Source organism: Sciurus carolinensis, unplaced genomic scaffold (assembly GCF_902686445.1).
Source record: "Sciurus carolinensis unplaced genomic scaffold, mSciCar1.2, whole genome shotgun sequence".
In the NCBI taxonomy this organism is placed as follows: domain Eukaryota; kingdom Metazoa; phylum Chordata; class Mammalia; order Rodentia; family Sciuridae; genus Sciurus; species Sciurus carolinensis.
In genome coordinates this window covers 95,637-383,994 of record NW_025920214.1, presented here as the reverse complement: position 1 = coordinate 383,994, position 288,358 = coordinate 95,637, and the positions used below count along the sequence as shown (strand labels likewise).

General features: G+C 35.8%; 1 protein-coding gene and 1 pseudogene across 4 annotated transcripts; one reads left to right on the top strand and one right to left on the bottom strand.

The window, feature by feature from the left end:
• Window positions 1-27,310: 27,310 nt before the first annotated feature.
• On the bottom strand, window positions 27,311-27,720 carry LOC124975127 (39S ribosomal protein L42, mitochondrial-like; annotated as a pseudogene).
• A 49,063-nt stretch (window positions 27,721-76,783) lies between these two features.
• Window positions 76,784-272,809, top strand: Faah2 (fatty acid amide hydrolase 2). 4 transcript variants are annotated; one of them, XM_047538009.1, is made up of 11 exons: window positions 76,784-77,069; window positions 91,456-91,538; window positions 101,177-101,313; window positions 105,089-105,298; window positions 109,991-110,110; window positions 125,102-125,237; window positions 127,147-127,264; window positions 165,346-165,465; window positions 173,751-173,862; window positions 192,378-192,572; window positions 272,377-272,809. In XM_047538009.1, the coding sequence occupies exons 1-11, from the start codon at window positions 76,878-76,880 to the stop codon at window positions 272,550-272,552; spliced, it is 1,599 nt and encodes a 532-aa protein (XP_047393965.1). In that variant the 5' UTR covers window positions 76,784-76,877; the 3' UTR covers window positions 272,553-272,809. The 4 variants fall into 4 exon arrangements, with proteins under 4 accessions (XP_047393965.1, XP_047393968.1, XP_047393966.1 ...); XM_047538012.1 differs by lacking the exon at window positions 105,089-105,298; XM_047538010.1 differs by lacking the exon at window positions 165,346-165,465.
• The last annotated feature ends 15,549 nt before the right edge of the window (window positions 272,810-288,358 follow it).

Here is a 288,358-nt window from a genome sequence, read left to right as displayed (position 1 = left end):
AAAGTTAACATGCCTCTATCACCACTGGATAGGTCCTCCAAACACAAACTAAATAAAGAAGCTACAGAAGTAAAAAATACAATTGATAATTTAGACTTAACAGACAAATATAGACTATTTCATCCAACAATGACTGAATACACTTTCTTCTCAGTATCACACAGATCCTTCTCTAATATACACCATGTTATGTAAACTATCACATATGTTGGAATATAATTATAATATTACCTTAATATATTTTTAGCATCTGCAGGGTTCCTTTGAGAGCTCCCTTTCAATTGATATTAATTTTTGTGTTCTTATTTTCTTCTTGACCAGTCATTTAATTTAAAACAAAATAGCTGTAGAATTTCTTCTCTATTTCATATATTTCTCCTCCTACTCTTATTTTTTCTTTCTTTACATAATTGAAAAGAATTTGCTATTCTAGTTTCTTTCTGATACAAGTAATTTAAGTTAAAAATGTTCATCTGAGTACTGATTCATCCCAGAGATTCTGATATTTTAAGCTTTTATTATCACTTAGTTCAAAGTACTTTTATTTATTTTTCTTGTACTTTCTTCATTGATGTCTGAGAGATTTATAAGTGTGCCATTTAATTTTGAAATAGTGGATATGTGGGGGTGGGGTTCTATATATCTTAAGGTGATTGAATTCTATTGTAATACATCATGGAGGAAAAACATTCTGCATGATTTCAAATTTTAAAAAAGTAATGGAAATGCTTTGTACATTGTGTTGGTTAAATACATGTCAAAACTGATCAAACTGCATACTTCAAATATTGCATTTTATTCTACTTCAATTTTACCTCAACAAAGCTATGAAAAAAAGAAATGTTCAATAGTGAAAATGAAATGATCCCTATTTGGTGATGATATGACTCAAAGCACTACATCAGTTGACTTTTATACCTGATAAATTCAGCAAAGCAGCAGGATTCAAATTCAACATACAAAAATCAATATCTCTTCTACAACGATAAGTCCACTGAGATTTGAAAAATTCAGGAAATAATTCCATTATCAATCAAGTAAATGCAAATCAAAGCCACAGTAAGATTTTATCTCACTCTGTAACAGCAATCATCAAGAATACAAGTAATAATAAATGCTTGCAATTACGTAGAGGAAAAAGAATATTATACATGGTAAGTAAAACTGAAATTAGTACAACTACTATGGAAATCAGTATGGAGCATCTTTAAAACATTAGGAAAGGAATTACCACTTTTCTCAGCCATTTCACTCCTTGGTATGTATCTAAAAGAATTAAAGACAACAGGTCTCAACAATGCATGCATACCCATGTTTTTAGCAGCACAATTCATAACATTCAAATTATGGAACCAGCATAGGTGTTCATCCACAGATGAATGCATAAATAAAATACGATATGTATACACAATGGAGTTTTAGCCAGCAATAAGGAAGAATGTTATTTTTCATTTACAGGTATATGAACGGAACTTGAGAAGACTATTTTAATAAGTGAAATAAGACAGTGTCAGAAAGAAAAGTCATCAGTTTTCTGTAATATGTGAAAAGTAATGAGAAAAAAAAGGAAAACGGTTTTCCATGAAAATAGAAGTGACATTGGCAGAAGAGGGGATGTGGTTCAGGAGAAAACTGTAACGAAGAAAACCAAGCATTTGGGCAATGGAATGAACAAATTATGCTATGTGTATGTAAAACTACATCACAATGAATCACTATTTTTATACATAGAGTTCACCAATAAAAATTTTTTAAAAACAAATATATTACCTCAAAAAGTAGAAAAAAGTGAAATTATCCCTATTTGCTCATGACATGTCTCAAAGCACTACATCAGTTAACTTTTAGATCTGATAAACTCAGCAAAGCAGCATGATTCAAATACTACATACAAAAATCAGTATCTCTTTTACACACAATGAGCCAACTGAGATTTTTAAAAACTGAGAAAATTATTCCATTAAAAGTATCCTTCCCACACCAAAGTTGGACACTGGCATTGAGCCTGCACCCCCAAAACTGAGTACAAAGGCCAGTAGCTGAGCCTGCCCACGTGTCCCCCTACTATCGAGGGACACTGTCTCTGCCTCAGTGATGACTCAGCACACCCTCACTGGGGCTCCCCAGCTTATTTGGAGGCTGGCGGAGGCATTTTGAATTATTCCTGAGGGCATGGCCATCATCACTGGAAGGGCAGCTCCCTTCCTGAGACACCTACAGGAGACTGGAGGCCCTTTGACAGGTACCTCTATTTACTCACTTATATCCTACACCCTTCCGCACCCTCTTGTTCACAACTAGAAACAATGTAAATGTTAAATGACCTGATCATGTTTATTTTAATAATATTAAAGACTTTATAGGAGCTATGTGCTTCAGAGCTATATTTTCTCTGAAATGGGTGCTACTGGTATTGATATCTCCTTCAAAGGAGAGGTAGTAGAAAACTGCAGGGACATAATAAACCTGCAGTGGGGGGGAATGTAAGTATCTCTGATCTTCATGGATAGAGGGGAATATATAGGAATGATATGAAAAAGCAAGGGAAGAAAGTATCTCTAACAAACCAAAATGCTATTGTGATAGAATCCAATCACAGCATGGCAGTAGAAATGACAGAAAAAGAGTTTAGAATCTGCATACCTAAAATGATCCATGAAGCAAAGGACAAGATAAGAGGGCAAATGCTGGCAATGCATGACCATTCCAGTAAACAGTTAAAAGACCAAATGCAGGAAGCAAAAGAACACTTCAATAAAGAGATAGAGATTCTGTTAAAAAAAAAAAAAGAGAAATATTTTAAATAAAAGAAACAATAAACCAAATTTAAAAAATTGATAGAAAGCATCACCAACAGAAGAGACCACATGGAAGACAGAATCTCAGAAAATGAAGACAAAATATTTAATCCTGAAAATAAAGTTGAACAAACTGAGATGATAAGAAGTCATGAATGCACGTCCAAGAATTATGGGATATCATGAAAAGACCAAATTTAAGAATTAGTGGGATTGAGGAAGGCACAGAGATACAAACCAAAGGCATGAACAATCTGTTTAATGAAATAGTATCAGAAAATTTCCCAAACCTGAAAATCAAATGGAAAATCAAATACAAGAGGCTTACACAACACCAGGTGCACAAAATCACAGCACATCCACACCATGACACATTACAATGAAAATACCTCACATACAAAATAAAGATAGGATTTTAAAGTCTGCAAGAGAAAAGCATCAGATTACATATAAGGGGAAACCAATATGGATATCAGCAAGAAGGGCCTGGAACAATATATTCAAGCTCTGAAAATTTTAATTCAAATTTCAATTTCAAGCTCTGAAAGAGCACAGATGACAACCAAGAATCCTATATACAGACAAAGTAATCTTCAGATTGACAATGAAATAAAATCTTTCCACAATAAACAAACGTTTATAGAATTTAAAAATAGAAAGCCTGCCCTGCAGAACATTCTCAGCAAAATATTTTGTGAGAACAAGTGAAAAGCAACAATACAAGTCAGCAAAGGGAGGAACTACCCTAAAGGAAAAGCCAATCAAAGGACAAGTATAAAACCAAAAATAAGCCAAAATGACCAGGAATACAAACCATATCTCAATAATAACCCTGAATGTCAATGGCCTAAACTCAATAATCAAAAGACATAGATTGGCAGATTGGATTAAAAAGAAAGATCCAACAATATGCTGCCTTCAAGAGACTCATCTCATAGAAAAAGACATCCACAGACTAAAGGGGAAAGGATAGGGAAAAACATACCATGCACATGGACCCAGTAAAAAAGCAGGGATCTTCGTCCTCATATCAGATAAAGTGAACTTCAAACCTAAGTTAGTCAGAAGGGATAAAGAAGGACATTTCATATTGCTTAAGAGAAGCCTAAAACAGCAAGATATAACAATTTTAAATATTTATGCCTCAAACAATGGAGCACCTATGTATATCAAACAAACCCTTCTCAATTTTAAGAATCAAATAGACCAAAACCCATTAATAGTGGGGGACTTTAACACACAGCTCTCACCATTGGATAGATCCTCCAAACAAAAACTGAACAAAGAAACTGTAGAACTAAATAATACAATCAATGATACAGACTTAATGGAGATTTATAGAGTATTTAATCCATCATCGAGTGAATATACTTTTTTCTCAGCAGATCATGGATTCTTCTCCAAAACAGACCATATGTTATGCCACAAAGAAGCCATTTGTAAATACAAAAAAAAATAGAGATACTACCCTGCATCCTATCAGATCATAATGGAATGCAATTAGAAATGAATGATAAAATAATGAACAAAAACTACTCATAAATCTGGAAACTAAATAATATGATATTGAATGATGCGATGATAACAGAAGACATCAGGGAAGAAATAAGAAAATTCTTAGAGATAAATGGGAGCAATGACACAACATATCAAAATCTCTGGGACACTCTGAAAGCAGCAATAAGAGGAAAGTTCATTGCATTGAGCTCATACATTAAAAAAATAAAAAGTGAACAACTAAATGACCTAACATTACATCTCAAAGCCCTAGAAAAAGAACAGATCAACACCAAAAATAGTAGCAGACAGGAAATAATTAAAATCAGAGCTGAAATCAATGAAATTGAAACAAGAGAAACAATTCAAAAAACTGACAAAACAAAAAGATGGTTCTTTGAAGAAGTAAGCAAAATTGATAAACCCCTAGCCACACTAACAAAGAGAAGGAGAGAGAAAACTCAAATTACTAGAATTTGTGATGAAAGAGGAAAGATCACAACAGACACCATTGAAATACATAACATAATTAGAAGCTACTTTGAAAATCTATACTCCAACGAAATAGAAAATATCAAAGACATTGAAAAATGTTTAGAGACATATGACCCTCCCAAACTGGATCAGGAAGATGTGCACAATCTAAACAGATCAATTTCAAGCACCAAAATAGAAGAAGCTGTCAAAAAGCCTACCAACCAAGAAAAGCTCAGGACCAGATGGATTTTCGGCCAAATTCTACAAGACCCCAAAGTATTCGAGGAAATAGAAAAGGAGGGAACCCTTACAAATTCATTCTATGAGGCTAGTATCACTCTGATACCAAAACCAGACAAAGACACATCAAGGAAAGAAAACTTTAGACCAATATCCCTGATGAACACAGATGCAAAAATCCTTAACAAAACACTGGCAAATTGCACAAAAATATATTAAAAAGATAGTGCACAACAATCAAGTGGGGTTTATCCCAGGAATGCAAGGTTGGTTCAACATCCAGAAATCAATGGATGTAATTCATCACATCAATAGGCTTAAAGTTAAGAATCACATGATTATTTCAATAGATGCTGAGAAACTGTTTGATAGAATACAGCACGCCTTCATGCTTAAAACACTAGAAAAAAATAGGAATAGGAGGAACATACCTCAACATTGTAAAGGCTATCTATGCTAAGCCCACAGTCAACATCATTCTTAATGGAGAAAAACTGAAAGCATTCCCTCTAAAATCTGGAACAAGTCAGGGATACCCTCTTTCTCCACTTCTATTCAACATCATACTTGAGACACTTGCCAGAGCAATTAGACAGAACAAAGAAAATTAAAGGGATACAAATAGGAAAAGAAGAACTAAAACTGTCACTCTTTGCTGAGGACATGTTCCTATATTTATAAAATCCAAAAAACCCCACTAGAAAACTTCTAGAACTAATAAATGCATTCAGCAAAGCAGCAGGACATAAAATCAATATGCATAAATCTAATGCATTTCTATTCATAAGTGATGAATCCTCTGAAAGAGAAATTGGGAAAACCACTCCATTCACAGTAGCCTCAAAAAAAAAATACTTGGGAATTAATCTAACAAAAGAGGTGAAAGACCTCCACAATGAAAACTACAGGACATTAAAGAAAGAAATTGAAGAAAACCTTTGAAGATGGAATTATCTCCCATGTTCTTGGATAGGCAGAATTAACATTGTCAAAATGGCCATTCCACCACAGGTGCTATACAGATTCAATGCAATTCCAATTAAAATCCCAATGACATTCCTCATAGAAATAGAGAAAGCAATCATGAACTTCATCTGGAAGAACAAGAGACCTCAAATAGCCAAAACAATCCTGAGTAGAAAAAGTGAAACAGGAGGTATCACAATGCCAGTCATTAAACTATACTTACAGAGCAATAGTAACAAAAACAGCATGGTATTGGCACCAAAATAGACAGGCAGACCAATGGTACAGAATAGAAGACACAGAGGAAAAAAACACATAAATACAGTCACCTCACACTAAACAAAGGAACCAAAAACATACAATGGAGAAAAGATAGCCTGTTCAACAAATTCAATGAATGGTGCTGGCAAAACTGGAAATCCATTTGCAGTAAAATGAAATTAAACCTCTATCTCTCACCCTGCACACATCTCAACTGACATGGATCAAGGACATAGGAATGAGACCAGAGACCCTGCACCTAATAGAAGACAAAGTAGGCCCGAATCTTCATCATGTTGGCTTAGGATCAGACTTCCTCAACAAGACTCCCAAAGCACAAGAAATCAAAGCAAGAATCAATAAATGGAATGGACTCAGACTAAAAAGCTTTTCTCAGCAAAGGATACAATCAAGAATGTGAAGAGAGAGCCTACAGAGTGGGAGAAAATCTTTTCCACATCTTATCTCCAAAATTTATAAAGAACTTACAAATCTTTACACCAAAAACACAAAGAACGCAATCAATAAATGGGTCAAGGAACTGGACAGACACTTTACAGAAGAAGACACACAGGCAATTAATAAATATATGAAAAGTATTCAAAATCTCTAGTAGTTAGAGAAATTCATATTAAGACAACTCTAAGATTTCATCTTACTCCAATTAGAATGGCTATTTTCAAGAACACAAACAATAATAGATGTTGGCGTGGATGTGAGGAATTAGGCACACTTTTACATTGCTGGCAGAGTTGCAAATTGGTCCAACCACTCTGGAAAGCAGTATGGAGAATCCTCAGAAAACTTGGAATGGACCTACCTTTTGATCCCGTTATTCCACTCCTTGGTTTATACCCAAAAGACTTAAAATCAGCAAACTACAGTAACACAGCCACATCACTGTTTATAGCAGCTCAGTTCACAATAGCTAGATTGTGGAACCAACCTAGATGCCCTTCAACAGATGAGTGCATGAAGAATCTGTGGTATATATAAATGATTGAATATTATTCAGTCATAAAGAAGAATCATATTATGGCATTTGCAAATAAATGGATGGAATTGGAGAATATCATGCTAAGTACAATAAGCCAAGCCCAAAAGCCAAGGACCAAATGTTTTCCCTGATAAGTGGAGAATGGTAAGTAGTGGGGGTGGGGAGGGAGGGACAGAAGAAAGGGGGGACTTTAGATTAGTAGAAGGAAATGAGAGGGAGAGGGATATAAAAAGTGGTGGAATGAGACAGACATTATTACCCTATGTACATGTATGATTACACAAATAGTATGAATCTACATTGTGTACAACCATAGAAACAAAATGATGTACCCCTCTGTGTACAATGAATCAATATGCAGTGTGTAAAAAATTAAAAGCTAAATAAAAAATTAATTAAAAAAAACAAGTGTTCATATGTAAGATTTGTAGGAGGGACAACACCATTGATCCCGCTAGGTATTATTCTAAGGTTTTCAAATAAATTAAAATTGTTCTTCTACTGTTAAATAAATTTCAACATATTTGTGACAGGAGCAAGCATCTTCATTTTGATATATTAAACTTCAATTTCAAAGCTGAAAAAAAAGGATATTAAAAAGAAAATTATATATTTACAAGATAGAATTATGGGACATTCATGAGGCAATTACTATTTCAAAGGGAAAAAATAGTAACATCAAAAGTAGGGATTAATTTAATGTAAGAGAGAAACCCCAAATGACAAACATTAATTTTGAAGCTACTCATCCAGCATTTGGAGCACAATAGAGTGGGAGGTATATTGCCAAGTTTTGAGAATCCCTATCTCTATGTTGTTGCTTATTACAGTTCACATGATCACTCTCTCAGGTTGGTTCTGCACATTGCCTATATCTTACCTTAGCAGACAGTCCACATTTTTGGGCCATTTACTTTCCTCTGATCTCCACTGAAGCTTCAGTTTCACTTTGAAAGCTCATTCATTGTGCTGTTGGAGCTTTTAAATTTTCTTACTCTGAAACACACAGCCTGATTTCTCAGAAATTGCTTTTGAAAACTCAATGGAAATCACTCATGACCCATAACTCTTGAATTCCACATGCCTGCAAAAAACAGTATCACATGGATGGTGCCAAGATATGCTGTTAATGTGAGCAGAACCTAGGTCTGTTTGAACCATGGCTGGAGCAGCTTATGACTTCCTCATTGGATGGACACCAAGAAATTAATCCTGAAGAAGTGATTCGTTAAATGATCCTGGGTGGGTAGAGTGCCCTGTGGCTCTTTTCTGAAACAATTTCTCCCTGTTAAGTCTTTGAAACAAATTTTAATTTCTTCATCCTTGAACCTGTGATAGCAGTGACCTTGCTGATTTCTGAAATGCCCTCTAGGCATTTTTCCTACTAAACCAGGGTGAAGCATTCAATTTTGTTTTATGGGAACTAGATATTGCACCATCTTTGGTTGTAACAGTTTTGCAAAAACATCAAAAATTTCCAATTTTTCCACTCCACTCTTCTTTATTCCTGTCTTTTGAAAAAGTTTTTATTAACACATATTAATAGGGCATATTAACAGGATTCATTGTGATATTTTCATATATGTATAGAGTGCATTGATCATATCTAGGCTCCATTCTTCCTTTCTTGCCCTTAACTCCCCACAAGTAACCTTCCTAATCCCTAGTACTCACCATTCTACTTTCATTTTTTTTTTTTACTTTCCACAAATGAGAGAAAAAAAACATGGTACTTTGTCTTAGTGTGTCTGGCTCATTTGATTTAACATGATATCTTCCAGTTCAATCTATGTGGCTGAAAATGATATCATTTCATTTTTCTTTATGTTGGAATAATACTCCTTTGTGTATATATACCATATTATCTTTATCCATTTATCTGCTGACAGGCATATAGGCTGATTTTATATACAGTTATTTTGAATAGTGTCACAATAAATATGGGTGTGCAAGAATCTCCTTTGTATACTGATTTAATTTCCTTTGGATATGTACACCCAGAAGTAGGAAAACTGGATCACATGGTAGTTCTATTTTTTTTTTTTTTTTGAGGACTTCCCACCAACAGTGTTTAACAGTTACTTTTTCTGGACATCATTTCCAGCAGCATGTGTTATTCTTTGTTTTCTCTCCTCTCTTTCTTTTTTTCCCTAATAGTCATTACAAATGTGGTGAGAAGGTATTTCAAGGTAGTTTTGATTATCAAGCTGATATTGCACACTTTTTACAAAAATTTGTTGGCCATTTGTCATTTGTATTTCCTCTTTTGAGAAGTAATTATTCAGATGCTTTCCCAGTTTTAAATTGGGTTGATTACCTATTTTTAATTGTTAAGGCTTTTGGTTTGTTAAATATATTCTGGATATTAACCCTTTTCAAATATTTTCTCCATTTCTCTAGTTGACCTTTTCACTGTGTTGATTATTGCTATTGTTGTGCAAAAGCTGTTTAGTTTGAGTTTATTCTATTTGCAAATTTTTGTTTTTGTTTCCTGTGCTTTTTGGTTCCTATCCAGCAAAAAATTAATGCTTATACCAGTGTATTGAAGTGTTGGCCTTTGGTACTTCTCCTATAGTTTCAAGTGTGAGATCTTTCATTAATATCTTTGACACATTTTCTGTTGGTTTTCATAGGGTAGAGAGAGGGGTTAAGTTTCTGCATATGATATCCAGTTTTTCCAGCACATTCTGAAGGGAGTATCCTTTCTCCAATATACTTTGTGATTTTTTGTTGGTAATTACATGGATGAGATGTATGGGTTTATTTCTTAGGTCTCTATCCTCTTGCATTTGTCTATATATCTGCATTTATTCTAATGCATACTGCTTTAGCTACTATGACTTCATGGAGTGACTTGAAATGAGGTATTGTGATGCCTCCATCTGTATTCTTTTTCTTACATTTTCTTTGGTTATTCAGGGTTTTTGCACTTCCATTTGAATTTTTGAATTTTGTTCCTACTTTTGTGAAGAATGTCATTGGTATTTTGATGGATATTTTATTGAATCTTTGTGTCGATTTGGGTAGTATGGTCATTTTAATATTCCTTCCAGTGAATGAATATGGGAGTTTATTCTCTTTTATTTGTTCTTTTTAAGTATACATGACAGCAAAGCATATTTTGACATATTTATACAAACAGGGAACACATCTTATTTTTATTAGGATTCCAGTCTTGTGATCATACATGATGTGGAGATTCACTGTGGTGTATTCATATATGTACATAGAAAAGTCTTGTCAGATTCATTCCACTGTCTTTCCTATTCCTTATCCCTCCTCCCTTCCTTTCATTCATCTTTGTATTATGTATTGAACTTCTATTCTTCCCTTCTCCCTCTTTGTTGTGTGTTAGTGTCCACATATCAGGGAGAACATTCGAAGTTTGGCTTATTTAGCTTAGCATAATAGTCTCTAGATCCATCCATTTACTGGAAAAATTCATAAGGTCATTCTTCCTTATGGTTGAGTAATATTCCATTGTGTATATATATACCACATTTTCTTCATCCATTCATTTGTCGATGGGCACTTAGTTTGGCTCCATAGCTTAGTTATTGTGAATTGAGCTGCTATAAACATTGATGTGGCTGTGTCACTGTAGTATGCTGATTTTAAGTACTCTAGGTCTATACCGAGGAGTGGGATAACTGGGTCAAATGGTTGTTCAATTCCAAGTTTTCTGAGGAATCTCCATACTGTTTTCCATAGTGGTTGCAACAACTTGCAGTCTCAGTGGTGTATGAGTGCTCCTTTTCCCTCACATCCCCACCAAGAGCTATTGTTGCTAGTATTCTTGATAATTTCCATTCTGACTGGAGTGAGATGAAATCTTAGTTTTGATTTGCATTTCTCTAGTTGTTAGAGGTGTTGAACATTTTTTCATATATTTGTTGACTGATTGTATATCTTCTTCTGTGAAGTGTCTGTTCAGTTCCTTAGCCCATTTATTTATTTATTTATTTATTTTGGAATTAAGTTTTTTGAGTTCTTTATATGTTCTGGAGATTAGTGCTCTATCTGTTGTGCATGTGGTAAAGATTTTCTCCCACTCTGTAGGTTCTTTCTTCACATTGTTGATAGTTTCCTTTGCTGAGAAGAATATTTTTAGTTTGATACAATCCCATGAAAACTTATTCTTTAAAAAATAAATAAAATATATAAACACTTAGCTACTCTAATGAAAAGAAGGAGAAAGAGAAAACAAATTATTAAAATTCATGATGAAAAAGAAAGTATCATGATGGACACTATTGAAATACAGAAGATAATCAGAAACTATTTTCAAAATTTATACTTCAAAATCTCAAGAACACTGACAAATTTCTAGAGTCTTATGATCTACCCATACTGAATCAGGAGGACATACACGATTTAAACAGATCAATTTCAAGCAATGAAATTGAAGATGTCATCAAAAGCCTACCAACAAAGAAAAGCCCAGGACCAGAAAGATTCTCAGACAAGTTCTACAAGACCTTCAAAGAAGAATTAATAACAACACTCCTTAAATTGTTACATGAAGCAGAAAAGGAAGGAACCCATCCAAACTCATTATATGAGGCAAGTATCACAATGATACAAAAACCAGATAAAGACACATCAAGGAAAGAAGATTCAGATCAATATCCCTGATGAACATAGATGCAAAAATTCTTAACAACTCTGGAAAATCACATACAAAACAGATTTAAAAAGATAGTCTACCATGATTAAGTAGGGTTCATCCCAGGGATACAAGGTTGTTTCAACATACAGAAATTAATAAATGTAATTCATCACAATAGACTTAAATATAAGAATCACATGATCATCTCAATAGATACAGAAAAAGCATTTGACAAAATACAGCATGACTTCATGTTCAGAACACTAGAAATATTAGGGATATTAGGAACATACCTCAACATTGCAAAAGCTATCTATGCTAAGCCAACATCATTTTAAATGGAGAAAAATTGAAAGCATTCCCTCTAAATACTGGAAAAAAGACAGGGATGCCCTCTTTTTCCACTTTTTTTCAACATCATACTTGAAAGTCTAGCCAGAACAATTAGACTGAAGAAAGAAATTAAAGGGATATGAAGAGGAAAAAAATAACTCAAGCTATCAATATTTACTGATGACATGATTTAAAGGACCCAAAAAATTCCACCAGAAAGCTTATAGAACTAATAAATGAATTCATCGAAGTATCTGGATATAAAATCATACCCATAAATCACATGCATTTCTATATATCAGTGATGAATCACCTGAAAGAGAAATTTGGAAAATACCCCATTCACAACAGCCTCAAAAAAATACTTGGGAATTGATCTAACAGAAGAGGTGAAAGACCTCTACAATTAAAACTACAGAAGACTAAAGAAAGGAATTGATAAAGACCTTAGAAGATGGAAAGATCTCCCATGTTATTGGATAGGTAGAATTAATATTGTCAAGATGACCATACTACCAAAAGTGTTATACAGATTTAATGCAATTCCAATTAAAATTCCAATGACATTCCTCATAGAAATAGAAAAAGCAATCATGAAATTTATTTGGAAAAATAAAAGACCCAGAATAGCCAAAGCAATACTTAGCAAGAAGAGTGAAGCAGAAAACATTACATTACCAGATATTAAACTATAGTAACAAAAATGGCATACTAATGGCACCAAAATAGACATGTAGACCAATGGTACAGAATAGAAGACACAGAGACAAACCCACATAAATAAAGTGATCTCACACTAGACAAAGGTACCCAAAACTTATAATGGAGAAAAGATACTTTCTTCAACAAGTGATGCTAGGAAAACTGGAAATCTATATGCAGCAAAATGAAATTAAACTCCTATCTCTCACCCTGCACATAACTCAACCCTAAGTGAATCAAGGATCTAGGAATTAGAACAGAGACCCTGCACCTAATAGAAGAAAAAGTAGGCCCAAATCTTAATTGTGTTGGCTTAGGAACTGATTCCTTAAGAAGACTCCTAAAGTGCAAGAAATAAAATCAAGTATCAATGTATGTGATTTTCCAGAGTTGTTAAGAATTTTTGCATCTATATTCATCAAGGATATTGATCTGAATCTTCTTTCCTTGATGTGTCTTTGTCTGGTTTTGGTATCATTGTGATACTTGCCTCATATAATGAGTTTGGATGGGTTCCTTCTTTTTCTGTTTCATGTAACAATTTAAGGAGTGTTGTTATTAATTCTTCTTTGAAGGTCTTGTAGAACTTGTCTGAGAATCTTTCTGGTCCTGGGCTTTTCTTTGTTGGTAGGCTTTTGATGACATCTTCAATTTCATTGCTTGAAATTGATCTGTTTAAATTGTGTATGTCCTCCTGATTCAGTATGGGTAGATCATAAGACTCTAGAAATTTGTCAGTGTTCTTGAGATTTTGAAGTATAAATTTTGAAAATAGTTTCTGATTATCTTCTGTATTTCAATAGTGTCCATCATGATACTTTCTTTTTCATCATGAATTTTAATAATTTGTTTTCTCTTTCTCCTTTTCATTAGGGTAGCTAAGTGTTTATATATTTTATTTATTTTTTAAAGAATAAGTTTTCATTTTGTCATTTTTAAAAATTGTCTAATTTGTTTCAATTTCATTGATTTCTTCCCTGATTTTAATTATTTCCTGTATTTGACCAGTTTTCTGTTGATTTGTTCTTCTTTTTCTTTTAGATGTAATATTGAGTCATTTATCTGTTGACTTTTTATTCTTTTTATGAATGAGCTCAATGCAATGAGCTTTCCTTTTAGCATTGCCTTCCTAGGGTCCCAGGGATTTTGATATGTTTTATCAGTGTTCTCATTTACTTCTGACTTTTTTTTTAATCTCCTTCCTGATGTCTCCTTCTATCCATTTTTCATTCAATAGCATATTCTTTAGGCTCCATGTGTTAGAGTACTTTCTATTTTTTATTTTATTACTGATTTCTAATTTCATTCCATTATGATCTGATAGAATGCAGGATACTATATCTATTTTTTTGAATTTGCTAAGAGTTGCTTTGTGGCATAATGGTCTATTGTAGAGAAGGATTTATAGGTTGCTGAGAAAAAAAGAGTATTTGCTAGATGATAGATGAAATATTATGTATATGTCTTAATTCTAAATTATTGTTTGTGTTATTTAGTTTTATAGTTTGTTAATTTTTTGTTTGGAAGATCTATCCTGTAGTGAGAGAGGTTGTTAAAGTCACCCAGTACTATTGTGTTGTGTTCTATTTGATTCTTGAAATTGAGAAGTATATGTTTGATGTATATAGATGCACCATTGTCTGGCACATAAATATTTACAATTTTTATGTCTTCTTGATGTATGATTCCCTTAAGCAGTATTGAATGTCTTTCTTTATCCCTTCTTAACAACTTTAGTTTGAGGTCCACTTTATCTGATATGGGGGAGGATGCCACTGCTTATTTATGCAGTCCATGTGAGTCATATAGTTTTCCCATTCTTTCATCTTCAGTCTGTGCATGTTTTTTCCTATGAGATGAGTCTCTTGAAGGCAGCATAATGTTGGGTCTATTTTTTTATCCAATGTGCAAGTCTATGTCTTTTGATTAATGAGTTTAGGCCATTAACATTCAGGGTTATTATTAAAATATGGTTTGTATTCCCAGTTATTTTGGTTTATTTTTGCTTTTTAACTTGATTTGTTTTCTCTTTTGATTGTCATTTCCTTTAGTGTAGTTCCTCCCTTTGCTGACTTTCATTGTTGTTTTTCATTTCCTCATTGAATATTTTTCTGAGAATATTCTATAGTGCAGGCTTTCTAGTTACAAATTCTTTTAACTTTTGTTTATCATGAAAGGTGTTTATGTTGTCATCAAATCTGAAGCTTAATTTTGCTTGATATAAGATTCTTGGTTGGCATCCATTTTCTTTCAGAGCTTGGTACATATTGTTCCAGGACCTCCTAGTTTTGAGGGTCTGGGTTGAGAAATAAGCTAAGACCTGAATTGTTTTTCGCCTATAATTAATCTGAAACTTTTCTCTTGAGGTCTTTAAAATTCTATTCTTATACTATATGCTAAGCATTTTCATTATTATGTGTCTTGGTGTAAGTCTGTTGTAATTTTGTACACTTTGTTTCCTGTAAGCCTCTTGTATTTGATTTTCCAATTCATTCTTCAAGTTTGGGAAATTTTCTGATATTATTTCACTGAAAAGATTATGCATTCCTTTGGTTTGTATCTCTGTGCCTTCTTCTAGCCCAATGACAAATTTCATCTTTTCATGTTACCCCGCAATTCTTGGAAGTTCTGTTCATGGTTGTTTACCATCTTCACATAGTCAACTTTATTTTCAAGATTATATATTTTGCCTTCATTGTTTAAGGTTCTGTCTTTCAAGTGATCTGGTCTGTTGGTGATGCTTTCTATTGAATTTTTAATTTGGTTTATTGTTTCCTTTATTTCAAGCATTTCTGTTTGTTTTTTATTTCAGAATCTCTCTTTCTCAAAATAATCTTTTGCTACCTGGTTTGCTCTCTTATCTCTTTATTGAAGTGATCTTTTGGTGTCTGCATTTGCTCTCTTGTATCATTCTTTACTTTGCAGATCATTTTAACTATGGACATTCTGAACTCCTTCTCTGAAATATCTTCTACTGTGCTTTTGATGAATGCTATTATTATAGTATTTGATTTGTTTGGGACACTTTCTTATCTTGTTTTTTCATGTTGTTCTTGTGTCTTCCCCTCTAGCAGTGCAGATCCAAGGTATTAGAGTTTTTACCCTATAAACTTATAGTGTCCCTGCAGGTTTCCAACACCTCACCTTTAAGGGGAAGATCAATATTAACAGCACCCAATGCAAAAACTATGCAGCCTTAAATCAAATAGTCCCTATTTAGATTATTAAAGTTTTGTCAAAATAAATAGAAATCATGTGCCAATTATCATGTACAATATACAATATAAACAGGTTTGAAAAAGGGTCTTACAGTTTCTAATGGTGGACAAAGAGAATGGTGGAGTGTAGCATGTCACATTTATAAGGTAGGAGTTGAGAATCTAGCAGTATTAAATCATAGGAGTAAAGGAGGAATCAAAAGAAGTTTGCTGCTAGCAAGAGGAAAGAGATAAAGAGGGGCTGGGACTGGGGCTCAGTGGTAGAGCACTTGCCTTGCATGTGTGGGGCACTGGGTTTGATTCTTAGCACCACATTAAAAAATTTTTTTTTTTAAAGAAAAGAGAGAAAGAGACTCTGAGGAAACAAATAAGTGAGGGGAAGTATATAGAGTAAAAAAAAAGAAAAAGAAAAAATGTAAAAATAAAAGAATATACAACAATGTGTACTACACTATTTGGACACCTCAGTCCTCAGTAGCCTGATGCATGAAAAGTAGTCAGTTTCAAAAATGTTGAGGGTATGAGAGCAAGAAAAGAAAGAAGAAAATAATCTCAAAGGAAAATTGAACAATAGTTTCTGTTGGAGTTCAATAAATCTCTGCTTCCCTTCTCATGTAATAGGTGGAGTTGTCTGCAATTTGCTTGTATTTCCACCCTCAGGATGATGTAGGATATTAGGGCAGGAAGGTTAGTCATGGAGGTGGAACTCCTGGAGGTGATTTATAGCGATTTCTGGTCCCCGTTGGAAGACTGCACCCTGGGAATCCCCTTTCGTGTCCACTCATGTGATATAGGAGCCTGGTCTTAGTCCCTTAAAATGCCTGTCAACCCCATAATTTCTGTTCTCTAATTTAATCTCTAAACTGTATCTCTCCTGCCCCTGCCCTTTTGACCTCCCTATTAGGAACCTCTCTCTCTGGAGGCCCTAAGGGCTGAGCTCTGGGACTTGTGACACTGTCATGGAGAGTTGTTCTGTATCAGGCTATGGGCCACCCACATAGCTGCAAGTGCTCGACTGGGTTGGTGATTAACAGTTGGTTGGGAATCTGGGGATTAGGGAGCCAGAGGGTCCTGTTGATTGCCAAACTGGTGGGATCAGGTGATGGGTGGATACCAGATTGGGGAGGGAGTCAGGAACAGGTCCCAGCAAGTATTTCCCAAGTTGACTCTAGGAACCTGGTGGATGCCAGGCTGGTTGACTGGGAGAGCCAGGATCAAGATGCCCTCACACCGTCTTCCAACCTACCAACCACGTGCAAGACTTTCTCTTACTTCTGCAGCAAAATGGTGGCTATTAGTACAACTAGCAGTGTGACCTCAGGTGTAACCAAGCCTGCAGAGACCTTGGTGATGGTCTTCTAGGCCCGGTTGTTGTCCCTAGATGGAAGTGGCCATGTCCCAAGTTATCAGTTGCAGTGATAAACCTGTATGTACTTTGATGTTGTACTTTTAGGCCCTAATTGGTGTTCCAAGAGGGAAGCTGCCCCAACTAAAGATGGTGATGGTGACAGGAAAGGTAACCCAGGATGGCAGCAGAAATGTCCCAAGTTAGATGTGACCACTTTCAGAGATGAGGCAGTGACGGCTGACTGTACAGTGGTGTTGGGTGGCATGGTTGGAGATGCAGCACTGTGGCAGGTGGTGCTGTGGTGGGCAGTTGCCTCCAGGTCCTGTCTGGTGTCCTGAGGTGGAGGCTACCACATCAAGCACGCTATGGCAGTGGTTGCTGTGTGTGGCAAATTGAAAGCAATGCATGATAGTGGCCTGATTTCTTTCTTTTTGTTTTTTTGCTAAGTTTTTTGTGTTCTTTGTATATCCTGGAAATTAACACTGTGTTTGAGGTTCAGGGGGCAAACATTTCTCCCATTTTGTAGGCTCTCTTTATGCTTGTTTCCTTTGCTGTGAAGAAGCTTTTTAGTTTCATGCCATCCTAATTTTTATGTTATTTCTGTTTTATGGGACCAAGTGATATATATTTTTTTTCATTTGATAGAGTTAGATTTGTTTGGCAAGTCTTTGCAATCAAAATTCCATTTTCAAAATCTACATCAATTTTACTTACACAGATTTGAGACTATAATTTTAAAGATCTAAAACATGTGACCTCTACTCATTTAGAAATTTTATTTATAGTTATCCCCTGTTGGGGGCTATGCCACACAGACTATGCCAAGATGGCGCCTGGCAGCCAGCCAGAAGTTGTTTTGATCACATCAGCGGTGAGGAAGTTGGTTAACATAAACACATCCAGGTGTTTTATCATTGGCCATATTCAATTAAGTCCATGCACACAATGCATGCACATGTGTTCCCGAGTGCTCCTGCTCGTGCCTGCTCGTTTTGACCTTTACCGTGATTGGACAGTTAGCTCCTTGCCTGATCTTCGCTTAACTACCATTGGCCCTACCCTTCGCCTCCTGGAGGGAATATAAGCCAGCTCTCCTCGAGTGCTGGTATTCCCGGGTTCCTGAATCACCAATAAACCGTTTCGAATTCAAGAGTCTCGCTACTCCTTTGTCTCCCACTCCAAATTGACTCCACTGGATGGCGTCAAATGGTGGCCCATATGGGGAACTCTGCATTCGTCTCCCCTCCCAAGAACCCAAACGATAAGTAGCGAGGTAAGCTGCAGTCCCTGTCTCCAAGGCAGTTAGGTGCTCAGGATAGTTGACCAGGTAGTGAAGTGCAAAAATGCGTGTGTTTTGTGTTGCTTGTGTGTTTGTCAAATTCAAGAGTCTTGCTACCCGTTTGTCTACCCAAATGGTAAGTAGCAAGGTAAGCTGTAGCCCCTGTCTCTAAGGCAGTTAGGTGCTCAGGTAAGCTGTAGCCCCTGTCTCTAAGTGAGTTAGGTGCTCAGGATAGCTGGCCAGGTAGTGAAAGACAAAAATAAATGGGATAGTGAATGAGCTCTGGAGTGCATGTATTTTGTGTTGTTTGTGTGTTTGTACTACTGTTAGTGTGGTCTTTGTTCATCCTGTATCAAACTTATTTAGTAGTTAAAGATGGGTTTGGAAGTATCATGAGGTCAGTCTAAAAGGATAATACAAAAAGGAGGCAAAAAATATATTACAAGAAGGAGAAGAAGTGCTAGAAGAGATTGAGGAGGAGGTTAGCTGGAGTAGCCAAGAACAGGAAGGAGGTTCTGAGGAGGAAGGAGATACTGGGGAGGAACTAGAAAATAAGTGAGTCAACATTGAAAAGTTGCTAGAGGGCAAGAAAGACCATGAGATAATTACCCCCTCAGCTCCCCCTTATGATGAAAGGTGGGAAGACCCAACATTTTGTAAGCACTCTTGTCGGCCATGTTGTAGATGTTGTAGTGGAGTCCCAAGTGATAAACAGACCAGGGATCGCTGGGACCCTGTGGAAGGTCCATTAAGACTGTCGTGCCCAGTCTTGGCAGACAGTCAGGGGCAGCAATTTCATCAGGCCCTAGAATTTAAAACAGTAAAAAATCTTAAAGAGGCAGTCGCTACTTATAGGCCCCAAGCTCCATTTACCATGAGTATGGTGGAATCCATCGCAACACTTAATCTGACTCCTAGTGATTGGGCAAGTATGTGTCGAGCAGTTTTGCATGGTGGACAATATCTAATGTGGAAAGTAACCAATCAAGAGCTCTGTGCAGAGACAGCTCATAGAAACGCAGCCACAGGTTTCCATCAATGAAGCCTAGATATGTTGCTGGGACAAGGACTATACGCTGAACAGCAGCAACAGATTGCATATTTTCCAGCGGTCTGTCTTCGGATGGCTGCCACTGCTTTTGGAGCTTGGAAAGCATTTCAGGGTCGTGGGGACTTGCAAGGGCAATTATCCAAAGTTGTGCAGGGCTCAAATGAACCATATGCAGAGTTTGTAGACCGTCTGTTGCGAGCAGCAGGCAGAGTGTTTGGGGATTCAGAACAAGCAATGCCTTTAATAAAACAGTTAGCATATGAACAAGTTAATAAATGGTGCAGAGAAGCAATTAGGCCATGGAAAAATAAGGATCTCAATACCTATTTAAAAATATGCAGAGATACTAATGAGTCAGCTATACAGGGTCAAGTACTAGCAGCTGCTGTCACCCAAGGAGTAGCTCAAGCTATGGGGGCCAAACCCAAAAGCTGTTTTTCATGTGGACAGCCAGGAAATGGAAGCAGCTGTCACAGCCCTTATAGAGTTTAAGGAGTAACAGATTTTTTTCTGATAGTGATTGCATCACTCAGGTGATTCCCAAATTAGAATTGGCTCGACCCATAGCCCTTTTTACCTTAAATTTTTAAAATTTAGATAAATCAGGAAAATCAGCAGCGGATCGACATGCTGCAGTTGACACTGACATAAAGCCACAAGCTTTATGGAAAGATGTTGTAACAGGAGAGTGGAAAGGACCTTCCCCGGTCTTGATTTGGGGAAGAGGGCATGTGTGTGTATTTCCACAGGAAGAAAAAACACCAATTTGGATTCCAGAAAGGCTAGTCTGAGCAGTTAAGATGGTTCATCAAGATGCAGCTGAGCCTTCTGGGTATCCTGCTGCTACTGATGATGGTGGTGAGTTTCGTCCAGGGTGAACAGTTTTGGACAATAGTCAGGTATTGCCTTGACTGGTTCCAGTCTCTCAAGGTGGTGCAGTCTTTCCTCAGTTCTTTTCCACTAATGAATCTACTGGGCAAGTTACCCTTAGGTACACACCACCATTGGACTCCAAGTTTACCCTGAATTTATCACTAGAGAATGCATTATGCCTCGCCTTTGTCAGTGGCACACCTTGTGTGCAGTTGATTAATCGTACTTTGGCAACTATTACCTTAGATGGGGAAAACAACTCCAATACAAATGTCACCGGTTATCTGCCCAAAGTTATTAGTAATAAGACTGATTTTTATATCCATTCATATGGCCATTGCCAGTCCTTCAAAAAGCCTATTACTTGGCCTCCTTTATGGGAAGCTTGTCAGCACCTAGGACCTGATAAAAGGTCTCCAGTAATCTGACTTTTGGACCTTGGTATTTACCTAATCAGATATATATCACATCTCAAAGCACAGAAGATTTTATAGAAAATTTGGAATATAAAGGTAATTTCAACCCCTTATCCATTTGGTCCTTATGCGGGCCTAAGGCATGTACGGATATAAGCCCCCTGGCTTTTGTAAAAGGAGGGTCTATAAGTAAAGGAAAGTGCACTGATCAAAAGGTTAATGGAGTTAATACTGAAATATGTAGAGAGAGTGAAACAATTGTTTTTTCATGTACTCCTGTATGTCTAGCTCTCCCTTTCCTTTTTGTGACTTCTAATAAGAACTTTTCTAGACAGTTATTTTCACAGATCACACAACAATGGACAGATAGATTCGACAAGCTGGTAACAAGGCTTCGACAGCAAATCCTCACCATAAACACCACTAAGGTGGAAGTCAAACCAGGAGAACTTATCAAGGAGCATTAGATAAACTAACACAATTTGGCACCAAATTTGGGGGACTCTTAAGTCTCAAACTAATAAGTTTGAGTGTGCTTGTTTTAATTCTATTCTACATTTAAAAATGCCTCAAAGCCAGTCAACAGACTCATAATGTGATCATAAAATAGGCCATGGCCGCCCTTGAAGTGGGACAATCTCCCAGTGTATGGCTTAGTGTGCTGGATCAGTAGTCAAAGACGGGTAACCACAGGAAAACACTGTACCAACCTAAGACAGAAGGGCCAATCCCGCTTTGGTATCCTTTGATGATGGGTAAGGACAGAATGTTGATTCCCGGGACCTAAGACAGACACCATCCCTGCCAGCTTCATTTTCATTTCATATAAGGAAGGGGGAGATGTTGGGGGCTATGCCATACGGACTACGCCAAGATGGCGCCTGACAGCCAGCCAGGAGTTGTTTTGATCACATTGGCGGTGAGGAAGTCGGTTAACATAAACACACCCAGGTGTTTTATCATTGGCTGTATTCAATTAAGTCCACGCACACAATGCATGCACATGTGTTCCTGAGTGCTCCTGCTCAAGCCTGCTTGTTTTGACCTTTACCGTGCTTGGACAGCTAGCTCCTCGCCTGGTCTTCACTTAACTAGTGTTGGCCCTACCCTTCGCCTCCTGGAGGGGATATAAGCCAGCTCTCCTCGAGTGCTGGTGTTCCCGGGTTCCTGAATCACCAATAAACCCTTTCAAATTCAAGAGACTCGCTACTCGTTTGTCTCCCGTGCCAAATTGACTCCACTGGACGGTGTCAATCACCAAATGGCAGCTTTAAGAATTAGAATATCTAGTAGTTATATAATGAATTCCATGTATTTGTAAACCAATGTCTTCATTTTCTTTGGAAAGTAAATAATATTTTTTAATTCCCATTATTACATTTGTTTTTCCCAGAGATGGAAGCCTTAATCTGACTGGGTGAATTATGTATTCCAAAAGAGTGAAAAAGGTAATTTATTAATAGCTCATTAACATTAGCAGAGATCAGTGCCTTCATAGCTAAGCCCTAGTGAGTCAGTGAGTATATTGTTATATTGTTAGGACATATTTAGTAGCTCCTGCCACTTCAAAGAAAGACCAAATGAAGTAGACTAGATTTTACATTCTTATGTGGGCCCCTTCTGTAAATATATCTACCTAGCCAGTAGTTCAAGTCTCCATCCAACTGGCACACAGCACAGTCACTAATGGCTTTGTGTAAATTCTTCTCTGTTGGGTTGATTACTCATTAACAGTTGATTTCCAAAACTTCAGGAAACCCGCCTTTTGTGAGCTCAACAAAAGGGTAGGCTCTTCTCAAAGTTCTAGAAACTTCCATCTTTCAAGAGACTTAAAACTATTTTGATAGTTGGGATGGTTCATCAACCTCCATGTTCCATCATCACACCTCCTCCAATTCCTGTTTGCTATGAGCTAGGTTATGGTGTAGAGAGAGATAATCAGCACAGATGATACTATGTAGATTTTTTTTCTCCCACATCTTCTTATTCAAAATGTCTTGGTCTTCTGCTTTCCAATCTTAATTTTACCTGCTTTTGATGAAGTTCTCAGCCCATTAGTCACTGACCAGGAGTTGATGAAAAATAAGAAACTTAAAGGAAAAAACTCAAAGGTGTTCTCTATTTTGCATGCAGCCTGGCCTATTGAGAACTTTGATCTAACTTGTACATACAAATTGTAGTATTTTAATAAAGGAGTCTGTGGTTGTTCATTGTTTGCCTTGCTTATCCCTTGTTCTCAGTCCACTGATAAAGAAAACATTGGTTCTCTTGTTTTGAGAGAATGGCTCATCCTCCATCCAGTCCCTTTTGAGCAAGAGCCAACTGCAATTCTGGGAGGGAAAGTGTTTGACAAGTTGACTTCACTGACAGGTTATGTGACTCTTTCCTCATACAGTTATGTTATTCTAGTAGGACCAAGCTTTTCTGAGCCCTTAAGATGTCATTTTTTAATAAACAGGTCTCTGTTGCCAAACTGGTTTTTTGAGCATCTTTCTCAACTACCCAGGGCATAGTAGGAAACCTGGTCCATGGGGTCATTTGTTCTACCTCAATAAGGATTTACATTTCAATGAATGCTCTGTTTGCTACCAGGATGTGACTATCTAATGGTGAGTACTTTGGGTTGTGTCTGGGAATTACTTACAACAAAAGCCCATGGATAGGGATTTAACTGTTTGATAAAGAGCCTCCAGTAAGTTCCATCCTGGGGCCACTAGTGAAAGAGCTGAAATAATGACATCTTTTGCTTATCTTGTATCTATTGTTTCTCAGATCTCCAGTGAAAAACAGAGTGTACAGGTGACTCAAAAGATGCCTTGAAAGGGGCCAGCAAATATGGGAAGTGAGGGATGTATTGCACTAGAGTTCAATCATTACTATCAAATGTTGTGGTTTCTTTATCAGTGTGAATGGTGTACCATTGTCTCTTATCAGATTGGGAAAAGTTCACCCTTCTGAATTCCAAATGTAGACACCAAAGTTAACAGAAGTATACTTTACTATTAGTGAATTTGTTTATTCCACTTCCAAATGACCTATGACACAGAGATTTGATCCTGTGTGGTGAGGAGGATGTCACTGATATAAGGACAAATCTTTGTTATTGGTGAAATTTTGCAGGTGGTGTGGATGTCCTGTAGAAAAATACTGCCTGACTGAAGGGCTATTTCAGTACTGTTACGGTTTTGATATGAGATGTCCCCCAAAAGCTCATGTGTGAGACAATTCAACAATGTTTAGAGGTGAACTCATTGGGTTATAATAGCCTTAAATTAATCAGTGGATAAATCCACTTGGATGGATGAACTGGATAGTAACTGTAGGCACATAGGGTGTGGCTGGGTAGATGGTTCATTGGGGGCATATTTTGGGGGCCTACATTTTGTCCGTGGTGAGGGGAGATCTCTCTGTTGCCTGATCTTCAATTCCTGAGCTGCTTTCCTCCAATACACTCTTCTACCATGTTGTTTTGCCTCATCTCAAGTCAAGAGCAACTGATCCAACAGTCTATAGAATGAGATCTCTGAAACCATGAGTCCCAAATAAGCTTTCCCTCCCATAAAATTGTTCTTTTCAGGTCTTTTCAGGCATTTTGAACATGGTGGCTAAAACGAGCACCCAATGAGCAATTGAGTAAAGGTATAGTATTGACTCTTAAAGGTGAAGGCAAAGTGTTGACTCACCTGTGAAACTTTTACTGACTAGAACATGTTATTCAAGTCCATAACTCTAAATAACAATAGAAGACAATAATACCTGTACCAGATTTAATAGAAAATTTTTGTTGTAGTTGTCTTGTTGAATGACATCTATTAAGGCAACAATATCTGTTTCACTTGCTCTAATAAAGAAAACAGACTTATGTCACTCTCTATAGTCTATATTTAGCCTCCTATCATTAGCAGTGTCTTTTAATAGAACCATACCCACTAACTGAAAGGTGAGATGGTAGGGATAAGCACTCCTTCTTTTATATAAGACTCCTGAGACAGGCCATAATCTTTAAGTGCTTTCTTGTGCTGCTATTGTGGTGTATATCCCACCCAAACCTGTACAAGAAGGTTACCTGGTTTGTACCATAGAAAAAGTACATAAAAACCCTCAGTTAGGTTATACACAAGCTAAAGAGATCTGTTTCATATTCAGTAAAAAGTGAATTATATTGTGTAAGAGTGGAGCAACCAGAACAGGAGCATTTTCTTTGCAAAACTAGCCCATAAATTGATCTGTACTTGTTCCAGACAGGTATTATCTTCTTGTTTTGTCCATTAAATGCATGAGTGCTATCTGGGATTAGGGAAATTTCGGTACCCTGTGTGACAGAGCCAGTTGTTATTTACTTTTGGGTTAAAACCAGAAGTAATATGGTAAAAAGGGAGTGTTTCTGCTAGAAGGGGCCATTCATGACAGCAGAATCTCTAAGTGGGACAGAATTCCCCGTCATGGGCAGTGATCAGAGATAGATAATACTATCTCTAATTGGAAAGCCCAAAAAGGAGAATAATCTGATTCTTTTATTTGTTGTTATTGGTCCAATGAATCACCAAAGATCAACCAATTTAGAACCATCTTTTATCTTAGGGTCTGAAAAACTCCTCTTGTTCATATCAAAGTTTTTGCTTATGAAGAGTTCTGTCTATGTCTTATAATAAGCCCACTTCTATATTTCAAAGTGGTGGAGAAAATCTATGGGCTTAGCTAACATTTTCCAATGACTATTCCTATGCCATTATGAGACCTAATGTAACTTAAGTGACCTTGTAAGTCATAAAAATGCAAATCAAGAAAATGCATATATATGAACAGATGTCCAGAGCATTCCCAATTTTTTCTCTAATTATACAGGATACTGTGGTAAGGACACCACTTACAATGATGTACTATGGCATCCAAATATTTAATTTCATCCCCTATTAGTTGAAACTTGCTCCCTGCCAAACACATTCTATACAGACAGGCAGTCCTTTTTGGTTCCATGTCTGGGTAATTAAGGATGGGTATTCTCCTTGCCAGGACTGACCCTCCTTCTAAACTCTCCCTTTCTGCCTTATCTGTCTTTATTACGTTCTGCATTATTATTGACAAAGCAAGGGGTAAAATATCTCAGTCCCTATAAAGCTGTTACCATGTTGTAATTTCCTCTAGAGAGCACCAATCCTCTCCAGAGTGCTCCCCTCCATGGAATGTTTCATTCTGGAGTGTGGTCTCCAGTCTCCTCTCTGTGTCCTCCTGATGATAAGTTTCTTCCATTAAGGCTAGTACATCTCATGATTTGAAGCACCTGTAAAGACAGCAGTCACCTTCAGAGTCCTGTATTGGGCGGAGCTTTAGGCTTCTTTGCATGTGTTCACTTGAAGTAACACTAGCTAGTTCAGGTCAAGGGATTGGAACATAACTCTGGAGATGGGAATAGAATGATGACACCTGCAACATCATAAATGTCACAACAGCAAAGGCTTTTTGCAGAGAGGCATCAAGCAGATCGTGCTTGCAAAGGCTTCTCCTCCATCTTCCAGGCTTGTCTCTGCCTCATCTACTTGCTTACAGGTCTCCACAGATGAGGATATCCTCACATATCCGAGTATCTCAAACCCTCAACCTAGCTACAGGGAGCTCTGCCCACTATAACATATTATAGATTTAGTGGTAGTCCATCCTCATTTCAGAGACACACCCCCTCTTTTCTATTCAGATGTACTGATCTTACAAATTCCAGTGTCTACCTGTTGTGTGAACCACAATTTTGGCTGTCCTCCTTCATCAGGCAGCTTGGTGCCTTTGTCTCCAAAGGTCAGCTGTAATGGTGTGAATTCACTCAAATACTGCTGCTATTGCTCAGTCAGGTCAGTGAGGCACAGGGGAAGAGTGCAAAAAGTGTATTGTGCAGCACAGCAATGAACAATGGCATGCCAGACTGACACAGAGGTGTCCTTTTTTTTCTCAGAAGAAGCATGCATATTTTGTTATATAATAATAATGTTTGCCTGATGATGTAAAAATACTCATACTAGATAAATAAAAATAAGTGGTAGCCTTTAACTTCTCAAAAGAAAAATAAGATGAACTAGTTTCTCTAAATAAAAATGTACAGTCCAGAATTAATAAATACATATCTAACATGAAAATACATTTTATTATTTTACCACATAACATATTAGTGAATATATCAGATTACATTTTCTCAAATGACAAATGAGGCAGACACTGGATTACATTTTTCTTTGATTTTCCCAAGAATCTCAATATCATCTGTCTTTTGGAGGATTTGGATTCTTACAACTTCTGTGACACTGTCCATGATGATATCAATGATGCTTAGTACTAAAGAACCTTTTGCTAAGTTTTTCTATCATTGGTCTTTGCTCAAGGCATTCACATTTTTCTTCTAATCTGGATTTTAGCACCAGATCACGTGTTTCTTCAATATTGTGCACAGGATCTGACTGAGGGATAGATTGTTTTTGTTCATATGGGATATCCACAGATAGGTGGTAGCATACTATTGTCCTGCCATTAAATGTCAAAGCAAGCTCTACTTTTACTTCTCTTCATCTGAAAGAGAAGAAACACCAGATAAAGCTTTGTTTTGCACTGGAAGTAAATGCTTCAGGAAAGTTCTTTTTGATATGACCCTTATTAATGCTGTTGCTGCCATGATGATATGATGAAAGATGTTCTGAAGAGCGACCACCTTTAAGTCTACTTCTAGGTACACCACTATTTATTCAAGGAAATCTCCATGATGCCTGATACACAGAGGCATTCTAACAATCAAGTTCCAATGCTATAGCTGCATAGGATTTTTTTTTTTTTTTACCAGTTGACTGTTTTACTGACTGGATAGACTCAGCACTAATTTCTTGTTCTCCAACAAAATCCCATCCTCCTCATGTGTTGTAGTGAGTTCTGATTTGGGGACTGAGCACATACAAAATCATGACCACAAGATGGCGGTAGAACACAACAAACTTCATTTGGGAGGTACTTTGACAAGTTGCTAGGTAGAAGTTTCTGGGATCAGGTAATCCTCCACCAAGGACAGCAGGGGGACACCACTCAGAAGGGAAAGAAGGCAACACCTAGGGAAGAAGGGAATGGGAGAGGGCCTCTGTTCACTCCATCTGAGAACAAAACCATTATTTTGTTCTCAAAGTGCTAACCATCCTTCATTCAGCCCCCATTGAGTATGAGCCAGGGGCATTTTGGAGGGTGGGGGAATTGACTCTCTAGTAGGGTCAGGTTTAGCTCAAACCTGTAGACATCATTTTTTAAATTTCTCTTTTGATTTTTTACAGACTGCATTTTGATTCATTGTACACAAATGGGGTAAATCATTTTGTTTCTATGGTTGTACACGATGTAGATTCATACCATTCATGTAATCGTACATTTACATAGGGTAATGAGGTCTGTCTCATTCCACCATTGTTCATATCTCTCTCCCTATCATTTCCTTCTACATATTCTAAAGTTCCCCCATTATTCTCTCATTCCCCACCCCCACACTCCATTATGTATCATTCTCCACTTATCAGGGAACACATTCAGCATTTGGTTTTTTGGGCTTGGCTTATTTCACTTAGCATGATATTCTCCAATTACATTCATTTATTTGCAAACACCATAATATTATTATTCTTTATGGCTGAATAGTATTCCATTGTTTATATATACCAGACTTTCTTTATCCATTCATTTATTGAAGGGCATCTAGGTTGGTTCCACAATCTAGCTATTGTGAACTGAGCTGCTATAAACAGTGATGTGGCTGTGTTACTGTAGTTTGCTGATTTTAAGTCTTTTGGGTATAAACCAAGGAGTGGAATAACGGGATCAAAAGGTGGGTCCATTCCAAGTTTTCTGAGGATTCTCCATACTGCTTTCCAGAGTGGTTGGACCAATTTGCAACTCTGCCAGCAATGTAAAAGTGTGCCTAATTCCTCACATCCACGCCAACATCTATTATTGTTTGTGTTCTTGAAAATAGCCATTCTAATTGGAGTAAGATGAAATCTTAGAGTTGTCTTAATATGAATTTCTCTAACTACTAGAGATTTTGAATACTTTTTCATATATTTATTAATTGCCTGTGTGTCTTCTTCTGTAAAGTGTCTGTCCAGTTCCTTGACCCATTTATTGATTGCGTTCTTTGTGTTTTTGGTGTAAAGATTTGTAAGTTCTTTATAAATTTTGGAGATAAGATGTGGAAAAGATTTTCTCCCACTCTGTAGGCTCTCTCTTCACATTCTTGATTGTATCCTTTGCTGAGAAAAGCTTTTTAGTCTGAGTCCATTCCATTTATTGATTCTTGCTTTGATTTCTTGTGCTTTGGGAGTCTTGTTGAGGAAGTCTGATCCTAAGCCAACATGATGAAGATTCGGGCCTACTTTGTCTTCTATTAGGTGCAGGGTCTCTGGTCTCATTCCTATGTCCTTGATCCATGTCAGTTGAGATGTGTGCAGGGTGAGAGATAGAGGTTTAATTTCATTTTACTGCAAATGGATTTCCAGTTTTGCCAGCACCATTCATTGAATTTGTTGAACAGGCTATCTTTTCTCCATTGTATGTTTTTGGTTCCTTTGTTTAGTGTGAGGTGACTGTATTTATGTGTTTTTTTCCTCTGTGTCTTCTATTCTGTACCATTGGTCTGCCTGTCTATTTTGGTGCCAATACCATGCTGTTTTTGTTACTATTGCTCTGTAAGTATAGTTTAATGACTGGCATTGTGATACCTCCTGTTTCACTTTTTCTACTCAGGATTGTTTTGGCTATTTGAGGTCTCTTGTTCTTCCAGATGAAGTTCATGATTGCTTTCTCTATTTCTATGAGGAATGTCATTGGGATTTTAATTGGAATTGCATTGAATCTGTATAGCACCTTTGGTGGAATGGCCATTTTGACAATGTTAATTCTGCCTATCCAAGAACATGGGAGATAATTCCATCTTCAAAGGTTTTCTTCAATTTCTTTCTTTAATGTCCTGTAGTTTTCATTGTGGAGGTCTTTCACCTCTTTTGTTAGATTAATTCCCAAGTATTTTTTTTTTTGAGGCTACTGTGAATGGAGTGGTTTTCCCAATTTCTCTTTCAGAGGATTCATCACTTATGAATAGAAATGCATTAGATTTATGCATATTGATTTTATGTCCTGCTGCTTTGCTGAATGCATTTATTAGTTCTAGAAGTTTTCTAGTGGGGTTTTTTGGATTTTATAAATATAGGAACATGTCCTCAGCAAAGAGTGACAGTTTTAGTTCTTCTTTTCCTATTTGTATCCCTTTAATTTTCTTTGTTCTGTCTAATTGCTCTGGCAAGTGTCTCAAGTATGATGTTGAATAGAAGTGGAGAAAGAGGGTATCCCTGACTTGTTCCAGATTTTAGAGGGAATGCTTTCAGTTTTTCTCCATTAAGAATGATGTTGACTGTGGGCTTAGCATAGATAGCCTTTACAATGTTGAGGTATGTTCCTCCTATTCCTATTTTTTTCTAGTGTTTTAAGCATGAAGGCGTGCTGTATTCTATCAAACAGTTTCTCAGCATCTATTGAAATAATCATGTGATTCTTAACTTTAAGCCTATTGATGTGATGAATTACATCCATTGATTTCTGGATGTTGAACCAACCTTGCATTCCTGGGATAAACCCCACTTGATTGTTGTGCACTATCTTTTTAATATATTTTTGTGCAATTTGCCAGTGTTTTGTTAAGGATTTTTGCATCTGTGTTCATCAGGGATATTGGTCTAAAGTTTTCTTTCCTTGATGTGTCTTTGTCTGGTTTTGGTATCAGAGTGATACTAGCCTCATAGAATGAATTTGTAAGGGTTCCCTCCTTTTCTATTTCCTCGAATACTTTGGGGTCTTGTAGAATTTGGCCGAAAATCCATCTGGTCCTGAGCTTTTCTTGGTTGGTAGGCTTTTTGACAGCTTCTTCTATTTTGGTGCTTGAAATTGATCTGTTTAGATTGTGCACATCTTCCTGATCCAGTTTGGGAGGGTCATATGTCTCTAAACATTTTTCAATGTCTTTGATATTTTCTATTTCGTTGGAGTATAGATTTTCAAAGTAGCTTCTAATTATGTTATGTATTTCAATGGTGTCTGTTGTGATCTTTCCTCTTTCATCACAAATTCTAGTAATTTGAGTTTTCTCTCTCCTTCTCTTTGTTAGTGTGGCTAGGGGTTTATCAATTTTGCTTACTTCTTCAAAGAACCATCTTTTTGTTTTGTCAGTTTTTTGAATTGTTTCTCTTGTTTCAATTTCATTGATTTCAGCTCTGATTTTAATTATTTCCTGTCTGCTACTATTTTTGGTGTTGATCTGTTCTTTTTCTAGGGCTTTGAGATGTAATGTTAGGTCATTTAGTTGTTCACTTTTTATTTTTTTAATGTATGAGCTCAATGCAATGAACTTTCCTCTTATTGCTGCTTTCAGAGTGTCCCAGAGATTTTGATATGTTGTGTCATTGCTCCCATTTATCTCTAAGAATTTTCTTATTTCTTCCCTGATGTCTTCTGTTATCATCGCATCATTCAATATCATATTATTTAGTTTCCAGATTTATGAGTAGTTTTTGTTCATTATTTTATCATTCATTTCTAATTGCATTCCATTATGATCTGATAGGATGCAGGGTAGTATCTCTATTTTTTTTTTGTATTTACAAATGGCTTCTTTGTGGCATAACATATGGTCTGTTTTGGAGAAGAATCCATGATCTGCTGAGAAAAAAGTATATTCACTCGATGATGGATTAAATACTCTATAAATCTCCATTAAGTCTGTATCATTGATTGTATTATTTAGTTCTACAGTTTCTTTGTTCAGTTTTTGTTTGGAGGATCTATCCAATGGTGAGAGCTGTGTGTTAAAGTCCCCCACTATTAATGGGTTTTTGTCTATTTGATTCTTAAAATTGAGAAGGGTTTGTTTGATATACATAGGTGCTCCATTGTTTGAGGCATAAATATTTAAAATTGTTATATCTTGCTGTTTTAGGCTTCTCTTAAGCAATATGAAATGTCCTTCTTTATCCCTTCTGACTAACTTAGGTTTGAAGTTCACTTTATCTGATATGAGGACGAAGATCCCTGCTTTTTTACTGGGTCCATGTGCATGGTATGTTTTTCCCTATCCTTTCCCCTTTAGTCTGTGGATGTCTTTTTCTATGAGATGAGTCTCTTGAAGGCAGCATATTGTTGGATCTTTCTTTTTAATCCAATCTGCCAATCTATGTCTTTTGATTATTGAGTTTAGGCCATTGACATTCAGGGTTATTATTGAGATATGGTTTGTATTCCTGGTCATTTTGGCTTATTTTTGGTTTTATACTTGTCCTTTGATTGGCTTTTCCTTTAGGGTAGTTCCTCCCTTTGCTGACTTGTATTGTTGCTTTTCACTTGTTCTCACAAAATATTTTGCTGAGAATGTTCTGCAGGGCAGGCTTTCTATTTTTAAATTCTATAAACGTTTGTTTATTGTGGAAAGATTTTATTTCATTGTCAATCTGAAGATTACTTTGTCTGTATATAGGATTCTTGGTTGTCATCTGTGCTCTTTCAGAGCTTGAAATTGAAATTTGAATTAAAATTTTCAGAGCTTGAATATATTGTTCCAGGCCCTTCTTGCTGATATCCATATTGGTTTCCCCTTATATGTAATCTGATGCTTTTCTCTTGCAGACTTTAAAATCCTATCTTTATTTTGTATGTGAGGTATTTTCATTGTAATGTGTCATGGTGTGGATGTGCTGTGATTTTGTGCACCTGGTGTTGTGTAAGCCTCTTGTATTTGATTTTCCATTTGATTTTTCAGGTTTGGGAAATTTTCTGATACTATTTCATTAAACAGATTGTTCATGCCTTTGGTTTGTATCTCTGTGCCTTCCTCAATCCCACTAATTCTTAAATTTGGTCTTTTCATGATATCCCATAATTCTTGGACGTGCATTCATGACTTCTTATCATCTCAGTTTGTTCAACTTTATTTTCAGGATTAAATATTTTGTCTTCATTTTCTGAGATTCTGTCTTCCATGTGGTCTCTTCTGTTGGTGATGCTTTCTATCAATTTTTTAAATTTGGTTTATTGTTTCTTTTATTTAAAATATTTCTCTTTTTTTTTTTAACAGAATCTCTATCTCTTTATTGAAGTGTTCTTTTGCTTCCTGCATTTGGTCTTTTAACTGTTTACTGGAATGGTCATGCATTGCCAGCATTTGCCCTCTTATCTTGTCCTTTGCTTCATGGATCATTTTAGGTATGCAGATTCTAAACTCTTTTTCTGTCATTTCTACTGCCATGCTGTGATTGGATTCTATCACAATAGCATTTTGGTTTGTTAGAGATACTTTCTTCCCTTGCTTTTTCATATCATTCCTATATATTCCCCTCTATCCATGAAGATCAGAGATACTTACATTCCCCCCCACTGCAGGTTTATTATGTCCCTGCAGTTTTCTACTACCTCTCCTTTGAAGGAGATATCAATACCAGTAGCACCCATTTCAGAGAAAATATAGCTCTGAAGCACATAGCTCCTATAAAGTCTTTAATATTATTAAAATAAACATGATCAGGTCATTTAACATTTACATTGTTTCTAGTTGTGAACAAGAGGGTGCGGAAGGGTGTAGGATATAAGTGAGTAAATAGAGGTACCTGTCAAAGGGCCTCCAGTGTCCTGTATGTGTCTCAGAAAGGGAGCCTCCCTTCCAATGATGATGGCCATCCATGCTCTCAGGAATAATTCAAAATGCCTGCACTTGCCTCCAACAAAGCTGGGGAGCCCCAGTGAGGGTGTGCTTAGTCAGTACGGAGGCAGGTGCATTGTCCCTCAGCAGTAGGGGGGCAAGTGGGGAGGTTCAGCTATTGGCCTCTGTCCTCAGTGTGGCGGAAAGCTGGGGGTCTCAGTGCTGGTCTTTCTAAGGTGGGGGGAAGACTTGGCACTGGCCTCTGACCTCAGTGTAGACATCATTTTAATTTTAGTAAACAGATTTCTTTTGCCAATTGTATCATGGTCCATTGGGTAATTGACCATGTAGTCTGGGTGATGTGGCTCAACAGCAAGAGGGCAAGTCTACGATGTTGGTGTGTTCTTATGGCAAACATTGGTACGTTTGTCTTTATTTTTTAATCACCCTTTGGTGTGCCTTAACTATTTTTGCGTGCAATTTTTTGGAGTATGCAAAGTGGGTAAACTCTAAATGTCTATGGGTAAACTCTAAATGTCTATAAATATACTTTTTGGTCTATACTTAAAGTCATTTCATGTATACGTGTTTGAATTTGGTGCTGGCAAATCTTAAGATAAATGTCCTCACCTGTTGTGAATCAGTAAACAATGAAGGGGCAAATATACAGAGACCATCTTTTTTACTGATACAATATGTCACTTGGTCAGCCACTCTGATTAACCTGACTAACAGGGTCAGAGAGCAAATCTGTTAAATTTGAACTATTAACAGATATTTAAGCAACAAGGTCAGATCAATTTGCAGTGTTAAACTGAACTTAACATGTTAAACATTCTATGTAACTATACTACTGCTCTTGAGTTTTTATGAGAAAGAAATGGAGTCTGCACAAAGTTGTTTATAAGGATATTCATAACACCTTTATATGTAATTATCTAAACCTGGAATCCATCCAAATAACCCTACTGATAAATAACAACACAACAGCAAAAGTAATAGACTATTGATAGTAATAAGAGCATGAATGAATATCAATATAGATATGTTGATTTAAAAAAAAACAAAAAATTATATCATGTATGATGTCATTTGTGTAAAATTGTAGGAAGCACGTACTAGTCTATAGTGAAAAAGTTGATCAGGAGTTGCCTAGAGAATGGGTGAGGATATATTTTCAATCTTCCATATGTGGGTATCTGATTTTCCCTTCACCATTTGTGTATGTGTGCTGTCTTTGTCCCAGATTGGATGACTGTAGATGTGTGGGTTTATTTCTGGGTCCTGTATTCTACTCCTTTCATCTATGTGTCTGATTTTGTGCCAATACTGTGCTGATTTTGTAACTCTGGCTCTGTAGTATTCTTTGAATAAGATATTGCAATACCTTCTGTCTTTGTCTCTCTGCTCTGGTTTATTTTGTTTATTGTGGGTCTTTTGAAGTTCCATCTAATTATTAGGATTATTTTTTCTATTTTTGTGAAGAATGACACTGGAATTTTGATGATATTGCATGGAATCTATAGATTACTTTTGATAATATGCTCATTTAAACAATATTAATATTTCCATTGCATTTTCTTGTGTATTCTTTGATTTCTTCTGCAGTGTAATTTTCATTATAGAGGTCTTTCACCTGCTTGGTTAGGTTTATTCCTAGGCATATATTTTGAGGTTATTTTTACTGGGATTTTACTCCTGATTTCTTTCTCTAAGTGTTCATTATTGGCTTATAGAAAATCTACTGAGTTTTATAGGTCTATTTTGTACCCTCCTTCTTTGCTAAATTTAGCAGCTCCAGGAATTTATTAGTGGAGTCCTCAGGGTTTTCTAAGAATCATATCATCCTCAAACTGGAATAATTTGACTTTCTCCTTTTGTTTACATATTTTGTTTATTTATTTCTCTTCCATAGTTGTTTTAGATAAAATTCTGATACTTAATTTAATAACAGCATGAATATATATACCCTTTTGTTTTTCTGATCTTACAGGAAAGCTGTCTATTTTATCTACTTAGTATGATGTTTACTATGTGTTAGTCATATATAACCTTTTTGATAATGAAGTATGATTATTCTATACCTGCTTTCTTCAATAATTTTATCATGAAAGTATGTTGAATTTTATCAAAGTTTATTTTTGTACCTCTCATGAGGATCATGTGATTTTGTTACTGATTCTATTTATTTGCTTTATTACCTCTATTGATTTGCATTTATTGATCCATCTTTGCATCCATGGAATAAAAGCAACTTGATCACAGTGTATGATCTGTTTAATGTGTTACTGAATTTGATTTGAAAATATTTTATTTCAAGTTTTTGCATCTATGTTCATAAGGGATATTGATTTATAATTTTATTTTTTATGCCAGGTTTGGATAGCAGGAAAATACTGGCATTATGGAATGAGTTTGAAAGGGTTCATTGAATTATTAAAAATTTTTATTGGTACATTATAATTGTACATGAGTGGGATACCTCATTACATATTTGTACATTTCACCCCTTCTTTTTCCTTTTTTCTCCTAGCTTCCACTTATGAGAGAAAACATATGACCTCTGACTTTCAGAGTTTAGTTTTCTTTTATGTCATGAAATTATGAGCCACAACTAGAACAGAAGGAGACTAAGTGCATGCCCACTGTTGTCACTCTTTGATAGAACAGGTTTTAGGGATTACAATGTGGACATATTTGGGGGCCATTTTTTCTTCTTCTTTTTGTATTTTATTGGTGCATTATAATTACATGCAATGGTGAGATTTGTTATTACATAGTTATACATGCATGCAACATAACAATATACTCTGACCAATATCATTCCCCGTTATTTCCCTTTTCCCTCCAATACTTTACCCCACCCAGTTCCTTTCCTCTACTCAATCTTCTGTTGTTTTTCATGAGATAAACCCAAATTTTATTTTCCTTTTTAGTCTCCAGCTTCCATATATGAGAGAAAACATTTGACTCTTGACTTTCTGAGTTTGGCTAACATAATGTTCTCAAGTTCCATCCATTTTCTGGCACATGACATAATTTCATTCTTTATGGCTGAATAAAACTCCATAGTGTACATGCATATGATGTTGTATTATCCACCAACCTGTTGATATACACCTAGATTTGTTTCATAATTTTAAAATTATGAATTGTGCAGCTATAAACATGGGTATAGATATATCACTGCAAGAAGTTGATGTTAATTTTTCTTGATAAATAGCAAAGAATGGGATTGGTAGATCATATTGTGTTTCCATTCCTATTCTTTTGAGCAACCTCCATTCTGATTTCTGTAGTGGTTGACTAATTTACAATCGAACAGTATACAAGTTTTTCTATTTCCACACATCCAAACCAGCATTTATTATTATTTGTATTCTTTTAAAAATATATTTAATGTATTCTGATTTTTTCTAATTGATCCACTATAGTATTAAAATGGAATTCATTGTGTTGTGTTCATGTATTCACATGACATAGCTTGTTTAATTTCATTCTTGTGTTCCTCCCTTTTCCCAAAGCTCTTTCCTCCCCATTGTTTCCCTTCCTCTACTCCATTGTTCTCCCTTCTATTTGCATGAAAACTTCCCCACTTAAGTCCTTATTTCTATCTTTCACATATGAGAAAATACATTTGACACTTGTCTTTCTGGATCTGGCTTATTGCACTTAGCATTATGTTCTGTCTATTAACCAGCAAATGTCATTATTTCATTATTTTATGGCTGAGAAAAACTCCATTTTGTGTATATACCAGGGTGCACATAGACAGGTTTTATAACTGGGTTATAGTGGATTGTGCTGCTGTAAACATTGGTAAACATGTCTCACTATAGTGTGCTGATTTTAGTTATTTTGGGTAAATACCAAGGAATGTGATAGCTGTATCATGTGGTTTCTTGTTCCATTTATAATCTTTTTCTTTGTACCAATAAAGGATTGAAACCAGGGGTACTTAACCACTGAGTCACACCCCCACATCCCCAGCCCTTTTTACCTTTTTATTTTTTTTAATTTTGAGATAGGGTCTTGCTAAGTTGTCCAGGGTCTTGCTGAGTCTGGCTTTGAACCTGTTATCCTTCTTCTTCAGCTTTAAAAGCTGCTGGGATTACAGGCTTGTGCTGCCATGTTTATCCCATTCCTAGTCTTTTGAGGAATCTTTGAACTGCTTTACAAAATGGTTGTACTAATTTGTAGTCCCATCAATGATGTCTAAGTGCACATTTCCCCCACATCCTCACTAGAATTTATTATTATTCGAAATTTTTATCATCGTCATTCCAATTGGAGTGAAATTAAATCTCAACGAAGTTCTAATTTGCATTTCTCTGATTGCAAAGATGTTGAAGATTTTTTTCATAAATTGGTTGGCCACTTGTATTTCTTTTGAGAAATAATCAGTTTCGTTCGCATGCCCATTTATTTATTTATTTATTTATTTATTTTTGGTACTGAGAATTGAACCCAGGACGCCTTTTTGTAGTTTATTTAGAGACAGGGTCTCACTGAGTTGCTAAGTGTCTGGCTAAGTTGCTGAGACTGACTTTGAACTGGCAATACTCCTGTCTCAACCTCCCAAACGTGGTTCAGGCATGTACCACCGTGTCTGTCATTTGTTTTGTTTTGTTTGTTTTGATGTTAAGTTTTAAAAAATTCTCAATATATTCTGGTTATAAATTTCCTGTTGAAAGAGTAACTGGCAAAAAATTTCTCCCATTCTGTAAGCTGTATCTTCATGTCCCTAATTATTTCCTTTGTTGTGCAGAAGCTTTTTAATTTGTTGCCATACTGCTTATTGATTTTTGATTATATTTCTTGAGCTTTAGGGGTCTTATTAAGGAAGTCAGTGCCAGCTACAATATGCTGGAATGTTTATCTTGTGTTTTTTTCTAGTAGTTGCAAAGATTCTGGTCTAAATCTTAGGTCTTTATTCATTTTGAGTTTATTTTTGTGCAAGGTGAGCTAGGGACCTAGTTTCATTTCCTTTTTTAATAATTTTATTTGTTCTTTTCAGATATACTTGACAGTAGAGTTATTTTGACATATTTATACAAACATGAAGTATATCTTATTCTAATTTTTTTACATCTGATTTCCCAGTTTTTCCAGCATTATTTGTCTAAAATGCTATCTTTTCTTCAGCATATGTTTTTGCTCCTTTGTCAAGTATCAGGTGACTGAATAAATGTAAATTTGTCTCTCTTTTTTTTCTATTTTAATTCATTGGTCTACATCTCTGTTTTGATACAGAGACCAATATATGATTGTGTCCTAATTCTTAATCCATTCTGCCAGTCTGTCTTTTATTGAAGAGTTGACACCATTTACATTCATTGTTATTACAGAGAGATGTTTATAATTTCTTGTTATTTTGATTTATTTATAATGTTTTATTCTAACTTGGCTCTCCTTTACTAAGCTACTCTTCTAGTGATGTTTATTCTTTTGTCCTCTTGAAAGTTTGTTTTGCATTTCCTCTGAATGAAATAGTCCTTTAATTATTTGCTGTAGTGCCAACTTAGTAGTCCTGAATTCCTTAAGCTTCTGTTTACAATGGAAGGTTCTTCTTTTGCCTTCAACTCTGAAGGATAGTTTACTGGATAAATCTATCTTGGTTGGCAATTGTTTTCATTCATAACATGATATATATTATTTCAAACCCTCCTGGATTTTAAAGATCAGTGGTGATTCATGTTGATTTACCTCTAAATGTGACCTGCCATTTTTCTCTTGCAAATTTAAAAATTCTATCCTTGTGTATATTAGACATTTAAATTTTAATGTGTCTTACAGAGGATGTCTTTTTAATTTTTTTTTTAACTTGGGGCTCTGAATGTATATCGATCTCATTCCCAGGGTTTGGAAAATTTTCTGATGTTATTTCACTGAAAAGGTTATGCATGCCCTTAGTTTGTATCTCACTTCCCCCCTTAATGACAATTATCCTTAGATTTGGTCTTTTCATGTTGTCCCTTATTTACTGTATATTCTGGTATGGTCTCTTGTCATCTTTATTTTTTAGTTTTCAAGATTATATGCTTTGTTTTAAAAGTCTGAAAATGAGTCTGATAAATGGTCTAATCCACCAGTGATGCTTTCAATTTAATTTCTAATTTGGTTTATTGGTTCTTTTATTTCCAGACTATCTCTTTGCTTATTTTTAAGAATATATCTCTTTATTTACATTATATTTCATTTCCTCTATTTTCTCTCTTAATCCATTTCTTATATCTTCTTTTAGTTCTTATATCTTCTTTTAGTTCCTTGATCATTTTAACAATCAACCGTTTGAATTATTTGACATTTCATCCACTTCAGTATCTCAGGATTCAGTTTTTTGGGGGTCATAGACATTTGGAGACATTCTATTTCCATGCTTTTGAATGTTTCCTTTATTTCTGTGGTGAGATTTTCTAGTCTCTTGGAAGTAGATCTTTCTCCCACTGTCAACTGGGAAACTCTTTAGTAGATCAATTTAAGTTTACCATATTCTTCTATTTTTGTTGTTTCCTGTCATTTTGGTTTGTGTTTGCTACATTTAATTTGATCTTTTCATTCAGTGAGTTTGATCTATTTGTTAACTTTGGGGTTCATTTTTGAGGTTTTCTGTGTTCAATATATGCAACTCAAGTGTGGATTTCTCTACTACTTTGCTTTCACTGGAGAGTTTCTTAATGCCTTTAGCCTTTAACATGATGTCTTTTATCCCAGTGACTTTCAAATTTGGTCTCTTTTATCCCAGTGACTTTCAAATTTGATCTCTTGATATTCTCCAAGAGTTCTTGTATGGTCTAAACATGGTCTTTTAATTTGTTTTCCTTTATTACATAGTGAATATTCAAGTTCATATACCCAGTTTTCAAGGCCTGAAGTTCTGTCTTCAAGTCCTGAAGTTCTATTTTTTCTATGCAATCTCATCTTTTGGTGATACTTTAAAGTGAATTTTTAATTTGATTCATTGCGTCTTACATTTTTAGGGGTTATGATCGTTTTCTTCAATGAAGTGATCCCTCACCTCCTGTATTTGCTCTCTTAATTCATTCCCGAGATCTCCTTTTAGTTCATTGAACATTTTAATAATCAATTTTATAGTCTTTCTCTGGAACTTTATTCCACATCTGTGAGTTCCTTTGTTTGAGGATTGTGTATTTAGGGGGAAAGTTTGTCTTTTTCATCATGTTTTCAGAGGTCTAGGACTCGCATATCACTTTTGATTAATTCCTCTTCCTTTTTATCCATGTGTCATTTTTTGTGTAGTTATCTTTTTTATTCTAGGGACTTATCTCTGTTTTTGATGCATGAATAAATGTCCAGGAGTGGAAACTGAGGTCCCCTCTAATTATTCCTACTTAGGGACTGGTCATTGGAGTTTTCTCTTTCCTATTCTATGTGTTGAAGTATTGTTGAGGCTTTAGTGGGGCTAGTTAATGTGTGGAGTGAGGTTTGCTTTCACCCAGCTGAGTTGTGTTACTCATTAATAGGATATCTATTCTGTGAACTTTAAGTGCCCCAATCACTTCCCAGTGTCTTTGAAACTCTGTCAGTCTGTATTTTGAGGTTAGATTGACACCCTGTATTACAGGTGAGAAGCCAATGTCTGCTGGATATCTGGGTCTCAGGAATTTGCCCAAAATGCAATCTCCACATATCTCACAGTTGCCACCATAGATGTGAATTACCCAAGGTAAGACTTGGAGTGTAGATGCACCTTTCTACTCATTGTTTGGCAACTTCTTTAATAGCTCATATGGGATGACATCAAAAAACAAAGTTCTCTCTCTTTAGTATTCCAAACCTGCATCATCCTAGGCATAAATCTCTCTATCATGCTGATCCATGTATACTCTAGACCCTGCAATAGGCAACTGCTGGATCAGGATGGCAACTTTCTTTATGACTTCCCAATCTCTTTCCTCTGCTCACTACCATGTGGTCACTTAAAGTAGTTTCCACCAGTGTGGCAAATCTGGTTCCTGTTATACTATCTGCCCATGGGATTTTGGTTACTTTCCACTCAACAATTTCCCACAGACTCTAAGTCAGTTAAATCACAAAACCTGCTCTAATTCAGTCCCACCGCCAACCCACTCCCATCTCTTCATTCCACTGGTCCTTCAATCCATTTATAGTTTACATTTTTTAAATTATTTTTTGTATTTGCCAGAGTTAGAGACCCACCATTCTATATCAGTGCATGCATGTGTGAAAATTCAGTCAGATTCATTTCACTGTTCTTCCCTTTTCCCATTCTGTCTTCCTCCTTTGCAATCCCCTTCGCTCTACTGATCCTCAATTTTGACGGAATTCCCTCTCTTGTTTTCCTTTCTCTCTCCTTTTCTTTCTGTTTTATTCCCCCACCCTTATTTTGGATTAGTTCTGCATATGAGGGAAAACATTTGACCTCTGACTTTTTTGGTCTGCCTTATTTCACTTAGCATGAGAGTTTCCAGTTCCATCCATTTACCAGCAAATGCCATAATTTAATTCTTCTTTATGGCTGAATAAATACTCCATTGCATATATATGCCACATTTTCTTTATCCATTCATCTGTCGAAGGGCTCCTAGGTTGGTTCCATAGCTTGGCTATTGTGAATTGAGCTGCTATAAATATTGATGTGAATGCATCACTGTCGTATGTTGATTTTAGCTCTTCTGGATACACAGGGAGGAGTGGGAAAACTACATTGAGATTTCATCTCACTCCAGTCAGAATGGGAACTATCAAGAATACAAATAATAATAAATTTTAGCCAGGATGTGTAGAAAAAGGTATACTCATACATTGTTGGTTGGATTGCAAATTAGTACAAAACTTCTTGAAAGTATTACGGAGATTCCTCAAAAAACTTGGAATGGAAGCACCATATGACTTAGCTATCCCAAACCTTAGTATATAATCCATAATATCTAAAATTAGCATGTTATGTTGATATAGCTGGGTTTTTATTTTTGTTTTTTGTTTTTTTGGTACCAGGGATTGAACCCAGTGTCAATCAACACCTGAGCCACCTCCTCAGTCCTATTTATTTTTTGAGACAAGGTCTTGCTAAATTCCTTAGGGCTTCATTAAGTTGCTGAGTCTGGCTTTGAACTTGCAATTCTCCTGCCTCAGCCTCCGTAGCCACTTGTAGTATACAGGCATGTACCACCATGCCCAGCCTTGATATAGGCTATTAAAAGTGAGTTTGTAAGTGCTCTCTCCCTTTCAGTTTTATTAGATAATTTGAGGATTATGGGTTTTAGTTTTTCTTTCAAGAGTTAGTAATGTTTGTCTCATAATCTGTCTAGTCCTGGATTTAAATTACTTTGAAAACTTTTATTACTGCTTTAATTTCATTGCTTTTTATTGGTCTGTTTACCGTATCATCTTGTTTCAGTTTTGTTAGATCTTATGTGCATAGAATTTTATCCATTTCTTCTAAGTGTTCTATTTTATTGTAATAAAAATTTAAATAACAATTCCTGATAATCATCTGTTTTTCAGTTATGACTCTTATATACACATTTTTACCTCTAATTTTACTAATTTGGGTCTTCCCTCTCATTTGTTAATTCAAGTAAGGTTTTTATATCTACTTTATTATTTTTAAAGAACCAGCTCTTTGTTACATTGATTCATTGTATCAGTTTTTTAGTTTCTAACTTTCAAATTTCAACTCTTTATTTTTGCCTTATTCTCCTTTTAGAGTTATTTCATTAGCTTTTGAACAAAATACCCAACAAGAACACCTTTGAATAGAAATGCTTATTTTGGCTCATGTTTTCAGAGGTTTCAGTCCAGTGACTTCACTGCTCTGGGTTTGAAGTGAGGCAGAAAATCATGAAAGAAGGGCATGGTTGAGGAATGCTTTTCAGCTCATGGGAGCAAGGAGAAAGAGAGAGATCCAAGGAACACTTCTCATGTATCTAAAATTACCACCTGGTAATTCATTCAAATTTTCAATCTATCTAATGGATTAATCCACTAATTATGTCACAGATAACATTATCTTATCATTTAACCTGTGAACATTCCTACATTGCTACATGAGCTCTTTGGGTGATATGTTATATTCAAACCATAGAGTTGTTTCATTCTTTTTATAAAATGCATCATTAGATTCCTTATATGAAATCTCTGTGTGTGTGTGTGTGTGTGTGTGTGTTAACATAGGCACTCATAATTTCTTGGAAATATTTTTATTGTATTTCACAGACTCCTGTATGTTGCATTTCCATTTTCACTTGATTCTAAGAATTTTTAAATTGCCTCCATAATTTTTTCAATCACCCAGTCATGATTCAGAATAATTTTGTTCAGTCTACACATATGTGTATAATTTATCTGTTCTTTCATTTTTTATTTCAAATTTCATTCCATTATGTTATGAAAAGATGGAAGAGATTCTTTCAATTTTTGTGTATGCTGTGATTTCCTTCTTGGCCTAATAAATTATCAAATTTGGAGAAAGTTCCTAGAGAAGTTGAGAACAAAGTAGACTCTTTTCTTAGAAAAATATTCTGTAAATTTCTTTTTAGTCCAATTGATGTATGGTAACATTTAAATCTGATGTTTTTTGTTGATTTTTTGTCCGCTTAACCTATCTTTTAGAAAGAGCAGTGTATTGAAACTGCCCACTATTTTTGTAAAAGAGTCAACCAGTCCCTTTGCATTGAGTAGTAATTAAATTATGTAATTGGGTTCACTAACATTGGGACATAAATATTTACAATCATTATCTTGCTGGATTTTTCCTTTAGTGATATATAATGACCTTCTGTCCCATTTTTCATTTTGCCTTGAAGTCTTCTTTGAGAATGGCTGCTCCTTCTTAATTTTGGATTCCATTCACATGAAATGTCATTTGTATCATTTTCCATCCTTTCACTTTTGGTCTGTGAATATTTTTGTCTATGAGGTATGTTCTTGGAGACAACATATATTTGGGTTTTGTTTTCTATTCTAATCTCCTAGTCTATGTGCTTTTATTGGAGAATTATGACTATTTGCATTCAGTTTTATCTTAGCAAGGTATTTATTAATTTCTTGTCACTTTGCATTATTGTTATTGTTTGACTCATTCCTAGTCTGATGTGTTTATTCATTTTGCTATTCAATTTATTCCTTCCCAAGCTCTCTTGGTTATTTTTATTTCTCTCTCTCTCTCTCTCTCTCTCTCTCTCTCTCTCTCTCTTTTCAGGAAACAAGCAATAATTTTTATTTCCTCTCTGATTTCTTCTCTTATTCATTTGCCATTCAATAGCATATTATTTAGTCTCCAGGTGTTAAAGCAGCTGTTTTATAATCTATCATTGATTTCTAATTTCATTACATTATGATATGACGGAATGCAGGATAGTATTTCTATTTTTTAGTATTGTCTAATAGCTGTTGTGGTCTATTTTAGAGAAGGATCATGTGCTGCTGCAAAGAAAATATATTTGCTCATTGATGGATGAAAAACTCCATATATGTCTGTTATGTCTGTTAAGTCTATTGGTTGTATTATTTAGTTCTATAGTTTCTTTGTTTAGTTTTTATTTAGAAGATCTATCCAGTAGTGAAAGAGGTGTGTTAAAGTCACCAAGTATTATTGTGTTGTTGTCTATTTGATTCTTGAGAATGAGAAGGGTTTCCTCTATGTACTTAGATGCTCCTCTGTTTGTGGAATAAATATATATGATTGTTATTTCTTGTTAATATATGATTCCCTTAAGCAGTATGAAATGTCCTTTCATATCCCTTCTGACTAACTTTGACTTGAAGTCCACTATAGCTGATATGAGAATGGAAGCCCCTGCTTCTTTACACAGTCTATGTGAGTGATAGGATTTTTCCTCATCCTTTTGCCTTTAGTCTGTGGATGTCTTTTCCTATGAGGTGAGTCTCTTGAAGACAGCATATTTTTGGTGTTTTTTTTTTTTAATCCAATCTGCCAATCTATGTCTTTTGATTGATGAGTTTAGGCCATTAACATTCAGAGTTAATATTGAGATATGATTTGTACTCCTGGTCATTTTAGTTTATTTTTGGTTTTTAACTTGATTTAGTTTCTCCTTTGATTGATTTTTCCTTTAGTGTGATTCTACCCTTTGTTGGTTTTCATTTTTTTTTTTCATTTCCTTCTCATGGAATATTTTGCTGTGACTGATCTATAGTGCAGGCTTTCCAGTTTTGAATTCTTTTAACTTTTGTTTATTATGGAAGGTTTGTTTTTCATCTTCAAATCTGAAGTTGAGTCTTGCTGGATATAAAATTCTCAGTTGGCATCCATTTTCTTTCAGAGTTTGATATATATTATTCCAGGACCTCCTATCATTGAGGTTCTAGGTTGAGAAATTAGCTGAGATCCAAATTGTTTTACCCCTGTAAGTAATTTGATATTTTTCTCTTGCAGTTTTTAAAATTCTATCCTTATTTTGTATGTTAGTCATTCTCATTATAATGTGCCTTGGTGTGGTCTGCTGTAATTTTGTATATCTGGTGTCCTGTAAAGTCTCTTGTAGTTGATTTTCCATTTCATTCTTTAGATTTGGGAAATTTTCTGATATTATGTCATTTAAATATTGTGCATTCCTGATCCATTGTCTGCGATCTAACAGCCATCTTGGGGCTGCAGTGTGGTGGAGTGTAAGGAAATGGAAACCCAGATCTGTGAGGTACTGGAAACCTTCAGGGATATAATAAGTCTACAGAGTAGAAACTATACTACCTCAGATCCACACAGCTAGATGGAAGACACAAAAACGACATGAAAATACAAGGGAATAAAGTGCTCCAAACAAACAAGATACTTTAATTATAGAATCCATTGACAACACAGTAGAAGAAATGTCAGAGGAGTTCAGAATATACTTAGTAAAACTGCTTCATGACTTAAAGAAGGATATAAGGAGTGAAATCAGAGATATATTTCAGGAGGTGAAAGACCACTTCAATAAAGAGATAGAGATCCTGAAAATAAATCAAGAAGAAATTCTTGAAGGAATCATTAAACCTAATTAAAAATTCAGTGGAAAGTATCACCAACAGATGAGGTCACATGGAAGACAGAACCTCAGGCAATGAAGACAAAGTATATAATTTTGAAAATAAAGTTGAAGATGATAAGTTGCATGATGTTCCCTCACCCAGACACAATGCCTGAACAGAAGCTGCTGAAGCCAATGGAGTGAGTGGATCTACTGTGACTACTTCTGGACTGATATGAAGGACCCCCAAGGCAATGGCACTGTGGATGAGTTCAAACTGCTGCTCCAAAAGCAAATGAAAGGCAAACAAATGCAAAAAGAAATGTCTGAATTCATCCAAGAGAGAATAAAGATTGAAGAAGAATATGTAAAGTACTTGGCTAAACTCTCTCAGAACTCCTTGGCTACACAGGAGGAAGGCTTCCTGAGAGAAGTGTGGGCCCAGTGAAGAAGAGCCTGGCAGATGAAGCAGACGTTCATCTCAAGTTCTCCACCAAGCTTCAGATCAAGGTAAAGAAGCCCCTAATGAACTTTCATGAGAACTTCAAGAAAGACATGAAAATGTGTGACCACCATATTGCTGACCTCCACAAGCAATTCTCCAGCTGCTCTGTGTCAATAGAGAAGTCCCAGAAAGCCCTCACAGAGCAGTAGAGAGACCTGGAGATGAAGGTCCAGCAGCTAGAGATCAAGCTGTGCAATAAGATGTAGGAGGACTGACCTAATGCACTATGTGGACCTGTACAACCAGGTCCAGTTCAAGTGGTTTGAAGAGATGGTGACCACCACTTTGGAGCTGGAGCAGCTGGAAGTAGAGAGGTTGGAGATGATCTGGCAACGTCTGTGCCAATACACACACTGCGACACAAGATGAACATGCTCAACAAAAGCACAGTAGAGCCTGTGGACCAACTGCTTTGAAAAGGGAACCTGGCCAAAGACAGAGAGCTGTGGGTCAGAAAGCACAAAATGGGCAACATTTGCCCTGTGAACATGGAGATCTAGACACGCATATGCAGCCCCAAGGTGTCCTGCCCAGGAGAGGGGTTGAATGTCCCTCAGAGAGGAGGTGGTGGACCCTGCTGGGTGAAGCTGGCCTCCCATCCACTCTCCTGTCCACTAAGGAGAGAGGAGAGAGCTGGCAATTCCAGAAGGGTGATATGGATGGCCCAGCTGGGGGATCTCAAATATTCCCAGGCCAAAAAGACAAATTGTACCAGCAGTTTCTGAGGCTCCTTTTACTTCAGGATCTCCTGTCTTCTCTCTCTGAATAGTATAGGTTGTTCTACTTTAAGAAAAGGGATAACTGAATGCAGTAAATCTCAACACATTGTTTCATCTGGAAAGCTGCCCTGGTGTGCATGTCAAGAGTCTTGATTCCACACATCTAGTCCCCTTTCATGAGGCCATCTAATTCCCCTTCGTGGGAACATCTTGTTCCTCTTTGTGGGGACATCTATGACATCACAGTTAAATTGGAGTAGGGAACCTAGAGAATATTTTCTTCCTCTGTGATCTGCCCATTTTAAAGATTCCCATACATTGGTCCTGGTTTTGTGGAACCCCTTTGGTTGTATATCTCTGTGTTTTTCTTTGTGTCTCTTACTGGCCCTTTCATACATGAGAAATACTACATTGATCCTACCAGCAATCTTTTGGAAAATACCTTGGCTGAAAGAGTCCCTGTAACTATAAATCTGTCTATGAAAAAGTTGATGTTTTTCTGTTAACACAATCTGTCCATTGGATGGTTTTCTGAACTTTACAATCTTTCAATTGATGTTGATCTATCAGAGATAAACTATTTGATATGTATAGGCATTTATTTAATTGCATAATAAGGAGTCCAAACAGTCAGAAACTAAGTTAATAGTGCAAAAAGGCACAAACTATAATATCTGGGAGGAACAGAAACTTAAGCCAACTTGTGTTTTGGTGGCAACCTCTGAAAAGGAATCTTCAAGGAAGCCAAAAGAAAAGGATGGAAAGGGCCTCCCTTTATTGAATATCAATATGTATACTGTATGTAGAAGTCCCAAGAAGAGCCTCTGGGTATAATTAACAATGGGGAACTCAAAGTTTATGACATTGTGATAATGATAAGAGTAGCAAGTCAGGCTCAACAATATCCTCTGCTTCAACCCCCTTTTTTAAAATTTTTTTTTTATTTTAAACAAATGGGATACATGTTGTTTCTCTGTTTGTACATGGTGTAAAGGCATACCATTTGTGCAATCATAAATTTACATAGGGTAATGTTGTTTGATTCATTCTGTTACTTTTTCCCTTACCCCAACCCCTCCCACCCCTCTTTTCCCTCTATACAGTCCTTCCTTCCTCCATTCTTGCCCCCTCCCTAACCCTAACTCTAACCCTAACACTAACCCCTCCCATCCCCCATTATGTGTCATCATCCACTAATTAGCGATATCATCCGTCCTTTGGTTTTTTGAGATTGGCTTATCTCACTTAGCATGATATTCTCCAGTTTCATCCATTTGCCTGCAAATGCCATAAATTTATCATTCTTTATGGCTGACTAATATTCCATTGTATATATACACCACATTTTCTTTATCCATTCATCAATTGAAGGACATCTAGGTTGGTTCCACAATCTGGCTATTGTGAACTGAGCAGCTATGAACATTGATGTGGCTGTATCTCTGTAATACGCTGATTTTAAGTCCTTTGGGTATAGGCCAAGGAGTGGGATAGCTGGGTCAAATGGTGGTTCCATTCCAAGTTTTCTAAGGAGTCTCCACACTGCTTTCCAGAGTGGCTGCACTAGTTTGCAGCCCCACCAGCAATGTATGAGTGTACCTTTCTCCCCACATCCTCGCCAACACCTCTTGTTGCTTGTATTCTTGATAATCGCCATTCTAATTGGGGTGAGATGGAATGTTAGGGTGGTTTTGATTAGCATTTCTCTTATTACTAGAGATGTTGAACATTTTTCCATATGTTTGTTGATTGCTTATAGATCTTCTGTGAAGTGTCTATTCATTTCCTTAGCCCATTTGGCGATTGGATTATTTGCATTCTTGGTGTAGGGTTTTTTGAGTTCTTTATAGATTCTGGAGATTAGTGTTCTATCTGAAGTATGATTGGCAAAGATTTTCTCCCACTCTGTAGGCTCTTTCTTCGCATTGCTGATAGTTTCCTTTGCTGAGAGAAAGCTTTTTAGTTTGAATCTATCCCAGTTGCTGATTCTTGCTTTTATTTCTTGTGCTATGGGAGTCCTATTGAGGAAGTCTAGTCCTAAGCCGACATGTTGAAGCTCTGGACCTACTTTTTCTTCTATAAGATGCAAGGTCTCTGGTCTGATTCCGAGATCCTTAATCCATTTTGAGTTTAGTTTCGTGCATGGTGAGAGATATGGGTTTAGTTTCATTCTGTTGCATATGGATTTCCAATTCTCCCAACACCATTTGTTGAAGAGGCTATCTTTTCTCGATTGCATATTTTTGGCACCTTTGTCTAGTATGAGAAAATTGTATTTATTTGGGTTTGTGTCCGTGTCCTCTATTCTGTACCATTGATCCACCTTTCTATTTTGGTACCAATACCATGCCGTTTTTGTTACTATTGCTTTGTAGTAGAGTTGAAGATCTGGTATTGTGATACCCCCTGCTTCACTCTTTCTGCCAAGGATTGCTTTAGCTATTCTGGGTTTTTTATTCTTCCAGATGAATTTCATAATTGCTTGCTCTATTTCTGTAAGGTACATCATTGGGATTTTAATTGGAATTGCATTGAATCTGTATAGAACTTTTGGTTGTATGGCCATTTTGACAATATTAATTCTTCCTATCCAAGAACATGGGAGATCTTTGCATTTTCTAAGGTTTTCTGTAATTTCTTTCTTTAGTGTTTTGTAGTTCTCATTGTAGAGGTCTTTCACCTCTTTTGTGAGATTGATTCCCAAGTATTTTATTTTTTTCGAAGCTATTGTGAATGGGATAGTTTTTCTAATTTCTCTTTCTGAGGATTCATCGCTTATGTATAAAAATGTCTTAGATTTATGTGCATTGATCTTATATCCCGCTACTTTACTGAATTCACTAATGAGATCTAAATGTTTTCTGGTGGAATTTCCTGGTTCCTCTAAGTATACAATCATATCATCAGCAAATAGGGATAGTTTGAGTTCTTCTTTTCCTATTCGTATCCCTTTAATTTCTTTGGTCTGTCTAATTGCTCTGGCTAGAGTTTCAAGGACGATATTGAAAAGAAGTGTTGAAAGAGGGCATCCCTGCCTTGTTCCAGTTTTTAGGGGGAATGCTTTCAGTTTTTCACATTTAGAATGATATTGACCATGGGCTTAGCATAGATGGCCTTTACAATGTTAAGGAATGTTCCCCCTATCCCTATTTTTTCTAGTGTTTTGAGCATGAAGGGGTGCTGTGTTTTATCTGCTTCAACCCCTTGAATGCAACTTTTTTGTAACTGTCAGATTATCTGATCTCTTTCCTGTGATGAGATTTGTTAAGTAAATTAAATACTTAGACAACCTTTGGACTCAAAAAGTAATGACTGCATTTGCAAGTGCCACCAGAACACACCTCTGGTTCCAACTTTCACTTGCCATCTAGGAAAAGATCAAATCTGCTCTGCTGAAAGTCTACTAAAAGTGAGTAAGGCTGTTTGGGACAAAGGAACCTGAAAAGGGCAATCAGTGTTATCCCAATCAAGATTTTGTTTAATGAGGATATAACTCACTCTAGGAAGAAACAATACACCTCTTAGGAGAGATGCATTGATAGGGATACAACTTATTCTGGATAAATTTTTTAAATGTGGATTAAGTCTGCTTTGCTTCATACCCTGCAGTACACCTAATTTTTCTGTTAAGAAACTTCACACTTATATAGCAAACAAAAAGAAGGTTTTAGCAGCCTACTCATTTAGGGTCATAGCACCTGTATTGAAAGAGAAAAATACAAACCAAAACAAATAAACACTTCATAATGTTATAACTCCAGCACTGATCTGTGGAGCTACTATTTTTCAATTTCTGGCATTGGAATGTAATTGCTACAATGATCAGATAATATGAATCAAGGTTTTTAAAATTGGTTCTTTTTAGTTATACATGACATTAGAGTTCATTTTGATAAAATTATATATGTATGGAATATATTTTATTCTAATTAGTGCCCTGTCTTGTGGATATACACCATTGTGGGATTCACAGTGGTGTATTCATATATGTACATAAGAAAATTATATGAGATTTTTTCCTGTCTTTCCTATTCCTATCTCCCTTTCCTTCCCTTCATTCTCCTTTGACTAATCCTCTGAACTACTTTTCTTCCTCTTCTCTTTATTGTGGGTTAACTTCCACATATCAGATAAAACATTTGCCCTTTGTTTTTTGGTATATGACCATAACAATGGGATGGGGATTTCAGAAGTTCCTTAATTGCAGAAGGGTCCTGTAGAAGACAGTGTAACTGAGGACATTAACAAAAGTCCTATATAACCATTTTAGAACTGAATCCATCTTTCAAAGAGTCAAGGAAATTACAGCAACCAACTGTAAGAATTATCTGACAGAGAAAATTGGATTAAAGATTGAGTACTATTTTGATGACACTGATAGCTTTCAAATGTATAAAGGTTGAAGAATGAAAACTGCCCTTAACCAAAGCCTGGAGAATATTTAAAATTGTACGAATGCTACCATGGGAGAATACGATTAGAGGAAGATATGGAGGACGGAATCATGACTTGGAGTGACACTTGAAATAGACAAAAATGATCTAATAAAATTTATGAAAGACTATTAATTGCCATTTTTATAAAAAAATATTCTTTATAAATATTTAATTTTGTCAGCACTCTCAATATTCTTATTGGCTTAAAATATTTTAAATATAGTGTTTCAAACTTCATTTGAATTTATGATGTAGTTTCAAAGAAGTTAATATATCAAAACAAGACATTAAACTATGAAACAAATAAAAGAAACTTCACACTGATGAATACTGTTTGTGTAAGATTTGAGAGATATAAATAATATCGTTAAGAATATTCAACCCACAGTACTAAATCCATACACCCTACTGTCTGTGATGACAGATAACTATGACTGATTCACAGTGCTAGACTTAAAGAATGCATTCTTTTGCCTCTCTCTGGAAAGGAAGTCCAGAAAGACTTTGAGTGAAAAGACCCCGATACCATAGTAACTACCCAGTATTGCTGAATTGTCCTACCTTCAGAACTAAAAATCTCCTACTCTGTTATATGAGAGTCTAGCAAAAGACCTGAGAAATTTACAGCTGGATCAAGGAATCACTTTGCAATATGTGGAAGATTTGATTATAGCCAGCCCTGAATATGAACACTGCTTTTCAAACACTACTGCTGCACTAAATGACCTTGCCTCATGTGGATATGTGTTAACCACTAAAAAAGGATCAGTTTTGTAAGAAAGTCACCATCTGGGATTCAGGTAGCCAACAAACCAGAAGTTTGATGTCAGATAAAAAGAAGGCTATCTTGAACCTTAGAGAAGCCAGGATCCAGAGACAGTTATCAGAACTTGACTTGGACCCCAGAATGCCAAGATGCCTTTGAGAAGTTAAATCAAAACCTCATGACAGGCTCTGTCATAGGCCTGCCTGATGTGCAAAAGGAGTTCAGACTCTATGTGCATGAGAAACAAGGTACAACACATAAAAGGTCTCTTATAGACATTGGGAAACATACTGTGACCAGTAGCGTATTTGTTAAAACAGCTTGACCATATAGCAAAAAATGAATACTGGCCAACTGCTGGGATGATGGGGAGATAGAAAGCCATCCTATCAGACAATTCAAATGTCAACCATTTACTGGGGCCCTAATATCATAGCTTGAATTGGACCAATATAAATCCTTTTATACCAAGGAAGATGAAAAATGAGCCAAAGAATGGGACTTTGACTTCTGAGATAGCACTGTCCATTGGAGACAAAAGTCTCATGGACTCATCATCCTGCTTGAAAGACTGGGCTATCCCTTGGTAAAACATGAAAAGTGCTCACTGTGGAAGGAATGCCTTGGTGACGCCTTGATGAATTTCATGAAGTCCAAGAGGGACACACCTCCAACAGACTATTCAGCAAATGATTTGGAACCGTGATTTCTGTGCCCAAAACCATTTGAGGAATAAAAAGCTATCTATATAAAAGGGAAAGAATATGTAAAAATGCAGCCTTTTGATGATTAACAATTATATTTTACCCAAATGCCCTGTGCCATGGAAAACTTCAGATATTTGGGTGTACTGGTAGACACCTTCTCTGGGTAAGTCAAGATTTATGCTACCAGAACAGAAAAGGTTTTAGAAATAACTGAAGTCCTCTTGAAAGAGTTGGTTCCAAGATAGGGGCTCCCCTCCTCAATGCAGTGACAATTGACAATCTTTTATTGAAGAAGTGATCCAACAAGTGAGCAAAGTCAATGAAAGTTACATGCATCCTGGAGACTCCAGTCTACAGATAAAACAAAAGATAAACCATACCTTGGAAAAGATAGTGGCTAAATTATGCCGAGTAACCCGCCTGCAATGGAATAAGGTGTTGCCAGTTTCTCTGCTCAGTAAAGGTGTCCCCAGAAATGGGTTTAAATTGAACTCAGAAAGAAATAGTATATTACAGACCCTTTCTGGTACCTTGGGGCTCAAGGGGAAAATGTGTCTATAACAAATTTAAATCGATTAAAACAGTATGTACAACAATCAATCAAATAATATTTGCAGTACGTGACTGTGCTTCCTTCAGGTTCCCAACAAGGTTGGAATCATATCTCCATCACTACTAATAAAAGTACAAAACAGAGAAACTACAACAGGTAAAAAAATTTATTTAAAGACCCCTTCCATCACCCAGTTTCAATAGAAAGCATCTTGGAGATAGTATCACCCATTTTTCCATAGAAATGCAAGGTATAAATTGACATTGAGGAAATGTAACAGGGGTCTACTTCATGCTTTGAATATAACTCTTGCTGCCCTTCCATAGTGGCTTATTTTAAAACTGGCATTTTCTCCTTTTTATTCTACTTCTCCCTCTCCCTCATGATGGGGAAGCAAGAATAACCTTATTCTTTTTCTAGGTCAAGTTACCTGTCCTTGAGTTCATGCATCACAGGAATAAAGTAATTCAGACTTCAGGACTGGTTCCAAAAGTTCTATGAAATGGCTACATACTGAGGTTACAAGTAAATTCTCACCCCTAACAGGGCACAGCTGAATGTAGCCTTTGAATCACCTCATTAAAAGCCCTCTGTTCTCTCTGATATGTGGATACTAACCCATAATAAGAGATGTGGAGAGAGTAAGGATAAAAGTCCACTGGATTAGACAGAGGGAAACGAAGAGAAGTGAGAGGGGATGAGAATAGGAAGGACAGTAGAATGAATCAGACATAGCTTTCCTATCCTTATGTATGAAAACATGACCAGCGTAACTCCATACCATGTACAACTACAAGAATAGGCTATTAATTAGAATAAGTCATACCCCATGAATATATAATAGGTCAAAATACACTCTACTGTCATGTATATCTAAAAAGAACCAAAAAAAGTCCTCTGTTCCCCCTAATAGTTAGAATCATAGCTTTTAGAACAGAATTCCCCTGTGTTTCTCCTTTTCTAGAAAAGCAATAAAACTTCTTTTTCCTTTTTCTTAAAACCTGTCTTCTGAGATCCAAGATGGCAGAATAGAGGGTGACTGCATCTCCCATTGCTCCAGAACTCAGGATTCAAGAAGAGGAGGTATTGAGAGACTTGGACCAACATAGAGCCGCGGGGTGAGTCTCTCTCACTGGGTGAAGCTCGGCCTGGGCGGCAGACCTGGACAGTGGGCAGCTTCTTGGAGCAGGGCAGAGCAGCCAGAATCTTCCCCAAGCAGCCCTGCTCTTTCCAGTGGCAGGCGCAATCCACAGCCAGCTTCTAGGAGCAGGCCTACCCAGTGAGAGGTTTTCCACACAGAGCCAACCCCAAGCCCTGAACCCAGCGGCAGGCTTGCAGGCGGCTTCTGGGACCAAGGCAGGAGAGGGAGAGGCTTTCCCCAAGTAGCCTGGCTCCCTCAGGCAGGGGCAGGCCCTGTCTATAGCTAGATTCTAGGAGCAGGCCCACCCAGTAAGAGGATTTCCACGCAGAACCGGCCCCCAGCTCTGGACCCAATAGTGGGCTAGGGGCAGCTTTCTTCCAAAGCACTGCATTATCAAGTTCCTCGAAGACTTCAGACTACTGAAGACTGGGAGGTGATATACTGGAAATCTACAGGGACACTATAAGCCAGTAGAGGAAATCTGTAATATTTCAGAGTCCCACTGATATCTGACCAATATGAGAAAACAAGGGAAGAAAATGTCCCAAACAAACCTAGATACTATATCAATAAAACCCAGTGACAGCACAGAAGAAGAAATGTCAGAAAGGGAGTTCAGAATGTACATAATTAAAACAATCACGGTAGCAAATGAGGAGATGAAAGAGCAAATGCAGGCATTGAAGGAGGAGATGAAAGAGCAAATGCAGGCATTAAATGATAGCACCAATAAACAGTTAAAAGACCAAATACGGGAAGCAAGAGATCATTTCAATACAAAGCTAGAGATACTGAAAAAAAAAAAACAAACAGAAATCCTTGAAATGAAGGAAACAATAAACCAAGTTAAAAACTCCATAGAAAGCATAACCAATAGGATAGAACACCTGGAAGACAGAACCTCAGACACTGAAGACAAAATATTTAATCTTGAAAATAAAATTGACCAAAGAGAGAATATGGTAAGAAATCATGAACAGAATCTACAAGAATTATGGGATATAGTGAAAAGGACAAATTTAAGAATTATTGGGAGTGAGGAAGGCTTAGAGAAAGAAACCAAAGGAATGAACAATCTATTCAATAAAATAATATGAGAAAATTTCCCAAATCTGAAGAATGAAATGGAAAACCAGGTACAAGAGGCTTATAGGACTCCAAATATACAAAATTACAAAAGACCCACAACAAGTCACATTATTATGAAAATACTTAACATACAAAATAAAGACAGAATTTTAAAGGCTGTGAGAGAAAAGAATCAAATGATCATTGATTCATTCATTCAAATAATCATTACATTCAGGGGGAAACCAATAAGAATATTAGCAGATTTTTCAATCCAGACCCTAAAAGCTAGAAGGGCCTGGAACAACATTTACCAAGCCCTGAAAGAAAATGAATGCCAACCAAGAATTTTATACCCAGCAAAACTTACTTTCAGATTTGACGATGAAATAAAATCCCTCCATGATAAACAAAAGCTAAAGGAATTTACAAAAAGAAAGCCAGCATTACAGTACATTCTCAGCAAAATATTCCATGAATAAGAGATGAAAAACAATGATGCAAATCAGAAATGGGAGGACCTAGCCTAAAGGAATAGCCAAATAAAGGAGAAACCAAATCATGTCAAAAAACAAAAATGAGTCAAATGACTGGAAATACAAATACAAATCATATCACAATAATAACCCTGAATGTTAATGGCCTGAACTCATCAATCAAAAGACAGAGACTGGCAGATTGGATTAAAAAGAAAAATCCAACAATATGCTGCCTGCAGGGGACTCATCTCATAGAAAGAGATACCCACAGACTAAAGGTGAAAGGATGGGAAAAAACACACCATGCACACAGACACAGCAAAAAAGCTGGAGTATCCATCCTCATTTCAGATAATGTGGACTTCAAGCCAAAACTAGTCAGAAGGGATAAAGAAGGACATTACATACTGCTTAAGGGAAGCATAAATCAGCAAGACATAACAATCATAAATATCTATGCCCCAAACATTGGCTCATCCATGTATGTCAAACGAATCCTTCTCAATTCCACAAATCAAATAGACCATAACACAATAATACTAGGCGATTTTAGCACACCTCTCTCACCACTGGATAGATCATCCAAACAAAAATTGAATAAAGAAACCATAGATCTCAATAACACAATCAACAATTTAGACTTAATGGACATATATAGAATATACCATCCAACAAAGAATGAATACACTTTCTTCTCAGCTGCACATGGATCCTTCTCTAAAACAGATCATATTTTATGCCAGAAAGCTACTGTTAGCAGATCCAAGAAGATAGAGATCCTACCTTGTATTCTATCAGATCATACTGGATAGAAATTAGAAATAAATGACAGAATAAAAAACAGAAACTTCTCCAATACCTGGAGATTAAATAATATGCTATTATATGATGAATGGATAACAGAAGACATCAGGAGGGAAATAAAAAATTCTTAGAAGTAAACATGAACTAAGAAACATCATATCAAAATCTCTGGGACACTATGATAGCAGTACCTAGAGGAAATTTATTTCATGGAGCACATTCAACAAAAGACGAAAAAAATCAACAAATAAACGACCTAACACTACAGCTCATAGCCCTAGAAAAAGAAAAGGAGACCAAAATCAAAAGTAGTAGAAGACATGAAATAGTTAAAATCAGAGCTGAAATCAACGAAATTGAAACAAAAGAAACAGTCGAAAAAATTAACAAAATAAAGAGTTGGTTCCTTGAAAAAATAAACAAAATTGATAAACCCTTAGCCACACTAACAAAGAGAAAGAGAGAGAAAACTCAAATTACTAAAATTTGGAAAGAACAAGGAAATATCACTACAGACATGAGTGAAAAACTAAACATAATTAGAAGCTATTTTGAAAATCTATACTCCAACAAAACAAAAAACCTCGAAGACATCAACAAGTTTCTAGAGATCTATGAATTACCTAAACTGAAGGAGGAGCACATACACAACTTAAATAAATGAATTTCAAGCAATGAAATAGAAGAGGTCATCAAAAGCCTACCAACAAAGAAAAGTTCGGGACCAGATGGGTTCTCAGCCGAGTTCTACAAAACCTTTAAAGAAGAGCTTATTCCAATACTCCTCAAAGTATTCCATGAAATAGAAGAGGAGGGAACCCTCCCAAACTCATTCTATGAAACCAATATCACCCTAATACCTAAACCAGACAGAGATACATCGAGGAAAGAAAATTTCAGACCAATATCCTTAATGAACATCGACACAAAAGTTCTCAACAGAATTTTAGCAAATCGCATACAAAAATATATCAAAAATTTAGTGTACCACGATCAAGTGTGTTTTATCCCAGGGATGCAAAGTTGGTTCAGCATTTGGAAATCAATAAATGTCATTCACCATATCAACAGACTAAAAGTTAAGAATCACATGATTATTTCAATAGATGCAGAAAAAGCATTCGATAAAATACAGCATCCCTTCATGCTCAAAACACTAGAAAATATTGGGGTAGTGGGAACATTCCTTAACATTGTAAAGTCCATCTATGCTAAGCCCATGGCCAATATCATTCTAAATGGTGAAAAATTGAAAGCATTCCCCCTAAAAACTGGAACAAGGCAGGGATGCCCTCTTTCACCACTTCTATTCAACATCATCCTTGAAACTCTAGCCAGAGCAATTAGACAGACCAAAGAAATTAAAGGGATACGAATAGGAAAAGAAGAACTCAAACTATCCCTGTTCACTGATGACATGATTATATATTTAGAGGAACCCAGAAATTCCACAAGAAAACTTTTAGAACTCATAAGTGAATTCAGTAAAGTAGAAGGTTACAAGATGAATGCTCATAAATCCAAAGCATTTTTATACATAAGTGATGAATCTTCAGAAAGAGAAGTTAGGAAAACTACCCCATTCACAAAAGCCTCGAACAAATAAAATACTTGGGAATCAATCTCACAAAAGAGGTGAAAGACCTCTACAATGAGAACTACAGAACACTAAAGAAAGAAATTATAGAAAACCTTAGAACATGGAAAGATCTCCCATGTTCTTGGATAGGAAAAATTAATATTGTCAAAATGGCCATACTACCTAAAGTGCTATACAGATTCAATGCAATTCCAATTAAAATCCCAATGATGTACCTTACAGAAATAGAGCAAGCAATTATGAAATTCATCTGGAAGAATAAAAAACCCAGAATAGCTAAAGCAATCCTTAGCATGAAGAGTGAAGCAGGGGGTATCACAATACCAGACCTTCAAGTATACTACAAAGTAATAGTAACAAAAACGGCATGGTATTGGTACCAAAATAGACAGTTAGATCAATGGTACAGAATAGAGGACATGGACACAAACCCAAATAAATACAATTTTCTCATACTAGACAAAGGGGCCAAAAATATGCAATGGAGAAAAGATAGCCTCTTCAGCAAATGGTGCTGGGAAAATTGGAAATACATATGCTACAGAATGAAACTAAACCCATATCTCTCACCCTACACAAAACTCAACTCAAAATGGATCAAGGACCTTGGAATCAGACCAGAGACCCTTCTACTTATAGAAGAAATCGTAGGTCCAAATCTTCAACTTTTTGGCTTAGGATCAGACTTCCTTTACAGGACTCACATAGCACAAGAAATAAAACCAAGAATCAACAAGTGGGAAAGATTTAAACTAAAAAGTTTTCTCTCAGCAAAGAAAACTATCAGCAATGTGAAGAGAGAGCCTATAGAGTTGGAGAAAATCTTTGCCACTCATACTTCAGATAGAGCACTAATTTCCATATTATACAAAGAACTCAAAAAACTCTACACCAAGAATAGAAATAATCCAATCAACAAATGGGCTAAGGAAATGAACAGACACTTCACAGAAGATGTACAAGCAATCAACAGATATATGAAATATGTTCCACATCTCTAGTAATAAGAGAAATGCAAATCAAAACTACCGTAAGATTCCATCTCACCCCAATTAGAATGGCGATTATCAAGAATACAAGAAACAACAGGTGTTGGCAAGGATGTGGGGAAAAAGGTACGCTCATACATTTCTGGTGGGTTTGCAAATTAGTGCAGCCACTCTGGAAAGCAGTATGGAGATTCCTCAGAAAGCTTGGAATGGAACCACCATTTGACCCAGCTATCTCACTCCTTGGTCTATACCCAAAGGACTTAAAATCAGCATACTACAGAGATACAGCCACATCAATCTTCATAGCTACTCAATTCACAATAGCCAGATTGTGGAACAAACCTTGATGTCCTTCAATTGATGAATGGATAAAGAGACTGTGGTATACATATACAATGGAATATTACTCTGCCATAACAAATGATAAAATTATGACATTTGCAGGCAAATGGATGAAATTGGAGAATATCATGCTAAGTGAGATAAGCCAATCTCAAAAAACCAAAGCACAAATGATCTTGCTGATAAGTGGATGATGACACATAATGGGGGGTGGGATGTATTAGTGTTAGGATTAGGGTTAGGTTTAGGGTTAGGGTTATGGAGGGTGGCAAGAATGGAGGAAGAATGAACTGTATAGAGGGAAAAGAGGGGTGGGAAGGGTTGGGGGGAGGGAAAAAAATAACAGAATGAATCAACCAACATTACCCTATGTAAATTTATGATTACACAAATGGTATGCCTTTACTCCAGGTACAAAGAAAGAAACAACATGTATCCCATTTGTTTACAATAAAAGAAAATCCTGTCTTCATTATTGATTGGAACTGGGGAAAAGGACTTAGATTTCAGTATCACAGGGTCCTGTGCTTATCCATACAGACCTAGGCAGGCCAACTGATAGCATGAACCTAGGTGTCTCCAGTATTTCCTAGGTATTTCTGCATGCCTATGTCCTTTCAGGAGGATCTGAGGAAATGGCCCTATTTGTCTGTTGCCATGTGGTCAGATGTCTCCCTGACTTGGACAGAAGCTTTTTGTTCCTTCTGGTAAACAAAATGGGTAGGGCTTTCACTAAAGATCTCACTCTTCAGCATGCGGGATTCTCCAGCATGGCTGAGATGACTCTTCACTATAAATCTCAGAAGCTGACATAAACCTACTCAGGCAGATTAAACTGTGCCATAATGTAGCTGGTGTGTGTGTGATTGTATGTGTGTGTGTGTGTGTGTGTGTGTGTGTGTGTGCTCATTTGTTTATTGGTGCAAATTAGTTACTCCAAGTGGTAGTTGTAGTGCCCCACTCATTCTATTCTGTTGACAGCAGGCGTGGGGCTTGGCTACTGTTTATTTGGTTTTACAGGGATCCTGATACATAAATTAATATGATGGCCCAATTCCTGAATTCCTGAATTCCTAATTTCAAAGGTATACCTGGTGAAAATATTTCCTGCTATCTCTAAGTGGGTAGAAGCTATAGGATTTTCATCATTCCCAGAACTTAAAGTTTAAGCATGGTCTTTATAAAATACCAGCCTACCACACATCTTCACCAAAAATTAAGAGAAGTTAAGCACTTCTCATGTGTTAGCCCACGTCCAATATTCTGCCCCAATTTAATTCAAGCTGACTTTTTCTTCTACTGCTGTTTCTGAGACAAACTTGTCATCTTTGCCTCTTTCTTTATTTGTCACCCATTTCCCCAGACCTATGATGAAGGTGCAATTTCAGGATTGATAAATTATTTCTTATTTTCTGTTCCAGAAAACAAAATCTCTTAATCTCTTCAAGTCTCTGACAGCTCAATATTTCACCTCGGTTCAGTCCCTCTGTCACCCACCTCATTGAGTAGCTAATCTCCCATTATTTTGATTTGATATTGTAGAGAATCTAAGATCTGCAACCTGTTGCTACCCTGCCATCTTTATCACCTATGGTTTGTATCTTAAATGTCCCCTAAAAGCTCACATTTTGAAGGCTTTGTCCACAGTACAATGATGTTCAATGTTGGGCATTTGGGATATGATTATATCATGAGGGCTCTGGCCTCATGAATGAATTGATCCATTTATGAACTTATAGCAAAATGGGTTACTGGAAGGTGGTGGAAACTCAGGGAGATAGAGCCTAATTAAAGGAATTAGGTCATTTGGGGCATGCCCTAGAAGGCTATATTTTGCCATTGGTTCCTTCCTGTTTCTTTTAGCCTCCTAGACACCATGTGAGAAGCTTTGCTTCACCGCACTCTGTCATGGTGTTCTACCTCACTCACTACAGTCCTAGAAACAACAGATCCAAATGAGCATGAACTGAAATGCTTGAAACTGTGAGACAAAACAAATCATTCATCATTTAAGTTGATATTCTCAGGTATTTTTGCACAGTGATGGAAAGTTGAATAACAATTTATTCCAATAAATAATAAGAGGAAATTTCCAAAACTAGAGATGAATACAAATATCAAGGAAGAGAAAGGTCAAAGACCATCAGTTAAATCTGACTCAATCAAGTCTACTAATTATCATTTTTGTAATAAAACCCTAATATGTGAAAGATAAGGATATGATTCAAAAGATTTCAAAAGAAAAAAGGAAGAACACTTAACAGGGATCCAATTTGCCTAAAATGAACTTCTCAGCAAAAATCTTCTATGCTAGGAGAAAGTGGCAAGAAATATTCACAGTACTGAAACAAACAAACAAACAATTCTCAATTGAGAATACTTTACCCACAAATTTATCCATCAGAATAAAGGAATTATAACTTGGGAATCAATCTCACAAAAGAGGTGAAAGACCTCTAAATGAGAACTACAGAACACTAAAGAAAGAAATTAAAGAAAACCTTAGAAGATGGAAAGATCTCCCATGTTCTTGGATAGGAAAAATTAATATTGTCAAAATGGCCATACTACCTAAAGTGCTATACAGATTCAATGCAATTCCAATTAAAATCCCAATGATGTACCTTACAGAAATAGAGCAAGCAATTATGAAATTCATCTGGAAGAATAAAAAACCCAGAATAGCTAAAGGAATCCTTGACAGAAAGACTGAAGCAGGGGGTATCGCAATACCAGATCTTTAACTCTACTACAAAGAAATAGTAACAAAAACGGCATGGTATTGGTACCAAAATAGAAAGGTGGATCAAAGGTACAGAATAGAGGACATGGACACAAACCCAAATAAATACAATTTTCTCATACTAGACAAAGGGGCCAAAAATATTCAATGGAGAAAAGATAGCCTCTTCAACAAATGGTGCTGGGAGAATTGGAAATCCATATGCAACAGAATGAAACTAAACCCATATCTCTCACCATGCACGAAACTAAACTCAAAATGGATTAAGGACCTCGGAATCAGACCAGAGACCTTGCATCTTATAGAAGAAAAAGTAGGTCCAGAGCTTCAACATGTTGGCTTAGGACCAGACTTCCTCAACAGGACTCCCATAGCACAAGAAATAAAAACAAGAATCAATAACAGGGATAGATTCAAACTAAAAAGCTTTGTCTCAGCAAAGGAAACTATCAGCAATGTGAAGAAAGAGCCTACAGAGTGGGAGGCTACAGAGTGGGATCTTTGCCAATCATACTTCAGATATAGCACTAATCTCCAGAATCTATAAAGAACTCAAAAAACTCTACACCAAGAATGCAAATAATCCAATCAACAAATGGGCTAAGAAAATGAACAGACACTTCACAGAAGAAGATCTGCAAGCAATCAACAAACATATGGAAAAATGTTCAACATCTCTAGTAATAAGAGAAATGCAAATCAAAATCACCCTAAGATTCCATCTCACCCCAATTAGAATGACAATTATCAAGAATACAAGCAACAAGAGGTGTTGGCGAGGATGTGGGGAGAAAGGTACACTCATACATTGCTGGTGGGGCTGCAAAGTAGTGCAGCCACTCTGGAAAGCAGTATGGAGATTCCTTAGAAAACTTGGAATGGAACCACCATTTGACCCAGCTATCCCACTCCTTGGCCTATACCCAAAGGTCTTAAAATCAGCATATTACAGAGATACAGCCACATCAATGTTCATAGCTGCTCAGTTCACAATAGCCAGATTGTGGAACCAACCTAGATGTCCTTCAATTGATGAATGGATAAAGAAACTGTGGTATATATATACAATGGTATATTACTCAGCCATAAAGAATGATAAATTTATGGCATTTGCAGGCAAATGGATGAAACTAGAGAATATCATGCTAAGTGAGATAAGCCAATCTCAAAAAACCAAAGGACGGATGATATCGCTAATAAGTGGATGATGACACATAATGGGGGGTGGGAGGGGTTAGTGTTAGAGTTAGAGTTAGGGTTAGGGAGGGGGGCAAGAATGGAGGAAAGAAGGACTGTATAGAGGGAAAAGAGGGGTGGGAGGGGTGGGCGGGAAGGGGAAAAATAACAGAATGAATCAAACAACATTACCGTATGTAAATTTATGATTACACAAATGGTATGCCTTTACACCATGTACAAACAGAGAAACAACATGTATCCCATTTGTTTACAATAGAAAAAAAAAGAGAAAAGAAAAAGAATAAAGGAATTATAAATAATTTCTCGGAGAAAAGAAACCTAACAGAATATATCTCCCCCAGACTCTTCCACAAGAAATAATAAAGGCAGTTCTTCAAATTGAAAGACACAGTAATGAACAAGAAAACATAGAAAGATATAAAACTCACTGGTAAGAGCAATTATAAAGACAAATTTATAATCTTCTAATAGTGTAAGTTTGACACATAAACCATTATGCTTTAGTGAAATAAACCCTGAAATCAAACCTACTAAAATAATAACAGCATTAGTAAGTTAAAATATAAGCAACATAGAAGTATTTAAGGTCAAATGTTTTCTCTGATGTGTGGAAGTTAATCCACAATAAGAAGGGGATGAAGAAAAAAAGAATAGAAGTTCAGTGAAGTAGACAAAGGGGAATGAAGGGAAGGGAGGGGAATGGGAGAAGGAAAGAGTGGAATGAATCTGACATAACTTCCCTATGTATATATATGAATGCACCACAGTGAATCTCACCATGGTGCACATCCACAAGAAATTAATTTAAAAATAACTATGGTAAATGGAAGAAAGATCAATAGAGGAAAGGAAACTGGGTAGGTAGAAGAGAGGGAAAGAGAGCTACTGGGGACTGAATTAGAACAAGATACATATTCCATGCTTTTATAATTATGTCAAAAAGGTTTCTACTATCATATAAAACTAAAAAGAACCAATAAATAAAAAAATAAGAAGGAATATCAAAAATTCAAAATGTTAGGAGGAATGGAGTCAAAGTTGTAGATTTTCTTTTTGCTATGTATTCAATTGTTCTTTTTCAACTATTTGTTTAGGTTTTTAATCTTTCTAATTAAGCTACAGTTTCAACATATACAACCAAGGAATAGAAATTTTGTTATATATAGAACTCTCAAAACTCAACAGTAGAAGTAAATTCCAACTGAAAAGTGCATAAAAGACATGAGGAGACTTTCACAAAAATATACACTTTGGATTTATGTCTATTAAATAATAGACATTAGAGAAAAGCATATTTAAATAAGAAATTTAAATATTACTCCTAACCTGTCATAATGGCTCATTTTTTTTCAAATTAGGAAAAATAACAAATTCTGAGCATGTGGAGAAATTGAATCATTTATACATTGCTGATGGAAATATAAAAGGGCATAATCACTCTGTAAAACCGTTTGGAAGTTTCATCAAAATGCAGATGCATTTTTAAAAATTTAGACTTGTGTTCACACAAAAACTTTACATTAATGTTTAACGTGGTTTTATTTATAATATCCAAAGACTGTATAGAACCCAAAAACCTTCAATGGAAAATGGTTAAAAAAATTCTGGCACATTTAATATCATGGAAATATTATACTCAACATTGAAAAAGAATGAACTGTTGATACCCACAACAAGCTAGATAAATATGTTAATTATAAAGAACGAAAGAAGCCAATCCCAATTGCTTGCAACATTGTATGATTTTTTTTCAGTTGGTTCTTTTTAGTTATACATAGTATTGATTCATTTTGAAATAATCATAAATGCATGAAATACAATTTGCTCTATTTCAGTCTCTGGTATTCCCCCTTTCTCCCCCTTCCTCCCTCCTCCATTCTCTTCCTACTACTCTACTGATCTTTTTGCTATTTAATTTTAGGTTTTTATTTATAGTTAGTGTCTTATGAACTTACATATGGTGAGATTCACTGTGGTGTGTTCATATATGTATATAGGAAAGTTAGGTATGATTCATTCTGTTGTTCTTCCCTTATTCTGTCCCTTCTTTATTCCCTTCAGTCTCCTTCATCTGGTCTACCAATCTTTCTTCTATTTAGATGGAATCCCCCTCTTCCTTTTCTTCTTTCTATTTCTCCGTCTTTTCTCTCCCACTCCCCTTATTTTGGACTACCTTCCTCAAAACAGAAAAAAAAATTGACCTTTAGATTTCTGAATCTGGCTTATTTCACCTAGCATGATATTCTCCAGTTCCATTAATTTACCAGAAAGTGCCACAATTTAATTCTTATTTATGGCTGAATAATAATGTATATATACCACATTTTATTTATCCATTCATTGTTGAAGGGCACCTAGGTTGATTCCATAGCTTGGCTATTGAGAATTGTGTTGCTGTAAATATTGATGTGGCTGTATCTGTATAGTATGCTGATTTTAGATCTTTTGGATATATACCATACTGTGGGACAGCTGGATAAGATGTTGATTCCATTTCTAGTTTTTTTGAGAAATCTCCATACTACTTTCCAGACAAGTTGTACAAATTTTCAGTCTTACCAACAATGTATGAATGCACACTTTTCCCACACATCCTGGTCAACACTTATTTTTATTTGTATTCTTGATAATTGCCATTTTGACTGGAGTGAGATGAAATCTCAATGTAGTTTTCTTTTTTTTTTTGCATTTCCCTGATTGCTGAGACTTTGAACATTTTTTCATACATTTGTTGGTCAATTGTATTTCTTCTTTGAGAAGTGTTGGTTTAGTGCTTTTTCCCAATTATTAATTGGGATATTTGTTTACTTGCTCTATAGTTTATTTGTTTATTTGTTGTATAGTTTTCTCTTAGAGGTCCTTGGCATCCTTCCTGAGATTTATTCCCAAGTATTTTGTTTGAGGCTATTGTGAATGGAATAGTTTTCCATTCAAAAATAGTCAAGTTTTTTGAGTTATTTACATATTCAGGTTATTAATACCCTATCTAAGAAGGAAGTAGCAATGATCTTCTCTCATTCTCTATGCTCTCTCTTCGTGCTTTTAATTGTTCCCTTTGCTCCACAGAAATTTTTAAATTTGATGACATCCCATTTATTTACTTTTTGTTTTATTTCTTGCATTTTAGGGGTCTTATTAAGGAAGTTAGTTCCTCTGGCAACACATTGGAGGGTTAGGCCTACATTTTCTTTTAGCATTTGCAGAGTTTTTGGTATAATTTCTAGGTATTTAGTCCACTTTGAGTTGATTTTTGTGCAGAGTGAGAGGTAGAGATCATATTTTATTCTTCTGCATGTGGAATTCAGTTTGCCCAGCACCATTTGTTAAAAAGGCTATCTTTTCTCAAAGGAATGTTTTTGGTACGTTTTTCTAGTATTAGAAAATTGTATTTATGTAGGTTTATCTCTGTATCTTCTCTTCTATTCCATTGGTCTTCCTGTCTGTTCTGGTACCAGTACTGTGTTTTTTTTTTTCTTTCTTTTCTTTCTTTTTTTGTTTGTTTTTTTTACTCTAGCTCTGTAATATATTTTTATGTCTGGTATTGTAATTCTCAAGCATCACTCTTTTTTTGGTCCACATCTTTTATTGGTGCATTATACTGGTATATAATGTTGGGATTTGTTCTTACATATTTGTATGTGCACAGAATATAACAATATAATTTGACCAATATAACTCCCCAGAATTTTCTCCCTTCCTCCATTCCTTCCCCCACCTCTGGTCCCTTTCCTCTTTTCTACTGAACTCCCTTTGTTGATCAGGATTGCTTTGGCTATTCTGAGTCTCTTATTTTTCCAAATGAATTTTAGAACTATTTTTTCTAGTTCTGTGCAAAATGTCCTTGTTATTTTGATGGGAATTACATTGAATCTGTATGATGCTTTTGGTAGCATGGCCATTTTAATATTAATTCTGACTATCCAGGAACATGGAAGATCTTTCCAACTTCTAAGGTCTTCTTCAATTTCTTTAGTGTTCTATAGTTTTCTCTTAGAGGTCCTTGGCATCCTTCCTGAGATTTATTCCCAAGTATTTTGTTTGAGGTTATTGTGAATGGAATAGTTTTCCTAATTTCTTCTTCAGCAAATTTGTTCTTGGGGTATAGGAAAGCAATTGATTTATGTATGTTTATATTGTATCCTGATCATTTACTAAATTTGTTTATTAGTTCTAAAGTGTTTTGGTGTGTGGAGTCTTTTGGATCTTCTAAATAGAGTATCATATCATCAGCATACAGAGTTAATTTGTGCTCTTCTTTACCTTTTCGTACTCCTTTAATTTCCTTCTCTTACCTGATTCCTCTGACTGGAGTTTCAAGGACTATATTAAATAGGAGTGGTAAGAGTAGGCATCCTTGCCTTGTTCCTGTTTTTAGAGTAAATGCCTTCAGTTTTTTTCCACTCAGTATGATGTTGGCTTAAGGTTTGTCATATATAGCTTTACAATGTTGAGGTCAGTTTCTATTTTCCCTTGTTTCTCTAGTGTCTTAAACATGAATGGGTATTGTATTTTATCAAAGGCTTTTTTCTGAACTATAGGGATAATCATATGATTCTTTCCTTTAGTCTTTTATGTGGTAAGTTATACTTATAGATTTTTATATGTTGAACTAAACTTGTATCCCTGGAATGAAACACACTTGATTGTGGTGCACTAACTTTTAAATGTGTTTTTGCATGTGGTTTGCCATTATTTAATAAAAAAAAAATGGAATCATTACTTGACGTTGGATTGGTTAAGTTTTCTGCATCCTCATGGTTCAATTTTGGTAGGTCATATGTTTCTAGGAATTTGTCAATATCTTTGACATTTTCTAGCTTATTGAAATATGAATTTTCAAAATAGTTTCTGATGGTCTTCTGTATTTCAGTGGTGTCTTGATGATATTTCCTTTTCCATCTCTGATTTTACTTATTTGAATATTTTTCTCTTTATTCTGGTTAATTTTGCTAGGGTATGATCAGTATTGTTTATCCTTTCAAAAAACCAACTATTTGTTTCATTTATCCTTTGCTGTTGTTGTTGTTGTTTAATTCTCTATTGCTTTGATTTTGGCTCCTATTTTTAATTATTTCCTTTCTTCTACTAACTTTGGTGTTGGTTTGTTCTTTTCCTAATGCCTTGAAGTGCAATGTTAGATTATTTATTTGGAATCTTTCCAAATTTTTAATGTATGAACTCAGTGCTATACATTTTCCTCTTCAAACTGCCTTCAAATTGTCCCAGAATTTGGGTATGCTGTATCACTAATATCATTTGTTTGTAAGAATTTCCTTTATTTCTCCCAATTTTCTCTGCTATCCTTTCATCATCAGAAGTGTATTATTATTAGAATGATTTCTGTTTTTTTATCTTGTAATTGATCTCTAATTTCACTCCATTATGATTCATTAGGATGCAAGAAATTTTCTCTATTTTTTTGTATTTGCCAATATTTGCTTTGTGATCTAAAATAAAAAGTGCTGGGAAAACTGAATATCCATATGTAGAATGATGAAACTTCATCTCTATGTCTCACCCTGTATAAAAGTCATCTCAATATGGATCAAAGACCTAGAAACTAGATCAGAATCTCTGTGATTACTAGAAGACTAGGTAGGTCCAACACTCCAACGTATTGCCACAGTCTCCCACTTCCTTAACTCTACTCATATAGCATAAGAAATAACACCAAGAATCAGTAAGTAGGAGAGCATCAAATTAGAAGTTTCTGCACAGCAAAGAAGACAAGAGTATGATAATCAAGAATACAGAATGGAAGTTCTTTGCTACCTGCTCCTACAATAGCTAATTAATATCAAGAATATATGAAGAACTTAAAAAACTTAACACCAAAAAGTCAACTAATGAATGGTCAAAATAATTTATCAGACGCTTTTCAGGAGAGGGTATACAATATGTATATGTATAATGTTCAACATATCTAACAATCATGTATATGAAAATAAAAACTACCTTGAGATTTCATCTCACTTCATTCAGAAAGGTGATTATCAAGAATGCAAAGAATTGTGTTGGCCAGGATATGGGAGAATATACCCTTACATTGTTGGTTGTACTGCTAATTAGTGCAACCATTCTGCAAAGCAGTATGGTGATTCCTCAGAAAACATGGAATGCAACCACCAAATAACCCAACTTTCCCACTTCTCAGTATATATCCCCATGATATAAAATCAACATACCATAGGAATGCAACCACACCACTGTTTACAGTAGTGGAGTTCACAATAGCCAAGCTATGGAACCAAACTAGGTGCTTGTTGACAGATGAACAGATAAAGAAAATGTATTAGCCTTATGGAAGAATAAGATTAGGTCATTTGCCAGTGAATGAATGGAAATGGAGACAGTCATCCTAAGTGAAATAAGTCATCAAGGAAAAACTATATTGTGCTGTGGAAACACAAGGAGGCATATCTAATCAGATTGGGAATGGTAGTGATTAGAAAAAGCTGCCTGAAATGTACAGTGTCTGGGTTGAATCTGGTTTGAATAACTGAGTATGTATCAGAAGTGCAGCAAGAAGGGAGCTCTAAGTGTATGCCAGCTATGAGATTATTATATAATATACACAGTTTAGGGTTGGGTTTTCCAAGTGCAGAGAACAAGCAAATTTATCTTAGAGAATACTAGGTGAGGATTTTACTGAAACCAAAACCTTATCTTTCCCTTATTTTTCTCTTTAAAAAATTTATATTTGCTCTTTTAAGTTAAACATGCAGCAGGGTCTATTTTGACATTTATAAAAACATGAAGTATATCTTATTTAATTAGGATTCAAGTCTTTTATGTATACAATGTTGAGATTCACTGTGGTGTATTCATATATGTATATAGGAAAGTTATGTCTAATTCATTCCACTGTCTTTTCTATTCCTATCATCCTTTTTTCCCTTTATTTGTGTTTGTTTAATTCACTGAACTTCTATTCTACCTACCCACCTTGTTGTGTGTCAGTACCCATATATCAGAAAGAGCATTTGACCTTTGTTTTTTGGGATTAGCTTATTTCACTTAGCATGAGAGTCCCTGTATCTATCCATTTACTAGCAAAAGTTGTAAAATCACCCTTCTTTATGGCTGAGTAATATTCCATTGTGATTATAAACCACAATTTCATTATCCATTCATCTGTTCACAGGCATCTACGTTGGTTCCATAGCTTAGCTATTGTGGATTCTGCTGCTATAAACATTAATGTGACTGTGTCACTGTAGTATGCTGGTTTTAACTCCTTTGGATATATGCATGAGAGTAGAATGACTGAGTCAAATGGTGGTTTCATTCCTTGTTTTTTGAGGAATATTCATATTGCTTTCCAGAGTGGTTGCACCAATTTGCAGTCTCAACAAAAACGTATGATTGTACCCTTTCCCCCACATCTTTGACAACATTTATTGTAACTTCCTTCTTGATAATTGCCATTCTGAGTGGATTGAGATGAAATCTCAGTGTAGTTTTAATTTGCATTCCTCTAATTGCTAGATATGTTGAACACTTTTTTCATTCTTTGTTGATCATGTTTCTTCTTCTCAGAAGTGTCTGTTTAGTTTATTTTTCCATTTATTTTTGGGGTTACTTTTCTTTTGTTCTGAGCTTTTTGAGTTCTTTATATATTCTGGAAATTAATGCCTTATTTAAGGTGTGGGTGGCAAAGAATTTCTCCCATTTTGTAGGCTCTCTTCATGCTCTCGATTATATCTTTTGCTGTGAAGAGGTTTTTTAGTTTGATACCATCCCAGTTGTTGATTTTTTATTTTATTTCTTATGCTTTAGAAGTCTTGTTGAGGGACTGGGGTTGTAGCTCAGTGGCACAGTGCTTGTCTAGCACATGTGAGGCACTGGGTTTGATCCTCAGCACCACATAAAATTAAATAAATAAAATAAAGGTAGTAAAAAAAAAAGTCTTGTTGAGGACAGCAATTCCTAAGTCAAAATGTTGGAGTGTTGGGTCTACATTTTCCTCTAGTAGATGAAGGGTTTCTGGTTTAATACCTACGTTTGATTCATATCTTGCATTCTATCAGAACAAAATGGAATGAAATTAGAACTCAATGATAAGATAAAAAATAGAAACTACTCTAACACCTGGAGACTAAATAATATGCTATTGATTGATGAACGGATAGCAGAAGAAATCAGGGGTGAAATAAAAAAAATACTTAGTGGTAAATGCGAATAGTGATACTACATAGCAAAATCTCTGGGACACTATGAAGACAGTTCTAAGAGAAAAATTCATAGTATTGAGTTCATTCATTAAAAGAATAGAAAGATACCAAATAAATAATCTAACATTACTTCTCAAGTTGCTAGAAAAAGAAGAAAAAACCTTGTCATTCAATTTTATTTTTGTTTTACAATTTAAATGTTAATTAGTATAGTAGCATATTATATCAGTTAGCTTTATGTAATTATAACAAAATACCTGCGGTGATGAATTATAATGACAAAAGATTTATTTAGTCACTGTTTTAGAGGTTCCTGTCCAAAATGGGAAGCTCCATTTGTTTGACCTTTGGTTTGTATGGCACATCATAGTGGGAATGCGTGTGGGAGCAAACTGGCCACATCTTGAACCAGAGGCCTTCAAGGGCATGCTCCAAATCACCTGAGGACTTTGTACAAGATCCCAAATTCTATAGGTCTACAGCATTTTCCAGTACTGCCACCCTGGAGACCAAACCTTTCCGTACAAACTTTTGCTCAAATTATGCCTAAACCATAGCACATATAATCTTAATATTGGGATTATCATAGTATAATACAGTCTATAAAGAAATTAAAATATACCAGTAAGCATGCTAATTATTTAAATAACAGTTGCATTTGGAAGACAATTGTTTTATGGAGTTGCAAGATGTTTAGTATATTTGGAGCAAAGTATGGTTATCTGAAGTGGTGTCAGGAGTTAGTTACATATAAAAAAGTCACAAATCACTATGCCTTTTCTGGCCCTGACTTTATACTGAAATTTATCTTACAGTAGAAAAAAAAAGTTCTGTAAAAAAAGAAAGAATTCATTAGAAGAGGGATAATATCAGTAAATTATTAACTGACAAACAGTTGAGAAAGGACATGAAAGATATCAGTGAATCTAATCACAAAGAAAAATTTTAATAAACTTGTTCATACATGTAAAATGTTTTTTGAAACACAACTTTTAATGATATTAAAAGGCAAACAGAGACAATATTAACCTATAAAGTATATACAGATAAGATTAATATTATTACTATAGTAATCACTTTTACAAATTAGTTCTAATAATGATAGAAACCCAGTAAATTGGGCAGTGAATATGAAAAGGCAATTCGTGATAAAAAATATACTAACCACATGACTGAGAATGAAGGAAAGCAGTAAGAAAAATGGAAGTAAGTTTATTCCAAGACTGAAGAGACCAAAAAGACAACTATGCTTAATATTATTTCTGCACAACACTTTCTAAGGATAATTTACTTCTCAGGATTTTTTAGAATCTGATTTTCATTTAAATAAATTATAAGTAAGAAAATCTCATGCACACAGAAAAGATATGTGATCCATACTCATTTAAAAATGTGTTCATTATCACTTTAAAGCAAATAAATATAAATTTAAATGATATAAAAATAATTTTTACCTATGAATTTGGTAAGGGCAATAATACTCAGTTTCATGCAGATATGAAAAAGACCAAATACATATAGTATAAATAGAAACCTAAATTACCTGAAAAAATAAATTTTAAGCATAGTGAATGGTTTTGAGACAGGACAGATTGAAAGGAATGTAAGATCAGTAAGTAAGCCAGTACATAATTCAGGTAGTAGTACTGGAAGTGGGAGTAGAAAATAGGTAGCAGATATACTAGACTTAAGGTCTGAAAATTAGGTTTAGGAAGGAATTAAGAATACCTCCCAAGTCTCATCTTTGATTGCTAAATGGATGATGAAATTACATAAATTACATAAATCCACCTTAACTTTGATGGGAAGATTTCTCTCTCTCTCTCTCTCTCTCTCTCTCTCTCTCTCTCTCTCTCTCTCTCTCACACACACACACACACACACACACACACACACACAGTAGCACATAGAATTTTTCTTTTGAGACAAAATGTAATTTCTCTCACACATTTCCCTTATGCTCAAGACTGTGCATTTCTTTGCCCACTACAAGAGAATATAAAGCATTATGTACCAGGAAGTCATCATAAGAAGCTTTACATGCATATCTCATTTAATTTTCTTAACACCATAAGTTACCTGTTATCCTCCTTTACAGATGAGGAAACACATTCAGAGATATTATGTGATTTGTACCAGGTCAAAACCATGTGTGATGAGACTAGCATTTAAATCCAAGTCTGTCTGTTCAGTAGTCAATCAGTGAACATTCTTCATACTACAGACTCATATATTGGTCATTTACAATTTAGGGAAAATAACAGGATTCAGAAAAAGGATAGACTTTCATTTTGACAAAGATTCTTTCAGGCAAAGATGGTTCACTGAGCTACAGATTTTGTTTGAAATTATAATGGAGTCTAGATTATGACAACCTACTTTAAATTCTATGCTCATTGAATCTGCCTGATGTGCTTATCTTGATGAACCTGTATTCTAACAGGTTCTTCCAATTAAGCTAGAAATGTTGTGATGACACCTTTAGTATCCACCTGACTTTTGCAGGTGAAAAGGCTACACCTTCCCAAGGCCCTAAATGTCAAGATAGAGTCAACATTCATTCTTTCATAAGCTCATACCTTTAACTTACAAAGTAGTGTTAACTGCATGCTAAGTTCTATGTTGAGTTCTGAGAGTTCTGACAATACAAAGGTTTAAAATGACCTTATTCTTCAAAGAGTTCATTTCCGGATGGCAAGTAGCTATAGAATCTTTACATTTAAAGAGAGGAATACTATGATATTGTTGATCTGTGGAGTGTAGGGTAACTAAAGAGTGACATTGAACCCAGTTGGGAGTTCCGGGAAAAGTTGAAGTATTTGTCCTCAACCAGATAGGAAGGAGAAAGAGACCTTTCAGTTCCAGTGGGCAGGAGCATAGAATAGACATGAGAGATCAAGAGTACAGAGTTTTTAAGACATCAATCATGAAACCTTTGAACGCCAAAGTAGATGTGGCTTGAACCACATTGTAGAATTATTGCAGAGTTATTGGCAAGGGAGTAACATGGTCAGATTTGTATATTAAAATATCAATAACATCAGAATGAGGCTGAGTTGGGAGGGAAGGGCATTGTCTGAATTTGGTTATTGTTAATGAGGATATGAGAAAAGGAAAAAACTGAGCTGATTCTCAGAGTTTTGCACAACTCACTGGGTAGATGAAAATGCCGTTGGTGAACTTGGAGGAACAGCAAGTTTGGGGAGAAAATGATGAGTTTTGGACATGTTTAGTTTGAAGAATTGGTGAGACATTCACATGGAGATGTCAAATAGACATTAAATTTCAAGTATCTGGAGTTTAGAAGAGTGATATTGGCTGGAGATTTGATGTTCATCAGTACTACCTGACAATGGTCTTATAAGGATTAGGTAATATGCATGTGGATAAAATGTAAGTTAGTTCTTTCTGAGCATACCATTTACATAATAATGTAAACTTCTAACACTTTTTTCACAAATACAGCTGAAATAAATCATAACTACTACTTATACCACTTGCTATGAGTTGTACTGTGTTGTGATTTATTTTCTAGTGTTTATCATAACTCTTTCATGTCAAAGTAATTATTTCCACTTTTCATATGAACAAATTGAATTTGAGATAAGTGTAAATTGGCCAAGGCAACACAGTAGCAGAACTGGAGAACTCCAAAGGCAGTGGTCTTTCCTACATCTCGCTTTCCGTGTTGGATTCATGCCAGCCCTAACCATAGGTTGCAGTCATACTGCTACTGGAAAGGGTTCATCTCCACCCCCATCTCTGGCCAGGAGCCCAGCAGGTGATGACAAACAAGCTCCTGTGGAATTGTGGGTAGATACTGAACTTGTAAACTAAAGGAATCCTTTGTTTACCTCTTTGCTTAGTCTTTTCTCCTGTTTTGCTCAGGGTGTACGAAACCCTCCAGCGCTAGGACCCAGCGGAATCCAGGCCTCTATGGCACCTCCATTGACCGCCCGCGTCCAGTTGCTGCTCCTGCGAGCTGCAGGTTTTCTCATTGGCCTAATAGGCCAAGTGGCCCGAGCCTTTGGCGGCCCCAAATTTCACTCAAGAACCACTGGGCCAGTTAGCGAACCCTTGCTTCTGCTTTCTGGGATACAGCTGGCTAAACTGATTAGACAGAGGAAGGTGAGCACACAACGCGAGCAGATTCAGAAGAGGGTGCAGGGGACATATTTTTGTCTGAAACTCCTGGAAGTTTAGTGGTGGTAGTGGTTGTGGTACATGACTGAGTTGGGGAAATCAATTTCCTTTCCACCCTCTTCTATGCGACTTGGGAGAGGCGTTCAAATGGGGATTAAAAGGAGACTTCTGGGAGTCATAGTATGCATGTTTATACATTTGCTGTGAGCACTAACTAGTTGGATTATTACTCTTTAGTCATTCTGTCCATTTTTCCTGTTTGTGAAAAATAATTGTGCAGAGGATAAATCAGGAGTGATTTTTCAAACTGATTTTCAACTATGGTGTTCCTCTCCTTCTTCCTTTCCCTCTTCCTCCCTAGATCTGCCTGTCCGAGGGAGGAATTTTTGTTTTTTGTGCAAGGGATTTTTTTTTAATTTAAAAGTACAGTAGTAGTACCTTGTCTAAAATAGTAACTACTGTGGCTACCAGTAGTAGGTAAACATATTCTGTCTCACTGATGCAGTTAAATAGGTAATATCCATGTAAATTAATTGGAGTAAAATGATTTATACAAATGCACAAAAATTTGCAGATGATTAATTTAAAATTTTAAGCAACTTAAGAAATCATTTTTCTCTACAGTTGTGCTGGCGAAACTAGTAATCTCTTTGTCATACGAATGGTAGAGATATCGGTTATTGTCTAGTATTAGTTTTCATTTCTCATTTTAACTGTTGTTTTATTTATTTCCTCTTTGCTTTATTCCCAGAATCTAGGATCCTATTGGTAAAGAGTAGGTATGTAGTAAGTATGCATGGTTTTGCTAACAGGGAGGCAGTGGGCGGTAGCTGAAAGATAGTATATTAAAATTTTGGTCTGTGTTTTCATAGCTGTGTGACCCTGGGCAAAGGTTGCCATGGCAATTGCAGTTAATACATGTCAAGCCTCTGGCACACAGTAAGTTGTGTAGCATAGAGATTACAACAATGAACTCTGGATCCAGACTGTTGGGGTTCAGAAATCCTAGTTCTCTTACTATCTAGTTGTGTGATCTTGGAAACATCCTTTAAACTTTTGTGCCTCTAAATATCCCCTGAGAAAAATGAACTAGATAATAGAATCTACTGTATGGAGTTATTGTGAAGATTAAATGAGTTCATATACATAAAGCTTTTAAAACACTTCCTAGCGTAATAGTCCTAGCTAAAATTACTATCATCAAGTTTTTGATAACTTTTATTTATATGTTCATGCTTGCCTATGATAAGAGATTATCTAGATATATTTTGTATAAAAGTGTTCTGAAGAGAAGTGAAGTGGATATAAAATCTTATTTGTATGAGTTTTCCTTCAGTCCCTCCAAGGTTGTGCCTCTACTGATGTTGATATATACACCATTAGACCTTAACTTTTGTTGTACATTTTTTAAAACTTTCTTCCTTTCTCTAGAGAAATTTTTCTGAGGGGGAGGATTTCGACCATCCTGGGACTTGTGACAATGTATGGGGACATTTTTGGTTTCACAACTGAATGAGGACCAGGGATGCTACTAAACATACTCCAGTGCACAAGACAGCCCTCTCCATAACAGAGTTATTTGGCTCTAATTTTCAGTAGTGCCAAAATTGAGAAATTCTACTTGAGTATTATTTGAGAAAGCTGGTTTATTTCCAGTATTAATTGCTAAGGCCTGAGAGAAAGAAATCATAAAATAAATAGGTGACTTGACCTATTCTTGATGTAAGACTGGGTTGATACCAGTTAAATTTTTGGTCAAATCTAGGACTCTAGGTGTAATAATGACAGCTATCATTTATAGAGTGCTTATTGCATACTAGGAACTTTGTGAATTTTATCTCCATTTTGCATATTAAATGCCAAGAAATTATTTAAGATCACGATGGAGAAGGAATTCATGATAATACCTAGAGTATTCACTCCAGCAGATTGTATATACTGACTCAGATTCTGTTACCCACATGCATTTGAATGCTATCTTTTGGTGCCTGAATACATGGATGGATGAATTCTATATACCAGATGCCAGAAAATTCTAAAATACTGCTGTATTCAGTTTGCCTTAAGATCGTTTACAGCAAAGTCAAGTATTTTCCTCTTTCCGGTGTTATCATAATGGTACCTGCATATTTGAGTCTGTATCTATTACAGGATTGACAAGGCCATTTAGTCTGTTTTCCTTATCCTTCCAAAGGTAAAAGATTTGCCTTTTATCTTTCTCTTAAATATCAGTACTTGAGTAAGTGATAATTTCCTTAAATGTAAAATGGGACAAAATAATCATACTTATTTCATAAACTTATTGGGCTACTTGAATGAGATAACAGTTCTAAAATACTTAGCTCATTCTCAATGAAAGTTAATATTATAGATTGTAATCTTATTTTTCAGGAGAAAACAGAAAATACAATCATGGATGACAGAAGAATTTATTGGGGAATTTTTGTTGAATATTTTGGTCCCTACTACTTACTCTTGGTTTACTCAAACACAGTCATGATCTACATCTACACAAATAACTACAAGTACACACACACACACACACACACACACATATATATATATACATATTCACACTTATAATGTAATTTTGATGCAGTGAACCCAATCAATTCCATAGTTTACAAGTATCACAGAAACCTCTGTAAAATGAAAAAAAAACTGATATATTTCTTATTTCTTTTTGAAATTTTATTATTTTCTTCACAAACTAGGACTATAAAATGTGTTCTTAGGAGTCATGGACAGTAAGTAAGTAGCTCTTAATTCTCCCAATGAAGAGATAAGTACGTGTACTGATGACATTATTTATTTTCTAGGATTGCTGTATGAATCAAATGAATTAAAAAATGTAAAACTTTTAAAAAAACACCTGGCATAATAGCGCTATATAAGCATTAACTATTATTTTATTATTATTATTGTTTTTATTATCAGGTGTGATATCAATATGTTCATGCTTGCTCATGAAAGAAGATTATGTGCCTATATATAATTTATCAAGATATATAAAAATGTTCTGAAGGGGAGAAATGAAGAACATACAAAGTCTTATTTGTCCTAGCTCTCCCTTAATCCCTGCCTTCCTTAATACATAGAAATGTTCTTATCAGAAAACAACTAAATTTTATTAAACAGCTATCACCTGCCACTTGATAAGGCAATGTTTAACTTAGACTTTTGTGAACCGAATCCTCATAACCACCTTTTGAGGTAGGTGTCATTATCATCATCTTATAGATGAGGAAAGAAAAGGTTTAAAACTGTCCAGTAACTTGTCTTGTGCCATAGAGTTAGGAAGTGATAGAGCCAGGTCAATCTGATTTCATTTTTTATGGCTCTTCGTGAAAGAGTAATGCTTCCTAATCACCAGCTCTCTGAACAATCAATCAGTTCCTTCTAAGTCACTATTGTCTTTATGCTTGCTTTTGGATACCTATATGAGCATTCTTTCACTACTCAGAATTCAGCCTACCACTATTTCATCTGTAGCCTCAGTTGACTTCAAAGAGTGGGCCTTACAAAAGAATATCAACTATGTTCACCACCATCCATAGCCTCACTATTGTTTCTGCTTATTTGGAAGCTTGATTTTGTTAGTGCTTTCACAGTTGACAAGGTTTTGAAGATTTTCAGATCACCGAATTTTGCTCATAAAGGCAAATCAGGATCCCAACTTAATATGGTACATTATGTCTACAACAAATAATAAATAAGATAGCCCTTTGTGTACAGGATATGGAATGAATTCATGGATGTTTTTGAATGAAAAAAATAGAGCCAAATAATTTATAATATGCTGTTATTTTATGAAAATAACTTTTTGTCTATCTCTATTTAGTATCTATTGTTCATCTATATACCTATGCCTCTGAAAAGATGCACAAAAACTGATAGCAGTGGGTGATAATGTAGAGTGTCAGGATTCAGAAGTATAAAGGAACTTTTTCATTGTATAGTTTAAAAATTTTATTTATGGGCAATGCATAACAATTGTACTCATTGATGGGACACAGTGTGAGAGCAGAGGGAAATGGGAATAATATGACCATAGGTACAAAGGTTAGGAAGAAGTATTGCTGGTGTTCAATTACATAAGGTAACTATAACTAATAACATATCCCTTGAAATTTTATTTTTAGATTTTTGGACCATGTGTGCTCATGCTACCAACTTATATTACATATAATTAGTAGCTAATGAAGAAAATTTGAAAATTATTTTTCACTTTTTATGTAATTCATAAAAATATTAGTAGTGTCTCCTTTAGTCTGACCATACAAGGGAATATGATGTACTTATTAATTAGTATGTAGTAGATCTAAAGGAGCTGATATATAAATAGTTATTGAAATATGTTAACTGGTAAAAATAAGGAATAGAACAATTAGTATAATATAATTCATTTTGTGTGAGGGAGGAGAAGAAAGCTATAGGAAGGAAGGGAGGGAGGAAGAGACAGAAGGAAAGAGGAGAGTTTTTTTTTTTACTTTTAATTTGTATTTTAGGTAATGAATTTTCTAATCATGTATGTATTCTTCATTTTTCAATGACAGCATGGTATTTTGAATCTTGAAAACATATATATCCTGGCTCACCCATGTGATCTCTGTGAAGTCACTTAACCTATTCATGTTAGAAACACTGAAGGGACTAGGAAAAGAAGGACTTACCTTAATATCATAAAGGATATGAGAAACACAAAGACAACATCATAACCAAGGGAAAAAAACATTTTCTCAAACATCAGGAATAAGACAAGGATGTCTACTCTCACCACTTCATTCAATATAGTACTTAAAGCACTTAAGCTCATTGAGCTTCAGTAGCTTTATCTATAAATGGGTATAACATTACATGTATTGAAAGGAGGATTTAATTACATTATAAATGTAAAGTTTTTGATATTTGAAATATTTATTTTTCTTTTTTCTTTATTGTAAACAAATGGGATACATGTTGTTTCTCTGTACATGGAGTAAAGGCATACCATTTGTGTAATCATAAATTTACATAGGGCAATGTTGTTTGATTCATTCTGTTATGTTTCCCTCCCCCCAACCCATCCCACCCCTCTTTTCCCTCTATACAGTCCTTCCTACCTTCATTCATGCCACCCTCCCTAACCCTAAGCCTAACCCTAACACTAACCCCTCCCACACCCCATTATGTGTCATCATCCGCTTATCAGAGAGATCATTCGACCTTAGTTTTTTTTTTTTTTTTTGCGATTGGCTTATCTCACTTAGCATGATATTCTCCATTTTCATCCATTTGCCTGCAAATGCCATAATTTTATCATTCTTTATGGCTGAGTAATATGCCATTGTATATATATACCACAGTTTCTTTATCTATTCATCAATTGAAAGGCATCTAGGTTGGTTCCACAATCTGGCTATTGTGAATTGAGCAGCTATGAACATTGATGTGGCTGTATCTCTGTAGTATGCTGATTTTAAGTCCTTTGGGTATAGGCCAAGGAGTGGGATAGCTGGGTCAAATGGTGGTTCCATTCCAAGTTTTCTAAGGAGTCTCCACACTGCTTTCCAGAGTGACTGCACTAGTTTGCAGCCCCACCAGCAATGTATGAGTGTACCTTTTTCCCCACATCCTCGCCAACACCTATTGTTGCTTGTATTCTTGATAATCACCATTCTCATTGGGGTGAGATGGAATCTTAGGGTAGTTTTGATTTGCATTTCTGTTATTACTAGAGATGTTGAACATTTTTTCATATATCTCTTGATTGCTTCTACATCTTCTTCTGTGAAGTGTCTGTTCATTTCCTTAGCCCATTTGTTGATTGGGTTATTTGTATTCTTGGTTTAGAGTTTTTTGAGTTCTTTATAGATTCTGGAGATTAGTGCTCTATCTGAAGCATGATTGGCAAAGATATTCTCCCACTCTGTAGGCTTTCTTTGCATTGCTCATAGTTTCCTTTGCTGAGAAAAAGCTTTTTAGTTTGAATCTATCCCAGTTGTTGATTCTTGCTTTTATTTCTTGTGCTATGGGAGTCCTGTTGAGGAAGTCTGGTCCTAAGTTAACACGTTGAAGATCTGGACCTACTTTTTCTTCTGTAATCTGCAGGGTCTCTGGTTTGATTCCGAGGTCCTTAATCCATTTTGAGTTGAGTTTCGTGCATGGTGAGAGATATGGGTTTAGTTTCATTCTGTTGCATGTGGATTTCCAATTTTCCAGCACCATTGGTTGAAGAGGCTATCTTTTCTCCATTGCATATTTTTGGCCACTTTGTCTAGTATGAGAAAATCGTATTTATTTGGGATTGTTTCTGTGTCCTCTATTCTGTACCATTGATCTACCTGTCTATTTGGTACCAGTAACATGCCATTTTTGTTACTATTGCTTTGTAGTAGAGTTGAAGGTCTGGTATAGCGATACCCACAGCTTCATTTTTCCTGTGAAGGATTGCTTTAGCTATTTTGGGTTTCTTATTCTTCCAGATGAATTTCAAAATTGCTTGTTCTATTTCTGTAAGGTACGTCATTGGGATTTTAATTGGAATTGCATTGAATCTGTATAGCACTTTTGGTACTATGGCCATTTTGACAATATTAATTGTGCCTATCGAAGAACATGGGAGATCTTTTCATTTTCTAAGGTTTTCATTGATTTCTTTCTTTAGTGTTCTGTAGTTCTCATTGTAGAGGTCTTTCATCTGTTTTGTGATATTGATTCTCAAGTATTTTATTTTTTTAGAAGCTATTGTGAAAGGGGTAGTTTTCCTAATTTTTCTTTCCAAAGATTCATCACTTATGTATAAAAATGCATCAGATTTATGAGCATCAATCTATATCTTGCTACTTTACTGAATTCACTTGTGAGTTCTAAAAGTTTTCTGGTGGAATTTCCTGGTTCCTCTAAGTATATAATCATATCATCAGCAAATAGGGATAGTTTGAGTTCTTCTTTTCCTAGTATTCCTTTAATTTCTTTGGTCTGTCTAATTGCTCTGGCTAGAGTTTCAAGGACAGTGTTGAATAGAAGTGGTGAAAGAGGGCATCCCTGCCTTGTTCCAGGTTTTAGGGGGAATGCTTTCAGTTTTTCACCATTTAGAATGATATTAGCCATGGGGTTATAATAGGTGGCCTTTACAATGTTAAGGAATGTTCCCACTATCCCTATTTTTTCTAGCGTTTTGAGCATGAAGGGGTACTGTGTTTTATCGAATGCTTTTTCTGCATCTATTGAAATAATCATGTGATTCTTGACTTTAAGTCTGTTGATATGGTGAATTACATTTATTGATTTCGTGATGTTGAACCAACCTTGCATCCCTGGGATGAAACCCACTTGATAATGCTGCACTATCTTTTTAATATATTTTTGTATACGATTTGCTAAAATTTGGTTGAGAATTTTTGCATCTATGATCATTAAGGATATTGGTCTGAAATTTTCTTTCCTCGATGTGTCTCTGTCTAGTGTAGGTATCAGGGTAATATTGGCTTCATAAAATGCATTTGGGAGGGTTCCCTCCTCTTCTATTTCATGGAATACTTTGAGAAATATTGGAATGAGCTCTTTTTTAAAGGTTTTGTAGAACTCGGCTGAGAACCCATCTGGTCCCGAACTTTTCTTTGTTGGTAGGCTTTTGATGACCTCTTCTATTTCATTACTGGAAATTGGTCTATTTAAATTGTGTATGTCCTCCTCGTTCAGTTTAGGCAATTCATATGTCTCTAGAAACTTGTTGATGTCTTTGAAATTTTCTGTTTTGTTGGAGTATAGATTTTCAAAATAGCTTCTAATTATGTTTTGTATTTCAGTCGTGTCTGTAGTGATATTTCCTTGTTCATTCCAAATTTTAGTAATTTGGGTGTTCTCTCTTCTTCTCTTTGTTTGTGTGGCTAAGGGTTTATCAATTTTATTTATTTTTTCAAAGAACCAACTCTTTATTTTGTTAATTTTTTCGATTGTTTCTTTTGTTTCAATTTCGTTGATTTCAGCTCTGATTTTAACTATGTCTTGTCTTTTACTGCTTTTGGTTTTGGTCTGTTCTTCTTTTTCTAGGGCTTTGAGCTGTAGTGTTAGGTCATTTATTTGCTGATTTTTTTTCTTTTATTGAATGCGCTCCATGAAATAAATTTTCCTCCCAGGTACTGCTTTCATAGTGTCCCAGAGATTTTGATATGATGTTTCTTTGTTCTTGTTTACCTCTAAGAATTTTTTAATTTCCTTCCTAATATCTTCTGTTATCCATTCATCATATAATAGCATATTGTTTAATCTCTAAGCGTTGGAGTAGTTTCTGTTTTTTACTCTTTCATTTATTTCTAATTTCAATCTATTATAATCTGATAGAATACAAGGTAGTATATCTATCTTCTTGTATTTGCTAACGTTAACTTTGTGGCTTAAAATATGGTCTATTTTAGAGAAGGATCTATATGCTGCTTAGAAGAAAGTGTATTCATTCTTTCTTGGATGGTATATTCTATAAATGTCCGCTAAATCTAAATTATTTATGTGTTATTCAGATCTATGGTTTCTTTGTTCAATTTTTGTTTGGACGATCTGTCCAGTGGTGAGAGAGGCGTGTTAAAATCACCTCGTATTATTGTGTTATGGTCTATTTGGTTTCTGAAATTGAGAAGGGTTTGTTTGACATACATGGATGAGCCACTGTTTATGGCATAGATATTTATGATTGTTATGTGTTGCTGATTTATGCTTCCCTTAAGCAGTATGAAATGTCCTTCTTTATCCCTTCTGAGTAACATTGGCTTGAAGTCCATATTATCTGAAATGAGGATGGATACTCCAGTTTTTTTGCTGAGTCCATGTGCATGGTATGTTTTTCCCCATCCTTTCACCTTTAGTCTATGTGTATCTTTTTCTATGAGATGAGTCTCTTACAGGCAACATATTGTTGGATCTTTCTTTTTAATCCAATCTGCCAATCTATGTCTTTTGATTGATGAATTGAGGCCATTAATATTCAGGGTTATTATTGTGATATGATTTGTATTCCCAGTCATTTGGCTCATTTTTTTTTTGTCACGACTTGGTTTCTCATTTATTTGGCAATTCCTTTATGATAGTTTCTCCCTTTGCTGATTTGCTGATTTTCATCTCTTCCTCATGGAATATTTGCTGAGAATGTTCTGTAATGCTGGCTTTCTTTTTGTAAATTCCTTTAGCTTTTTTTTTATCATGGAAGGATTTTTTTTATCGTCAAATCTGAAGGTAAGTTTTGCTGGGTATAAGATTCTTGGTTGGCATCCATATTCTTTCAGGGCTTGAAAAATGTTGTTCCAGGCCCTTCTAGCTCCTAGGGTCTGGATTGAAAAATCTGCTGATATCCATATTGGTTTCCCCCTGAATGTAATTTGATTCTTTTCTCTTGTGTCCTTTAAAATTCTGTCTTTATTTTGTATGTTAGGTATTTTCATAATAATGTGCCTTGGTGTGGGTCTGTTGTAATTTTGTATATTTGGAGTCCTATAAGCCTCTTGTACTTGGTTTTCCATTTCATTCTTCAGATTTGGGAAATTTTCTGATATTATTTCTTTGAATAGATTGTTCATTCCTTTGGTTTGTTTCTCTAAGCCTTCCTCAATTCCAATAATTCTTAAATTTGTCCTTTTCATGATATCCCATAATTTTTGTAGATTCTGTTCATGATTTCTTACCATCTTCTCTGTTTGGTCAACTTTGGTTTGAAGATTAAATATTTTGTCTTCAATGTCTGAGGTTCTGACTTCCAGGTGTTCTATCCTATTGGTTATGCTTTCTATGGAGTTATTAATTTGGTTTATTGTTTCCTTCATTTCAAGGATTTCTGTTTTTTTTTTTTCAGTATCTCTAACTTTGTATTGAAATGATCTTTTGCTTCCTGTAGTTGCTCTTTTAACTGTCGATTGGTGTGATCATTCAATGCCTGCATTTGCTCTTTCATCTCATCGTTTGCTTCCCTGATCATTTTAATTATGTACATTCTGAACTCCCTTTCTGTTATTTCTTCCGCCATGCTGTTATTGGATTTTATTGATGTAACATCTAGATTTGTTAGGGGCATTTTCTTCCCTTGTTTTCTCGTATTGTTCAGGTATCAGTGGACCACTAAGATATTGCAGATTTCCTCTATTGACTTTAATGTCCCTGAAGATTGCTAGTATATCCCCTCTTACCCTTCAGTAGCCTGATGTCTTGGAGGAAGTTGATAATGCAGTGCTCCACAGGGAAGCTGCCTCTCTAGGGGTGGTTGCCTTCAGGTGGCGTATATTCCCTGCTAGTGGGCAGAGGTGCCTCCACTTGTTGAGCAATGGTCATCCAATGGGGAACTAGGTTGTGGGCTGAGGTAAAGCCTGTTTGGCCCTGTGTCTCTGGTTTTACCATCCTTATGGGAAAACCTCACCCGGCAGGGAAGACTCACCCAGTGGGGAGTTCTCGCTGGTCAGTTCCCCTCCTAGAGGTTCCTCTCAATCCACAACTACCGCCTGGACTGGGCAGCCTTCCTCTTCAACCTTCCCAGGGACCCAGACCTACCTCCTGGGCCTGGGAGCCTCACCCTGCGCTGAAGAGTCTCCTTAGGCTGTCCCTCTTCAGAGAGGCTGCCCGCAGTCCTGGAACCTTCACTCCTCCCCTCAGCTTGTCTCTGTGCAGCTCTTCCACTAAGAAGACGCCTAGGTCCTGGGACCATGCTGTGCACCTAATTGCCTGGAAGTGACTCGCCACATGCCTCCTCCTCTGGGCAGCCACCCGAGCTCTAGTGTGGTCACTCCAAGTCCAAGTGACCCGCCATGCGCCTCTTCCTCCGGGCAGCGCCCGGATTTCTGGTACAGTCACTTCAAGTCCAAGCAACTTGCTGCGCACCTCCTCCTCCAGGCAGCCGCCCGGAGTTCCAGTGCGGTGGCTCTGAGTCCAAGCGACCCGCCACATGCCTGCTCCTCTGGGCAGCCTCCTGGAGCTCCAGTGGGTTTCTCTGAGTCTAAGTGTTGTGCTGAGTGGCCTCCTTTACAATGCTCCCAGTTGTTTGAGTTCACTGCTCCAGTGGGGAGAGATGTGTCTCGTTGGGCATCTCTACTTCACAATGTTCCCTGTGTTCTGGGACCACCGCCCCATCTGGGACGCCTCCCCAACAGGAGAGACTCACCCGGCAGCTTTGAGTTTGTCCCAACTCTCTCAATATCTCTTCTTCTTGAATCCTGAGTCCTGGAGCAACATGAAATGCAGCCACCCTCTAGTCCGCCATCTTGAAACCCCTGAAGTATTTAAATGACAATTATTATTGTGTTACCCCCTTTAATATATGCTTGGTTTATTTATTTTTTTCTACTTGCTACAGACCCAATTAGGGCAGTAGTTGGAACGTTTTTCCCCACATCTTCTCCAGCATTTATTATTGTTTGTATTCTTTTAAATTTTACTTGTTCTTTTTAGATATACATAACAGTAGAGTATATTTTGACTTATATATACATTCATGGAGTATATCTTATTCTAATTAGGATCCAAGTCTTGTGGTTGTACAGGAAGTGGAGATTCATTGTGGTGAATTCATATGTGTACATAGGAAAGTTGTGTCAGATTTTGAAGCTCTGTTGGATGGCATTCATTGGTGAGGTGACCAGGTTCTAGACCTCAGTGTGAAAACTCAGGCCCTTAACTCCAGAGCTGCCAGAGTAGAGGATCATTTTATGGTGAATGAAATCATCATTTATGCATGCTTTTAAACAAACATTTACTGAGAACCCAATCACATTTCTAAAGGATAGGTAGGAATTTGCCTAGAGAAAAGGTATATATAACATTTTCTTATAATTCTTTCAATCTTCCCTGTATCTATGATTATATTTTCTTTTTCATTCTCAGTATTAACCCATTATTATGCATGCACTCTCCTCATTCTCCATCATACTTGTTGTAAATTATCTGTTTTATGGGTATTTATAAGTTGACTTTACTCTTGTTTTCACCCTGGTTTTGTTACTATTGCTGTTATTTCTGTGTCTTTAAACTTTTCTTTATTCCCCTATACTTTTTCCATTTACTTTGTTTTTGCATTATTTTAAGTTGACTATTTTATATATTGTATTAATTTTATATTTTTTAAAATAAAAGCATGTTATTTGTAAATGTATGACTATATCACAATATATTCCAATTTCATATATATATTATATACAGAGATATAATATACAGAGATATAATATATATAATTATATATTATTATACAGAGATATATAATAATTATATATATATAATTATATATAATTATACAGAGATATAATATATATAATGAATCAATTAAAAATAAATAATAAATGAATAGAAGGAAGACCAATAGGATGGAGGAAGAGAATCAGGGGGAGAAAAGAGGGAGGGTGGGAAGGGGATAGGACTGGGGTTTGAAATGGTGAAAACTATGTAAAGTACATTTAAGAATATGTCAAAATGAACCACACTATTATGTATAATTTCAAAGCACTAAAAATGCATATTAGGATAACTTTAGCTATATCTCATAGATCTTGATAAGAAATGTCATTCTTTATTGTCTCTGGAAAATTTGCAATTTTAATTTTGTTTACCTCTTAGATCCATCTGTTATATAGATGAATGTTTTCAAAATAGTTAAGTTTAAAAATAATCTTTCTCTTTTGGGTTCCTAGTATTAGTGGATTATGATAATTTACCCAGTTCACCTAAACTGTTTCTGAAACCTTTGGAGATATAAAGTTTTCTTTATGAACAAGTGCATGAGCATTTCATGTTAATGATCTGGGGATACAAAGATATTCACTTTTGATGGAATAAAAATTCTTTCTCTGTATATTTTTGAGCATGTTGGCTGTACTATTAATTTCCTGTTTATATCCTTATGTATAATGACTGTCAATTTCTGAGAAAGCTGTATTATCTATTATTATTCTTATATTTCTGGCCAAGTTCTCTTTGAATTCCCTTTTGAGTTTATGCTTTATATATTTTCCAGCTTTTTTAATCCAGAAAAGAATATGAGTGTTGTAGCACCATCATGAATTTTTTGTTTCTTGTATAGATTTTGAAATTTGCTTAATATGATTTTAATGGTGCCCATCCCTGGTGTTTTTTTCTGCTTGTATTTACCTAGTATGTATTTGCATAGCTTTCTGTTGTTTTAAAACTTTCATTGTCTCTTTGCTCCAAGTAGACCTTTTATAAATAATGTATAACCTAGCTTTGGTTTTTAAACAAAATTTAATTTTTTAATGATTTTTGCCCTCTAACAGGTCAATTCATTCACACTTACTATGATGTAATGGATTTAATTCCATTTGATACTGTTTATTATACTTTCCCTTTCCTTACTTTTTCTGTCTTAAACAAATTTATTTTCATTTACTTTGAATTTGGGGTTTATACTTTTCTTTGTAATTTCCTAATACATATTGCTTCATGTATAAGAAGTATTATTAAAACCACAATTACACATTTAAGTAAATAATAATAGGATGTGTTACTTGCCTCTTCCCTACTCATGTGCCTAACTTAAAACCCTCAATGCAGTGTTGGCCAAATTTAGCAAATAAAAATACAATTTAGTCAATTAAATTTAAGATAAAGAACATGTAGATTTTAGTATAATTATTCCCATGCAATAATTAAGGTTTACTTATGCTAAACATTATTTGCTGTTCCTCTAACCTTCAAATTCAACTAAGTATTCTGTGTTTTATCTGGATACTCTACCTTAATGTGCTGTAATGTCTACTCTTAACTCCTGAACTTTGTAGAGATGTGTAATGTTAAGTTTCAGGACATTACTATAAAATAACTATTTCTTTCTTTTCTTTCTTTCCTTCCTTTTTTATTTTTTTCTTTCTTTCTACTAGGGACTAAATCCAGGGGTCCTTTACCATTGAGCTAGATCCCCAGCCCTTTTTATTTTGTTTATTTATTTTTTAATTTTGAGACAGGCTCTCATCAAGGTGTTTAGGGCTTTGCTAAGCAGCTGACACTTGCCTCGAACTTGGGATACTCCTGATTCAGCCTCCCAAGTTGCTGAGATTACTTTCACGTGCCACTGTGCCCATCTAAAGTATATAGTTACTTACTGGTTATTTACTAGAACAGAATACTTGCTAGTTGAGTATATATCCATAATATCTCTGAATTCCACCTCCTATTTACTTAGAGGGGAGATTTTACCTTTTTTTCCTATTCATTGTTTGAAACCTTAATATGCTGACATATTCCTAAATCCTTTGTTTCAAAATCAACATCTTGTACCCCCTCAGCCTCATGTATTACCTCACAGGGAATTGTATTGTAGGTGTCTTAAAAAAAAAGATTAGTTCATGTAGTGAACTTTCACTTGTTGAATGGATGAATTGTTCAATAAATAAATTATTGTATTTTTCAGGTGAAGTGTGTAGATGTTGTTCAGGCTTATATCAACAGAATTAAGGATGTGAACCCAATGATTAATGGAATCGTAAAGTACAGGTGAGCATTTTCACTCAATCAGGAGTCATCTGATGGATTTTGTTCTACTTCTGTGGCCACGCTATCTTAACATGTTTCTTGAACTCCTCTTCCTCTGTGTCTTTCCTTTGATTTCTCACTAAACCTGCTTCTGATTCAGCACTTTCAGCCCTTTATTGAGCTTTTGTTTATGTCTGCCACTCTGCCCACTTCCCTATAGCTCATAGACTATAAGATCCTTGATGGCAAGGACTACATTTCATTAGTTTTTGCATATCTAGCATCCAGAACAAGACCTGAAACTAGGTAGGCATGATTACATGCTTGTTGAATTAACATCTGGTAGTGGCTCTACTAGGAGAAATTCAACCCATCACCTCACATACACACAAACTTTTCAATGTCATTTTAATATAGTAGATAATATTTTCTGTTGTATTGTTATACCTCTTTATGTGGCACTAAAACTGACTTTCAGGGAAGTTCAGTGATTAAAATCACACATCTAAGAAATAGTAGAAGGAAATATGGACTCTGTTTCTACTAGCTTCTAGCTTTCTTTTTCTGATGGGGATTGAACCCCAAACCTCAATGCTAGGCAGGTACTCTAACACTGAGCTACACCTCTAGTCCCTCTACTTTTAGTTGACTAATGAGAAAATATTTATTACTTCCTTGCCATCTTGCTAAACCTGTTCTTCCATCCAGGCACACAAATAAGAAACCAGGGTGTAACCCTAGACTCCACCTTCTTTCTTTATCAAATTTATCTTCTAACTCTAATTACTCAAAATTTTCTGGCTCTTCTTTATTACTTCATATCATTCTAACCTTCTCTGTTCCTTCATGTCCTAATCTTCTAGCTGTACAGAACTCCTTTACTTCCCCTGACCCATTTTGCTCTCTCTCTTATCCCCATAACTTTGCATATGCAGTTCCTTCTGCTTGTAACACCCTTTTTTTCCTGATCTTAAGTTTTTAGGACTCAGCTTAAGTCTCAGATTCACTTTATTTAATAATCTCAGCTGGTGCATGATGTATACCTCTAAGTTCCCAGAACACATTGGGCTATTGTGATTCTTATATCTTTTAGAATCCAGAAATTTTACTATTTTAACAAAGAAATTAATACAAGGAATTGAAGAAATAGTTGGTTAAAGGTTTGAAAAATTAACAAATGGAACAGTGGTGTAACACAGAGACAATAACTATAGGAAACAGCTACATCCCTTGGTCTGATAGAATTGTAAGGAGATTGGGAAAAATGGAATCTAGAAGCTCAGAGGAGGTTACTTCAGAGCCGGGATATCTGTGAAGAGGGTACTGCCTGGCTGCTGCTGATATATCAGAAACTTAGAAAATAGACTTTGCCTAACTGTTTTTAATACTTTTCAGGAGCAATTGCCAGTTGCTGGTACTTCTGAGGGGGTGCATAAGACTGGTTCTAGAGTGCTTAAAGAGCTAGGAAGCTGGAATCAACTATTGTTGCCTGGAAAAAAATACAGTGTTATGAGGTACAGCAAGCAAGCTGGAAGAAGAAAATCCCTTCACCCCTTTCTTTCAGTTTCTCTGTAACACCCTGTATTTGAAGGATCTAACAGGGCACCAATATGCAAAGGAAAATTTAACTTTTAGAGTTCCATCTTATAGTAAGGTATAGAATACTTGGTTTGGGGTAGAGAGACCATTTCAATGCTGCATTGTCATTGGGTTCTTGTTTGTCTTACCACCAGACTCTGAGTTCCTCAATGATAGGGATCGTCTCTTATTCATCTTGGTATCTTCAGTATTCCATAAGAATGAATTAATGTATCTGTTCTTAGACTGTGTTTTCTTTTGAATTCAAAGTGCAACTTCCTCTTATGCTCTGCCAACCCATTGGCTTTCAAAGACTTTCTCAGTTATGACTTATAGTTAATTATTTCTCTTCCTTATCTGGAAAGTTATAGATTTGCTACCAGTTTTAGGCTTGTACCCTTTCATCTGTGCTAATGAAATGAGAAAGAGCCAATGCAAGATTTCTGTCAGTCCTGTAGTTCAGAGATGGCAAGATATAGGAATACACACTTATAGAGTACTATATATATAGGATGGAATTCTTCCTCTGTTTAGTTAGTTATCCTGTGACCTTAAGTATGTTTCTGAACCTCTCTGAATTTAAGTTTCATTCTTTCTAAATTAGAAAATTAATATGGATTCTCAGGCTTATAATTTTACAAAACAGTTTATAAAACCCTAATACTTTTATTCCTTTATTCCAAAAATATTTACTGAATATATAAATAAATATAAAATATAAGAGGCACTGTGCTAGGTGTTGGAAGATGCAAAGATGAACAAAAGATAGTCCCTGAGTTCTTTCATATCCCAGTTCAGTGGTTGAAACATAAAGCACTGTGTAATTAGGGCTATAATAGGAAAGAAGAGAGCAGTGTGGAAGCATAGAGAAGGTGTACCTATCTGGTTCTGTACAGCTATCAGGGAAGGGTTTCTGCAGGAAATAATATAAAAACAGAATCCCGAGGAGTGAACAGGAGTAACCAGAAGGCAGTACTACACAGTTGAGGGTACTATATAGCTGTCAGCAAATCCTGGGGCTAGAATCCTACTTGTATTTTTCTCCCTTACCTTCTGCTCTATTTAGTTACTAGTTGAAGGTAGGATTTAAGAATATATAGATTTTAAGACCCTCAGACATCAGTAAACTCTTATACTTGTCTCACATTTTTTAACCCTTATATCATTCTAGTGTCACAACCACTAGGCCCCATCTTCTGTATCCATAGAGGCATGGGAAAGAATTCATGATTGGGATGTATGGTAATAGCTTGTCTAAAACTATGGGTGTGTCCTTGGTATCAGGAGTTAAGAACTGCCTTTTTGGCATTGAGCCCATAAAGGTATCCAGTTCCCTTTCTGTTTAAATCAAACTTCTCTTAGCAGTCTTTGATTTTGTTGATTATATGTGGCTCAAGTTCGAGCAGTGTTAATGCAGGTACATTCAAGACCTTAGTAAAGTGCATTTAATTAAGCTATTGTGTCTTTGCCAGCCTTGGGAAGATACAGTTGGGGAGCCTGGCTGCTCTGTTCTCACTTGGTTAGGAAACTCTTGGTGGCAGAGTGTTCTAGGAACCTGTCTTTCTGTCAACAAGGAAGCTGTCAGTAAATGGTACTGATATCATCAATACTAATAGATCATGTTAAAGAAGTAGCTGCTGCAGTTCCTCTCATTGTTTTTTCTGATACAGAGGTTTATAGCCTACATCCTAAATTTTATGTTGCCAGTTCTCTGAGCTCTGTAATTCAGGTAATTTAGCTTTGGCTTAATTTTTTATAACACCAATTCTTTGATTTTCCCAACAGGGATATTTTTATTGTCAGAAGAACCTGATGATACTAGTAATGATGATGTAATAGCCACTATTTATTGAATATCTCTTATGTGTTAAATGCTATATTTTCAACTTTATTTCATTTTAATGACAGTGCATCCATGTTTTGATACAAAAATGTTATAGTTGGATAAACTGAGGTTTAGGAATTTCTCAGTTGCAAAGCCATGTAACAATCCCAGATCAGTCTTTCTCCAAATCCTGGGCTATGACCATCTGCCTATATTGTCTTTTGAATGGCTAGATTATTTGAGGGGGTAGAATATAATATTTTCATATTAATAGCTTGTCATACCTAACAGGCTATCATAGCACTCTCATTTTTCTGACATATACAAGCTGCTAAAAATTTTACTTAACACTTACTTTTTCTGAACCCTCACTTCCTTTTTATACCTACATTCACTAAATCAGCTTCCATCTCTACAACTAAATTTAAAAATGCCCTACTAACTTTAACACTTCGAATGCTTTTAATAGTAAACAGTAACAACAACAACAAAAATAACAGCTCGAAATCACTGACAACAATAAACAAAATGTATTATTCCATAAAACAGAAAATCTTTTGATAGGTTAGCTCAAGGATTGATTGATTCATCGGATGAAAAATGTCATCAATAGCCTAAGTATTTAGTCTTGTTTTGGACATCCTCATTTGTCAACCTTATTCTCAAAATAGATCATTTCATAATGTAAGATGACTGCCAGGCCTCATGTCTCAAGAACCAAAACTGTGGTCAGATGTCAATAGGTAAACAAATTTCTGGCAAGATGAATAGCATCACTGTGATTGTGTTAAATAAGAAATCATACTCTTCTTGTAAAATATTTTTAAGTTGTATATGGACACAATACCTTTATTTTATTTCATTTTATTTTATTTATTTTTATGCAGTGCTGAGAACTGAATCCAGGGCCTCACATGTGCTAGGCAAGCACTCTACCACTGTACTATCATCCCAGTTCCTGAAATCATATTCTTAAAGCTAGCAATTAGAGCATTTTCTCTAAAGCACATGGCAGTAAAAGAAAGATAAGTGCCTGAAAAAATTGAGGTTTTGTTAATACAGGATAAAAGTGGATCTTGAGGTAGGCAACCAACAATGTCTGCAATACTTGACATTATTACTTTGCTTTTCCTTTGTGTTTAGCTTTGTGTGTGTGTGCATTATAATTATCCATAAGAGTGGGACTGATGGTGATGTATTTGTAAATGTACATAACATTTGTTCAATTTCCTTCCCCAGTACCTCCCATTCCTTTACTCTAATGATCTCTTTTCTAATTTTTAAATTTGTGTATAATAGTTATATATAAAAATGGTATTCATTGTGATATATTAATATATGGACATAGCATAATTTGCCTTGCCCTGCCACAATATGTTTTTACCTTGTAGACAGCCAACTATAGACTGAATCATTTGAAACCATGGGCCAACATAAATCTTTTCTCCTAGAAGTTGTTCTTATCAGGCATTTTGGTGACCTTGATGGAGCAATGACTAACATTAGCATTTACACCTTACAGTGATAAATCCTCCATTTTAGGGAACTTGCAAGAGAACTTTTTTTTGCAAGAGAAAAGTTTTGTGTGAACTTTTTTTTTCCAAGAGAAATATTGTATTATTAAACAAAGGATGGGTATATACATCCCTTTTTACACATTCTAATCTTTGCTGCCTTATTGGGAGATGTATTCCATAAGGATTTTATTGATGGGAATTATAAATGAAGTTGGAGATCAAACACTAATACTGTATTTAAAAGGTAAGACTGAGAGATTATCATAAAAATCACCAAATTGCATGCCTAGGAGGTATCTAGTCTGCCAATTCTCCCGTTGCTTCTACCTATTCCTACCACACCCAAGTTCAAAATTGGCTTAAACTCTTTCTGTGATGGAGAACTCATTGACCATTTCACTTTGGTGGAGTTTGAGTGTAGCTACAATCTCTTTTGCTATGGCTTTAACCCATTGGATTCAGTTACCATGTGAAATAATTCTGTTCACTTTTCTGCATGACAGTCCTTTAGTTATGTGAAGATGGAAATTGTCCAAACCCACCTGGGTTTTTTAAAAATGTTTTTTATTAGTGCATTATAGTTATACATAATAGTTGAGTTCATTTTGACAAAATCATACATGCATGAAATTTGATTTACTCTATTTCAGTCCCAGTTGCCCCTCGCTTTCCCTCCCTAAATCCCTCCTTCTATTCTCCTTACTCTACTCTACTGGTCCTCCTTTTACTCATTTATTCATTTATTCTTGATTAGTGCTTTATACATATACATGAAGATGAAATTCACTGTGGTATATTTATATATAAATACACACAGTGTGATTTTGTTAAATTGATTCCACGTTTCCTCCCCTTTTCTGTCCCTCCTTCCTCCCTCTCAATTTTCTTCTACTTCACTATCTTTATGGTATTTGATATGCCCTCTTTCTCCTTAGTTTTCTATAACTTCCACATGTGAGAGAAAACATTCTACCCTTGATTTTCTGAATATGGCTTATTTCCCTTAGCACAATGTTCTCCACCAGTTCTATTAATTTACCAGCAAATGCCATAATTTCATTTATTTTTATGGCTGAGTAAAACTACAGTCACATTTTATTAATCCATTCATTTATGATGGACATCAGAACTGATTCCATAATTTGGCTATTATGAATTGTGCTGTTATAAACATTGATGTGGCCATATCAATATATATGCCAATTTTAGTGTTTTTCCATAAGTACCAAGGAGTGGGATACCTGGGTCATGTGATGGTTCTAATTCTAGTTTTTTGATGAATTTCCATATTACTTTCCTGAGTGGGGTTGTGCTAATTTGCAGTCCCAGCAACAATATTTGAGTGTACCTTTTCCCCACATTCTTGCTGGCATTTATTATTAGCAGTATTCTTGATAATGGCCATTCTGAATGGAGTGAGATGAAATGTCAGTGTAGTTTTGATTTGCATTTCCCAATTGCTAGAGATGTAGAACCTTTTTTTTATATATTTGATATATTTGTTGACCATTTGTGTTTCTTGTTTTGAGAAATGTTCATTTAGTTCTTTTGCCCATTTATTAATTGAGTTTTTTTAGTGTTAAGCTTTTTGTGTTCTTTTTATATTCCAAATATTAATCCCCTGTCAGAGGAGCAGCTGGTAAAGATTTTCTCCCATTCTATAGGCTCTCTCCCTTCATTCTCTTAATCATTTTCTTGCTATATAATCTTATGTCCCAATTATTGATTCTTGATTTTATTTTTTGAGTTTTAGGAATGTTTATAAGGAAGTCAGTGCCTTTAGCAACATGATGTTTTTTTAAAAATTTTGATTCATTGTACACACATGAGGTTTTGATTCAATATTTTCTTAGCAGTTGCAGTGTCTGGCCTAATTCCTAGGTTTTTGATCTACTTTGATTTGACTATTGTGCAGGGTGAAATATAGGGATATAGTTTAATTTGTCTTCATATGGATATCCATTTTTCTAGCACAGTTTGTTTAAAAGGCTGTCTTTTCTCCAACATGTTTTTGACACCTTTGTTTAGTATCAGATGCTTATATTTATGTGGGTTTATCTCTGTGTCTCTTACTGTACTCTGTGTCTATTTTGATATCAAATCCCATGCATTTTTGTTACTCTAGTTTTGTATTGTAATTTTAGATCAGGTATTGTGACACCTCCAGCATCACTTTTCTTGCTCAGGATTACTTTGACCATTCTGTGTCTTTTATTCTTCCAAATGAAGTTTAGGACTTTTTTCTAGTTCTAAGAAGAATTTCTTTGGTGTTTTGATGGAGACTGCATTGAATCTGTGTATTGCTTTGCATACTATGGTCATTGTTTTAGTTAGCTATTTCTCTGTTGTGATTAAAAGATCTGACCAGAACAATTTTAGGGGAGGAAAAGTTTCTTTGCAGACTCACAGTTTCAGAGGTCTCAAACCACAGACAGCAGGCTCTATTACTCAGGGCTCAAGGTGAGGTAGAACATCATGGCAGAAGAGTGTGGAAGAGGGAAGCAGCTCACATGGTGGTCAGGAAACAGAGAGAGAGAGAGAGTTTTTACTTGTCAGTTAATAATACATACCCCAAAGTCATACCCCCAATTTCCACCTCCTCCAGCCACACCCTATCACTTCAATTACCATTCAGTTAATCTCTACCAGGGGATTAATTAACTGATTGGGTTAGGACTCTTATAACCCAATCATTTCTCCTCTGAAACTTCTTGCATTGTCTCACACATGAACTTTTGGGGGACACCTCACATCCAAACCAGAACAGTCATTTTAACATTAATTCTGCCTATGCAAGAACACAGGAGCTCTTCCCATCTTCTAAGGTCTTCAGTTTCTTCCTTCAGTGTTCTGAAGTTTTAATTGTATAAATTTTTCATCTCCTTGGTTAGATTTATTACTAAGTATTTTTTGAGGGAATTGTGGGATAGTTTCCCTGATTTCTTTCTCAGCATATTCATTATTGAAGTATGGAGAAACTGTTGATTTATGTATATTGCTATTGTATCCTGCTGATTTTCTGAATTTATCAGCTCTAGAAGTCTTCTGGCGAAGTCTTCTGTGCCGGGGTCCAGCCCTAGCAGGAGTCCATGGGTTCCACACCGGTAAACAGGGCGCGGGGAGACAGCGTCGGCGATGGATGGAGAATGAAAGACACAGACTCTAGTTCTGGTGCAATCAATTCCACTTTATTCTGGAGAAGGCTAGGTTTATATACATTTTTTTTTCAGGCTATAATGGCAGTCTTGTGGTTAATATTAAAGAAGTTTCCAAAGCATAGGCAGAAAACAAACTTACAGATCATCCTTACCTAATCACAATTGTTTTAAGAATATGTAACTACGTCAATGATCTAATACAATGTTTATTTCTTTAATATCTAAACTCTATGTGACCTAAGACTATTCTTATTATTCTCGCGGTTAAAGTGATAGACAAGTAATCTCATGTGATCATTTCTATTAGGTCCCTCTGGTTAATATCTAAATTGCTGAGTTAAGGGTTACAGGAGGGCAGCGGTCCCAATGGTTATTGTGTGCCAACATATATTATAGGGGTGACATATTCTTTGTAGGAAGGAAGGAATGTTGTGGAACCTTATTCTCTTACCTCACCACCACACATAAACAAAACCATTGTTAAAATTTAACCAGCCTGTTGGAGACAAAGGCAGATCTACAACTATTTTCTCCAGAGGCTTTCAGGGACTCATTGCACGGTTGCAAAATTATTTTTAATTTTGTTAGTGGTAAAGACCCATTGTTTTTCAGATTGTAGGTAATATTTTCTGGAATTTTTGTTGTATTCCCTTCATCCCCTTAAGCAATCCGTTCAGACTGAAATGAGTAATATATTATCAGAGAAACACAGCAGAGAAAACACCATGCTTTGGAGCAAAACATCTGGCAATTCCTTTTAGGATGAGCCTTTGCAATCATCCTCCAGAGGATCTTTGTCAAGCACTGGATGGAATTCCAGATGCCCCCGCACTTCTGGCATAAGCAGACAGAGAATATTTGACTTATTTTCTTACTTGGATTCCTTAATTTCCTTTAAAGATTTTACAATCATATGACATGCTATTTAGACAATTTTGAATTCCTGTTTTGAAGAGTTATTAGTTGAAATACTGAGAAATTCCATTGTATTTGTATACTTGGGTGTTTATATTAGTACATACATTCATACATAGTGATTTATTGGATTTCCTTCTGAGTATTGCTATATATATTTTCTAGTACATATTCTAGAAAATTTGTAAAGTGCAAGGACTCATCTTTGCACCAAAGGAGTTGTTATTCACTCTTAATGTTTTAGTTTGCTTACACATATATGTACATTTTCATATGTTTGTGATTATGTTATAAATATCATACTGTGATCTCTTCATTTAAATACAGTCATGTTGCATAATAAGAATTTCCAAAGAGCAAAGAAACTTTAAAGCAACTGTACAGTTGTCTATAGTAGACATCTCATGATTTATTTGATGACAGGTTGCTTCATTTTTAATACAAATAATGATATACCAATCAGCTTTCCACAGTGATCCTTGTTAGTATGTTAGATCACTATTTTATGATGGATTCTTAAAAGGAGAATCACTGACTTAAATGTTCACTTTATAAGACATTTGGCAAGTATATTAGTTATATTCTGATCATATCTGTCCTTTTAATAAAGTTGGGTAGATGGTTACTTTATGTAGTTTATATTTATGCTGTTTAATTTCTTCCTAGGTTTGAGGAAGCCAGAAAAGAGGCTCATGCTGTTGATGAAAGGCTTGCAGAGAAACTGGAAGATGAAGCCACTCTGGAAAAGAAATGGCCCTTCCTTGGGGTTCCTTTGACAGTAAAGGAAGCTTTCCAATTACAAGGTATTATCCTGTTTATTTATTTGTTGTTTTATACTTATGAATCGTTTGTTTTCTGTTTTTTCTTTTTTTTTTTTTAATAATTTATTGATTCATTGTAAACAAATGTTGTACAACTGTTGTTTCTCTGGTTGTACATGAAGTAGAGTCGCACCATTTGTGTAATCATACATGTACGTAGGGTAATGATATTTGTCTCATTCTGTTATTTTTCCTTCCCCCATCTCTCCCACCCCTCTTTTTTACTACATGAGTTGAACTCAGAAGTGGCATACATTTTCTGAACATATAAAATGAAAAGGTCACTATCAAAGTGGAAGTCTTTTGAAATGAGAGAAAATATTCACCAAAGGTCATCCTATGTTACACCTATATGGCATATGAGACCACTGTGTTCAGAACTCATTAGGACTCACAGCAGAGTAAAGTTCCCCACTATTATTGTATTGATTAGTATTATCTCATTTTTCAAATAGATGAGTTGAGGCTCATATGAAACTTCAGATGGTTTGCCTAAAGCCATGCTCAGATTCTATACAAGCTTGTGCTCTATTTATAGTGTAACACTCATTGTGTAACTTCCTGATTAACTCAAATGCAAAGGAAAATTCCCAATATTTGGAAATTAATCAATATACTTTTTTTTAGGGATTCTTAGAGTGATTTTATTTTTAAATTTTAACTATAATACTATATTATAAAGTTTTGTATTATTTCATATATATTACAAAGGATTATTAAAATCTGGTTTTAAAGTGATCATGTATGCTCTTAAATATAAGACTAATTAATTTTAAAATTTACTTAGTGTAATATAAATATTAAAGGGAATACTATCTTTTTTAGAATTTTGATCCTATTTTTATTTATTTTTAACATAACATTTTTATTGGTTATTTTTAGTTATATGTGACAATAGAATATACTATGACATAATTATAAAAGCAGGGATTATAAATAGTTCTACTTCAGTTCCCAGTATATCCCCATCCTTCCCCTCTCACACCTTGGTCCCTTCCTTCTACTCCACTGTTCTTTTTGCTATTTACTTACAGGGTTTTTTTTTTCAAATAAATTAGTGTCTTGTGGATGTACCATCATGCTTTTAAAAAATACATGGGCCAAATAAATTATCAGGGGACCTTTGAACTAAATGAAAATAAAATAAGAATGTAACAAAACTTATTGTATGAGCTAAAAGAGTATATAGAGGTAAATTTATGGCCTTTGAGTATATTTGAGAAGAAAAAAGATTTCAAATCAATAACTTAAGTTTCCGACTTAGCAAACTATTAAATGAAAAACAAACAACCTAAAGAAAGAAGGAAGGAAATGATAAAGTTTAGAGTGTAATCAACAAGATAAAAACACTAAAAAATTGTTAAGATCAATGAACTAATATTTTGATTCTTTGGAAAGATCAACAATTCTGTCAAACTTTTACTAATGTGATAATAAAAGAGAAGAAAAAATATATTAATCAAATAGAAAGGAAACAGGTGGCATGACTATAGTTTCTAAAGCTTTAAAATAATTATAAGATAATATAATGAAAAACTTCATTCCAACAAATTAGACAATTTAAATGGAATAGATTTCCAGAAAGACACAAATAAAGAAAAAATGAGTCCAAAGCAAAGGGAAAATATGAGTAGGCTATAGCAAGTAAAGAAATCCATAGTAAATAAAAATCTCTACATAAAGAATAACCCAGGCTGTGATGACTTCACTAATGAATTCTATCAAATATTTAGTTAAGAAATAATACCAAAAACTCTTCTGTAAAACAGAACTAATAATAATAACTAATTATTTGAGGCCAGTGTCACCCTAATAGCAAACCTAAGTGAAGATATCACAATAAAAGAAATTATAGACCAATTATCCCCCTGAATATTGCTGTAAAAATTCCTCAGCAAAAAAAAGTAAAAGAAGTGAAGCTAGCACTATCTAAAAGGGATTATATATTTTGACAAGGTTGAATATATCCAATAAAATCAAGGTTTGTTAAATTATAATAGAAATGCTGAACTAATTGACAATTACAACAGGACACAAAGTACAGGCATGTTCAAATAGATTTTTTAAAATTAAAGTAAATAAATAAGTTGAAGTATATTATCCTATACCTATAATCTTTACTTCAATGACAATTGAATGGGAGTATGGTAGAAATACAGAGGTAAATGTCTATGGATCTGTAACTTAATCTTAGCTTTCTCTTTTCCTTGTTGTGTGAACTTGAACCAATTTGTTTTAAAGTTTTTGTATGTAAATAATTGCAAACATGTAACATTTTATAAGAATAGTACAAACAACTCAAATATGCCCTTTATTTATATTCACTGATTACTAATACTTTTTGCATAATTTGTTTAATTTCTCTCAATCTCCTTTTTTTCTGTCTCATTTTATTTTCCTTTCTTTTCCTCTTCCTCTCCCATCTCTCTCTTTTGCTCTCACAATCCTTCCATTCCTTCTCCTTTGCTCCCTATTTTATGAACCATTTGAGAATAGGTTGCACATATTAAGTCTCTTTACTTTTAAACATATCACTATATTTCTTAATAAAATGGGTACTCATGCGTAGTTACCATATAGTTGTCAAATTCAGGACTTTTAACAGTGAAATAATACTGTTATATACCTTCAGCCAATATTGCAAATTCACTAATTGTTGCAATAATGTCTGTCATAGTTTTCTTTTTTTTCTCTGTGATACTATCACACATTGAATCCACATGCTAGGTATCTTTAGTGTTCTTTAATTTGAAACAGTTTTTCATTTTCTTTCTGTATTTCAGGACACTTTTGATGAGTACCAGGCAGTTTTCTTATAGAATGTTCCTAGTTTCAGGTTTTCTGTTTTTCCCTATCATTAAATTTAGGTTATACTTTTTTATATAGGTGAGAGAAATCAATTATTTTTGGTCTTTGACTTACATAGTATAAACCTGTAAGCTTTATTTTTCCACATTTAAGTGGTTAGTATTTCTATATTGTTTTGTTTACGGTATGATATAGGCATATGTTTTCATATTAAAAGCTAGTGTAACCATTAATGTTATTCTTTCCTTATTGACCTCAGTGCCACTTCTATTTATTTTTATTTTATTTTATTTTATTTTACTTGATACTAGAGAGTTAACCCAGTTACTTTACTACTGAGCAAATTCTCAGCCCATTATTTTTTATTTTGAGATGGGTTCTAACTAACTTGCTTAGGGCCTTGCTAAGTTGCTGAGGCTGACCTTGAACTTGGAATCCTCCTGTCTCAGCGTCCCAGGCCAATGGGATTAAAGCCACTAACCTGACTCCACTTCTATTTTATACCAAATTTCCTATATGCCTTGGTCCTTTGTTGACATCTCTCTATGTTTTGGCAAGATCTTGATGCAATCTTTCCATTTTTCTAGACATATTCAGGAGTAATAAATGGATGTAAGAGTTTGGGTTGTTGGATGGTGAAATTTATAAAGCTTTTATTTATTAAATATTTGGATGCTTTGCATTTATTCTCTCATTTAATCATCATATAAACTGAGATTTATAAAAGTTGAGTGACTTGTCCAAAGTTTGAAAAGTTGGTTTGGTATAGAGTTCAAATTTGAACTGTTCTGACTCCAAAACCTGTGCACTTTTCAATATGTCATACCACCTTTCAGTACCAAGAAGATTATCTTGTATAACTGCCAGGTTATTTTTTTGTAGATTCTCAACAAGCAGTCACTCTTTTTATTTAATAACATTTAAACTTTCTTTTCTATGACTGTTATAGGAATGCCCAATTCTTCTGGCCTTGTGAACCGTCGTGATGCTATTTCAAAATCAGATGCCACTGTGGTAGCTTTATTGAAGGAAGCAGGTGCCATCCCCATTGGCATAACCAACTGTAGTGAATTGTGCATGTGGTATGAATCCAGTAACAAGATCTATGGCCGATCCAACAACCCATATGATTTACAGCATATTGTAGGTGGAAGTTCTGGTGAGTTAGACATATTAGTTAAGGAATCCCAGTGAGGAGTAGATATAATATTGCACAAAACTTTGAGAAAGCAATGGGCAATAATAATGGTAAAGGAAGTTGTGAAATGTGACAATGTGAGACAGATCATTGAAGAGCATTGTGACAATGATCACTCATATTCTTATTTCTTGTAAGTGTGCCCATGTGTGTATGTGTGTATTTATGTGTGATGAGAAAAAAGGAGAGAATGTGAGTTAATGAAGATGCTTTAGCTCATTATCTATTCCTTCTGGAGACAAAGGTGATAAAATAAGAATATTGAGCACTGATAACTTTGTAACAGAAACTGAATATAGCAGATGTGGTCATAGAAAACCTCTCTGAGGACTTAATATTTATGTTGAAACTCATCTGATCAGAGAAATTTGGTGACTCATTAGGAGAAGGAGCAGGTAAGCCAGGAAGCAATGTAAGTAGAGGGAACAGAAAGCACAAATGCCTTGAAGTGGTATTCTTAGTGTGTTCAGTGAACTGAAAGAAGATCACATAGAGTAGAGGCTTGGGGATCAGTATCCTCAGCTGTGAATTTACAATAATAATAAAAACTGCCTTGTAAATTTATTGTGATGACTAAAACATTAAGTGTGATTTCAGGTTTCTCTTCTGGCATATGAAGAACTTGAGAGTTACTACTTCCATCCACATAGTGAGAAAAACTGGAACAGATGGAAAATTGACAACCATTCTTAAATTGGCAAGAATATCGAAATCTTAGGGCAAAGTGCTGCCCCAAAATTGAGGAGAAAGACAAGCATATACAGATGATCAAAACTTACTAAAGCAGAAGCCTAGAAGGTGTAAAGAAAAGGATACACAGAAAAGGGAACACTAAAGCTACATTAATGGCTTGCTGAAGTTCAGTGTGAAGTTGGAGGGTTAAAATTTCCAAGTGGCTCCAATGTTTCATGTGTTTCAACTCTAGGGACTTTACCAGGTTCTTACAATGAAGATTGGAAAAAAGTTCCTTCACACTGTGGTAGGAGTAGGGGGAAGTATCTACTTTGCAATATTTCCAAAGAATATTTCTATTCTTCTAACAAGGAATGTCCTCTGAGAAACTATTTTATCAGAATCTAACTGACTATGGTTTTGCCAGAGACTAATTGACATAAATTGGGGAAAGGAGAGACTCATGTCCATTCCCTTCTATATTTCTTCTCCCATCTAAGTAGAAAAAACAAAACAAATCTGAGAAGCACATGTTGTAAGGGTCACAGGACAGTGGAAGAACCTAAATAAATAACTAAGATCTAATCACAGGACCATACAATATTTCTCCTTCCTTCCCTCAAATACCTCACTGCCATATAAAAAGGGGTCCTGTTTAGCAGAGAAATAAACTGGAATAACTGTGCATCGTAGGTATTATTTAAAAGGTTTTTATGAAACCCAAAGATAACAGGGGAGACCTAAACAAACACATCATAGATGACAATAGCTCTTTATCAGTTAATTGATACGTCTTATTGACAGAAAATTAGTAAGGACATATTTTAAAAACATCAACAACTGAACCTGATTGACATTTATAGAACACTTCATTCTAGAACTGCAGAAAACTCATTCTGAAGTACATAGGGAATAATTCATCAAGATAGGCCATGTTCTGGGCTATGAGGCATTCTTAGACAAATTTTAAAGAATGAAAATATACGTAGCCTCAAACCACAATGAAATTAAATTAGAAATCAGTTACAGGAAGATAGCTAGAAAATACTCAAAATACATGGAAATTGAATAGCATACTTTGAAATAATAAATCTATTAAAGAAGTCCCAAGAGACATTTAAAAATATTTCAAACTAAATAAGAATAAAAATGCAACTTATCAAAAATTGTGGAGGCATTTTTTTCAGCAGTATATCAGATTGGAAAGCTGTAGGGCCTTCACTCCCCTTATGAAATCATTAAAAGGAACATGTAGTGATAGCTAATTAATACAAAAGTATCCTGGAAAATAGCAAAAAATCCACAGCCACCAAGAAAACACATAATCAAGAAAAATCCACATTAAAAGTGGTAGGAAATTTCACAAAATATTTGCTTAACAGTAATCCACCCCATCTCTGATATAGTGTGATAGTCAGGAAGCAACAGCTTAATTCCCAATTCACTCCCTGGAAATAGAGGAAACAGAACAGAACTTACTTCCAGTATTTTAAGTTGCCTGGGGGCTGTGTGAAAGACTTGTTTCTGTTTTCCTTAAATTGGAGCTCATGTGGAGAATATCAGGATAGCTTGGACTTCATGTCAGTGACTGCAAAGATGGGCACTACTCTTCAGTGTTGTAGATGTACTACAGACCCACAGACACCTGGGGAAAGACTTTATGTATACAAGAATACAATTGAAGATATAAGGACCCAAGAAAAAACTGAATTGAGATAAGACTCTTTAGGATATTAAGATACTTAAAAGCACTCCTTTATATAGGGAATTGAAAAAAACCCACAAACACTGATACCTAGACAAGACATATTCTCAGAAAAGATCTTAAAGGACTTTATGTTTTCATCTTAGGCTGATTTCAAGGCTCAGAACCTGTGCTTCTAATAAATAAGGGTTTCTCTGATATAGAACCTGTTTACAAAGACTGTGAGATATTGCTCTTTTTCCAAATGTCCAGATTTCAACAGAAATCTGTTGTTACAACAAAACACAAGCATACAAAGGGAAAAGGTGGTCCATTCAAAGGAAGAATATGAAGTGATATAAACCATTTATGAACACAGGCATTGTACTTACATGATACAAAACATATGTTCCAAAAAAACAAAAGGAAGACATTAGCAAGGAACTAAAGGAAACCAGAAACAGTATGAATCAATTCAGTATATGAAGAAAAACAAGATTCTTAAAAGGAACTGGACTGAAATTCTAGAACTCAAAAATACAATAACTTAACTGAAAATTTTACAACAGGAGATTCTGTAGGTTTGATCTAAAATGTTCCCCTAAAACTCATGTTAAAGACTTGATCTGTGGCCTATGGCTCTGTTGAGAGATATTGCAACCTTTAAGAATTGGGACCTAGTTGGAGAAAGTTAGGTTATTGGGAACATGTCTTTGAAAGGGATATTGGGATTCTGGCCCTTTTCTCTATTTTTGCTTATTGGCTTCCATGAAGTGAGCAGCCTCCTGTGCCACATATTCCCACCATTATGTACTGCCTCATCTTGGGCCCCAACATAACAGAGCCACCCAACCATGAACTGAAGTCTCTGAAACTGAACCAAAACAAACTTTTCTTCCTTAAACATTTGTTATCTCAGGCATTTTGTCACAACGGAAAGTTGATTAACACAAGTTGAATAGAACAATCAAACAGGCAGAATAATATCTGTTAGCTTGAGGACAGCTCATTTGAAATTATTGAGTCTAAGAAGCAAAAAGAATGAAAAAAATTAAGCATAGACTAGGTGAATCATAGAAAACCATGAAATAGACCAATATGCGCATTAGAGGAGCCATGAATTGGAAGAGAGAGAAAAGTCCAGAAATTACTTGTACAAATAGTGGCCAAAAGTTTCCTACAATGGAGTAAAACATGGATGTGCAAATTCAAGAATCTCTATTAACTAAAAGTGGGATAAGTCCAGATAGAGCCACCCTAAGACACATAATATTGGAAAACAATGACAAAGAAAGTATCTTGAAAAGTAAATGAGAAAAGTGACTTACTTTGTTCAAGGGGCTCCTCAATAAAATTACTCTGAGATTTCTAAGCAGAAATATGGAGACAAGAAGGCAGTGTGATGATATTATAAATATGTTGAAAGGAAAAAAGAAATTGTAAACTGAGAATTCTATATCTGGGGAAATTGTCCTTCAAAACTAAGGAGAAAATTAAGACATTCACAGGCAAACAAAACCTGAGGGATATTGTTATCATTAGATGTCCTTTAAAGAAATGCTCAAAGGAGTCCTTTAATTTGAAATGAAAGGATGCTAGAGAGTTACAGCAAAGCTATATGAAAATATAAATTTTCTGGTAAATGTGAATACATGGACAAATATAAAATCTCAGTATAAATTTGGTTGGCAATGAGTTTTTTTTTTTTTTTTACTTTTTACAGACTTTAAAGGAAAATGAATAAAAATTATAAATTCATTTAGTGGATTGCACAATAAATGAAAATAATTTGCATAAAGTAATGGGAGGGAGCTGTAAATGAGTAGAGTTTTATAAACAATTGATATAAATTGGTATAAATTTAAAATAAATTCTTACGACTTTAAATGTTTATGTAGTCCTCATGAACCTACAAAGAAAATATCTGTATAATATACATAAAGGAAAATAAGGAGAAATATATCATATTACAAAATATCAACTAAACACAATGGAAGATAGTAATGGAGTAATTGAAGGACAGAAAACTATAAGACTAAAAAAGTAACAAAATGTCAAATGTTAGTATTTTCTTATGAGTATTATAAATTTAAGTGTATTACTCTCTTAAAAAATATAGATTGGCAGAATGGATTTAAGTCATGATCCAAAATATATGCTCTCTACAGGAGACACTTTTAATCTGAAGACACAGAGAGGTTAAAAATATATCCTGTGAAAATGGTAACCTAGCTAATTTCTTTAATTGAAAAGATGAATTCCATTTTCTTTTTTTTTCTTTTTTCATTTCCTTATAGGTGGAGAAGGATGCACCCTGGCAGCTGCCTGTTCAGTAATTGGTGTGGGTTCTGATATTGGTGGCAGCATTCGGATGCCTGCTTTCTTCAATGGCATTTTTGGACACAAGCCTTCCCCAGGTAATTTAATATGGTGGGAAGAGTAGTACTACTTTTATGGATCAGAGAAGAAATTAGTGGAGTTTTTGGCACTAAAATTTTATTTCTATTTTTAAATTTATTTTTATAAATATATAAATGAAGATTATATATACAAACAAAATTTATATGTTTGCAAATATATACACAGATGTATAAAATATATATACATAATTATGTATATTAGTGGGGTAGTATACTATTTCAATACATGTTCATATTGAGTAACATTTATATCTGCTTAAACATATCAGTCTCCTCAAATATTAAACCTTTCTTTGTGGAGAAAGCTTTTAAAATCCTTTCTTCTAGCTTCATGAAATATATACTACATTACCATTATCTAATTTCACCCTACTTTGTAATAGCAGAACAGAATTTCATACTCTTATCTAACTGTAAGTCAGCATTACTTAATCAATCTTTTCCCATTCCTTCATTCTTTTCCATCATTCTCTGTGTTTGGTTTATGTTAATGCTATGCTATGTTGATTACTGTGACTTTGGAGTGTATTTTGAAGTCACATAGTATAATACTTCCGGTTTTGTTCTTTTTGTTCAAGATTGCTTTGAACATAAAAATGGAATTCACTCTGATATGTTTATATTTGAGCATAACATAGTTTAGTCTCATTGTGCTGTTCTTCCCATTTCCCTTTATGTACTCCATTGCTCTTCTGTCTTCATGAGATTCCCACCTTTTTAAATTCCTTATCTCTCTAGCTTCTGCATGTAAGAGAAAACATTCGACCCTGGGTTTTTCTAAGACTGGTTTATTTCACTCAGCATGATGTTCTCCAGTTTCATCCATTCATCAGAAAATGCTGTAATGTTATTATTCATTATGGCTGAGTAAAACTTCACTGTGTATACAGTGTAGTATACACTGAGATAATCTTTATGCAGTTATATGAGATGTTTCTATAACTTGACTATTATGAATTGTTCTGGAACAAATAATGGTATGAATATATCATTATAGTATGTTGATTTTAGTTCTTTTGGATAAATACAAAGGAATGGGATAGCTGAGTCATATGGTGATTTCATTTCATATTTTGTTACCAAAATCTTGGTCCAATGCCAATCCAATAGTGAGGATATGATTTTGAGAAAAAGGTAAAAGAATTATTGCTTTGCTAGCAAAGGAGAAACAGGATACTCCTGTCCCAGAGGCTGTAATTCTTCCCATCAGGGAAAACAGGAGCTATTCAAAGGATACATTTCAGGTATGCCCTAGCAGGGGGGGTCCCATTGCACCCTGATGGTGTGTTGAAATTCACTTGTTAATTTGGGAGATAGTCACTTCCTAGTTCTTCTGGTGACATCTCCTTTCTGAGGAGAACAGATAACTCAAGGTAATCTTGTTCCCTGCCCTCAGGTTAGGGAGGGGGAGAGGAAGAAGGGGAAAAGTAAAGTATGTACCTTTTAAAATAAGCAGCTAGAAGTGAAATAAGCCAATCCCAAAGAAACAAAGACCGAATGTTTTCTCTGATAAGTGGATGCTGATACATAAAGTGGGGGGCAAGGGAAGAATGAAGGAATGTTGGATTGTGTAGAGGGAAATGGGGGAAGGGGAGGGTGCGGAGGAAGAAAAGATGGTGGAATGAGACAAACATCATTACTCTATGTACATGTATGATTACACGAATGGTGTGACTCTACATCATGTACAACCAGAGAAATTAAAAGTTGTACCACATTTGTGTACAATGAATAAAAATGCATTCTATAAAAATAAAATAAATAAGTAAATAAAATAAGCAGCAAGGGCTGTTTTTAAAAGGTAAAGTGGACCACTGTTATATTTCCCCACTGTCAGTTTCTACATTCTGTTTCTACATCTCCAAGCTGCTTCCTGCTGAGAGAGGGCAAAGTTGGAGGGAAGTGACCCAAAGTCCATGTTTTCTGCCAGGTGGGGTATGGGCAGTTAGGGGTATTCAACATCAGGACAGTTCAGAGGTCCATGGTGGCAGTTGGCAGGTGACTGGATAAGGTATACACAGGGTAAGGTTTATGCTAGAACAACAATGAAGAAGACAGCAAAACATTACTTTTCTGTGAACCATTAATACAAAAGCAATAAGTATTTCAGTCAGTCTCTGAAAGGCAGAACAAGCTTGTGTCTCTAGAGTCCTTTTTCTGTACTGCTTTCCAAAGTGGTTAGGTCAATTTACTGTTCCACCAACAATGTATACATGTGCCTTTCCCCCCACATCCTCACTAGCATTCCTTGTTACTTATATTTTTGATGATTGCCATTCTAACTAGAGTGAGATGACATCTCAGTATAGTTTTTATTTTATCTGATTACTAGGGAATAAACATTTTTCATATATAATATTTGTTGACCATTTGAATTTCTTCTTTGGGAAAATGCCTGCTTAGTTCATTTGCCTATTTATTGATCAGGTTATTTCCCTTTTTGGTGTTAGGTGTTTTTTGACTTCTATGCAAAATTTGATTATTAATCTCCTGTCAGAAGAGTAGCTAGCAAAGATTTCTCTCCTATTCTGTAGGCTCTCTCTTCAGGGTCTTATTTCCTTTGCTGGGAAGAAGCTTTTTAATTTGAAGTCATCACACTTATTGATTCTTGGTTTCTCCTGAGCTTTAGGAGTCTTTTTTTTTTATTATTGTATACAAATGGGATACATGTTGTTTCTCTATTTGTACATAGAGTCAAGGCATACCATTTGTGCAATCATACGTTTACATAGGACAATGATGTTTGATTATTTTTTTTCCTTCCCCCCCACGCCTCCCACCCCTCTTTCCCCTCTATACAGTCCTTCTTTCCTTCATTCTTACCGCTCTCCTTATTCCTAACCCTAAACCTAACCCTAAACCTAATGCTAACCCCTCCCACCCCCCATTATATGTCCTCATCCGCTTATCAGCGAGATCATTCGTCCTTTAGTTTTTGGAGATTGGCTTATCTCACTTAGCATGATATTCTCCAATTTCATCCATTTGCCTGTAAATGCCACAATTTTATCATTCTTCATTGTGGAGTAATATTCCATTGTATATATATGCCACAGTTTCTTTCTCCATTCATAAACTGAAGGGCATCTAAGTTGGTTCCACAATCTGGCTATGGTAAATTGAGCAGCAATGCACATTGATGAGGCTGTATCTCTGTAGTATGCTGATTTTAAGTCCTTTGGGTATAGGCCAAGGAGTGGGATAGCTGGGTCAAATGGTGGTTCCATTCCAAGCTTTCTGAGGAATCTCCACACTGCTTTCCAGAGTGGCTGCACTAATTTGCAACCCCACCAGCAATGTATGAGTGTTCCTTTTTCACCACATCCTCGCCAACACCTGTTGTTGCTTGTGTTCTTGATAATCGCCATTCTAATTGGGGTGAGATGAAATCTTAGGGCAGTTTTGATTTGCATTTCCCTTATTACTAGGGATGTTGAACATTTTTTCATATATCTGTTGATTGCTTGTACATCTTCTTCTGTGAAGTCTGTTCATTTCCTTAGCCCATTTGTTGATTGGATTATTTGTATTCTTCGTGTAGAGTTTTTTGAGTTCTATATAGATTCTGGAAATTAGCGCTCTATCTGAAGTATGGTTGGCAAAGATTTTCTCCCACTCTGTAGGCTCTCTCTTCACATTGCTGATAGTTTCCTTTGCTGAGAGAAAGCTTTTTAGTTTGAATCTATCCCAGTTGTTGATTCTTGCTTTTATTTCTTGTGCTATGGGAGTCCTGTTAAGGAAGTCTGATCCTAAGCCAACAGTTGAAGATTTGGACCTACTTTTTCTTCTGTAAGGTGCAGGGTCTCTGGTCTGATTCCGAGGTCCTTGATCCATTATGAGTTGAGTTTTGTGTAGGGTGAGAGATAGGGGTTTAATTTCATTCTATTGCATATGGTTTTCCAGTTTTCCCAGCACCATTTGTTGAAGAGGCTATCTTTACTCCATTGCATATTTTTGGAACCTTTGTCTAGTATGAGAAAATTGTATTTATTTGAGTTTGTGTCCATGTCCTCTATTCTGTACCATTGATCTACCTGTCTATTTTGGTACCAATACCATGCCGTTTTTGTTACTATTGCTTTGTAGTACAGTTGAAGATCTGGTATTGCAATACCCCCTGCTTTGCTCTTGCTACTGAGGATTGCTTTAGCTATTCTAGGCTTTTTATTCTTCCAGATAAATTTCATAATTGCTTGCTCTATTTCTGCAAGGTACATCATTGGGATTTTAATTGGAATTGCATTGAATCTGTATAGCACTTTAGGTAGTATGGCCATTTTGACAATATTAATTCTGCCCATCCAGGAACATGGGAGATCTTTCCATCTTCTAAGGTTTTCTTGAATTTCTTTCTTTAGTGTTCTGTAGTTCTCATCGTAGAGGTCTTTCACCTCTTATGTGAGATTGATTCTCAAGTATTTTATTTTTTTCGATGCTATTGTGAATGGGGTAGTTTTCCTAATTTCTCTTTCTGAAGATTCATCACTTATGTATAAAAATGCATTGGATTTATGAGCATTGATCTTGTAACCTGCTACTTTACTGAATTAACTTATGAGTTCTAAAAGTATTCTGGTGGAATTTCCAGGTTCCTCTAAATATATAATCATGTCATCAGTGAACAGGGATAGTTTGAGTTCTTCTTTTCCTATTCATATCCCTTTAATTTCTTTGGTTTGTCTAATTGCTCTGGCTACAGTCTCAAGGACGATGTTGAATAGAAGTGGTGAAAGAGGGCATCCCTGCCTTGTTCCAGTTTTTAGGGGGAACGCTTTCAGTTTTTCACCATTTAGAATGATATTAGCCATGGGCTTAGCATAGATGGCCTTTATAATGTTAAGGAATGTTCCCACTACCCCAATTTTTTCTAGTGTTTTGAGCATGAAGGGATGCTGTATTTTATCGAATGCTTTTTCTGCATCTATTGAAATAATCATGTGATTCTTGACTTTAAGTCTGTTGATATGGTGAATGACATTTATTGATTTCCGAATGTTGAACCAACCTTGCATCCCTGGGTAAAACCCACTTGATCGTGGTGCACTATCTTTTTAATATATATTTGTAAGCGATTTGCTAAAATTTTGTTGAGAATTTTTGCGTCGATGTTCATTAAGGATATTGGTCTCAAACTTTCTTTCCTCGATGTGTCTCTGTCTGGTTTAGGTATCAGGGTGATATTGGCTTCATAGAACGAGTTTGGGAGGGTTCCCTCCTCTTCTATTTCATGGAATAGTTTGAGGAGTATTGGAATGAGCTCTTCTTTAAAGGTTTTGTAGAACTCGGCTGAGAACCCATCTGGTCCTGGACTTTTCTTTGTTGGTAGGCTTTTGATGACCTCTTCTATTTCATTGCTTGAAATTGGTTTATTTAAGTTGTGTATGTCCTCCTCGTTCAGTTTAGGTAATTCATATGTCTCTAGAAATTTGTTGATGTCTTCGAGGTTTTTTGTTTTGTTGGACTATAGATTTTCGAAATAACTTCTAATTATGTTTTGTATTTCACTCGTGTCTGTTGTGATGTTTCCTTGTTCATTCCGAATTTTAGTAATTTGAGTTTTCTCCCTCTTTCTCTTTGTTAGTGTGGCTAAGGGTTTATCAATTTTATTTATTTTTTCAAAGAACCAACTATTTATTTTGTTAATTTTTCCAATTGTTTCTTTTGTTTCGATTTCATTGATTTCGGCTCTGATTTTAACTATTTCTGCTTCTACTACTTTTGGTATTGGTCTGCTCTTCTTTTTCTAGGGCTTTGAGCTGTAGTGTTAAGTCGTTTATTTGTTGATTTCTACTTCTTTTTTTGAATGCGCCCCATGAAATAAATTTTCCTCTAAGTACTGCTTTCATAGTGTCCCAGAGATTTTGATATGATGTGTCTTTGTTCTCCTTTGCTTCTAAGAATTTTTTTATTTTCCTCCTGATGTCTTCTGTTATCCATTCATCATATAATAGTGTATTATTTACTCTCCAGGTATTGGAGAAGTTTCTGTTTTTTATTCTGTCATTTATTTCTAATTTCAATCCATTATGATATGATAGAGTACAAGGTAGTATCTCTATCTTCTTGTATTTGCTAACAGTAGCTTTGTGGCATAAAATATGGTCTATTTTAGAGAAGGATCCATGTGCGGCTGAGAAGAAAGTGTATTCGTTCTTTGTTGGATGGTATATTCTATATATGTCCGTTAAGTCTAAATTGTTGATTGTGTTGTTGAGATCTATAGTTTCTTTATTCAATTTTTGTTTGGACGATCTATCCAGTGGTGAGAGAGGTGTGTTAAAATTGCCTAGTATTATTGTGTGTGGTCTATTTGATTTCTGGAATTGAGAAGGACTTGATTGACGTACGTGGATGAGCCAATGTTCGGGGCATAGATATTTATGATTGTTATGTCTTGCTGATTTATGCTTCCCTTAAGCAGCATGTAATATCCTTCTTTATCCCTTCTGACTAGTTTTGGCTTGAAGTCCACATTATCTGAAATGAGGATGGATACTCCAGCTTTTTTGCTGTGTCCGTGTGCATGGTATGTTTTTCCCCATCCTTTCGCCTTTAGTCTATGGGTATCTCTTTCTATGAGATGAGTCTCTTGCAGGCAGCATATTGTTGGATTTTTCTTTTTAATCCAATCTGCCAGTCTATGTCTTTTGATTGATGAGTTCAGGCCATTAACATTCAGGGTTATTATTGTGATATGATTTGTATTCCCAGTCAATTGACTCATATTTGTTTTTGATATGATTTGGTTTCTCCTTTATTTGGCTATTCCTTTAGACTACCGCCTCCTGTTGCTGATTTGCATTGTTGTTTTTCATCTCTTCCTCATGGAATATTTTGCTGAGAATGTTCTGTAATGCTGGCTTTCTTTTTGTAAATTCCTTTAGCTTTTGTTTATCATGGAAGGATCTTATTTCATCGTCAAATTTGAAGGTAAGTTTTGCCGGGTATAAGATTCTTGGTTGGCATCCGTTTTCTTTCAGGGCTTGGTATATGTTGTTCCAGGCCCTTCTAGCTTTTAGGTCTGGATTGAAAAATCTGCTGATATTCTTATTGGTTTCCCTCTGAATGTAATTTGATTCTTTTCTCTTGTGACCTTTAAAATTCTGTCTTTATGTTGTATGTTAGGTATTTTCATAATAATGTGCCTTGGTGTGGGTCTGTTGTAATTTTGTATGTTTGGAGTTCTATAAGCCTCTTGTACTTGGTTTTCCATTTCATTCTTCAGATTGGGAAATTTTCTGATATTATTTCATTGAATAGATTGTTCATTCCTTTGTTTTATTTCTCTAAGCCTTCCTCAATCCCAGTAATTCTCAAATTTGGCCTTTTCATGATATCCCATAATTCTTGTACATTCTGTTCATGATTTCTTACCATCTTTTCTGTTTGGCCAACTTTGCTTTCAAGATTAAATAATTTGTCTTCAATGTCTGAGGTTCTGTCTTCCAGGTGTTCTATCCTATTGGTTATGCTTTCTATGGAGTTTTTAACTTGGTTTATTGCTTCCTTCATTTCAAGTATTTCAGTTTGCTTTTTTTTCAGTATCTCTAACTCTTTATTGAAATGATCTCTTGCTTCCCGTATTTGGTCTTTTAACTGTTGATTGGTGCAATCATTTAATGCCTGCATTTGCTCTTTCATCTCCTCCTTCAATGCCTGCATTTGCTCTTTCATCTCCTCATTTGCTTCCCTGATCGTTTTAATTACATACATTCTGAACTCCCTTTCTGACATTTCTTCTGCTGTGCTGTCATTGGGTTTTATTGATGTAGTATCTAGGTTTGTTTGGGACATTTTCTTCCCTTGTTTTCTCATATTGTTCAGCTGTCAGTGGGACCCTGAGATATTGCAGATTCCTGCTATTGGCTTATAGTGTCCCGGTAGATTTCCAGTGTATCACCACCCAGCCTTCAGTAGCCTGAAGTCTTGGAGGAATTTGATAATGCAGTGCATCCAAAGAAAGCTGCCCCTAGCCCCCTAGTGGTTCTAGGGTTTGGAGCTGGCTCTGTGCGTAAAGGCTCTCACTGGGGGCCTGCACCATGCAGCTGGCCATGTGGAAGGAGCCCACCGCCGGAGTGTGGAAGTCTACCTGGGGAATACTCTGGCTGCCCTGCCCTGGTCTGATAAGCCACCCCTATCTGTTCCTGCCACCCGGGCCGAGCTTTACCCAGTGGGCAGACTCCCCTGTGGCTCTATTTCAGTCTGAGTCTCTCAGTGCCTCCCCTTCTTAACTCCTGGTTTCTGGAGTGACTGGGGGTGCAGTCACCCTCTAGGCTGCCATCTTGGATCACCCCGTGAAAAGAGCCTGCGGCCGGAGTGGGCAGAGCCGCCTGAAGAGGTCTCTGGCTGCCCTGCCCTGATCCCAGAGTCTGCTTGCAGATTGAAGCTCTCCGTTGGTTCGGGGACTTGTGGGCTGGTTCTATGTAGAAAGCCTCTCACTGGGCGGTCTGGTCCGAGAATCTAGCCTTGAAAGGCACCTCCCACCGCAGGGGTCCAGGCTACTTGGGGAAGTCTCTGGCTGTCCTATTCTGGTCCCTGAAGCTGCTTGCGTGCCGGAGTACACTGCGCTGCGCTGGCTCCGGGACTTGGAGCTTGTTCTGGTCAGAAAGGCTCTCACTAGGGGGCCTGCTCCGAGAACCTGGAGAAGCTGGCTGTGTGGGCGGGGCCCACCGCCGGAGTGTGCAGGGCTGCCTGTGGAAGACTCTAGCTGCCCTGCCGGCTCCGATAAGCCACCTCTATCCAGGCCTGCCGCCCGGGCCGAGCTTTACCCAGTGGGCAGACTCACCTGTGGCTCTATTTCAGTCCGAGTCTCTCAATCCCTCCCCTTCTTAACTCCTGGGTTCTGGAGCGACTGGGGTTGCAGTCACCCTCTAGGCCGCCATCTTGGATTGCCCCGTGAAATGTGTCTGTGGCCGGAGTGGGCAGAGCCGCCTCGCTTTAGGAGTCTTATTGGGAGGGAACACTCCCTGATTCATTTCATGAAGCCAGAATCACCCTGATACCAAAACCAGAAAAAGACACATCATGGAAAGAAAAGTACACACCAGTATCCCTAAAGAATATAAACATGAAAATTATTAATAAAATATTAGTAACCCACATTCAAAGAAACATTAAGAAGATTTTATACCTTGTCCATTTTTTTTTCATTATAGGAATGCAAGGTTGGTTCAACATACACAAATCAGTAAACTTGATTCATAACATAAGTAGAATCAAGGGAAAAACATGATAATCTTAATAGATAGATTAAAAAGTTTGACAAAATACATCACTCAATGATGTAAAAAACACTGGAAAAACTATTGATAGTAAACACCTCAACATCATATATGAAAAACCCAAAGCCAACATCATACTGAATAGACAAAAACTGGAAGCATTTTCTCTAAAATCAGGGAGAAAACAGGGATATCTACCCTCATCCCTACTATCGATTATAGTTCTTAAAGCAGTAGCCAGTGCAAACATGTCAGAGCAGGAAAATAAAGGGATACCAATAACAAAAGAAGAAGTCAAATTATCTATTTGCTGATGACATAATCCTGTATCTATAAAATCAAAAACAGGCAACCAGAAGACTTCTAGAGCTGGTAAATAAATTCAACAACGTAGTAGGGTACAAGATCAACATTTGCAAGTCAGTATCTTTCCTTTACTATTGCTGAGAAAGAAATCAGGAAAACTATCCCATTCACAATACCCTAAAAATATACTTGGAAATCTAACCAAGGAGGTGAAAGGTCTGTATGATGAAAAATATAGAACACTGAAGAAAGTAATTGAAGAAGACCTTAGAAGATGGAAAGATCTCCCATGTTTATGGATAGGCAGTATTACTATCAAAATGGCCACAGTACCAAAAGCATTATACAGATTCAATACAATCCCCATCAAACACAAATGACATTCTTCACATAAATAGAAAAAGAAGGTTCCAAAATTCATTTGAATAAAATAAGAGACCAGAATAGTCAAATCCTGAGCAAGAAGAGCAATGCTGGAGGTATCACAATACCAGACTTCAAATTTCACTACAGAGCTATAGTAACAAAATAGCATGTTATTGGGGTCAAAACGAACCTGAAGATCAATGGAATAGAATAGAAGGCACAGAGAAAAACCTTAATGGATGGAGTCATCTGATACTTGAAGAAGGTGCCCAAAACATACTCTGGAGAAAAGATAGCCTTTTAAACCAATGGTGCTAGGAAACCTGTAGATCCATTTGTAGAGGAAACTAAATCCCTATCTCTACCCTGCCGAAATGTCAGCTCAAAGTGGAACAAATACCTAGGAACAAATACCTAGATTAGAAACTTTGCAAATACTATAACTGAGAGTCTCAACACTTAAACATATTGTTACAGGCACCTCCTTCCTTAAAAAGATGCCTAAAACACAAGAAATATAACCAAGAATCAATAAGTGGAATGGCATCATATTAAAAATATTCTGCACATCAAAGGAAGCTAGAGTGTGAAGAGAGATCCTACGGAATGGGTGAAGATATTTGTCACCTGCCTCTCGGACAAGGAATTAATATCCAGAAGATACAAAGAACTCAAGAAACTTCACACCAAAAACAAAAACAAAAACAAAAAAAAACAAAAAAAGCTAAACAGACATGTCTCAAGAAAAGAAATAGTCAACAAATATATGTAAAAATGTTCAACACCCCTAGTAATTAAAGCAGTCTGAGACTGACTGCTGCATACTTTACATATTGCAGTGCATTAAATGTGCACCATGTTTACAAAAATTATGAAGTACCATTAAGCAAAAGTTTGCATTATTACTGTTTAAGAAGGAGAATAGAAGGCAAACTGCACAGAAAATCTATTAAACAATATAGTAGCTAGAAAGATTCCAAATCTTGGAAAAGATATATACTTGCAGGTCTGGGGAGATTTGAGGACTCCACTTGGATTTAAACAGAGAAGGTCCTCAACAAGGCATATTCTAGTTAAAGTTTCAAATGTCAATGATAAGGAGATAATTCTAAAAATGGCAATAGAACAGCATCAAGCCACAGGTAAGGGAACCACAATCAGACTAATAGCAGACTTCTTATCAGAAACCTTATAGACTAGTAAAAAATGGAATGATATAGTCAAAGCCCTAAAAGGAAAAAAAAAAGCCTGCTAAGAAAATTATACTCAGCTAAGATATCCTGGAAAAATAGAAACAAAAATAGACTTTCTAAGATAAACATAAACTGAAATAAATAATCACCATCACATATGCATTACAGAATATAGTCAAGGGACTTCTACGTCAAAAAGTGGAAGTAAGCTGAGAGTGGTGACAAACACCTATAATTCTAGCAATTGGATGGTTTTATGCAGGAGGATGGCAAATTCCAGTACAGCCTCAGCAACTCAGTGAGATCCTGTCTCAAAATAAAAAATATAAAAGGAGCAGGGAGATGAAGCTCAGTTGAGTTGATATAAACATTGATGTAGCTGCATCACTATAATATGCTGATTTTAAGTCCTTTGGGTATATACTGAGGAGTGGGATAACTGGGTCAAATGGTGGTTCCATTCCAAGCTTTCTGAGGAATCTCCATACTGCTTTCCATGGTGGTTTCACCAATTTGCAGTCCCACCAGCAGTGTATGAGTGTACATTTTCCCCTACATTTTCACCAGTATTTATTGTTGCTTGTATTCTTGATAGTTGCCATTCTGACTGAAGTGAGATGAAATCTTAGTTTTGATTTGCATTTCTCTAATTGATAGAGATGTTGAACAATTTTTCATATATTTGTTGATCAATTGTATTTCTTTTTCTATGAAATATCTATTCAGTTCCTTAGCCCATTTATTGATTGGGTTTTTTTTTTTGGTGTTTTGGGGGTTCTTTATGTATTCTGGAGATTAATGCTCTGAGGTGCATGTGTTAAAGACTATTTTTCAAATTCCAAAATAAAATATTGACAAACCACATTTATAGTACATCAAGAAAATTGTATAGCATCCTCTAGTATGTTTCATTCCAGGGATGTGAGTTAGTTTCAATGTACACAAATCAATGAATATAATTTACCATATATAGAGAATTAAGGACAACAATCACATGATCATCACAACAGAAGCAGAAAAAAGCATTTGACAAAATCTATCACAAATTCATTTTAAAAATGCTGTAGAAACTAGGGCTAGAAGAAAGTTCCCTTCATATTGTAAAGGCTAAATATGACAAAGCCATTCATACTGAATGGAGAAAAAAATTAAAACATTTCCTCTACTATCAGTAATAAGAGAAGGATGTCCACTTTCACACTCCTATTCAATATCATTCGTGCAACTCTGGCCAGAACAATCAGGTAGGAAGAGGAAATTAAATGGAAATAAATAGGAAAAGAAAAAGTCAAATAATCTCTGTTTATTTAAGTCATGAACTTATATCTAGAACACCCAATAAATTCCATCAGAAGACTCGTAGAACTCGGTAAACAAATTCAGCAAAGTAGCAGTATACAAGATCAACATACATAAATCAATTGCTTTTCTATATTCCAATAATGAGTCTTCTGAGAAAGAAATCAGGAAACTGTCCCATTCACAATAACCTCAAAAAATAAAATATTTGCAAATAAATCTAACCAAGAAGGTGAAAAGACATCTGTAATGAAATCAATAAAACACTGAAGAACTTTCTGAATTCTTTATCTGATGTTTCCCACACTTTGATTTCTTTGGGATCAGTTATTGGAGTGTTTTAAATTTTGGGGGCATCTTATTCTCTCATTTTCTTATATTACCCATATTTATATTTTTATTTTAACACATCTGCTGGGATATTATCTGTTCTACTCGTACACAATGGACTTTTTGTGAAATGCTTTCTCTTAATGTGTCATCCCATTTGGATATATAAATGTCATTTCTTCCACTCAATGTGATCATTCTGCTATGTTCAGTCTCTAACACCATTTTAAGAGGAGACAACAATCACCAGCAACTGCAACCATTTCAGAATATACCATATACTAATAAACCCCAAGAAACTTATTGAAAATGTTTTCTAGAACTTCACTAATCTAGTGGAAAATAGCAGTAATACTCTGGAATGGGCTGAGAAATTAAGTACCACAAAATGTAAAATTACTACAAAGTTACTACACAGTGTAAAATTCATGACCTTCATGGGTCATGAAAAGGAAAAATAGGAAATAAAGTGGTAAATAAAAATTGTGAGATAAAGTCAGGAGTAGATATTAGTAGACAAAAGAGGAAAGAGTATGGAGATGAGCAAGGTGAAAAACAAAAGATTAATCCTGATTAATGATTTACAATTAAAGGAAATGAGTAAAATAGGATTGAAGCATTCAATATCAGGTAATAAGAGATAACCTATAAAATCAATACAAGAGGTAATAGCTGTGAAATCAAAAACTGACATTAGAGAGTTTTATGTCTCATGAACAGTTATTTGAGATAGGGAGATTTCTTATTGTATCTTCCTGATTTGGATTTCATCAAGTTTTGTGAGGATTAGTGAATGCCATTACCTTCTTGGCTTTACCTCTAAGTCTCTCTGGGTGTGAATTTAGCAATATCTCCAGCTCTACTCTCACATAAATTTAGGAGGATTTATTTGTCCTTTGGTATTTCCTGGCATCTAGTAGCTTTCTGGAGGGACATAGGAGACAACCCCTAGTTGTCTGTGCCCTTGCAGACAGGTCTATCCCTGTTTGGGGATTCAGTCTTGTGTGGCCACTTGTAGAAATACTTCATGTACCTGGAGCAGTCAGAACAGGTAGGAACTCACTTGTGAAGATTTTGCAGTGTGCAGGGTGTTGCAGCCTATGGCAGAAATGAAATGGACCAGATGTAGTGGTACTGGGGGGCCTGAGGGAGACACAGAGTACCTGCCCATAGCTGGGGCATACATGTCATTGACAGTGTCTGAGCATTATCAGCACTGTCCCGTGTCTGTGGGGCGTGCACCTGTGGGCCACCTCTGCCTCTGTGGCTTCTGGTCTGTGGCTTCTGCCAATAGTAAATGCATGCATGACAACTAACCCATGCTTCTGTTTGCTTGACAGCAGCTGGCATCTGTGGGACACACATCTATAATCAGCCTTTGTGGGTTGCATTTCACTGCTGGAGTACGTGGTCCTCTGTAAACTGCTACAGATCTGGAAGCTTCTGCTTGCCTCCATCGTTGCATGGTGCTGCTGGGACATAGGCAGGGGTCCTCCGCTGGTTTCTACAGATCATGTGGCTTCTGCTTGCCCTCAGGGAACAGTTTTGATGTGCCTTTGTCTGTGTTAACTGGTACTGAACGAGTGTTTGTAGCATATGAACCTGCATTCCACCTCTGTGGGCAATGGTAAACTGCTAAGATACCAGAGTGCTTCAGTTGGTTGTTTGAGATTATAGTGCTATGGCAAGCCACTGGAACACTGGCTGCATCCCGGGTGCCATACTCCCTGAGAGTGACTTGCTCTCTCTTCTGTTCCACCACAGTTCCCTTGTTGGGGAATGGGTTTTTAGCAACCTCCATCCAGCAGTGATCTCTCTAGTAACCAGAATTACCAAGACCCTGCAAGTCTCTAACTGTTCAATATTGTGTCTTAGTGCATTTCACCTGTCACTCATCTCTCTGATCAGCTTCAATTCCAGATTGTGGAGGAGTTGAGATTTTTGGCCTACTTCCACTCTGCCATCTTCACTCTGAATGTTTTCTCCAAAAAGAAATGATAAAAGTTTGAGAACATGGATATGTTTAATATTATTTAAATATTAAACAATACATGCATGTCACTCCACACCAAATTGTGCCCCATAAGTATATATAATTATTTGATTTATTTATCTATCCATAATAAACAATTTATACTAACTTGAAAATATAAATGGGCTTTGAAGTTCAGCGGGAGAATGATGTTTTAGATATATTAGATATTATGGTGAAATACACCAGGCAGAGATTATTTCTTATTTATGGAATGTAACCTGAGTATTTCACATTTTAGGTGTGGTTCCCAACCAGGGTCAGTTTCCCATGCCTGGGGAAGCCCAGGAGATTTTTCAGTGCACTGGTCCAATGTGTCGCTATGCCGAAGATCTGATCCCCATGCTGAGAGTCATGGCAGGACCTGGGATTAAAAAGTATGTTCACATATTTCCTGTGTCCTGTTCTGACATTCTTTCTTCCTTTGCTTATTAGTGGCATGGAGTTACACTCCCAGTCCTCAAAAATTTTCATATTTTAAATGAGAGAGACTTTATATAAGTTGATATCATGTTTCACAAATTGGGAAGGTACTGTGTAAAATATTTTAATGAGAAAACACAAGAAAGACTTTATTCTGGGATAGAGATTGTGAATCATTTTGTTCACTTGGCAATTTGAATATAATGACTTAATTTAAATTGGTGTTTTCTGGTTCTGCCATTTGTCAACACACACATATTTTCCAGTCTCACCTGGACTGTCAATGCTGCCTAGAAATATGTTTCCCTAGACAACTCTTAATTATATTCTCTATTGCAGCGACTTAAAAGTTTGTTAATTTCCAGCAAGCATGTGATCTTCTTATCCCATTATACTCAAATAAATAACCCCACATCCTATCTCACTAAGAAAATGCCAGTGTGAAATTCGTTTCAGTTTCTTACCATCATATTTTCCTAGGTCTCCAGCCATTCATTCCTTGTTTCTTCTCTTAAAATAGTAAAAATGTCTTTCCTTTTGCTTAGCTATATAGGTACCTTCACTTAAATTCTGGATTTCATGTTTTCTTACTCTCACGTCTCTGTTCAATTACTACCTCACCCTACTATGACTTCAATCTCTGTTGCACACATACACACACACACACACACACACACACACACACGTACCATATACATATACATACATATGCATATATACATATATACACACATATATCTTCCTAATTATCATTGTACTGACCAAATGTCTCTCATCTTAAAAACAGATGACACTTTCTCAGTCTCACATACTCCTTGCTACTACCTGATGTCATATTTTGCCTTCATGGACAAACTTGATTAATTATTTATATTCATTAAATCTGAAACCTCACATTGACCACTTATTTCTCAATCCTCTACATACTGATTTCACCACTGAAATTTGTCTTCAAACCCAAAGTTTCAGATTTTTCCTTTTGGCTAAAAACAGTGTCAACTTAATGCTTACCATATGTGACCTCATAACTGTTGACAGTGTTAATTACTTTCTCCATCTTGAAATAATATGTACCCTTGGATTTTGTGATTCACACTCTTCTGATATAGATCCTATATCTATAGGATATAGATCCTATATCTATGATTTTCCCTTTCCATCTCCCTTGCTGGCTTTTCTCCTTCTGCTAATCTTATATACTCTAGGGATACCTTATTTCTCTACTCATCTTCCCAGAATGATTACATCTACACTTGTAACCTTGTAACTTCACCTATTTCCCATATATAGATGCCTCCCAAATGAGCATGTCTAGCTCACTTTTCTTACCTATTCTTCATGACTGTATTCACTAGTGTAATGGTCATCTCAGATAACTGAAACTCAATATGTCTAAAATTGGTCTCATGCTTCTAAATCTTAAGAAACTAATCTGCTACCTATATTTTACAAAATTTCAGTGATTAGATCACAATAAACCTAGTTGCTAAAGACTAATTCCCTATCTCTCTCACTCCTTACATCTAAGTAGTACCATCCTATTAAAACTACCTTCTTATTCTGTTTTACATCTTGACACTTCTTCCCATCACAATGGATACAGTTCTAGTTTAGGTACAGCTGTTTCTTAACTGGACTACTACCGCAAGCTTCTGATATGTCACTCCAACTCTAGTCTTGACCCATTCTAAACTGGAATGATATTCTTAAGTGTAAATCTGAATTCTAAAGGCATATCACTGCTTTTGTCACACAATTTTAAGAGGAAAATTTCCATTATAACTGAAGTTCAGTTGTTAGGATTAAACTAGTAAGCACATATAAATAATTTATTGACATTAGTATATTTTTAATTATCCACAGGTTAAAACTAGATGCAAAAGTACATTTACGGCACTTGAAATTTTACTGGATGGAACATGATGGAGGCTCACTTTTAATGTCCAAAGTAGAACAAGATCTCATTCTTGCTCAGAGAAAGGTAATTTTTAATACAATTAATTTAATAGAATTTATATTCAATCAAAAAGATGACATTATAACAATTGACTTAATTGTTGAACATTTGTATCAACATATAGAATTAAGGTGATCAGAATACTACTAAGTAATTTGGGGTGTGATTTTTATACTTATCTAAGATATTTGTTTTTAATATCAAAGAAAGTTATTTTTAAAGTAAAGTAAGATAAAGCAAAGAAATAAATTGTGTAGAGATAAACAATTTTAATTGCTCAGCCTATTGCTAAGTGGTTCTTCTATGTCTATGTGTACATGTAAATTTTACATGATTGAAGTAGCAATGTTTCTTTTTAATATTTTCTGATTTTAGTTTTTTAAAAAATACTTTCATAATCAGATGAAATGAAACAAATTTGTCTTTCTAAAAGCAAACCTTATTCCAAAAAAGAATAAAAAGAGGAAGAGATCTATCAAATTTTAAAAACACTAAAAAAAAACAGTAGTCTTCCCCAAGCAGCCCGGCTCCCTCCGGTGGAAGGTGCCTTTCAAGGCTAGCTTCTCGGAGCAGACTGCCCAGTGAGAGCCGTTATACACAAAGCCAGCCACAAGTCCCCATGCCAGCGGAGAGCTCTGACCTGCAGGTAGCCCCTGGTACCAGGGCAGGGCAGTCAGAGACTTCTCCAGGCGGCCCTGGCCCCTCCGGCTGCAGGCTCTATCCACGGGACGATCCAAGATGGCACACTAGAGGGTGACTGCATCTCCTGTCACTCCAGAACCCAGGATTCAAGAAGGGGAGGCATTGAGAGACTCGGACTAAAATAGAGCCATGGGGTGAGTCTCCCCCACCAGATGAAACTCGGCCTGGGCGGCAGGCCCAGATAGGGGTGGCTTATCAGAGAGCTCCGACCCGCAGTCAGCCTCTGGGACCAGGGCAGGGCAGCTAGAGTCTTCCCCAGGTAGTCCTGCTCACTCTGGTGGTGGGCTCCTCCCACACGGCCAGCTTCTTGTTGCAGGCCCCCCAGTGACAGCCTTTCCGCACAGAGCCAGCTCCAAGCCCTGGAACCACTAGCGGGCTAGGGGCAGCCTTCTTCGGAAGCACTGCATTATTAAGTTCCTCCAAGACTTCAGGCTACTGAAGGCTGGGAGATGATACACTGGAAATCTACAGGGACACTATAAGCCAATAGAGGAAATCTGCAATATCTTACAGTCCCACAGATATCTGAGCAATATGAGAAAACAAGGGAAGAAAATGTCCCAAACAAACCTAGATACTTTATCAATAAAACCCAATGACAGCACAGCAGAAGAAATGTCAGAAAGGGAGTTCAGAATGTACATAATTAAAACAATAGGGAAGCAAACGAGGAGATGAAAGAAAAAATGCAGGCATTGAAGGAGGAGATGAAAGAACAAATGCAGGCATTGAATGATCGCACCAGTCGACAGTTAAAGAGAAACTACAGGAAGCAAAAGATCATTTCAATACAAAGTTAGAGATACTGAAAAAAAAAACGCAAATCCTTCAAATGAAGGAAGCAATAAAACAAGTTAAAAACTCCATAGAAAGCATAACCAATAGGATAAAACACCTGGAAGACAGAACCTCAGACACTGAGGACAAAATATTTAATCTTGAAAACAAAGTTGACCAAACAGAGAAGATGGTAAGAAATCATGAACAGAATCTACAAGATTTATGGGATAACTTGAAAAGGCCAAATTTAAAAATTATTGGGATTGAGGAAGGCTAAGAGAAACAAACCAAAGGAATGAACAATCTATTCAATGAAATAATATCAGAAAATTTCCCAAATGTAAGAATGAAATGGGAAACAAGTACAAGAGGCTTATAGGACTCCAAATATACAAAATTACAACAGACCCACAACAAGGCACATTATTATGAAAGTACCTAACATGCAAAATAAAAACAGAACTTTAAAGGCCGTGAGAGAAAAGAATCAAATTACGTTCAGGGAGAAACCAATAAAAATATCAGCAGATTTTTCAATCCACACCCTAAAAACTAGAAATGCCTGGAACAACATTTACCAAGTCCTGAAAGAAAATGGATGCCAACCAAGAATCTTATACCCAGCACAACTTACTTTCAGATTTGATGACGAAATAAGATCATTCCATGATAAACAAAAGCTAAAGGAATTTGCAAAAAGAAAGCCAGCATTACAGAACATTCTCAGCAAAATATTCCATGAGGAAGAGATGAAAAACAACAACGCAAATCAGCAACGGGAGGACCTAGCCTAAAGGAATAGCCAAATAAAGGAAAAACCAAATCGTGTCAAAAAACAAAAATGAGTAAAAAAACTGGGAATACAAATCATATCACAATAATAACCCTGAATGTTAATGGCCTGAATTCATCAATCAAAAGACATAGACTGACAGATTGGATTAAAAAGAAAAATCCAACAGTATGCTGCCTGCAAGAGACTCATCTCATAGAAAGAGATACCCACAGACTAAAGGTGAAAGGATGGGAAAAAAAAATTACCATGCACACAGACACAGCAAAAAAGCTGGAGTATCCATCCTCATTTCAGATAATGTGGACTTCAAGCCAAAACTAGTCAGAAGGGATAAAGAAGGACATACATACTCCTTAAGGGAAGCATAAATCAGCAAGACATAACAATCATAAATATCTATGCCCCGAACATTGGCTCATCCACGTACGTCAATCAAGTCCTTCTCAATTCCAGAAATCAAATAGACCACACACAATAATACTAGGCGATTTCAACACACCTCTTTCAACACTGGATAGATCTTCCAAACAAAAATTGAATAAAGAAACCATAGATTTCAATAACACAATCAACAATTTAGACTTAATGGACATATATAGAATATACCATCCAACAAAGAACGAATACACTTTCTTCTCAGCAGCACATGGATCCTTCTCTAAAATACACCATATTTTACGCCACAAAGCTACTGTTAGCAAATACAAGATGATAGAGATACTACCTTGTACTCTATCACATCATAATGGATTGAAATTAGATATAAATGACAGAATAAAAAACAAACTTCTCCAAATCCTGAGATTAAATAATACACTATTATATGATGAATGGATAACAGAACATCAGGAACGAAATAAAAATTCTTAGAAATAAACGAGAACAAAGACACATCATATCAAAATCTATGGGACACTATGAATGCAGTACTTAGAAGAAGATTTATTTCATGGGGCACATTCAACAAAAGTAGAAATCAACAAATAAATGACTTAACACTACAACTCAAAGCCCTAGAAAAAGAAGAGCAGACCAACACCAAAAGCAGTAGAAGACAGGAAATAGTTAAAATCAGAGCCGAAATCAATGAAATAGAAACAAAGGAAACAATCGGAAAAATGAACAAAATAAATAGTTGGTTCTTTGAAAAAATAAATAAAATTGATAAACCCTTAGCCACACTAACAAAGAGAAAGAGGGAGAAAACTCAAATTACTATAATTCAGAATGAACAGGGAAATATCACAACAGACACGAGTGAAATACAAAACATAATTAGAAGCTATTTTGAAAATCTATACTCCAACAAAACAGAAAACCTTGAAGACATCAACAAGTTTCTAGAGACATATGAATTACCTAAACTGAACGAGCAGGACATACACAACTTAAATAAATCAATTTCAAGCAATGAAATAGAAGAAGTCAACAAAAGCCTACCAACAAAGAAACTTCCAGGAACAGATGGGTTCTCAGCCGAGTTCTACAAAACCTTTAAAGAAGAGCTCATTCCAATACTCCTCAAACTATTCCATGAATTAGAAGAGGAGGGAATCCTCCCAAACTCATTCTATGAAGCCAATATCACCCTGATACCTAAACCAGAGAGAGACACATCGAAGAAAGAAAATTTCAGACCAATATCCTTAATGAACATCAACGCAAAAATTCTCAACAAAATTTTAGCAAATCGCATAAAAAATATATTAAAAAGATAGTGCACCACGATCAAGTGGGTTTTATCCCAGGGATGCAAGGTTGGTTCAACATCTGGGAATCAATAAATGTCATTCACCATATCAACAGACTTAAAGTCAAGAATCACATGATTATTTCAATAGATGCAAAAAAAGCATTGGATAAAATACAGCATCCCTTCATGCTCAAAACACTAGAAAAAATTGGGATAGTGGGAATATTCCTTAACATTTAAAGGCCATCTATGCTAAGCCCATGGCCAATATCATTCTAAATGGTGAAAAATTGAATGCATTCCCCCTATAAACTGGAACAAGGCAGGGATGCCCTCTTTCACCGCTTCTATTCAACATTGTCCTTGAGATTCTAGCCAGAGCAATTAGACAGACCAAAGAAATTAAAGGGATACGAATAGGAAAAGAAGAACTCAAACTATCTCTGTTCACTGATGACATGATTATATATTTAGAGGAACCTGGAAATTCCACCAGAAAACTTTTAGAACTCATAAGTGAATTCAGTAAAGTAGCAGGTTTCAAGATCAATGCTCATAAATCCAATGCATTTTTATACATAAGCGATGAATCTTCAGAAAGAGAAATTAGGAAAACTACCCCTTTCACAATAGCATTGAACAAATAAAATACTTGGGAATCAATCTCAAAAAAGAGGTGAAAGATCTCTACAATGAGAACTACAGAACACTAAAGAAAGAAATTAAAGAAAACCTTAGAAAATGGAAAGATCTCCCATGTTCTTGGATAGGCAGAATTAATATTGTCAAAATGGCCATACTACCTAAAGTGCTATACAGATTCAATGCAATTCCAATTAAAATCCCAATGATGTACCTTCCAGAAATAGAGCAAGCAATTATGAAATTCATCTGGTAGAATAAAAAACCCAGAATAGCTAAAGTAATCCTCAGTAGCAAGAGTGAAGCAGGGGGTATCGCAATACCAGATCTTCAATTGTATTACAAAGCAATAGTAACAAAAACAGCATGGTGGGCTGGAGATGTAGCCCAGTTGGTAGAGTGCTTACCTTGCATGCACAAGGCCCTGGGTTCAATCCATAGCACCACAAAAAAAAAAAAAATACAGCATGGTATTGGTACCAAAATAGACAGGTAGAGCAATGGTACAGAATAGAGGACACAGACACCAACCCAAATAAATACAATTTTCTCATACTAGACAAAGTTTCCAAAAATATGCAGTGGAGAAAAGATAGCCTCTTCAACAAATGGTGCTGGGAAAACTGGAAAACCATATGCAACAGAATGAAATTAAACCCGTATCTCTCACCCTACACAAAACTAAACTCAAATTGGATCAAGGACCTTGGAATCAGACCAGAGACCCTGCATTTTATAGATGAAAAAGTAGGTCCAAATCTTTAACTGTTGGCTTAGGATCAGACTTCCTTAACAGGACTCCCATAGCACAAGAAATAAAAGCAAGAATCAACAACTGGGATAGATTCAAACTAAAAAGCTTTCTCTCAGCAAAGGAAACTATCAGCAATGCGAAGAAAGAGCCTACAGAGTGGGAGAAAATCTTTGCCAATCATACTTCAGATAGATCACTAATTTCTAGAATCTCTAAAGAACTCAAAAAACTCTACACTAAGAATTCAAATAATCCACTGAACAAATGGGCTAAGGAAATGAACAGACACTTCACAGAAGAAGATCTACAAGCAATCAACAGATATATGAAAAAATGTTCAACATCTCTAGCAATAAGAGAAATGCAAATCAAAACTACCCTAAGATTCCATCTCATCCCAATTAGAATGGAGATTATGAAGAACACAAGCAACAATAGGCATTGGCGAGGATGTGGGGAAAAAGATACACTCATACATTGCTGGTGGGGCTGCAAATTAGTGCAGCCACTCTGGAAAGCAGTATGGAGATTCCTCAGAAAACTTGGAATGGAACCACCATTTGACCCAGCTATCTCACTCCTTGGTCTATACCCAAAGGACTTAAAATCAGCATACTACAGAGATACAGCCACATCAATGTACATTGCTGCTAATTCACCATAGCCAGATTGTGGAACCAACCTAGATGCTCTTCAGTTGATGAATGGTTAAAGAAACTGTGGCATATATATACAATGCAATATTACTCCGCCATGAAGAATGATAAAATTGTGGCATTTGCAGGCAAATGGATGAAATTGGAGAATATCATGCTAAGTGAGATAAGCCAATCACAAAAAACTAAAGGACGAATGATTTTGCTGATAAGCAGATGAGGACATATAATGGGGGATGGGAGGGTTTAGTGTTAGGGTTAGGGTTAGGTTTAGGTTTAGGTATAAGGATGGTGTTATGAATGGAGGAAGGAAGGACTGTATAGAGGGAAAAGAGGGGTTGGAGGGGTGGGAGGGGTGGGGGAAAGGGAAAAAATAACAGAATGAATCAAACAACATTACCCAATGTAAATTTATGATTACACAAATGGTATGCCTTGACTCCATGTACAAATAGAGAAACAACATGTATCCCATTTGTTTACTATTAAAAAAAACAGTAAATGAACATGTCATCATTTTAAAATAATACACATCATTATTTCAAAAAATATAATTTTGTATTTCAATCCTGAAGAGAATTCATGCAATAATACAGTAAATGTTAGCAAAATTCGAATTGTCTACAATTAGAATACTTGGAAATAACTAGTAGAATCTGATTTTGCCAAACTTCCAAATTTGCTGAAATATGAATGAAGGCTAAATTAAGAAAATTATAAGCTTTAATACTATAAAAACGGCCTTAATACTTCCTCTTAGTTCATTTTGTGCTTCTATGAAAATACCTGAGACTGAGCAATTTATAAAGAACAGAAATTTCTCACAATTCTGGAGGTGAGGAAATCCAAGATGAAATCATAGGTGGGTTTTATGCCTACTAAGGACTCTCTGACTCTGCCCTCCAGAGGGGACAAATGCTGTACCTTTACATAATAAATAGCAGAAGAACAAGATAGCTAACTTTCCAGAGTGTCCCTTTTAATTATTTTGCCTTTTTAGTGCATTATACTTGTATGTAGTAATTGGGTTTATTTTGACAAATCATACATGCATGGAATTGAATTTCTCCATTTCAGTCATCAATGCCCCATCATTACCTCTCCCTCTCCCTCTTCCCATTCACCTTCCTCTACTATACTCATCTACCTTTTACTCATTTACTTATTTTAATTGGTGCTTTTTATAGATATACTTAAAGGTGGAATTCATTGCAGCATATTTGTACTTGCAGATAGTGCAATTTTGTCAAATTCATTCCTCATTTTTCCCCTCTCCTATCCCTCCTTCCTCCCCCTCAATCTCCAGTGTTATCTTCTCTATGCCTTTGTTATATCTGACCTCTCCTTTTCCCCCCTTACTTGCTTTGACTTTTGTATATAAGAGAAAATATTCGATCCTTGATTATCTGAATCAGATGTTCTTCAGTTCCATCCATTTACCAGAAGTTCCCATTTTAAAAGGCCCTAATCCCAGTAATTAGGGTGCAGACCTAATGGCCTAATCACCTCTTACAATACTACCTCTTAAGACTGGCACATTGCCAACACCTGAATTTTGGAAGAGATATATTCAAATCATGGCATATGTGGGTTCATTACTGTGTTGCTAGATTTGAAGACCATTTTATGAAGGGAAATATTACTTTAAATTTATAGTCGCCTATCTAACTATAATGTAATTCTAATAAAAATTGAGAGGCATTTTTGTAATATTCAATGTGTAAAAATAAATTTGAAATCTGTATAATATAAACCCAGAAATAGACATTTTTCCTGGATTAAATTTTCATGTATATTAAGATACCTTCACAAATCTGCATTAATACCATTGAAAATGAACAAATCACATAAAGTTGGCAATAATGACACAAGGTTCAGTTTGGGAGTGTAACTCAGTGGTAGAGTGCTTGTCTATTGTGAACAAGGCTTTAAGTTCAATCTCCAGCACTATAAAAAAGAAAAATATAATAATAGATAGTTAATAATCTTTACAAATTTTTTATAGTTGTCAAGGAGAGAATAGCTTTATTTTATTTATTTATTTTTTATTTTTATGTGCTAAGGATCAAACCCAATGCCTCACATGTGGTAGGCAAGCACTCTGCCACTGAGCTACAGCCCCAGTCCAATAGTTAATAATCTTGTATAAGCTATAACTCACAAGAAGAGATATAGCACCAAAGCCATAGGAAAAAGAGAAAGGCAAATTAGAGAAGACATGTGAATTAAGAAAACATGAAAGAGGTTAGACCTTAATAGCTAAAGAAGCCAGATGTAGTGGTGCGCTCCTGTAATCCCATTAGATTGGGAGGCTGAGGCAGGAGGATCACAAGTTCAAAGCCAGCCTCAACAACTTAGTGGGGTCCTAAACAACTTAGCAAAACCCTGTCTTAAAATGAAAAAAATATGAGATTGCCATTTGACTCAGTGGTTAAGTAACCCTGGCTTCAATCCCTGGGACCATTAAGAAAAAACAAAAAATGTAATTAAAGAAAAAATTTAGAAAAATTAAGATACTGTTCCTTGATTGCATAGATTATTAAGATTGGGGTAGTAGGTGAATACCAATGGCAAGGCAGATTGCCTCCAAATTTGTATACACTCTTTCAAAAAGCATGTTTTCCCAAGTGTTTTTTTTTCCACTCTTTTTTTTTTTTGCCTTGCAAGAGAACTTTATTATAAGTGACAGCAGAGTGAAAGTAAAGTGAGGCTCAAGCAAAGAGCATTCTCAATAGAGAGAGTGGGTCATATCTGAGCAGAGAATAACAAAGGAGAGAATGCTGTTTCCAAGTTTATTACTTTTTGAGTTTGTCTTGAGAACTGGGAACCACCTTTTGCACTCTTGTCCAATCAGGTGTTCAACTCCTCTTTCATATAGTAAGGGGACCAGTAGATGAGAATGATGGGAACATGAGGTTAAGAGAATAATTCCATAAAATAGGCCCACTGTATTGTCTCCTCACATGCTTTATTTGCCAAAAATCAGACCACACCTGGCTTAAGTGAACAGGATATGTCATGTTCCTCAGCAAACTGAGACAGGGGCAAATATTTGGCAGTCAGTATAGGTAATGAATGATGAGGATTGAGAGAGGATGAGAACTGTTTATCAAAGAGAGAACAGTAAATTGTTAGCCTCCATGATCCTGCTCCTGGGCACTCTGGGTTGCTAGCAATTAACCTCCATTTACCTGCCCTCAGTCACATAAAAGGGGAAGAAAGAGAAGACAATAATTATAAAGAGGGGGCTCCAGGGTCTATAAAAGAGCAAGATACACTCCCTCCCATGGACACCCAACTCTGGGGCCCATTCTCTTCGAAGAAGTCTGTCTGTCCCTTTCTTAAATAAAACTTGCTTTCTACATTTGCCTCAACCTTTCTTGGGTGTTTAATCTGCAACACAGGAGAGTGAGGACCCATTCCTGATCTCCAGTTGACTGGTATCAATGTCAGGTGGAGGAGTTTTGGACCCCAATTGGTCATTTTCAGAACTGCATGTTGGCCATCCTATTAAGGGGTCTTCATGTACAAGTCAATCCTATATTAATATAGGCATATGAATCAGTAGTCTGTCAGAAGTTACCTAAGTGTGACTGCATTACTGAAGAAATATTCCTTCCCCAAACAAATGGAGACATCTATAACCATAATTCCTAACTTCACATTGACCTCCATGGACCCTGTCAAGAACCCCATTAATCCATCTTCTTTGATATATTTCCCCAATTAGCTCATTTTGCTTTTGTTTATTTTCTACAAATTGCCACCATTTGCTTTCTCATCCATGTTGAAATTACTTTAAAGAAGAATCTAAAAGTAATTTAAAGAACACTTGTAACCTTGATATGCATTTCATCTTATTACTAGCTACTACCTAACAGTGCTATATTCTGGCAAAGAAGATATCTGTATTTAATTCATATCCAGAGACTTTGTGTGAGACTGAATTTAAAGGTGCTGAAATAATTAGTCTAAAGAAGGAAATCTGAAGGCAGTCCAACATTCAGGTGGTAGCATGGATATTGCTTCCAGATTTTTTCATTTGTTGTTTTTAGATATACATGAGAGTAGAGTGTATTTTGAAATATTATATATACATGGAAGCAATTAGTATACCATTCTTTGGTTGTACATAATGTGGAGTTACACTGGTTGTGTATTCATATATGGGCAAAGGAACTATATGTCTGATTAATTCAGACATGTCTTTGCTATTCACATCACCCTTCCCTTCCCTTCATTCCCCATTGTCTAATCCAAAGAACATTTATTCTTCCCCTGCCTACCCTCCCTTATTGTGGGTTTGTATCTACATATCAGAGATTACATTCAGCCTTTGCTTTTGGGGGACTGGCTTATTTTACTTAGCATGATATTCTCCAGTTTCTTCCATTTACCATAAACTGCCGTATTTTCATTCTTCTTTATGGCTAATATTCCACTGTGTGTGTATACCACATTTTCTTTATCCATTCAGTGGTTGAAGGACACCTAGGTTGGTGCTGTAGCTTGGCTATTGTGAATTGATCTGCTATAAACATTGATGTGGCTATATTAGTTTATGCTGATTTTAAGTCCTTTGGATATAAACAGAGGAGTGGGATAACTGGGTAAAATGATGATTCCATTCCAAGTTTTCAGTTGAATTTCCATATTGATTTCCAGAGTGGATACACTGATTTTCAGTACCACCAGCAATGTAGGAGTGTACCATTTCTCCCACATCCTCACCAACATTTATTATTCCTTGTATTCTTGATAATTGCCATTCTGACTAGAGTGAGATGAAATCTCATTTTAGTTTTAATTTGCATTTCACTAATTGCTAGAGATAGTGAACATTTTTTTCATATAGCTTTGAACCATTTGTTTATCTTCTGTGAAGGGCCTATTGAGTTCCTTTGACCATTTATTGATTGGATTATTTGGGTTTTTTTTGTGTGTGTTAAGTTTGAGTTCTTTGTATATCATGGAGACTAATGCTTTATGTGAGGTGCAGGTGGCAAAGATTTTATTCTATTCTGTAAGCTCTCCCTTCATGTTCTTAATTGCTTTCTTTGCTATGAATAAGCTTTTTAGTTTGATGCCATCCCATTAATTGATTCTTGATTTTACTTATTGCACTTTAGGAGTCTTATTAAGAAACTTGGTTCCTAAGCAAACATGATGGAGAGTTGGGCCTAGTTTTTCTTGTACTAGGCATAGGGTTTCTGGTTTAATGCCTAGTTCCTTGATCCATTTTGAATTGAGTTTCATGCAGGGTGAGAGATGGGGTTTCAACTTCATTCTACTACATGTGGATCTCCAGTTTTCCCAGCACCATTTGTTGAAGAGGCTATCTTTTCTCCATTGTATATTTATGTTACCTTTATCTAGTGTGCGATAACTCTATTTATGTGGGTTTGTCTCTGTGTCTTCTATTTTGTTCCATTGGTGTTCATTTCTGCTTTGGTGCCAATACCATGTGGCTTTTGTTACTATAGTTCTGTGGTATAGTTTAAGGTCTGGTATAGTGATGCCTCTTGCTTCACTATTCTCACAAATGTTTATTTTGGCTATTCTGGGCTTCTTTATTTTTCCAAATGAATTTCATGACTGCTTTTTATATTTCTATGAGGAACATCATTGGAATTTTATTAGAAATTGCTTTAAATGTGTATAGTGCTTTTGGTAGAATGGTCATTTTGATAATATTAATTCTGCCTATCCAAGAACATGGGAGATATTTCCATTTTTCTAAGGTCTTCTTCAATTATTTCTTCAGTGTTCTGTAGTTTTCATTGTAGAGGTCTTTCACCTCTTGTTATATTGATTCCTATGTATTTTATTTTATTTTAGGCTATTATGCATGGGATAGTTTTCCTGATTTCTCTTTCAGGTGATTCATCATTGGTGTATAGGAAGAAAACTGATTTATGGTGTTAATTTTATATCCTGCTACCTTCCTGAATTCTTTTATGACTTTTAGTAGCTTTCTGGTGGATTGTTTTGAGTCTGCTAAATATTGAATTATGTCATCAGCTAATAGGGAGAGTTTGAGCTCTTCCTTTCCTATTTGTATCCCTTTAATTTCTTTCATTTCTCTTTGCTTTCATTCTAATTGCTATGGCTAGGTTTTCAAGGTCTATGTTGAATAGGAGAGGTAAAATAGCATCTCTGTGTTTTTCCAGGTTTTAGAGGGAATGCTTTCAATTTTTCTCCATTTACAATGTTGTTGGCCTTGGGTTTAGTATATATAGCTTTTACAATGTTGAGGTATAGCTAGTTTTTCTAGTGTTTTGAGCATAAATTTATACTGAATTTTGTTAAGTGCTTTTCTGCCACTAATGAGATAATCATGTGATTCTTGTTTGTAAGTCTGTGGATGTGATGAATTATGTTTATTGATTTTCATATGTTGAACCAACATTGTATCCCTGGAATGAACTCCAACTGGTCATGGTGCACTATTTTTTAAAGTTTTTGTAAATAACATGCTAGTATTTCATTAAGAAACAACATGTATCCCATTTATATACAATAATAATAAAAAAAATAAAAGGGTTAACTTTAAAAAAAAAGAATTTTTGCATTTGTGTTCATTGGGGATATTGGTCTGAAGTTTTCTTTCCTTGATGTGTCTTTTGTCTGGTTTTGGTATCAGGGCGATACTAGCTTCATAGAATAAATTTTGAAGAGTTCCTTCCTTTACTCTTTCATGGAATAATTTAAGGAGCATTGGTATAATTTCTTCTTTCAATATCTGGTAGAACTTGGCTGAGAATCCTTCTGGTCCTGGGTTATTCTTTGTTGGTACGCTTTCAATGGTATCTTGAATTTCATTGCTTGAAATTGATCTTGTTAAATTTTTTATGTCCTGTTTCAATTTGGTTAGGTCATATGTCTCTAGACATTTGTTGGTTAACAAAGGTCTACATTTGAGTTTTTTCTTTTTCTTTGTTAGTTTGGCTAAGGGTTTATCATTTATATATTTTTTCAAAGAACCAACTTTTTGTTTTGTCAATTTTTTGAATTTTTTTTAATTCAATTTTCTGTCCTGTACTGCTTTTTATGTTGATTTCTTCTTCTTTTTCTAAGGCTTTGAGATGTAATATTAGGTTATTAATTTGGTGACTTTATATTCTTTTAAGAATGTGCTCAATACAATGAACTTTCCTTAGAACTTCCTTCATAGTGTCCCAGAAATTTTGATAAGTTGTGTTGCTGTTGTCATTTACTTCTAAGTGTTGTTATATTTTATTCCCAATTTCTTCTACTATTCATTTTTCATTCAATAGTGTATTACATCTCCAAGTGTTGAGTAGCTTCTATTTTGTATTTTGTCCTTGATTTCTAATTTCATTTCATTATAATCTGATCCAATGCAAGCTATTATCTCTATTTCTTTGTGGCCTAAGATATGGTCTAGTGTAAAGAAAGGTCCATGTACATCTGAGAAGAAAGTGTATTTAGTCATTGATGGATGAAATATTTTATATATATATATATATATATATATACACACACACACACACACACACACACACACACATATACATACACATACATATGTCTGCTAATCTAAATTATTAATTGTATTTTTAGTTCTATAGCTTCTTTGTTTCATTTTTTAGATTACCTATCCAGTGATAAGAGAGGTATGTTAAAATCACCCAGTATTATTCTATTGTGGTCTATTTGATTCTTGAAATTGTGAAGAATTTGTTTGATGTTTGCATGTATGTGCTCGACTGGGTCATAAATGTTTAAGATTGTGATGTCTTGTTGATGTATAATTACTTTAAGCACTATGAAATGACCTTCTTTGTCCTTTCAGATTAACTTTGGTTTGAAATACACTTTATCTGATATGAGGATAGAAATCCCTGCTTCTTTATGTGAATGATGTGTTTTGTCTCACCCTTTTACCTTCAGTCTGTGAATGACTTTGCTTATGAGGTGAGGCTCTAGGAGATAGCATATTGTGGGATTTTGTTTGTTTTATAATGCAATCTGCCAGTCTATGTCTTTTGATTGATGAGTTTAGGCCATTTATATTCAATATTATTATTAAGAAATGAATTTTCCCAGTAATTTTCATTTTTTTTTTGGTTTTTAATTTGAATTAGTTCCTCCTTTGATTGACTGTTATTGAGTGTAGTTACTCCCTTAGCTGGTTTACAGCTTTATTTTTCATTTCTTCTTTTTAAAATATTTTATTGTTTTATAGTATTGGCTTTCTAGTTATGGATTTGTTTAATTTTTTAGCATAGAAGGTTTTTATTTCATTATCCAATCTCAAGCTTAATTTTACTGTGTGTAGTATTCTTAGCTGAAATCCATTTTCTTTCAGAGGTTGGTGTATATTATTCCAAGCCCTCTCAGCTTCCAGCGTCTGAGTTGAGAAATCAGCTGAGACCCAGATTGGCTTTGTTCTAGATATGACCTGTCATTTTTTTCTGGCAGCCTTTAAACTTCTATCCTTATTCTGTATGTTAGGCATTTTCATAATAATGGGCTTTGGTGTGAGTGTGTGGTAATTTTGTAAATTTGGGGTTCTTTAAGTCTCCTGTATTTGGTTTTTTATTTCATTCATAAGGTTTGGAAATTTTCCAGATTTTATTTCATTGAAAAATTGTGCATTTCCTTGGCTTGTTTAACTGAGCCTTTATCTATCCTGATAAATTCTAATTTCAGTCTTTTCATTTTATTGCATACATGCAAGTTCTGTTCATGGTCTCTTAACATCTTTTCTCCATGGTCAACTTTTTTCAAGATTATATAATTTGTCTTCATTGCCTGAAACTCTGTCTTCCTAGTGGTATAGTCTACTGGTGATATTTTCTAATAAATTTTTAATTTGGTTTATTGATTCCTTCATTTGAGGATTTCCAACTGATTCTTCTTCAGGTTCTCTATTTCCTTTCAAATGATCTTTCACTTCTTGTATTTTCTCTCTGATTTCATTTCTTCATCATCTTTTACCTTGTAGATCAGTTTAACCATTAACTTTCTGAATTCCATTTCTGACATTTCCTCCACTGCAGTGTCAATGGAATCTATTGTTGTGGTATTCTGTGTTGTTTGGGATGGTTTATTCCCTTGCTTTTTCACATTGTGTTTGTGTCTACTCATCTATCTGGATGGAATTGATACTGTAGACTTTCAAACTTATGAGGTTGTAGTGTCCCTCTATGTTACTAATACCTCCGAGATTGGAGAGGGGAGCCCAATGATAGCAATAATCTATGCAAACAATATCTAGCAGTGGGGTAGGTCCTTAGTTCCTATTTAGATATCTAATGCTAATTGGTACAACATATAGAAATAGTAGGATCTGAAATTTCCACCAGTAAAAACAGTAAATAATCATGTATTATATCTGGCTTAAAGTCAAACTATTGGTATTGTCTATGTCTTCCACCATATTAATTATTGTTGTGACATTGGTACTAGGGGAAGATGTTATATGCAACAATTGGTATTAGTATTAAGAGGGTTTAAGGACAAAGTTGTGTATGAGGGAAGAAGAAGAGATAAGAGGGTAGAAAAGTTTTTGCAATTTAAAATAGTGAATAGGGCAGATGTAGTGGTAGGATATGTTAGGATATGTTGTTAATGTGAAAGGGAAAGAAAAATAGAATAATATAAAGGAGGAGAGAATCGAATTTCACTGTCAGCAATAGAAAAATGAGAGAGGGAAAAAAGGGAGATATAGTTATGGCAAAGACAATACAAAACAAAATCAAAATATGGTAATCAAAACCCCTAAACCACAATAATCACTTACCGCAATGGGGAAAATAGAAATATCTACAAATATAACAATGTGAACTTTAACCTCTATGAGGTTCAATAACAGATGTTTATCTCTTTGGATTTTATAAAAGAAACTCAATAACTGCTAACTTATGTTGCTAATGAGCTATTTGTAGGCCAGAAGCAACATAAAACTGGAGCATTTAACTTTGTTAGGGATATTTTATGATTCATATCTTTTATCATTTCTTCATTTTCAACAAGCTATATTATTTTTGACTGTTTTTTAGAAAAGGAGACCAGATCCTTGTGTGTTGTTGGATGTTTTTGTTAGTGGTACTTTATTTTAAAAGTTCTACACATTTACAAAAAATAATGAGCTGATAGTACAGAATGCAAGAGTACCCCCTCTTCCTTGTACAAATAGTCCCCTGTTATTATTATCTTGTATTATTGTGGAACATGTGTCGCAACTGGTGAATCAATATTGATACATTATTAACTGAAGTTCACAGTGCTCACTCTTTGTAATGTGCATTTCTTTAGTTTTTGACAAATGAATAATGGCATATGTCCACGATTGCAGTATCATATCAAATAGTTTCACCACTCTAATAACCTGTTCATTCATTCATACTCTCTCATTAATCCCCTCCCCCAGTAGTCACTAAGTTTTTTGCATCTCCATAATTTTGCTTTTTTCACAATATCATATGGTTGTAATATGTATAATGTAACCTTTTAGAGTGACTTCTTTCACATTTAATATTCAATTAATATCCCTATGTGTTTTTTTGTAGTTTGATAACTCATTTTCTATTGCTAAACAATATTCCATTGCAGGAATATATCCCTATTTATTTAACCATTAACCTAATAAAGGATAGCTATGTTACTAGGTTGAATTAAAGTGTTGATATAGGCAGAATTAATGTTAAAATGGCCATACTACCAAAAGCACTATACAGACTTAATGCAATTCCTATTGAAATTCTAATGATTTTTTTCATAGAAATAGAAAAAGCATTAATGATATTCATTTGAAAATTAAGAGGCCCAGAATAACCAAAGAAATCCTTTATGAGAAAAGTGAAGCAGGAGGCATCACAATACCAGACCTGGAATTAAAGTACAGAGATACAGTAATAAAACAGCATGGTATTGGCACCAAAATAGACATGAAAACCAATGGAATAGAATAGAAGACCCAGAGACGTACCCAAATAGATACAGTTATCTCATACTAGACAAAGGCACCAAAAACATATATTGGAGAGGAGATAGCCTCTCAACAAATGGTGCTGGGAGAACTGGAAATCCATACATAGTAGAATGAAATTGAACCCCTATCTCTCACCCTGCATGAAACTCAAAGTGGATCAAGGACCTAGGCATTGGACCAGAGACCCTATGTGTCTAGAGTGGAAAATGAATCATTGCTTGAACTGATACCTGGTCAGAGTTGAAACTGCTCCTGGGAATTTCTCAGTGGAATCTACCAATTGAAATCTTCCCAGTTGATGGTGACCTCTGTTAATAGGGAGAATTCTGTGCCTTCTGTGGAATTCTTTAGTTCATAACATTGCATTCAAATGCCAGCTCCCAGGAACAGAATCAGGGACAGAGGATTCTGAACATAGCAAGATAACTACAATATTTCACCAGTGCTTCTACTCCTGAGCCTCTCCACTTAACAGTAACTTTAGACAATGGGCTTCCTGAGTCCTGCAAAAAGCTTCTAACATTGCACATTGCAACAGTGGAAAAGCCGTATGAATGTTTCTAGTCCTGCAACTTTCTTGTGCACAAAGAATAATGCCTCTATATAACCTCTTGATGAGATGCTATATAAATAAACTTGCTGGAACAATTTTTTAATCACTGCTTCCTCATCAGAGTGCAGTGTTCCACCTGATCCGAGCTCTCTTCTCAATATCTGCATGTGTGTAATTTCTTCAATCCCCCATCACCCCTTGCAGGTTTCTCAGGTTCAGCCTTGCAGGTCACAGCACCTATGCCTACTAGAAGTAAAACTAAGCCCAAATCTACACCATGTCAGCTTAGGAACCAACTGCCTCAATAAGACCCTAAAGCAGAAGAAATAAAATCAAGAATCAATAAATGGGATCAAATTAAATAGCTTCTTCACAGCAAGGGAAACAATCAAGAGTTATGTAGAAAGAGCCTACAGAATGGGGGAAAATCTTTGCCACCTTCACCTCAGATAGAGCATTAATCTCCAAGGTATAAAAAGAACTGAAAAAACTTAACAAGAAAAGAACCCAATAACTCAATCAATAAATGCACAAAGGAACTGAACAGACACTTTACAGAAGAAGAAATACAAATGGCTCAAAAATATATAAAAAAAGTGAATATTTCTAGAAGTTAGGGAAATGCAAATTAAAGCTACACTGAAATTCCATCTCATTCCAGTCAGAATGGCAATTATCAAGAATACAAGTAACAAGAAATATTGGCAAGGATGTTGGGAAAAAGGTACACTCATACATTATTGGGGGGACTGAAAATTGGTGCAAGCACTCTGGAATGTAATATGGGAATTCTTCAGAAAACTTGAAATGGAACCACCATTTGACCCAGTCATATATACTACTCTGCAATATATATCCAAAGGACTTAAGGTCAACATATTAAAGTGATGCAGCCACATCAATGTTTATAGCAGCTCAGTTTACAATAGCTAAGCTATGGACCCAACTTAGACACCCTTCAGCAGATGAATGCATAAAGAAAATGCTGTTTATATGCACAACAGAATTTTACTCAGCCATAAAGAAGAATGAAATTATGGCATTTGCCAGTAAGTGGATGGAATTGGAAACTATCATGCTAAGTGAAATAAGCACACAACATAATGTGGTCAATTTCATTCCCTGTATCCCCCCTTTCTTCCCTTCTCCCTCCATCAATCCCCTAACACTACACTGCTGATTATTTACAAGGAAGGAAAGAAGGGAAAGGAAGGAAGGAAGAGAGGGAGGGATGGAGGGACTATTCTTTTAGTGAGACCTTCCTGAAAAGAAGAGTGCATGGCAATTAGCATCTGTGACATCTTCTCTGACTTGTATGGAGACTGTGAAAAGTGAGATGAAATGAAAAGAACCCCATCTAGTGGTATAAAGATGTGAGGATGGACCTATTCTGATTCTCCGCCCCCAAGAAATATAAACCACTGACCAGCCATAGGTGGAAGTTCCTCACACCAAAGTAACCTTTTAAAGAAGACAATCAATAATATCAGGAAAATAGTTCACAGTAAAAAAATTCTTCCCAAATATTTTATGAGAAAATCAGAAAAAAAAAAGATCAGGTCACATGAGGTCTGAACTTACTATGTTGCTATTCTCCTTTGATATTAATGAATTTTTTGATTGTATGAATATCTGACTTCAGACAATCATACCTTGCGAATTTGGGAGGTTCCAGCTCTTTTCATATTATAGTGTATGAGTGATGAACTGACAATTCTCTCTTGAGGAAATCTATCCCTTCTTTTTTTTATTTTATTAAAATATTTTTTACTTTTACAGACACATTTTGATTCATTATACACGAATGGGATACAACTTTTTCATTTCTATGGTTGTACACAATGTATATTCATGTCATTCTTTAATCATACATATATATAGGGTAATACTGTCTGTTTCATTCTACTGTTTTTCCATCTCCAAACCCTCCCACCCCTTTTTCCTCTACACCACCCAAAGTTCTTTCATTCTTCTCTTCCCCACAACACCCCCCATTGTTATATATTGTCATGCACTTAACAGAGAAAACATTCAGCCTTTGATTTTTTTGGGATTGGCCTATTTCACTTAGGATATTTTCAAACTTCATCCATTTACCAGGAAATTCCATAATTTTTTTATACTTTATGGCTGAGTAATATTCTATTGTGTATATATACCACAGTTTTTTTATCCATTCATCAATTGAAGGACATCTAGGTTGGTTCCACAGTCTGGCTATTGTGAATTGAGCTGCTATGAACATTGATGTGGCTGCATCACTGTAGTATGCTGATTTTAAGTCCTTTGGGTATAGGCCAAGGAGTGGGATAGCTGGGTCAAATGTTGGTTCCATTCCACGTTTTCTGAGGAATCTCCATACTGCTTTCCAGAGTGGCTGCACCAATTTGCAACTCCACCAGCAATGTATGAGTGTTCCTTTTCCCCCACATCCACGCCAACACTTATTATTGCTTGTGTTCTTGATAGTAGCCATTCTAATTGGAGTTAGATTAAATCTTAGGTGGTTTAAATTTGCATTTCTCTAATTACTAGGGATGATGAGCACTTTTTCATATATTTGTTGATCACCTGTATATTTTCTTCTGTGAAGTGTCTGTGCATTTCCTTAGCCCATTTATTCATTGGGTTCTTTGTATTTTGGGTGTAAAGTTTTTTAAGTTCTTTATAAACTTTGGAGATTAGTGCTCTTTCTGAAGTGTGTGTGGAAAAGATTTTCTCCCACTCTGTAGGCTCTCTTTTCACATTGTTGATTGTTTCCTGTGCTGAGAAAAACTTTTTAGTTTGAGTCTATCCCATTTATTGATTCTTGCTTTTATTTCTTGCACTATGGGGGTCTTGTTAAGGAAATCTGGTCCAAAACAACATGATGGAGATTCGGGCCTACTTTTTCTTCTATTTGGTGAAGGATCTCAAGTCTAATTCCTAGATCCTTGATCCATTTTGAGTTGAGTTTTGCACAGGGTGAGAGATAGGGTTTTAGTTTCATTTTACTGCATATGGATTTCCAGTTTTCCCAGCACCATTTGTTGAAGAGGCTATCTTTTCTCCATTGTAAGTTTTTGGAACCCTTGTCTAGTATGAGGTTATTGTACTTATGTGGGTATGTCTCTGTGTCTTCTATCCTGTACCATTTATCTACCTGTCTATTTTGTTGCAGTACCATTTTGTTTATGTTACTATTGTCCTATAGTAGAGTTTAAGGTCTGGTATAGTGATACCTGCTGCATCACTCTTCCTTCCCAGGATTGCTTTGGCTATTATGGGTCTTTTGTTCTTCCAGATGAATTTCATGTTTGCTTTATCTGTTTCTATGAGAAATGTCACAGGGAATTTAATTGGAATTGAATAAATCTGTATAGCACCTTTGGAAGTATGGCCATTTTGATAATATTAATTCTGCCTATCCAAGAACATGGGAGATCTTTTCATCTTCTAAGGTCTTCCTCAGTTTCTTTCTTCATTGTTTCGTAGTTTTCACTGTAGAGATCTATTTACATCTTTGGTTAGATTGATTCCCAAGTATTTCTTTTTTTTTTTTGAGGCTATTGCAAATGGATTTGTTTTCATTATTTCCCTTTCAGATGTTTCTTCGCTTATGTATAAAAATGCTTTTGATTTATGCGTCTTGATTTTGTAACCTGCTATTTTGCTGAATAAATTTATGAGGTCTAGAAGTTTTCTGGAGGAGTTTTTTGGATCATGTCCTCATGAGAAGAATCATGTCATTAGCAAATAGTGACAGCTTAAGTTCCTCTTTTCCTATTCGTATTCCTTTAATTTCTTTAGTCTGTCTAATTGCTGTGGCTAGTATTTCAAGTACAATGTTGAATAGAAGTGGAGAAAGAGGGCATCCTTGTCTTGTTCCCATTTTTAAAGTGAATGCTTTCACTTTTTCTCCATTAAGAAGGATGTGGGCTGTGGGCTTAGCATGAATAACCTTTACAATATTCAGGTATGTTCCTACTATCCCTGTTTTTTCTAGTGTTTTAAGCATGAAGGGGTGTTGTATTTTGTTGATAACTTTTTCTGCGTCAATTGAAATAACCATATGATTATCCTTAAGTCTATTGACATGATGGATTGTTTATTGATTTACAGATGTTAAACCATTCTTGCATTCCAGGGATGAACCCCAGTTGATTGTGGTGCATAATTTTCTTAATATGTTTTTGGATATGGTTTGCCAGTACTTTGTTAAGGATCTTTGCATCTATATTCAGGATAAAGGCTAAAATTTTCTTTCTTTGATGTGCCTTTGCCTGGTTTGGGTATGAGGGTGATATTAGCTTCATAGGATGAGTTTGGTAGGGTGCCCTTCTTTTCTATTGCCTGGAATACTTTGAGAAGTATTGGAATGAGTTCTTCTTTGAAGGTCTTGTAGAACTTACCAGAGAATCCATCTGGTCTTGGGCTTTTCTTGGATGGTAGGCTTTTGATGGCTTCTTCTGTTTCATTGCTTGATATTGATCTGTTTAAATTGTATATGTCCTCCTGGTTCAGTTTGGGAGGAGCATATTTCCCTAGAAATTTGTCGATGTCTTCAGTATTTTCTATTTTGTTGGAAAATAGATTTTCAAAGTAGCTTCTCATTATGTTATGTATTTCAGTGGCGTCTGTCATGATATTTCCTTTTTTATCATGAATTCTAGTAATTTGAGTTTTCGCTCTCCTTTTTTTTAGTGTGGCTAATGGTTTGTCTATTTTATTTACGTTTTCAAAGAATCAACTTTTTGTTTTGTCAATTTTTTGAATTGTTTATTTTGTTTCAGTTTCATTGATTTCAGCTCTGATTTTAATTATTTTCTGTCTTCTACTACTTTTGCTGTTATTCTGTTCCTCTTTTTCTAGGGTTTTGAGCTGTAATGTTAGGTCATTTAGTTGTTGACTTTTTATTCTTTTCCTGAATGTGCTCCATGCAATGAATTTTCCCCTTAGTACTGCTTTCATAGTGTCCCAGAGATTTTGATATGTTGTATCATCATTCTCATTTACCACTAAGAATTTTTTTATCTCCTCCCTGATGATTTCTGTTATCCATGTTTCATTCAATAACATATTGTTTAGTCTCCAGTTGTTGGAGTAATTTCTGTTTTTAATTTTGTCATTGATTTCTAATTTCATTCCATTATGATCTGATAGAAAACAAGGCAGTATCTCTACATTTTGCCTTTACTAAGGGCTGCTTTGTGGCATAACATATGGTCTATTTTTGAGAAGGTTTCCACATGCTGCTGAGAAGAAAGTGAATTGACTCATTGATGGATGGAATATTCTATATATGTCTGTTAAGTATAGGTTATTGATTATGTTATTGAGTTCTATGGTTTCTCTGTTTAGTTTTTGCTTGGAAGATCTATCCAGTGGTGACAGCGGTGTGTTAAAGTCACCCAGAATTATTGTGTTGTGGTCTATTTGATTCCTGGAATTGAGAAGGTTTTGTTTGATGTACATGGATGCACCATTGTTTGGGGCATAAATATTTACTATCATTATGTCTTCCTGATTTATGGTTCCCTTAAGCAGTATGAAATGTCCATCTTTATCCCTTCTGACTAACTTAGACTTGAAGTCCACTTTATCTGAAATAAGGATGGAAACCCCCACTTTTTTTTACTGAATTTGTGTATGTGGTAGGTTTTTTCCCATCCTTTCACCTTTAGTCTGTGGATGACTTTTTCTATGAGATGAGTCCCTTGAAGGCAGCATATTGTTGGGTCTTTCTTTTTAATCCACTCTGCCAGTCTCTGTCTTTTAAGTGATGAGTTTAGGCCATTAACCTTCAGGGTTATTATCGAGATATGATTTGTATTCCCAGTCATTTGGGCTTATTTTTGTTCTTTAACTTGGCTTGGTTTCTCCTTTTAATGGATTTTTCTTTAAGGTAGGTCCTCCCTTTGCTGACCTACATAGTTGTTTTTAATTTCCTCCTCATGGAATATTTTGTTGAGAATATTCTGTAGTGCAAGCTTTGTATTTGTAAATTCTGTTAACTTTTGTTTTTCACGGAAGGATTTTATTTCATCTTCAAATCTGAAGGTTAATTTTGCTGGATATAGGATTCTTGGTTGGCAAGCATGTTCTTTCAGAACTTGAAATATGTTGTTCCAGGCCCTTGTAGCTTTTAGTGTCTGGGCTAAAAAATCTGCTCATATACGTATTGGTTTCTCCCTATATGTAATCTGATGCTTTTCTCTTGTGGCCTTCAAAATCCTATCTTTACTTTGTATGTTAGGCACTTTGATTATGATGGGCCTTGGTGTGGATCTTTTGTGATTTTGTGTATTTGGTGTTCTGTAAGCCTCTTGTATTTGATTTTCCATTTCATTCTTCAGCTTTGGAAATTTTCTGATATTATTTCATTGAATAGGTTGTTCATTCCTTTGGTTTATCTCTGTGCCTTCCTCAATCCCCATAATTCTTAAATTTGGTCTTTTCATGATGTTCCATAGTTCTTGGAGATTCTGTTCATGATTTCTTACCATCTTCTCTGTTTGAGAAACTTTATTTTCAAGATTAAATATTTTGTCTTCATTGAGGTTCTGTCTTCCAAGTGGTATAATCTGTTAGCGATGCTTTCCATTGAGTTTTTTATTTGGTTTATTGTTTTCTTCATTTCAAGGATTTCTGGTTTTTTTTTTTTTTGAGAATCTCTATCTCTTTGTTGAAATGATCTTTTGCTTCCTGCATTTGCTCTTTCAACTACTTATTAGTATGATCATTCATTCCCTGCATTTCCTCTCTTATCTAATTCTTTGCTTCAGAAATCATCTTAATCATGTATAATCTGAAGTCCTTTTCTGACATTTCTTCTACCATACCGTCACTAGATTCTATTAATATAGAATCTAGATTTTCTTGGATCATTTTCTTCCCTTGTTTTTTCATGTTCATGTGACTTCCCCTCTAGCAGTGCAGATCTGGGGTATTGCAGTTTCCCCCCATAGGCTTATAGTGACCCTATAGATTTCCAAAACATTTTCTTTAAGGGGGAGATCAATATTAGCAGTGCCCAGTTCAGGCAGTATGCAACCCTAGACCAAATAGCCCCTATGAGGGCATTAACAATATTGTCATAATAAACAGACTCAGTTCACTTATTATCTTCAGTATAACAAATAGATTTTCAATAAGGTCTGCAGTTTCTAATGGAGGACAAAGCAGATGTGGAGGGGTGTAGGATGTAGCTGTTAATGGGATAAGAAAAGAACATATAGAAGTTCTAGATAATAGAAAGATTGAGAGTGTAACCAAAAGTAGTTGGTTGTTAGCATGCAAAAAGGGAGAAAGAGACTCTGAGGTAACAGGTAAACAAAAGGAAAAGAGAACAAGAAAAGTAAAGAAATAAAACTTAAAAGTGTTCAGTAAGGAGAAAAAAGAAAATCTACACTCTAATAGTCATATAGTATTTAAACCTCCCAGTCCTCAGTAGTCTGATGCATGAGAGGTACCTGACAATGAGCTTCAAGTCTCCAGCAGGCATCTCAGGATGGGATTTTCCCCACCTAAAGATCAGAGCTATGACTTCCAGAATTATCCAAGATGGCTGCTCTGGCTTTCAAATGTGTTGGCAAATAGGGAGCTGCAGCTCAGGGTGTGGGCATGGTCAGCTGGAGGTCCTGGCGATGGGGTGTGGTTGGTCAGGCAGGGGTCCTGGAGGTGGGGTGTGGTCAGTCTGGTTGTGGGATCCTGGAGTCTGGGTGCAATCAGTTGGTCTGGGGGTCCTAGTGATAGGGTGCAGTCAGTCTGTTGGTCCTGGTGGTGGGGAGCAGTCGATGTGAGGACCCCGGAGGCAGGGAGTGATCGTTCATGCTGAGGAATCCTAGAGACGGGGCTCAGTCAGTCCGGCCAGGGGTCCTACGGGGCCTGGTTGTTGTCTCTAAATGGCAGCAACCATGTGTAACCAAACCTGCAAGTATTGTGACAGTGAACTTCCAGGCAACAGCAGGCAGCTGGTGCTCCACTGGTGGTCTGTGGTCAGTTTGCTGACTGCTGTCAGACGATCAGGAGGTGAACCTCGGGTGGTGGATGATACATATGTGAAAGGCAGGTGATGGACAGGCAAGAGGCAGACAAATGGCAGATGATAGGCGCCTGACAGTGATCAATCTGCACTCAAAAAGGTGTCCATATGCTGGCAGACTGCAGGTGATCACAGTAGACAAATGGACTAAACAGCAGGGGATCGATAAACAGCAAAAACTGCCTCACCAAGAAACAGATATCCTCTGCTTGAAACCTGAGTAACAAAGCGACGAGGAACACAGCCTCCCTCTAGTCCACCATCTTGGATCTCCAATCAAATGTCTAAGAAATATGCTTGTGGCTCACCAATACTTGCTGTGGAAGTAATAATATGAAGTCTATGCAGGGGTCAGTGCCTCTGTGTGCTAGTGGCAGACTTCAGAAATCTTCCAGCCAGTCCCCTATGCTTCTATTAAAGTACTTTCAGGAGAAATGTCCATGAGAAAGGGAGAGGCCCTGGCTGACTGCACTAGCATGGCAGTAATGGGTGAAAGATCTATATTTTTATGAAATGCTTTTTTTTCATTTTTCTCTCCAGTTTCCACACATGAAAAAATATGATTATTGATTTTCTAAGACTGACCTATTTCACTTAACATGATGATATATTGTTCCAATCATTTTCCTGAGAATGACACAATTTCATTTTCCTTCAAGTCTGAATAAAACTCCATTGTGCATATCTATTACCTTTTGTTTATCCCATCATATGCTCATGGACATCAAGACAATATCCATAACTTGGCATTATTACCAACATGGGTATGAATGTGTCACTACAATATGCTGACTTTAAATCATTTGAAAAAAATACCAAGAAGTAGAGTAGCTGAGTCATATGGTAGTTTAATTCCTAATCTTTTGAGGAACACTAATACCTAATTTTGCAGTACTAATTTAAATTTACCCCAATAATGCAAATATGTTCCTTTTTTCCCACATCATATTTATTATTGTAAGTACTCTTTATGATTGCCATTCTAACTGGAGTGAGATGAAGTCTCAGTGTATGTTTTAAAAATTCAATGTAGTTTTGATTTGCATTTGTGTGATTGCAAAGGATGCTGAACTTTTAAAATATTTGTTCATCATTTGAATTTCTTCTATTGTATAGTATCTATTTGTCCATTCATTGATTAGTGTATTTGGTTTTGTGGTATTGTTTGTTTTCTATATATATTCTCAATACTAATCCTCTGTCAGAATTGTACTGTAGACTCTCTTCACTCTCTTCTTTCCTTTGCTGTGCAGAACCTTTTTTATTTGATGCCATGCCATTTTTTAAGTATTGGTATCATTTCCTGAGCTTTAGGAGTCCTATTAAGAAAGTCATTGCCTATACTTCTACGTTTGAGTTTCACCCCTTTGTTTTCTTGTATCAGTTGCGAAGTCTTTGATCTAATTCCTAGGTCATTGATCCTCTTTTAGTTGCGTTTTGTGTAGGATGAAAGATAGTATCTATCTTGATTCATTTACATATGGATATCCAGTTTTCCCAGCAGCAGTCTTTTTTTTTGCAAAGACTCTCTTTTCTACAGTGAATGTTTTTGACAATTTGTCAAAGAAGAGATAACTGTACGTATGTGGGTTTTCTCTGTTTTTTCAATTCCATTGCTCTGTATGAATGTTCATGATTTTGATATTCACTGGTGTATTCATATATGTACATAGGAAAGTTATGTCAGATTCATTTTACTGTCTATTTCTATACCTCCTCCCTTCTGTTTATTCCCCTTTGTCTAATCCCTCATCTTGTTGTGGGTTGTCATCCACGTATCAGAGAGAACATTTAAGAGAACATTCAACCTTTGATTTCTTGAGATTGACTTATTTCACTTAACATGATAGTCTCCAGATTCATTCATTTACTGGAAAATGCCATATAAAGTCATTTTTCTTATCATAGTTCTATAGTATAACTGGAAATCCAGTATTTTCTTTCTTCCAAAATTGCTCTTTTACTCAGGAGTTCTTTGGCTATTTGGGGTCTTTTGTTCTCAAATGTTTTTTAGAACTTTTTTTTTAGTTCTGTGAAGAATGTCATCATTGGTATTTTGATGGGGATTGGATTGAATCTCTTTATTGTTTTTGGTAATGTGGCCATTTCATTAATAGTAATTCTGCCTATCCAAGAACATTAGAAGTCTTTCCATATTCTAGTGTCTTCTATATCTTTTTGTCAGTCTTCTGTCATTTCATTGTAGAGATCTTTCTCCACTTTTGTTAAATGTATTCCAAGGGTGGTTGTTTTTTAAGGCTTTGGTAGCTGATATTGTTTTCCTGATTTTATTATCAGGATATTCATTGTCAGTGGAATATTTTCCCTGATTTCTTTTTTGGCATATTTATTATTGCTGTAAAGAAAAGTTGTTTATTTTTGTATGTTAATTTTGTATTCTATTATTTTGCTGAATTTATTAATCAGCTTCAGAAGTCTTCTGGTGGAGCTTTTGGGATTTTCTAAATATAGAATCATATCAAGTGTAAATAGTGACAATTTGAATTCTTTTTATTTTTCTTTTTATTTTATTTTCTATTTATTTCTATTTATTTTATTTCATTCTCTTGCTGTACTGCCCTCACTAAAATTTCAAATACAATATGAAATAGGAATGGTAAGAGTGACATTCTTTTTTTTTTCTCATTTAATTTTGGTGATTTATTCCTTGCATTTCAAACTTTTTCTAATGTTTCCAATTTATAAATAATAGAATAATCAAGAGATTTGTCTATACAGAGGGATTATTTAGCAACAAACTATACTTACTTTTTCAATGTAAATTTTATCTCCACTTGTGCAAAAACATCATAAATATGCCTCTCTGGTCGACATAGTGTGTGTGTGTATATATATATATATATATATATATATATATATATATGTATATATATATAAATATTACATATTATATATAAGCATTACTTAGGTTTTTCTACACATCACTGTGTTTTTTTTTTTAGAGTTCTACATTTAATTTATTTATTTATTTATTTTTGTTTTTTTTTATTGTATACAAATGGGATACATGATGTTTCTCTATTTGTACATAGTCAAGGCATACCATTTGTGTAATCATACGTTTACAAAGGGCAATGATGTTTATTTTTCCCCCCCCCACCCCTCTTTTCCCTCTATACAGTCCTTCTTTCTTTCATTCTTACCGCTCTCCTTATCCCTAACCCTAAACCTAACCCTAAACCTAATGCTAACCACTCCCACCCCCCATTATATGTCCTCATCCACTTATCAGCGAGATCATTCGTCCTTTAGTTTTTTGAGATTGGCTTATCTCACTTAGCATGATATTCTCCAATTTCATCCATTTGCCTGTAAATGCCATAATTTTATCATTCTTCATTGCGGAGTAATAGTCCATTGTATATATGTGCCACAGTTTCTTTATCCATTCATCAACTGAAGAGCATCTAGGTTGGTTCCACAATCTGGCTATGGTGAATTGAGAAGCAATGAACATTGATGTGGCTGTATCTCTGTAGTATGCTGATTTTAAGTCCTTTGGGTATAGGCCAAGGAGTGGGATAGCTGGGTCAAATGGTGGTTCCATTCCAAGCTTTCTGAGGAATCTCCACACTGCTTTCCAGAGTGGCTGCACTAATTTGCAACCCCACCAGCAATGTATGAGTGTTCCTTTTTCACCACATCCTCGCCAACACCTATTGTTGCTTGTATTCTTGATAATCGCCATTCTAATTGGGGTGAGATGAAATCTTAGGGTAGTTTTGATTTGCATTTCCCTTATTACTAGGGATGTTGAACATTTTTTCATAAAGAGTGACATTCTTGTCTTATTTCTAATTTTAGAGTAAATGCCTTGAGCTTTTCCTTTTTCTATTTAATGTTGGCTTTGAGTTTGTTATATATAGCCTTTATGAAGTTTAGTAAGTTCCTTCTATCCCAAATTTCTTCAGTGTTTTTAATATAAATGGGGTGTTAATTTTGTCAGTCTTTCGCAATCTATTGAGGTGATCATGTGATTTATGTCCCAAATTCTATTATGTGATGTATTATGTTTATTGATTCATGTATGTTGAAACAAACTTGCCTTCCTGTAATGAAATCAACTTGACTATAATGTACTATCTTCTTAAAGTGTTTTCCAATATAGATTGCTAATTTTTTTTTTTTTTTTTTTTTTGTGGTACTGGGGATCGATTTCAGGGCCTTGTGCTTGCGAGGCAAGCACTCTACCAGCTGAGATATCTCCCCAACCCCGATTGCTAATATTTTACTGAGGATTTTTATATTTGTTTTTATCAGATATATTTATTTGTAGTTTTATTTCCTTGATGTATTCTTGTCTGGTTTTGTTATCAGGGTGATACTGGCTTAATAGATTGAATTTGAGAGTTTCTTCCATTTGTATTTCAAGGAATAAGTTGAGGAACATTGGAATTAGATCCTTAAGGTATGGTAAAACTTGACTGAGAATTCATCTTTTCCTATGATTTTTCTTTGTTGGAGGGTTTTTTTCTAGTACTTTAATCTTGTTGCCTGTTATCAGTTAATTATATTTTTGGTGTTTTCTTGGTCTGATCTGTTAGGTTGTATGTATCTAGAAATGTGTGCATTTCTTCTAGATTTTGTAATGTATTAGAATATAATCTCTCATGATCCTCTGAATTTCAGAAATATCTGTGGCAATATCTTCTTTTTCATCTCAAATTTGTTGATTTAGGCACTCATTTATACAAAATTTCCTTTTAGAAAAAACTTTATAACATCCCAGATATTTTTATATTTTGTATCTCTATTCTCATTTGATTCCAGGATTTTAAAATATTCTTTCCATTTCTTCTATCACCCATTAATAGCTCAAAATTGTATTGTTAAGTTTTCATGTGTTTAGGAAATTGCTAGCATTTTTCTAGTCACTTATTTCTAATTTTATTCCATAATATTCAGAAAAGTTGCAGGATATTATATTCATTTTTGTCTTTGATAAGACTAACTTTGTGACCTGCTATACTGTCTGTTTTGGAGAAAGTTCTGTGATCACCTTAGAAGAAATTAATTCAGCTGTTGGATGAAATATAATACAGATTATATGTTTGTTCTATTTGGTTTATAACATTTTGTAAGTCTGGCAGTTCTTTACTGAATTTATATCTGGAATACCTATATTTTGATGAAAGAGGTATGTTGAAATCACCCAGCATTTTAATATTGGGATTGATCTTATTCTTTATGAATGGTGTTTGTTTCATATGTAGTTAGTGCACCAAAATTTGGGGAACAAATATTTACAACAATTGTAGATTTCTATATTATTCCCTTTACCAGTAGGAAATAACATTTTTTGTCTCTTCTTAATTTTGACTTGATATCTGATTGGTTGTATGTGACAGTCACTGCTTCCCATTACCTTTAGGTTCCATTAGCATGGAATATCATTTCCCTTTCTTTCATTTTCAGGCTGTGTTGTCTTTGCCTGTGAGATGAGTCTCCTGTATATACAATAGCTTGCTCTTGTTGTTTATTCATTTGATTTATATCTTTTAATTGTAGATGAAAACATTTATTCTGTATTCCTATCAAGAAATATTTATTATCTCTTGCCATCAGTTACTCCTAATATCTAATCAAATCCTAATTCTCATTTGCTTAACAGCTCTTTTTACTAAGATTTGTCCTTTAGCAAGCTCTGTAATTTGTATTCAACTCTTATGTGTAGTATTTCTGTACATATTTTATATAATGATGAATTCTTTAAATTTGTGTGCTTTTTTGTGAAAGATTTTATCTCTCATTTTATTCTGAGGGTTATTTTTGCTGGATATCTCAATCTTGGTTCAGTTATTTTTTTTCAGGGCTTGGAATAACTTGTTCCAAATTCTCCTGGATTTTAGATTTTTCCAAGGAGAAGTCAGTAATTTTATTTGTTTGCTTTTCAATATTACCTGATTAGTCTCTTTTGTGAATATTAAAATTCTCTTATTTTTCTGTATGTCAGGCATTTCTATTATAATGTCACGTAGTGTTTCTTATTTGATCTTATACTTTTGGGGTTTATATCCTTCCTGAAAGTGGATATACACCTCATTCCTAAGGTTTGGAATATTTTCTGCTATTATTTAACTGAAAAAATCATTAATGCCATTAGCCTGTACCTAAGTTCATTTTTAATTCCAATGATTCTTAATATTCTTTTCTTAGTATTGCCTTGGAGTTCTTATATATTCTGATCATGGTTTCTTCTTTTATTCTTTATTTCTGAATGAGTATTCATGTTTATATAACCTGTCTTCAAGGACTGAAAATATGTCTTTTCTGTGGACTAATGCTTTCAACTGAATTTCCTATTTATTTGTTGCATCTCTTCCAGAATTTCTCTCTCTTTTTATCCTTTAGAATTCCTATCTCTATTGGCATGAACTATACATCTTATATTTTCTCTTGGCTTATTCATTAGATATTTTAATTCATTAGTCATTTTAGCAATCAACTTTTTTCCTTGTTTATCTGGAATTTTATCCATATCAATATCTTTTGACTTAATTATTGGGTTATAAACTTTTTGAGCCATCTTGGCCTGTTTATATATTCTGAGGTTCTAATTTTGCACATCTCTTGAGATGGATTTTATCCTGTATTTTGTGAGTTTCCTTTATCTTTTTATGATATGTCTTGGGCTGGTGTTAACCTCAATACATCTGATCCATGCACTCACAATGTTAATTTCAACCCCCAGTATTTCTTTGAAAGAAAAAAGTAATCTCCAGAAACACTTGTAATTTAAGAATAAACCATATATTAGCATATACTATGAATGTTATTACTAATGATCTCTACAACTCTGTTAGCCAAGGATAAATGTTGATGAGAAATAATATAGAATAGATTGAAAATAGTACACATTGAATGTAGTATACTCAATTGATTTGGAATATGAACTCCAAAATAACAAAAGGAATTAAATATGAAAAGAGTGGTGTAGGGAATGGAAACAAATCTTAAAATGGGAGAGTAAAATTGATGAAGGGGGAGGAATATGAATAGAGATGGAAGGGAAGGAAAGAGGTGCCAAGAGAGAATTAAATTAATTGACAAAATATATAGAATCATGTAGAACTCTGACAAAACCCTTTGTGGAGAGATTCTATGAATCATTAATACCAAGGAATTAATATCTATCAATGTTTCAATTTTTTTTTCTGCTGAGTTTTTTTAAATAGAGGCCTTATTTTCCTTGGTTTTGAATTTACAATCTCCCAACTATGAGGGTATTTGTGCAACAGAAATGTTTTGCTCTTTTCTGTCCTTAGTTTTTGTCCAACTTTGTTACGGGAGTCTGTATGTTTAGCTCTGTTCCCTCCTTTCCTGGCCATCTCTGTTGATGGAATTTTGTTTCAGAGCACAATTCACTCTCAAAATGGCTTTGTTATTGTGCTCATGGGTGGTATTGAAAGTCTGGTAGGGCTGGCCAGCTCCTTCACCTGCTACGTGTGTAGACATATCTGGTTTTCATCACATCCCTTGCTTGAAGAGCCTCAGTTTATGTGCCAGAGATGGATAAATGATATATATCAATCTGTCCCTTATCCCCTTCTGTAATTGGGGGAAATGATGCAGGGATTCTCTGATTCCCTATGACCATGATATGTCCCAATTATCCCCCATCTTCCATTCTCCTTATTGTAGACACCAGACCTTGAATTTCAAATGGAAAACACCCTTCTCTCCTCTGCAGACCTATCAACTGCACCTGTGCATTTCTCTATAGTGTATGTTGCAGTCTCACTGCACACTCTCTTCTGCTATGGGTTTGCATTGATCCTGTGAAAAGTAGAGCCTATGTGGATATTTGGTCTCAGATATTTAAAAACAATCTTTCTAAGAATGGAATAAACAACAGAAAACAAAATTAGAGTGCAAAATGAAAAACAAAGGTAAATTTTAGGTACTCATAGTCTTATTCTGGAAGTCAGAAAAAAAGAGTCCTTTCAAGCTTTTATTGCTTCTCCATTCAAACACCTCTACTAGGGTGTTCTGGGAGTCTCTTCCACTCAAGAGTGCCTGAGCTTTCAATTGCATTAGTCCCACTTCACTCTTTCTGAACTTATTTTCTGCTTATATTATGAATATGTTGCTCAATATCTGTTTATCTTAAACTCAAAGAAAGAATGTCTTTTAGCTTGTTGGAGAGTCATTTCCCCTCCTGGACAGAGCTGCAGCATGCCCAATGCTGCTACCATCTGTTGATTTTATTAATTCTATTTCTATTCCAAAAGCCATTTTGTTTTGTCAAATAGTTGCTAGCTCACTGAATTGATTATTGACATTTTCCCACTGTCTTCCTACACTAGTTTGTCACTGGAAAACGACTGTTTTAATTAACTCTCAAGGAACTGCTACTTGTGGGTTTGTATGATCTGCCATTTTTCCTCTCCTGTTTGTAGGATTTATTTAGTATCTTCAACAATGCCAACTTAATAGTTATGAATTCTTTTAGGTTATGCTTATCTTGAAAAGTTTTTTTTTTCTTTTTCAATTATTTTTACTGTGTGTCACATGCTGGATGTGTGTCTAAATGTCAAAACTCCCACTCAACATGATAATATTGCTATGTTCAGTCTCCATCACTGTTTTAGAGGAGATAGTCCCTGAAATCATATCAGAACAGACACACATAGTAATATACCTCTTGTGATTTTGGTCTGGACTGTCCCTGCAATGATCATGTATCAAAAGTATGATCCTCAATGCAGCAAGTTTGAGCAGTGAGTCTTTTAGGCAATTATTAGGGCTCTGAACTCATTGACAGATTAATCCATAACCCATTGATAGCTGAATGTACTATTGGATGGTAACTGTAGGCAGGTGGGATTTGACTTGAGAAGAGATGCCAGTGGAGGCATGTCTTTAGGGACTATATATATTCCTTCCCTTCCTGTTCCTCTTTTTCACTTTGCTTTCTGACTGTCATATTCTTAGCAGAATTAATCAACCAGGCCATATCTCAATGATGTTTCTACCTTGATATCAGTTGACCATTGACTGAATCCTCTGAAAACATAAGCCAAAATAAATCCTCCTTTATGTTGTTCTTTCAAAGTATTTTTGTCATACTGACAAAAAGCTTACCAATACCATCTCCTTAAAAAGGTATTTAAAAGCTTCTACAAACTCCATTCTTCCAACAGTGGAAAAGGGAAGTAATACTCCAGAAATAGCTGATAAATCAGGTATTAATGAAAGTACAATTACTATTGAACTGTGTAGTACATGATAAGGAAAAATATAAAGAACAGAAATTAAAAAAGAAAAAGAAATGAGGATAGACATAGGAAAAGATAATGCCAAAAGAAAAGTATCAAAGATGAAAGAGTATAAATATGAACACAGAGAATAAACATAGAAAGAATAAATAGAATTAATGTTTTAAAACATTAAAAGAAACATGAAATTGGATTAAGGCATTCAATGTTAAATAATAGGGGGATACCTCTCAAATCAATATAGAAAATATTGCTGTGAAATCAAATCCTGACATTAGAGAGTTTTAAGTTATACGTGCTAAACTATTTGAGATGGAGATATTTTGGGGGTCCTTTTAGATTTGTATTTCATCAGCTTTTGGGAGGATTATTAAATACCCACATCTTCTATCTTTATCTCTATGTTTCTTTGATCATGGAAGTAGGAACCTCATAAGCCCACCTCTGATGCAAATATAGGAGGCTCCCTCAATTCTTTTGTTTGTACAAGTACTTCATAGCTTTGTTGGAGGGTGAGAGGAAACTATGAAAAATTGTGGCCTAGCATTCATGTCTCTCCCTCATCAAAGATGTAGATTTTATGATCCCATAGAAATGCTTTGTGTTCCTGGAGTTGTCAAAAGAGATGTGAGCTCACCTGTGTAGATTTTGGGATGCATGGGGAATGGCAGATAACATCACAGAGGTGCTGTGACCCAGTGGTAGTGGTGCTGGGTGACCTGTGGGAGGTATATGGCAGCTGTTTTCAGCTGTAACACTTGTGTTGGTGGGTCTGCAACTTGGCATGCAGTTACCAGCATCTGTAGGAGTCTACAGGCTACCTACATTATGCATATGGCAGTGCTGAACCACAGGCAGCTTCTGCTGGCTTCTGGGGTGTTTGTGTCAGTGGATCCATGTCTATGTAGACTCAGTGGTACCCAGCATCAGTGAGACACGTGTCTGTGGGATGTTCCTATGGTATGTATCATGGTGTTTGTTTGCATATGTCTTCTACTGGCTACTGGGACCCGCTTGTGGGGAGGACTCCATGGTTACTGATATACATGTTGCATGTGACATTGCAGGGACCTGGTGGCTTCTTCAGTCTTCTGTGGCTCATATACTTATGGCAGTAGCTGGGGCCCTTGCTGTCCCTCCCCAATGCCACATCCCTGAGAGTGACTTGCTCTCTCTTCCACTCCATGCCATTCCCCTTGCCCATGCAGATAGTACTCAGACAGTCCATTTCAGAGGCGTTCCCTATGATAGTATTTGTTGCTATCTGTAGGTGGAATGAAGCTATATAAATTTAATACCTTCTAGAAAAGCAGGTTCAGTTGTAGTCTCTACAAAATGGTTGCCTGCTGGGTTTTCACCAGCAACTTCAGATTAAGCTGTGCAGTTCTTGCTAAGTGCTTTGCAAGTAACTTGATCTGGCTTTCTTTTTTCCATTAGTTTTGAAGCTTATCAGCTTTATATTTCTTTTTTACTCCCTTTGCTAAACCTCCCCCAAATGTTCTCCAGTCAGTGTTTAGGTTAAATTTTTTTCTTGTTTTCTGTTCCAATAACCAGAACTTCTGAGTCCCTACAAAACTCTGACCAATATTGTGTCTCAGTGCATTCCTCTCTGATCAGCTGTTGTCTCACTGCTTAGATTCTAGATTCTGGAGGAGTCAGGATTTTTGACCAACTTTCACTCTACCATTTTGCCTTACCCCAATTAATCTAGACTCTTCTGCTCATGCAGATTTGGTAAGAATTTAATGGAATTCTCATCTGTTTCACTACTAAGAACATGATCAACTAGCCAGTGCTATATGTCCTTATGAGTCAGATTATTCTAATTTCTGCTTTGATTCTTATATTACAAGAATCATGCCCACCAAACCTTTGTCAATTAACTGCTGCCAATTGACCTCTGCCACTTGGGGGTACAGTTATCCCCATGGAATTTAGTTTTCCAAGTTTAATAGCAGCACTTCCCCTTGTAATTTCTGATTTTTCAGAGAAAAGTGATCACAGAGCATTTTGAAGATGTTTCTCACAATAACTATAGAGGAAAAGATCTAAATATTTAGGAATATTAATCAATAGCCTACATTTCCTAAGTGTTTGAATTTATTACTCTATAGTATACCAATCTAGGACTGGAAATTTTTTTTTTGACAACAGGGATTGAACTCAGGGGCAACTAAGCCACATCCCCAGTCCATTTTTGTGTTTTATTTAGAGACAGGGTCTGACTGAGTTGCTTGGGCCTGCTAAGTTTCTGAGGCTGGCTTTGAACTCACGATCCTCTTGCTTCAGCCTCTTGAGCTGCTGGGATTATAGACACTTGCACTGCACTTGGCAGACTGGAATTTTAACTTCATTTACCATAGGCTACAGTTTGGAGTATGTTTTACTCAACTCTTTAGAGCCCTTTGTAACCCCATTGCTGTAACATTAAGTCCAAAGTCTCTTTCATAGGACCATAACAGTGAATTTGACCCATTCCACCTTTATATTCCTTTTACCATTATTCTGTACATTTAATATCCATTTACATGTATATCCCTTGTATTTTTATCTTTATAAACTGAAAAATCATGAAGTTTTTTAGGAGTTTACTGTACCTAATGGGTTACAATTTGTACCTCACCATTAGGGACCTGCTAGGACTTGTATGTAGTTACAGATCTAGAAGCAATAATGTGTGATGCTGTTGGTCCTAAGGATAATCAGCAGTGTCTTTCTCCTGCTTATTCTCAGGGCTTTAGTTGTATTTGATTTCTCTACCTGCAATATTATGTCCATAGGCATCTGCAGTTCTGCAGTAACCTTGCAGATTAGTCATGATACAGCTCCCATCACTCCACTAAGCACTTTCTGACCCAATATAAAAAAACGTGCTACTATTCCTATAAGTGCTACAAGTCAGGGAAGACAATAACCAGTCCCTTGGACTGCCCCAAGACAAAGGAGAAGTTTCCAAGCAAGCTCTACTCTCTTACTTTCAAACTGAGGGAGGGTGGAATCAATAATTGAATGCCTTCCTCCCAACTGCTCTTCATGAAAGGCAGCAAGGTGGCTAGGGTGAGCAAAAATGTCATATTTCCAAGAAATTTGGTTGTGTTCTTTTATAGGTATTTTAATGGTTGCCATGGTTTCTCAACTGGTTCTAGTTATCTCAAAATGCTACTTTAGTCTACATGTTATTTTTTGATGTTTCTGCAAGGGAACAAGAACTTAAAGCTCCATAGTCTGCTATTTTACTAACATCACTATTCAATGGTTTAAGTTTCTCTCACCTTATTTGTCTATTTTTATATATTCATTTTTTAAGGTTGTAGCCCACATTGAAAGTATGCTAGGAGCCTCAGTTCAACATGTTAAACTGAAGCAAATGAAATATTCTTTTCAGTTGTGGATTACAATGATGTCAACAAAGGGACATGATGGGAAGGTATGTTCACTTCTTCCTTCTATCTTTCTATAAGTGATTATTAAGATTCTGTTGCAAGCCATATAGTACAGACATAGAGAAAATAAATGGAAAAATAAGAAAAAGTGAAATATTTAAAGAAAAGCTTTGTTCAGTGAGTGCTATACTGGTATAAAGATATATAGTTGTACAATCAGAAGGTAGGTCCACCCATATATGGAAGCCAGTTAAAGCTTCTGTTTTAACTTTACTGCATATACAGGCTAATAGAAATGTTTGTGTAGAGTATGACAGACCCAAATTCAAATCACAAGCCATTTGCTAGTTTTGGTATTTTAGGCACATTACTTACCTATTCCTCAACAGAGATATAAAATTAGGTATTGATACTTACATTACAGAATTATATGGATTAAGAATATTTCCTGTAAATTGCTTGAATGTAGCAGCCTCCCAATGAGAATAACACATGTGGCCCTTACTTGCTTAAGGAAAATAAATAATAAGTAAATTGCTTTAAAGAAATAAACATCTTTCTTCAAATAAACATCTTGGAAATGCCCTAGAAGATTATGTAAATCTATAAACAGAATGTATGCCTGAAATATAGGTTAATAATTAGAGTATTGCATCAAACTAAAGGAAAAGATTAGTAACAAAAACCCCATTCAGGGTTTACTTCCAATCTTTACATTTGGAATGACCCTTAAAAGCCTGAAAAAGGCAAAGGGAATAAAAAACTGTTCTTCTCCTAACTAGAATTATGATGCCTGACACAGAGCCAGAGGTCATAAGTAATTTATAATTTATTTCCTCAGAATGGGGATATTGTATAGTCGGCACCTGAAGCTTTTAATAAGACAAAGGGATACTGACATTTTATGAACCATAGTTTCTATTGCAATGTATCTGATTTTTAAGAACATGGTTATTGAGCTATAATTCACACAGCATGTCATTTCTCCATTTAAAACTTACAATTTCAATGTTGCTTTAGTATAGTCACAGAGTTGTGCAACAATCACAATTTTAGAATATTTTTATCACCCCCTCCCCCCAAAAAGTCCCACAGGCATTAGTAGTTGCTATCCAATCTCCCAGTCCTCTTCTAGTTCTAAGAAGCTACTAATATATTTATGTCTCCATATATTTGCTTATTTTGGATATTCCATGTAATTGGATGATTATACATTGTGTGATGTATGGTTAGTAGCTTCATTCACTTAGCATGATGTTATCACGTTTATTCATGTTGTACCATGTATAAGTACTAAATTCCTTTTCTGGTTGAATAATATTCAATTGTAATATTGATAATTTTTTTTTTTTTTTTTTTGCGGTGCTGGGGTTTAGAACCCAGGGACTTGTGCTTGCAAGGCAAGCACTCTACCAACTGAGCTATATCCCCAGTCCAATATTTTGATTTTAAATGTATCAATTGATAGGAATTTGGCTACTATAAATAATGCAGCTGTGAAAATGTCTCCATGTTTTTTTTTTGTTCATCAATTTTTCTATTGTAATTTTTATTAGTTTACTTTAGTTATACATAACATTAGGATTGACATAATTTGCCCTAATTTAATTCCCTGTACTTCCTCTTTCCCTCCTCTCTCCCCATTTATTTATTGATCTTTATCTATTGATCTTTCCTCTACTTATTTATAATAGTTTTAGTCAGTGCATTATAGATACACATAAAGGTGAAATTCACTGTGGTATATTCATATGTGTACATAGAAAAATTTGATCAAATTCATTCCAATTTTCTTCCCTTTTCCCATCCCTCCCCCTCAATCTCTTACTCTACTCCCTTAATTTTTCTTCCATGTTCAAGGAATATTTTCCCCCCTTTCTTTTTTTCTTTCTTATTTTGGTGTAGGTTCTGCCTATCAGGGAAAAAACGGCATTTAACTTTCTGGGTTTGACTTGTTTCATTTAGTATGATGATCTCTACTTCCATTCATTTAACAGCAAATGTTGTAATTTCTTTGTTCTTTATTGCTGAATAGTATTCCATTGTGCACGAATACCACATTCATGTATTTAAATGCAGCTAGTTTGGTTTCATACCTTGGATTTTGTGAATTGTGTGTGTTTCACATCACTGTAGTATACTGACTTTAGACCATTTGTATATATACTGAAAAGTGGGATAGATAAGTGATATGCTGGTTCCATTCTTGTTTTTGAGAAATTTACATACTGCTATCTAGCAGGTTGTACTCATTTGCAGTTTCAAGTATGAGTGCACTTTTTTGCCAGCATCCTTGCTGACACTTATTATTATTTGTGTTCTTGATGATTACCATTCTGCTGGAGTGAAATGAAGTCTCGGTGTTGTTTTGGTTTGCATTTCCTGGATTGCTAGAGATGTTGAAAAATGTTTTCATATATTTATTAGTCATTTGAATTTCTTATTTTGAGAAGTGACTTTTCATTTGTTTGCCCATTTATTAATGGTTTGTTTGTTTTTTAGTGTCGAGTTTTGGTGTTGAGTTCTTTATATATTATGGATATTAATGCTCTATCTTAGAAGCAGGTTGCAAAGATCTCCCATTTCATAGGCTCTTTCTTCATACTCTTAATTTTTTCCTTTGTTGTGCAGAATCTTTTTAATTTGATATCAACCCACTTATTGATTCTTGGTTTCATTTCTTGAACTTTAGGAGTATCAATAGGAAGTTAATGCCTGTGCCAATATATTTAGTATCAAGTCTACATATTCTTCTAGCAGTTAAATAAGACAAAACTGATCTAATTCCTAGATCTTTGATCCATTTGAGTTGCCTTTTGTGCAGGGTGAGAGATAGGGGTCAAGTTTCATTCTTCCATATATGAATATCCAGGTTTCCCAGCACCATTTGTTGAAAAGATGATCTTTTCTCCATTGTATGTTTTTGGCACCTTCTTCAAGTATCATCTGACTGTATTTATGTGGATTTTTCTCTGTCTCCTATTCCATTGGTCTTCATATTTGTTTGGAGGTCAATATCATTCTATTTTTGTTATTATAGCTCTGAAGTATAATCTGAGTTTATACTTGAATTGCTCTTCTTGCTCAGGATTGTTTTAACTATTCTGGGTCTCTAATTCTTCCAGATGAATCTCTGTAACATTTTAAAAAATGTTTAGTTGTAGATGAACACAATATCTTTAATTTATTTATTTATGTGGTGGCGAGGATTGAACCCAGTGCCCCATATGGCCATTGCTCTACCACTGAGCCACAACCACGGTCCCCAAATGAAATTTTTAAGTGTTTTTTCCTAACTCTGTGAAGAATATCATTGGTATTTTGTTGGTGTTTGCATTGAATCTGTATAAATCTCTTGGTACTATGGCCATCTTGACAATATTAATTCTGGGTATCTGATAACATGGGAGGTATTTTCCATCTTCTGAGGTCTTATACAATTTCCTTTTTCAGTGTTCTATAGTTGTCAGTGTAGATGCCTCTCACCTACTTAACTAGATTAATTCCCAAGTATTTATTTTAATTGAAGTTATTTTGAATGGGATAGGTTTTTAAATATGCTTTTCAGCAGATTCATTATCAGATTATAGGAAAGCGATTGATTGTGTATATTGATCTTGTGTCCTGCTACTTTACTAAATGTGCTCTAGAATTCTTCTGGTGAAGTGTCCTGTGTCACTGAATTATAAGATCATGTCATGGGCAAAGAGTTATATTTCTTCTTTTACTATTTCTATCCCTTGATTTGTATCTTCTGTTTCTTTTGGTTAGTTTGTCTAGGAGATTATTATTTTGCTTAGTCTTTCAAAGAACCAACTCTTTGTTTTATTTATCCTTTGTATTGTTTTTTTATTCTCAATTTCATTGATTTCAGCTCTGATTTTAATTATTTCCTGTCTTCTGCTGATTCTGGTGTTAGTTTATTCCTCTTTTTCTATGGCCTTAAAGTGTAAAATTATATTATTATTTTGTGATGTAGAAAGTCAGTGCTACAAACTGTCCTCTTAGAATTGCTTTCATACTGTCCCAGAGATTTCGATATGTTACATCACTATTCCCACTTGTTTCTAAGAATTTTTTCATTTCCCCCCTGATTTCTTCTGCTGTCCATTCATCATTCAATAAAGAGTATTATTTAATCAGCATATGTAATAATGGCTTCTGTTTTTATCTTTTTTGATTTTAATTTTGATTTTTAATTTCATTCTATTATGATCTGATAGGATGCACTGGATAATTTGTTTTTTTCCTAAATATGTTTTTTTCCTAAAATATGATCCATTTAGAAACTATTACATGTGCTGCTGAGAACAAGGTGAGTTCAGTCATTGATGGATAAAATATTCTGTAGATGTCTGTTAGGTCTATTTGATTAGTAATATTTTCAGTTACAAAGAATCTTTACTTAGTTTAGGTCTGGATGTCCTCTTGAGTGGTGAGAGAAGTATATTGAAATCACGGAGTATTATACTATTGTGGTCTATGTAATTCTTTATATTGAGAAGGGTTTATGTATAGGTGCACATTTTGGGGGTGCATGAATATTTACAATCATTTTTTTTCTTTTTTTTTGGATGATTCCCTTAACCTTTACGAAATAACCATCTTTGTCTCTTCTGATTAATTTTCACCCAAAGTTCACTTTATTAATATGAGAGTAGCTACCCTGCTTGCTTTCAGTGAACATTTGTATTTTGCCTTTAGTCTGTCAATGTCTTTCTGACGTGAGTCTCTTGCAAACAATCTATTTTTGGATATTGTTTTTTAATCAAATATGCCAGTCTATGTCCTTTCATTGAAGTACATAGATTTACATTTATACTCAGTGTTATCATAGAGAGATGGTTTTTATTTCCTGTGATTATGATTTATTTCTAATGGTTAATTCATAATTAATGTTCCATTAATTGAATATTCATCTAGTGCAATTTATCACGATGCTTCTTTTCATTTTAATTTTTTATTCTGCATGAAATGTTTCATTGCATATGTTTACTAGTACAGGCTTAGTTTTTATAAATCCTTTTTGTTTGTGCTTCTCATAGGTTTTTCATTCATCTTTAATTCTGAAGGACAGTTTTTCTGGATGTAGTAATCTTACTTGGCACCTGTTTTCTTTCAGTACTTGGTGTATATAAAAATATATATCTTTTTTAACGTTACTGCATTTTTATTTTATTTTTTATTAGACTTTTTTATTATTACAGACTACATTTAGATTTTTGTACACAACTGAGGTACAACTTTTAATTTCTGTGGTTGTACACAATGTAGATTCACACCATTCATGTAATCATATATATACCTACTGTAATACTGTTTCATTCTACTATCGTTCCGTTCCCTACCCCTTCTCATCGCATTTTTCCCTACACCATCCAAAGTTCCTTCATTCTTCTCTTCCCTTCTCGACAACCCCCCTTGTTATATATCTTCTTCCACTTATCAGATAAAACATTCAGATATTGGTTTTTTGGGATTGGCCTATTTCATTTAACATGATATTTTCCAACTTCATCCACTTACCAGCAAATGCCATAATTTTATTCTTCTTTATGACTCAGCAATGTTCCGTTGTGTATATATACCAGAGTTTCTTTATCCATTCGTCCATCGAAGGGTGTCTAGGTTGGTTCCACAATCCAGCTATTGTGAATTGAGCTGCTATGAACATTGATGTGGCTGCATCACAGTAAAGTATGCTGATTTTAAGTCCTTTGGGTATAAACTGAGGAGTGGGATAACTGGGTCAAATGGTGGTTCCATTCCAAGCTTTCTGAGGAATCTCCATACTGCTTTCCAGAGTGGCTGCACCAATTTGCAACTCCACCAGCAAAGTATGAGTGTGTCTTTTTCCCCACATCCATGCCAATAGTTATTATTGTTTGTGTTCTTGATAATAGCCATTCAAATTGGAGTTAGATTAAATCTTAGGGTGCTTTAAGTTTGCATTTCTCTAATCACTAGGGATGATGAGTACATTTTCAAATATTTGTTGATCACCTGTATATCTTCTTCTGTGAAATAACTGCCCAGTTCCTTAACCCATTTATTGATTGCGGTCTTTGTATTTTGGGTGTAAATGTTTTTAAGTTCTTTATAAATCTTGGAGATTAGTGCTCTGTTTGAAGTGTGTGTGGAAAAGATTTTCTTTCACTCTGAAGGCTCTCTTTTCACATTATTAGCTGGGAATATAGCTCAGTTGGTAGAATGTTTGCCTCACAAGCACAAGTCCCTGAGTTCAATCCCCAGCACCACAAAGAAAAAAAAAAGTGAAAAAAGTACTTGGTATATATTATTTTAACCCTCCTAGATTTTAGGATCTGGGTTGAGAAATCAGTTGAAATCTGAATTAATTTTTCTCTAAATGTGACTTTCTGTTTTTCTCTTGTGGCTTTTAAAATTCTAGCCTGATTCTGTATATTAGGCATTTTCATTAAAATGTGCCTTTGAGACCATATGTTTTGATCTTGCCTATTTTGAGTTCTATGTAGATCTTATATTTGGATTTACATCTCACTCCTAAAAATGTTTTTAAAAATTCTGCTATTTAATTGAAAATGTGCATTCCTTTAGTTTGTATTTCAGGGCCTTCATCTACACCAATGATTCTTAAATTTTGTCTCTTGATATTATCACAAATTTCTTGAATACTCTGTTCATGATCTCTTAGTATATTTTCTGTATTGTTAACTTTATTTTCAAGATTATATTCTTTGTCTTCAAATCCTGAAAAATCTATCTTTGAAGCAGTCTAATCTATTGGTGATGCTTTCTATTGATTTTTAAAATTTTATTATGATTTTCATTTATAGTATTTCTGGTTTGTTCTTTTTCATAATCTCTCCTTATTGTAATGATCTTTCACTTCCTGTCTTTTCTCTCTAATTTTGATCCTTACATTTTCTTCTTCTTCTTTTTTTTTTTTTAGCTCATTGAACCAGTTACCTATGAACTTTCTGAATTCTTTCTCTGACATTTCTTCTATTCTCTTGTCAGTGGAGTCATTTGTGTATGTGTTCTGATCTGTTTGGGTCACTTTGTTCCTTTGCTTTTTCATGCTACTTGTATGTCTACCTATCTGTTGGGATGGTTATTGCTTCTTTTATTCAATGGACTACTTTATGTACTTCTTTACCTTCAGGTGCCTCATGCTGGGTGAATATCTAGGTATGGGTGGTTTAAGTAAATGTGTGTCCTCTGCTATTCTCAGTATCAGCACCAATTTGTAAGAAGCCATTGACCCCTATTTACCACAAATACTTCAGAACAAAGCCACATACTATTCAGCCTTATGAAAAAATTGATGGTACTGTTTTCTACAGTTCCTATAATTCAGGTATAAACTTGAAATAACATTCTTGACAAAGAAAGCGGTGATGATGCCGTGACTGGGAGTGTTATCCTCTTTTATGCATTTCTTTCATTTAAAATCTTGAGTTTTCAAAATATTTTACATTGTGCACAAAATCAGGATTGTACTTCCTGGGATAGTCTCCTGCTCACATTTTTGTCTTAATCATAGAATTATATTCTATTTCTGAGTAATTTATATATGTATTATACATATTAATGGGGTTTAGTGTGATATCTAAATACATGCCTATAGTGTGAATTGATAAAATCCAGCTTCCTTCATTCTCCCTTCCCACAATCCATCCCAGTCTCTAATAATCACTTCTCTACATTCATTAAGTCTTTTTTAATCTACCACATGGGAGAGCAAATATGTAGTACATGTCTTCCTGTGTCTGGCTTATTTCACATAACATAAATTCCTTTAGTTCAATTTATTTTCTTGCAAATAGCAAAATTTTATTCTTCTTAAATACTGAATAATGTTGCAGTCTGTGTATGTGTGCATACATGTGTGAATACATATATATATATACATATACACTTATTGATTCATCCATTGATAGATTATTAGGTTGAGTCCATATTTAACTATTGTGAATAGTGTTACAATAAACATGGGCATATGATCCCCTTGATATGTTGTTTTTATTTACTTTGGTTATGTATCCACAAGTGGGATAGCTGGATCAATGTCATATATCTATTGTTAGTTTTTTTGACTAATGTCCATGATACTTGTATGAATTTACATTCCCACCAACAGTGTATGAGAGTTCCTTTTTCTTTCCATTATGACAAGCATTTGTTTTTGTTTTTCTTGGTTGATAATAACAACCTAACTAGGGGGAGATGATATCACATTATAATTTTGATTTTCATTTCTCTGAAGGCTAATGATATTGGCCATTTTTTCATTAATGATATTTTTACAGAAAATATTCTTGTGTTTTCTTTCTTGTCTAAATCTCAGGAACCCATGAAATTTGTGGATCTCCTTGGTGACCATGGAAAACCTATCAGTCCTCTTTGGGAATTGATCAAATGGTGCTTGGGTCTGTCAGTATACACTATTCCTTCCATTGGTATGTAAATCATCTTCTTTGATGTATTTGTTTGATATATTAAGGGGAGGGAAGACCATTCTACCAAAAATATCCTAATGAGAACCACTCCCAATGTTTGAGGAAAGATGGAACACATGAATAACTTAATCTACACCCACCATATTCTAGTCTATCACTGTGTACCAAAAAGTGTCCTGTGTACTATATGCCATTCATTTGCTGCAAATTTATTATGATGACCATTTTACTGGATTAGAAACCATAATGCAGTAAGCCTATATCACTACAACGTTAAGTAGTACTCTTCAAACACTGGTATTACAATTTCAAAATCTGGTGAGAATTTCAGTATTGTGGATTTCAATATCTAAATGTAAAATTTGAAACAATATATTTGACCCTAGAAATAATTCCACTCAATAATATTTTGATGAATCAACCTACAAAATAGTAATCACTACTCTTGTACAGTAAGTTCAGTTCAGAAACTCACAGAATTAGTATGGTTAATGTATGGTTATTGAAGAATTGATGATTGCTGTTACTCTAAAAAAAAATGCTTATTTTACTGCAGCACATTCTGTGTGCGTGAGGAAAAGGGTTCCTGACAAGGGTTCCTGTCAGAGCAATGGGATGGCTGTGTACTAATCACTAAGATATTTATTTAATAGAAAAAATGACAAGAGTCAGAATTATCTCTAGAATGGGCGTGTGATGGGTTGAGCCATTCATAAGTGTCTGGCACTAACGAAATGGAGAAGCTCATGTTTTCTTTATTTAGTGGTACAGATCAAAGGAGCTTCTTCTGTGAGAAATGGTATAGGGTAGATTTAAGCAAGCCATTTTGCTCTAGGTGGTCATTGGCACATCCACGGCCTGCAAATTATGGCAGTAAAACAAGTGCACAGAAACCATATACCCCAGGCAATCTCGAATAATTTCTCATAACTGTCAATTCCTGAGAGCCAGATTTCTGTGTCCAATAGCTCAACCAAGCCTGGTTTTATTCGTTGGCCATGGATGCTACCCTGCATCTCCTCCCTGTTTCTCTTTTTAAATGTAAATGATGGGCAGCTACTTTGAGATCCTGGATCTTGGTTCTGAGGGTACAGCAACCTATTATCATGATATAAAATAAGAATTAGTATCAAATATATCATTCCAATAATATACCATGCAGATTGTTTCAACATATTTCCAGGATTAAAGCCTTTCAATTCATGAAGTAATGATCAGCTAGAGATGCAGGGTCCATGAGATCAATTTTGCTTTTTTGAATATCCTGGATGTGATGAAGTAACTTCATAAGATCCAGGTTGTATGAAAAAATGTGACTCAGCTAAGGTCTCAAGGCAGCTCAGACCCTTAAATCCAGGGGAGCAGGTGCTCTAGGTGCCCAGTCTGAGTCACAGTCCAACAACAGCACAGAGAAAGTCACTCTGGACCTGGGAACTCACGCAAGAGATTTTATTAGGAGGACAACTAGAGCATCCACTCAGGGCTGGAATGAAGGAAAAGAAGAGAAATGGTGTGGTACTTCTCCCAGATATTGGAATCTCCCAGGCTGGCAGGAACCAATAGTGGAGAAGAATACTTGCAAGCTGACTGATGAACCAATGGCTAGCTAGGATGTTCACAGACTGACAAGCTAGGTTGTAACTTGGGAGGCGGGGAAATGACTGGGCAGGGGAGCAGCTTTATATTATATTCCCCCATTTTTGGTTTTATAAGGAAATCTCTTTTGGGTAAATGGACAAAGGTCCGACTTCAGTAATTGCTTCCTGCTGAGTGTGAACATGGAGCTGATTCAGGGGAGAGATGTCGTCATGGCAGGAAGGAGTTGGGGACCCAATGGTTCCTCTGGGGAGTGCACTTGTAGCCAGGCTCCAATTCTTTTCCTGTGAGATCCTGATATTCCTGTAATAGAAGCTGATTCTGGTTCTGGAACGGGAGAAAGGGTGGAGGGCTTGATGGCCTTCAGTCTCTGATGGAGGGGTCCCACAGGAGTGGCTGAGTATTGGTTGGAAGAAGCCTGTGGATTAGAAGCTAGAGAGGGGGTTAGTGGATTTAGAATAGAGCTTAACCCGAGAAATGTGTAGCCATCCTGGTAAATCTTGTACCTTGACAGCTGTTGGTGTGGCCAGGATCACCATATGGGGTCCCTGACATTTGGGAGACAGAGGGACGGTAGACTCTTGAGGAGGAGTGATAAGAACTTGGTGTTCTTGGTTGAGCCAGGGGGCCAGACAAAGGTTTAGGTAGGGACGAGTCGGCATAACCCCATAGAAATGCTCGAATATGGTTTAGGAGAGGAACGGATATATGAGAAGGAAGAAGGGAACGAAGAGGCATTATCCCAGGGGGAAGGATGGGACGACCATACATCAGCTCAAAAGGGGAAATATTAGCTGGTTTCTTTGGGAGTGAGTGAAGACACAGAAGAGCAAGGGGCAGAAGTTTAACCCAGTCAAGGTGAAGTTCTAAAGAGAGCTTGGTTAAGACATTTTTAAGAGTTCGGTTTGCTCTTTCTACTTTGTCTGAAGACTTTGGGTGAAAGGGAATGTGGAAATGCCCAGGGATCCCAAGAGCCTTGGTAAATTGTTGAGAAACTTGGGAAATGAATTCAGGCCCATTATCTGACTGGAAGGAAGTAGGTACTCCAAAGTGAGGAATGATTTCATGAAGGATGAAGGTAGATACGGTTATTGTCCTCTTGTTGGAGGTGGGGATGGCTTCAACCCATCCTGAGAAGGTGTCTACCATAACCAAAAGGTATTTAGACTTTCTTACTGTGGGCATGTGAGTGAAATCAAGTTGCCAGTCTACCCCTGGAATTGTGCCATGGACTTGGGGTGAGTCAGAAAAGTGGGGGGTCTGAGAGCTGTAGGATTTGTTCATAGGCAAATTTAACATGTAGAGGAGATATCCTTCAGAAATGAGATGTTAGAGGAGGAGTGTTGCAGATGAGTCTTAGTGAATTGTAAGACTGAAGAAAGGTTGGGGTGGAACAAACGCTGGAGGTAGGAAAGTATCTCCCTGTTGGGGGGTGGTGGAGGTAAGGGATCATGGAGAGCCATAATGGGTGCTGGTGTGGATGACAGGGCAGCCTTTTTAGCCTTCTCATCTGCCTTGTTATTGCCTGAAGAGATGAATGATTGGTCTGTCTGGTGGGCTCTGCAATGTATAAGGCCTATAGTTGCTGGGAGGCAAACAGCCTCAAGGAGGTTTAGGATGTAGCTAGAATTGGTAATAGAGTTCTCTTTTGTGGTAAGAAGACTCCTTTCTTTCCAAATAGCAGCATGGGCAAGGATAATGTGAAAAGCATATTTGGAGTCAGTGTAGATTGTGAGGGATTCTCCCTTTGCAAGGGTGAATGCACGGGTGAGGGCAATTAGTTCTGCCTGTTGGTTGGTGGTATTGTTAGGTAGTGGTCCTGACTCTACCACCTTTTCCAGAGAGACAATGGCATATTCAGCTCATTGGATTCCTTCATGGAGAAAAGAGTTCCCATCAGTGAACCATATGAAAGTAGGGTTGGGTAAGTCCCCTTCCTGAACATTGGAGGGGCAGGGAAGTAACTCCTCTAGGGTCTCAAGGCAGCTATGGGTTGCTGAAGCATGCATGTTGGAAGGCAGGGGTAAGAGAGGTGGCTGGATTTAAAGGAGAGCATGTCTTAAAGGAAAGGAAATGGAAGAGTCCTCAGTAAGAACAGTTTTCAAGGCTAACACCCAACAGGGTGGTAGAGTTTGCAGACCCTTATAAGTAAGAAGCTCGGACAGATGATGAGGTGAGAGCACTTCAGTGGGAGCCCCAAAGGAAAGTTTCTTTGATTCCTGTATTAAGACAAATGCTACAGCTAATAGTCTAAGATATGGTGCCCAGCCTCTTTTGGTGGGGTCTTACCTCTTTGACAGGTATGCTACTGGTCCAAAGGTGGGACCAAACATGTGTCCTAAGACCCCCAGAGCAAACCCACTTTTCTCAGAGACAAACAGGTAGAATGGTCTGGTTATGTCAGGGAGGCATGGGGCTGGGGCTTGAAGGTCTTTCCTTAGGTTCTGGAAAGGGACTTCCACCATGTTGAGGAGAGTTTCAGTGGGAGTGCCCTTTGAAGCCTCATATAAGGGAGCTGCCAGGATGGAAAAATTAGGGATCCAGGATCGTAAATATCCTGCTAACCCCCAAAAGGAAAGGATTTCTTCTTGGTGGATGGAGTGGGCATGTTCTGCAGCAATGCTTTTCTCTCTACAGTGATGGCCTTAAGTACAGGTGAGAGGCTGACTCCTAAGTAAATAACCTGAGGCTGGGAAAGTTGCACCTTTGCTGGGGAGATCCTATAACCCCTGTCAGCCAGAAAATTTAGAAGCTTAACCGTGTCTCTTTGGGAGTTCTCAAGAGAGGGACTACATAGAAGAAGATCATCAACATACTGTAAGAGAGAGGAGGAAACGAATGTGAGAGGTGTGATCATGAGATAGTGTTTGGCCAAAGAGGTGAGGGCTATCTCGGAGTCCCTGTGGGAGAACTGTCCAGGTCAGCTGAGAAGAAACTTGAATGAAAGGGTCAGTCCAGGTAAAAGCAAAGAGATCCTGTGAATCAGGGTGAAGTGGGACAGTGAAAAACGCATCCTTCAAATCTAGCACTGAAAAGTATGTGGTGGAAGAAGGGATAGAGGAAAGCAGGGTGTAAGGATTGGACACAATGGGAAAGATGGGGACCACTGCTGAGTTAATGATGCAGAGGTCTTGCACTAAATGGTAAGATCCATTAGGCTTCCTAACAGCCAGGATGGGAGTGTTATAAGGTGAGTTAGCAGGGTGCAGGAAGCCTTTCTGCCTTAAATCCTGGATGATTGGTTGAAGTCCTATAAGGCTCCTTCGGGGAAGGGGATATTTGGCCTGGGCTGGATAGGATGTTGGATCCTTCAGGTGAATGAATATAGGTGAGCATTTGGCTACAGAAGGTTTGTGGGTGTCCCAGACCTTGGGGTCAACCAGGGAGGGAGGAAGGGGATAGGAAGACTCTGTTTGAGTTGTATATTCCTGCAGAGCCATAAGGAGAGGAATAGCAGAGGAGTCTTGGCAGAGGTGCATGGTGGGTGAGAAGAAAATAGAGGCACCCAATTTGGTTAGGATGTCCCTTCCCAGAAGGGGAATGGGACATGAAGGAATTATCAAAAAGCAATGAGTAAAGCCAAATTGTCCTATATGGCAACTTATTGGAGGGGTTTGTAGGGGGTTGTATGGTTTTTCCTCTACCTTAACAATAGAGGATTTGGCAGGGAAAGTGGGTCCCAAAAACTCCCGCAGCACTGAGAAGGTGGCTCCAGTATCTATAAGGAAAGGGATCTGCCTGCCTGCCACCCTAAGGGTCACCCAGGGCTCCTGAGCGGTGATAGTCATCAGGTGTAGAAGTCCCGGGCCCCTTCAGTCATCCATTGCCAATCCCAGTAAGTCACTGGGGTGAGGGAGCAAGGGTGACCTGGCACTTCTCTGAGCACCAGGGCAATCCACTGCCCAATGTCCCAGTTGGTGGCATTTTGGACAAGGACTTGGGGGCTGCTGGGGGTTGGGGTAGGCTCATGCCTAGTGGCCCTCTTGCCCACACTTGAGGCATGGGCCTGGAGGTCTTCTGGGAGCTTGGGTGCCCCTAGCGGTGGCCAGTTGGGCAGGTCTAGTCGGCTGAAAAGCTTTGGTCAGCATTTGGTATTTAAATTTTTTTTCTTCCCTTCCGTTATAATGAATGCCACTGCTAGAACCTCTGGCTGTGGGGTAAGGGGTCCCCTATCCAACTGCCTCAATTTAGCCTTTATGTGAGGGTAACTTTGGGAAAAATAGTAAGTCATAAGCAACTGCTGTACCTCCGGAGTTTCAGGGTTCTGGTTAGTTTACTTGAGCATGGCCTCTGTTAGATGACTCAGAAATGCTGATGGGTTTTCAGTTTTGTCCTGTATTACTTCCTGAAGTTTATCATAGTTATTGGGTTTATTGGCGGCCTTTCAGAGACCGGCAAGGATGCAGGTTTGAAACTCATCCCACTGCAGACTCCCAGTCCCTGTGTTATAGTCCCACTGGGGCTCCCTATCTGGTACTGTTTCAGCCCCAATGGGGTGGTTCAGGGTCGATTGGTGAATCTCATCTGCATAATTGTGTGCCTGTTCCCAGATTCCCCTGCGCTCCACAGGTCAAGGTGTTGGACATGATCATATAAATGTCATGCCAGGAAAGGTCATAAGACTGGGTAAGGTACTGAAATTCCTTAATGAAGTTTGCAGGGTTGGAGGTGAAGGAACCTAGTTGCTTCTCTATTTGGGAACAATCCAGCAGTGAGAAAGGAACATGGACTCTGATCACTCCCTCCGCACCAGCCACCTCTTGTAAGGGGGCTAAAACATGTGCACAAGGACCGTGTGGTGGGAGGACTGGGTGGGCTGAGTGGGGAAGCGGAAGCAGAAACAGAATGAGGTAAAGGAGAGAAACGAGCAGGGGTTTCTGCAGCAGGAGACCTGTAAGGGGGTGGTTCATCAGCCAGATCAAAGTCAGAGGAAGAGGAGGGATTAAAAGGGGGAGGAGAAGCCAAGAGAAGGTGTTCAGGTTTGTGGGGAGAGCAAAGATCAAGGTTAGCACGGAAGAAAGAAAAGACTTGAAGAAAAAAAATCTCTTTCCACTTGCCAGCTCGCTCACAGAAGTTGTACAAATCCCTTAAAATACTAGGATCCAGGGTACCATTAATTGGCCATTCTGATTTATTATCTAAATGATAGTCTGGCCAGACATCATTACACAAGTAAATAAGTTTTTCTGGCTCTAAGTTAGGGATCAGGTTAAGGTGCTTGAGATTGTCTAATAAACATCCCAAGGGTGAGTCTGCCGGGATGGAGGTCCTAGATCCCATGGTGGAGACTGAGAAACACCTAAGTCAGTGTTCAAGGCATCCCAAGAACACAGGTTTGGTGACTATGAGAAGACAGCACTAGGATGTGGTTGTCACACAAGCATCAATGTGTGCTGAGCAAGAGCCGAGAGAGTTGAGGACCTGACGTCAAGATTTTCAAGATAGAACGAGCACAAAGATGAGCCTCAACCCTGAGAGAGAATCTCCACCATAAAATCAGGAATCCACATGGCAGATAAGACCGACTAAGGGGGCCAGCTGTAACTATAAAAGTCGTGGCTGGGGGTACCCCCACCCCTCAGCCGCCTCTAGGGCCCCAGACACTCAACGGTCGCTTCTCAGGTCGGCAGAGGAGTGTTTAAGTCGGCCTAGGGGAACCTACCTAAAGGAACTCACCAATCTGAAGTCTGGTGATGCATGAAGAGCTGAGCGTCCAGGCGAATGGAAGGTGAGGCCATGTCCAGGGGCACTGGGGCCTAAGAGGCAATGGAAGAGCCCATCCAAGTCATGGCACCAATGTAAGAAAAATGTGGCTCAGCTTGGGTCCCAAGTCAGCTCAGACCCTTAAATCCAGGAGAGCAGGCACTCTGGCTGCCCGGTCTGAGTCACAGTCCAACAACAGCACCCAGAAAGCCACTCTGGACATGGAAACTCATGCAAGAGATTTTATTAGGCAGACGACTAGAGCATCCACTTGGGGCTAGAAGGAAGGAAAAGAAGAGAAATGGCGTGGGAGCTTCTCCGAGATATTGGAAACTCCTGGGCTGACAGGAACCAGTAGCAGAGAAGGATACTTGCAAGCTGACTGATGAACCAATGGCTAGCTAGAATGTTCACAGACTGACAAGCAAGGTTGTAACTTGGGACAAGCGAGGCAGCATAAAGGGCAGGGGAGCAGCTTTATATTATATAGTCTGTTATTATTGCTATGTCAAATGTTCATTAGATGATTCTTAATTATCTCCCAGTCCTATTGAGAAGTATATTTGGCTGCAGTAACACAGACATGCTTACAGTCATTATGGCATTTAAGCCTTTGTTTAAATTGGAGAGCAGAAAGCTCATTACCAATATTTGTAATAGTAGCTGTTAAAGCATTTACTTTGATCTTAATCATTTAATCAATATTTAAATTCCAGGGTTCACAGCATCTTGGCAGAATGAACTATGCCCCTAGATATAGTGAATGTGGGAACAGATAGAAGCTTGAAAGAATACATTAAAATATATAGGACCCAAATTTATCATCAAATAAGAAATAACTGTTAGAATGCAAATGTGAATTATTGATCTTTCTAGTGTAACATTAGTCAGTTTGTTGGGCTCTAATTTGGTCTTCATTATGATACTGCCATTTATGGGTAATGAGTTCTGCCTCCTCAGATGTTGAAGTATAACATCAGGAAAACACACCAAGGCAAGTTTATAAAGCAGGTTTTAAATAAAGGTCGTAAAACAGACTTCTCCCAGAGGGAGAAGGGGGCCATGGCTGGTGTTCTGGAATCCCAAGAAGTGAGAGCACCATGCGTCTTTTATAGATTAGAGTATCCTTTGTTATCCTCTGTCCCCCCTTATCTCTCTCCTTCCTGCCTATGTGACTAGGATCAGGAGATGCAGGTGAGATGACAAAAAGGTGAGAAACAGATGGGAAGGGGGAAAGGGCCAAATGGCATGATTCAGGCAAGTAGGGGCCCAAGGGGCATTAATTAGCAATTCCCTGCCTGCAGTTGTTTTTGGGTGAGAGGTAGTATAGGCAGGTAACCTTGGTGTTCAAAAGGGTTTTGGAGACACTGACATTCCAATCTCCCAGGGACGGTCTCCAAATTCCCAGACTCAGATGGCCTCCATTCCTCAATTTGACCAGATTTCCTATTGTACCCTAACTGCCTGTCCTCACCTATGGCTTCAATTATATGGTTACTAGTAGTGCAAAGTAATATCCAAACAATAGGAAGTAGTCTAAATTACATGGAGTTTCAAAGTATCAGAACAATTGTATATCTAATCTTATTTTGTATTCTTAAAATAGTTTTAAATAAGTCAACTATTTGACTAGTTTTTTAGATCTTCCATTGTATTAAAAATTCAGATTAAACATGGTTTCCTGCAAGTTCTTTTCAAGAAGTAAAAGTGAAACACATTTAGTGACAGTGCTGCCACGTTAATCCTTCCTGACTTTGGACCTTCTGGAGGAAGTGATATTCTGATGTAACTGCCTTTTATCAATTTTTGAAGATCAATCCAAAACATATCCACTTTTAGAGAGTTTATGTTGCATTGGCAAGACATTTGCACATTTCATCCATTTAGGAAAAGTGCCAAATTCTATTACAGAACAATTAAGTCAGTAAAATATTGGTGGATATTCCATGGGAATGACTGGCTTGTTATATGAATGTCCCATTTTAATAGCTGTTTGAACATATAATCTTAAGTTCCAAGGGCCAGTATGATGAACTGGCGTAGGTACTCCCTATGTTGTTTTTTCTTCAAAAGTTACCTTTAAATAACCACCGTATTTATCATGGGACCAGCATATAGGTAATTTCCCACTCTAGCCAGTATAATTAAACCCAGTAGCATGAATAAATATAATATGTTTATCTGTAAAATCTCCCATCATATGAATATTATTAGTAGATACTGGGATGGATTCTTTAGACCACATCACTGAGTGTATTAATGATGGATCTGGGAAATGGACCTAATATGTTTCCCCCTGAATTCTACTTACCTGACAGCTCAATAGAGCTAGCATGACCATAAACATTCTGGTTAGAGACTTAATATCTCCTTATTGTTGAACCATCCCTTTGACTTGAAGTGTCAGGTACCTCAACAATAAGGAAATATCGTGGGTCTCTTGATGAAATTTAGGTAAGATGTTTTAATTTTGAAACTAATTCTAGTTTCTTATTTGAATATTATTTCATAAAATTCCTATATATGATTTTTGAATTAATATAAATTAAGGAACAATTTAATATTATGTATGAAACATGAGACAGACAAGTTAAGAGAGCTTTGATCCCCTCTTGGGGGAAGGTGTCAAAATATTTTTATATGTCAAATTGCTAACCTTTAAATAAGCTAGTGTCTCTTAATAGTCTTCTATAAATATAGTAATTTTACTTTTTTCAGTGTAGAGTACATAAAATTTTTATAACTTACATTTATTCTAAAATATTAAATGACATAATTAAATTTTTAATTTGTTATTATTATATAAGTTTATGAGACTATTATTATAAAAAGATTTAGATTAGAGAGCATCAGTTTACTACAATGTCCTTATAAATCTTACACTTTAAACACTTCTTTATTTGGGAAACAAAGATACAATTAACATAACAAGTTAGTAGTAATCATCATAGTTAATTAAAACATAGCCATTGATGTTTTTATATTAGCCAAATTTAGCTTTTGAAGAGAAATTTGAAATCTGAAATGTAAGGTGGTATTTTAAAATAACAGATATTGATTAACCAACGTTGTATAAATCTTAATTTCTTGAAAATTAACTTTTCTAAATAATAAATTTCAACACATAAGAAATTATTTTATTGGAATGAGAGTAGATTAATGTTTTAATTATTTCCCTTTTTAAAACCTTAGGAATTTTAGACCTTTATATCAACCAAATTACAAATATATCTAATGTTCAAATATATTTCACTTGAGTATCTGATGTTCTAATATTTAGTAGATGACATTTTAGCACCCAACAGATCTTTTAGCATTTTAACCTTGTAAATCAATAAGTATCTCCTATAATAAAGACTAAGATAATCCCAATTATTTTAAATTTAACTTACTTATTCTTAATTGTAAAAGTAAAGACATCAAAAAAAGTAAATATCAGTATTAATCATCTCTTACCTGTTGAAGAAAATTGTTAGAAGCAGATGGATATAGATTTTGAATGATGTAGGAATTAGAAATTTTATTAATTATCTGACAAGCTGGAAAAATGTGAATTAATATCTACAAAAAAGCCTTTATCTTTGTTTACCTAATTTATTAACATTTTTGGTTCTTTAGTTTTCTCTTTATTTATTTTGATTCATTGTACACAAATAGGGTACAACTGCAGTTTCTCTGGTTGTACATGGAGTCCTACAATGTGTGTAACTATACAAGTATAAAGGATAATGATGTTTGTCTCATTCTGTTATTTTTCCTTCCCTCCATGCACTACACACCCCACTTTTTCCTCTATACAATCCATCCTTCCTCCATTCTTGCCACCCTCCCAAACCCTGTTATGTATCATTCACTTATCAGAGAGATCAATCGGCCTATGGTTTTTTGGGATTGACTTACCTAATTTAGCATGATATTCTCCAAATATATTCATTTATCTGAAAAAGCCATAATTTCATTCTTCTTTATGACTGAGTAATAGTACATTGTGTATATATACCACAGTTTCTTTATCCATTCATCAGTTGAAGGACATCTACATTGGTTCCACAATCTAGCTATTGTTACTTGAGCAGCTATGAATATTGATGTGGCTGCATCACTGTAGTATGCTGATTTTAAGTCCTTTGGGTATAAGCCAAGGAGTGGGAAAGCTGGGTCAAATGGTGGTTCCATTCCAAGTTATCTAAGGAATCTCCACACTGCTTTCCACAGTCGCTGCACTAATTTGCAACCCCACCAGCAATGTACGAGTGTACCTTTCCCCACATCCTCACCAAGATTTATTATTGCTTGTGTTCTGGATAATCACCATTCTAATTGGGGTGATAAGGAATCGTAGGGTAGTTTTGATTTGCATTTCTGTTACTACTAGAGATGTTGAACATTTTTTCATATATTTGTTGATTGCTTGTAATCTTCTTCTGTGAAGTGTCTGCTCATTTCCTTAGCCCATTTATTGATTGGGTTATTTGTATTCTTGCTGTAAAGTTTTGTGAGTTCTTTATAGATTCTGGAGATTAGTGGCTATCTCTGAAGTATGTGTGGCAAAGATTTTCTCCCAATCTGTATGCACTCTCTTCACATTGTTGATAGTTTCCTTTGCTGTGAAAAAAACTTTTTAGTTTGAATCTATCCCAAATATTGATCCCTGCTTTTATTTCTTGTGCTGTGGGAGTCATGTTAGGGAAGTCTGATCCTAAGCCAACAAGTTGAAGATTTGGACCTACTTTTTCTTCTGTAAGGTGCAGGGTCTCTGGTTTGATTTTGAGATACTTGATCCATTTTGAGTTGAGTTTTGTGCAGGGTAAGAGATAGGAATTTAGTTGAATTCCTGCATATGGATTTCCAGACTGCCCAACACCATTTGTTGAAGAGGCTTTTTCTCCATTGTACGTTTTTGGCACCTTTGTCCAGTATGACAAAACTGTATACATGTGGGTTTGTCTCTGTGTCCTCTGTTCTGTACCATTCATTTACCTGTCTATGTTGGTGCCAATACCATGCCATTTTGTTCCTATTGCTCTGTAGTATAGCTGAAGTTATGGTATTGTGATACCCCCTGCTTCACTCTTTCTGCTAAGGAATGCTTTAGCTATTCTGAGTCTCTTATCCTTCCAAATGAATTTCATGATTGCTTTCTCATTTCTTCTTTTTTCAGAGATTTTCTTAAAATTTATTTTTATTGGAAACGAATGGGATACATGTTGTTTCTCTGTTTGTATATGGAGTAAAGGCATACCATTTGTGTAATCACCCCAATTAGAATGGTGATTATGAAGAATACAAGCAATAATACGTGTTGGCGAGGATGTGGGGAAAAGGTACACTCATACATTGCTGGTGGGGTTGCAAATTAGTGCAGCCACTCTGGAAAGCATTGTGGAGAATCCTCAGAATGCTTTCTCTATTTCTATGAGGTATGTCATTGGGATTTTAATTGGAATTGCATTTAATTTATATAGCGCTTTTCATAATATGGCCATTTTGACAATATTACTTCTGCCTATCCAAGAACATGGGAGAGCTTTCCATCTTCTAAGATTTTCCTTAATTTCTTTCTTTAGTGTTCTGTAGTTCTCATTGTAGAGGTCTTTCACCTCTTTTGTTAGAGTGATTCCCAAGTATTTTATTTTATTTGAGGCTAATGTGAATGGGGTAGTTTTTCTAATTTCTCTTTCAGAGGATTCATCAATTATGAATAAAAATGCATTAGATTGATGAGCATTGATTTTATATCCTGCTACTTTACTGAATTGATTTATGAGTTGTAGAAGTGTTCTGGTGGAATTAATCAGCTCTTCTAAATATAGAATCCTGTCATTGGCAAATAGGGATAGTTTGAGTTCTTCTTTCCTATTCATATCCCTTTAATTTCTTTTAATTTCTGTCTAATTGCTCTGGCTAACATTTCAAGGACAATGTTGAACAGAAGTGGTAAAAGAGGGTATCCCTGCCTTGTTCCTGTTTTTAGGGGGACTGCTTTCAGTTTTTCTCCATTTAGAAAGATGTTGGCCATGGGCTTAGCATAGATAGCCTTTACAATGTTGAGGAATGTGCCTACTATCCCTATTTTTTCTAGTCTTTTGAGCATGAAGGGGTGCTGTATTTTATCAAATGCTTTTTCTGCATCTATTGCAATAATCATGTGATTTTTAACTTTAAGTCTATTGATGTGGTGAGTTACATTTTTTGATTTCTGGATGTTGAACCAACCTTGCATCCTTGGGATGAAACCCCCTTGATCACGGTGCACTTTTTAATATGTTTTTGTATGCGATTTGCTAAACTCTGGTTAAGAATTTTTGCATGTATGTTTATTAGTGATATTGGTCTGAAATTTTCTTTTCTTGGTGTGTCTTTGTCTGGTTTTGTTATCAGGGTGATACTGGCTTCATAGAATGAGTTTGGAAGGGTCCCCACCTCTTCCATTTCATGGAATACTTTGAGGAGTATTGGAGTGAGATCTTCTTTGAAGGTCTTGTGAAATTCGGCAAAGAATACATCTGGGCCCGAACTTTAATTTGGTGGTAGGCTTTTGATGACTTTATCTATTTCATTGCGTAAAATTGATCTACTTAAATTTTGTATGTCCTCCTGATTCAGTTTGGGTGGATCATATGTCTCTAGAAACCTGTCAATGTCTTCAAGATTTTCTATTTTGTTAGAGTATAGATTTTCAAAATAGCTTCCAATTATGTTTTGTGTTTAATAATGTCTTTCATGGTATTTCCTTTTTCATCCCAAATTTCAGTAATTTGAGTTTTCTCTCTCCTTCTCTTTGTTAGTGTGGCTAAGGTTTTATCAATTTTGTTTACTTATTCAAAGAACCAGTTTTTTATTTTGTCAATTTGTTTGATTGTTTCTTTTGTTTCAATTTCATTGATTTCAGCTCTGATTTTAACTATTTCCTGTCTTCTACTACTTTTGGTGTTGATCTCTTTTTTTTCTAGGGCTTTGTGCTGTAATATTAGGTCATTTATTTGTTGACTTTTCCTGCTTTTATGGAATGTGCTCCATGCAATGAATTTTCCTCTTACTACTGCTTTCAGTGTCCCAGATATATTGATATGTTGCATCTTTGTTCTCTTTACCTCTAAGAATTTTTTTATCCATCCCCCGATGTCTTCTGTTATGCATGCATCACTCAATAGTGTATTATTTAATCTCCAGGTGTGGAGTACTTTCTTTTTTTATTTTGTCATTGATTTCTAAGTTCATTCCATTATGATCTGATAGAATACAAGGTAGTATCTCTTTGTATTTGCTAAGAGTAGCTTTGTGGCATAACAAATGGTCTATTTTAGAGAAGCATCCATGTGCTGCTGAGAAGAAAGGGTATTCACTCATTGATGGACGGTATATTCTACATATGTCTGTTAAGTCTAAATTATCAATTTTGCTATGGAGCTGTATGGGTTCTTTGTTCAATTTTTGTTTGGAAATTCTGTCCAGTGGTGAGAGAGGTTTGTTAAAGTCACCTAGTATTATTGTTTCGTGTCTATTTGGTTCCTGGAATTGAGAAGGACTTGTTTGACATACGTAGATGAGCCATTGCTTGGGGCATAAATATTTATGATTGCCACTTCTTTCTGATTTATGCTTCCCTTAAGCAGTATGAAATGTCCTTCTCTATCCCTTCTTACTAATTTTGGTTTGATATCTGCTTTTTCTGATATGAGGATGGAAATCCCTGCTCTTTTACTGAGTCCATGTGCATGGTATGGATTTTCTCATCCTTTCACCTTTAGTCTGTGGGTATCTTTTTCTATGAGATGAGTCTCTTGAAGGCAGCATATTGTTGGGTCTTTCTTTTTAATCCAATCTGCCAGTCTCTGTCTTTTGATTGATGAGTGTAGGCCATTATATTCCCGGTCATTTTGGCTTATTTTTTGCTTTTAACTTGACTTGGTTTCTCCATTAAATGACTATTCCTTTAGTCTATTAATGACTAAAGTATAGTTCCTCCCTTTGCTGACTTTCATTGTTCTTTTTTATTTCCTCTTTGTGGAATATTTTACTGAGACTATTCTCTAGTGCATGCTTTCTTTTTGCAAGTTCTTTTAGCTTTTGTTTATCACAGAAGGATTTTACTTTGTTGTCAAATCTGAAGGTATGTTTTGCTGGGTATAAGATTCTTGATTGGCATCCATTATCTTTCAGAGCTTGAAATATGTTGTTCCAGGCCCTTCTTGCTTTTAGGGTCTGGGCTGAGAAATCAGTTGATATCCATATTGGTTTTCCCCACTATATAATCCAATGCCTTTCTGTCGCAGCCTTTAAAATCTATCTTTATGTTGTATGTTGGGTATTTTCATTATAATGTGTCTTGGTGTGGATATGTTGTAATTTTCTACATCTGGTGTTCTGTAAGCCTCTTGTAGTTGATTTTCCATTTCATTCTTCAGATTTGTGAAATTTCCTGATATTATTTCATTGAATCGATTGTTCATTCCTTTCGTTTTTATCTCTGTGCCTTCCTCAATCCCAATAATTCTTAAATTTGGCCTTTTCATGATATCCCATAATTCTTGGAGGTTCCATTCATGATTTCTTACCATCTTCTCTGTTTGGTCAACTTTGATTTCAAGATTAAATATTTTGTCTTCAATGTCTGAGGTTCTGTCTTCCAGGTGATCTAGCCTATTGGTTATGCTTTCTGTTGAGTCTTTAATTTAGTTTATTGTTTCCTTCATTTCAAGGATTTCTGTTTGTTTGTTTTTCAGAATCACTGTCTCTTTATGGAAATGATCCTTTGCTTCCTGTTGATTGGTGTGATCATTCGATGCCTGCATTTGCTCTCTTATCTCATTGTTTGCTTCTCTGATCCTTTTCATTATGTACATTCTGAACTCCCTTTCTGATATTTCTTCTGCCATGCTATCATTGAATTTTATTGATGTAGTATCTAGGTTTGTTTGGGACACTTTCTTCCCTTGTTTTCTCATATTGTTCATGTATCTTTCCCTCTGGGAGTGCAAATATGAGGCATTGAAATTTCCCCCCTGTAGACTTATAGCATCCCTGTAAGTTTCCAGTACCCCACCTTGAAGTGAGAGATTAATATTAGCAGCACACCATACAAACAATATGCATACTTAACCCAAGTAGTCCCTAATAAGATATTATTCATATTGTCTTAATAAACAGAGATGATGAGTTCAATTATTATCTACAACACAACCAATATGTTTGCATTAAGGATGACAATTTGTAATGGTGATCAAAGAGCCTGGGGAGTGGTGTTGTTTGTAACATTAATTCAATAAGAATTGCGTTTATAGAAGTACTATGTTGTAGGAATAGTGAAATAATATTAAAAGTAATTACTCGTTAGCATGAGAAAAGAGTGAGGAGTCTCAAGGAAATAGGTAAGAGGAAAATAGGGAGAGGGATAAACATTTAATAAAAGAAAAAAGTAGGATTAATAGTTGTAATAGGAAGAATCATAATAATACTACTAATAAAAAATTCTACAATAAAACTACACTCTTCTGTTCAAACCTACTTGTCTTCAGTAGCCTTATGCCTATAAGGAACTTTATAATATGGTGTCCCTTGAAGGATGCTGTCCCACTATTGATGGTGGCCTCCAGGTCTGGCATAATCAATGGTATTGGGCAGAGGCAACCCCACATTTTGATAGATGGTCAGCTGCGCAGGGGTGTGGACCTTGGTGCTAGAGATTGTGGGCGCGGGTCTGGTGGCTGTGCCTGGCCTTGGCATGGGAGATGTTTTTTTAGTCCTTTATAATTTCCAGATATTTTTGTCCTGGAGGAGAAGATAGCAATGACTTCTTCTCATTAAGGATTCTCTCTCTTCTGATTCTTGTTTTCTTAGCTGTGCAGATGTTTTGTTTTGGTTTTTGTTTTTAACATGATGCCAGGCCACTTTTTGATTTTTGGTTTGATCTTTTGGATTTTAGGATTCTCCTTAAGGATGTTGGCTTCTGGGTCAACAAGTTGGAGTGCTGGGTCTACATTTTCTACTAGTATTTGCAGAGTTTCTGTTTAAATTCCTGGGTCTTTGATCCACTTGGAGTTGGCTTTTGTGCAGGATGAAAGATAGGGGTCAAGTTTCATTCTTCAGAAATTGATATGAATATCAATTTTTCCCAGTACTATTCGTTAAAAAGACTATGTTTTCTCCAAAGTGTGTTTTTGGTACCTTTGTGTAGTATCAGATAACCCTATTTATGTGTGTTTGTCTCCATTCTGTTCTATTCTCTGTTCCTCATGTCAATGAGAGTAACATTGTGTTTTAGTTATTACAGCTTTGTAGTATAATTTTGGGTATTGTGGTGCCTCCAGCATCACTCTTTTCACTCAGGATTGTTCTGCTCTTTCTGGGTCTCATATATTTCCCAATGAAATTTTGAACTGCTTTTTCTAATTTTGTGAAGAGTGTCATTGGTATTTCAATGGGGATTACATTTAATCTGTATAATGCTTTAGATTCATGGCATCTTGATAATATTAATTCTGTCTATCCAAGAACATGGGGGGATCTTTCCATCTTCTACATTATTTTTTCATCACTTTCTTCAGTGTTGTATCATTTTCATTGGAGAGAATTTTTATATTCCATTAGACTAATTCACAAGTATTTCCATTTTTTGAAATTATTGTGAATGGGATAGTTGTCCTAAGTTCTTTTTCAGAAGATTCATTATGATAGTATAGGAAAGTGATTGATTTATGTACCTTGATCTTATATCCTACCATTTGCTGAAGGTTTTTATCAGCTCTAGACAATGCATTACTCTGATATATAATTCTATCATAAAATTTTGCTAAGAGTTTTGTGAATGTCTATTTTTAATAGAGTATGAAGTTTTAAAAAATACTCTACATGCTTAAATAATGGTCTCATTAAAGAATAATACTATGTACATTCCTATGATTGAAATATAATACTGTTAAAATTAAAACATGTATATAATTGATTTTTGAAATGAAATGTATTAATTATGTAATACACTGTCAGAAAAAAGATCTAGTAATCCTATATATAGCATTACTTTAAAAGATATGAAGGAGATAACAGTAAATGGACAAAAATGCTCAAGTTTGGATTGTATGGTTATAAGGTTTTATTTTCAACACTTTATTACTTTCTTAGTGTTCTGTAATATACAGGTATTATTTGAATAAGAAAGGATAATGAACACTAGTAACTAAATTTGTTTATTTAAATAGTTATTTATTATTTTGTAGGACTGGCTTTGTTGGAGGAGAAGCTCAAATATAACAAAGAGAAATGCAAAAAGTTTAAGGCAGTTGAAGAAAGCCTGCATAAAGAACTGGTGGAGATGCTAGGTGATGATGGTGTGTTCTTATATCCCTCACATCCCACAGTGGCTCCCAAGCATCATGTTCCTCTTACAAGACCTTTCAACTTTGCTTATACAGGTACCTAACTCTGTTACTTGCATTTTGTAATCTTAAAGAAATAGAGATATTTTCAAGAAAAGCATAATTTTCTTTTGCTGGCTTTCAACATATTATGTAGTTGAAAACATATTGCAGACAAGAGTTGCTAATGTCTTACATGGAAGATGCTTTACTAATAGCTAGTCTTTTCAGAAAAAACTACAACTGGATAGTAGTATACATCTCCAACAGAACTGAAGTCAGTGGCGTGTAGTCGATTACACAGTGTGATCTCACTGAATTCAAAGGTTGCCTTAGCTGATCTGGGACATTTTTTTTTTTATTATTATTGTATACAAATGGGATACATGTTGTTTCTCTTTTTGTACATGGAGTCAAGGCATACTATTTGTGTAATCATACATTTACATAGGACAATGATGTTTGATTCATTATTTTTTCCCTTCCCCCCATCCCTCCCACCACTCTTTTCCCTCTATACAGTCCTTCTTTCCTTCATTCTTACCACACTCCTTATCCCTAACCCTAAACCTAACCCTAACCTTAATGCTAATCCCTCCAACTCCCCAATATATGTCCTCATCTGCTTATCAGCGAGATCATTTGTCCTTTAGTTTTTTGAGATTGGCTTATCTCACTTGGCATGATATTCTCCAATTTCATCCATTTGCCTGCAAATGCAAAAATTTTATCATTCTTCATTGCGGGGTAATATTCCATTGTATATATATGCCACAGTTTCTTTATCCATTCATCAACTGAAGGGCATCTAGGTTAGTTCCACAATCTGGCTATGGTGAATTGAGCAGCAATGAACATTGATGTGGCTGTATCTCTGTAGTATGCTGATTTTAAGTCTTTGGGTATAGGCCAAGGAGTGGGATAGCTGGGTCAAATGGTAGTTCCATTCCAAGTTTTCTAAGGAATCTCCATACTGCCTTCCAGAGTGATTGCACTAATTTTCAACCCCACCAGCAATGTATGAGTGTTCCTTTTTCACCACATCCTCGCCAACACCTATTGTTGCTTGTGTTCTTGATAATCACCATTCTAATTGGGGTGAGATGGAATCTTAGGGTAGTTTTGATTTGCATTTCCCTTATTACTAGGGATGTTGAACATTTTTTCATATATCTGTTGATTGCTGGTACATCTTCTTCTGTGAAGTGTCTGTTCATTTCCTTAGCCCATTTGTTGATTGGATTATTTGTATTCTTGGTGTAGAGTTTTTTGAGTTTTTTATAGATTCTGGAAATTAGTGATCTATTTGTAGTATGAGTGGAAAAGATTTTCTCCCACTCTGTAGGCTCTCTCTTCACATTGCTGATAGTTTCCTTTGCTGAGAGAAAGCTTTTTAGTTTGAATCTATCCCAATTGTTGATTCTTGCTTTTATTTCTTGTGCTATGGGAGTCCTGTTAAGGAAGTCTGATCCTAAGCCAACAAGTTGAAGATTTGGACCTACTTTTTCTTCTATAAGATGTAGGGTCTCTGGTCTGATTCCGAGGTCCTTGATCCATTTTGAGTTGACTTTTGTGCAAGGTGAGAGATAGGGGTTTAATTTCATTCTGTTGCATATGGTTTTCCAGTTTTCCCAGCACCATTTGTTGAAGAGGCTATCTTTTCTCCATTGCATATTTTTGGACACTTTGTCTAGTATGAGAAAATTGTATCCATTTGAGTTTGTGTCCATGTGGTCTATTCTGTACCATTGATCTACCTGTGTATTTTGGTACCAATACCATGCCGTTTTTGTTACTATTGCTTTGTAGTACAGTTGAAGATCTGGTATTGCAATACCCCCTGCTTCGCTCTTGCTACTGAGGATTGCTTTAGCTATTCTGGGTTTTTTATTCTTCCACATGAATTTCATAATTGCTTGCTCTATTTCTGCGAGGTACATCATTGGGATTTTAATTGGAATTGCATTGAATCTGTATAGCACTTTAGGTAGTATGGCCATTTTGACAATATTAATTCTGCCTATCCAAGAACATGGGAGATCTTTCCATCTTCTAAGGTTTTCTTTAATTTCTTTCTTTAGTGTTCTGTAGTTCTCATTGTAGAGGTCTTTCACCTCTTTTGTGAGATTGATTCCCAAGTATTTTATTTTTTTCGATGCTATTGTGAATGGGGTAGTTTTCCTAATTTCTCTTTCTGAAGATTCATCACTTATGTATAAAAATGCATTGGATTTATGAGCACTGATCTTGTAACCTGCTACTTTACTGAATTCACTTATGAGTTTTAAAAGTTTTCTGGTGGAATTTCCAGGTTCCTCTAAATACATAATCATGTCATCAGTGAACAGGGATAGTTTGAGTTCTTCTTTTCCTATTTGTATCCCTTTAATTTCTTTGGTTTGTCTAATTGCTCTGGCTAGAGTCTCAAGGACAATGTTGAGTAGAAGTGGTGAAAGAGGGTATCCCTGCCTTGTTCCAGTTTTTAGGGGGAATGCTTTCAGTTTTTCACCATTTAGAATGATATTGTCCATGGGCTTAGCGTAGATGGCCTTTATAATGTTAAGGAATGTTCACACTATCCCAATTTTTTCTAGTGTTTTGAGCATGAAGGGATGCTGTATTTTATCGAATGCTTTTTCTGCATCTATTGAAATAATCATGTGATTCTTAACTTTAAGTTTGTTGATATGGTGAATGACATTCATTGATTTCCGGATGTTGAACCAACCTTGCATCCCTGGGATACAACCCACTTGATCGTGGTGCACTATCTTTTTAATATATTCTTGTATGCGATTTGCTAAAATTTTGTTGAGAATTTTTGCGTCGATGTTCATTAAGGATATTGGTCTGAAATTTTCTTTCCTCGATGTGTCTCTGTCTGGTTTAGGTATCAGGGTGTATTGGCTTCATAAAATGAGTTTGGGAGAGTTCCCTCCTCTTCTATTTCATGGAATACTTTGAGGAGTATTGGAATGAACTCTTCTTTAAAGGTTTTGTAGAACTCGGCTGAGAACCCATCTGGTCCTGGACTCTTCTTTGTTGGTAGGCTTTTGATGACTTCTTCTATTTCATTGCTTGAAATTGGTCTATTTAAATTGTGTATGTCCTTCTCGTTCAGTTTAGGCAATTCATATGTCTCTAGAAACCTGTTGATGTATTCGAAATTTTCTATTTTGTTGGCGTATAGATTTTCACAATAGCTTCTAATTTTCTTTTGTATTTCATCGTATCTGTTGTGATATTTCCTTGTTCATTCCGAGTTTTAGTGATTTGGGTTTTCTCTCATCTTCTCTTTGTTAGTGTGGCTAACGGTTTATCAATTTTGTTTATTTTTTCGAAGAACCAACTATTTATTTTGTCAAATTTTTTATTGTTTCTTTTGTTTCAATTTTGTTGAAACAAACTTAGCTCAAACTTAAACTCAGCTCCGAGTTTAAATATTTCCTGCCTTCTACTACTTTTGGTATTGGTCTGTTCTTCTTTTTCTACGGCTTTGAGCTATACTGTTAGGTCATTTATTTGTTGAGTTTTACTTCTTTTATCAAATGTGCTCCATGAAATAAATTTTCCTCTAAGTACTGCTTTCATAGTGTCCCAGAGATTTTGATATGATGTTTCTTTGTTCTCATTTACCTCTAAGAATTTTCTAAATTCCTTCCTAATATCTTCTGTTATCCATTCGTCATATAATAGCATATTGTTTAATCTCCAGATGTTGGAGTAGTTTCTGTTTTTTTCTCTTTCATTTTTTTCTAACTTCAATCCATTATGATCTGATAGAATACAAGGTAGTGTCTCTATCTTCTTGTATTTGCTAACATTAGCTTTGTGGCATAATATATGGTCTATTTTAGAGAAGGATCCATGTGCTGCTGAGAAGAAAGTGTATTCGCTCTTGGGTGAATGGTATATTCTATAAATGTCTGTTAAGTCTAAATTATTGATTGTGTTATTGAGATCTATGGTTTCTTTGTTCAATTTTTGTTTGGAAGATCTGTCCAGTGGTGAGAGAGACGTGTTAAAATTACCTCGTATTATTGTGTTATGGTCTATTTGGTTTCTAAAATTGAGAAAGATTTGTTTGACATACATGGATGAGCCACTCTTTGGGGCATAGATGTTTATGATTGTTATATCTTGCTGATTTATGCTTCCCTTAAGCAGTATGAAATGTCCTTCTTTATCCCTTCTGACTAACTTTGACTTGAAGTTCACATTATCTGAAATGAGAATGGATACTCCAGCTGTTTTGCTGAGTCCATGTGCATGGTATGTTTTTCCCCATCCTTTCACCTTTAGTCTATGGGTATCTCTTTCTATGAGGTGAGTCTCTTGCAGGCAACATATTGTTGGATCTTTCTTTTTAATCCAATCTGTCATTCTATGTCTTTTGATTGATGAATTCAGGCCATTAACATTCAGGGTTATTATTGAGATATGATTTGTATTCCCAGTCATTTGGTTCATTTTTTAAATTTTATTTATTTATTTATTTTTTTGACACAACTTGGTTCCTCCTTTATTTGACAGTTCTTTTAGGATAATTCCTCCCTTTGCTGATTAGCTTCTTTGTTTTTTATCTCTTCCTCATGGAATATTTTGCTGAGAATGTTCTGTAATGCTGGCTTTCTTTTTGTAAATACTTTTAGCTTTTGTTTATCATGGAAGGATTTTTTTTCATCGTCAAATTTGAAGGTAAGTTTTGCTGGGTATAAGTTTCTTGGTTGGCATCCATTTTCTTTCAGAGCTTGAAAAATGTTGTTCCAGGCCCTTCTACCTTTTAGGGTCTGGATTGAAAAATCTGCTGATATCCGTATTGGTTTCTCCCTGAATGTAATTTGGTTCTTTTCTCTCACAGCCTTTATAATTCTGTCTTTATTTTGTATGTTACTTATTTTCATTATAATGTGCCTTGGTGTGGGTCTGTTGTAATTTTGTGTATTTGGAGTCCTACAAGCCTCTTGAACTTGATTTTCCATTTCATTCTTCAGATTTGGGAAATTTTCTGCTATTATTTCATTTAATAGATTGTTCATTCCTTTGGTTTGTTTCTCTTAGCCTTCCTCAATCCCAATAATTCTCAAATTTGGCCTTTTCATGATATCCCATAGTTCTTGGAGATTCTGTTCATGATTTCTTACCATCTTCTCTGTTTGTTCAACTTTTTTTTCAAGGTTAAAAATTTTGTCTTCAATATCTGAGGTTCTGTCTTCCAGATGTTCTATCCTATTGGTTATGCTTTCTATGGAGTTCTTAATTTGGTTTATTGTTTCCTTCATTTCAATGATTTTTGTTTGTTTTTTTTTCAATATCTCTAACTCTTTATTGAAATGATCTTTTGCTTCCTGTATTTGGTCTTTTAACTGTCGATTGGTGCGATCATTCAATGACTGCATTTGCTCTTTCATCTCATCATTCAATGCCTGAATTTGCTCTTTCATCTCATCGTGTGCTTCCCTGATAATTTTAATTATGTACATTCTGAACTCACTTTCTGTCATTTCTTCTGCCATGCTGTCATTGGATTTTATTGATGTAACATCTAGATTTGTTTGGGGCATTTTCTTCCCTTGTTTTCTCATATTGTTCAGGAATCAGTGGGTCATTAAGATATTGCAGATTTCCTCTATTGACTTATAATGTCCCTGTAGATTGCTAGTATATCCCCTCTTATCCTTCAGTAGCCTGAAGTCTTGGAGGAATTTGATAATGCGGTGCTCCACAAGGAAGCTGCCTCTCTAAGGCTGGTGACCCTCAGGTGGGGTATATTCCCTGCTAGTGGGCAGAGGTGCCTCCACTTGTTGACCAATGGTCATCCAACAGGGAACTAGGCTGCGGGCTGAGGCAAGGCCTGTTTGTGCCTGTGTCTCTAGTTTTACCGTCCTTGTGGGAAAACCTCACCCGGCAGGGAAGACTCACCCGGTGGGGAGGTCTCGCTGGTCAGTTCCCCTCAATCTACAACTACCGCCTGGGCTGGGCTGCCTTCCTCTGTAACGTTCCCAGGGCACCGGACCTACCTCCTGGGCCTGGGAGCCTCACCCTTCACAGAGGAGTCTCCTTAGGCTGCGTCTCCTCAGAGAATCTGCCCACAGTCCTGGAAACTTCGCTCCGCCCCTAGGCGTGTCTCTGTGCAGCTCTTCCAACAAGATGCCGCCTAGGTCCTGGGACCCTGCTCTGCACCTAATCGCCTGGCTAATCGGCCCCTCCTCTGAGCCGCCACCTGGAGCCCCGTACAATTGCTCCGAGACCCAGAGACCCACCACACACCTCTTCCTCCGTACAGCCGCCCGGTGTTCCGACGCAGTCACTAGGAGTCCAAACAACTCACTTCACATCTCCTCCTTCCACCAACCGCCCATAGCCCTAGGCAGTCACTCCGAGTCCAAGTGACCTGCCCTGTTCCTCCTCCTCCTCGGGGTAGCCCCCCGGGTGTTCAGGAGCGGTCGCTCAGAGACCAAGTGACCCACCGCGCTCCTCCTCCAGGCAGGCCACCGGTGTTCAGGAGCGGTCGCTTTGAGTCCAAACAACTCACCACTCGCCTCCTCCTCTGGCAACTGCCTGTAGCTCTGATGCAGTCACTCCTAGACCAAGCGACCCGCCACGTTCCTCCTCTTCCTCCAGGCAACCCCCCGGTGTTCAGAAGCGATTGCTCTGAGTCCAAACTGCATGTCATGCAGTTCCTCCTCAGGCAGCCGCCCGAAGCCCCAGTGGGTGCTCCGAGTCCAAGCGCTGTGCTGAGTAGCCACCTCTACAATGTTCCCAGTGGTCCATGTTTTCCGCTCCAGTGCTGGGGAGGGGAGTCTCGCCGGGCAAACTCTACTTCACAAAGTTCCCTGCGTTCCGGGGCTACCGCCCCATCCGGGATGCCTCCCCAACGGGAGAGACTCACCCCGCGGCTTTGAGTTGGTCCCAAGTCTCTCACTATCTCCTCTTTTGAATCCTGCGTCCTGGAGCAACATGAAATGCAGCCGCCCTCTAGTCCGCCCTCTTCTGTCCCCCATGTTACTTAGCCTTCACTCTTTTGTCAGATCTTTCCTTCTTTAACATGAGCACTCAATGCTGTAAATTTTCCTCTTACAACTTCCTTCATATTGTTCCAAAATTTCTAATATGTTCTACGTCTGTTATTGTTTCTAACAATTTTGTATTTCATGCTCGATTTCTTTCTTGACCCATTTCTCATTCCCAAGCATATTATTCAGTCTTCCTGTGTTAAATTTTTTTATCTTTTTCTTGCTATGGATTTCTAATTTCATTCTATTATAATTTGACCATATGCAAAGAATTACTTGGATTTTTTTTCTATTTTCTAGGACATGTTTTATGTCCTCTGTTTTGGAGAAAGTTCCATGATAAGCTGAGAAGAAAAAATAAATTCAGTTACTGATGTATGAACTATTCTATAGATATATGTTTGGTCCATTTGGTTAATAGTATATATGTTTTGGCCTCAAGTGTCTAATTTTAATGTTTTGTTAGTGCATTGTAGTTAAGCATACTATTTTCGTTCATTTTAACACAATCGTATATGCATGGAATATAATTTGATCCATTTGATTCCCCATACTTCCTCTTTTCCATCCCTCCTCCCTCTGCCTCTTTGCCATCCTCTATACTCCTGACCCTTCTTCTATTTATTTGTTTTTTTTTTTAAATTAGTACTTTAGAGACATACTTAAAAGTGAAATTCATGTTGGTATATTCATATATGTAATCATTTATATCTATATAATATATATTTGAGAGATGTGTTGAAATCATACAGTATTTTTGCATTAATGTCTATCTGAATCTTAATCATGTAAGTACACTGATATTTGAGTCAGAAATATTTATAATCATAATATATTCTTGTAGGTTAGTTCCCTTTACCATATGAAGGAACCATCTTTGTATCTTCTGATTAATTTTGGCTTGAAATCTGTTTTGTTAGGTATGGGAGGAAGCTGTTCCTACTTGGTTTTGTTCTACATTTGCATGGTATATTTTTTCATATTCTTTTACATTCAGCCTCTTGATGTCTTTGTCTCAAAGATTAATCTTTTGTAAATATTATGTAGTTGGATTTTGTTTTCTAATGAGCTCTTTGGACTGTATCTTTTAATTGGAGAGTTATGACTGTTTACTATGTTATTTTAGCGGGATGATTTTACAGTGATGAATTTTTACTATAATTTTCAATTAGTTATAATATTTAATTTATATTTCATATTAATAAGCTTCTCTTCTACTGAGATTCATCCCTTCACTACCTCATTTGGTTGCTCTTCATTGTACATGCATGAAATATTTAAGTATTTTATAGTGCTGGATTAGTAGTCATGAATGAAATGTATGTATTTCATCTTCAATTTTGAAGAATATTTTTGCTGGATAAGTCAGCAATGGTTATCTTTTAGTGCTTGGTATACACTGTCACAAGCACCCCTAGCTTTTAGAGTACACTGGGGAAATTCTCATTGGTTTACTTCTAAATGTGACCTGCCATCTTTCCTTTGGGGCTTTTAAAATTCTATCCTAGTTCTAAATATTAAATATATTAATTCTAATGTATATTCTTATATTGTAAACAAATGGGACACATTTTGATTCTCTGTACATGGAGTAAAGTCATACCATTTGTGTAATCATAAATATACACAGGGTAATGTTGTTTGATTCATTCTGCCATTTTTCCCCCTTCCCTCCTCCCTACCCACCGCTCTTGACCCTTTATACAGTCCTTTATTCCTTCATTCTTCCCCGCACCCTAACCCCAACCCCAAACCTAACCCTAACACTAAAGCTAACCCCTCCCACACCCCATTATATGTCATCATCCACTTATCAGCAAGATCATTCGTCCTTTGGTTTTTTGAGATTGGCTTATCTCACTTAGCATGATATTCTCCCATTTCATCCATTTGCCTGCAAATGCCTTAATTTTATCATTCTTTATGGCGGAATAATATTCCATTGTATATATATGCCACAATTTCTTTATCCATTCACCAACTGAAGGACATCTAGCCACAATCTGGCTATTGTGAATTGAGCACCAATGAACATTGATGTGGCTGTATCTCTGTAGTATGCTGATTTTAAGTCCTTTGGGTATAGGCCAAGGAGTGGGATAGCTGGGTCAAATGGTGGTTCCATTCCAAGCATTCTGAAGAATCTCCATACTGCTTTCCAGAGTGGCTGCACTAATTTGTAACTCCACCAGCAATGTATGAGTGTACCTTTTCCCCCACATCCTCGACAGTGCCTATTGTTGCTTGTGTTCTTGATAATCGCCATTCTAATTGGGGTGAGATGAAACCTTAGGGTAGTTTTGATTTGCATTTTTCTTATTATTAGAGATGTTGAACATTTTTTCATATATCTGTTGATTGCTTGTATACCTTCTATGAAGTGTCTGTTCATTTACTTAGCCCATTTGTAGATTGGATTATTTGTATTCTTGGTGTAGAGTTTTTTGAGTTCTTTATAGATTCTCGAAATTAGTGCTCTATTTATAGTATGAGTGGAAAAGATTTTCTCCCACTCTGTGGGCTCTTTCTTCACATTACTTATAGTTTCCTTTGCTGAGAGAAAGTTTTTTAGTTTGAATCTATCCCAGTTGCTGATTCTTGCTTTTATTTCTTGTGCTATGGGAGTCCTGTTAAGGAAGTCTGATCCTAAGCCAACATGTTGAAGATTTGGACCTACTTTTTCTTCTATAAGATGCAGTGCCTCTGGTCTGACTCCGAGGTCCTTGATCCATTTCGAGTTGAGTTTTCTGCAGGGTGAGAGATAGGGATTTAATTTCATTCTGTCGCATATGGTTTTCCAGTTTTCCCAACACCATTTGTTGAAAAGGCTATCTTTTCTCCATTGCATATTTTTGGCCCCTTTGTCTGATATTAGAAAATTGTATTTATTTGGGTTTATGTCCATGTCTTCTATTCTGTACCACTGATTCAATTTATCTATTCACTGATCTATTTTAGTAACAATACCATGCCATTTTTGTTACTACTGCTTTGTAGTAGAGTTGAAGATCTGGTATTGCAATACCCCCTGCTTCACTCTTTCTGTCAAGGATTGCTTTAGCTATTTTGGGTTTTTTATTCTTCCACATGAATTTCATAATTGCTTGCTCTATTTCTGTAAGGTACATCATCGGGATTTTAATTGGAATTGCATTGAATCTGTATAGCACTTTTGGTAGTATGGCCATTTTGACAATATTAATTCTGCCTATCAAAGAACATGGGAGATCTTTCCATCTTCTAAGGTTTTCTTTAATTTCTTTCTTTACTGTTCTGTAATTCTCATGTAGAGGTCTTTCACCTCTTTTGTGAGATTGATCCCCAAGTATTTTATTTTTTTCATTCCACTGTGAATAGGATAGTTTTCCTATTTTCTCTTTCTGAAGATTCATCACTTATGTATAAAAATGCATTCGATTTATGAGCATTTATCTTGTAACCTGCTACTTTACTGAATTCACTTATGAGTTCCAAAAGCTTCCTGGTGGAATTTCCAGGTTCCTCTAAATATATAATCATGTCATCAGCGAACAGGGATAGTTTGAGTTCTTCTTTTCCTATTTGTATCCCTTTAATTTCTTTGGGTGTCTAATTGCTCTGACTAGAGTTTCAAGGACGATTTAGAATAGAAGTGGTGAAAGAGGGCACCCCTGCCTTGTTCCAGTTTTTAGGGTTAATGCTTTCAGTTTTCACCTTTTAGAATGATATTGGCCAGGGGCTTAGTGTAGATTGCCTTTACAATGTTAAGTAATGTTCCCGCTATCCCTATATTTTCTAGTATTCTGAGCATGAAGGGATGCCATATTTTATCAAATACTTTTTCTGCATCTATCGAAATAATCATGTGATTCTTAACTTTAAGTCTGTTGATATGGTGAATGATATTTATTGATTCCCAGATGTTGAACCAACCTTGCATCCCTGGGATAAAACCCACTTGATCGTGGTGCACTATCTTTTTAATATATTTTTGTATGCAATATGCTAAAATTTGGTTGAGAATTTTTGCGTCGATGTTCATTAAGGATATTGGTCTGAAATTTTCTTTCCTCGATGTGTCTCTGTCTGTTTTAGGTATTAGGGTGATATTGGCTTCATAGAATGAGTTTGGGAGGGTTCTCTCCTCTTCTATTTCATGGAATACTTTGAGGAGTATTGGAATGAGCTCTTCTTTAAAGGTTTTGTGGAACTTGGCTGAGAACCTGTCTGGTCCTGGCTTCTAATAACCTCTTCTATTTCATTGCTTGAAATTGATTTATTTAAGTTGTGTATGTCCTCCCCGTTCAGTTTAGGTAATTCATATGTCTCTAGAAACCTGTTGATGTCTTCGAGGTTTTCTGTTTTGTTGGAATATAGATTTTCAAAATAGCTTCTAATTATGTATTGCATTTCACTCGTGTCTGTCTGTTGTGATATTTCCTTGTTCATTCCGAATTTTAGTAATTTGAGTTTTCTCCCTCTTTCTCTTTGTTAGTGTGGCTAAGGGTTTATCAATTTTATTTATTTTTTCAAAGAACCAACTATTTATTTTGTTTATTTTCCGATTGTTTCTTTTGTTTCAATTTCATTGATTTCGGCTCTGATTTTAACTATTTCCTGTCTTCTACTACTTTTGGTGTTGGTCTGCTGTTCTTTTTCTAGGGCTTTGAGCTGTAGTGTTAAGTCGTTTATTTGTTGATTTCTACTTCTTTTGTTGAATGCTCCACATGAAATAAATCTTCCTCTAAGTAGTGCTTTCATAGTGTCCCAGAGATTTTGATATGATGTGTCTTTGTTCTCGTTTACTTCTAAGAATTTTTTTTATTTCCCTCCTGATATCTTCTGTTATCCATTCATCATATAATAGCATATTATTTTATCTCCAGGTATTGGAGAAGTTTCTGTTTTTTATTCTGTCATTTATTTCTAATTTCAATCCATTATGATCTGATAGAATACAAGGTAGTATCTCTATCTTCTTGTATTTTCTAACATTAGCTTTGTGGCATAATATATGGTCTATTTTAGAGAAGGATCCATATGCTGCTGAGAAGAAAGTGTACTCGTTCTTTGTTGGATGGTATACTCTATATATGTCTGTTAAGTCCAAATTGTTGATTGTATTATTGAGGTCTATGGTTTGTTTCTTCAATTTTTGTTTGGATGATCTATCCAGTGGTGAGAGAGGTGTGTTAAAATTGCCTAGTATTACTGTGTTGTGGTCTATTTGATTTCTGGAATTGAGAAGGATTTCTTTGATGTACGTGGATGAGCCAATGTTTGGGGCATAGATATTTATGATTGTTTTGTCTTGCTGATTTATGCTTCCCTTAAGCAGTATGTAATGTCCTTCTTTATGCATTCTGACTAGTTTTGGCTTGAAGTTCACATTATCTGAAATGAGGATGGATACTCCAGCTTTTTTGCTGTGTCCGTGTGCATGGTATGTTTTTTCCCATCCTTTCACCTTTAGTCTATGCGTATCTCTTTCTATGAGATGAGTCTCTTGCAGGCAGCATATTGTTGGATTTTTCTTTTTAATCCAATCTGCCAGCCTGTGTCTTTTGAATGATGTGTTCAGGCCATTAACATTCAGGGTTATTATTGTGATATGATTTGTATTCCCAGTCATTTGACTCATTTTTGTTTTTTGACATGATTTGGTTTCTTCTTTATTTGGCTATTCCTTTATGCTAGTTCCTCCCGTTGCTGATTTGCATCATTTTTTTTTCATCTCTTCTTCATGGAATATTCTGCTGAGAATGTTCTGTAATGCTGGCTTTCTTTTTGTAAATTCCTTTAGCTTTTGCTTATCATGGAAGGATTTTATTTCGTCGTCAAATCTGAAAAGAAGTTTGCTGGGTCGAAGATTCTTGGTTGGCATCTGTTTTCTTTCAGGGCTTGGTAAATGTTGTTCCAGGCCCTTCTAGCTTTTAGGGTCTAGATTAAAAATCTGCTGATATTCTTATTGGTTTCCCCCTGAATGGAATTTGATTCTTTTGTCTCGCGGACTTTAAATTTCTGTCTATATTTTGTATATTAGGTATATTCATAATAATATGCCTTGGTGTGGGTCTGTTTTAATTTTGTATATTTGGAGTCCTATAAGCCTCTTGTACCTGGTTTTCCATTTCATTCTTCAGATTTGGGAAATTTTCTGATATTATTTCATTGAATAGATTTTTCATTCCTTTGGTTCGTTTCTCTAAGTCTTCCTTAATCCCAAAAATTCTTAAATTTGGCCTTTTCATGATATCCCTTAATTCTTGTAGATTGTGTTCATGATTTCTTACCATCTTCTCTGTTTGGTCAACTTTGTTTTGAAGATTAAATATTTTTTCCTCAATGTCTGAGGTTCTGTCTTCCAGGTGTTCTATCCTATTGATTATACTTTCTATGGAGTTTTTAACTTGGTTTATTGGTTCCTTCATTTCAAGGATTTCTGTTTGTTTTTTTTTTTCAATATCTCTAACTCTTTATTGAAATGATCTCTTGCTTTCCGTATTTGCTTTTTAACTGTTGATTGGTGTGATCATTTAATGCCTGCATCTGCTCTTTCATCTCCTCCTTCAATGCCTGCATTTGCTCTTTCATCTCCTCATTTGCTTCCATGATTGTTTTAATTATGTACATTCTGAACTCCCTTTCTGACATTTCTTCTGCTGTGCTGTCATTGGGTTTTATTGATAAAGTATCTAGGTTTGTTTGGGACATTTTCTTCCCTTGTTTTCTCATATTGGTCAGATGTCAGTGGGACTCTGAGATATTGCAGATTTCCTCTTTGACTTATAGTTTCCCTGTAGATTTCCAGTATATCACCTTTCAGCCTTCAGTAGACTAATGTCTTGGAGGAACTTGATAATGCAGTGCTTCCGAAGAAAGCTGTCCCTAGCCTGCTACTGGTTCCAGGGCTGGGCACTGGCTCTGTGTGGAAAGGTTCTCACTGTGTGGCCTGCTCCAAGAAGCTGGCTGTGTAAGGAGCCTGCTCCTCGATGGAGCAGGGCTGCTTGGGAAGTCTCTGGCTGCCCTTCCCTGGTCCCAGAAGCCATTTGTGTGCCGTGCCCTCTGCTGGGTCCGGGGCTTGGAAGTGGCTGTCTGTGGAAAGGCTCTCACTGGGCGGCCTGCTCCGCAAAGCTGACTGTGGAAGGAGCCTGCCGCCAGAGGGAGCAGGGCAGCTTGGGGAAGACTCTAGCTGCCCTGCCCTGCTCCAAGAAGCCCCCCCTGTCTGGGCCTGCCACCCGGGCCGAGCTTCACCCAGTGGGAGAGACTCACCCTGTGGCTCTATGTTAGTCCAAGTCTGTCATTGCCTCCCCTTCTTGTATCCTGGGTTCTGGAGTGACCGGAGATGCAGTCACCCTCTAGTCTGCCATCTTGGATCTCTCCTGTAATGTAATTTGAAGTGGATCTTTTTTGATCTTGTCTGTTTGGTTTCTCAATGCATCCTATATTTGTATTTCTATCTTATGCCCAAGGAATATGTTTTTTCTTTTTTGATGATCTACATTTTTGTTAAAGTAGTTTTTTAAATGCTAAAATATATTGGTGTTTGGGATTGAACCCAGGGCCCGTGGGCATGTTAAGCACATGATATACCACTAAGCTACATCCCCAAACTCTCTTAAACATTTCATTTTTTAAACAATATTTTAAATTTTTATTTGTTGTTTTTAGGTCTATATGACAGTAGAATATATTTTGACATATTGTATATACATGGAGTATCACTTTTTCAAATTAGGATCCCATTCTTGTGGTTGTACATGATATGTAGTTTCACTAGTTGTATATTCATATATGAACATAGGAAAATTACGTCCAATTCATTCTACTGTCCTTCCTGTTCCCATTCCTCCTCCCTTCCCTTTATTTCCCTCATGTAATCCAAAGAACTGCTCTTCTTCCCTCCCTCCTGCTTATTCTGTGTTACCATACACACATCAGAAAGAACATTCAGCATTTGTGTTTTGAGGATTGGTTTATTTCACTTAGTATGATAGTCACCAGTTCCACCCATTTACTGGCAAATGTCATAATTTCATTCTCCTTTATGTCAGAGTAATGTTCCATTGTGTATATCTACCACATTTTCTCTGCCATTCATCTGTTGAAGGGTACCATGTTTGATTCCATAGATTCACTGTTGTGAATTGAGCTGCCACATCACTGTAATATGCTGATTTTTTAAAACTATTTAGGGCATATACTGAGGAGTGGGATAACAGGGTCAAATAGTGGTTCCATTCCAAGATTTCTGAGGAAACTTCTTACTGTTTCCAGCATCATTGCAACAACTTGCAGTCCCACCAGTGATATATGAGTGAACATTTTTCCCCATATACTTGCTAACATTTAGTGTTCCTTGCATTCTTGAGAATTACCATTGTAACTGGAGTAAAATGGAATCTCTGTGAAGTTTGAATTTGCATTTCTCTAATTTCTAGAGATGTTGGACAGCATTTCAATATATTTGTTGACCATTCATATTTCTTCTGTGAAGTGCTTATTCAGTTCCTTTGCTCATTTATTGATTGGGTTATTTGCTTTTTGGTGTTAAGTATTTTGAGTTCTTTGTATATCCTAGAGATTAATACTGTATCTGAGGTGCAGGTGGCAAAGATTTTCTCCCATTCTGTAGCCTCTCTCTTCACATTCTTGATTGTTTCCTTTGCAGTGAAGAAGTTTTCTAGTTTGATTCTGTCTCATTTATTGATTCTTAATTTTACTTCGTGTGCTTTAGGTATCTTGTTAAGGAAGTTGGTTCCTAAGACAACATGATATACATTTGGGCCTACTTTTTCTTATTAGATGCAGGGTCTGTGTTCTAATGCCTAGGTCCTTAATCCATCTTGAGTTGAATTTGCTGCAGAGTTAGAGATAGGAATTTAATTTCATTTTGCTACATATGGATTTCCAGTTTTCCCAGCATCATGTGTTGAAGAGGCTATCTCTTCTCCAGTGTATGTTTCTGGCACCTTCATGAGATAACTGTATGTATGTGGGTTTGTCTCTGTGTCTTTGATTCTGTACCATTGGTCTATGTGTCTGTTTTGGTGCCAATACCATGCCATTTTTGTTATATATCTCTGTAATAAATTTAAAGTCTGGTATTGTGATGCCTCTGGCTTCACTTTTTCTACTAAGGTTTGCTTTAGCTATTCTGGGTCTCTTTTTTTTCAAATGTATTTCATGAAAGCTTTTTCTATTTTCATGAAAAATGTCACTGGACTTTTAATAGGAATACCATTAAGTTACTGTAGCACTTCTGGTAGTATGAGCATTTTAACAATAATACAGATGAATGGATAAAGAAACTGTGGTATATATACACAATGGAATATTATTAACCATAAAGAAGAACAATATTATGGCATTTGCCAATAAATGGATGGAGTTGGAGAATATCATGCTAAGTGAAATAAGCCAATCCCCCAAAACCAAAGACCAAATGTTTTCTTTGATAAGTGGATGATGAAATAAAATGGGGGTGGGAGGATGGAGGGTGAGAAAAGAATGGAGGAACTTTATGTAGAAGGAAATGAGTGGGGGGAGGGGGTGGGGATATGAAAACGGTAGAATGAGATACACATCATTACCCTATGTACATGTATGATTACACGAATGGTATGAATCTACATCATGCACAACCATAGAAATGAAAAGATGTGCCCCATTTTTGTATAATGAATCAAAATGCAGTCTGTAAAAATAAAAAAAAAATAAACAATAATAATTCTTCCTATCTGAGAACATGGGAGATTTTTATATCATCTAAGATTTTCTTCAATTTCTTTTGTATTTTGTAGTTTTCATTGTAGGGGTCTTTCACCTCTTTTGTTAGATTGATTCCCAAATATTTTTGAGGCTATTATGAATGGTGTAGTTTTCTTAATTTCACTTTCAGTTGATTCATCACTGATATATGGGAACACAATTGACTTATGGGTGTTAATTTTATATCCTGCTATTTTGCTGAATTAATTTAGGAGTTCTAAAAGTTTCCTGGTGGGGATTTTTTTGGGGGGGTTCTTCTAAGTATACAATCATGTCATTGGCAAATAGGAATAGTTTGAGTTCCTTTTTTCCTATTTTTATCCCCTTGATTTCTTTCTGCTAATATCTCTGGCTAGATTTTCAAGGATGATGTTGAATAGAAGTATTGAAAGATGGTATCTTTATGTTGATCTAGGTTTAGAGGGGATACACTCAATTTTTCTCCATTTAGAATTATGTTGGCCTTGATTTTGTCATATATAGCTTTTACAATGTGGAGGTATGTTCCTACTGTCCCCAGTTTTTCTAGTATTTAGAACATGAAGGGGTGCTTTATTTTCTCAAAACCTTTTTCTGCATGTATTGAGATAATCATGTGATTCTTATCTTTAAGTCTATTGATGTGATGAATTATGTTTGTTGATTTCTATATGTTGAATGAACCTTGCATCACTGGGATGATCCCCACTTCATTGTGGTGCACTGTTTTTTAATATGCTTTTGTATGCAGTTTGCCAGAATTTCTAAAAGAAGTTTTCATCTATTGGATATTGGATTTAGGATATTTTCATCTATTGGATATTTCATCTAGGGATATTGGTCTGAAATTTTTTTTTCCTTGATGTATCTTTGTTTGGTTTTGATAACAGGGTGATGCTAGCTTCATATAATGAGTTTGGAAGAGTTCTCTCCTCCTCTATTTCATGGAATAATTTGAGAATGATTGGTTTTAATTCTGTGAATCTGGTAGGACATGGCTGAGAATCCATCTAGTCCTGGGCTTTTCTTAGTTATTAGAATTTTGATGGCGTGTTCAATTTCATTGCTTGAAATCAGTCTGTTTAAATTGTCCATGTCCTCTTGATTCAGTTTGTATAGGTCATATGTATTTTGAACTTTGTGTCTTCAACATTTTCTATTTTATGTGAGTATAAATTTTTAAAATAGTTTTTGAGTCTCATCTATATCTCAGTAGTGTCTGTTGTGTGAACTTTCTCTTTCTCTTCATCAGTGTGGCTGTTTATCAATTTGGTTTATTTTCACAAAGAATCAACTCTGTTTTCTTGATTTTTTTGAATTGTTTATTTTGTTTCAGTTTCATTCATATCAGCTCTGATTTTAATTGTTTCCTTTCTTCTAATGCTTTTGGTGTTGACTTGTTCTTCTTTTACTAGTGCTTTTTTGAAATGTAACATTAGGTTGTTTTGTTTTTGTTGTTGTTGTTGTTATTATTATTATTGTTTGGTGTTGGGGATTGAACTCAGGGGCACTCAGCCACTGAGCCACATCACCAGCTCTATTTTGTATTTTTTTTAGGGACAGGATCTCACTGAGTTGTTTAGTGCCTCACTTTTCCTGAGGGTGGCTTTGAACTCAAGATCCTTCTGCCTTAGCCTCCCAAGCTTCTGGGATTATAGGAATGTGCCACTATGCCCAGCAATGTTAGGTTTTTTATTTGGTGATTTTCTCTTTTAATTAATGAGCTCAATGAAATGAACTTCCCTCTTTGAACTGCATTCATGGGGTCACAGAGATTTTGATGTTTTGTTGATATTCTCACTTACCTCTAAGTTTTTCTATTTCATCCCTGATTTATTCTGCTAACTTTTGGTCATTAAATAGCATGTTTTTTAGTCTCTAGGTGTTATAGTATCTTATGTTTTGTTTTTTTGTTGTTGTTGTTGTTGATTTCCAATTTCATTCCATTATGATCTGAGAGAACACAAGATATTATCTCTATTTTTGTGTGTGTGTTTGCTATGAGTTGCTTTGTGGTCTAAGATATGGTCTATTTTAGAGAAAGATTCATGTACTGCTGAGAGGAAAGCATATTCAATAATTTTGATGGATTATGTACTGTATATATGTCTGTTAAGTCTAAAATATTGATTGTATTATTTAGTTCTATACTTTTTTTTTGAGGATCTATGAAGTAGTGAAAGAGGTGTGGTAAAGAGGTGTGGTCTCTCTGGTTCTTGAAATTGAGAAGGTTTTGTTTGATGCATGTAGATATTCCATTGTTTGGGGCACAAATATTTATGATTGTTATGTCTTATAATTCCTTTTAGCAGTATGAAATGTCCTTCTTTGTCCCCTTTGATTATCTTTGGCTTGAAGTTCACTTTATCTGATATGAGGATGGAAACACCTGTTTCTTTACAAGATCCATGCAAGTGATATGTTTTTCCCATTCTTTTACCTTCAGTCTGTGGATGTCTTTGCCAATAAGGTGAGTCTCTTGGAGACAGCACATTGTTTTTTAATCCAATCTGCCAGTCTATGTCTTTTGATTGGTGGTTTAGGCCTTTTATGTTCAAGGTTATTATTGAGGTATGATTTTTATTCCCAGTCATTTTGGTTTATTTCTAGTTTTTAATTTGAATTAGTTTCTCTTTGATTGACTCTTTAGTTTAGTTTTCCCCTTTGCTGGTTTTCACTCTTATTTTTCATTTCTTCTTCCTGAAATATTTTGCTGAGAATGTTCTCTAGTGCAGGCTTTCTAGTTGTGAATTATTTTAACTTTGTTTATCATGGAATGTTTATATTTCATCATAAGATCTGAAGCTTAATTTTGCTGGGTATACAATTTTTTTTTTTGGTATCCATTTTCTTTCAGAATTTGGTATATATTATTCCAAGACCTCCTAGTGTTGAGGGTCTGGACTGAGAAATAAGCTGAGATCTGGATTGATTTCCCTCTCTACATAATCTGATGTTTTTCTCTGCCAGACTTTAAAATTCTATTTTTATTGTTTGTGTTAGGCATTTTTATTATAATGTGCTTTGGTGTGGGTGTGTTGTAATTTTGCGTATTTGGGATTCATTAAGCCTCCTATATTTGATTTTCCAATTCATTCTTTAAGTTTGGAAAATTTTCTGATATTATTTCATTGAAAAGATGTGCATTCCTTTTGTTTGTATTTCTGCACCTTCATCTATGCTGATATATCTTAAATTTAGTCTTTTCATGTTATCCCATAATTCTTGGAAGTTCTGTTCATGGTCTCTTAACATCTTTCCTCCATGGTCATCTTTATTTTCAAGATCATATATTGTGTTTTCATTGCCTGAAACTCTGTCTTTCAAGTGTTCTAGTCTGTTGGTGACACTTTCCATTGAATTTTTAATTTGCTTTATTGACTCCTTCATTTTGAGGTATTCTGCTTGATTTCTTTTTAGAATCTCTATCTCTTTATTGAAGTGATCTTTCACCTCCTGAGTATTTTCTCTCTGATTTCACTCCTTACATTGTCCTTTATCTCACAGATCAGTTTAAGTATGAACATTCTAAACTCCTTCTCTGATATTTTTTCCACTGTGGTGTCAATGGATTCTGTTATTGAAAAATATTGTATTTTGGGGAGAAATTTTGTGCTTTGTTTTCTCCTGTTTGTGTGTTTACCCATCTAGCAGTATGGATCCGAGGCAGTACAGTTTCTACTCCGTGGATGTACAGTGACCCTGAAGGTTTCCAGTACCTCACTGTTAAGGGTGAGTCAAATAATAACAGCAAGCAATGCAAACATATGCAGCATTAAACCAAATAGCTCCTAAGGTATCTATAGTTTTGTTGCAATAAACAGAAATAATATATTCAATTATTTCCTATAATATGAACAGTAAGTTTGCAAAAGGATTTTGAATTTCAAATGGTCAAGAAGGATAGAACAGAAGTGATGTGGGATGTAATTATTATGAGGGAGGAGAAGAGATAGAAGTAAAAAATTATAGGAAGATTGAAAGAGGGAACAACAAAGGTCAGCTGTTATCCAAAGAAGAAAAAGATATTTAAACAGATAATTGAGAGAAAGAATATATATAAATAAAAGTTTAAAAAACAAAAATAGAAGTAAAAATAAAGAAATATAAAACAAAACTGAAATATACTAATCAGACATCCTAGTCCTCAGTGAAAAAATAACTGGTTTCCAAAATGGTAGAAAAGTGAGAGAGAAAAAAATCTTGGTAAAAAGTTAAAGATTTGTCTCCACTAGAGATCAAACAATTTTCATCTTCTCTTCTCCATAGTGTTTGGTCTAGAGTGTGATGCTTGCTCCACCCCCAGGGTGGGGTTGTTAGGCTGAGGGTTAATCCTGGAGGTGCAACTCCTAGAGGCAGAATTTAGGATTAGGTATGCTCCACACTCTTTGCTGAATACCAGTTGGTTCATAGATTTTAAATTAGTGCACCTCCAGGGCCCAACTATTGCCGGTCCATGTTGGAAGACTTCATCCCAGGTATCTCCTCTCTAAACTCAGTATCTCCTGCCCCTGCCCTTTCAAATGCCCAGTCAGGCACTTCTCTTCCACCTAGCCTTGCAAGAAACAGGATTGGAGTGGGAGGGAGAAGCTGAGTGGGTTTCCACAACCAGTATTCCCCTGTGAAAACCTCTCTCCATGCTTGATTATCTCCTATTCTCTCAGGCACACTCTCTTGTCATGCAGTGTGAGTTTGTCAGGCCAGTTTTAGGGCTAGACTCATTTCTCTCAGAAATCAGTTCCCTTGGCTGCTGGCCCCCATACCACAGCTGCGAAATGATTCCTTCCTCTGTCCTCTGCACACCACCTGGAGAGATGCAATTTATTTTCCTTACAAGGATATTGTGCAGCACACCTTACAGTTTAGTCAGGCAGTGTCTTTGATCTCTAGACTCTTCATACCCAGACACCCATCAGTCCTCCCAAATATGTGGGTTAGTTTAATTCTCTTATCACTTTATTGCATTTGTGGAGGGACCATTCTGGCTTGTACCTCCAGCCACTGCTGCAGCTGTGGAGCTGGGAATTTCTTCCTTATTTTATTATATTCAATTTCCTGAGTCCCCAATCTGATTTGAGTGTCCAATATTAAATTCCAGAAAAGTCATCCCTAATTTTTGTTTATTCACCCACCTTGCTGAGAAGCTGTGTGTCTGCTTTTTCTTAGTTTCATGCCACAGAACAGTCAGGGAAGCAAGCTTTCTATTCCACCATCTTCAGGATCTCCAACAAAAGCATTCCTTATCAAGAAAAGAGGAGACATCACAATATCAGACCATAAAGTATACTATAGAGGTATAGTAACAAAAATGGCATGCTATTGGCACAAAACAGCCATGAAGACCAGTGGAACAGAAGACATACCCACATAAATTCAGTTATCTCATATTAGACAAAACACTGTAAACACATATTAGAGAAAAGATAGCCTCTTTAACAAATGGTGCTGGGAAAACTGTAAATTCATATGTAGTAGAGTGAAATCGAACCCCTATCTCTCACCCTGCACAAAACTCAACTCAAAGTAGATCAAGGACCTAGGCATTAGACTACAGACACTGTACCTACTAGAATAAAATGTAGGCCCAACTCTCCATCATGTTGACTTACAAACTGACTTCCTCAACAAGAGTCCTAAAGTATAAGATGCTAAATCAGGAATCAATAAGTGGGATGGTATCAAACTAAAAAGCTTCTTCAAAGCAAAGTAAACAATCAAGAACGTGAAGAGAGAGCCTACAAAATGGGAAAAAATCTTTGCCACCTGCAACTCTGAGCATTTTTCTCCTGGATATACAAGAACTCAAAAAAATTAACACCATAAAAATTCTTCTGTTTTGTTTTTAGTACTGGGAATTGAACCAGAGGCACTCAAGCACTGAGCCACACCACCAGCTCTATTTTGTAGAGAGTCTCACTGAGTTTCTTATCACCTCATTTTGGCTGAGACTGGCTTTGAACTCGAGATCCTCCTGCCTCAGCATTCTGAGCCACTGGAATTACAGGCATGTGCCACTGCGCCCAGCTTATAATTTTTTTATTGGTGCATTAGAGTCATACATAACTTTAGGTTCATTTTGGCACAATCATATATGCATGGAATATAATTTGCTCCATTTCAGTCCCCAATACTTCCTCTTTCCCTCCTCTACTTCCTCTACTGTTCCTCTACTTGTACTCTACTGGTCTTCCTTCTACTTATTTATTATTTTTCACTTGATGCTTTATAGATATACATAAAAGTTGAGATCACTGTGGTGTAATCATGTATGAACATAGCATAAAAATATCAATTTCATTCCACAGTTCCCCCCTTTTCCCTTCAATCCCCTTCCTGTATGCTACTCATCTTCTTTATATTTTTGTGGGTTCCACCCTACTTTTCTCCCTTAAGTTCTTCTTGTTTCCACATATGAGAGAAAACATTTGACACTTAACTTACTGTGACTTGCTTATTTCACTTAAAATGATGTTTTCAGTTTCATCCATTTACCATTGAAACCCATAATTTCATATTTCTTTATGACTGAGTAAAACTTCATTGTGAATATATACCTCATTTTCTTTATCTGTTCGTCTTTCGACAGGAACCTGGCCTGGTTCCATAACTTGGCTATTGTGAATTCTGCTACTATAAATATTGATGTGGCAGTATCACTATAACATGCTGATTTTCATTCTTTTCCTTAAATATCAAGGAATGACTAGTGGGTCATGCTGTGGTTCCATTCACAGTCATTTGATAAATCCCTTACTGCTTTCCAAAGCAGATGTACTAACTTGTAGTTCTACCAAAAATGCATGAATGTGTGTTTTCCCCAACATCCTTGTCAGCACTTATCTCTACTCATGATGATTGCTGTTCTATCTGGAATGAGATGGAATCTCAATGTAGTTTTGATTTTTATTTTCCTGACTGCTAAGGACATTAAACTTTTTTATGTATTCGTTGGTAGCTTCTGTTTCTTTAGTTCTTGAGGTCTTGTTAAGGAAGTCAATGCCTATGCCAATATGTTGGAGTGTAGAGCCTGTTTTCTTCAAGAAATTGTAAATTCTGTGATCTCATTTCTAGGTCTTTTTTCTACTTTCATTGACTTTTGTGCAAGGTGAAAAGGACCTAGTTTCATTCTTCTACATATGTATATCCACTTTTCCCAGTGCCAAGACTGTCTTGTCTCCAACGTATTTATAACACCTTTTCTGAGTATCAAATCACTAAATATGTGGGGTTGTCTCTGTGTCTTTTATTCCATTGTCTTCATATCTATTTTGTTCCCATATCATGCTGTTTTGTTATTATAGCTTTGTAGTATAATTTGAGGCCTGGTATTGTGAAACCTCAAGCATTGCTCTTACTGTTCAGAATTGCTTTGACTATTCTGGGTCTTTTATTCTTCTAAATGAATTTTAGAACTCTTTTTGTCTAGTTCTGTGAAGAACATTACTGGTATTTTGATAGAGAGTGCATTGAATATATATAAAGCTTTCGGTAATATGATCATTTTGACAATATTCATTGAGCCTCTCTAAAATCATAGGAAGCCCTTCCATCTTTGAAAGTCTTCTTTTGTTATTTCTTCTTTGTTGTGTTAGTTATTTTTAGTTATAGATAACAATGAGATTCCTTTTGACATAATTAAAAAAGCATGGAATATAATTTGTTCTAATTCAGTCCGCAGTACTTCCCCTTTCCCTTCCCTCTTCCCTTCCCTTTACTCTTCTTATCTTTCTACTATTTACTTATATACTTTTAAAAATTAGTGTCTTGTGGATGAACGTGATGGCGAGATTCACTGTGGTATATGCATATATGTACATAGGAAAGTTAGGTCAGATTCATTCCACTGTCTTTCCCTTTTCCACCCCTTCCCTTCCCTTCATTCTGCTTTGTCTCTGTTCCATTGATCTTTTTTATATTCTTTTCTTATCCACTACCTCCTTCTTTTGGATTAGTTTCCACATATCAGAGGAACCTTTTGACCTTTGACTTTTGGGGACCGACTTATTTCACTTAAAATGATAGTCTCCTTACATTTATTTCTTTGGTGTTCTGTAGTTTTTTTTGTTTTTGTTTTTGTTTTTTTTTTGTAGACGTCTTTCAACTCCTTGGTTGACCAATGTGCAATTTTTTTTTTTTTTGCAGTGCTGGGGATCAAACCCAGGGACTTGTGCTTGCAATGCAAGCACTCTACCGACTGAGCTATCTCCCCAGCCCTGCAAGTATTTTTTGAAGTTACTGTGAATGAGATAGTTTTCCTGATATCTTTCTCAGCAGAATCATTATTGCAGAATAGGAAATATTTTGTTTAATTGATATTGATCTTTTACCCTACTACATTTTTTAAATTTGTGAACTTTGGAAGCCTTATGGCACAGTTTTTTGATTTTCTAGATATAGTGTCATGTTACCAACAAACAGATACTTTGACTTCTTTTTTTATTTGTATCTGTTTAAATTTCTTCTCTTGATTGATTATGGGGCCAGAGTTTGAAGAACTATACTTAATAGGAGTGGCGAGAGTGGATGTCCTTGTCTTGTTTCTGATTTAGGACAAATGCTTTCAGGTTTTTTTTTTTTTATCTTTAGTAGGCTGTGGGCTTTGAGTTTGTCCTATATTGTCTTTATAATATGAGGTAAGTTCTTTCTATCCCAAGTTTCTCCAGGATTTTTAATATGAATGGGCATGAGTATTGTCAAAGGCTTTTTCTACATCTGTTGAGATGATCATATAATTACTGTCCATAATTCCATTTATATACTAAATTAAATTTTTTGATTTGCATATTTGGAAACAACCTTGAACCCAAGGATAAAACCCGCTTGATTATTTTGTCAACTCTCCCTTTCTTTAATTGATGCATTATAGCTGCATATAATACTAGAATTCATTTTGGCATGATTGCATATGCCTGGAATATAATGTGCTCCAATTCAGGCCCCAGTACATCCCCATTTCCCTCTCCTCTTCCATCCCCCTATTCTCCTTTCTCTGCTGCAGAGATATATCTATATATATACATAGTATATATACATACATATATACATAATTTCACTATTCCTCTTTTCCCACCCATCCCCTCCCATCCCTTCAATGCCCTTCCTCTCATATATTGATACCCCTTCAATATTCATGGGATTCCCTCTCTTTTTTACATATTTTGGTCTAGCTTCCCCATATGAGAGAAAACATTGACCCTTGACCTCTGAGGTTTATTTCATTTAGCATGATGGTTTCCAGTTTCATTCATTCACCACCAAATGCATAATTTCTTTCTTCCTTATGGCTAAGTAAAACTCTTCTGTGTGTACACCAAATTTTCTTTGTACTTTTATCTGTTGACAGGCACCTGGGCTGGTTCCTTAATTTGACTATTTTTACTTGTGCTGCTATAAACATCATTGTGGACATATCATAATTTTATGCTGATTTTACCTCTGTTGGAAAAATTCTAAGCAGTAGAAGAGCTGAGTCATGGTGATTCCATTCCTGGCTTTTTGAGGACTTTTCATACTGCATTCCAGAGTGGTTATACTAATTTGCTGTCCCATCAGCATTGTATGAGTATACCTTATCCCCCACACCCTCATGAGCATTTGTTACTTGTATTCTTGGTAATTGTCCTTCTGACTAGATTGATGTGAAATCTCAATGTAGTTTGGATTTGCAATTCTGATTGCTATGATGTTAAACATTTTTTCATATATTCATTGGTCATTCATATTCCTTCTTTTGATACATGTGTGCTTAGTTCTATTTTCCATTTATTAATTGAATGATTTGTGGGGATTTTTGGTGTTACTTTGTGTATTCTTTACATATTATGGGTATTAATCCTCTGTCTGAGGAGCACATGGCAAATCTCCTAGTCTGTAGACTCTTTCTTCTTTCTTTGTTTCCTTTACTGGGCAGAAATTTTGAATTTGATGCCATCCTACTCATTGATCCTTGTTTTTATTTTTTGTGCTTCAGGAAGCCAGTGTCTGCGCTAATATGTTGGAGTGTTGAGCCTATGTTTTCTTCCAGGAGTTACAAAGGTTCTGTTTTAATTCTGAGGTCTTTGTCTACCTTATGTTAACTTTTGTGCAGAGTGAATGGTAGAGATCTAGTTTCATTATTCTATATATGGATACTCAGTTTTTCCAGGATAACTTTTTTAAAATGATCTCTTTTATGAAATGTAATTATACATTTACAAAGAAGATGAAAGACATCTGCAATGAAAATTATAGAACCAAATAGGAAAAAATTGAAGAAAACCTTAAAAGATAGAAAGCCTTTCCATGTTCTTTGATAGTCAGGACTTATATTTTCAAAATACACATGCTACCAAAAGCATTATATAAATTCAATGCAATCTCCATCAAGATACCAATGACATTCTTCACAGAACTGGAAAAACAGTCCTAAAATCCATTTGGAAAAATAAGAGACCCAGAATAGCCTAAGCAATTCTGAGCAAGGAAAGCAAAGCTAGAAGCATCACTAAACCAGATCTCAAATTGTAGTACAGAGTTGTAGTAACAAAAACAGAATGGTACTGGCACCACAACAGGCATGAAAATCAATGGAATAGAAGACAGAGAGACAAATCCACATACTGAGTCATCTGATACTCAACAAAGGTACTCAAAATATATAAGTACAATTTCTTGATGAGTTTTAAATACAGTTTTTTAATATTATAAGGATTATTACACATTTCTTCATTAGGCATTATTTGTCTGTAGTTTTCTTCCATCATGGGTCTTCATCTGGTTTCAGTATCAGGGTTGTACTGACTCCATAGGAAAAAAATGGGATTGTTCTCTCCATTTCTATGTAGTGGAATAATTTGAGGAAGACCAGCATTAGTTCTTCAAAGGTCTTGCAGATCTCAGCTGAAAAGGCATCTCATCCTCTTCTTTTTCAGAAGGTTTTCAATTTCTGCTTCAATCTTATTGCTTCATATTTTATCTACTTACATTTTCTCTATCCTTTTGATTCAGTGTGTATAGGTCACATGTCTAGAAATTCATCAATTCCTTCTAGATTTTCCAGTTTATTGGAATGTAAAATCCCAAAATATTTTCTAATGATCCTCTGGTTTTCAGTTTTATCTGTATAACTATCTCCTTTCTCATCCCTAATTTTGCTAATTTGGGTTTCCTTTTTTCCTTTGGGTTAGTTTGGCTAAAGGTTTAACAATCTCATTTACCTTTACAAAGAACCAACCTTTGTTTCATGAATCCTTTTTTTATTCTCAACTTTATTACCTTCAGCTTTTATCTTAATTATTTCCTGTCTTCTACTGCTTTTAAAATTAATTCTTTATTTTCTAGGGCTATGCATTGAAAACTAGATCATTTATTTGGTCTCTCTCTCTCTCTCTCTCTCTCTCTCTCTCTCTCTCGCTCGCTCTCTCTCGCTCTCTCTCGCTCTCTCTCTTTTGATATAGGCACTAAATGCTCTAATCTTTCCTTTTATACACTCCCAGAGATTTTGATAGGTTTTATTTGTGTCCTTGTTTGTATGACTTTTTTATTTCTTCTCTCATTTCTCCTATGATTTATTCTTCATTAAGAGAATGTTGTTGAATCTTTATGTTTTTATGTGGTTTCTGTAATTTTCTTACTGTTCATTTCTAACTGGTGCATTTTTGAAAATACTCCATGAGTTTCTGAGAATAAATTAAATTCAGCTGTATTGGAGTATAATATTCTATATATGTTTATTATGTTCATCTGATTTGTAGAATTGTTTATGTGAGAAATATAATGATTACTGATTTTATGTATTGATGAACTGTCTATTGGTGAAAAGGGGTGTGCTTAACTCATGAAGTATTATTGTATTGGGGTCTACCTGGGATTTAATGTCAAGAAGTATTTGTTTTATGTAATTAGTTGTACCAATATTTGAGGCTTAAGTACTATTGTTATATCTTCTTGTTGGATTGTTCCCTTTACCAATGTGTGCTGACCTTTTCTTTCTTTTCTAATTAATTTTTGCTTGAAATATGCTTTGACAGATATGAGAATAGCTACTTTTAGTTTTCTGACTCTATTTGCATGGGATATCATTTCCCTCTTTTACTTTCAGCCTGTAGATGTCTGTGACTCTCAGATTATCCCTTGCATACAAAATAATGGTGGATTATTTTTATCATTTTTGCCAATTTACATCTTTTAAATGGGGATACGAGACCATTTATATTCATTGTTGTTATGGATATATGATTGTTATTCCCTGCCATTTTGATTTCTTTGATATATTTTATTCAGTCTTAATTTTCATTTAGTTACTTGCTCTTCTAGAGAATTTCATCCATATGGGAGCTTTGGGATTTGTTTTTGAGGTCTTCTGTATTGTATATCTTTATTTTTTGTAGGACTGGATTAGTGGTCATGATTTTTTAGTTTATATTTATCATGGAGAGTTTTTATATATCCTGCCATTGTGAAGAGAGCTTTTCTGGACATAAAAATCTTGGCTCTGCATTTTTTCCTTTCACACATTGAAATATCTGATTCCAAGCACTTTTTGATTTTAGGATCAGAGTTGATAAGTCAGAAGTGAATCTTATTGATTTACCTCTAAATGTGACCTGATTTTTCCTTACAGCTTTTAATATTATTTCCAAGTTAGGCATTTTGATTATGATGTGTCTTAGATTCATTTTGGTATCATCTATTTGGGATTCTACATGTATCCTATATGTGAATGTCTACCTCATTTCTAAGGTTAGGAAAATTTTCTGATTTTTTTCTCACTGAAAAAGTTCATAATTTATGTCAATTTTAATCCAGTGGCTCTCAAATTTGCTCTCTTGATGTCCCAGAAGTCTTGCATATTCTAATATTCAAGCTCATATACTCTGTCTTCAAGGCCTGAAACAGTTTTAAGTGCAGTTTTAATTCATGTGTGTTTCATTTCCATTTCTGATTTGTTTCTTTTCATTATCTCTTTTTCTTTATTGAAATGTTTTTTCACCTCCTATATTAGCTTTATTAATTCTTTCCATAAATCTTCTTTTATTTCATTGAACATTTTAATAATCACTTTTTTTACTATTTATCTGTAATCTCCTCTACTTCCATATCTGTGAATTCCTTTGTTGTGGGATTTTAAATTTGGGAGGAAATTTGTTTGTTTCCTCATGGTTCCAGAGGTCTTGGACTTGTACTTCCATTGAGATGGATTCCTTTTTCTCTATTATGCTTGTGTCCTTTGGTGTGTAATTATTTTTTTTTTGTTCTTGAGACTTCTTTTTGCTTTGATATATGAGTAGATGTTCATGAGGGGGAACTGATGTCCCCCTCTAGATGTTCCTCCTTGATGCCTGTTTAATGGTTTGGGTTTTTTCCTCCCATATTTGATGTATTGAAATAATATTAGAACTTGAGTGGAGCTTGTTCTTGCACAGAGTGGAATCTGCTGTCAGTTTCCTGAGTTGTGAGTATAGCTCAGCAACAGTATCTCTACCATGTGAATTTTTAGAGTTCCAATCACTTCTTTAACCCTCTTAGAGAATGAGGGAGCAAGGAATAAAAATAATGCTAGTAGCTATACAGCCTTAAAAGAAATATCAGGTGCATACTATGACATTTATAGCATTAATTGCCACTATAAGAGGAATGGTGTGGTAAGCATTTAAATATGACCAACAATAAATAGCTATGAATGAGATTAGACAATAAGCAGCAGTTGTCAACTATATCATTTACTATATTAATAGCCACAACAACATAAATGGGTTAGATATTGTATAAACTTAGTAGTTGAATTAGATAACGAAATTATAAGTGAAGAAAAAAATGAGGTAGGAAGGCCATAGAAATTGTGAAATGTTTAAATAATTAACTAAAAATAATAGAATAAAGATAAGAAGAGGGAATAAGAGGATTTGGCTACTACTAGGAGAATAAAATGAATATGGAGTACTAAGAGGAACAAAAATGAAGGTAAGAACTAATAAATGAAAAATTTTAAAAACTAAACTCACATAAAATTCTACCCTTCCAAAGTAAAATAAGCCTAAATAACAAATGGGTGTAGAAAATGAAGGGAAAATTATATGTAATACACATATGTGCATATGTACACATATTACATATATAATGTATGTTGTATTAAGTATAACATATATGTAATATTTGTAATATATAGCATGTGTAATATACTATATGTTATAGCATATAATATATAGGTTTGAGAATGTATATTAATATTTATATTATCTATAATAATTATATGTATTCTTAATATATTACTATATTATCAATACATATGCATATGTATATGTTCTTAATACATATTATCAAACCTATAGGTGCAGGGCGAAAGCTCAAACATACACAAATATACAGAATGGAAAACTTTTTTAAAAGGGAAGAATAGGAAAAAATTTTAACAAATAACAAAGAGCTTGTTTCTACTCACAGGGTCAAAACTGTTGGAAAGGATGGATATTCATTGCCTGTGCTATTATGTACTTCATTATATTTAGTTTGGAGCTATGTAACCATTAGATCAAGGGATGGTGGCGAGTTTTTTGCTTTTCTCATCAAACTATCTGCTGGTGTGGCCTGGAACAGAAGCTGGTTGTAGTAGCTCTCAGCTTATTGTCTCACAGTATATGGTAGGGCAGCCTGGGAATTATACTTTTGTCTGAACAGACTAGATTGTTGCACTTTCAGAGTGGGGTTCATGCATTGTTCTAAGTAGGAAGTTCCAGTGGCTGGGATTTTGTTCAGACTGTCCTGTGGAACTTTGTCATGAGGTATTTGAGATTATGCACACAAACCTTTTGCTGGACACATGGCAATCTCTGCTAGATGCCTGGACTCAGAGATGTCCTGATAATCACACTCATAGATTGGAGAATTTTAACCTATGTAGGTCTCATATATTCCACGGCCATGGATGTGAATTTCCTAGGATCAGACCTGTTGTGTAGATGTGCCTGTTTGAAAAGTTTTTGTATATGTGCGAGTCTCCAGCTGATTAAATGAGCTACAAGAGACAAAGGGAGCTTGAACCTCTCTCCCCTTGGTATTTCCAACCTGGACTGCCCAGTGCACAATTCTCTCTGTGCCTTTTTCAGTCATACTGGACCAGGATATTTTGGGACAGTCTGGCAACATCTTTTATGAAATCTCAATCTCCTGCTATTGTAAGCTGCCACCTGGCCACTTGCAAATGGTTCTCACTACAATCCTCTGCTTACCTATCAAGTGATTTTGAGCACTTTTTGATCATTAGTTTGCCTCATTGCCTTTTCTCTAGGTCAGTTAATACCAGCCTCCCTCTCTATTCCACAAGTTCTCCCATAACAAATTTATTCACAAAACTTTTCTGTTTGTCTGTCTGTTACCCCTCCTCTCTGCAGTTATTTGATGGTGCTACTGTCATTACCACCAGCAAAGTCAGTGTGTCTCTAATATATTATTTCTTGTTCTATGTTCAAAGCTTCTGAATTTGTGTCTCTACGATTATTTCACTGTCCATTATTGAATTTCAATGAATTCCCTCAGTCACCCACCTCACTGAGAAGCATTGCTGCTTCTTGAATCTTGACTTGTGGAGCAACTGGAGAGTGTATTCTTCCTCTATTCTGACAACTTTCCTCCTAAACTGGGTATGAAAATAGAAAAAATACTATTATATGACATGAGGCATGAAAAAGGAAAAGAGAAATATGGACAGAGAAAGAAAAGAAAAAAGAAAATAATATAAACTATTTAAAAAGAAGAAAAATAGAGGAAGATAGAGACAGGAGCAGGCAATACAAGAGGAAAAAGAACCAAATATAAATATGAGCTAAAAGGAAAAAAATTCCAATTATTGCTTTAAATCATTAGAAGAAATGAATCAAACTCAGTTGAGGATTATTATATTGAATAATGAGGGAACACTTGTCAACTCCATATGGAAAATAATATAAGAGCAAAATCAACATTAGAGAAATTTATGGTATTCCAAGCTGAGCTGTTTGTTGTAGGAAGATTTTTTATTGTGCCTTCCTGATTTGTATTTCATCTGGATTTGAAAAGTTTTTAAGATGTCCACTGCTCCTTGGCTATTTCTCTAAGTGTGGAGGTAGTCACCTCACCAGCATATCTCCGATAAAATTATAGGCATTCCCTTCTGCTTGTTGGTGTGTACAAGCAACTACTAGCTTTCTGGTGGGTCAGAGGATACAGTCTATAATTGTTTTTGACTTTGCACTCAGGTTTCTCCATTTGGGTTTGCAGTCTTGTTTGCCATACTGAAGAAAACCTTCAGGTTCTCAGAGCTGTCAAATAAGGTGTCAGCTCTCCCACATACATTTTGGAGTGTGCAATGGACTGCCTAAGGAAAATGTGTGTGGTCACAAATGAGTGGTGCTGGGTGGCCTGTGGAATGTGCAGGGTTGCTGGATCCCACTGTGGTCCTTGGGCTTGTTTCTGGGAACACTGGGCAGTGACTGGTTTCTATGGGATGCTGTTCTGTAGGATCCCTCTGTGTTGTCTAAGACTATGGGTCACAGCCAGTTGCTTTAGATTGTGATTTTTTTGTGGTTTTCCCTATGGAATTCCTTCCACGGTCCCATGTCTGAATATGCTCTGTCGTTAACAGCAGCTGTGGGACCTGTGACTGAAAATGCTTCAAGCAGTGCTGTGCAGTTTGGCATGTGACCCTCTGTCCTGGTTGCTGTAGTTCCCACACCAGCCACTGGTGCTCATTATGAGTTAGCTCACAGGCCCATATCTGCATGTGTTTGGTGGCATTAGCATTACTGGGTCACTTCTGTTGGATAGATACAGTGTTTCTGGAAACAAGTTATAACTGGCTACTCTGGATTGCTGAATGCCCACCCTCCACTGGAGCTTGTTAACTTCTGCCCATATTCAAATGTTTAGTGGCTGTCTGCTACGGTGAGGCCTATGTATGCATGCCTTCTGTGGAACATCTTAGCACTGCTGTGGCACAGGAACCTCTGCCCAAGCTGTTCTAGGTAATGGGAATTTTACCTACCATGGGGCAGGGTGTGGATATGGCCCATCTCCACCTATGCTAGGATGACTAGTGGCTGAAGAACATGCACTACCACTGGGAAATGGGTACTTTCTGATTACACATTTCCTGGAAGTGACTTATATTCAGATCAGCTCCGCCCCACTCTTCTCGCCCACAATGCAAGAAAGGAATTTCAGCAACCTTCAGCTAGTACCAATTACTCTACAAGACCTCTCTATACAGATTACTGGGACAGCCTGTTTCAAAGATATTATGTATACTTTTATATGATACTATCTATAGATGAGAAGCTGTATATGTTTAATTTCTTTGATGTAAACTAGGAAAGTTGGGATCTCTACAAGATGAATGCCTCTTGCAATTTTCTGCCAGCAATTTAAGTTAAATTGTGCACTTTTCTTCACTGTTTTTGCCACTTCTATCCCATTTAAACTCAGTCTCTTTTACTATTGTTAAGGAAGTAACCTTGAGGTTTTTGTTTCTCCCTCTTTCTTTCCTTTTGTTAACTCTGTTTCCTCAACCTCACCTTGATCAGGGATTGGAGTGAATTCTTTCCTAGTTTCCTGCTCCAGTAATGTTATGCGTTAGTTATGAGGTCTTCACAAAAACCTCATGTTTGAGACAAGCAAAAAATGTTCAAAGTTATTAGCTATGAGAGATTTAACCTAATCCATAGATTAATCCACTGATAGGATTAACAGTGGTAACTATAGGCAGTAGGGTGTGGCCGAAGGAAATAGGTCACTTGGAGTGTGTCTTTTGAGTTTATATACTGTCCCTGAATAGTGGAGCTCTAATTGCTTCCTGTTTGCCACATCCTGAGGTGCTTTTCTCCTCCATGCCCTTCCACCGTGATATTATGCCTCACCTCAGAATATAGCTATGGACTCAACTATACATGGAATGAGACTTCTGGAACCATGGAACAAAATAAACTTTTCCTCCTCTATCTTGTTCTTGTCGTATCTTTGCTCACAGCACTGAAAAAAGATGAAGAAGATGAGTAACCAACTTCTAAGTACCTTTCAGTTTCAACCTGCCCAATATTGTGTTTTAAAGTTCCCTCTAATATCCAATTGTCTGGTAAGCTGTTCTCTAACTGCACTGATTCTGGGGTACAGAGAAATCAAGTCTTGATGCCAAGATTTTCTCTAACATCTTTAAGACTCCTTCCTGGATTTTAATTTCTATTTATTATTTCCCTAGTATTAGAAATTTTTCTATTATTTTTCTCACATTTTTGGATTATAATCATTATTATTATTATTATTATTACCTCTTTTTTAAATTTATTTTTATTGTAAAGAAATGGGATACATCTTCTTTCTCTGTTTCTACATGAAGTAGAGGTATACCATTTCTGTAACTGTACATTTACATAGGGTAATGGTGTTTGATTCATTCTGCTAATTTTTCCTTCTCCCCACCCCTACCACCCCTCTTTTCCCTATATATAGTCCCTTCTTCCTTAATTCTTGCCTCCCTCCCACCCCCCATTATGCATCATCATCCGCTTATCAGTGAGATCATCTGTCCTTTGGTTTTTTGAGATTGGCTTATCTCACTTAACATGATACTCTCCAATTTCATCCATTTGCCTGCATATGCCATAATTTTTTTATTCTTTATGGCTGAGTAACATTCCATTGTGTATATATAGCACACTTTCTTATCAATTGAAGGACATCTACATTGGTTTCACAATCTGCTATTGTGAATTGAGCAACTAAGAACATTGATGTGACTGTATCTCTGAAGTATGCTGATTTTAAGTACTTTGGGTATAGGCCAAGGAGTGGGATAGCTGGGTCAAATGGTGGTTTCATTCCAAGTTTTCTAAAGGATCTCCACACTGCTTTCCAGAGTGACTGCACTAATTTGCAACCCCACCAGCAATGTATGAGTGTACCTTTTTCCCCATATCCTAGCAAACATGTATTGTTGCTTGTATTCTTGATAATCACAATTCTAATTGGGGTGAGATGTAATCTTAGAGTAGTTTTGGTTTGCATTTCTCTTATTACTAAAGATGTTGAACATTTTTTCATTTATCTATTGATTGCTTGTAGATCTTCTTCTGTGAAGTGTCTGTTCATATCCTTAGCCCATTTGTTGGTTGGGTTATTTGTATTTTTGGTGTAGAGTTTTTTGAGTTCTTTATAGATTCTGGAAATTAGTGTTCTATCTGCAGTATGTGTGGCAAAGATTTTCTCCCACTCTGTAGGCTCTCTCTTCATATTGCTGATAGTGTCCTTTGCTGAGAGAAAGCGGTTAAGTTTGAATCTATCCCAGTTATTGATTCTTGCTTTTATTTTTTGTGCTATGGGAGTCCTGTTAGGGAAGTCTGATCCTAAGCTGACATGTTGAAGATCTGGACCTACTTTTCCTTCTATACGATGCAGGATCTCTGCTCTGATTCCCAGGTCCTTAATCCATATTGAGTTGAGTTTTGTTCAGAGTGAGAGATAGGGGTTTAGTTTCACTCTGCTACATATGGATTTTCAGTTTTCCCAGCACCATTTGTTGAAGAGGCTGTCTTTTCTCCATTGCATATATTTGGCCCCTTTGTCTACTATGAAAAAATTGTTTTTATTCGGGTCTTTGTCCATGTCTATATTCTGTACCATTGATCTACCTGTCGCTTTTGGTACCAATACCATGCCATTTTTGTTACTATTACTTTGTAGTGTAGTTGAAGTTCTGGTATTGTGATACCCCCTGCTTCACTCTTCTTGCTAAGGATTGCTTTAGCTCTTCTGGGTTTCATATTCTTCCAGATGAATTTCTTGATTGCTTGCTCTATTTCTGTAATGTATGTCATTGGGATTTTAACTGGAATTGCATTGAATCTGTTTAGCACTTTTGGTAGTATGGCCGTTTTGACAATATTAATTCTGCCTATCCAAGAACACGGGAGATCTTTCCAACTTCTAAGTGTTTCTTTAATTTCTTTCTTTAGTGTTCTGTATTTCTCATTGTAGAGGTCTTTCACCTCTTTTGTGAGATTGATTCCCAAGTATTTTATTTTTTTTGAGGTTATTGTGAATGGGGTAGTTTTCCTAAATTCTCTTTCTGAAGATTCATCACTTATGTATAAAAATGCATTAGATTTATGAGCATTGATTTTATGTCCTGCTACTTTACTGAATTCACTTATGAGATCAAAAAGTTTTCTGGTGGAATTTCCCGGTTCCTCTAAGTATATAATCATGTCATAAGCAAAGAGAAATAGTTTGAGTTCTTCTTTTCCTATTCATATCCCTTTAATTTCTTTGGTTTGTCTAATTGCTCTGGCTAGAGTTTCAAGGACATTGTTGAATACAAGTGGTGAAAGAGGGCATCCCTGCCTTGTTCCAGTTTTTAGGGGGAATGCTTTCAGTTTTTCACCATTTAGAATGATATTCACCATGGACTTAGCATAGATGGCTTTTACAATGTAAGGAATGTTCCCACTATCCCTATTTTTTTCTAGTGTTTTCAGCATTTAGGGATGCTCTATTTTAACAAATGCTTTTCTGCATCTATCAAAATGATAATGTAGAGGCTCTTTCCATGGGGCGATCCAAGATGGTGGACTAGAGGGTGACTGCATCTCCAGTCGCTCCAGAACCCAGGATTCAAGAATGGAAGGCATTGAGAGACTCAGACTAAAATAGAGCCATGGGGTGAGACTCCCCCACCAGGTGAAGCTCGGCCTGGGTGGCAAGCCAGGATAGAGGCAGCTTATCAGAGCAGGGCAGGGTAGCTAGAGTCTTCCCCAGGTACCCCTGCTCAACCGGCAGTGGGCTCCTACCACACGGCCAGCTTCTCCAGCTTCTCGGAGCAGGCCCCCCAGTGAGAACCTTTCTGCACACACCACCTCCAAGTCCCAGAGCCAGTGCAGCAAGCTCTGGCTGGCAGGCAGCTTCAGGGACCAGGACAGGGCAGCCAGGGACTTCCCCAAGCATCCCGGTTCCCTCTGGCGGGAGGCACCTTTCAAGGCTAGCTTCTCGGAGCAGTCCGCCCAGTGAGAGCCTTTCTACACAGAGCCAGCCACAAGTCCCAGAGACAGCGGAGAGCTGTGACCCACAGGCAGCCTCTGGGACCAGGTCAGGGCAGCCAGAGACTTCTCCAGGCGGCCCTGCCCGCTCCGGCTGCAGGCTCTATCCACGGGGCGATCCAAGATGGTGGAATAGAGGGTGACTGCATCTCCTGTCACTCTAGAACCCAGGATTCAAGAACAGGAGGCATTGAGAGACTCAGACTAAAATAGAGCCACGGGGTGAGTCTCCCCCACCCGGTGAAGCTCGGCCTGGGCGGCAGGCACGGATAGGGGTGGCTTATCATAGCAGGATAGGGCAGCTAGAGTCTTCCCCAGGTAGCCCTGCCGACTCCGGCGGTGGGCTCCTCCCACACGGCCAGTGGCTCAGAGCAGGCCCCCCAGTGAGAGCCTTTCCGCACGGAGCCAGCTCCAAGCCCTAGAACGACTAGCGGTCTAGGGGCAGCTTTCTTCAGAAGCACTGCATTATCAAGTTCCTCGAAGACTTCAGGCTACTGAAGACTGGGAGGTGATACACTGGAAATCTACAGGGACACTATAAGCCAATAGAGGAAATCTGCAATATCTCAGAGTCCCACTGACATCTGACCAATATGAGAAAACAATGGAAGAAAATGTCCCAAACAAACTTAGATACTGTATCAACAATACCCAATGACCCCATAGCAGAAGAAATGTCAGAAAGGGAGTTCAGAATGTACATAATTAAAACAATCAGGGAAGCAAATGAGAAGATGAAAGAGCAAATGGAGGCATTGAAGGAGGAGATGAAAGAGCAAATAAAGGCATTAAATGATGACAACAATCAACAGTTAAAAGAGAAAATATAGGAAGCAAGAGATCATTTCAATAAAGAGTTAGAAATACTGAAAAAAAAAAACAAACAGAAATCCTTGAAATGAAGGAAACAATAAACCAAGTTAAAAACTCCATAGAAAACATAACCAACAGGATAGAACACCTGGAAGACAGAACCTCAGACATTGAAGACTAAATATATAATCTTGAAAAGAAAGTTGACCAAACAGAGGAAATGGTAAGAAATCATGAACAGAATCTACAAGAATTATGGGATATCAAGAAAAGGCCAAATTTAAGAATTATTGGGATTGAGGAAGACTTAGAGAAACAAACCAAAGAAATGAAAAAACTATTCAATGAAATAATATCAGAAAATTTCCCAAATCGGTATAATGAAATGGAAAACCAAGTACAAGAGGCTTATAGGACTGAAAATATACATAATTAAAACAGACCCACACCAAGGCACATTATAATGAAAATACCTAACATACAAAATAAAGACAGAATTTTGAAGGCCGCAAGAGAAAAGAATCAAATTACATTCAGGGGGAAACCAATAACAATATCAGCAGATTTTTCAATCTGGATCCTAAAAGCTAGAAAGGCCTGGAACAATATTTACCAGCCCTGAAAGAAAACAGATGCCAACCAAGAATCTTATACGCAGCAAAAATTACTTTCAGATTTGACGACGAAATAAGATCCTTCCATGATAAACAAACGCTAAAGGAATTTCCAAAAAGAAAGCCAGCATTACAGAACATTCTCAGCAAAATATTCCATGAGGAAGAGATGAAAAACAATGATGGAAATAGGCAATGGGAGGAAATAGCCTAAAGTAATAGCCAAGTAAAGGAGAAACCAAATCATGTCAAAAAACAAAAATGAGTCAAATGACTGGGAATACAAATCATATCACAATAATAACCCTGAATGTTAATGGCCTGAACTCATCAAGCAAAAGACATAGACTGGCAGATTGGATTAAAAAGAAAAATTCATCAATATGCTGCCTGCAAGAGACTCATCTCATAGAAAGAGATACCCATAGACTAAAGGTGAAAGGATGGGAAAAAACATACCATGCACATGGACTCAGCAAAAAAGCTGGAGTATCCATCCTCATTACAGATAATGTGGACTTCAAGTCAAAACTAGTCAGAAGGGATAAAGATGGACATTACATACTGCTTAAGGGAAGCATAAATCAGCAAGACATAACAATCATAAATATCTATGCCCCGAACATTGGCTCATCCATGTATGTCAAACAAATCCTTCTCAAACAGAAATAAAGTAGACCACTACACAATAATACTAGGCAATTTTAACACACCTCTCTCACCACTGGATAGATCTTCCAAACAAAAATTGAATAAAGAAATCATAGATCTCAATACACAATCAACAATTTAGACATAACGGACATATGTAGAATATACCATCCAACAAAGAATGAGTACACTTTCTTCTCAGCAGCACATGGATCCTTCTCTAAAATAGACCATACTTTATGACACAAAGCTACTGTTAGCAAATACAAGAAGACAGAGATACTACATTATACTCTATCAGATCATAATGAATTGAAATTAGAAATAAATGACAGAATAAAAAACAGAAACTTCTCCAATAACTGGAGATTAAATAATACAATATTATATGATGAATGGATAACAGAAGACATCTGGAGGGAAATAAAAAAATTCTCAGAGAAAAACAAGAACTAAGACACATCATATCAAAATCTCTGGGACACTATGAAAGCAGTACTTACAGGAAGATTTATTTCATGGGGTGCATTCAACAAAAGACGTAGAAATCAACAAATAAACGACTTAACACTACAGCTCAAAGCCCTAGAAAAAGAACAGCAGACCAACAACAAACGTAGTAGAAGACAGGAAATAGTTAAAATCAGAGCCGAAATTAATGAAATTGAAACGAAAAAAACTATTGGAAAAATTAACAAAATAAATAGTTCTTTGAAAAAATAAACAAAATTGATAAACCCTTAGCCACACTAACAAAGAGAAAGAGGGAGAAAACTCAAATTAGTAAAATTTGGAATCAACAAGGAAATATCACAACAGACACAAGTGAAATACAAAACATAATTGGAAACTATTTTGAAAATCTATGCTCCAACAAAACAGAAAACCTTGAAGACATCAACAAGTTTTTAGAGACATATGAATTACCTAAACTGAACGAGGAGAGCATACACACCTTCAATAAATCAATTTCAAGCAATGAAATAGAAGAAGTCATCAAAAGCCTACCAACAAAGAAAAGTCCAGGACCAGATGGGTTCTCAGCCGAGTTCTACAAAACCTTTAAAGAGGAGCTCATTCCAATACTCCTCAAAGTATTCCATGAAATAGAAGAGGAGGGAACCCCCCCATACTCATTCTATGAAGCCAATATCACTCTGATACCTAAACCAGACAGAGACACATCGAGGAAAGAAAATTTCAGACCAATATCCTTAATGAACATCGACGCAAAAATTCTCAACAAAATTTTAGCAAATTGCATAAAAGAATATATTAAAAAGATAGAGCACCATGATCAAGTGGGTTTTATCCCAGGGATGCAAGGTTGGTACAACATCCGGAAATCAATAAATGTCATTCACCATATCAACAGACTTAAAGTTAAGAATCACATGATTATTTCAATAGATGCAGAAAAAGCATTCGATAAAATACAACATCGCTTCATGCTCAAAACACTAGAAAAAATTGGGGTAGTGGGAACATTCCTTAACTTTGTAAAGGCGATCTACGCTAAGCTCATGGCCAATATCATTCTAAATGGTGAAAAACTGAAAGCATTCCCCCTAAAAACTGGAACAAGGCAGGGATGCCCTCTTTCACCACTTCTATTCAACATCATCCTTGAGATTCTAGCCAGAGCAATTAGACAAACCAAAGAAATTAAAGGGATACTAATTGGAAAAGAAGAACTCAAACTATCCCTGTTCACTGTGACATGATTTTATATTTAGAGGAACCTGGAAATTCCACCAGAAAACTTTTAGAACCCATAAGTGAATTCAGTAGAGTAGCAGGTTACAAGATCAATGCTCATAAATCCAATGCATTTTTATACATAAGTGATGAATCTTCAGAAAGAGAATTTAGGAAAACTACCCCTTTCACAATAGCATCGAAAAAAATAAAATACTTGGGAATCAATCTCACAAAAGAGGTGAAAGACCTCTACAATGAGAATTACAGAACACTAAAGAAAGTAATTAAAGAAAACCTTAGAAGATGGAAAGATCTCCCATGTTTTTGGATAGACAGAATTAATATTGTCAAAATGGCCATACTACCTAAAGTGCTATACAGATTCAATGCAATTCCAATTAAAATCCCAATGATGTACCTTACAGAAATAGAGAAAGCAATTATGAAATTCATCTGGAATAATAAAAATCCCAGAATAACTAAGCAATCCTCAGCAGAAAGGATGAAGCAGGGGGTATCACAATACCAGATCTTCAACTCTACTACAAAGCAGTAGTAACACAAACGGCATGGTATTGGTACCAAAATAGACAGGTAGATCAATGGTACAGAATAGAGGATAGGTACACAAACCCAAATAAATACAATTTTCTCATACTAGACAAAGGGGCCAAAAATATGCAGTGGAGTAAAGATAGCCTCTTCAACAAATGGTGCTGGGAAAACTGGAAAACCATATGCAACAGAATGAAATTAAACCCCTATCTCTCACCTTGCACAAAACTCAACTCAAAATGGATCAAGGACCTTGGAATCAGACCAGAGACCCTACATCTTATAGAAGAAAAAGTAGGTCCAAATCTTCAACTTGCTGGCTTAGGATCAGACTTCCTTAACAGGACTCCCATAGCACAAGAAATAAAAGAAGAATCAACAACTGGGATAGATTCAAACTAAAAAGCTTTCTCTCAGCAAAGGAAACTATCAGTAATGTGAAGAGAGAGCCTACAGAGTAGGAGAATAACTTTGCCACTCATACTTCAGATAGAGTGCTAATTTCTAGAATCCATAAAGTACTCAGAAAACTCTACACCAAGAATACAAATAATCCAATCAACAAATAGGCTAAGGATATGAACAGATGCTTCACAGGAGAAGATGTGCAAGCAATCAACAGATATATGAAAAAATGTTCAACATCTCTAGTAATAAGGGAAATGCAAATCAAAACTACCCTAAGATTTCATATCACCCCAATTAGAATGGCGATTATCAAGAACACAAGCAACAATAGGTGTTGGCGAAGATACTGGGAAAAAGGGACACTCATACATTGCTGGTGGGGTTTCCACCCTGGAAAGCAGTATGGAGATTCCTCAGAAAGCTTGTAATGGAACCACCATTTGACCCAGCTCTCCCACTCCTTGGCCTGTACCCAAAAGACTTAAAATCAGCATACTACAGAGATACAGCCATATCAATGTTCATTGCTGCTCAATTCACCATAGCCAGATTGTGGAACCAACCTAGATGCCCTTCAGTTGTTGAATGGATAAAGAAACTGTGGCATACATATACAATGGAATATTACTCCACCATGAAGAATGATAAAATTATGGCATTTGCAGGCAAATGGATGAAATTGGAGAATATCATGGTAAGTGAGATAAGCTATTCTCATAAAACTAAAGGACAAATGATCTCGCTGATAAGCGGATGAGGACATATAATGGGTGGTGGGAGTGGTTAGCGTTAGGGTTAGGGTTTGTTTTAGGGTTAGGGATAAGAAGGGTGGTAAGAATGGAGGAAGGAAGGACTGTATAGAGGGAAAAGAGGGGTGGGAGGCGTGGGGGAAGGGAAAAAATAACAGAATGAATCAAACATTACCCTATGTATATTTATGATTATGCAAATGGTATGCCTTGACTCTATGTACAAATAGAGAAACAACATGTATCCCATTTGTTTACAATAAAAAAAATGATCATGTGATTCTTGACTTTAAGTCTGTTTGTATGGTGAATTACATTTATTGATTTCCGGATGTTGAACCAACCTTGCATCCCTGGGATAAAACCCACTTGATCGTGGTGCACTATCTTTTTAATATATTTTTGTATGCGATCTGCTAAAATTTTGTTGTGAATTTTTGTGTCGATGTTCATTAAGGATATTGGTCTGACATTTTCTTTCCTCAATGTGTCTCTGTGTGGTTAAGTTATCAGGGTGGTATTGGCTTCATAGAATGAATTTGGGAGGGTTCCCTCCTCTTCTATTTCATGGAATAGTTTGAGAAGTATTGGAATGAGCTCTTCTTTAAAGGTTTTGAAAAACTCGGCTGAGAACTCATCTGGTCCTGGACTTTTCTTTGTTGTTAGGCTTTTGATGACCTCTTCTATGTCATTGCTTTAAATTCATCTATTTAAATTGTGTATGTCATCCTGGCTAAGATTAGGTAATTCATATGTCTCTAGAAACCTGTGATGTCTTTAAGATTTTCAATTTTGTTGGAGTATGGATTTTCAAAATAGCTTCTAATTATATTTTGTATTTCACTCATGTCTGTAGTGATATTTCCTTGTTCCTTCCAAATTTTAATAATTTGAGTTTTCTCTCTCCTTCTCTTTGTTAGTGTGGCTAAGGGTTTATTAATTTTGCTTATTTTTTAATGAACCAACTATTTATTTTGTCAATTTTTCTGATTGTTTCTTTTGTTTCTATTTCATTGATTTCACCTCTGATTTTAACTGTTTCCTGTCTTGTATTACCTTTGGTGTTTCTCTGTTCTTCTTCTTCTAGGGCTTTGAGCTGTAGTATTAGGCAATTTATTTGTTGATTTTTTTCTTCTTTTATTGAATGCAGTCCATGAAATAAATTTTCCCCTAAGTGCTGCTTTCATAGTGTCCCAGAGATTTTGATATGTTGTATCTTTGTCCTCATTTATATCTAAGAATTTTTTTATCTTCCCCCTGATGTCTTCTGTTATCCATTTATCCTTCAGTAGCATATTATTTAATCTCCAGGTGTTGGATTAGTTTCTGTTTTTATTTCTAATTTCAATCCATTGTGGTCTGATAGAATACAAGGTAGTATATCTATGTTCTTATATTTGCTAATAGTAGCTTTGTGGCATAACACATGGTCTATTTTAGAGAAGGATCCATGTTGTGTTGAGAAGAAAGTGTATTCACTCTTTGTTGGATGGTATATTCTATAAATGTCCATTAAGTCTAAATTATTGATTGTGTTATTAAGATATATGGTTTCTTTCTTTGTTCAATTTTTGTTTGGAAGATCTGTCTAGTGGGGAGAGAAGTGTGTTAACGTCACCTAGTGGTTATTGTGTTGTGGTCTATTTGATTCCCTGGCATTGAGAAGGATTTGTTTGATGTACATGGATAAACCACTGTTTGGGGCATAGATATTTATGATTGTTGTGTCTTTCTGATTTGTGCTTCCCTTAAGCAGTATGAAATGTCCTTCTTTGTCCCTTCTGACTAACTTTGCCTTGAAGTCCACATTATCTGATATGAGGAAGGATACTCCAACTTTTTTGCTGAGTCCATGTGCATGGTATGTTTTTTCCCATCCTTTCACCTTTAGTCTGTGTATGTCTCTTTCTATGAGATGAGTCTCTTGCAGGCAGCATATTGTTGGATCTTTCTTTTTAATCCAATCTGCCAGTCTATGTCTTTTGATTGATGAGTTCAGGCCTTTAACATTCAGGGTTATTATTGTGACATGATTTGTATTCCCAGTCATTTGGCACATTTTTGTTTGTTTTGTTTGTTTGTTTGTTTTGTTTTGTTTTGTTTTGTTTTGACACGACTTGGTTGCTCCTTTATTTGGTTATTCCCTTAGGGTAGTTCCTCACTTTGCTTATTTACATAGTTATTTTACATGTCTTCCTCATGGAATATTTTGCTGAGAATGTTCTGTAATGCTGGCTTTCTTTTTGTAAATTCTTTTAGCTCTTGTTTATCATGGAAGGATTTTATTTCATCATCAATTCTGAAGGTAAGTTTTGCTGGGTATAAGATTCTTGGTTGGCATCTGTTTTCTCTCAGAGCTTGAAAAATGTTGTTCCAGGTCCTTCTAGCTTTTAAGATCTGGGTTGAAAAATCTGCTGATATCTGTATTGGCTTCCCTCTGAATGTAATTTCTTTTCTCTTGCAGTCTTTAAAATTCTGTCTTTACTTTGTATGTTAGTTATTTTCATTATAATGTGCCTTTGTGTGGTCTGTTTTAATTTTGCATATTTGGGGTCCTATAAGCCTCTTGTACTTGATTTTCCATTTTATTGATCAGATTTGGGAAATTTTCTGATATTATTTCATTGAATAGATTGTTCCTTCCTTTGGTTTGTTTCTCTGTGCCTTCCTCTATCCTAATAGTTCTTAATTTTTGCCTTTTCATGATATCCCATAATTCTTGTGGATTCTGTTCATGATATCTTACCATTTTCTCTGGTCAACTTTGTTTTCTAGATTAACTATTTTTTCTTCAATGTCTGAGGTTCTGTCTTCCAGGTGTTCTATCCTATTGGTTATGCTTTCTATGGAGTTTTTAATTTGGTTTATTGTTTCCTTCATTTCAAGGATTTCTGTTTGTTTGTTTGTTTGTTTTCAGTATCTCTAACTCTTTATTGAAATGATCTTTTGCTTCCTGTATTTGCTCTTTAAATTGTTGATTGGTGCAATCATTCAAAGCCTGCATTTGCTCTTTCATCTCATCATTTGTTTCTCTGACATTTTATTTATGTACATTCTGAACTCCCTTTCTGACATTTCTTCTGCCATGTTGTCATTGTATTTTATTGCTGTAGCATCTAGGTTTGTTTGGGACATGTTTTTCCCTTGTTTTCTCATATTGCTCAGGTATCTTCCCCTCTAGAAGTAAAGCTCCAAGATATTGCAGGTTTCTCCCGTTGACTTATCGTGTCCCTGTAGATTTCCAGTAACTCACCTCCTCGGCTTCAGTGGCCTGAAGTCTTGGAGGAACTTGATAATGCAGTGATCCACAAGGAAGCTGCCCCTCTATGGGTTGTGGCCTTCAGGTGGGGTGTATTCTCTGCTCCTTGGCAGAGGCACCTCCACTTGTTGACTGATGGTCAGCCAAAGGGGGACTAGTCTGCGGGCTGGGGCACAGCTGATCTGGGCCTGGGTCTCTGGTTCTACCTCCCCAGTGTGAAAGCCTCACCTGGCAGGGAAAACTCACCCAGTGGGGAAGTCTCATTGGGCAGCTCTCCTCCAAGAAATTCCCTTCAATCCGGAACTAGTGCCTAGTCCAGGGAGCCTTGCCCTATGAGTGAGTCTCTTGCTTGACAGCCCTCCTTTGCGACGTTCCCTGTGGTTCGTAACTACCGCCTGGGCCGTGGAGTCTGGTCCTGTGAGGCAGTCTCCCTCTGGGAAGCCCTGGTCCAAGAAGCTGCCTGTGGTCCAGGCCTGCCTCCGGGGCCGGATGGATCCTAGCTGTGTGCAGAAGTCTCTTGCTGGGTGACCCTGCTCCAAGAAGCTGCCTGCAGTCCAAGCCTGCCACTCGGGCTGGGGTAGGCTAGCTGTGTGATGAAGTCTCTCTCTGGGCAGCCCTGCTCCGAGAATCTGCCTGCTGTCCTGGCCTGTCGCCCAGTCGGGGGGGAGGGTGGGTGTGGATCCTAGTTGTGCACCGAAGTCTCTTGCTGGACGGCCCTGCTCCAAGAAGCTGCCTGCTGTCGAGGCATTCTCCCCCATCCGGGGTAGCCTCACCCAGTGGGAGAAACTAACCTGGCAGCTCTGAGTTGGTCCCGAGTCTCTTAATACCTCCTCTTTTTGAATCCTGAATTCTGGAGTGACATGAGATGTGGTCACCCTCTAGTCTGCCATCTTGGTCCCCCTTATTATTATCTCTTAATGATTTTACATAAGTTCCTTAAGGTTTCTTCACTGTTTTTTATTCTTTTTTTCCTATTCAGGAAGATTTCTATGGGCCTATCCACAAGACGTATGATTTGTTAATTCCACATTAATTCCATTTGATATATTCTGCTGATGAACACTTCTACGATTGCTGAGTTCTGTTATTGCATTTATTGGCTCTGTGATATGGTCTTGGTACTTTTTAATTTATTATGTTTCTTTTTTGTATTCTCAGTTTGCTTATGCATTGCTCTGATATCATTATACATATTTATTACCATTCTTCTGAAACTCATAACAGGTACATCAGGTACATAAAATATCTCTATTTTAATTAGGTTGGGTCTAGAGATTTACCTTCTTTTATTTGGAAAACATTTACATGTTTTGTAATGTTTTATTAACTTCATGTTGGTGTCTGTGCACTACATAAGACACCCAGGTCCTATACTTGTTAGCTTACAAATCAATAAGTACAATTATTCTTGTTAACAGAATAAGGGTTGGCATTCACAATCCACAGTAGCCAGTTATAACTCTATTTCCACAGACTCTGGAACACATGGACATGTTAATAGATGCATAAAAAGCCTTCAACAAAATTTGGCATCACTTCGTGATATAAACCCCAAAGAAAATAGGGATAGAAGGAACTTACCTCATAATATAAAGACTGTATATGATGAGCTAAAAGTCAATATCACATTTAAAGGGGGAAAAGCAAAATCATTTTTTCTACAATTAGGAACAAGTCAAGGATGTCTACACTCACAAATCTTATTCAATGTAGTGCTTCAAACTTTAGCCAGACTAATTAGGGAAGAGGAAAAATTAAAGACATACAAATAGGAGAGAAAGAAGTCAAATTATCTTTGTTTTCAGATGGCATGATTCTGTACATAGAAGACCCAAAAAACACCACCTGAAGACTTAAAGAACTGGAAAATAAATTCAGCACAGTAGCAGAATACAAAATCAATGCATAAAAATAAATAACTATTCTATACACCAATAATGAATGTAATGAGAAAGAATGGGGAGAAATGCATTTGTGTTAGCTTTATAAAATAAAATGCCTAGGAATAAACCAAATTAAGAAGGTTAAAAAAAACAACAATGAAAATTATATAACACCAAAGAAAGAAGTTGAAAAACATATTAGAAGACAGACTTTCCATATTCATGGAAAGCTAAATTAATATTATTAAAAGGTCCATATACCAATGCAATCTACAGATTCGATGCAATCACCATCATATTTTCAATGACATTCTTCACAGAGCAACAACAAAAATGAAATCAAAATTCTAATAGAAGAACAAAAGACCAAGAATAAAAACTCCAGTCCTATCATGGGGGAAAAATGCTGGAGGCATTACAATAACTTATTTCAAATTATGTTACCAAACCATAGTAACAAAATAGTATGTTACTTACATAAAAACAGAAAATCAATGGAATAAAATGAAATATGCATAAACAAAAATACAACTGCAGTCATCTCATCCTCAACAAAGTTGTCAAAAATATACTTTGTATAAAAGATACTACTTAAAAAATGTTGCTTGCAAAATGGGATATTCATATATAGAAGAATGAAACCAGATCCCTATCTCTCATGCTGTAGAAGAGTCAACTAAAAATTGATCAAAGACTTAGGTATAAGACTCAAAGCACTGTAACTGCTAGAAAAAGTCTGTGGAAAAACACTCCAACATATACGCATGGGCAGTGACTTCCTGAATGGGACTCCTATAACTCAGGAAATAAAACCAAGAATCAATAAATGGGTTAGGATCAAATTGAAAAGCTTCTGCATAGCAAATGAAACACTTAACAGGGTGAGGAGATAGCCTACACAGTAAGAGAATATTTTTGCCAGCTACTCTTGTGACAGAGGACTGATACCTAGAACTCAAAAAACTATAAGCAAATGAATAAACAGACACTTCTCAAAAAAGAAATACAAATTACTAATAAATATATGAAAAAATATTCAGCATATTTAGCCATCAGGGAAATGTAAATCAAAACTACATTAAGATTCTATTTCACTCCATTCACAATACAAACACTCAAGAACACAAACAATAGTGTTGGCCAGGATGCAGGGAAAAAGAAACCCTTATACATTTATTGCCAGGAATATAGGTTAGTACAGCCATTGTAGAAATCAATATGCTGTTCCTCACAAAACTAAAATAGAATTACCATACAATCCAGCTATACCACTCCATAATATATACCCAATGGAATTAAAGCCCATATACTATAGAGATTCCTGCACCCCCATATTTGTCACAGCACAATTTAAAAGAGCCAAAATATGGAATCAGTCTAGGAGTATGTCAACAGATAAATGGATAAAGAAAATATGGTATATGTACACAATGGAGTTTTATCCATCCCTAAAGAAGAACAGTTTCAGGAAGATGGTTGGAATGGGAGTGCATATCATGTTAAGCAAAATAAACAAGATTGAGAAATACAAGTGTGGTATGTTTTCTCTCATATGTGAAAGCTAGAAGGGAAAAAAGGGGTGCTTTCAAGGTAGACAACAGATTGTTTAGATAGAGGAAGAGAATAAGTAGGAGGTAGGGGAGCATCACAGGAGGAATTGGGACTGGTAAAAGAAAGTTATATGAATATATGGATATTTCACAATGAAAAACCCCCTCTTTCTAACTAATATGTACAAGTGAGAAGAAGGAGGAGGAGAAGGGGGGAAAGAGGAACAAGAAGGAGATGCCACTAATCATTTGAGATGCAGCTGTAAAGATTGTGTCATCTGATTTCTGTCAGAAAACATAAAAGTTTGGATGCTACATGTGATCTGAACATTTCATTACTAATTAAGATGGTGGGAGTTGGTGATTCCTCCATGATGTCATGGTTATTTACATAAATGTGTTTCTGCTGTTTCTATACTTTAAATTGTGGATATTTTCTAAGTTGTCCAATTTTCAGGATTATACTAGATTCTGACTTTGTTTTAGAATAAATTTACAAGTGTACATGTTTATTCAAGGAAATTCATGTGAAGAGGAAAAGGCAGGAGGTTCCTATTCTATTATGTTGCTGATGTCCAAAACTTGGTTCTTTGAAAACCTCAAAAAATTTGAACTCTAGCTACAATGAACCATCCAACATTCATTTGTTCCTTCCTTCTTTCCTGTAAGACAGTTACTGTGATACCAAAACCAAATAAAGACATCAGAAGAAAACTGTAAATCAATATCCCTCATTAATATAGATTCAAATGTCTGCAACATAATAAGAATGAATAGAATTCAGCAAGATAAAAAGGAGTATACACACTTCAAAATGGAATTTCTTCTAAGACTGTAAGATTTTTTAACATCCAATAGTCAGTTAATGTAATACATGATACAGAGCAAATGATAAAAAAAATAGAGAAGGAAAGTGCTTGACAAATCCAACAACCTTCCACAATAAATATTTTAACAAATTAGGAATAGAGAGGAAATTCCTCACTATGATAAAATGATTTACAGTACATAGTGAACTTCATACATCATAGTGAATTGTCTACCCTTATGATTTGGATAAAGTATGTCTACTCTCCCCAACTATATTCAAAAGTATCATGAAGAGTAGTGAGTGCAGTTAACCAAGAAAAAGAAAATAAAGGCATCCAGATTTGAAAACCGAAATTAAAACTGTCTTTATTCAATAAATGCATGATTACTTATTACAAGGTTATAAATATTTTTAAAACATGATGAAATTAATAAACTAGATCATAGGTTAAAAGGTGATATGCAAAAATCCATTATATTTTTATACTGCCAATGAAAACTGTAACCATAAAATTAAGGCAGTTCTATTCACAATAGTGTCAGAAACGTAAGACAGGGATAACAAAAGAAGTCCAAGATTTTTACTTCAAACCTTTCCTGAAAAAAATTAAAAAGCTGAATAAATGGAAAAGTAGCCTATGTTTATGAACCATGAGGATTAATATTAAGGTCACAATATTTCTCAAATTGTGGTACAATTTGTGAAATCCCTATCAAAATTCTACATAGCATTTTCTTTTAAAACTTATACAGTTGATTCAAAAAATAATGTGAAAATGTAATCATATGACCTGCATTAGCCAAAACACTCTTGACAACAAAAGAGAAAAAATTATACAACAAAAGTAATCAACAAACTCTGGTAGTATAAGGTTAGATATAAAGATCAATGGAATAGAATCTAGAGTACAAAAGTAAATTCCTACGTTTATGTGCATTTCATTTGATACTCTTTTAATCAATAAATAATAGTGGTTTACACTTATAAAATATAGTATCACATTTGACATATAATTTTGTAGACAATTTCAAATAGACACATATATAAGCTAACAAAGTAGAATAATTAAATCATGCTGATTAATAATTCCATTTTCTTAGCTATCTTTTTTATGGTGAGGCTTTTGAAACCACTAATTTATTTTGAAGTATGTTTTATTGACCTTAGTCACTTGCTGTCCAATACATCTCAAAATTCAATCCTTCTGTCTGTCTCAATCATTTTGCATTTGATCAACTCCTCATTCTCTGTCTCATCCTCCCCAAACTTTGCTAATCAGAATTCCACTCTGTATTTCTATGAGTTTAACTGTTAATTTTTTAACTTTTTATTTGTTTTAATTAGTTGTACATGACAGTAGAATGTATTTATACATTATGATTAATCATATATAAATGGAGCATAATTCCTCATTTTTCTGATTTTACATATTGTAGGATCACACCAGTCATGCAGTCATATATGTACATGAGGTAATAATGTTTGTTTCACTCTACTATTCTTCCTACCCCCATACCCCTTACCCTCCCTTCATTCCCCTCCACTTAATATAAAATAACTTTATTCTTCCCTATCTCCGCCCCTGTTGTGAATTAGCATCCACATATCAGAGAAAACATTTGGCCTTTGGTTTTTTGGGCACCTAGGCTGGATCCATAGTTTAACTATGGTGAATTGAGTTGATGTTCATGTGACTGCGTTACTGTAGTATGCTGATTTTTATGTCCTTTGGGTTTAAACCAAGAAGTGGGATAACTGGGTCAAATGGTGGTTTCATTTGAAGTTTTCTGAGGAATTTCCATAATGGTTGCACCCTTTTGCATTCCCACCAGGAATTTATTTATTTATTTCATTTAATTTTTTAAATTTTTACAGACTGCATTTTGATTCATTGTACAAAAATGGGGTACAACTTTTCATTTCTATGGTTATACACAATGTAGATTCACACCATTCATGTAATCATACATATACATAGGGTAATACTGTCTCAGACTACTATCTTTCCTTCTCCCACCCCTCCCACCCCATTTTCCTCTACACCATTCAGAGTTCCTTCATTCTTTTCTTCCCTCCCGCCACCTCCCTCAGTATGTATCATCATCCATTTCTCAGAGAAAACATTCGACCTTTGGTTTTTTGGGCTAGGCCTGTTTCACTTAGCATGATATTTTCCAACTTCATCTGTTTACCAGCAAATGCCATAATTTTATTCTTCTTTATGGCTGAATAATAGTCCATTGTGTATATATACCACAGTTTCTTATCAATTGAAGGATTTCTAGGTTGGTTCCACAATCTAGCTATCGTGAATTGAGCAGCTATGAACATTGATGTGTCTGCATCACTGTAGTATGCTGATTTTAAGTCCTTTGGGTATAGGCCAAAGAATGGGAGAACTGGGTCAAATGTTGGTTCCATTCCAAGTTTTCTGAGGAATCACCATACTGTTTCCCAGAGTGGCTGCACTGATTTGCAACTCCACCAACAATGTATGAGTGTGCCTTTTTCCCCATATCCATGTCAACACTTATTATTGCTTATGTTCTTGATAATAGCCATTCTAATTGGAGTTAGATGAAATCTCAGGGTGGTTTTAATTTGCATTTCCCTAATTACTAGAGATGATGAGCACTTTTTCATATATTTGTTGATCACCTGTATATCTTATTCTGTGAAGTGTCTGCCCAGTTCCTTACCCCATTTTTTGATTGTGCTCTTTGTATATTTGGTGTAAAGTTTTTTAAGTTCTTTATAAACTTTGCAGATTAGTGCTTTCTGAAATGTGTGTGGAAAAGATTTTCTCCCACTCTGTAGACTCTCTTTTCACATTATTGATTGTTTCCTTTGCCGAGAAAAAGCTTTTTAGTTTGAATCTATCCCATTTATTGATTCTTGCTTTCATTTCTTGTGCTTTGGGGGTCTTGATAAGGCAGTATGGTCCTAAACCAATATGATGATTTGGGACTACTTTTTCTTCTGTTTGGTGCAGGGTCTCAGGTTTAATTCCTAGATCCTTGATTTATTTTGAGTTGAGTTTTGTACAGGATGAGAGATAGTGGTTTAATTTCATTTTGCTGCATATGAATTTTCAGTTTTGCCAGCACCATTTGTTGAAGAGGCTATCTTTTCTCCATTGTATGTTTTTGGCACCTTTGTCTAGTATGAGATAACTGTATTTATGTGGGTTTGTCTCTGTGTCTTCTATTTTGTGCTATTGGTCTATGTGTCTGTTTTGGTGCCAATCCCATGCTGTTTTTATTACTATAGCTCTGTAGTATAGTTTGAGGTCTGGTAGTGTAATGCCTCCTGCTTCACTTTTCTTGCTAAGGATTGCTTAGGCTATTCTGGATCTCTTATTTTTCCAAATGAATTTCATGATTGTTTTTTCTAGTTCTATGATGAATGTCATTGGGATTTTAATAGGAACTGCTTTAAATTTGTATAATACTTTTGGTAGTATGACCATTTTGACAATATTAATTCTGCCTATCCAGGAGCATGGGAGATCTTTCCATCTTCTAAGGTCTTCTTCAGTTTCTTTCTTTAGTGTTTTATAGTTTTCATTGTAGAGGTCTTTCACTTCTTTTGTTAGATTTTTTCCCAAGTATTTTTTTTTAGGCTACTGTGAATGGAGTAGTATTCTTTATTTCTCTTTCAGTGAATTCATTGCTGATGTATAGGAATGTGTTTGATTTATGTGTATTTATGGGTTTCCTGCTACTTTGCTGAATTAATTTATTCATTTTAGAAGTTTCTGGTGGAATTTTTTGGATCTTCTAAATATAGAATCCTGTCATTGGCAAATAGTGATAGTTTGAGTTTTTCTTTACCTCTTTGTATACTTTTAATTTCTTTGGTCTAATTGTTCTGTCTAGAATATCAAGGACAACGTTGAATAAAAGTGGTGAAAGAGGGCATCCTTGTCTTGTTTTAGTTTTTAGAGGGAATACTTTCAATTTTTCTAAGTTAGAATTATGTTGGATTTGGTTTTAACATATATGGCTCTTATGATGTTGAGGTATGTTTCTATTATCCCTAGTTTTTCTAGTGTATATTGAAGTAAATAATACAATCAGTAATTTAACAACAGACATGTGTGGACTATTTCATCCATAAACAAATGACATCACTTTTTTCTCAGGAGCACATAGATCCTTCTCTAAAATGTACCATATCTTATTGCACAAAGCAACTCTTAGTAAATACAAAAAAAATGGAGATAATATCCTGCGTTCTATCAGATCATAATGGACTGGATTTAGAAATGAACAATAAAATAAAATATAGAAGCTACTCTAACACATGGAGACTAAATAATACATTATTGAATGACAAATGGATAGTAGAAGAAATCAAAGATAAAATGAAAAAATACTTATAGGCAAATGAAAACACCAATACAACACACCAAAATCTCTGGGACACTGTGACGACAGTATTAAGAGGAAAGTTCATTGCATTGAGCTCATTTATTAAAAGAATAAAAAGTCAACAAATAAATGACCTAATGTACATCTCAAACCCCTAGACAAAGAAGAACAAATCAACACCAAAACAATAGAAGATAGGAAATAGTTCAAATCAGAGCTGAAATCCAAGTTGGTTCTTTGAAAAAAATCAATAAAATTGATAAACCCTTAGTTACACTAATGAAGAGAAAAAGAGAGAAAACCCAAATCACTGCAATATGTGATGAAAAAGGATATGTCATAAAGGACACAACTGAAATACAGAAGATAATTAGAAACTATTTTACAAATTTATACTCTAATAAAGTAGAAAATATTGAAGACATCAACAAAGTTCAAAATACCTATGACCTACACAAACTGAATCAGGTCACACATAATTTAAACAGAACAATTTCAAATAATGAAAAAGAAAATGCCATCAAAAGCCTACCAATTTTGAAAATCCCAGGACAAGATGGATTCTCAGTCAAGTTCTACAAGACATTCAGAGAAGATTTAACACCAATACTTTTCAAATTATTCCATGAAATAGAAAAGGAGGGAATCCTTCCAAACTCATTCTATGAGGTTAATATCACCCTGACACCAAATCCATTCAAAGACACATCAAAGAAAGAGAACTTCAGACCAATATCCCTGATGAGCATAGATGCAAAAATTCTTAAGAAAATTCTGGAAAATTGCATACAAAACATATTGAAAAGATAGCACACCACAATCAAGAAGGGTTCATCCCAGGGATGCAGGGTTGGTTCAACATATGAAAAACAATAAATGTAGTCCATCATATCAATATACATAAAAACAAAAATAATATGATCATCTCAATGGATACATAAAAAACATTTGACAAAATTCAGCACCCCTTCATGTCTAAAACACTAGAGTTTAACTGTTTATTTAAAAAGATAATGCAGTATTTCTTTTTCTGTGCTTGTCTTATTTTATTTAGCATGTCTCCTAGGTTCATCCATACTATTTCAGATGACAGGATTTCCTTCATTTTAAAGAATAAATAATAATCATTTATGTGTGTATACTACATTTATCCCTATTTTTCTGATGAGAGATATTTAAAATAATTGCATTGCATACCTATTTTGTATAATGTTTCAATGAACATGGAAATACACAAGAAAGTTTAACCCTATTACTTTTGTTATATACACTGACATGGGATTGTTGCATCTTCTATTTTATTATTTCTTTTCAGTTATATATAACACTAGGATTCATTTTGACATAATTATAAAAGCATGGTCTATAATTTTCTCTAATTCTGTCTACAGCACTTTCCCTTTCCCTCTACTCCTCCCTCCCCTCTTCTATTTTTAGTTTTTTTTTTTTTTTGAGGAAACTGTACAAACAAAATAACAGCACTAATTTACATTTCAGTCAACAGAATATAAGAATGCTCTTTTCTCTACATTCTCACACTTATTACTTTTCATCTTTTTGATAACATCTATTCTAACTGGTGTGAGGTATTAATGCATTTCTCCTAAAGATTATTGATGCTGAATATTTTTTTCTGAACTTCATGGTCATTTGTATGTACCTTTATGTAAAATGTCTATTTAGGTCCTTTGACCATTTTTTAAACAGCTTATTTACTTTCTTGCCGTTGAGTTCTTTAACACACATATTTTAAATATTGACCCATTATCAGATATATGACTAAGAAATATTTTCTCACTCTGCAAATTTTCTCTTTACTTGGTTAACTATTTCCATTGTTGTGCTGAAGTGTCTTAGGTTGATGTAATCCTTTCATGTATTTTTGTTTTATTACCTATCCTTTTGGGGTCATATCCAAAAACAAAATAAAAAAAGAAAGGCAAGTTCACAGAGCAATGTTGTAGAGAATTTTTCCATGATTTCTTCTTGTGCTTTTACAATTTCAGGTCACAGATAGATATGTGTGTGTGTGTTTGTGTTTGTGTGTGTGTGTGTGTGTGTATATATATATATATATATAGTCTGACCTGGGTGAGAAAGGAACAAATTTTGTTCACACACATGCATATATCCAATTGGCCCAACAATATTTATTGAAAAGACTTTTTCCTATTTTGTTTTATTGGCAGTTTTGTTTTGAAAACTCAAATGATCATAAATTGACCATTAATTTGTGATTCCACATTCTTTTCCATTTTTCAGTGTTTAGGTTTTCATGCCAGTAACTTGCTATTTTCACTATAATCATTTTAGCATATATTGAAATGATAGAATGTGATTCTTCCAACTTTCTTTCTTTTTACTCAAGATTAATTTAGAACTTTGGGTTCTTAGTGGTGTCATACAAATTTAAGAATTTTTTTTCTATTTCTGTGAAAAAATGACATTGAACTCATGATGGAGATTTCATTATCACTTTACTTAATGTAGACTTTTTCCACACTATAGAATTCCTAGAATCTATGAATACATAATATATTTCCATATGTGTTTTCTTGAATTTTGTTCGTAAGTGTTCCATCATATGCATGTCTTTCATATCCTTGATTAAGTTTACTTCTCAGGGTTTTTTAAAGCTATTGTAAATGATAGTGTTTTCTTAATTTCCTTTTTGAATAGTTCACTACTACCTCAGAAAAATGGTACTGATTTTTGTATATTGATGTTTTTAACCTGCACCTTTCCTGAATTCAGTTACCAATTATAACATTTTTTCTCTCATTTAAATTTTAATAATCTTCTATTTTGTTTTTTTTAATTCATTTTTATTGTAAACAAATGGGATACATTTTGTTTCTCTGTTTGCACATGAAGTAGAGGCATACCATTTATGTAATCATACATTTACCTAAGGTAATAGTTTTTGATTCATTTTGTTATTTTTTTCTCCCCCCCATCCCTCCCACCCCTCTTATCCCTCTATACAGTCCCTCCTTCCTCCATTCTTGCCCCCTTCCCACCCCCTATATGTGTCATCATCTGCTTATCAGTGAGATCATTCATCCTTTGGTTTTTTGAGATTGGCTTATCTCACTTAGCATGATATTCTCCAACTGCATCCATTTGCCTGCAAATGCCATAATTTTATATTCTTTATGGCTGATATTCCATGGTATATATATACCACAGTTTCTTTATCCATTCATCAATTGAGGGGTATCCTGGCTGGTTCCACAATCTGGCTATGGTGAATTGAACAGCTATGAACATTGATGTGGCTGTATCTCTGTAGTATGTTGATTTTAAGTCCTTTGGGTATAGGCCGAGGAGTGGGTTCCACTCCAAGTTTTCTAAGGAATCTCCACACTGCTTTCCAGAGTGACTGCACTAATTTGCAGCCCCACCAGCAATGTATGAGTGTACCTTTTTCCCCACATCCTCGCCAACACCTATTGTTGCTAGTATTCTTGATAATCACCATTCTAATTGGGGTGAGATGGAATCTTAGGGTAGTTTTGATTTGCATTTCTCTTATTACTAGAGATGTTGAACATTTTTTCATATATTTGTTGATTGCTTGTAGCTCTTCTTCTGTGAAGTGTCTGTTCATATCCTTAGCCCATTTCATTCATTGGTTTATTTGCATTCTTGGTGTACAGTTTTTTGAGTTCTTTATATATTCTGGAAATTAGTGCTCTATCTGAAGTATGAGTGGCAAAGATTTTCTCCCACTCTGTAGGTTCTCTCTTCACATTGCTGATAGTTTCCTTTGCTGAGAGAAAGCTTTTTAGTTTGAATCTATCCCAGTTATTGATTCTTGCTTTTATTTCTTGGTCTATTGGAGTCCTGTTAAGGAAGTCTGGCCTATTTCACTTAGCGTGATATTCTCTGGTTTCATCCATTTACCAGAAAATGCCATAATTTCATTCTTGTTTATGACTCAATAATATTTCATTGTGTGTATATGTGTGTGTGTATATGTGTGTGAGTGTGCATGTGTATCATATTTTTTGTCCATTCATCTGTTGATGGACACATAGATAGGTTCCATAGCTTGGCTATTGTGAATTGTGTTTCTATAAACATTGATGTTTGTGCATCCCCATAGTATGCCAATTTTGGAATTTTTGATAAACATTGAGGAATGGGATATTTGGGTCTTATGTTGGGTCCATTCCTAGATTTATGAGCTTTACAGGGTGGTTGCACTAATTTGTAGTTCCACCAACAATGTATGAGTGTACATTTTTCCGCACCTCAGTATTATTTATTATTTTTTTCTACTTCACTTCCACTGTAACACGTTTTATTTTTTATTTATTTTCTTGATGATTCCCATTCTCACTAGAATGACATGAAATCTCAATGTAGTTTTGATCTGAATTTCCCCGATTGCTAGGGATGTTGAGTATTTTTCTCATGTATTTGTTGTTCATTTGTATGTCTTCTTATAAGAAGTGTCTGTTTAGTTTTATTGCCATTTATTAATTGTGCTATTTATTTTTTGTTGTTTCTTGAGTTCTGTATATATATACATATATATTCTGGATATTATTGCTCTATCTGAGGAGCAGATGGAGAAGATCTTTCACATTATGTAGGTTTTCACTTCACACTCTTCTTTCCCTTGCTGTGAATAAATTTTTAATTGGATGCCATTATACTTATTAATATTTGGTTTTATTTCTTGCTCTTTTGGAGTCTTATTAAGGAAGTTGGTTCTTATGCTAATACCTCAGGATGGTGAGCTTACATTTTATTATACCAGTAGCAAAATTTCTGTCCTAATTCCTACGTCTTTGATTTGCTTTCAGTTGACATTTTTGTAGGGTAAGAGGTATGGGTCAAGTTTCCTTCTTCTATATATTGATATTCAGTTTTCCTGGCACCATTTATTAAAAAAGCTTTTACCCAATGTATGTTTTTGTAAAACTATTGTCAGTTGTCCAAAGACTATGTCTAGGGGTATTTCTTTCTGTGTGTCCTGTTCTATTTCTTTGACTTTGTTTGTTTTGGTGCCAGTAACATGCTGTTTTTATTACTATAGCTCAGTAGTATAAATTTAGGCATGGTACTGTAATACCTTCAGCATTGCTCTGGGTGAGGAATAACTCAGGATTGCCTTGGCTATTCTGGGTTGCTTATCTTTCCAAATAAATTTTGACCTTTGTTTTCTAGTTCTGTGATGAATGGCATTGGTATTTTGAGTGAGATTGCATTTAATTTGTACAACACTTTCAGTAGTATAGTCATTTTGACAGTATTGATTCTGTCTATCAAAGAACATGAGGTGTCTTTCCATCTTCTAAGACCTACTTCAGTTTCTTTCTATAGTGTTCTAAAGTCTTCATTGTAGACTTTTTCACCTCTTTGGTATCCTTGTTTGTTCCTGGTTTCAGAGGAAATGCTTTCAATTTTTCTTCATTCACTGTGTTGTTGACCTTGGATTTGTCATATATACCCTTTGCAATGTTGAATAAAATTGCTTCTATACCTAGTTTCCCCAGTCTTTTAAATATGAATGGATGCTGAAATTTGTAGAATACTTTTTCTGCATATGTAGAGATAATAATGTGATTCTTGTCCTTAATGTGTCCATCAGTAATATTATTCTGATAATTTCATTCTTTCATGTGTCTTTGGTTTTGGTGTCAGGTAGATATGGGCTTCATAGAGTGAATTTGGCAGCTTTCCCTCCCTTTTTATTTCATGGAATAATTTCTTTTTTAAAGGTTTGATAGAACTCAGCTAAGACTCCTTCTGGTCTTGGGCATTTATTTGTTGGAAGGCTGTAAATTGCTGCTTCAGTTTCATTTCTTGATATTGGCTTATTTAGTTTTCTATATCCTTATGAATCAATTTGGTAGGTCATTTGTGTCTAGAAATTTGTCAATATCTTCTATTTTATTGGAATATATATTTTCACAATAGTTCTAATCATCCTCTGGATTTCAGATGTGTCTGTGCTGATAGTTTCTTTTTCTTCACTGTTTTTTATTTGGGTTTTTCTTTTTCTTTTGCTAAGTTTAGCTAAGGATGTATTGATGTTATTTATCTTATCAAAAAACCAACACTTTGTTTTATTAATCCTTTGTACTATTTTTATTGTCAATTTCATTTATTTAGGCTCTAATATTAATTATTTTCCATCTTCTACTAATTTGGGAATATTTCAATCTTCTTTTTCAGGTATCTTGAGATATAACATTAGATTGTTAATTTGTGACCTTTCTATTTATTTTATTGTAGGAACTCAGTAAAATAAACTTTCCTATTATAACTGCCTTCATAATGTCCCAAAGATTTTAATATGTTATATCTTGTTTCTAAGATATTTAATGTCACCCTGATTTTACTGTAATCCATTCCTCATTCAAAATTGTATTATTTAACATTCAGGTTTTAAAATGGTTTCTGTTTTTTATCATGACATGATTTCTAATTTCATTCCACTGTGATCAGATAGATTATGAGGAATTATATCTATTCTTTTTGTATTTTATAAGACTTGTTTTGTGCCATAAACTATGATCTACTTTAGAGAAATTGCCATGTGCTCCTGAGAAGAAATTGAATTCAGTTGTTGATGTATGAAATATTCTATAGATGTCTTTTAGATTCATTTGTTTAATAGTGCTGTTTAGCTCTGAATAGTCTTGTTTTGTTTTGTTTTTATTCCTTTAATCTTCTTTAATGGCTATCTTGGAAGACAAGAGAGAGCACATTGAACACTGAGTGCAATGAATAGCATTTTAATACTATATGACATTCAACAAGTTAATTCCAAAGGAAATTGAATTTTTAATTAATCAACATGCTCACAGAACAGGATTTAGATTGAGAAGAAATTCTTAATGCCATTTTTCCACTATTGAGCTTAAAAGCCTTTGCAGAAAAAGTTAAAACTTTTTTTATTGTTGGTTCTATTTAGTTATACATAACAACAGAATAGCAGAATGCATTTTGATTCATTATACACAAATGGAGTACAACTTTACATTTCTCTGGTTGGACGCGATGAGGAGTCACACCATTCATGTAATCATACATGTACATAGGGGAATGATGTTTGTCTCATTCTACCATCTTTCCTTCCCCCTGGCCCCTCCCCTCATTTCCTTCTACACAATCCAACATTCCTCCATTCTTCCCTTACCATTCTCCCCATTATGTATCAGCATCCACTTATCAGAGAAAACATTTGGACATTGTTTCTTTGGAATTAACTTATTTCTCTTAGCATGATATTATCCAACTCTATCCATTTACCTACAAATGCCAAAATTCTATTCTTCTTTATGACTGAATAACATTCCATTGTGTATATATACCAGTTTCTTTATCCATTCATCTATTGAAGAGCATCTAGGTTGGTTCCACAATCCAGCTACTGTGAATTGAGCAGCTATGAACATTGATTTGGCTGCATCACTGTAGTATGCTGATTTTAAGTCCTTTGGGTATAAACCAAGGAGTGGGATAGCTGGGTCAAATGGTGTGTCCATTCCAACATTTCTGAGGAATCTTCATACTGCTTTCCAGAGTGGCTGCACCAATTTGCAACTCCACCAGCAATGTACAAGTGTGCTTTTTTCCCCACATCCATGCCAACACCTGTTATTGCTTCTGTTCTTGATAATAGCCATTCTAAATGGAGTGAGATGAAATCTTAGAATGATTTTGATTTGTATTTCTCTAATTACTAGAGATGTTGAACACATTTTCATATATTTGTTCATTGCTTGTAGATCTTCTGTGAAGTGTCTGTCCAGTTCCTTAACCCATTTATAGATTGGGTTCTTTATATTTTTGGTGCAAAGTTTTTTAAATTCTTTGTAAATTTTGGAGATCGGTGCTTCTTTCTTTAGTGTTCTTGTAGTTTTCATTGTAGAGGTCTTTCACCTCTTTTGTTAGATTGATTACCAAGTATTTTATTTTATTTTTTGAGGCTATTGTGAATGGGGTAGTTTTCCTAATTTATCTTTCAGGGGAATCATCACTTATGAAGAGAAATGCATTAGATTTATGAGTGTTTATTTTATATCCTGCTACTTTGGTGAATTCATTCATTGGTTCTAGGAGTTTTCCTCTGGAATTTTTTGAATCCTCTAAATACTGAATCATGTCATTTGCAAATAGTGATAGTTTGAGTTCTTTTCCTATTCATATCCCTTTAATTTCTTTGGTCTGGCAGTACTATGTTGAATAGAAGTGGTACAAGAGGGCATCCCTGTCTTCTTCCACTTTTTAGAGGGAATGCTTTTAGTTTTTCTCCATTTAGAATGATGTTGGCCTTGGGCTTAGCATAGATAGCATTTACAATATTCCCACTATCCCTATTTTTCCTAGAGTTTTAAGCATGAAGGGGTGTTGCATTTTATCAAATGTTTTTTCTGCATCTATTGAAATAATCATATGATTCTTAACTTTAAGTTTGTTGATATGGTTAATTACATTTTTTGATTTTTGGATGTTGAACTAACCTTTCATCTCTGGGGAGAAACCCACTTTTTAATACATTTTGGTAGGTGATTTGCCAGAATTTCATTAAGAATTTTTGCATCTATGTTCATCAGTGATATTGGTCCAAAGTTTTCTTTCTTCGATGTGTCTTTGTCTCCTTCTGGTATCAGGGGGTATTAGCTTCATAGAATGATTTTGGAAGGGTTCCCTCCTTTTCTGTTTCATTGAATACTTTGAGGAGTATTGGTATTAGATCTTCTTTGAAGGTATTGTAGAACTTGGCTGAGAATCTGTCAAGTCCAGGGCTTTTCTTGGTTGGTATGCTTTTGATGGCTTCTTCTATTTCATTGCTTGAAACTGATCTGTTTATATTTTGTATGTCTTGCTTCAGTTTGGGTGGAACATGTCTCTAGAAATTTGTCGATGTCTTTGAGATTTTCTCTTTTGTTGGAGAATAGATTTTCAAAATAGCTTCTAATTATGTTTTGTATTTCAATAGCGTCTGTTGTGATATTTCCTTTTTCATCACACATTTGAGTAATTTGAGTTTTCTCTTCATCAGTGTGGCTAAGGGTTTATTAATTTTGTTTATTTTTTCAAAGAACCATCTTTTTGTTTTGTCAGTTTTCTAATTATTTCTTTTGTTTCAATTTCATTGATTTTAGCCCTGATTTTAATTATTTCCTGTCTTCTCCTTTGGGTGTTGATCTGTTCTTCTTTTTCCTGGAGTTTTAGATGTAATGTTAGGTTATTTGACTTTTTATTCTTTTATTGAACGAGCTCAATGCAATGAATTTTCCTCTTATTACTGCTTTCATAGTGTCTCAGAGATTTTGATATGTTGTATTATTGTTCTGGTTTACCTCTAAGAATTATTTTTATCTCCTCCCTGATGTCTTCTGCTGTCCATGCATGAATCAATAGTGTATTGGCATAGTTTCTATTTTTTATTTTATCATTGATTTCTAATCTCATTCCATTATGATCTGGTAGAATACAAGGTAGTATGTATTTTAGGGAAGGATCCATATGCGACTGAAAAGAAAATATATTCACTCGTTTATGTATGGAATATTCTATATAAGTCTGTGAAGTCTAAATTGTTGATTGTGTTATTGAGTTCCATGGTTTCTTTTTTCAGTTTTTGTTTGGAAGATCTACCCGGTAGTGATAGACATGTGTTATACTCAGCCAGTATTATTGTGTTGTGGTCTATTTGGTTCCTGGTATTGACAAGGATTTGTTGGACATGCATAGATGCTCCATTGTTTGGTGCATAAATATTTATGATTGTTATGTCTTGTTCATTTATGGTTCTCTTAAGTATTGTGAAATGTCCTTCCTTTTCCCATCTGACTAACTTAGGCTTGAGCTCCACTTTATCTGATATGAAGATGGAATACCCTGAATTTTACTCAGTCCATGTGCATAGTATGTTTTTTCCCATCCTTTCTCATTCAGTCTGTTACTGTCTTTTTCTATGAAATGAGTCTTTTGAAGACAGCATATTGTTAGATCTTTTTTTTTATCCATCTGATAGTCTCTGTCTTTTGATTAATGAATTTAGGTCATCAACATTCAGGGTTATTATTGAAATACGATTTGTATTCCCAGTCATTTTGGCTTATTTTTGGTTTTTAACTTGACTTGGTTTCTCCTTTGATTGGCTTTCCTTTAGGGTAGTTCCTCCCTTTGCTGACTTACATTGTTGTTTTTCATTTCCTTCTCATTGAATATTTTGCTGAGAATGTTCTGTAGTGCAGGCTTTTTATTTGTAAATTATTTTACCTTTTGCTTATCATGGAGGGATTTTATTTTGTCATCAAATCTGAAGGTTAATTTTGCTGGTTAATATTGTTGGTTGGAATCCATTTTCTTTCAGAGCTTGAAATATATGGTTCCAGGCCCTCCTATCTTTTAGGGTCTGGGCTGAAAAATCTGCTAATCTCTGTATTGTTTTACCCCTATATGTAATCTGATGCTTTTCTCTCAGGACCTTTAACATTCTATCTTTATTTTTGTATGTTGGGCATTTTCCTTATAATGTGCCTTGGTGGAGCTCTGTCATAATTTTATACATTTTGTGTCCTGTGAGCCTCATGTATTTGATTTTCCATTTCATTCTTCAGGTTTGGGAAATTTTCTGATATTATTTCATTGAATAGATTGTTCATTCCTTTGGTTTGTATCTCTATGCCTTCCTTAATCCCAATAATTCTTAAGTTTGGTCTTTTCAAGTTATCCCATAATTAATTCTTGGAGGTTCTGTTCATGATTTCCTATCATCTTCCCTTTCTGGTCAACTTTGTTTCCAAGATTAAATATTTAGTCTTCATAGTGCAGGGTTCTGGTTTTCAAGTGATCTAGTTTATTGGTGATATTTTCTGTTGAGTTTGTTTGTTTGTTTGTTTGTTGTGGTGCTGAGGATTAAACCCAGGGCCTTGTGCTTGCAAGGCAAGCACTCTACCAACAGGTTTATCCCCAGCACTTGAGTTTTTAATTTGGTTTATTGTTTTCTTCATTTCAAAGATCTATGGGTTTTTTTTGTTTTTTTAGAATCTCTCTTTATCAAAATGATCTTTTGCTTCCTTCATTTGCTTTTTTAACTGTTTATTGAAGTCATCATTCATTGCCTGCATTTGCTCTCTTATATCATTCTTTAAAAAGACTCTTAATTTATGTTTTCATTACCCAATGATGACAGGGGTGTGTTGAAATCATAGTGTTATTGTATTGTGGTCCATTTGATTCCCCATATTAAGGTTTTTCTTGTTGTTGTTATGTATGTAAGTTCACTGATGTTTGGGGCATAAATATTTGCAATCATTATGTCTCGGACAATTCCCTTAACCAGTATAAAATGACCTTCTTTCTGTCTTCTGATTAATTTTGACTTGAGGTTCACTTTGTCTAATATGCTTCTTGTTTTTGGTTTCCAAGTGTATTTCATATCATTGTCCATCCTTTCACCTTTTAGTCTATGTATATATCTGTATGCAAGATTATTCAATTGTAAACAAGTTATGTTTGAGTCTTGTTTTTTAATACACTCCACCAATTATTGTCTGTTGATTGGAGAGGTTAGACCATTTCCAGTGTTATTATAGAGATATTTTTTATTTTCTCCTATTTTAATTTGTTTTAAATATTTAATTCAAGTTTTAGTCACCTTTTTGACTATTCCAGTGTGATTTATTCTTATGCTGGTTTTCATTTTTATTCTTCATTATCTTCTGCATGAAATATTTCATTAAGTTTGTTTTGTGTGCAGGCTTGGTGGTTATGAATTCTTTTAGTTTCTGCTGATTATGGAATGTTTTCATTTCATCTTGCATTCTGATGGATAATTTTGTTGGATATAGTAATCCTGATTGCCACCTGTTTTCATTTAGGGTTTGGTATATTTTGTTCCAAGCCCTCTTGCCTTTTAGGGTCTAAGTTGAAAAATCAGTTGAAATCCTAATTGGCTTACACTAAATATTACTTGCCATTTTTCTCTTGTTCCTTTTGAAATTCTATCCTTATTCTGTATTTTAGGCATTTTCATCATAATGGCTTAGAGAGAATCTTTTGTGTTCTTGGCTATTTGGGGTTGTAAATGAATCTTATGTTTAAATTTCCCTTTTGATCCTAAATTTGAAAATTTTTGTGAAATTTTCTGGAGAAGTTTGTGAGTTTCTTTAGTTTCTATTTTGTGCCTTTATCTGTGCCAATGTTTCTTAGATGTGTCTCTTACTATTACCCAAGGTTTCTTGAATAATCTGGTTGTGGTCCCTTAGCAACTTTTCTTTGTCAACTTTATTTTCATGATTATATACTTTGTTTTTGAGGTCTGGGAATCTGTTTTCAAACTGGTCCACTCTATTGGTGAGGTTTCTTATTGAAATTTTAATTTGATTAATTGAGTTTTTCATTTTAGGATATCTGGTTCTTCTTCAGAATCTCTATATCTTTGCTGAAATAAAGTTTCACTTCCTGTATTTTCAAATTCCATTCCTTACATCTTTATTTAGTTCGTGGAAAATTTTATTATGCACGGGGTGATCCAAGATGGCAGACGAGAGGGTGACTGCTTCTCCAGTCACTCCAGAACCCAGGATTCAAGAAGGGGAGGCATTGAGAGACTCAGACTAAAACAGAGCCACAGGGTGAGTCTCCCCCATCTGGTGAAGCTCGGCCTAGGCAGCATGCCCAGGTAAGGGCAGCTTATCAGAGCAGTGCAGGGCACTTGGAGTCTTCCCCAGGTAGCCCTGCGCACTCCGGCAGTAGGCTCCTCCCACATGGCCAGCTTCTCCAGCTTCTTGGAGTAGGCACCCCAGTGAGAGCCTTTCTGCACAGAACCAGCTCCAAGTCCCGCCAGCGGCGAGCTCCAGCCTGAAGGCAGCTACAGGGACCAGGACAGGGCAGTCAGGGACTTCCCCAAGCAGCCTGGCTCCTTCAAGCAGGAGGCACCTTTCAAGGCTAGCTTCTCGGAGCAGACCAAACAGTGACAGCCTTTCCGCACAGAGTCAGCTCCAAGCCCTGGAACCAGTAGCAGACTAGGGGCAGCTTTCTTCAGAAGCACTGCATTATCAAGTTCCTCCAAGATTTCAGGCTACTGAAGGCTGGGAGGTGATACACTGGAAATCTACAGGGACACTATAAGCCAATAGAGGAAATCTGCAATATCTCAGAGTCCCACTGACATCTGACCAATATGAGAAAACAAGGGAAGAAAATGTCCCAAACAAACCTAGATACTATATCAATAAAACCCAATGACAGGACAGCAGAAGAAATGTCAGAAAGGGAGATCAGAATGTACATAATTAAAACAATCAGGGAAGCAAAAGAGGAGATGAAAGAGCAAATGCAGGCATTAAATGATCATACCAATCAACAGTTAAAAGAGCAAATATGGGAATAAAGAGATCATTTCAATACAAAGTTAGAGATACTGAAAAAAAAAAAAAAACAGAAATCTTTGAAATGAAGTAAACAATAAACCAAGTTAAAAACTCCATAGAAAGCATAAACAACAGGATAGAACAACTGGAAGACAGAACCTCAGATATTGAAGAAAACATACTTAATCTTGAAAACAAAGTTGACCAAACAGAGAAGATGGTAAGAAATCATGAACAGAATCTACAAGAATTATGGGATATCATGAAAAGGCCAAATTTAAGAATTATTGGGATTGAGGAAGGCTTAGAGAAACAAACCAAAGGAATGAACAATCTATTCAATGAAACAATATCAGAAAATTACCCAAATCTAAGAATGAAATGGAAAACCAAGTACAAGACGCTTATAGGACTCCAAATATACAAAATTACAACAGGCCCACACCAAGGCAAAATATTATGAAAATACCTAACATACAAAATAAAGACAGAAATTTAAAGGCCACAAGAGAAAAGAATCACATTACATTCAAGGGAAACCAATAAGAATATCAGCAGATTTTTCAATCCAGACCCTAAAAGCTAGAAGGGTGTGGAACACCATTTACCAAGCCCTGAAAGAAAACTGATGCCAACCAGAAGCCTTATACCCAGCAAAACTTACTTTCAGATTTGACGACAAAATAAGATCCTTCCATGATAAACAAAAGCTAAAGGAATTTATAAAAAGAAAGCCGGCATTATAGAACGTTCTCAGCAAAATATTCCATGAGGAAGAGATGAAAAACAATGATGAAAATAGGCAATGGGAGGAAATAGCCTAAAGGAATAGCCAAATAAAGGAGAAACCAAATCATGTCAAAAGCAAAAATGAGTCAAATGACTGGGAATACAAATCATATCACAATAATAACCCTGAATGTTAATGGCCTGAACTCATCAATCAAAAGACATAGACTGGCAGATTGGATTAAAAAGAAAAATCCAGCAATATGCTGCCTGCATGAGACTCATCTCATAGAAAGACATACCCATACACTAAAGGTGAAAGGATGGGAAAAAACATACCATGCACACGGACACAGCAGAAAAGCTGCAGTATTCATCCTCATTTCAGATAATGTGGACTTCAAGCCAAAACTAGTCAGAAGGGATAAAGAAGGATATTACATGCTGCTTAAGGGAAGCATAAATCAGCAAGACATAACAATCATAAATATCTATGCCCCGAACATTGGCTCATCCACGTACGTCAATCAAGTCCTTCTCAATTCCAGAAATCAAATAGACCACAACACAATAATACTAGGCAATTTTAACACACCTCTCTCACCACTGGATAGATCGTCCAAACAAAAATTGAATAAAGAAACCATAGATCTCAATAACACAATCAACAATTTGAACTTAACAGCCATATATAGAATATACCATCCAACAAAAAAACGAATACACTTTCTTCTCAGCAGCACATGGATCCTTCTCTAAAATAGACCATAGTTTATGCCAAAAAGCTACTGTTAGCAAATACAAGAACATAGAGATACTACCTTGTACTCTATCAGATCAAAATTGATTGAAATTAGAAATAAATGACAGAATAAAAAACAGAAATTTCTCCAATACCTGGAGATTAACTAATACACTATTGAATGATGAATGGATAATAGAACATCAGGAGGGAAATAAAAATATTCTTAGAATTAAATGAGAAAAAAGTGACATCATATCAAAATCTCTGGGACACTATGAAAGCAGTACTTAGAGGAAGATTTATTTCATGGGGCGCAGTCAACAAAAGAAGTAGAAATCAACAAATAAACGACTTAACACTACAACTCAAAGCCCTAGCAAAAGAAGAACAGACCAACACCAAAAGTTTTAGAAGACAGGAAATAGTTAAAATCAGAGCCGAAATCAATGAAATTGAAACAAAGAAACAATTGGAAAAATTAGCAAAATAAATAGTTGGTTCTTTGAAAAAATAAACAAAATTGATAAACCCTTAGCCACACTAACGAAGAGGGAGAAAACTCAAATTACTAAAATTCGGAATGAGCAAGGAAATATCACAACAGACATGAGTGAAATACTAAACATAATTAGGTTCTATTTTGAAAACATATACTCCAAAAAAACAGAAAACCTCGAAGACATCAACAAGTTTCTAGAGACATATGAATTACTTAATCCGAACGAGGAGGACATACAAAACTTAAATAAATCAATTTCAAGCAATGAAATAGAAGAGGTCATTAAAAGCCTACCAACAAAGAAAAGTCTGGGACCAGATGGGTTCTCAGCTGAGTTCTACAAAACCTTTAAAGAAGAGCTCATTCGAATACTCCTCAAAGTATTCCATGAAATAGAAGAGGAGGGAACCCTCCCAAACTCATTCCATGAAGCCAATATTACCCTGATACCTAAACCAGACAGAGACACATCAAGGAAAGAAAATTTCAGACCAATATCCTTAATGAACATCGACGCAAAAATTCTCAACAAAATTTTAGCAAATCGCATACAAAAATATATTAAAAAGATAGTGCACCATGATCAAGTGGGTTTCATCCCAGGGATGCAAGGTTGGTTCAACATTCGGAAATCAATAAATGTCATTCACCATATCAACAGACTTAAAGTTAAGAATCACATGATTATTTCAATAAAAAGCATTTGATAAAATACAGCATTCCTTCATGCTCAAAACACTAGAAAAAATTGGGGTAGTGGGAACATTCCTTAATATTGTAAAGGCCATCTACGCTAAACCCATGGCCAATATCATTCTAAATGGTGAAAAATTGAATGCATTCCCCCTAAAAACTGGAACAAGGCAGGGATGCCCTCTTTCACTACTTCTATTCAACATCATCCTTGAGATTCTAGCCAGAGCAATTAGACAAACCAAAGAAATTAAAGGGATACGAATTGGAAAAGAAGAACTCAAACTATCCCTGTTCACTGATGACATGATTATATATTTAGAGGAACCTGGAAATTCCACCAGAAAACTTTTAAAACTCATAAGTGAATTCAGTACAGTAGAAGGTTACAAGATCAATACTCATAAATCCAATGCATTTTTATACATAAGTGATGAATCTTCAGAAAGAGAAGTTAGGAAAACTACCCCATTCACAATAGCATCGAAAAAAATAAAATACTTGGGAATGAATCTAACAAAAGAGGTGAAAGACCTCTACAATGAGAATTACAGAACACTAAAGAAAGAAATTAAAGAAAACCTTAGAAGATGGAAAGATCTCCCATGTTCTTGGATAGGAAGAATTAATATTGTCAAAATGGCCATACTACCAAAAGTGTTATACAGATTCAATGCAATTCCAATTAAAATCCCAATGATGTACCTTACAGAAATAGAGAAAGCAATTATGAAATTCATCTGGAAGAATAAAAAACCCAGAATAGCTAAAGCAATCCTCAGTAGAAAGAGCGAAGCAGGGGTATCGCTATACCAGATCTTCAACTCTACTACAAAGCAATAGTAACAAAAACGGCATGGTATTGGTACCAAAATAGACAGGTAGAACAATGGTACAGAATAGAGGATATGGACACAAACCCAAATAAATACAATTTTCTCATACTAGACATAGGTGCCAAAAATATGCAATGGAGAAAAGATAACCTCTTCAACAAATGGTGCTGGGATAACTGTAAAACAATATGCAACAGAATGAAATGAAACCCCTATCTCTCACCCTGCACAGAACTCAACTCAAAATGGATCAAGGACCCGGAATCAGACCAGAGACCCTGCATCTTATAGAAGAAAATGTAGGTCCAAATCTTCAACTTGTTGGCTTAGGATCAGACTTCCTTAACAGGACTCCCATAGCACAAGAAATAAAATCAAGAATCAACAACTGGGATAGATTCAAACTAAAAAGCTTTCTCTCAGCAAAGGAAAGTATCAGTAATGTGAAGAGAGAGCCTACAGAGTGGGAGAATATCTTTGCCACTCATACTTCAGATAGAGCGCTAATTTTCAGAGTCTATAAAGAACTCAAAAGACTCTACACCAAGAATACAAATAATCCAATCAACAAATGGGCTAAGAAAATGAACGGACACTTCACAGAAGAAGATCTACAAGCAATCAACAGATATATGAAAAAATGTTCAACATCTCTAGCAATAAGAGAAATGCAAATCAAAACTACCCTAAGATTCCATCTCATCCCAATTAGAATGGCGATTATCAAGAACACAAGCAACAATAGGTGTTGGCGAGGATGTGGGGAGAAAGGTACACTCATACATTGCTGGTGGGGTTGCAAATTAGTGCAGCCACTCTGGAAAGCAGTGTGGAGATTCCTAAGAAAGCTTGGAATGGAACCACCAGTTGACCCAGCTATCCCACTCCTTGGCCTATACCCAAAGGACTTAAAATTAGCGTACTACAGAGATACAGCCACATCAATGTTCTTAGCTGCTCAATTCACCATAGCCAGATTGTGGAACCAACCTAGATGCCCTTCAGTTAATGAATGGATAAAGAAACTGTGGCATATATGTACAGTGGAATATTACAATGCCATGAAGAATGATAAAATTATGGCATTTGCAGGCAAATGGATGAAATTGGAGAATATCATGCTATTTGAGTTAAGCCAATCTCAAAAAACTAAAGGACGAATGATCTTGCTGATAAGCGGATGGGAACATACAATGGGGGTTGGGAGGGGTTAGCGTTAGGGTTAGGGTTTGGTTTAGGGTTTGGGATAAGGAGGGTGGTAATAATGGAGGAAGGAAGGACTGTTAGAGGGAAAAGAGGGGTTGGAGGGGTGGCGGGGAAGGGAAAAAATAACAGAATGTATCAAACAACATTACCCCATTTAAATTTATGATTACACAAATGGTATACCTTGACTCCATGTACAAATAGAGAAACAACATGTATCCCATTTGTTTACAATAAAAAAAAGAAAATTTTAGTATGAAGTTTCTAATTCTTTCTTTAACATTTAGTATGCTGTGGTGTGAATGGTGTCATTCACTGAAGTATTGTTGGTTGGTTGCAATGGTTTCTTCCCTGTCTTTTGTATAAATCTCTTATAGCTTCCTACCTGCTTTTATCACTTCTAATCTTCTGCAAGAGACTATACAATGAGCTTCTTTCTCCTGAGAAAACTGGACTGGGTGAATATCTAGGTATGATACTTTTACTCAATGTGTGTCCTCCACTATTCCCAATATCAGCACCACTCTGAGAGAAGACACTAAACCCTATTTACTAGTTACTGCAGGGTAAGGCCCCATACTATTAAACCTTAGGAAAATCAAAATCTTGTTGATTATATTCTCCACAGTTCCTATTCTAGGCTAAAATTTGTACCAATGTTCTGGAATAGGTTGGGAAAATAGTTATTAATGATAATAGAATCTATTACATTATATAAAGGCCTAAAAGGGGAGGAGAGAACATATTGGGCAAAGTAAAAATGAAAGGAAAGATAGAAAATAATATAAACCAAGAAATACAGAAGATAAAGTTAGATCTGAAGATTTGAGACAGTAGCAGGTAGTGTAAGATGGAAATGAGTGGCTACTTGGAGCAAGTTTAAACCTGAGCTAGGAAAATAAGATAAAGAGAATGATTCCAACTAATGTTTTAAAACATCAGATGAAATAAAATTAAATGACTTGAGGGCCCAATATAAAATATTAAGGTAAAATCTATCAAATCAAAATGAAGAGTTACATATGTAAGATCAAAATTGACATTAGGCCAAGGTGGAGAAAATTATTATTGAGTACTCCTGGTTTGTATTTCATCAGAATTTGGGATCTTTAGGAAATGCCCATTATTCTTTACCTTTGGATCTTCCTATAGTTGCTTAGGGGCAGGAGTTATTTCCCTGGTTGTTATGGATTCCACCACCTAGTTCTTTTTCTTCTACCCAGGGGCCTGAGGCTTCATACTAAGAGGGTTTTGTGTTACATCTGCTGTTTTATTTGTTGAAGGAGCACAGGCAGTGTTCATGGCTGTCACATGGATTTCTGCAAGATGCTTATGTACTCACTCTCCTCAACAGGGACTTCTTTCGTGTGGTAGTCATTTGGATGTCTGCAAGTGTTGGACCTTATTGTGTGCTCTCTGTTGGTGTGGTGGAATATGGTACAGAAGCCTCTCCACAGACTGATTAGATGACTGGGGTGCCATCCCTATGATCGGGTTATAGAATCAGTTGGCCCACCTGAAGTTGGGCTCCCACTATTTGTAGTTGTGAATCACTGGAGCCCATATCTCTCCACTAGATATTCTTCTCTGGAGTGGTGCTATCTGAGTACATTTTGACTGCCAGAAATCATGCAGGCTCTCCATGGGCCATGTATGGCAGATAAACAGTTCCACCATAGTACTGTACCTGTGACTTGAAAAGACAGTTGACTCTCCTGTGCCTAAGCTCTTACTGCCCATATTTGTGAATCTTGAGTCCTATTCCCCTCTGTGAACTGCGATGCTCAATTGGCCCACCTGCATCTGAGCTCTCACCACCAAGTCATGAATCATGGCTGCCACTCCCCTCCACCGTAGTACTATACTTGTGACCTGGGTTTTTTTTTAACTTTGTATTTCTTTGTCAAACTTCTCAAGTTAAAATGAAACAGGAACAGCAAAGACAGTGAATAAGATCAAGCAGTTTAACCCAAATTGTGTACAGAAATCCAGATAGCACCACTGTTGCAAATGGTCATGAGGTGCTTGGATAGCAATGTCCTGTCTTCCATCTCATGGAGTCTTTATTTTCTTTAATCCTGTTGAAGTTTTCTGTTGAATGTTTCATTTCAATTATTATATCCTTTATCTCTTGCATTTCCTCATACTACACTAAAAGAATTAATCTAAGTATTTGTCAGCGATTTCAGAGATCTCCTTTTCTTTAATGTCTATGCTTTTGAGGAAATGATCACCTTTTCTACACATTGTATTATTTGGAAGGGATGGTCTTTTGCTATTTATCCTAGCCTTTGTTTCCTAATGGCAGTTTGCAATGGCAGTGGACACGTTGACATTTCTTTTGGACCCTCTACTTGTGCTGAACTGCTTCCTGTCCTCTGAAGTTGAATGGAATGGTTAGTTGTACTCAGATAAGATCACTAGCTGGACTGTGTATTCTATCATAGCAGCTGTATGGGCTTTTCAATCATCTCTGATTAGGTCAAGTTGCAGGTTGGCTTCCCTAGTTAAGTGGTACTAAAGTTCGGAATCTGTATTTAGGGTGGGTTGACTGCTGTGGGTACAAGGTCTGGCAAGGTTTCTGATGTTCCTGCATAGTCATTCAGGATAGGTTGGCCTAGATATTTGCAAAGTTTCATTTGCCTCCCATCCTGAGAAAGTCTAAATGAGAGAACTGAGGCTCGGTGGTATTGCTGTTCAGATGCTCTGCTGCATAGATGATCACTAACCTGCCTTTGTATCCTGTCCAGTGGAAGATTTAATTATGTAATTAGGATTGGGTGGAGTCTTCACTTGTCCACTAGTGTTGGGAAGGGTCAAATCCTCTGCATTGGAAGTATTTTGGGGCCTATAATTGACTCCTGTCCTGTGGAAGACTTATGAAGAATACCAAGGCTTGGTGGGGTTACTTCTTGGCCACTGGAACTACTATATGGATGGAACAGGTGTTCTTCTCCATGGCTAAGACCTTAGTAAAAGCTCTGGAACTGACTGAAGTTACTGCTTGACCACTAGAATTGAGTGAGGTCAGATGCTCCTCTCAGATATTTCAGGATTTACATTTGCCTCCCATCTTGGGCAAGGCTTAAGGAGAGAATCAGGTTTAGGTGGAATATCCACTTAGCTGCTGAAGTTGGGTGGGTTAAGATGCTCCCTTTCACAAATAATTGCTTTGCCTTTCAGCCTGATTATTTAAAAAAAAATCACTGGAATTGGTGGGGAATGTGACTAGGGCCTTCAGTCCAGTAGACATGTGAACTCTTCCTCCTGCAGAGTGATATGACTGGGTAGTTTCTCTAGTATAGTGTTTCCATTAACCATAATGGCTTGCCAAAATCTCCATGGTAGCCATTGTGACTCCTACCCCCAATCTTTGATAGTAACTAATCCCTGATTTTCTAGCCTGCCTGTGCTTTCAGTGTTTTCCATAAGGTAGGATATTAGTAATCTTTCTGTGGAAGGTCCCAGAATGGCAGAGAAGGTGAATAGCTTTCTCCAACTCTCCCCAACTCCCATAGAGGAGTGATGTGGTTAAAGTGAAACAATTCCTCTTACTCTCTGAATGTGACTTTTCTTAGTTCTGTGATCCAAATAGTTATCTCAGCCTCTTAACTTCAGGGATATTAACAAATATTCTTATCTATGATCACTTACCACATGTGTGTCCTTGAGAAGAAATGAAGCTTCCATCTTGTGAAATTACCGTTTCAACTCTCCTTCCATTTTTGACACAGGATGCAAGACAATTCAATGGAAAAGTAATAACTTTAAACATAAATGAAAGAATAATAATCTGAAACATAAATGACACTAACATTCAGAAGTTAAGAATAAAGTTGGTAGTTTCCTTTGCTGAATAAAAGCTTTTTAGTTTGAATCTATCCCAATTATTGATTCCTGCTTTTATTTCTTGTGCTTTGGGAGTCATGTTAAGGAAGTCTGATCCTAAGCTGACATGATGAAAATTTCGACCTACTTTTTATTCTGTAAGGTGCAGGGTCTCTGGTCTGATTCCAAGGTCCTTGATCCATTTTGAGTTGATTTTTGTGCAGGGTGAGAGATAGGGGTCTATTTTCATTCTGTTGCATATGGATTTCCATTTTTCCCAGCACCATTTGTTGAACAGTCTATCTTTTCTCCATTGTATGTTTTTGGCACCTTTGTCTAGTATGAGAAAACTATGAAGAGAGAGCCTACAGAGTGGGAGAAAATCTTTGCCACACATACTTCAGATAGAGCACTAATCTCCAGAATCTATAAAGAACTCAAAAAATTTTACCCCAATAATACAAATAACCCAATCAATAAATGGGCTAAGGAAATAAGCAGACACTTCACAGAAGATCTACAAACAATCAACAGATATATGAAAAAATGTTCATCATCTCCAGTAATAAGAGAAATGCAAATCAAAACTACCCTAGGATTTCATCTCACCCCAATTAGAATGGCAATTGTCAAGAATACAAGCAACAATAGGTGTTGGCGAGGATGTGGGGAAAAAGGTACACTCATACATTGCTGGTGGGGTTGCACATTAGTGCAGTCACTCTAGAAAGCAGTGTGGAGATTCCTCAGAAAACTTGGAATGGAACCACCATTTGACCCAGCTATCCTGCTCCTTGGCCTATACCCAAAGGATTTAAAATCAGCATACTACAGTGATGCAGCCACATCAATGTTCATAGCTGCTTAATTCACAATAGCTAGATTGTGGAACCAACCTAGAAATCCTTCAATTGATAAGAAACTGTGGTATATATACACAATGGAATATTACTCAGCCATAAAGAATGATAAAATTATGGCATTTGCAGGCAAATGGATGCAATTGGAGAATATCATGCTAAGTGGTATAAGCCAATCCCAAAAAACCAAAGGCCGAATGTATTCTCTGATAAACGGATGATGATACATAATGGGGGTGGGAGGGAGGCAAGAATGGAGGAAAGAAGGATTGTATAGAGGAAAAAGAGGGGTGGAAGGGGTGGGGGGAAGGAAAAATAACAGAATGAGACAAACATCATTATCCTATGTACATGTATGATTGCACAAATAGTATGCCTCTACTTCATGTACATCCAGAGAAACAAGTTGTACCCCATTTGTGTACAATGAAGCAAAATAAATAATTAAAAAAGAATAAAGTTGGACCCATACCTCATAATGTATAGGAAACCTTATTTAAACTGTATCAGATGTACAAATGTAAAAGATAAAACTTCAAAATTTTTAGAAAAACACATGATTTAATCTTTGTAGCCTTGAGTGAGGGCTAATCAAGGACTTCCTGCATGGTACCAAAACCATACCATTTAAAAAATTATACATTGAATTTCATGGAAAATTTAAAATCCCTTTCCAAATGAATCTTTCAATAAAATTGAAATAAAATATAAAGACTTGGAGAAAATATTTGTAAAAAGTGTATTCACTAGGGATTTATAATCCAAATATATGAATAACATAATTTAGTAATAGGACTAAAGGGTAGCTAAAAATTAGAAAATGAATTTCATATACATCTCTCCAAGGAAGACATAAGTGGCCAATATGTACATGAAAAGATACTCAACATCAGTAATCTTTAAAGAATATTAAAATCACAATGTATTGCATTGCACAGTCATTAAAACAGCTATATTCGAGCAGAAGTTCAAGTATTATTAACAAGGAAGCAAAGAAACTGAACCTTTCAATCATTACTAGTGCAATGTTGCAAAACCAGTACACCCTTTCTGGAAAAGCAGTTTGGTATTTTCTTAAAATGTTAGCTGCAAATTTACCATATGTCCAGCAATTTTATTCTTTTTTATATATTTGAGAATTGAAAAAGTATTTGTATACAAATATGTATACACTAATGTGCAATTATGCTATTGTTATTGCCACAAATAGCCAAAAAGGATTAAACTAATTTTTTATCAACTGGTAAGTGTATAATCAAAGTTTACCACATTTATTCAATGGAAGATTCATTGGCAATAAAAAGAAACACTTGGATAAATCTTGAAACATTATGCTGAGTAGAAGAACTCAAACACAAACACTTAATGTATTATAAGATTCTATTTGTAGGAAATAACCAGAATTGTAAATCAGTAGAGATCAAAAACAGATTAGTGGTTGCTAAGAGTTTGGGTAGAACAGAAATGGTAATTAGTATGGAGTTCATTTTGGAGTTCATTTAACACAAATGATATTAATGCAAATTGATATTACAAAATGTTCACAAGTGAAAGGAAAATCCATATATCTGAAAACACATTAGCCTACCTTTGCATTTACTATGATTTTTCTGAAAAAAGCAGAGGGTAAAATTTAGAAATAGTATACTGAGAAGACACTTGTGCTCTCCTTCACATTTTATCTATGTGTTCAGTCTGATTCCAGCTTCTATTAACCAAGTAACTTTGAACGTGTTATTCTGCTTTTCTAGCCTTCAGTTTTCTTATCAGGAAAGTAGGGTTAATATTGCTCCTATCATGAGTTTGTTGTGATACTTCAGAAATGTAATAAGTATAAAGTCCCTACATGTGTCATCATTGTTTATAGCTATTATTATCATTATTGACAAAATGAAGGGTGAAATAAGTTTTCTGAAACAGGTTTTGACTTCTCAAGTTTTTCTTGTTTGTTTGTTTTTTTTTTTAGGTGTCTTCAATGCCCTGGGTTTGCCTGTGACTCAGTGTCCACTGGGTTTGAATGCCAAAGGACTTCCTCTAGGCATTCAGGTTGTGGCTGGTCCCTTTAATGATCACCTTACCCTGGCTGTGGCTCAGTACTTGGAGAAAAGTTTTGGTGGCTGGGTATGTCCTGGAAAGATTTAGCAGGACACTTTCCAAGGTCAAAGCATATGTGTGTATGCATGTGCATGAGTGTGTGCATGTACATTTCTATTGGCTGCATGAAATCAAGCACTATCAGGCATGTAGATTAAAAATAAATGGAGAATTTTTTATTTCAGTTATTCTTTCCACTTTTACGTCCTGCACTAACTTTTGGTTTCATTATAATGGTAATATTTGATTTCTGCTTTTACATTACTGGAGAAGGTATACATGTAAATGAGTAAGTGCAATAAAGTTCAAAAGATACTCTCTTGGTGCCTGATTTGTATACATTGTGGAGATCAAAGGAAGGAATTGATTCTAATGAAAATATCTTAAGAACCTTCATGGAGGAAATGGTGCTTAAGCTGAGAGGTGAATGACAGTTATGTGATTTCCAGGAAGGCAGTGGAGTAAGAGAATTATAATTGGAAGGAGCTATAATAACAATGGCAGATTTTCCTGTTTATGCATCAGTAAGTTAGTTACGTCTGGTTTGGAGCTGAAGAGAATTATAGAAGCAATTAAACAAAGACAAGAAAAGAACCTCCAAAGTCAATGAAAAATTTCATGATTTTGTCCACAAAGGAGGCCTAAAATCAATGGCACATCAGTAAAAATAATCAAACATGGAACACAGTTTTTGTTTCCAAATACACTTTTCCTGTAAAAGAAACCAGCTTTTCTTGGATAGAAAGTTGTTTCCAGGAATGAGACAGTAAAACTATAAGAAGGATCAGTGAACTTGAAGACAGCCTTTTTAAAAATACACAGAGGATAAAAAGAAGGAAAATAAATCAATAAGCCTATGAGATCAGATATAGCATCAAGAGAGCAATATGCAAGCAATTGGCATTTAAGCAAGAGTAGATAATAACAAAGGAATAGAAAGTTTATTAAAGAAATAATAGCAGAACAAATTCCAAACCTGAAGAAAGATGTAAATATCCAGGTATAAAAAGGCCAAAGTCCAAAATTCAGATTCAACTTAAAACAACTCCAGGATATATAATATTTAAACACTCAAAAGTCAAAAACCAAGAGATCATCTTGAAAGAAGCAAGAGAATGAGAACAATAAAATATAGGAGATTCTTGAACAAAATGGCTGACTAGTAGTGCCTGGCATATTTCCTTCCACAACAAAAGACAAAAACGAGGGAAACAAATAGAAATTTCACCATAGTGTTTGAGCATTAGAGTACAATATTATGTGACAGAGACACTGTTGAGCACAGATATATGCTAAATCAACTATAAACCAAGTATTAATTCACCAGTGAGGGAAGGAGAAATATGAGACCCCAAGCAATCACCACTTGTACCACAGACAACAAAGTCACTTACTATTGGATAACTCTGTGATCTTCACAGTCCCTGAGCCCTTCTGAGCTACCTTCTGAGCTAACCCACTGCTACATTGCCCCTGAGAAAGAGCTGTACCTATGTTTTGTCCTGTCTGACCAGGCTTTAGATGCATGGACCCATCTTGATAACACAACCTACCTGGGGAACTGAATAGGTAGACAGCTACTCCAAGCAACTCCACTGACCCTTCCAAGAAAATAAGAAAAGATACCTCATCCATTGTTTAGTCATATTTTTGTAACTGAAATTAAAAGACCTGAAAGAAACAACATAGAGGAAGGAAAGTTTACTTATTGTTCATGATTTCAGAGGCTTCGGTCTATAGATGGGCAACTCCAATGCTCTGAACCTTAGGTTAAGCAGAACATCATGGCAAAAGGACAGCAGCTCAGAACGTGACAACAAGGAAGCAGAGAGAAATCTTACAACCAGGAACAAAATATAAACACTGAAGGATATGGTCACCCGCCTGTCCTCCATCTCTCCCCCCAAACTCCTCCCATTGCCTGGCCCTGCACACCAAGAGGGCCCACCAAAAGTAACTAGCTCCTCCCATGACCTGGCTCTACTAATCCCCATGATACCCAGACTATCATGATGATCTGCTGCCATTTTCCCCCAGAACATGTGCCCTTCTGGTGCTGAATGAAGCATCAAAGGTCCATGAGGTCTGCCTCCATTTTCTTTTTCTTTTTGTATTCTCTTTCATATGCTTTCATTTGGCTCCCTGACCAAGAATGGAATGTTTTACGGTTTCTTTTTACCCCTCCCCATTCCAATGAACCTCCAGTTTTTCTCCCACTCCATGAGACCTCCAGATCAAAGGTCACTTTCTGCCACTTTGTCCCCTCATGCAACACCAGCCTTCTCATTCCTCAGAGATGTAGGATCCCTTCTGGTCTCTCATAGAAGTGTACTGCCTAAGACTCTCACCTTCTGGCTCCTCCAGACTCTAAGGGGCCTCCTCCATTTAAACTGGAGAGATGTTCTCTCATTCTCTGATGGAAATGTCTGGTGACAGAAGGTATTGGGGGACACCCTGATCTCCACCACCACCCAAGTCAAAACTGTCCAATATGGGAGCTGCCCAATTAATTCCATGGGAGTCCTCCTTAGGTTGCCTCATTGCTCATCCAAAACCCAGGTTTCCTCTACCAATCTGGCCACAATCTAAATTTGGCAACCTAAATCAATGGCCTGAATTTGGAATTCATGATCTTTGACCAAAAATTCCCCCAAGATTTGGACCATTTCCTCCAACAAAATGGCAAGTGGCCTGAGGCTCCCTACCTCCAAGCTTTGTTTTGTTTTGTTTTGTTTTACCTGTACTCAAAACCATCATTATGCCAACCTTACTCTGCTCTACAATTAATTCTCAGACATCCCACTCCCTAACCCCTCTAGATCAAGTCCTGACCCCCATTCCTCTTCTTCATTTACTGCCCATGAAATAGCAGCGCCCCAAACCAACTTTTGCCCACAGGTTGCTGGCACACATCGGTGCCGCCTGCAGTGAGGTATATGTGTTGGAGAGAGTGCCAGTCCGTGTTCGGGTCACCATCTACCCCAGTGGTAGTCTTCATGGGCTGGTACCACTTGCCCCTACCCTTCTCCCTGGAAGCCCCTGGCTGCTGCCGCTGCTGCATGACCCAGGCTACTCTGATGGTCACCACTGCCCACAACAGCACCCACCCCACCAAGACGGGACTCAAGCCATGGAGGGAAGTGCATGTATGGAGCCATGCCCTGGGGATATGTGCCCTGGCAGTGACCTGCAGGGCAACACAATGTCATTTGCCATCATGTATCAAAAGAGGTGGATTGGATTCCCCTTCATCCAGGTGTTGGGAATGTCTTTCTTAACTTGCTTCAGTTTCTTTTCTGTGGGAGAAATTTGTGGGTGGGAAAGAGGAAGACTTGAGACAACTGAAGGCAGCTGGCCAAGACCACCCCTGGTGCTGCAGAAAGGTTTCATGTTTTGAATCTGACCCACATTCCTGATAACTCTGGTAACTAACATTCTTAAAGATTTATATTCCCAATAAAAGGCCTTGTCCTCACCAGCCTTGTTATGGGAACAACTTAGCTCTTGCGCCTCCTGATGAAAGATTTATGGTTTTTATCATTTTCTTGATATTCACTGACAGATCCCAGATACTACAACATTTATTTTTTATTAATCTCATTCCAGTACTCATCTCTTTTTGTTTCTGTCATAGAGGCATCCACCACCCAGATAACTTTACAACCTGTTCTTTCTGAACAAGTCTTTTGCCACAGACCCCTCAACTGATCCAAGACATTCCTAAAAGAGAAACCCAAACTGCTTGCCCCCTCTCAGCTTGAAGCAGCCAGAATGATTGTCCTCCATTTTCCTCTAATAGCAGTTAAAATTACATTTTCAGAGGGAGGAATGAGACCAGGGAACAAAAAGACAGTGGGTGTAGGGGCTGGGGTTGTAGCTCAGTGGTAGAGTGCTTGATTCACTTGCTTGTGAGGCACTGGGTTCAATCCTTAGCACCACATAAAAATAAATAAAGATATTGTGTCCATCTACAACTAAAAAACATTTAAAAAAAAAAAAAGACAGTGTACAGATTGGGTTAGAAGGGCCTAATTCAGGAGGAAATTAAATGTTAATCATTCAAGACAGTTGCCCCTCCTCTACCTGTTACCAAGGTAACCTGCCTCCAGGGAATTTTCCTCCCTAGAAGGAGTTGTAATGAATGATGCCCCCGAGACCATTCCCTTCCTGTTTGTACCCCTTTAGCACACTGTTGTCACTAGTCACATAAGGATGGGGGAAGAGAGAGGCAGGATGGGGGAGGAGAAAGCATGCTAAATGCTGACCTGTACATGTTTTCTATTTCAAGAAGAAATTTACCTGCAGTTCTGCCTACTCTCTGAGGACTGGAGATGTCACTTTCCTGTTCACTGCAGAAGAAATGCAGATCCAAAATATTGATAAGAAGAACCAAGTTTCCCTGAAGGAGGAAACTTCTTTGACCTGATTCTAAAACTCTAAAGTATTCTAAAACTCCCCAGCTTTAAAATTAGATACCTTCCCTAGAATCTCATAAGACACATTTTCTCCTATACTCCCCCCATCTGGCAGGAAAAAGACCAAAAAAATCTGTCTCATTTAATTGGAGTAGAACTACCCCTCATGTGTCCTAGTTCAGGTATCCAAATTATTTATTTTGTCTAGTGGAGACATCACCCAGAGCACTAACAAGCTTGCCTCCCACTTTGAATTGAGGAGCATAATATTGAATCATGATCCTGTGAGTATAAAGACCCAAAAGGACAAAGGGAAGAGGTAAGAAATTTTAAGGGCACAACTAGCTGGCAAATGTCCTCCCTTAAATTAAAATAGTTACCAAAAAGTTAATATCCTCCATTCCGAGTGAGTCCCCAGCCAGATGTCATGGAAAGAAAGGCAAAAACTGCTGACCCTTAGAGACTCCAGGATCAGGGAGCTGCCCCTAGTCAAGGAAAATTTTCTCAGCACAGGGGCCCATAGTTCTGTTCTCTTTATTTTTGTTCAGAGGAAAGTCTTGTCCTCAAAAGTAATAGTAGGGGATAACTTAATCACAGTTGATATAAAGGAAATACTTAAAAATTTTCTGCATCAGACATGGTTCAAATGCCCTAGGCATGAGGTGTAACTTAAACAGCAGATTACCTTGACTTCTGCCAGATCTTGCCAAGGCTTACATTGAAATGTAAATGATGGAGACCTGCCTAGCTTACAGGACTTGGGACCAGAGGGGGAAAAAGTGTCACTTTAAATCCAAGCTACTCATCTTCTTTACCTTGAGAATATTTACCCAAATATTTCAGAACTTTCTCTTATATTTTCAATATCTACACTGACTAATCTGAGCCAAAAAGTAAATTGCATGCTGCTTTACTAATTAATGGACATTTTATTTTTTTTCTTAGGACTCTTGTTTTTTTTAAATTTTATATTTTGAGTTCCTTGTTTTATGGTGAATTCACATTTTCATCCTACATGCCTAGATTAATATGTTTTTCTGATCAGTCCTATTTTATACAACTATAGAGGTTTTTTTTACACTCTGCTTTGTTCAGAGGCCAATTTGCAAGGGTTAACTCTCAATCTAATAGGTTTTAGTAAACATCTGTAGCATTACAGTTGAAATCTACCTACAATAGCTACAAGAACTCTGTTTTTGTTCTGTGTTTGTGTGCACACCTGTGTATTGTCATGTCTACATATGTGCATGTGTCCATATATCATGTACATGATACCAAAATTGGCACATAGAAAAATGAATGCTCATAAATTAAAATTTAAAACAAAAATGTATCCAAATACCTTTAGTTCGCATGACTTAAAAGGTTCACTTTAAATTTATTTAAAAATAAAGATGTCTTTAAAATTACTAATTCACAAGTTTTTCTATATCATCAGACAATTAAGTGTGTTAATTTCTACAAAATGTAATATCTATGGTTTCTAGGATTTTTCTTCAACAAGAAAGAGATGACTAATGCTGTTCACTACACTTTTCTGATGTCTTAGTTTTTACTGTTAGGAATAAGTAAGTTAGTCTTCAACATCAATGGGATTAATCTTCATAAATGTGTTAAGGAGACATCTGGTTAACTTACAAAGTTAAAGTGTTAACTGCTAAATATAACATCAAGTACTCTTGAATTCTTAAATTTCATAGGGTAATATACTTAAACATTATTTGAGTTTTCATATATTGGTAAACTAAAAATATGTTTAAAATTGCTTTGTCTGTATCATCACTGAAAACTAGGTCCCTAAGAGTTAAAAGATCTCACAGGTATAATTCTATATGCAAAAAGTCAAAAAGTTTCAACTGCACTTCAATTAGAGTAGTATAAATAACAAAGTATTTCTTCTTATTAAAATGGAGTAATTTTTCCAAGTTCAGAAATTTACAAGGGTTGTTTCAGAGTGTGAATTAAGAAAAGGAGTCAATAGCTAGGAAAGAGAAAAAAGTTTCTAGGCATGGACATATATTTAGTAGAAGAGAAAAGAAAAAGTTTCTGGGTAAGCAAATCTTTGTGTGATAAGGTTGTATCCATCTAAGCAAGCTACAGGAGGGTATGAGTAAATGATAAGAAGGTCTGTGTAATTGAAGGGTAAATTTCAAAAAATTTGTGTGTAACTAAGTTGGTTGTATATAAGTAACACAATCAGTTAAAGCTATTCAAGGTTTTCCCCTAAGGTCAAATATTAATGTACTGATATAAAACAAAGTTTAATTTGTGTTGAAATGATAAGAATTTCTTAGAACATTAGCTAAATCTTATCATTATGTCTGTTAAGTTTTATTCTTTAGAGAAATTAGTATTAAAGGAATTAGGGTTTGTACAACTCTGGTTAAACAACTGTTATTTTAGAGTATTACATTACATTACAGAGTCTAGATTTTTCTTTAAAATCTTGGTTGACATGTTTAATATAAAAACAGCAGTATACTTGTGATTTCTTCATATACCAAATGTGTCCATATCTTCCAGGTATACAAGTCTTTAAAGTGGGAGGTTTAAAAGAGCATTTTATCAAGCTAGTGTTCTCCAACCTAAAGTTGTCTGTACTGGTAATTTTAGAATCTATAAAAATGACAAATTTAATTGGATATTTACTTATATCATTTAGGTTCTGTAACTGAACATGTTATCAATAAGATAAATGTAAAACTTTATGTTGCATTTTACAGTGGGGTTAAAATTTAAATGTATTTTTAAAAGATAGTGAGAGCCAGATCTGTTTAAAGGTTAACATTGTGAAACATGAAAGCATTTTGCCACTTTTTCCTCAAAGAGAACAATGAAAGCTCTCTTAGCTTTTCTTTGATTCATGTTTTAGATGTAATATTATATTGTGTTAGCTAACATTCATATAGACTCAGGAAATAATATATAAACTTTATAAAATGATATTTAAGAATGAGGCAAGGATCAGCTTCAGAAATAAAGTATTTTACCAAAGATTTACCAAGAACACCACCTCACCTGCATTAAGACTCTCTATCTCACCTTACTCCATGTTAAGATAATTTCAAAGTAGGCTAGACTTAAGTTCATATAATGTTATATTCAAAAGATGAATTTTTGTTGTAAAGATTACTGTTATCTCAAAACAAACAGGAGATATAATATATAACTAAGTTTTAAGATTATAAAAATTATGTTTCTTAGTTCATGATTATACAAACTCAATATTTTTTACTCTTGTTAATTTCATTTTGTATTTTCCTTATAAACTTTGTTGTCTGTTAGTGCCTTACAGAGTACAACTTTCAATATAACAACCTGAGTTAATTTGAGATAATAGGCCATCATCTATAGAGAGACAGGATATAAGACTAACTCCAGTACTAATACTCACTCTAATTGAATAGAAGGGATAAATGACTGTAAAGTTTTAGAAATTAAGTCAAAATCCAGTACTCTTACTTTAAGACTGGTGAAATTGACTTGCTGGATGTTTAAGAACAAAGTTTAGAGATTAAATTTAAGGAAGTAAAAGAGTCAGAAAAAATAGTCAATATTTAGCTCTGGCCCTCTAAGTCAGCTTGAACCCAGGGAACAAAGAAACTTCTCTAAGGGTTTTGCAACTCTAGGTCATATGACCTCCCAGTCAGGGGATCCATGAGACCCTGGGGAACAGAAAGCTGACCAGTGCACATGCTGCAGAGTGGAGGGTCATTGGAGAAGGGAGACATCCCTGATGCTTCCAAGAGAAGCCCCATCATCAAGAAAACCCCAACCCATCCTAGCACATGACACTGAAAGAGCTAAGAGGCTGATCTCAATTTCCCCAAGAGTGACCACCTGAGGATACTCAGCTAACTCTTAACAATAGATAGGAACAAAGTTGATTTAACCAGCTTGGTCTTGAACATCAAGAAAAAACAGTTATAACCAAAGTACAGCCATACCTTGGCATTTACAAGAAAAGATAATAGTTCTTTTAATAGAAATTAAGATGGATACTTGTGTCAGCCACACATGCCAAATTTTGAGGCATTTTTTTTTAATTTGCAAGACTCATTTTTACCCCTACTTACCAAAAATTGTACTGTCCTATGTACCTTGATCTTCCATACTCTTCAAATTAACATTTTACCTAACATCCAAAAGTTTACCTATTCTGATAATGATATACACTGGATACAAAAGAGCCCTTCAGTTTATTCACTTACTCATAGAGCTAGAGATATCCACAAGGAATGGCACAGGGGTCATTGGAACCTCTGTTCACTACTATAAAAATTGTCAGAACAGGTTATTGAAGATAACCAATAAGTCACCGATTTGGTATTGACTTTAAAAAATCAAAGGATTCCCTGATATCTAGGTCTGTCAGAATCATCAGGGCCTAGATTTCTTTATTGCCAAGTAAGGTGGCCTCTGCCTCTTCCTTGGGAGGAATGTTACTTCTATGTTAATCATACAGGACTGATTGGAACAATGGAGGCAAAACTAGCTGATTCCTAAAACAGTGGACTTCCAGGCTTCTCCCTCTTTTAATCCTCTAATACTCATTTTTCTTGTGATAACTCTTTCCCCTGCTTTTTAAAATTTATACAGAAGCAACTTCTGGACAAGGTGACTTGTCTATCCCAGACCGCCTCCTAAGAAGAAGCAAAAACCACTCTCCTTCACTCACAGCATGACTCTCCTGAGCCCCATAAGGAAGGAATCACCCATGATGATGTTGAGGTTTCCTCCCTCTACACTCCCATCATGCCACAACCACTAGGACTGTAGAGGACCCTAAAATATCCCCCACCTCTTTATCCTCTTCCATATCTCTGACAGGTATCCCCTACTCTGCCCCTCTCCAGCAGGAAATAGCCAGATATGGTGACATTGCTCCAACTCATTATACCCCTTTCAGAGTCTGGAATGAAGGATATGGTTACCTACATGTCCTCCCACTCCATCCTAAACCCCTCCCATTACCTGGCCCTGCCCACCAAGAGGGCCTACCAAAAGTAACTAGCTCCTCCTATGACCTAGCTCTGCTAAACCCAATAAAACCCAGACTCTCATGATGACCTGCCACCATTTTTCCCCCTGAAGAAGTGCCCCTATGTTGCTAAATAAAGCATTGTTGGTTCATGAGATGTGTCTCCATTTTCTTTTCCATTTTGTGTTCTCTTTCATGTGCTTTCAAGCACCAAAGGCATCCTCCCAGTGCTCTACCTTCCAGCCACATCCTATCTACCTACAAAAATCTCCCAGTTAATTCATATTAGTGGGTTAATGCACTGGTTAGGTGAAAGCTCCCATAACCTAATCATTTCACCTCCAAACTTACTTGCACTGTCTTATACATGAAATTTTGGAATATACCTCATACATAAACCATAACATTCACTGTCCCAGAGCCTCAGGAAATACTAGGATGGCCCACTATTAACAACTTGACCTTCAGAGGACCCAAGAATGTAGATGAACTGTTTTTATCCACATCATTACAATACAGAACAGATAAAGAATTTTAAAAACTTAACACCAAAAAAAAAAAAAAATCCCAATTAACAAGTGGGCAAAAGTGCTAAACAGACGCTTCTCAAAAAAAAAAAAATACAAATGGCCACTAAATATATGAGAAAATGTTCAGCATCTCTAGCAATCAGGGAAATGTAAATCAAAATTGCATGAGATTTTATCTCACTCCATTCAGAATAATAATCATCAAGAATACAAATAATACCATGTGTTGGTGAAGATGAGGGATACATTCATAAATTGTTAGTGGGACTGCATATTAGTACAAACATTCTGGAAAGCAGTATGGATATTGCTCAAAAAACTAGGAATGGAACCACCATATGATCCAGCTATACCACTTCTCACTTCTTGGTGTATAACCAAAAGACCTAAAATCAGTATACCGTAGGCATGCAGCCACATCAATATTTATAGTAGCACAATTTATAATAGCCAATCCATGGAACCAAATTAGGTGCCCATCAACAGATAAATGGACTGAGAAAATGTGACACTTACACACAATGGAGTATTTAAGGAAAAACAATTTCATGGTATTTGTCAGTAAATGGATGAAACAAACAGGAGACTATCATGCTGACTAAAATAAGCCATACCCCAAAAGTCAAGTCAAATGTTTTAACTGATATTACCAAGAAAATCCAAAATAAGGGAAAAATGGACAAAGAAAAAGAAAAAAATGGGAGGGAACTTCACCAAAATAGAAGAAAGGTCAGTGAAATAGGTGAAAGGGATTGATGGCAAGGGAGGAGGAATGAGATAAGGGAAGAACAGTGGAATTTATCTGACATAAATTTTATATGTATATATGTGAATATACAACAATGAATCTCACCATTATTTATATCAACAAGACACTAATTTAAAAAGAACTATAAGTAAATAGCAGAAAGATCCATAGAGGGATGGGAATGGGGGGATGGAACAGGGGAAGAAGAGAGTAAGTACTGAGACTTGAATTAGAGTGAATTAGATTCCAGGCATTTATAATTATGTTAAAAATCATTCTTAATTTTAAAAGAACCAGTAAAATAAACAAAAAAACCTTGAAAGCAGTACAAAGAGACAAGGAAGGTCATGATATAAGGATTAGGGTGACAATCCCACAAGAGCAAATAGCAATTCTAAATACATATGGATCAAATATAGGAGCATCCAAGTTTGCAAAGTAAGTATAGCTAGACCTGAAAAGGAGAAATATATCTCAATACACTAATAGTTGAGCATTTTAACTCTCCAGTTTTTGTAATGGACAGACAGAACAACAACAAAGAAACATGCAAGTTAAATTGCACTGTAGGCCAAATGTACCTAACAGACATCCACAGAGATTTATATCCAAAACCTGATAAATATGCAATTTTTCCATCAGCACATGTTGTCATATTCAGGATAAATCATATGGTAGTACCCAAAATATGTCTCAGCACAACCAAAAAAATCAATGGAGAAACCAAGAAGCACATTAAAACTTTCTTCAAACAAAAGAAAATGGAAACACAACATACCAAAGTCTATGGTATGCAATAAAAGTGGCACTAAGTAAAGATTATAGGCGTTGATACCCACATCAAAAGAGTGGAAAGATCTTAGATCAATAACTAATCACCAAAACTCAAGGAACTAGGAAAATATGAAAAAATAATAAACAAAATATTACTAGAAGGTAAGAAAATATAAAGATCAGAACAGAAATAAATTGAATATAGACTAAAATACAAAATATCATGAAAACAAATAGCTTGTTCTTTGAAAAGATAAAACACAAACAATTAACTGGACTAAGGAAAGGAGAGAGAAGACTCAAATCAAAGAAAGCATAGATGGAAAGAAAAATATTGAAATGACACCACAGAAACACAAAAGATCATTAAAATTATTGTAAACAACTGTAGGTAAGCGAATTTGAAAATGTAGAAGAAATGGCCAAATTTCTGGTTTTTATACAATTTTCCAAGACTGAATCATGAAAAAACAGAAAATATGATCTAAGAACCAGCTGGGACACTGAATCAGTAGTAAAGTGTATCTCTGTCAATAAAAACCCCAGCACCAGATGGCTGCACTGCTGAATTCTACCAAATACTTTAAAATTAACATCAATTTTCCTCATTATTCCAAAAATTAGAAGATGAAATAATTCTTCCAAACAATTTGACACAGGATACAGAAAAGGCTAAAAGAAAAATGCAAACTGCAAACCAATATATTTAATGACATAGACCCATATATCCTGCCAAACTGAATCAAGCAGAACATTAAAAATGGTATTCTTTTTAAATTTGTTTTATTTTATTTGTTCTAATTATTACATGACAGTAGAATGCATTTATATGTTTTTATAGATCATACATAAATGGAGTGTAATTCCTCTCTTTTCTGATTATATATATTGCAGGATCACATTGGTCATGCAGTCATATATGTTCATGGGGTAATAGTGTCTGTTTCATTATGCTATCCTTCCTTCCTCCATACCTGTTCCCCTCATTTCACGCCACTCTACCTAATAAAAATTAACTCTCTTCTTCCCTATCCCCCAGCCCCTCATTGTAATTAACTTCTGCATATCAAAGAAAACATTTTTCCTTTTTCTTTTTTTGGTTTGGCTTAGTTCACTTAGCATGATATTTTCTAATCCAATCCATTTACCAGCAAATGCCAGAATTTCATTCTTCTTTAAAACTGAGTAATATTTCATCATATATATGGTGAATATATATATATATATATATATATATTTCACATTTTTCATTCATTTTTTCAAGGGCATCTAAGTTGGTTCCATAGTTTAGCTATTGTGAATTGAGCTGCAATGAACATTGATGAGGTTGTGTCATTGTAGTATGCTCATTTTATGTCCTTTGGGTATAAACTAAGAAGTGGGATAACTGGGTCAAATTATAGTTTCATTTCAAGTTTTCTGAGGAACATTCATACTGCTTTCCACAATGCTTGCACCAATTTGCATTCCCACCAGCAATGTATAAGTATACCTTTTCCCCCACATCCTTGCCAACATTTATTGTTGCTTGTATTCTTGATAATCGCCATTCTGTTTGGAGTGAGATGAAATCTTACAGTAGTTTTGATTTGTACATTTTATACTTCATGGTCTAGTGGATCTCATCCCAGGAATTAAGCTGGTCTAATATGTGCAAATTGATGATCATAATATACCATATACATGGAGGAAAAGTTAAAAACCATATTGGCCATCTTGAATTTTTGTGAATGCATAAATGTGGCATAATGAGTCCCAGCATTGGGGTTTCCACAGGACACTAACTTAAAAGGAAAATATAAATGAATTGAAGATATTGGAGGGAGGGGAGTGGTGTGGTGTTCTTGCTGTATACCATCTGTGTACTTGCCTTTTTATTTACTCAACTTTACCCCTTATAGCTGGCACCCTGAGCAGGGACCTCTCTGGACGTGTTAATGGGAGAAGGGGTAGCTTACTGCCTGGAACAGGCTTTGATGTATGTCTCTCATCAGCCAATACTAATCTCACCTGGAAGCTGTGGAAAATTTCCTGTCTGATGCTCAATGTCATCATGGGACTGAACTTTCTTATTTGCTTTGTAAGGCTGGACATACTGTAAGTAGTTGCTGATCTTGCTGCTTTGCTGTCTGAAATAGATTCTTGTTGTCTGTGGCATCTGGAGAGTGGGTCCTTAAGACCCACAGATTGGGAAGATATAGACAAAAAATTACATGAGGAATCACAGGCTCCTATACCTGTGTTATATGCTTGGCATTTGTGTCATGATGCTATCTCAAAAATAGCCTTGACAGTGCCAGTACTCTTTATGACTGAAGTTATACCTCCTCCTCCTCCTCCCCCAGTCTGCTCTCGTTTATCTGAATGTCTCAGGCAGGCAGCTGCTGAGGGAGACACTCATACATTGACTGTCTGTCCCATTAGATTAAATAATTCTTATCAGCCAGAATATGAACAATTGCCTTTTGCTGTGTTTTAGGAATTAAGAAGGACAGTGTTGGAGAGCAGAATTAACAGTAATTTCACACTCAATATAATAGAGGAGCTGGGAATGGTTTATGCCTTGGTTCCCAATGATTGGAAAGCATTGGTGAAGATGTTTACTTCTCCTGCCCAAAATACAGTGTTTTTACAAGAATACTCTGATTTAGCCTGTGTTCAAGCTGAGGATAATGTTCAAGGAAATGTTAATATTGATTATGATGACTTATTTGGCTTGGGTCAAAGAAGGACCTTATAACAACAAACTTAGTTGCCCACATCCACCATTGCCTAGATTAGAACCTTAGTTTGGAAACCATGGAGAAGGATTCCAGACACTCGGGATCCTTCCAAGTCCTTTGTTGTAATTCAACAAGCCTCGGGGAACCTTTGATAATTTTGTTAACTGGTCAGCCAGAGCTATTGGACGACAAGTAGACAATATGAAAGCTGCCAATATTATGACCAAACAATTGACTTATGAAAATGCCAACCAAGATTTTAAGGAAATGATGAAATCTATTTACCATAAAGTGGACTCTACGCTTTCTGATTTAATAAAGGCACATCAGAATGTTGGAACTGAAACTCATAAAGTAGCTTTACTGGTCACTGCTTTAAAGCCCCCTGATAAACTTTGCTACAATTGTAAAAAACCTGGTCATCTTCAAATGGATTGTAAGATTTAAAAGGGGGGGCACAAAACTGCCCCCAAATGTCCAATCTGTCATAAATCTATGCAGATCTAAAACAGACATGTCAGGAAACCCAATAATGGGTCGCCCTCCACCCAGGGTCAAAGGAGGGGAACCCTTTTCACCTGCAGATGCAGATCTTCACAAATGTTTCCAATTCAAACAGAAACTCCTTCCACAAATCCTTTCATGCCACTAGAGGGAGCGCAGGAATAGATTTGATTACTACTGAGGATGCTCAAATACCTCCCTGAGAAGTTTGTAAAATCACTCCCCAAATTCAAAGTCCTCTACCCAAAGATACCTTTGGTTTAATTTTGTCTCACTCTCACAGTGCTAAAGAAGGAAAATTTATAATTCTTTGAGTAATTAATTCTGATTACACTGGTATAATATACATTCAAGTTTGGTCTCATATGCCTTAAATCTCCCCAAAGTATCCTCCATCGCTCAATTGTGATTCCATATATTACTGCCCAACAACCCCTAATTGAAAGAAGAAATGCAGGATTTTGTTCCACTATCATTGTAACATGTTTGTTAATGAAAATAGACCAAAGTTAACCCTTTGTTTAAATGAGCAACCAATCACAGGGTTATTGGACACCAGTGCTGATGTTATAGTTATACCCCTCTCAATATGGCCTCATTCATGGCCCTTACTAAGGGCCACCCCAGTTTGGGGCATCAGAGGAAATAATAAACAGGTATCTAAAAGCTTTCTATGGTTGCTCCACCCCTTCCAACCCACAGCAAGTTATTACTCATATCCAACTGCACATTATGGCAGTTCCCTTTCCTATATGGGGCAGAGACATCTTACACAAGTCTATTGAGTTGCCTTTTCTGTAGGGGCCTCTGCTGTTCCAACTGCCTTGCCATTAAAATGGAAGATCACCGCTCCTGTCTGGGTAAAATAATTGCCATTGTCTAAGGAAAAGATGGCAGCCCCAGAGGCCCTCATTCAAGAAGAGTTACAGTTGGGACATAATGAACCTTCTACCAGTTCATGGAACACACCCATTTTTATCATAAACAAGAAATCACGGAAATGGAGATTATTATAAGATTTAAGAGAAATTAATAAATGTATACAACCTATGGGTCCAATTCAATGTGGATTGCCTAACCCTAATCTAATCCCTCAGGATTTTTTCTTATAAGTAATAGACCTAAAAGTTTTTTTGTTGTTGTTGTTACTATTCCTCTCTTTCCTGATGATCAAGAAAA

Coding starts and splice junctions, on each gene's coding strand:
- Faah2 (XM_047538009.1), top strand. CDS start 76,878: ATGGCACCTCCATTGACCGCCCGCGTCCAGTTGCTGCTCCTGCGAGCT. Junction 127,265..165,345: donor TCATTCTTGCTCAGAGAAAG/GTAATTTTTAAT, acceptor TCATTTTTTAAG/GTTGTAGCCCACATTGAAAG. Junction 165,466..173,750: donor CAAAGGGACATGATGGGAAG/GTATGTTCACTT, acceptor TCTAAATCTCAG/GAACCCATGAAATTTGTGGA.